This window comes from Rhinatrema bivittatum, chromosome 12, assembly GCF_901001135.1.
Source record: "Rhinatrema bivittatum chromosome 12, aRhiBiv1.1, whole genome shotgun sequence".
In the NCBI taxonomy this organism is placed as follows: Eukaryota; Metazoa; Chordata; class Amphibia; order Gymnophiona; family Rhinatrematidae; genus Rhinatrema; species Rhinatrema bivittatum.
This window is the reverse complement of record NC_042626.1, coordinates 54,088,389-54,376,746: the sequence shown is the minus strand read 5'-3', so window position 1 is coordinate 54,376,746 and position 288,358 is coordinate 54,088,389. Positions and strand designations below refer to the sequence as shown.

At 44.3% G+C, this 288,358-nt stretch overlaps 1 protein-coding gene and 1 long non-coding RNA gene across 2 annotated transcripts; one reads left to right on the top strand and one right to left on the bottom strand.

Annotated features, from left to right (window-relative positions):
- The first annotated feature begins 98,240 nt into the window (after positions 1 to 98,240).
- On the top strand, positions 98,241 to 141,809 carry MEOX1 (mesenchyme homeobox 1). Its single transcript, XM_029573928.1, has 3 exons — positions 98,241 to 98,935; positions 122,207 to 122,379; positions 141,247 to 141,809. The coding sequence occupies exons 1-3, from the start codon at positions 98,491 to 98,493 to the stop codon at positions 141,367 to 141,369; spliced, it is 741 nt and encodes a 246-aa protein (XP_029429788.1). The 5' UTR covers positions 98,241 to 98,490; the 3' UTR covers positions 141,370 to 141,809.
- On the bottom strand, positions 109,691 to 278,946 carry LOC115074461. The gene is made up of 3 exons (XR_003852250.1): positions 278,805 to 278,946; positions 210,236 to 210,299; positions 109,691 to 110,295 (listed from the first exon to the last, which is right to left on the bottom strand). It is a non-coding gene; the product is annotated as an uncharacterized LOC115074461 (long non-coding RNA).
- Between the last annotated feature and the right edge of the window lie 9,412 nt (positions 278,947 to 288,358).

Sequence of the window (288,358 nt, the reverse complement as noted above, 5' to 3'; positions counted from 1 at the left end):
AGTTAAAATGCTTACACTTGTGCCTAAGTTAGTAAGGTGCCTAAACCAAGCACATTAGTAGTAGAGGATATAATACTAATGTTTCTGTACTGTGATTTTTTTTTCAGAATCCACACTGACTGCTATTACTACTATTTATTTTTAAAGGGCTAAAAGACAACCAGCGCTGTTCTAGAATGGATCTAAAATATCCATTCCACAAAGTCATAAAATTGTTTCAAAACTACCTAAAAATGGTAAATTTGAGATTGGGTGGTGGTTAGCAAAGTCCCCAGGCTCCAAATGTAACTTTTTAAATACCAGCCTAACAATTGTCTTCTTAAGGGAAGCTGGAACTTGATCTTGCACAGAACTGTTAACAATCACAATCAGAAAATAACCTAACATATCTTTGGCTACTTTAATCAGCCCCCTCGGAGAGGGGTCAAGACACAAGGAAGAGTTTCTCATCAACAATAATATACTTAACATTTCTTTTTTGATAACAAATTAAATTTATCCCATAAAACCTTCACTGAGTGAACAGGAGGTAATGGCTCAGATAAAGCTTCTGATTTGAAACAGCATGTAGCTTATTTACTTTGGAGACAAAAGAGCTAGAAACGTCATCACAATTAACCTCTTCCATAGAAGCCGTGGAGTTAGGGGCAGATACAAGCTCTTTTATTTTATTTATTTATTTATTTAAGGATTTTTATATACCGGGGTCCGTAAGAAATTTTACTATGGAAAATAAAACCAGAGGCTGATTACCAGCTGACTGGATCTTTTGGGTCTGATTTTAAAAATCATTTACATGTTTAAAAATGGGTTTTACACAGGTAAATGCACTTTACCCTTGTAAGTGGGCTTTTGAAAATTGCTACACTATAGCCATTGAACTGTCCATAGGATATTCACGTATAAGTGTACTTTTCACACGTAAATAGCTTTTGAAAATTGCTACAATAGTATCCTACATTTACCCGTGTAACTCTTTTTAAAATTACCTCCTAAAAGTATAAAACAGCTTCTTTGCTTTATTTGTTGCCAGCCTGTATTGCCAGACAGGCATCGAATCAATCCATGGTAGGAATAAGCTTAGAGAACTTCATAAAAAAGAGTGATTTAGAGCTTGGTTAATATGGTGCTACATTTCACCAACAGATAAAAACACCCGAGCGTTCACACAGTATTTTTAATCATGGGTCTCATTGCCACATTGTTCAATGTCTATTTATTTTCATATAAAGATGTTTTTTTCAATTTTACAAATAAAATCAGTAATATTGTGTGCCTTCTTTACTTATCTTGCTTAAAAAAAGGTCCTTTCCATTATGTGCAAGTCCCCAGCCCTTAATGCCCAAAACACAGTGCGTTTCAATTTCTTTCTCAGGAGCAACGATGAGGTTGTGAATAGGTTCACGCTACTGTGTTTGGTCCTCTTAAAATTGTATTCAATAAGTATTAAGTATTGAGAAATCATCATCGCTCCTGAGAAAGAAATTGAAACACAGTGGTGAAACATAGCACCATATTAAGCAAGCTCTAAATCACTCGTTTTATAAAGGTCTTTAAGCTTATTCCTATCATGGATTGATTCTATGCCTATCTGCTTTTGTTTATTGGGATGGTCTAGTATCCGGTGGGCTCATAATGTTTTTTTGTGTGATTGATTAAAATATCAAGATACAGCCTACAACTGACTGAGATACTTGTTGCTTCTCAAATCCAGGAGCTTTTGGCAAAAGTATATTGTTAACAGGAGGGCAGGGAGATTTCCCATATTCTCATCTGAAGGATTTCATGGATAGGTACTGCTACAATCTCCTAGGAGGGAATCCACAAACAAGGATGTCAAGCATTTTTGCCCAATCATTCCCTTTACAAAACTGGCAAAAAATGAGAAATCTTCTAGAGGAGACTTCCTCCTTTCCTGTGGAGGAGAAGGGGGGTGTAAACATCAGCTATTTGACCGGCACAGGGTTGCAGTAGTTCAAAACAGCTGATGTTTGATCGGTGCAGGGCTCCATAGATACAACAGTCCCCATGGCATGGACCCTGTGTACCCAGGGCTAACAACGGCCCTGGTCCTCAAGGAGGACAAGGAAATAGCAGACAAACTGAATGAATTCCTTGCCTTGGTCTTTATAGAAGAGATTGCTGGGAATATACCCACACCTGAAACATTCTTTAATGGCGGAGATTCTGAGCAACTAAAACAAATATCTGTGATAACTAAGGAAATAATAGATCAGATTGACAAACTAAAGAGTAACAAATCACTAGGACCAGATGGCATCTATCCCAGAGTTCTAAAAGAACTAAAATGTGAAACTGCTAACCTATTACTAGTAATCAGTAATTTTTTAATTTAAAATAGTCACGATTCCTGAAGACTGGTAGGTGTCCAATGTGACGCCAACATTTAAAAAAGGCTCCAGGGGTGATCTGGGAAACTATAGACCGATGAGCTTGATGTTGATGCCGGACAAAATGATAGAATCCATTTAAAAAACAAAATCACTGGCCATATAGTTAGACGTGGCTTCATGGGGAAAAGTCAACATGGTTTTAGCAAGGAGAAGCCTTGTCTTATCAATCTTTTAGAATTTTTTGAAGGTGTAAATAAATAGGTAGATAAAGATGAGCTGCTTGATATAGCATATTTGGACTTTCAGAAGGCATTTGACAAAGTCCCTTACAGTCATGAGATAGGAGGCAGCATTCTATTGTAACTGGTTAAAAGGCCAGAAACAGAGGGTAGGACTAAATAGTCAGTTTTCCAAATGGAGAAAGGTCGTTAGTGGAGTACCACAGGGATCAATACTGGGACCTGTGCTGTTTAACATATTCATAAATGCTCTAGAAAAAGGAACGATGAATGAGGTGATCAAATTTGTAGATGACATAAAATTATTCAAATCTGTTACAACAAATGCAGACTGTGAAGAACTGCAGAAGGATCTTGTGAGAGTAGGAGACTGGGCAATTACATGGCAGAATGAAATTCAAAGTGACACACATAGGAAAAAATAATCACAGCTATACATCTGATGCTGGGCTCTATATTGGGAGTCACTACCCGGAAAATAGACCTTGGAGTCCTTGTGAGCAATATGTTGAAATCCTCAGCTCAGTGTGTGCGGTAGAGGTCAAGAAAGCAGATAGAATGTTAGGAGTGGTCTGAAAAGGAATGGAGAATAAAACAAAAAAAATATCCGCTTCGAATGACTGTGACACACAAGTGGAATAGAAGTATTTTAAATAAATAAATAAATATTACCTCTATATCAAGCCATGGGGTGACTGCATCTTGAGTGCTGTGTGCAATTCTGGTTGCCCCATCTCAAGAAAGGCAGAGTGGAACTAGAAAAGGTGCAGAGGAGGGCGACAAAAACGATAAAGGGGATGAAACATCTTTCTACGATGAAAGGCTACGCGGTCTAGGGTTCTTCAGTTTAGAAAAGAAATGGCTGAGAGGGGAGATGACAGAAGTTTAAAAAAGTCCTGACTGGGGTGGAATTGATAAATAAAAGATGGTTATTTATCCTTTCAAAATAATACTAAAACAAGGGGACCGCTCCATCAAAGTAACAACAAGCAGATTCAAAACAAATCATAGAAATTACTTTTTCACTCAGCGCACTATCAAACTGTGGAGTCTGCTGCCAGAGGACGTGATCGAGATGATTAGTGGTGCGGGGTTTAAAAGAGATCTGGACAAGTTCCTGGAGGAAACACATTGTTAGCCAGGTAGAGTAAAGAAAGTTCTTGCCATCTCTGGGAGTGCGGGATGTGAATGTCTGCCAGGTACTTGCGACCTGGACTGGCCACAGTTGGAGACAGGATTGCTGGACTCGATGGACCTTGGTCTGACCCAGCATGGCAATTCTTGTACTCTTATCTCTATGCTCCCGGTATTGTGTACTGATAGCGGCCGATCCCAGCGCTTCTTAGCCTTCATACAATGCTCACTATTGGTACTTCTGTACTCCTGAAGCAGAATCTATCGCTTTCATAAGGCTGGAGGAGCTAGATGATGGTCTTTCTCCCTGCTCGATGGAGATCATTGCTTCCTCGATGTTGATGAACCACCGGCATCCAGTGCAGTTCCTGGACCCCTTCAGTACAGATGCCGATGGGCCAGACTTTCTTTTCCCTCAGCTCTAAATGGGAATGATGTCCTTTGGATGTGATTTTGCCATATGTGGCGCCCCTGAGACACTGTGGTCCTTCTTCAGGCTCAGTACATGTCTAGCACACGGATCTGTGACAGACACGGTGTGAATGGACCGGGGGGCTCTTGTTGAAGTCGCTGGCCCTCTTCTTTCCGGGACAATAGATGAAAAATAACAGAGGTGAAATCAAACAACTCGAGTTTGCAAAACGGTTGACCGATGTTGCCCAATGCACTGGCACTGATGCATAGAGTGACAGACATAAGTTAAAAAATACTTGAAAAACCTACCTAATGATCCTAATAGGACAAAGATGAGGTGAACTGAGAGGGCCCCACAAAGAAATACATGAAAAATGTAAAAAAAATTATCCAAAGAAAAAGAACATGAGCATTGGGCTTCATGGGGAAACAAGAACTGAAGGGGGCCCCCTTGTGATATCTGTGATGCGGTGTGGCACGTACATGCTCAGAAGAACCTTTCAGAAGCTTCTAGAAGCTATGAAGTACAATTTCAGCAACCCGGGCTCCATATAGAATGATATCACCCCAGCCATGAGAACCTCACATCCTGCTTTGTCCTCACAGAATATGCAAATCTGCTCCAATGAGGATAAGTATAAAGTCCACTTTAAAGTCAACAATTTTCTTTCTTTTTTTTTTTTGCTGGGGACAGGAGCCGGGAGCAATTTTCTCGGTGAACCATAATTACAGTTACAATTTTTGCCATGACTATCAAATGCAAACTGTGGAGGTGTACAGCTTAATTAGAAACCAATTGGGCCTGGCTGTAGCGTGTGCGGGGAGCTGCTAATCAGTTTTGGGTCACATTATTTCAAGATGCTGCTTATTTTAAAAGAGACAAGCCCGGCACTGTAAACACAAGGGGGGCCATAATAAGCAGCCACTCGGCTCCTGATTCGGTGTGCCAAGAGATAAATGGGTTCATTCCAGCTCTTTTTAAACCTGCTTCCTCTTTCTGCATCCCTCCCACACATGGTCATGGATAAATTATTTTGGTGGGGACGCAGAGGACTTTTGCGCTGGCCGGATAATATTCAGCACAGGAAGCCCTGGCTCCAGGCAGACACTTAACAGGTTTGGGATGGGTAAGGGAAGAAGAAAAAAAAAAAAAACAGTTGCAGCAGTAATGACACAGTTCAGGTACAAAGAGAAGAAATAACAAGGGTGTGGTGAGTGAAGAAGGAAGTGTCAGCAGGGGACGGACGCCAGAAGCAAAACAGATTGTGCCAACATGTGTAGGACACTGGCCGAAACAGCCCAATGCTGCTCGGGGTGCCTGGTGCATAACTCATTTACAGGTTAAAAATCAAACAAAAGTGAACAAGATACATTCTGTTTCATTTCATTAACCAGTTAAGCATATTAAAACTTCGAGAGCCTCCTCATAAACTACATTGACAGTCTTGTTGTCTGGCAGTAATGGGTACATTTGACATCTCCCAACTCTAGTGAGCGCTACATACTTCCCTTATGGGCCGATACAGTACAGTGCACTCCGACGGAGCGCGCTGTTAACCCTCGATTGGACGCGCGTTTTCGACGCACTAGCATTACCCCTTATTCAGTAAGGGCCGAAAACGCTCGTCCAACCCCCCCGAACCTAATAGCGCCCGCAACATGCAAATGCATGTTGATGGCCCTATTAGGTATTGCCGCGCGATTCAGAAAGGAAAATGTGCAGCCAAGCCACACATTTTACTTTCAGAAATTAGCGCCTACCCAAAGGTAGGCGCTAATTTCTTCATGTACCGGGAAAGTGCACAGAAAAGCAGTAAAAACTGCTTTTCTGTGCACCCTCTGACTTAATATCATGGCAATATTGCGTCGGAGGTCCCGAAAGTTACCAAAAGTTAAAAAAAAATAAAATTTGAAGTCGGCTCCCGGGTCAAAAACCGGACGCTCAATTTTGACGGCGTCCGGTTTCCGAACCCGTGGCTGTCAGCGGGCTCGAGAACCGACGCCGGCAAAATTGAGCGTTGGCTGTCAAACCCGCTGACAGCCGCCACTCTGATCCAAAAAGAGGCACTAGGGACGCGCTAGTGTCCCTAGCGCCTCTTTTTACCTCCGGGCCTAATTTGCATACTGAATCGTGCGCACAGGAGCGTGGCCTATTCGCTCGCTCTCCCACAGACTTTACTGTATCGGCCCGTTACTGGGGTAAGAAGTGGTAGGAAAATGATATTCCTACTTCCTCAGACCAAGGCCAGCATTGCCCTCACCTGTACATTTTCCCCTCCTGCTGCATCTGTCTTCTTCCTCGGCTGCTCCTTGCCCCTGCTACCTGCCTCTGACCCTGGGCTTTGCTTCCCATCCCACCAGACGTCTTCCTTGTTGCCCCTTAGTCCTGCAGCTCATTGGCGTTGGAATGGGGTGCAGGGGACCATGCCCCCCCCCCCAATTCGGGCCTCCGCCAGCAACGAGTCCTCCCCTCGCCCCCGTCTCCTAACTGAGCACCCATATTTTCCAGTATTATCTGGAAAATATGGAAAATATTTGCTCAAAATGGAAGTTATGTCTTAAAGATGCAACTTTCACCCTGAGCCTGGAAGATGTGCAAGGGCCCTTTCCCTTGCTCATCCTTTGTAGTCCTGTACCTGCACCCCCCCCCCCCCCCAGAAGAGAAACCTGGTTAGTAACAGGTAGGACAGCGCATTATTTCTTATCCGCACCCCTCCCCCCTTGTAGCTGCCACCACAGCCCCGGTCTCCTCACCCTCCATGTTCTGCCGCAATCCTCCCCCTCTTTCAGAACATGGAGGGTGAGTGAGGGGATGGGGGCAGCTGCCAGGGGGGTGTGGCAAGGAAATAATTGGCGGCCCCACCTGCCACCAATGAAGCTGCTCTTCTGGTAGGGAAGAAAGTGAGAGGATCATGGGGGATCAAAGTGAAGTAGTTGTGTCTTGGAGGTGGAACTGAAGGAGGTGACTGAGGGGATTTGGGGGGGGGGGCACGGGAATGAAAGCATGAAGACATTGTGAGGGTGACGGCAAAGGAGGTGAGTGAGGGAGTTGTGGGGGGAGGGAGTGAAAGTGAGGGGATTGGAGGGGGTTGGAGTGAAGGCATGAGGGGACAGTGGGGGTGGGGGGGGGATTGGAGGAGGTGAGTGAGGGAATTGTGGCAGGGAAAAAGTGAAAGGATTATGAAGTTGGGAGTGTTGGAGGTGAATGAGGAGAGTGTGAGGGAAGGAAGTGCAATGGGGGTGGGAGTGAAAGAGTAAAGGTATTGTGGAGGGTAGGAGCAAAGGAGGTGAGTGAGGGAATTGTGAGTGAGGAGATTGTGGGGGTCATCAGAGTGAAGGAATGAGGGGACTGTGGGGGTGGGATTGAAGGAGGTGAGGGAATTGTTGGCAGGGAGAGAGTGAAAAAGTGAAAGGATTATAGGGATGGGAGTGAAGGAGGTGAGTGAGGGGGGCAGAGAGTAAGGAGTAAAACAATGTGCGGGGGTAGTGCGTGAGTGAGGGAATTCAGGGAAGTGGAAGAAAAGCCGGGAGGGTGAGGGGAGCAGGTGGGTGGGGGGCAGTAAGGCGATGGTGGGGAGTTATTCGTCCTGCACAGTGTTTTAACTTGATTTTGAAATGAGCATTACATGATTTACATGAGGACTATATATAAGGGAATGACAGCTGGGGGCAATCTGCATGGCCCTCCTGCTACCCCTGATGCAGCGTGTCTTCCAGTCCCCCAGAGCTTTCCAGACAGAACATATTCGGGCAATGCATTATCGGCGGGCGTTAAAGGGGCGCTCATGATTGAGCGCCTGCTCCCTTATCGCGCGCCGATCCACCTCTCCCAGGCGCCCAATTCTAAATGCAAATGGGCTGCCGCGGAAAAAAGGAGGCGCTAGGGGAAATGCGCGCCCCTAGCACCTCCTCGGCAGCGGGCGCCCAGGAGAGGAGGCTGTCAGTAGGTTAGGAAAACGGACGCTCAATTTTAGAGCTTCTGTTTTCCTAACCTGTCTGCCGGCACGCTTTTCTTTGCGCCTCTGGCACACATTTTCTTTTTGCATGGAGGGGGAATCGATAATAGCCTCATCAACGTACATTTGCATTTGATGAGCTCTATTACCTACACGTATTTTGCATCAGGGGATATGTACGCGCGTCCGATCGTGGGTTAAGCCGTGTGCTGCAGCCAGCGCCCGGTATAGCATCGGCCAGATTGTCTTTGCGCAGTGCACCTTCCACTGTTCAGAGTGCCCCCCGGTGGCCACACATAGACACAACAGACCAACCCACACCTTTACATATATATAGATCCGGGCAGATAAACTTCAAGCCCATCTGGTCTGCCCATTCTTGCTGTTTGTATTGAAGATGGAATTTTATGAAGTATTTGTTTTTCTTGCTATTTTATATATATATTTTGAAAGCCACTTAGAATTGTAAATAATGCAGCATAGAACTGTTTTAATAAATAAACATTGCTGGCTTTACCTCTTGGCTCCTCAGCACCAAGGACCTTCTGTTCTTGTTCCAGGCTTTGCCCCGCACTCTCCCACCATTGAGATTCTCTGTACACATACCAGGCATAACCCTTCATTTCCTCGCTCCCCAGCTAAGAATCCTCTGTGCTTATCCCAGGCTTTATCCCTTACTACCCTTCAGCTATAAATATATGTTGTACTTATCCCAGGATTTACCTTTCACTCCCCAGAGCTAAGGATATGCTGTGCTTATCCCAAACTTTACCCTTCACTCCCCTTACAGCTAAGGATCCTCTGTGCTTATCCCAGGCTTTACCCCTCACTCCCCACAGCTAAGGATCCTCTGTTCTTATCCCAAGCTTTACTCCTCACTCCCCCCACAGCTAAGGATCCTCTGTGCTTATCCCAGGCTTTACCCTTCACTCCCCTTACAGCTAAGAATCCTCTTTGCCCATCCCAGTCTTTACCACTCACACTCCCCCACTGCTAAGAATCCTCCATGCCCATTCCAGTATTTATTTACCTCTCATTCCCCCACCACTGAATGTGCCCATCCCAGGCTTTACTCCTCATTCTCCCACAGCTAAGGATCCTCTGTGTTTATCCCAGGCTTTACCCCTCTCCCTCCTACAACTAAGGAAATGCTGGGCTTCTCCCAAGCTTTACCCTTCACCCAAGGCTGCATAAGAATATGTCCACTGGGTCAAACCAAAGGTCCATCAAGCCCAGTATCCTGTTTCCAATAGTAGCCAGTCTAAGTCACAAATACCTGGCAGGATCCCAAAAGTTTGATAGACTCTATTAGTGCTTATCCCAGGGATAAGCAGTGAGATTTCCTCAAGTCCACCTTAAAAATGGTGGACTTATTCAAACTTTTTAAAACTCAGCTACACTAACAGCTTTTACCATATCCTCTAGCAACGAATTCCTAAGTTTAATTATGCGTTGAGTAAAAAATATTTTCTCTTATTTGTCTTCAGCTTATTACCTAGTAAATGGTAGTAAAAGAACTCAGGGACTTTATTTGTAAAATCAAAAGAAACTGTTGCAATACTAGAAATGTATATTTGTTAAAGTCTGTAGAGCTGACAGCAGATTGACTTGTTTTTTTCCTGTAATGTTATATTTATCTTGTTGATGTAATATTTGATTTTGTGAAAAGTTCTACTTGTTAAACATTACATTTAAAAAAAAATTGTATCATATAGTCTAGGCTTTACCTGACACTCTCCCACAGTTAAAGATCCTCTATGCTTATCCCAATCTTTACCCCTCACTCCCCATAGCCCAGGATCCTCTGTGCTTATCCCAGGCTTTATCCCTCATTTCCCACAGCAGAGGATCCTGTGTATTTCTCCCAGGTTTTTTTGAATTCTGTTAATTTTGCCCTAAACTTGGGGTGGTTTACTCACTTCTTATTTTACCCTGGGGTTGCCACCTCACCACAGGTCAGCCAAACAAGCTAATCCAGTCCTGGTTTTGCTCATGGCATGCAGGGATTTTTATATCTGATTTTCCTATAGACTTCCCTAAGAAAAGCAAAACATGCAAAACCTGCATGTCATAGGGCAAAACTAGAACTGGATCAGCCTCTTTCAATTGATGTGGGGTACGGTGACAACCCTATTCTACCCCCAACAAACTCACAGATCTATTTCCCTAGGAGAAGCAGGAACTACAAGTCCATGCATGCAATGGGGTAAAACTAGGCCTGACTCAGCCTGTCCACTTGACACGAAACCAATTACTATTGTCTGGGCCACAGCCAGGAGATTTTAAAGTTTGGGAACTGGTTTTGACTCTCTTGTTAACATGGACTTCCTCAAAAGTGTGAATCATCCTCTCCAAGGGTAACAGTTTTGATTGATAGAGAGCAGATATTACTTTCCTTTTTTTGGCCTGGCAGTTTCTTCCTGTACTTTTTGGGCTCCTTGATTAATCAGAACCAGCTTCTATTGGGATACAGTACTGGGAGCCTTAATTTATTTATTTATTTAAGAGTTTTTGTATACCGTCATTAGGTTATTTACCATCATAATGGTTTACAATAGGTCACTTATATCAAAGAAAGTATAGATCCTAATTTACATAGATGGTGCCATTCCGATTCGGTAACAAACAATATTAAGAATAATATGGTTTATGCTAAGGAAATTACCTTTAGAGAAATTCCCTTGGGGGATTAAGTGTATTATGGTACTTCATCCCGATGGTTTGACTACAGTTAAAATTGGGTGAACTAATTTCCAGTATTATCTGGAAAATATGCGCTGGGTGCTCTAGGTCCGCTTAGCCTTATTTATTTGCCTGCGTCATTTGCAGTGATCCGGGCTTTTTTCCCCTTATTTTATAATTTCTCCCCTCTCACCGGCCCCCTACTCAGTCTAGCCATTGCAGTGAAAGTCCTTGGATGGGTCAGGGGCCACAAACCATGGCTGCCTTTGGAACCTGGCTAACATGGACCCGAAGTCTGGCCCCTAGATGTTGCCACCGATGGAGACTGTCCCTTTGCAGCATCCCTGGCTGGCTTGAGGAGCAGAAGACTTGATCTGCAAATCAAACCCATCTCTCCCACATGACAATATGCAGCAGTACCAGTCAGCCACTAAGCCGGCCTATGTTTCTGTTTTAATTATGGGGTTTGATTGTTTTTTTCAAACGTATGTTTATTAAGTTTTCAAATGATATACACAGAACAATCTTTGTACATAAACAATGTGAGAGCAAAGAACCCTAGAAATATAACAATGAAGGCAACGATCAAAAAAGAGACCCACTACATCGCCCAATCAATAACTGTGGGGAGGGAGAGAAAATTATTTCAGAAATAAATAAATGAAGAAATGGCTGTAACAGAGGCTCTATTCACTTAAAAAAAAACACAAATAGATAACTTCTCAATGTATTTAGGTGTTAGGAGATAGATTTCCAGTCCTAGCATCCAAAAAAAACCCCTGTGTTGTTCAGGGGCAAAGAAAGTAAAATTATCTGCATATAATTTAACTATAAATTTGCACAGATATCGGAGAAGAAAGGAAGCGCCAAGAGCCTGAACCTCTTGATGCATAATAAGGAAACTTTTCCTCCTTTCTTGGATGACCCTGGTCAGGTCCGGTTACATCCTAACCAGTTCATATAAAAAGGAAACAATAAAAGGTGAATTTTAAGAGCCCAATGCGGGCATTAATTAGGGGATGCACAAATATGTCTGGCTCGCTCGGGCCGAGCAGATTTTAAAAGCTGCCAAGACATGTGCGTTATCTACTGGAGCGTGCACATCTCAGAAGATTTCAGAAAGGGGGCGGGGCATGGGCATGGTCTGGGCGGGGCATAGGCATTTTGGGGCATGAACCTGAGATGTGTGTGTAAATTCGTGCCTCATCCGGTGTGCGCCAAGGCCCCCACTGCGTAACTTTACTTCTGCTATGAGTGATGGGTAAGTTACAAAATAAAGAAAAATAGATCCTATCCTTAAAACCCTGCAGATCTGCCTAACTGGGGGAGTGAGGGCTATTACATTAGGGAGGTTTGGAAAACTGGGCACAAACTGGTAAAATTGGGAATAGTGTCAGAAGGCACCCCTTTTAAAATCCCCCAGTTTTCGTGGTAGAAGTGGCATTTGTCTGCAGTTGCACATGCGCACTTAAAATTTGGTGTGTGTGTGTGTGTTTGCACAGCCAAGCTATTTTATAACATGTGTGCATATATGCGCATATTTTGTAAAATGGCCGTGTCACTGGGTGTGGGCCAATGGATGCGTCCCGCTGTGTGCCTGTGCACCGGTTTGAAAATCACCGATCTTGTTTAGCCTCTTAACAATTTCATTTTTAGTAGTCTCCAAGACTGCAGATTCCCTAAACACATACCAGGTGAGGACAGTCCCGATTGTCTGGAACGTGACTTGTAAGGAAGAAAAAAGGCTGAGAGTTGGATCTATAGCGATTTGTAAAACTTCCAAAAAATATTTCCTCAGAGTACACCGGAGAAGTTCTCCTATAGTTTTAGGGAAGTTTTCCAATCTTAAATGTAGATGTCTAAGTTGATTCTCCATATTTTCCACTGTTCTAGTAAAAAAAAAACCCCCCACTCCCGAATAATCATGATATTCAAAGCCTGAATTTCCTGTACTTCCTTTTCCAAACACTGAAGCTTCCGAATGTTCATTCAAAATACGTTGATGATCTTGAACAGCTACATCCAGTCTCCGAAAAACAGCCTCAGCCTTATAGGAATGATTCATAAATGACGAGGAGAGATTAGCCACCAAATCCCATAGTGCACTGAGTGTCACCACCCCTGGTTTGACAATCCCAAAAGAGGCCTGAAACATAGAAGACTCACCCTCTGTATGGGCAATAACTCCGCTGAAACATGTTTTTGAATTGAATTATGGACAATGAAACTAGCCTCCCCGGCAGCATATTCAGAGAGAGAGAGAGAGGCCGTCTCTAAACCAGGAACAATTACTGGCAACTCCCTCCATGTGGGCTTCTCTGGTGAAATTATTACCACCATGCACCTGAACTGAGCCAGCAACTTCCTGCAAGGCAATAGACCGTTGTGGTCGACTGTCGTATGGACTGAGTGATACCTCTCCAGGTGAAGGCAACACTGCTCTCTCTGCCTCACCAAAGGGGCTCAAAGCCCGCAAATAAGAAGTTGGAGATGTGAACTCAACGAAGGAACGCAGATCTGGGGGGGAGGGGGAGACCACAGAGGGAAAAACCCTCACCCTTCCCTTCCTCTTGTGGACGGCATTGACGAAAACAGGAAAAACAAGGAAACCTAGAGAGCAGCTGAGGCACAAGTCTGGCTTATGCCATCATCTTGACTTTCCCTTTCCATTTGAATTGTTTTAGATGTAGAGACTTTGGCCCTTTGCCCCACCCGATTCTCAGACTGGTTTTGATTCTGCTCAGCTTCACCTAATGCAGTGGTTCACAAAACCTCCCTATCACCCTTGTGACTCAAACCTAAGGGTGTAAGCTCTTAGGGACAAGGGATGCTGCAGCCTTGCAGATTATCTTTTCTCAGGAACTGGGAGCACCAGCAGGCAAGGTTTTGGCTGGCCTTAATGTGGAGCTGCATTATGTGCAAATGTGTAAAAAAAACCCAACAAACCAAAAACCATATACAAAAGCTCTCAAAAGTAAGAGACAGAATGAATTATCTTCCAAACCTGGTCCTTTAAGTTGTTTGTTTTTTTTTAATTGGGAGACCATTATCATCACTGAATTATTACTACCCTGACTCCCAAAAATATGTCAGCATCCAGAACACCTGGAATTTCCATTCTTGCTAAACATTTGATTGTGGTAAGAAAAAGGATCATCCCTTGTATTTTGCAATAGACTGGAATCTGATATTCCTGCTTCCCCACCATCAGAATAATTTACTCTTGCCTGTTTTATTTTTAATGGGAGCAAAACAAACCTCTTGTGCCTTCTGCATGCAAAGTAGGGACAGCGGAGTGGGGCTTGTGGTTTGAGTTTGGCAGATGGCCCCCGCTCCCTTCGAGATATAATCACCCCAGGGAGGCTGATCGTGGTGATTAAAAGGTCACCAGCATCCATACCACAAGACCTGCTCATTTCCCCTTCATTTGGAAAGTGGTCTATTATATTTCTAATTATAGTTAAGTGTCCCTTGACAATATTATGTATATTATATATATCTATTATAGACTTATTTCAACAAGTTTTGTGGTTCTCCCCAGCTGTTGGAACTCATTTCACCTCTGTAAGAACAGCAGCAGCACCTCGTTAACCTGGAGGGGGAGGGGGGGGGGCAGGGAAGGGAAGGGGGCAGGTTTATGCCACAAATACCCCAATCAGAGAGCTGCTTTTCTGGTAACAGCAGAGATAATTACGGTTAGAAGTCACCCCAGCTTCAGAGCACTCTCCCCCCCCCCACCCCATACACCTGAGTCTCTGAGAGTGGGACGGTGTCCATTCAGCACCTGCCCTGGGTCTCAGCAGGTCTGCCACAGTTAGAAAAAGGATGCCGGGCTAGATGCACCTCCGAGTCTGACCCAGACTGGCAAATTCTTATACTCTTGATTATTTACTTTGCAAAATACCGAGATATCTTGGAGCGTCCTCTCCTAATCCCCCCATCTTTTTTTTTTTTTTTTTAATCAAGAGTGATGCTTCGCTGATTTCCGATGGCAACTTCGTAAACCCCACTGGCAAATGCCCCAGGAAAATGGGCAATGTTTGCAAGCGCAGTCCCTGAAAGTGCTTTTCCAGCCCGTCTCCTTCACATGGGACTTTACTCTAGAGTCTTCAAGGTAACAATAATCCTCTGCTCTATTCTGTGCAAAGGTTTGCGCTGCAATAACTCGAATCTGTGTCGTCTCTGTAAGCCTTCGGCAGTCTAAGCCTTTCAGTTCCTGTGCAGTAGAAAAACTCATGTCCTCCCGATCTCAACAAAAAAAGGAGGGAAGACGGTGGCGAGGCATGGGGAGAAAATGATAAAAGATTGAAAAAATAGAGTGAAACAGGACAGATGAAAACTGTGAGCATCAAACAGCTTTCCCTCCAAGGACTGCCAATACAATTGGAAGTGGCCTCTATTGGACTAAGGTGCCATCAAGTCTTCAGATCACAACTAGCAGGGGCATTCCCTTATTTGTATTTCTCCTCCCAATTCATGTCAGTGCAGCAACAATTCTCAGCTGCGGACCAGGCAGCAGGCTGCCTTCCAGAAGCCTGCAGGTGAGGGTCCTAAGTCGTAGCCACCATGCATCGCCATTCTGCCATGACTGGGCTTCCCTCGCCCTCTGCAGCAGCCCTAGCCCGTGCAGGGAGCGGGTTCCCCAGACCTCAGCACGACTGGGCTTCAAGTTATATTTTACTAAATGCCCTGTGCCTAAAAAATGTCTTGTTTGTTGACACTATACCTCCGAGAATTCGGTTCCCTTTCCTGCCATTTCAAATCATAGAAAGAGCTAGACTTCGAGGGAAATTCCGAGAACGACCTTTTGCTCCTAGTTTGGGGATCCCTTTTCTAAGAAAAAGGAAGCAATGAAGGAAAGTCCAGGAAAGGTTAGGGATGGAGGTAGAGCCAATGGCCTGGAGGTGGAACTATCCACAAACCTACTCTGAAGGTTCTTTATCTTTTTTTTTTTTTTTTAGGATTCAGGCCTTGCTGGATAAGTTGTTCATAACAGGGAAACCCCTTTCACTGCAGGCAATAAGCCCAAGATATTGAAATGGGGGCATGGGTAGAGTTCTGGAGATGACACTTTCTGGCCTATTAGGAGACCCAGGAGGGCTTATGGGCCTATTGGCAAAGCCTTTGATAAATCGGGCTGAGAGCTGGCAGAGACACTGGTCCCGCTTTGCATTCCCACAGATCAACCTCTAGGGAGCCACCAGAAAAACCTCTGAAGGAGGCTGAATGCGGAGAGTATTTAAATCATTGCAATTTACTTACTGGGTTACTGTATGAGTGACGTCACTCTGTTACTTTTCTAAATATGGCTGCTGCTCCCAGGGGTTAAAAGCCATTGGCAGAGAAGCAACTTAAAACAAAAATGAACAAGTTTGTGACCCACTGAATAATGATACTGCTAGCCACTGTGTACATATCAAACATTCCACAAATATTCTATTTCCATTTTCAGGAATATTACCTTTCACTCTAACTTTCAAAATTCTCAATTCCTTGACTCCTAAAAATGGCTTTAGAATATGGATTTAATATAGAGTCATTCATTTTCCTAATTAGTAGGCGTCAATAAGCAGAATTCAGATATACAAGAACATCATAACGTGGAAATAATTTTCCACTGTATTTTTCATTTTGCTAGGTGCCGTTACCGTTGCTACTGCTTGCTTGGGAGGTTGAGAGGGGGGAGGAAGCGAGGGAATACCTCTGATGCCTTCTCTAAATTGCAAGAGGGCTCCAGGGCCCTGGGAACTCGGCAAGGGGGCGACAGAAGGATTGCTGATACATCGTTTTTCCCCAGCAAAAAATATTTTACTCGGTCAAAGACAGCATGGGAGCATACTTTAAAAAAAACCAACCCACACACAAATCTTTTATGCCTTTATTAATTATTCAAGTCACCACCGTGACAACCACCATGGGTAACCCAAGCAAGAAGATAGACTTAGAAAGTTAGTATTGCTAACACTGTTTATGTTAGGTTGAAGATAAGGTTCCCTGAAAAAGGAGTTCTGATGCATGTAGAGCACCTCTGTCCATAGGGCGTGTTGGCATCATTGCTCTCCACCTCAATGTGTCAACCCAGCACTGCCAATTAATGATTGACCGATCTTGCTTGTGCCTGGAACTGTACTCAAGCAGTTTAGATGGAATGTGGATTGAAGGGGTACCAGAGTTCGAGCCCAATGGACTATCTTCAGATATCTCTGGAATCTTCCTAGTGGTGATCTAGCGGAAGTCAAAACACGTTTTGTTTCCCAGTGGAAGGTTGCCTTCTTGGCCACAAAATGACACCTGGAAACCAGAAAGGCCACAGGAACCTAAGGTGGAGGGGGGGCAAAGGTTTGGGTGACAGCCACACTGATGCTGGTGGCTGTTTAGATTGTGATAGGGCTTGGCGGTTGGAAATGAGAGACGTCCGGAGCACAAACTAAAAAGGGAATCTTGCATGCTCAGCTACCCAGGAGGGCAGATTACAATGGAAAAAGTTGACAAAAAGCTGTCTAGGATAAGGAATGATATCTGACATTTAAATCTAAAGTGCAATATAATGTACAGGTGGTCATACTCTATGGCTGGCAGCTGGGATATATCCTTGGCAGTGTGGATAGGAATAATTGGGTAGACTGCATGGATCCGTTAATTTTTTTTCAGCCATCATCTACTATGTTACTTTACCTGGATCAGCACCTAAAGTCTAAGATCGATAAACATTGATCATTTTGTTAAACAGCTTCCTCTTTAATAAGTCCATGAATGAGGTCAGGGTCCTCTTCTATGGACCAACCACTCATGATGTATAAAAATCTCCTTTCTTTGCAAATGAGCTCTGCATCCCTCCAGTGTCTCACAGAGATTACTCCCCTGTTAAGGGTGCCATGTGGTAAATCCTAGTGCAACCCTCTTATATAATTTGTACAAAGGAGGCCCATTCTGATGCACTTTCCTCCATGTGACCACCTCTCCATCTCTGTAATGATTTTATTGTTCCCAGTATACTGATACACTTCATAAAGTACAGGGTCCAGAAGTGTATCCTGCAATTCAGAGGTGGCCAAAGACTGGGAGCAGTGGGCCCAAATTCGACATTCTTCCCGGGTCTCCTCTGGTATTTCTGGGCCCATGTTCAACATGTTGCTGGAGTTTCCATCTTTGAAAATGGGAGGGGCTTGACAGTTATGGCAGAAGGACTCCAGAAAAATTCATCAAAAGAATTCAACAATCATATGAGATTAAACTGAGAATTAAAGCAGATATTCTGGCTGAAAATTAGGTGGGAGCTTTATGAACTCATTCTAATTTATCTGAACTCAAAACTGAGGGAGGGTGAGGTTTGTGCTTTTTTTTTTTATAACACATAAAAAGCTAACTTTCTAAATTTTCCATTGTTAATAAATTCTTCTTTTACTATAATGCCAAGTGATTCTGTTTCCTATAGAGTATAAAAATCTTAATATGTTATGTAAATATGTATGTACTGATTTTGCTTGAATTACTTGCATTAGTAATATATTGTATGTTTATTTTGTTTTATGTTGTTTTTACTATCTGCTCCAGCCTCTCCTCTCCACTCCTGGGAGAAACTTTAGATATGTGGGTATGCTGAGATGTGGTTACTTATTAGGGATGTGCAGGAGAAAAATATTTGTTTGTGTTTCGCTTTCAGGAGATTTTTTTCCCATGAATTTCAGTTCGTGAATTCTTTTATTCATTTAATTCGTGAGAAAAAACAAATCTACCAATAATAATTTTAAAAAACTCAAAAAACAGCCAAAAATCAAAAACAGAGGCTGCTGTCCACCAGCATGCTGGGGCCAGGATTGCCCCCGGACCTCAATTATCCGGTCCGGAGAAGATCCACTGGCGAGGCCTAGGCCTACATCTCAGCCTTGCATAGGCTGAGATCACGGCGACTTAATGAGATCTCACGGCGACTTAATGAGATCTCAGCCAATGCTTCGGCCGAACCTAGGCCCGATGACAAGGCCTGGCCCGGAGGCCAGGCCCTGACGCTGGGGACTCGGCCTAGGCCAGAACCCAGACCCAGGCCCAGGCCCGACACCGCTACCTGGCTCAGAGGTTGGATCCTGATGCCGGGACTTCGGCCCAGACCGGACACCTCGACCCACCCAGATGTTGGATCCTGACACCGGGGCCTCAGCCCTGTTCTCATGCCCAATGCCAGGGCCTGGTCTGGAGGCCAAGTCCCGATGCCTGGGCCTCGGGTCAAGCCCAGGCCCGGATCCCAGGCCTCGTACTGCTCCCTCACCATTCTCTTCTTTCTTCTGACACCATCTGCTGGGGTTGCGCCGGAGTTAATTAACTCCGGTGCATTCACCCTACTGGACGGCACCATTTTGATATATGGGAATTGTACAACAATGCCGTACATCAAAATTGCGCTGTCCACTGGGGTACCTGTATGCAGTTTGTTGCAGAGTGCCAAATAAATGAAAAATAAAATCTTTTCAGCCCCTGTGTTCTCTATTTTGCCAGTACTTCCATGATGTTCAGATCCTGAGTTTCTCTCTGCTCAGATGTGAACTTTCAGCAAAATCAGCAGAGCTCCAGCAGCCTCTTCCAACAAGCCTCTAGCAGGAACTCTGCAAGCTGCTCAAGAACCCATGGGTTCGCTCTCCTCCAAACGATCCTTGTCCCAATCGCTCCCCCTCAGAGCTTGGCTGTTCCCATGTCCTGCCCAGGTCCAACTCATTCTTCCTTTCAGATGAAGCCTTCTGCTCAAAATACAGGAGGGACAATAGATGCTGAGGGGGAAATGTTGGGTGCCTTTGCTAGTTGTGTGATCGAAAGAAAGGAAACTCACTCTACTAATATTGTAAAGCCACAAACTGACTCTTGTTTTGAATAAAATTCTAAAACAATGATTTCTCCCATAGTAAATATGGTTTTCTTGCCCCCCCCCCTCAACAGCTGCTCAGAACTTCCATGTTGGTGTCAATGGACTCTTCCTTTTAAAATGCTGTGCAAAGGCCCGTTTCTCAGTCTGCAAACGGTCTACAAGGTGTTCCTGCTGTTTGCTTTTCCTGCAAAATCTTTTGCTGCCAGGAGGAAAAGAGGGGTGCAATAGTCTTGGCAAGATGGTGCTCGTCTTCTCAGTACCATGTGTGGCAGCAAGGAAGAATGTGAGAGATGGAAAGTGAAGGCTCTTGCATAATTATGGAAATTATTCATTTATGCATCTTTATGAGTTTGGGTGTGAGAAATAAAGGCAACGTGTGTCTGGATCTTATTTTTTTGGTGTAAATGGTTGGCAAAAAGCAAATGCTCCAGAGTTGGCAGTATTTCCTTTCGCTGTACATGTTCTCGCACATCTTATAACCTCTTAACAAAAAGCACATTCAAATTTACATTATAACCAGGTTTGTGTAAAACTGAAACTGCAACTCGCATAATAAATGTGTGCATGTTATATTCCAGTCCAGGCTGCTTTGTTATATACAAGAACCACTTTGGTAATAAAAATAATGGAATTTCTGATTTTGTTCAAGAAGTGTGCATGTATTTTAAAGAGGATCAGGTCATCAACTAGCTTCATTTTTTCAAGGCATGCTGATCCAGTCCTGGTTTTATTCTTAGGACCTGGCATTGTCCCTAGGTTTTGAGCCAGATGGTTAGCACAAGATGTACCGGGGTGAATAATAAGGATCCAGTATTAGACTGGACTGCCCAGTGTGTGGGTGCCACAGTGACATCCGGTCACTCGGAGCGCAGAATCTTAAGGTCACCACTGCACCTTGGGGCCAGGGGCAACAGAAGAAGTTGCAACACAGCAGAGCCAGTCCCAATGTTGTTGAATTTGTACTCCAGTGCATGGGGGTAATTGTAGACCTGCTCTCTCCAGGACTGGCTGAGAATCTACCCCCAGAAATCAGGTCAGGCAATAGCGCTGGTCTGTGGTTAGAGGCTATTTGAGAACTTGAGTTTCTAGAATGCCGGTTAAAGGAAGGCGCATTTAAGATTGCTTTGAATGAAGGCCCATAGCATCTCAGGCCTTGGTATCTCCTATCATGTGAGGCTGAGGTGGGTGCAGAAAAGAGAAATATGACCTAGCCAAGAACAAACTCAATCCCCTCCTTCCTCCCACCAATCTACATTTAAAGGCAAATTTTTAAAGAGCTGTGGGCGTAAAAATGAGCACATGTGCACGCAAATAGTGCAATATTTGCATAAGAGCTGTTTTATAAACCTCAAACATGCATGTGCAAATAATGGTGTGCGAATACAAAAAAGGGGCGGGGCCAACATTTATGCATGTAAATTGCTATTTTATAACCTGCAAAAGCGACACACGAACAGCTATTAGTCAGAATAAAATTCTTTATAGTCAAATACTGACTGTGTGAGGGGTCTAGATAAACTTGGGGGAGTCCAGGCTGAAGAACCAGGGGGTCTTGATGACCCAAAGACAGACAGGGCAAACTGATGGACTAGAAACATAGAAACATAGAAATGACGGCAGAAGAAGACCAAATGGCCCATCCAGTCTGCCCAGCAAGCTTCCCTCATTTCTTCTCCCATACTTATCTGTTTCTCTTAGCTCTTGGTTCTAATTCCCTTCCACCCCCGCCATTAATGTAGAGAGCGGTGATGGAGCTGCATCCAAGTGAAATATCTAGCTTGATTAGTTAGAGGTAGTAGGGGCAGTAACCGCCGCAATAAGGAAGCTACACCCATGCTTATTTGTTTTTACCCAGATTATGTTATACAGCCCTTATTGGTTGTTTATCTTCTCCCCTGCCGTTGAAGCAGGGAGCTATGCTGGATATGCGTGAGGTATCAGTTTTTTTCTTCTCCCCTGCCGTTGAAGCAGAGAGCTATGCTGGATATGCATCGAAAGTGAAGTATCAGGCACATTTGGTTTGGGGTAGTAACCGCCGTAACAAGCCAGCTACTCCCCGCTTTGTGAGTGTGAATCCTTTTTTCTTCTCCCCTGCCGTTGAAGTTATAATTGGTAATTGGTAAAACTGGTAAATTCCTTCACGCGCACGTTATAAAACTGGATGATTTACACATGCAAAAGCCAACAAGTGCTAATGAAAAGATGCAAATTAAATTTCCTCGTGTAAATGATTAAAATCAGGAGCACAAATATGCGTGCATAGCAGATGTGTGTCACTTATGCAGATACATTTTGACTTATCTGGATAAGTCTTAAAAAGTACTGCTTAACCGGATAAATAAGATAGCCGGAAACTAACATTTGAAGACTTATGCAGCTATCTTATTTATCTGGCTATCTTACTTAGCTGGATAAGTCTTAAACAGCACTACTTAGCCGGCTGAGTAGCATTTTTTGAGGATTTTCTGCCTTTTGTCACCATTTAGCCAGCTATGTTGAAATTTTCATGCCACATATCTTTTAGATACACGAACATGGGTGTGCATGATATAAAATACACGTGCCTGTGTGTGTGCGTCCATAAAGTATATGGGCACGCTCGTGCATGTTTTAAAGTTATTCCTAAATGTATCATCAAACTCCCATGCTCACTTTTATCAGAGTTTTTACTTTCCATGTCACCTGTTGGCAATAAATGCATCTTTGCCCTATCACCGCTGAATTTTAGCGTGAGATGTCTGTAGAAACAGTATCCCTGTTATTAAAAATGAGCACACAGAAGCCTGCCTTTGTGCTGTTTGGGGCCAGTGGGGTGGAAGAAAGGTCTTATATTAAGGCCTCTTGCGCTGTGGTTGGAGCACGTTCCTTTCAAATCCTTCTCACATCATTTCTGATGAAGGTAAGGAGGAGCTGCAATCCAAATCATATAAACATCAGAGTTTCTTCCACCGTGCTTGAAAATATTTAGGTTTGCTTCATCACTTTTTGGAGCTATTTGGTTACCATGAGGTAACCCCCACACCCTTGAGAAGGGCTGCACCAGCCATCACTGAAAATAAATGTTTGGGGGGTTTTTACCACAAGCCAAATAGGTTGATACATTTAAAGTACAGAAGGGACAGAAGGGTTAGGCTTCCATTATTACAATGATAATCTTTCTACATTTATTTGCAAGTTCTGTGATATTATATATTTATATAGCTGGTTTATACCTGGCCTTTACAGCAAGGTGATATCATTAAGTACCCCCTCCCCCATCCTTCTATCAGCCAAACCGCAGCCTCCATGTATCATCATGGTTTGCCATTTTTAAAATATTATAGGGATACAATTAAAATAATTAATTCATTGTTCCCAATGTCTTAGCCTAGATTGGGCTGCATGCTTATCTGAATCAAGGAAACAGTGAAATGCTCACCCTCTCAAATCCCACCCTCCACACTTCTGTGAAACGTATCCCACAGTATTCTAAGCTGGGGTTTCCCAGATGTGATGACCTTTGGCCACTAATGGATCCCTGTAAGACCACTACTGAACATAAGATCTGCCCCGGGACCATCTTCATTTTCTGTCCCCAAAACAGTATGGACCAGTCCTAAAGGGATTTCTCCATTTTGTGTGTCCTGCCCTATGTTGGCCTGCGGTGAGCTAACCATTAGGCTGGGTCTTTCATACAGGGAGGCTTCCAGAAAAAGCATGCAGTGTCTGTCTATGTAGAGGAAAAGGATATTTTTATTTTCCATTACTTTTCTTTTGGGGGTTCATGTTTACCACGGCAAATCCAGAAAAGATTTATCCACTGGTAAGGTGCCACACTAAATCCTAGATTGCTCTTATTATTATCAGCTTGCTTGTTTTGATCCTATTGGTTCCTCTTGAGGTCTTATTTCCTAGGTATTCTATATTTTTTAGCCCACATATAATTTCAGCTTTTACATTTTTGTGGGGGAGGGAAAGGAAGTAAAAGGCATGCCACTTTTTTTTTTTTTTTCAGTCTTTATTTTTAATAATTAATTTTCCCTGAGCCCACTCTCTTGCTTTAGATCGGTGTTTGCCATGTATCAGTGCGACACCCGCAGATGGATGGGATACCCCGGCGCTGATGCTATGGGGATACAAAGCACTCTTCTGGTTAAAGCCCTATTAACAGCACATGGTAAAACCCAGCATCCTGAAAGAAAGAAACATCAAAAGGAAACAGAAGACCTGAGTGCAGGGAAATTGAAAGCACAAGAGGTTTGTTCACATTATGAAAATATCTCAACACATACTACTGCACTTAAATCAAAAATTCCTCTTTATTCTTCACTCAATGTTTTTTCATTATTTTTATCCCCAATATAAATACTTCTCATACAGAGAACATTACATTATGGGTATGTGTGAGGGGGGTGTGAATGGTGCGATGTATTTTAAAATGTAATGTTCTCTGTATGAGAAGTATTTATATTGGGGATAAAAATAATGAAAAAACATTGAGTGAAGAATAAAGAGAATGTTTTGATTTAAGTGCAGTAGTTTGTGTTGAGATATGTCTGTGTAGAATTCTAGTATAGATAGGAGACAGTGCATGTATAGACGGTAATAGTTGATGGTGGATGCTGACACACTAGGAAAATGCCATTCTGGGTGTGCTCCTTACTCCCCCAACCTAAACACGCTCCAGAGATGCCCCTTTTTAATGTGGCTGAAAGGATGTGTGCTGTGTCATAAGAATGGCCCAGGGTCCTTCTAGCCAATGCTCCATTCGGACTCCAGAATCACCAAATGAAAACCAGAGCTCATCTGCATGTAGATTTATAAAAGTATGAAACCACCTGGCCTCCAGCCGATCTCTAATATCCGTTTATGTCCTTCTAGAAATGCATCCAGACCCGTCTTGAACCTTGCAACGCTTGCTGTGACTGCGTTTCGCAGCAGCCGATGCCACGGTATAATTATCTGCTGACTAAAGAAATACTTTTGTGTGTTCATCTTGAAGTTGTTAGCATGCAGTTTCATTGGGTGCCCCCTGGACAGCCTAAACAACTGCTTGCTAGTGGTTTGTTCTTTGCCATTCATCATCTTCATATCCTCCCCATCGTTTTTCCAAGCTGAAAAGCCTTTCTTTGTGTGAGAGATGTCCTAATCCACCCACCGTTCTCGCCGCCCTCCTCTGTGTCTCCTCGAGCTCCGCCACCTTCTTTTTAAGACGGGGCGACAGAACTGTACGCAGTATTCCAGGTGTGGCCATACCAGAGCTTTGGATGTTTTGTTGACACCTTTCTAAATTATTCTTAACATATGGAAGGTTTTTTGTTTTTCTTGGCCCCTGCTGCACACTATGCCAATGCTTTCAGTGTGTGGCCCACAGTAATCCTTCTCTTTTTTTATCTAATTAAAATAATTATTACTCACACGCTCCGCAGTTCACAGCGGGTACCATAAAAATATTCATAATACACATAAAACAATCAGGCAAAACATAGGCAGCAAGTTATAAACACAATGCCTCTCATGACTGGTTCATATAGCCACTTAATCAAGGGATCTTTATACTCGATAAAATCACCTTTGCTTGATAGCAATGTTCCAGAGTGGACTCCAGCAGCATGCTTTGGATTTTGACTCCCAATGTGCAGCACTTTGCACTTGTCTGTATTAAATTCCATTTCCCATTTGGAGGTCCCAGAATGTTTCTAGATCTTCCTGCAGATGTACATAGGGGGGTAGATTTTCAAAGGGTTGAGCATGCAAGATTCACGCGCAACCCCCGAAAACCTACCCCTGCCTCCCCCTGTGCGAGCCGAGCCTCTCTTGCATAGGCTTGGCAGCGCGCACAAGCCCCGGGAATTGCGTATGTCCCGGGGCTTGCAAAAAGGGTCAGGGCATGGGGGTCCGGGGGGGTGGGGCGGGGCGTGGCCTGAGCCTCCAGGCACAGTGGCCATTTGCCGCTGTGCTCGGGATCGCGGGCTGGCCGTTGGCCGGGAGGCAGGCGTAACTTCTTCAACAAAGTTAAGGGGGGGGGGTTCTAGGTAGGGCTGGGGGGGGGTTAGGTAGGGGAAGGGAGGGGAAGGTCGGGGGGGGGGGGGGGTGGAAGGAAAGTTCCCTCTAAGGGAACGGAGGCAGGCTGCACGGCTCGGCACGCGCAAGTTGCACTATTGTGCACCCCCTTGCATGCGCTGACCCTGGATTTTATAACATGCTGGGTTGCGCAGGTTTTAAAATCTGCCCCACTCAGCATGTGTTTACCTTATCGGCTGTGAATTTTGCAGCCACACTCATTATTCCATCTTCTAGGTTGTTTATAAACAAACTGAATAGTAGGAGGCCTGGTAAGCCTTGGAGCACTCCACTGTGCACACCTTTCCAGTTTGAGAACTGTCCATTCAGTCCCATGCTCCTCCTCCTTAGCTCGTTAACATAACTCTGTTGCAGGATTTAACTACACCTTTTTTCTTGGCATATGCCTGTGATTTATTGCAAATCAAGAGAGAGACAGAGAAAGAGAGAGAGAGTGCGAGAGAACACCTTTGTAGAGATACACATTAGACTACTGTAAAAGGGGGTATTGGTAACTCGGGGTGAGGTTTGTGGGAAGGATGGGTTCTGGGGGGCAATTGGATAAGTTCCTGGAGGAAAAGTCCATTAATCATTATTAAGGTAGAGTTGCAGCAATCCACTGCTTATTCTTGGGATAAGCAGCTTGGAATCGATCTACCCCTTGGGATCCTGCCAGGTGCTTGTGACTTGGCTTGGCCACTGCTTGAAACAAGATACTGGGCTTGATGGACCTTTGGTCTGACCCAGTATGGCAAAACCTAATTTCTTATATAATATCAAGCTCGCTGTGTCCATCTGACCTGGTCGCTCACTCATCCTGCTACAATTCTGCAGACCTTGCTTTATTTCCAGCCTTACCCTCTCTTCCCTATTTCTTAAGATCCTCATTGGCTGTACCAGGCCTTCTCTTCAACACTGTCATCATTTTGGCCCTTGCTGCTTGCATTGTAAGGTTGTTGCCTTGCATCCACCACCCTGTTAATGATTTTGTCTGTGGTCGAAACAACCTTATCAATTCCCCGTCCCCTGCTTCTGTCTACTTTCCTTCCAGACAAACTGAGAAAGAAAGCATTTGGTGAGCATACCATCCACCCGAAGATTTCAAGATGTATCCTAAGTTTGTAGAACAATTTCAGATTAGGATGGAAAAGTCCTCATCACAACAGTGAAAGGGATATCGCCAAACCTACTCCTGTCAACCGGGTTTCCTCTTATTTTTCTTCTGTAGAGAAGAAAACACCAGCAGGAACAAGGAACAAACCAGTCACAGATAGGCTTTGTGTGTACAAGGCCTTCATTATCGCCCTTTCACCTCCTTGTATCTTCCTGAGTAAACCACAAGAGTGCATGGGAAACAATCCCTGGATTTCCCAAACCTTCAACATCCCCCCCCCCCCCCCCCCCGCAGTAGTTCACATGTTTTATCTGAGATACTCCAAGATGACACATGAAAAAGAACAGAACAGAGAAAGAGTCTAGCGCTGTAATTATGTTTGCTTTATGTTTTTAAATCTGCGTATAACGTTTATTTAGTTCATTTATTTAGTTCCCGCTGTCCTTTGTTTCTGGCTACCCTAGCCCCCAAGTTCTATTTCCTTGTTTTTATGTAACTTTTGCTTCATTGTTAAACAGTTTATTAAGTTAATCCCCTTGTTCCATGTAAACCGATTTGATATGAATCTATTCATGAATGTCGGTATAGAAAAGTATTAAATAAATAAATAAATAAATATAACGTGTTCTGATTATCTTGTATCCCGCCATCGGTTTTAATAGTAACATAGTAAATGACGGCAGAAAAAGACCCAATGGTCCATCCATTCTGCTCAGCAAGCTTTTTTTTTTTTTTTTAAGGTGTTAACTGCAGCTCCATGCAGGTTACCCTAATTAACCCAGGTTTAACCCTTCATTTCCATCCTTTAGCCATCAGGGATCCTCTGCGTTTATCCCATGCCCCTTTTAATTCCATGACTGTTCTTGTCTTCACCACTTCTTCCGAGAGGGCACGCCAGGCATCCACCACCCTTTCTGTGAAGAAATATTTCCCAAGTGTAATGATAACGCATCTAAACAAACTGAGCAAAAGAAATACATAAACATAAAGAGGTGAGAATAATCAGAGAGCAGTTAAGTGGGTAAGTTATCCAGGAAAAAGTATTTGTGTAACTTTATCTGACTATTCACTGGGATTTACCTGGATAATTTTTGGCCTGGTATGGTAGATGGACAGCACTCAAAATTGTATCTGTATGCACTGGCTAAAGTTCCCTTCCAGCGCCACCACTTCTTATCCGGATACATTTACAATAAGTTGTGCTCACAAAAGTTATCTGCTTGGCGAGGGGAAATATTCAAATCGTGGCTTTTGTCCAACTGACTCCAAACGTTAGCTGGACAAAGACTTTGAATATCAACCTCAACATGTCTTTACCATAGCAAAAAAGAATAAAAAAATAAAAATGTTTTAATATATATATATATCTTTAATACATGATTCTAAAGCTTTCATTTACCATAATTCGGTAACTTGTTCAACTTCCTAAAATGAGAAATAAAAATAATTGAAAAATGTTCCTGAAAAAAAGCAAGATTTGTAGCCTGTGTGCTAAATTTCTTTTGGACATGAATTTCTAGGAACATTAAGTAGTATGGTTGGTGATAGTCTGTAAAATAACAAGCTCTAGGTGCTGCCTTCTTACTGTGCTAACTTGATATATCTCTCCTAGCTGAAACTGGGAGAGATAGAGTGATCCAGGCCAATAATTTCACTAGCTCACGTCTGTCAACCATACACGAACTGGGGCAGAAGCCACTGCAGAAATGCACAAAGTCTCATATTGCTGTAATGCAAGGCTCAGAAGCAGGCCCTAGTCTGAATACTTCTAACATATTTGCACTGGATGTTGATCCATGAAGAAGGGTCAAAATATAATTTGAGAGGCACAAACTGAAACTCTGGGCAGTCTGTTAGGGGCAGGGGGATCTTACAAAGGAGCCACAGGGACTCGGATCCAGCAAGAATCCTGTAACCATGAAGCTAAAACAGTGTTAGGAAGACCCACTCCCGGAGGCTCCCTACTAGACCAGCAGTAGGAATATCCCAAACTGAGGGTCCTAGCCTTCACATCTTTACTGGTACAACAGTTCTCAAAGAGTTTGCTCCACCATATCCTGCTGCCTGGCCTTTTTCCTGTATATTCCTGGTGCCTGTTCAATTCTGATGTTTGCTCCTGCACCCAAGGCCCAACTGCAGGGAACAGTGGCTGTTTCAGACAGAAGACATCGGCTCCGGACCGCCTGCTCTCTCTAAGGCATGCTCCTGCTTCGGTGTGATCCCTTCCCTCTGTCCATGGTGAAGCGGGCTCTCATATAGTCTTAAGCTTCCCTGGAAGCAATGCTAAATCTTCTGGTTGAGATATTTCCATTTAGTCTCACAGAAGCATAAGAAATCCACTGAAAATGTTGTCACAAGAGGTTTGAATGGGCTCCAATTCCGCAGCATAATCTACTAAGATAAAAATTTGATGCAATGCTGTCTCGGCTTCCAGGAACTCCAAACTTGTAAAAGTTATGGCTAAGTTGAAAAATGTGAGAATCAGGGTCACCTACTTCAAAGAAATGTTCTTACTGACAGTCTGGGTTATTTTTCTTTTTTTTGCCGACTGTTGATGAAATCGTCTAAGAGGTCAGTTTTCAGACTGCCCACAGAAGAACAAAGTTCATTGGCACTGTCTACCAAAGGGAAAACTTTTCCTTTCCCTAAGTGCAACCCCAATCCCTGGGTCCATAAAATAGCGATCTGTCCCCATAGGGTGAAGGTCGCTGTCTCTAATTTATTTTCAGGCCGATTCAGTAAAGTCGCGGGAGAGTGGGTGAGCGTCCGCTCTCCCGACGCACGCATAGGCCACTCTCCTGTGCGCGCGATTCAGTATTTAAATCAGGGCCCGCGGTAAAAAGAGGCGCTAGGGGCACTAGCGCGTCCCTAGTGCCTCTTTTTTGACAGGAGCGGCGGCTGTCAGCGGGTTTGACAGCCGACGCTCAATTTTGCCGGCGTCGGTTCTCGAGCCCGCTGACAGCCACGGGTTTGGAAACCGGACACCGGCAAAATTAAGCGTCCGTCTTCCAACCTGCGAGCCGCGGGCCGATTTAAAATTTTTTTATTTTTAATTATTTTTTACTTTGGGACCTCCGACTTAATATCGCCATGATATTAAGTCGGAGGGTGTACACTTTCCCGGTGCCGGAAGAAATTAGCGCCTACCTTTGGGTAGGCGCTAATTTCTGAAACTAAAATGTGTGGCTTGGCTGCACATTTTACTTAGTGAATCGCACGGGAATAACTAATAGGGCCATCAACATGCATTTGCATGTTGCGGGAGCTATTAATTTCGGGGGGTTGGACACGCGTTTTCGACCCCTTACTGAATAAGGGGTAAAGCTAGCGCGTCAAAAACATGCGTCCAAACGCGGGTTAACAGTGCGCTCCATCGGAGCGCACTGTACTGTATCAGCCTGTTTGTGAGCTCAGCAATGCGGGTCATGCAGATGGTGAAGAGGACCCTGTTAGAAGCTGTGGGGCAGAATACTGTGTCCTGGCTGGTAGGGCTGGTGCTTCCGTTAGGCAGTCGCCTAGAGCACCAAAAACTTGGGGGGGGAGAGGGGTAAACTCCCACCAGCATGAGGCCCAGGGGAGGAGAGCCAATACTCGCCAAAGAAGGGAGCGCTGTGCTGGAGCTGCCACCAATAGGGGCAGGGGGTGCATGGCTGAAGGTTCACCTAGAGTGCCAAATACTGAGCAAGCGTTGCCTATCCTCCCCCACCATGAACCCGGGCCTTTCTAATTCTTAATTAGTGCCAGGATACATAAAGTTTCACAAACAAATTCACACCACGTACAGACCTAACCAAACTTCTAGCTTTAATTTTCTGGATTTTCCAGGCAGCAGCTGTGTACATTTTAGAAGAGGATAAAGAGTCAGAGTTCATGGGATACAGTCAGCATAAAACACGCACTATATGAAAACGCCCAAGGTTTGGAATACCACATTCCCAGTCCATACATGAACAGAATTTGAATCCATCACAGAACCCCCCTTTTTATCCTCCCCCCCTGTGGGGAACATGGAGCTTAGCTCCCCAATTACCTCCTGAGGCCACTCGCACCCGCCCCCATGAGCTACTCCCAACCTCTCGACCTCAGGCACCTCTCTCCCACCATCCTGGGCCTCTCCCTCCAGCAATGTGCAGGCTTCCCTGGTTTCCTCCACACTCCAGTCCTCCTCAGGAACTCCTCCTTGTACCTTTTTCCTCACGGGGAGGAATTGCCTGCTGTCCTTGGCCTCGGGCCTTTTCCCTTGGGGTGCAAAGCCCCTGCAGGGCCCAACCCATACTGGAGGGGGTCCCTGGTCCCCACCAGCCACAGGCCAGCTACTCCAGGGCTCTACACCCTGGAGGTCCCTCTTTTCCGAAGCTGCATCTTAGAAAGGGCAACTCCTACCAATTTGACCCAGAATTTATATCTTCCCAGGCCAATCATGTCCTCCCAGTACTCTTAATGGGGCAACCTCATTAAAACCCCTTCACCTACGCAGCCTTAAAATATCCCAGAATCCTCATCCCATGGATCCCATATCACACAAAATGCCATCCGGAAGACACTAGCAGGTACTACAGGTTCAAACATTATCCATAACATTTCAAACAGTGACAAATCCCTGGGCCTCTCCCACCCAAAATGTCTTGCACTACTGAATGAGAACGAGGCACAATCGGGGAGGCCCCCACCCACATAAGAAAAAGTTCTGGCTCATATCCGCACTTCCTTTTGCGCCAGTACTTTTTCCCCGCTTCTTTGCGAGAATACTTCTGAAGTAGGCGTGTAGTTGCAAAGCCTACCCTCACCCTGCCCTGGGAACGCTTCCTTTCACTGTGGGTGAAATTAGGGAATTTAACCCATGCATAGGGTGGGCAATTTTCAAAGCACTGTTTTACCTGCAGAAATGGCTTTGAAGTTAGAGATTTTGCAAAGTGGCAGAGCCAGGGGAGGTTATCCTCAGAGATTTGGCAGAGCCAGGGGACGGGGGCCTCCTCACCTTCCTTCTCCTCTACTACTGCCACGTGAGCCCCTGAGTTATCTGCCTGCGGCTCAGGCTGCCTCACTTTTGGCTGCTGCCAAAACCAGATGGCACTGGAAGAAAAGCCGTGGCCAGGGTGGCCAACCACTTCTAAACTTCTGGGCACCTTTTTTTCTGCTGTTTTTACGTCTCAAGTGCCTGGCAAATACCAAAGAGTGGATCTATTTCCTGTTCCTCACTCCCAGGAACAGCAATGGCTTTCTGCAATCTACCTGGCTAATAATGCATTATGGACTTTTCCTCTTTTTTAAACACCGCTATGCTCACCGCCTTGGTCACATCTTCTAGCAACAGATTCCGCAGCTTGAAAAATTACCTCCTAAGGTTTGGTCGGAATCTGCTGGTTGCGGGTTTTTCATGGAGTATCCCTTTGGTTTAGTATTACTTGTATTAGTATTTAGTATTATTTCCACACATCCAACCTCTCCCCACCACCAAGTCCATAAGTATGAAATGTATCTATAGAAGTTCCCATCCTGAGGAAGCAAAACGGACGTCAAAGCTTATGTATTTGGGTGGGGGACAAGGAAGGCAAGGGAAGGGGAGAGGGGGGAGATTAAATTCTAGGATCAGCAGAAAAATAAGTTTTCATGGGAGATAAAAACTTCAGTATGGTTGGGATAAATGGCCACATTAATAGCAGCAAGATGGAGATGCCATCTGTGTTTTTAGTGGCTCTTCTCGTTCCCAGGGCCATACTGCCATCTGCTGATGAAAGGAACATACCGCAGAAAGCTTTACTGACAAGGTTTGACAAAATACCCAGCCTACATAAAATATCAGATATAGACAGATAACAGACATATATATAACAGACCCATAGAGGATAATTAAGTAATAGATGCTGTTTATAATAGATAGGTAAAGGAGATAAATAGAGACGGAAACACTTTACTCTGAAATACATCGTGACCTGATAAACCGTACAGCCTCAAAGGGGTCAATTTTCAAATTGTCCACAATGAAACAATGTGCCTGCTTTAAGTAGGAATACTTCTTCCCTGGACTATAACACGCATAGCATTGAAAATATAGCCCACGTGCTTTATTTTCCCTCCCCGTCCTTACCCATGTGGCAGGGAGGAGTAGCCTAATGGTTAGAGCAGCGAGCTGCAACCCAAGGAAGCCAGAGTTTAAATCCCACTGCTGCTCCTTGTGACCTCGGGCAAGTCACTTCATCCTCCTTTGCCTCAGGTGAAAGCTTAGATTAGGAGACAGGGAAACACCTAAATATAATCCACTGTGAAGTGGCTGAAAAGCAGAATATAAAAACTATGTTTTTTGTTTCCCAGGAACAACTCCTCTCCATGTGGCTAAAAAGACAAGCATTGAGGGCGAGCAAGCTTCAATCAAGTTTACGTTACACAGGTAAATTGCTATTTACCCTTGTACATGACCATGAAAATTGTCCTCTAAATGTATTTTTCATTTCCGAGAAGCTATTTTAATGTTTTCCCTTGCACGAAGCACTGAAAAGAGCTCATCTAGAGGCGACCAGGTCTGGAGGCTATAGGTGGTCCAGAGAAGGGGGACCGAAATAGTGCAGGGTCTGCAGCAAAAACTTTTAGAAATGAGATTTCAGGATCTAAATACATACAACCTTGTGGAGGAGGAGAGAGACAGGGCGATATGACAGAGACATTCAAATACCTCAAAGACATAAACAACGCACAAAAAGCAAACGTCTGTCAGTGGAAGGGAAGTGCTAGAGCAAAGGCTTATGTAGGGCCTGATTTTTAAAAGCACTTAATATTGGGTTTTACACGTGTAAATGCACTTTACTCATGTAAGTGACCTTCTGAAAATTGCTACAATATATGCCTTTGAATTGTCCAGAGGATTTACTCACGTAAGTGCAATTTACATGGGTAAACGACTTCACTGGTATGTTACATTTATGTGCGTAACTCCTTTGAAAATTCACCTGAATATGAGGTTTCAAGGGGGAATCAGAAACTACTTCTACGGTGATGGACACATGGACTGCCCTCAGATCTCATCTCATCTGACTTCTGATGCAGATTCTGTACTAGTTTGGTAGTCTTTCTCTGGACCATCTCTATATCCTTTCTGAGGTAGGGCTGCCAGAGATGAACATGGGACTCTAGGTGTGGCTCACCAATAAATTGTAAAAATGCATTATTGCCATCATTTTTTTTTTTTATTGGTTATGCCTCTTCCTTTGCACCCTAGTATCTCTTTGATTCTGGTCAGCGCCTTATCACACTGTTTCACTGTCTTGAGATCATCAGACACAATCAGTCTGAAGGTCTCTTTCCTGGTCGGCGCACATCAGCTCTTCACCAGCTAGAGCAAGCTGCTCTCATAGATTTCTGCATCCAGATTCAGCACTGAACTTAAGTGCCAAGCATTTTACCACTCCTCAAGCTTTCTTGAATCATTTATAATTTTATCTACTCCCTCAGGGGTGTCCACTTTGTTGCAGATCTTTGTGTCATCTACAAAAAAAGGCAAACTTTTCCCTTTCATGGTAGTGGATGCAAGGCAACCTTGAATATGCACAGAGGATCCCTAGTTGTGAACAAGTGAAGGAAAAGTCAGAGGTCAACTGGGGTCTATGGGCAGACTAGATGGGCCTTCTGATCCTTATCTGACGCCTATCTTAAAACAAAAGATGTGCTCAGTCTTGTCATACATTATAGGCAGCAACCATCCTCCTACTTCACTGAATCACAAATGTCATTTTTGTTTTGACATTCCTTACCCAGCTTCACTATGGCTTCCCCTGATTACAGGAAATGACTTTCCCTACTGGCAATGAGGCCAGAAGTAACAGTGGGCCCAGAGCCAGTTTTAGGCATAGGCAACACAGATATAGGACTGGGGCACCAAATTCTGAAGGTGCCCAAAAACTAGGACTCCCCCAGCTGCTCTTTGAAGTCTAAAGTGGTGAGACCCTCACCCTCGCTCCTGGTCCTCTGCCTATTGGCACCATAATCTTAAATCTGGCTCTGAGTGGACCTGTGGCATGAGCCAATCACGTGCCAGGGTGCCTGACATGGCTCAGCCAATATGGCTGTCAGAAGGAGCTGCTCAGAAGAATTTCAAACACAATAACATGAAAAGTGAAGGGTTTTTTTCTGTTGCAGGGTGTTAATTGCCAAGTTAGCTTATATAAGTGTAGTTGTTTCTTTGCTTTCTTTCAAGCATTTCACTGCAGAAGGGGAACAAAGTCAAGTAGTCTTTCCTGTACAGAGAGACTCAGGGATCCCAGGCAGCTTGGTTTTAAAAGATCATGTCAAAAGAATCTATCCGATTTCTTCAGTTAGGTGACTAGAAAATTAGTTTACAGATGTGCATTGGATGTGATTTACTTAGATGTCAGCAAAGCTGTCCAACGTAAGAAGCTCGTTAATAAACTGAACAGTCTTGGTGTAAATCCCAAGGTGGTGGACTAGATTATGGGTTGTGTGATAAACAACAGAGGGTAGTGGTAAATGGAATTCATTCAGAGGAGTGAAAAGTGATTAATGGAGTGCCTCAGGAAAATCAGTCCTGGGATTGGTTCTGTTCAATATCTTTGGGGGCCGATGCAATACAGTGCGCTCGGGCGAGCGCACTTTTCAACCTGCAGTTGGACGCGGGTTGTATGGGTGCTACCTAATCCCCTTATACAATTAGCGCCTATACAACACAAGTCCAATGCACAGCAAAACTAATAGCGCTCATCACATGCAAATGCATGTTGATGATGCTATTAGCCAATCACCCGCAATGCAAAAAAAAAAAAGTGCGTCTAAGCATGTGGCATATTTAAAACTAATCGTAGAAAGTTCTTTTTCACTCAACGCACAATTAAACTCTGGAATTTGTTGCCAGAAGATGTGGTTAGTGCAGTTAGTGTAGCTGTGTTTAAAAAAGGATTGGATAAGTTCTTGGAGGAGAAGTTCATTAACTGCTATTAATTAAGTTGACTTAGAAAATAGCCGCTGCTATTACTGGCATCAGTAACATGGGATAGACTTAGTTTTTGGGTACTTGCAAGGTTCTTATGGCCTGGATTGGCCACTGTTGGAAACAGGATGCTGGGCTTGATGGACCCTTGGTCTGACCCAGTGTGGCATGCTCTTATGTTCTTAAGACGCACATTTTTATGCTAAAAAATGAATGCCTGTCTAGAGCAGGTGTTATTCGCTGAGCACTCTCAAAAGATGTACAGAAAAGCAGAAAATACTGCTTTTCTGTACATCCGCTTAGGGGCGCTTTAGGGAAGCAGGCGCAGAGTGTTCAGCACCCGCTTTCAGCGCATTTTAATCTCAGCGGCCCCTTTGTGAGTAATGTAGCAGAGAAGCTAGAAGGAAAAATTTGCCTTTGTGCAGATGACACAAAGATCTGCCACAGAGTGGACACCTCTGAAGCAGCAGATACTTTCCGGAAACAAGGCTAAGACATGGCTGTTTGAACAGGCCTTTCCCTAGATTCCTTGGCAGAGACTTTAAGGTGTACTGACTTGATCTCAGAACTTTGAGCAATGACTATTACTTCAACATCACGGGATTCTCACTTGTCCGCATCAGAAATCAAGCTTACTGTTAATGCACCTATGCTCTTACATTTGTGATTATTCCAGATCCTTGATCCTACTGCAGGTACAACGAACTCCTAGAAGATGACTCAGTCTTCCTAACTCTCCTCCCTTTCTCTTTTCCTTTGCCCTTCCTTCTTACTCTTTGTTCCAGGAACGAGGAGGAAAATCTTGCATTGATAAGGTAACCGTCACAATATTCTGTATTGCATGATTTAAATTTACTGTAATCCATCTTAAGGACATTCTTGGGAAAAGGCAGAATATCAAACATAAATAAATAAGAAAGCTTGATGAATGTTTGGTAACTGTCACGGTTCTATGCTGCCCTGATGAGGCCTGGACAGGCTTGAACGTTCTTCACCTTACGACAGCTGCTGTTCCCTGCGGGTTGAGCCTGTGGGTTCAGGCGGCCGCCAGGACTTCCGGTGGCTGCAGGCTGGAGTGCGGGACTGGATCAAGGGCAGGCATATGTAGCTGGAGCAGCATCAGATAACAGCAGGATCTGGAAACAGGGACCTATAAGGGGGGGAGGTCCAGATCTGAGACACGGACTACGCAAGGAACATGAAAGAGGCCAAAGAGACCAACAGTCAAACTGATAGCGCTTCCATGGGTGGACACCAACTGAGTCGTTGGACTAGCAAAAGTGTGCCAGATGGGACTTCCTTATATACTGTAGTTTATTGGAACCAGACCCACTGCTGGTTCAATCGGGAGCCTCCGGTGGTGGTTTCCAGCTCTTGAACTTTACCAGGAGATATTTGTTGCTTCAGAGCCCTTGTGGCTTTTTTGCCAAATCTCCCAGCTCTGAACATCCGGGACCGCAGGTTATAATCTCCCTGCCTCTGACGATAATTAAGATTCAATGTGAAAAAGGGTAGAGTCAGGCACTTGGGCTGCAGAAATCTACAGGAGCAGTATGTGATAGGTGGTGAAGAACTGATTTGCACAATGTAGAAATGGACCTTGATGTGATACCATCAGATGATTTCAAGGTAGCAAAACAGTACGATAAGGCAGTAGTCCGAGCCAGAGGGATCCTGGGGTGTAAAGAAAGAAGCAAAGCCAGTAGAAAATGGGAAAGAATGCCTTTTTACAGGTGTAGCCCCTCTTCTAGTGATGGATATGAAAGAAAGGGTCACACTCAGCACCCGGGCTTTGTTGTGCAAAGTCTCTCCAAACCCTGGCATGGATTCTCCAAAATCAGGGGGGGGGGGGGGGAGAGGAGGATATATCTCCAGGGCCCAAGGCATTGCACAAAAGGTCTCGACAGTATAAGATTACTCATGCCAAATAAACTGGACATGCCAGTAGGCTGTTCCAAAATAAAAAGTTTACTGTCTGACTTGGTCAATAGAAAAGTTGGCACCATCAAGGCCAGCGCAAGGGTATTAGGCACCTACGCAAATCTTACAGTCTGGCATCCCCCACTGACATAGCCAAATATAAATCAAGGAAAAAGAATGAACACTGACGTCTACAAACTTACAACATTTCCACAGATACAATCTCAAAAGTATGTAAGATGGCGGAACTACACCCTCATTTCAACAGAGCTAATTGAAAAAATCAAAACAATATAATTAAAGAACTACATTCCAGTCAATATCTTTATTTAACCCAAAAGGGGAAACACCCTTGGGAGGAGGAGTAGCCTAATGGTTAGAGCAGCAGGTTATGAATCAGGAGACCAGCGTTCAAGTCCTGCTGTCGCTCCTTGTGACCTTGGGCAAGTCACTTTACCCTCCAATGCCTCAAGTACAAAACTTAGATTGTAAGCCCTCTGGGGATAGGGAAATACCTCCAGAACCTGAAAGTAAACAGATGTGATATCTCAGATCAAATGTCAGTATAAAAAAACAAAAAGGGATAGAGCCAGCATCATTCTTGACATAGAAGAAATGAATTATAGTCTCCATTACCATATTAACACACAGTTTCCAAACCAGAAAAAAAAGGAGATCTTCAAATCAATGTGAGTGCTTTTTACAGTGCTCCGCTAATGATGCATCCAGTTTATCATGATTGATGCAGCTCAGGTATTCACAGCATCCAAATAATTTTCCCAATATATACCCAAAAAACAAAGACCCAAAATTGCATATATAACCTTTGAAAAAATGTCTTTGATTTATATTTAGATATGTCCCCCGATGAAGGCATTCGCTGTGATGCCAAAACCCCGGTGGGGTCAGGAGGTCTAATGACACTACCTGATGGTTTTATGTCATGATTTTTTTTTTGGATTACATTGCCATTCAATTGGCTGTAAAAAAAATTCATAGCTGACACTGTTAAAAACGGATTTTTTAAGCTACACACGCTGAAGCGTATCAAACCTCTATTACACCCACACGACTTCCTCACAGTACTACAAGCTACTATTCTATCAAAGCTTGACTACTGCAACGCATTGCTATTAGGCCTACCAAAAAAACACGTTACAACCATTACAAATGCTACAAAATGCAGCGGCTCGCATCATCACCAACACGCACCGCCACGATCACATCACTCCCGCGCTTCAATCCCTTCACTGGCTACCCGTAGCATCCAGGATCAAATACAAATCTATTACGCTGATACACAAGGCCATCCATAACCGAAACATGCAATGGTTCTCTGAGCACCTGTATTTCAAAAAAAACAAACCGTCCAATCAGATCCCAACATCAAGCCAGACTGCCGATCCCGTCTCCTAAACTAACTAAACATTCATCTACAAAAGAACGCTCGCTCATCATAGCAGGAACCACAATGTGGAACAATATGCCCTCGGAACTGCACCAGGAACCCTGCCACCGAAAATTTAAACATAACCTAAAAACATGGCAGTTTAGAAAAGCCTACCCTTGAAGGATGGGACTCATGCAAATTACATACCTCGCTGCTCAACCTCCTCCTGATTCCTCCCCCCCTACCTTGCCTTCCCCTTCCCCCCCTGACTCCCTTCCCCCCCATGATTCCCCCCTTTCCCTACCCGTATTATTCCCGAAAAAAAAAAAAAGTCCCTACAGGACAGACTTTAAGTTAATTATTTTAGTTATCATTGTTACACATATGTATATGATGTTTATATTCTTAGTTAACTGTTAAACAAGCGTTTGGCGTTTTCCACTTATGTTTATTGTAAAGCCTATGGCTGAATTACTGTTTGCTGTAAACCGAGGTGATGTGCATTACGTGCCGCGGTATATAAAAAACTTTAAATAAATAAATAAATAAATAAATAATGAATACAGCACTATTCCTTGGATGAACTGTGGGGATATTTAAATTTGAAAGTTAAGAGACATAAGTTATTTATCTACATAATACATAGGATGAACTTTGACATGAAATACAAAAATAGTTTAAAGTCATGCATGGTAAATAATTAGATTGTTGGGGCTGGTTTGATAACTTAAGAGTCATCTTGTTTGTGGTGAGTTGGACAACCGAAGAACCACATTGTCTAGGATACCATGCTGACATAATTTAAAGATTATATTTATGGTGCCAATGAGTGACTCACAATTGGATAATATCTTCACTTCTATGTGTGATATATTACGTCTATTGTAACACGTGTTGGGCGTGGGCTTAGCTCTTAGAAAGCCATGAGTAAATTGAATTACAATTACAATATAGTAAACCTCCCATATCAAACAGCACTAACTACCAGCACTCAAACAGTAACAACCCTATCTATGAAACAGCAACACTGAAAATATTCACCAGGCTCTACACCAATGCACCTCCTATTAGGAAACAGAACAAGCTAGGCTGCTGTAAATCCCTACACAGAAATTACACACTAGCAGAATACCTCTCCTCAGTCTCACATGCAGGACAGAACCTCTCCTTCTTTCCCTTCCCTCCCCCTCTCCCCTCCTTCTCCCTCCCTCTCCCCCCTTATCACCATCATCATGTATTCCCTTTCTCCCTTTGACCATGTCATACATTTACAGCCGTTTATTTATCTCTTTCTCGCAGTGCGGGAATAATATGATTTTGATTGCACACCACTGTGCTCAAGCTGCCTGGTTGTACTGTGTTCGTGAAGGCCCCAACCCAACTCTTCACAGTGCTGCGCTGCCTCCCGCGAGCTGCCCCATGCTGCGCTGCCTACTGTGAACCTAGCCTGTGCTTCCGGGGATCGTGGCATCCTGCAGTTAAGGACTATCGTCTTCCGGCAGAGTCACGGGGTCATTATTGCTGTGATCCTGCCTGTGTTTGAAGTCAGAGCGATGGTGGGGCATGAAAGCGGCGGATTCTGCAAGGTAAATGTGAAAATCTGTGCAAAGGGGGAAATCTACAGAAATTCTGCATTCCGCAGTAGCGCAGAATTCCCCAGGAGTAAAGTAATGAAATAAAAAATTGTAGGCTAATCAGCGAAGTTTTAGGAGGCTATTTAATTAGGCGGATTAAGCAGTCCTATCCCTTAGCTGGGCGAACTGGGAAAGAACTGGGGAAATTGGTAATTGTGTTGGCACGTGCGTCCTAAAATCCCCCCACTTACCCGGTAGAGGCAGCATTTGCATGCAGCCATATAAAATTGTACGCACATGTATGTGCCTACAGCCTATTTTATACCATGTGCACATATAGGTTTGTATGTCATAATATTGCTACGTCTACTGGCGTGAGCTGGCTTACGCGCATACACTTACACCCGCACTCTGGTATCAATGTTACGGTCCCCATTTATTTCTATAGGCCTATACCACTTCAGCTCTTGGATTGATTTTTATCAGGCTAGCGTCTATGTCATTTTTGCACATAATGCTACCTTTCCACCAATTCGATCTGCCCTGTCATGTCAATACAAATTATACCCTGGTATCACAGTGTCCCATTGGTTATCCTCATTCCACCACCTCTCTGAAATAAGAACATAAGAACATAAGAAAATGCCATACTGGGTCAGACCAAGGGTCCATCAAGCCCAGCATCCTGGTTCCAACAGTGGCCAATCCAGGCCATAAGAACCTGGCAAGTACCCAAAAACTAAGTCTATTCCATGTTACCATTGCTAATGGCAGTGGCTAATCTCTAAGTGAACTTAATAGCAGGTAATGGACTTCTCCTCCAAGAACTTATCCAATCCTTTTTTAAACACAGCTATACTAACTGCACTAACCACATCCTCTGGCAACAAATTTCAGAGTTTAATTGTGCGTTGAGTAAAAAAGAACCTTCTCCGATTAGTTTTAAATGTGCCCCATGCTAACTTCATGGAGTGCCCCCTAGTCTTTCTACTATCCGAAAGAGTAAATAACCGATTCACATCTACCCGTTCTAGACCTCTCATGATTTTTTTTTTTTAATTTTTAATTTATCATTTTACAATTTTACATTTAGTTATCCTTCCATAAATAATTTTACATAAATAATAAGCCAATTTTTGTCATTGATAACATTCTAAGTAATTTTTTTTTAACATAATCCAAAGGAAAAGCGTTTTAACTTTTTATAATATCATACAATGGTAAGGATATTAATTTTAAACTATTCAAACAAAGCCTACAGAGAGGCAACCAAAATATTTATCAGGAGTGTAATAAGAAAATCAACATGGTATGGGCTTTACGTATATCTGCAGTGTTATTTATTTATTTATTTATTTATTTATTTGATTTTATATACCGACAACCGTTTGCACATCGTGCCGGTTTACAGATAACTTATAACAAATTATATATATATATATATATATATATATATATATATATATATATAGACCTTCTACCTTTCAGTAATTGGGAGACGACGTTCCAGGCCTATGAGTTTCAATAAACTGCTGGAGCTGCTCAGTTTGGAAAAATACAAAAGTTTCCTCTCCTTTCTTTATTATACAGTGACAGGGATATCTTAAAGAAAATGAAAAACCTAGGGAGGTAACATTTTGCCTTAGTAATAAAAATTCTTTTCTTCGATATTGTGTTATTGGAGCCATATCAGGATATATCTTAATCTCCTGGTCACAAAAATTTACAGGAAATTTCCTGAAATAACTCCGCATAACAGTTGTAACATCCTGGGTTGAAATGAAAGAAACTGAAAGAACTTTCCGTTCTATGACCTCATAATTAGAAGCCTCTAGAAAACTCGTTAAGTTAGTTGGAATTTCAACATTTCTAACTGTTGCCCGGTTTGAAAGAAATCTACAAGAATTTATTGAGGGCATATTTTGATCTGAAAAACCCAGGCCTTCAGTCAGAAATCTTTTTAAGGTAATGTAGGGAATTTCTCCCATAATTTTAGGAAAGTTTAGTATTCTCACATTCAGTTGCCTAAGTGCATTTTCTATTATTTCTAGCCGCTTTGAAGATGAAAGTTGTTCTTTTATTATTACCGCATTCACAGTAGCATTTGTATGTACTTTTTTCTCAATCTCCGATATTTTATTCGTCAGAACTGCCTCCTGTTCTTGTAATCCCACAATCTTCCCTACAAGTTATAGTTAAGAGAATCCACCTTTTTTTCCAGCCGGTTTAAAGAAGACCTCTGGCCTGCAATAAGGTCCCACAAAGCTTCAAGGGTCACCGCCTCCGGTCTCGATATCCCTGATGTTGACTCACCCAAGACTTCCACAGCTGAAGAGTTCTCTCCTGCCTCTGGTTCCTGTTCTTCTCCCACGTCTACAGGAACCCTCGATGTTACAGGCAATTCACCACAAATTTGGTGCTCTGCTCGTGCTTGGGTCATCTGCTCTCCGCTCCCAAAATCAGGGTTCACCTCCTCCAACTTCGGCGCTCTGGACACGTCATCCAGCTGCGCTTGGGCGGGCTCCCCGATTTGGTCACGCTGCGCCGGAGGTGCACGGAGGTCAGGGCTGAGGGACGCCTCCTCTAGCGACGCTGCCTGCTCTCCTGCCGCGGCGCTCGCATCAGGCTCTTCGGCTCCCTCAAGATTCACTGCCTGGGAGAGGAAACGGATGATATCCAGCTGGTTGGGAGCAGGCAAGGGTTCTGGAGGAAAAACCTTTACTTTTCCTTTCCTCTTTAACGGCATAATCGAATTTGCAGAAAGATTTTAGGAAAACAAGAGGTTGCTGGTGTTTCCTAGTCCCATTACGCCGCCATCTTCTCTCATGATTTTAAACATCTCTATCATATCCCCCCTCAGCCGTCTCTTCTCCAAGCTGAAAAGTCCTAACCTCTTTAGTCTATCCTCATAGGGGAGCTCTTCCATTCCCCTTATCATTTTGGTCGCCCTTCTCTGCACCTTCTCCATTGCAATTATATCTTTTTTGAGATGCGGCGACCAGAATTGTACACAGTATTCAAGGTGCGGTCTCACCATGGAGCGATACAGAGGCATTATGATATTTTCCGTTTTATTCACAATTCCCTTTCTAATAATTCCCAACATTCTGTTTGCTTTTTTGACTGCCGCAGCACACTGAACCGATGATTTCAATGTGTTATCCACTATGACGCCTAGATCTCTTTCTTGGGTTGTAGCACCTAATATGGAACCCAACATTGTGTAATTATAGCATGGGTTATTTTTCCCTATATGCATCACCTTGCACTTATCCACATTAAATTTCATCTGCCATTTGGATGCCCAATTTTCCAGTCTCACAAGGTCTTCCTGCAATTTATCACAATCTGCTTGTGATTTAACTACTTTGAACAATTTTGTGTCATCTGCAAATTTGATTATCTCACTCGTCGTATTTCTTTCCAGATCATTTATAAATATATTGAAAAGTAAGGGTCCCAATACAGATCCCTGAGGTACTCCACTGTCCACTCCCTTCCACTGAGAAAATTGTCCGTTTAATCCTACTCTCTGTTTCCTGTCTTTTAGCCAGTTTGCAATCCACGAAAGGACATCGCCACCTATCCCATGACTTTTTACTTTTCCTAGAAGCCTCTCATGAGGAACTTTGTCAAACGCCTTCTGAAAATCCAAGTATACTACATCTACCGGTTCACCTTTATCCACATGTTTATTAACTCCTTCAAAAAAGTAAAGCAGATTTGTGAGGCAAGACTTGCCTTGGGTAAAGCCATGCTGACTTTGTTCCATTAAACCATGTCTTTCTATATGTTCCTTGATTTTGATGTTTAGAACACTTTCCACTATTTTTCCTGGCACTGAAGTCAGGCTAACCGGTCTGTAGTTTACCGGATCGCCCCTGGAGCCCTTTTTAAATATTGGGGTTACATTTGCTATCCTCCAGTCTTCAGGTACAATGGATGATTTTAATGATAAGTTACAAATTTTTACTAATAGGTCTGAAATTTCAATTTTAGTTCCTTCAGAACTCTGGGGTGTGTACCATCCGGTCCAGGTAATTTACTACTCTTCAGTTTGTCAATCAGGTCTACCACATCTTCTAGGTTCACCGTGAGTCCATCTGAATCATTACCAATAAAAACCTTCTCCATTACGGGTACCTGTGGCAGTGGCAATATGGGAGTTGTGGGAAAACTCCACCCAAGGAAGGAGTTCGAACCAATTGTCTTGACGATCATTTATATAGGCGTGGAGAAATGACTTTAAGGAGCAGTTCATACGTTCAGCTTGTTCATTGGCTTGTGGATGGTACTCTATTGTTAAACTGATGTTGATGCCAAATTTGCTACAAAGAGCATGCTAGCATCGGGCAACAAATTGTGGACTCCTGTTGTAGACAATGTTCTTGGGTAAGCCATGTAGTCGAAATATGTGAAGGAAGAACAGGCGTGCCAATTCGGGAGCAGATGGTAGGCCCGGTAGTGGAACAAAATGGGCCATTTTAGAAAATCTATCTATAGTAACTCATATGACCGTGTGACCCTTAGATGGTGGTAAGTCCACGATGAAATCCATGGAGAGATGCGTCCATGGTTCCTCGGGAGCTGGAAGTGGCTGGAGCAGACCCCATGGTTGACCGACAGTGGGTTTTTGTTGAGTGCAAGTGTTGCAGGAATCGACGTATGCTTTAGCGTCAGTGACCATAGAGGGCCACCAGAAGAACCTCTAGAGCAGCACTAGAGTTCACGCTCGCCCTGGGTGACCGGCAAACTTAGAGTCATGTGCCCACTGTAGGACTCTTTCACGGAGTTGACGGGGCAAACAGTCTTCCCAGTGGGAACTGGGTGAGTTGCAGACAGCCAAATACAACTGGGTTAAAAATGTGACCGGGTTCTTCCGGAGTATCTTCTGATTCAAAGGAACGTGATAGGGTGTCCGCCCGGAGATTTTTTACAGCTGGATGATAGCAAAGCTCGAAGTTAAATCTAGAAAAAAAACAAGGCCCTTCGAGTTTGACGGGCGTTAAGGCGCTTGGCATGGCTCAAGTTTTCCAGATTCTTGTGATCTGTGAATACAGTGAATTTATGTTGAGCGCCCTCTAACCACGGGTGCCATTCTTCTAGAGCCAATTTGATGGCAAGTAACTTGCGATCTCCAATGCTATAATTTTGTTCTGCTGAAGAGAACTTGCGAGAGTAGAATGAGCACGGGACTACAGATCTGGAAGCAGAACGTTGGCTCAAGACCGCCCCAGCCCCAATTGCGAAGGCATCCACCTCAACCAAAAAGGGGCAGTTTGGGTCCGGATGGTGAAGACAGGATCCAACTAGGAAAGCCTCTTTGAGGTGATGAAAGGCTGTAATGGTTTCCGGGGTCCAGTTTCGGGGATCTTGGCCCTTACGGGTCAATGCGGTAAGAGGAGCCACCAAAGTTGAATAATGTGTAATAAAATGGCGGTAATAATTCATGAATCCTAGAAATCATTGTAGTTCGGGCTGTGGCCAATCTTGGATTCCTTTGAGTTTTTCAGGATCCATCGAGAATCCCCATTGTGAAATTATGTACCCAAGAAAGGGTAGACTGGACTTTTCAAACAAGCACTTATCCAATTTTGCAAACAGATGATTCTCACGGAGACGATGAAGAACTGTGCGAACATCAGTGCGGTGCGTAGCCAGATCCTTGGAAAAGACAAGGATGTCATCAAGGTATGCCACAACCTTTACGTACAATAGGTCTCTGAAAATTTCATTAATCATTCGTTGGAATACTGCGGACGCATTACAGAGGCCGAAAGGCATCACTAAATATTCGTAATGCCCGTCTCTGGTGTTGAAAGCTGTCTTCCAGATGTCATCAGGGAGAATATGCACCAAGTTGTAAGATCCGCATAGATCCAATTTGGTGAATATAGAGGCCTCATGTAGTCGGTCAAATAATTCAGAGATTAAGGGCAAAGGATATTTGTATTTGCGGGTAATTGCATTTAAGCTGCAGTATCAACACACAGCCTTAGAGATCAGTCTTTCTTCGTGACAAAGAAGAATCCTGCGCCGGCAGGAGATGTAGAGGGACAAATTAACCCTTTCGCAAGCTTCTCTTGGATGTACTCCATCACGGCCTTGGTCTCAGGAAGCGACAGAGGTTAAGTATGCCCCCGGGGAGGCGTGGTCCCAGGCAGGAGTTCGATGGGGCAATCAAACTTCTGAAGAGGTGGTAGAAAGTCCGCTTTTTGCTTTGAAAGCACGTCTTCAAAGTCTGCATAGGGAGCTGGTATGCCTGAGGAGGTGGTCGCCAAGGGAACCACGGGTGGTGGCACCACTTTGTGTAGACAAGTCTGATGGCAGGTGGAACCCCATTACACCAGCTGGAGCGACCCCCAATCGAATTGAGGGGAGTGACGTTGGAGCCAGGGTAGTCCTAAAACTACCGAATAGATTTCTCTAGTACCAAATGTTCAATTTCTTTAGTATTAAGGGCACCAGTAAGTAGCTGAACTGGTTCTGTGGTCAAGGAAATTCAACCGGGTAACGGTTCTCCTTAAATTGAAGCTATGCACAAGGAGGTCTCTAAAGGACGGGTATTTATATCCAGAAGTTGAAGTAGATCCTTGAGAATAAAATTGCCTCCTGCTCCGGAATCCACCAGAGCAAGAACTGGAAAGGACCGGGAGTCCCAAATTAAGGTGACAGGCATGGATAACTGAGGGGCCATAGGCATTGCGCCCAACTGAACTTAGGCCAGGAAGTTTCCCGGACTGACTGGGCAGGTCTGTAGGTGATGGCCAGGTGCTCCGCAGTACAGACACAGGACTGTTTGTCTCCACCGGAGGCACTCTTCTGGGGAAAGCTGCCCACGGCCCAGCTGCATGGGTTCTTCCATCTTGGCCACAATAGAGACCCTACTGGAGGCAGGGCTGATGGCTGGTGGCAAACGGGAGCGAACCTGAAAGGACTTCTTGGGCCTCCGATTCTCCCGATGACGCTCTTGGAGATGATGATCAATTCGGCCAGTGAGATCAATAAGATCCTCAAGAGAGGAGGGGAGCTGCCAAGCTGCCAATTCATCCTTTAGCTGCGGGGAGAGTCCATCCAGGTAGATTGCTCGCAGGAAGTCTTCCTGCCAGACGAGTTCTGAGGCTAAGGTCCGGAATTCGATGGTATAGTCAAATAGGCTTCTTTGGCCTTGTCGAAGATGTAGCAGATTAGTGCTTGCCACGGCATGCCACCCAGGATCATTAAATGTCTGCTGGAACACAGCCACGAATCAAGGCAGTTCCTGCAGGAGGGAGTCCGATCGTTCCCACAAGGGTGAAGCCCAAGCCAGTGCCTTCCCTTCGAGTTGAGACAAAATAAAGGTGACTTTCGTTAGTTCATCTTGAAAGATGGAGGGCTGCAGAACAAACTGCATGTAGCATTGGTTGATAAACCCTCTGCAGAGCTTGGAATCACCACTGAAACGAGGTGGAGCTAGTAGGACCAACAAGGTTCTAGGAGTGGAAGGCGACGGCTGTTGATGAGAGGAAGTCGATATTGGAACTGAGTTGCTAGATAAGTCATCAAGCCGGGCATGTAGATGCTCAAGAGAGGAGGCCAGTGCCTCGAGAAACTGTTGCTGTTCTTGTATCTTTGAAGCCAGGCCAGGGATAGCCTGCAGGGCATGCGGCTCCGCCGAGTCCATGGCTTTTGCAACCTGTTGTGCCGGAGGTGGACCCTTGGGCTGAGGTGGGATAGACACAACCCGTAGGAAGGGTCCTATGGGTCCCCACCATCAGCAGGTGGTGAGGGCTGATGGACGGAGGCCGGCTGGTGCTTCACCAATACCAGCCCTCGTTCCCAGCGGGTTGAGCCTTTGGATACTGGGGCCGGCTGGACTTAGGTGGGCCTCCGGATGTCGTCGTCGATGGATGGATCGAGGTCAGCCCAGAGGCAGCAACAGAGGAGAGTAAAGGTCTGTACTGGACGAGGCGGAGTCCCGGAGACTCAGGCACTAATAGAACCAAAGTCAGACAGGGGGCTCCCGAGCAAGAACAGGCCAAAGCCTGAATAAGCCAAGTCCAGGACATAGACTGAAGAGGCATCGTAGGGCAAGCTGGAGTCAGGGCAGGCGGCAATCTGGAAGCAGTGGCAAGCAAGACTGAGGTCTGGACGAGGAGAGAGTCAAGAACGTAGTTAAGCAATGCAGAGATCTGGGTCTGGAGAGAGGCAACGGAGTAGTCAGGCAATGCAGAGGTCTGGGGCTGGAGAGAGGCAACGGAGTAGTCAGGCAATGCAGAGGTCTGGGTCTGGAGAGAGTTAACGGCGTGGTCAGGCGAAGCAGAGGCCAGGGCTTGGAGAGAGTCAACGGCGTGGTCAGGCAAAGATTTCGGGCTGGAATCTGAAAACAAACTTCTGTTTTTTCTCTCCTGCTTACAAATTTCCCCAGGAACACAGTAATAATAGTGCTACTGGTTCCTGGAGCTGTTCCCCTCTGGTGCAAGCTGGCTCCCTCACAAATCCTCTGGAGTTTGGCAAAGCTGGTTATCTGCACTTCTGTCTTCTCCAAACTTCTCCTGCTCTCTCCTAAAGTCCCCATGCACAGACCTTTTTCCTCAGGTATCAGATCCCTGCTCCACTGATGTCACCCAAGTAGTGCCACTCTTAAAACCCTTAGTTTCCCTGGTACTGCCACTTTCAGTCTTCCTGGTGACATGGCACAGTGCCAGCTGTTTCTATTTTATTTCTATCTCACATCAAACGTACTCTCTCCTATAAATGAAATGCTTATAAACTAATTTACTTGTGCAAAAAAATTATTATTAATAATTTAATCATGAAAAATTATTGGAGAAAAAGAGGTAAGTTTCATATTCTGGGTGCTCACCTCCACGGCGTAGCGACCTTCTTGTAGTCTAATCATCAACTAACCTCCGTCCTCCTTTATGTGTTTATTTAATAATTCAAAAAGCAATTTTTTGTTAATTTTCAATATATAATTTTCTTAAAAATCAAATATATTCTCCACCTAACATAATCGGATCATTAAATTTGCTTGTCAAGCAGTTTTTAATACTGCTATTCAATGTCCCGTTTCCTTTGTCCTATGTTCGGGGGAAATTATTTGAATTGATTTCAGACTTCTTCTCATTGCAAATACTCTATAAATAATCTGTAAATAGAAACGCCAATCTCTAAATTTGTGGACGCTCGACTCTTGTGCTTTAAATTGCCGCTACCAACAATGAAACAATATATGAACTTATCTCCCGACACAGCTGCGTTTCGAAAATTTGTTCTTCCTTCATCAGGGGAGCATATCCTTTCTTATTCAATCTGGCATTCAGCAAAATCGCGGCTTTCCCATTCAATTTTTGAGAACGCTGCTTGTTTCTCTACGTCCTTCCTCTCGGTCTCGCAAGCTCCGAGTCAACGGCGCTATTTAATCAGCGTTTGGTCTCTGCTTTAAAAGCTGATCAGCAGATCCAAAAACGACCAATGGGATAGACTACGTCTTGCGTACTACGTCGTTACATCAAATCTTCGTCTATTGGTGGATATAAATCAAAGACGCTGTCAACTTCAAATCAGACTCGCCCACTCTACTTCCTCATTCAAACCCTGCGGTGTCACTGTATGCAATCTAAATATCCACTGTTGTTCAATATAATTCAATCTCTCTTTATCGTTGCCTCCGGTATGATCCACCTTGTCTATGACTGTCCATTTGAGCTGTTCAAAACTGTGAGCATACTCTATACAATGCTGTACTGTGCTATTTTATTTCTAACATTTTTTTAGCTTTGCTGTGCTGTCCCAAATAAAGTTCCTAGAGGATGGACACCTTACTTTTAGTATCCCTACGCTGAGAAATTCACTGCAAAAGCCACAAGGGGCCTCAAGCTTTTGAGGTTGCTTCAAGTATTCAGTGAGCTGCAGGCAAAACTTGGCATGGATTCCTGCCTAGACTGGAGTCCTGGCACAGGGACTTTCCCTGGACACATTAAAGGTTCAAAAACACCCTAGCTCAGGTGATGGGGGCTATTACAGGGCACCCCAACATTCAAACTGGCTCCAATACCAAGCAGACAGAACCCAGAATGGTCCAAGATTGAGACAGGCAGCAGGCAAACAGAAACAGCATTCAGAGTCAGCCACAAGCAAGGCAGGGACAAGGAACAGGGCAAGGAATCTGTTGTCAAGGAAAGGAGTCCAGGTTCAGGCAGGATAAGTAGTCTTAAGCATGTGACATCATCATTGGGGCGATCACCTGAGTCCTCCATCAGAGTACGCAGAATCGTGTGCACCGATGAGCATGCATGTCCTATGCATCTCTTCACCGGGTCCTAGCAACACAAGCATCAGAGTGTGCAACAGTGTCTCCCTGATGCACAGTGAGCATCCAAAGCTCACTGGGAAGGCAGCCGGATTTTAACAAAGAAATTAGCTCTATACATGTTGGGGTAATTTTCAGAAGGATTTACCAGCATAAAACTGGATTTTACACATGTAAATGCATTTTACCCGTGTAAATGGGATTTTGAAAATTGCTATAATATATGCCATTGAATAGACTATAGGTTATAGGCATGTAAGTGCACTTTCTGCAAGTAAATAGCTTTTGAAAATTGCTATGATAGCGTGTTAGATTTATATGTATAACTCCTTTGAAAATTACCTCCAATAAATGTAACAAGTACTAAAAATAATACAACAAATAATCCAAAAATCAATACTAATCAATAAATCACCAAACAAAAAATAATAAAACTGCTCCTGAAGGGGCCTCAGCCATCACCAAACCACCCTTAGGACAGAGCTGCTTCCTCACCTTGCCCTAGGGGTGGAAACAAGGCCTGGAGCTCTGGCTGCAGCCACTGGTTAAGCAGAAGCTGAACTCAAAAACTACTAAAGTCCATCAGAAGAAAACAGATTCCTTGTTCACCTTAAAGTTAAGTCATTAACTCTGGCCAAGATGGTAAAGAAAAAAGAAAATCTATGACTTCATTCACTAGCCAATCTTTTAATTTAATTTCAGACCTCTGAAGTAATTCCCTTCTTGTAGTATTTAATAGGGTCCTATCCATCAGGGCCCTTTATATCTTGAGAAAAAACAATTACTATTTGACATCTTCGTTTAATGTGCCTGACTTCCTCCGGCCTCAATAAAGCACATTTCTGCCTTCCACTTCTATTTGCAATTAGTAAATCACCTTTCTAAATTGTTCTGCATCCTCTATTAAACCAATGTGAAAATTCAAGAGAAAAAGGCTGCTTTATAGCTCTGCTAGTAATCACCGTATTCTAATGGGTTTTATAATTCCTTTTCCATTTTAACCCACAGTGGGTCTCCCAGTGCACACTGGGCAATACTGTTGCACATTGGACAATGTTTCTATTGAACAGGGCAATAATTTCAGACAAGATATGCACATAGACAAACACGTCCCATCGGGTCACTGGACACACATTTGGGTAAACTCAGAATTTTTTCAGTAAAGCTTCTTGAAACATGTTGCTTTTTAATTTTTAAAAGTATGTTATAGAGGTTTTTGAAAAACATTTGAGGATTCACAAATCACTTTTAAACTTCCAGAAATATTTCCTTCTCCACCATCTCCCCCAATAAGATATGATATTAATTAAGCACCAAAAAGTGATTGCACCATCACTGGACTCTGTTGATGAGAAAAGAGGTGAACTGCATGAATCTATGGGGTATAACCATATATATATATGTATGTATATATGCGGTATAACGCTCTTTAACATTTATATGCTTCCATTATGCCACTTCCTATCAAATCTCAATCTGACCCACTTCATCTATGCTGATGATATTCAAATATTAATCCCAATAAAAAAATCACTAGAAGAAACTTACAAATCAACAGCAACTCACCTAAACAATATAAAGGAAATACTAACCAACTTAAAACTCATCCTCAACTTCGACAAGACTGAAATGATCTTATTAGACAGAAGGAACAACTCTCCTCAAATACTACCTCAACCTAATAAACCAAAATACGGCTATATCTCCAACCAATCATGCTCGCAACCTCGGAGTAATAATTGACAGAGAACTTTCCTTCAAAAACCATATCACAACAAAAATCAAAGACGAATATCATAAACTACTTACACTCCGTCACTTAAAAACTTTTCTTTCCAATAATGACTTCAGATCAGTCCTTCAATCACTAATTTTCTCCAGCATAGATTACTGTAACTCATTCCTTTTCAACTTACCTCTAAACACTATTCGCCCACTCCAGATCCTACAGAATGCAGCTGCAAGAATCCTCACTGGATCCAAAAAGCACGACCACATCACTCCAATACTTATTTCACTACACTGGCTACCAATAAGATTCAGGATTGAATACAAAGTACTATCCATCCTACATAAAATTATATATGAAAAACAAGAAAATTGGCTAAGCTCCTCTATAAAACTACATACCCCAAACAGAAACCTCAGATCAGCAAATAAGGGACTTCTAAAAACACCACCTACGTGTTCCAATCAACTCACCTCAACTCAAAAGAGAGCAATATCTCTAGGTAGCCAAAAACTCTGGAACTCCCTACCAACTGAACTCAGAACCCAAGAAAACCTAAAAACATTCAAAAAAGATCTAAAAACATGGTTGTTCAACAAAGCATACCAGCTCATCCAATGAACAACACAACAACATCACCCTCCACTCAACCTGAAGAATAAATGAATAAATGAACTTATCACAACTACAGATTATAACTAAGAAGTTAAACATAAAACAGAACAGTAAATAACTAACATTTGATTCCCCTATGTTTAACAATAGTTTGAACCTTTTTTGAAACTCTGTTTATCCCTTAACATTGTAACCTTCATATTTGTAAACCGTTACGATGGATTTATGATGATTAATTCGAATGATGGTATATAAAACCCGATAAATAAATAAAAATAAATAAATATTGGGGCCTTATTAAAAAAAAAAAACTTTTACCCATTCAGTGCCTGTGGAAAAAATTATCTGTTGAATAAGGACCTGTCCTGTTCTAGTTTACTGGCTGGGATCAGCTATACACAAACAGAAGTAGACTGAAATTGAACTAATTTATGGTATGAACAAACAAAATAAGCCATCCACCTGATATGCGTCTCCAGATAATTCTTTGGGTGATCCGAATGGGTATCACAGTCTGCACAGGATCCAGTATAGTTGCTGGAATCCTTTTGCCCATAGCACAGTCCCAGCATCGAGCCCTGGATTTATGGGACTGTGTAGATATAGGGGCAGATTTTTAAAAAGTACGCCCGTGCGTACTTTTGTTCGCGCGAACGGCGCAAACAAGAGTACGCTGGATTTTAATAGATATGCGCATAGCCGCGCGTATCTTTTAAAATCCGGGGTCGGCACGCACAAGGCTGCGCAAAATCGGCAGCCTGCGTGTGACGAGTTGCGCAGCCTGCCTCCGTTCCCTCCGAGGCGGCTCCGAAATCGGAGCCGCCTCGGAGGGAACTTTCCTTCCACCCCCCCACACCTTCCCCTCCCTTCCCCTACCTAACCCACCCCCCCAGCCCTATCTAATCCCCCTCCCACCTTTGTTTGAAAAGTTACGCCTGCCAGTGGGCTGCTGGCGCGCCATCACCCAACCCGGGGGTTGGTCCAGAGGCCTCGGCCATGCCCCTGGAATGCCCCGGGCTGGCACCATGCCCCGACACGTCCCCGGGAATCCCCCGAACGTCGCGCCACCCCCAACACGCCCCCTGACACCCCCCCCTAGCAAAGCCCCAGGACTTAAGCGCGTCCCGGGGCTTGTGGGCGCCGCCGAGCCTATTCAACATAAGCTTGGCACGCGCAGGGGGAGCTGGGGCAGGTTTTCGGGGGGTACGCGCATACCCCATTGAAAATCTGCCCCATAATGTTTCAGAAACAGAACCTTACAGGTAAAATTTTAAAAGGAGTGCATGTGCACCCATATTGTACTCACACAAGTGACCATATTTTGGGGGAGGAGTGAGTGAGAGAGAGTCTCTGTTAGAGAGACAATCTGACACTTTAGATATCTCCCACTGTAAGAGGGGCACGTTCAACTCAGGGTGGATTTTGGGGGGGCAGTGTTACAAGGGTCTACAGCCCCTCGCGCCCTAGGCAGATTCTCTCTCTCTTTCTCTCTCTCTCTCTCTCTCCCTCCCCCCTGGTGTTCAGGATCCCTCTGGCTCAAAATTCCCAGACTTGCGCCTCATCAGGACCAATGGTAAAGTTACGCAGGGAACATGGCACGCGTTGCCATGTTCAGCCTTGCAAAATTCGGGGGTTATGCATGTAAATCTTGGCCCCACCCCTTTTCTGCCTCCTTATTCTTGACGTGCGCACAGGTCTGTATGCACGTACTTCCCGGCTTCTTAAAATTCGTGTTGCTCGCACGCGGTCTGTATGGGACCGGTTTTGCCTGTGCAACGCTTTAAAAATGTCCTGTTTGTGCTATTAGTGCAAAGTCCTGTTCTCTCTCTGTCCCAGACGCCTCAAAATATTGATGGGCGGAGTTACTATAGCTTCATCTCCTACAGGCGAATTTTAAAATGTTGCATGTATAAATGTAACATACTATTGTAGCAATTTTGAAAAGCCATTTTCGCATATAAAGTGCACTTACACGTGAATATCCTATGGACAATTCAATGGCTTATACTGTAGCAATTTTCAAAAGCCCACTTACCTGGGTAAAGTGCCTTTGCATGTGAAAACCCAAGTTTAAGCATGTAAATGCTTTTTAAAATCAGGTCCTTATTATGTGGCTTAGACATCATATATGTATACCTGCCATGTAGCCTGTACAGAGCAGCAGTTGCTACTATCTTTATAAAAAAAATTAGAAAAAAAAACCTTGCTAGGCAGACTAGATGGACTATTTTGGCCTTTTTCTGCCGTTATTCACTATGTTACCTACTCTATCTTCCCGGCTCCCTACATTACCCCCTCCCCTCAGCCTCCTGAATTTCATCTTTTAAAGCCGTGGAGTATCCTGAACCTTACCCCACCTTCCTAGAAAGAAAACCACATTTTACAACCTTCAACCATGTGTTTCACATTTAAGGACAACCTCCAAAGAGCTTTTCCTCTGCCCCATTGAAATCTCCTTCCTTCCAGCATGACTGCCTGGGACTGATTGATGGCAGAGGAGGAAAAAGTTGACACATTTATGGATGGCCAGTGAAGGACCAGCCTCCCCAGGTTTGCCCTTCAAACAGCAGCGTTAACAGCTTCTTTCAAAATGTCAACTTCCTTGTTCCCTTACTCAGCCCTCCCATCAGTCTCATTCCTAAGTCTTCTTTCTCTACTGTCCAAAACTACTGTATGCCTTAGGTTTTGATAATTAATTAGAACACACGGCCAACACTGTTAGTACAGTCCTACCCCCTTTTAAAATAGACCTCTTTCTCCAAGATAACATAAAAAACTGAAGTTGATCTTATATTTTGCAAGTTTCAGTGCCAGTAGAGTTTTCTGATTTATTTGGCTTGGGAATAACGTAAGGCTCAGGAGGAGTTGCTCTTTAATATGTTAATCCCTGGGATGGGAAAACTCAAACAGAAAAATAACCCAACAATTTGCAACTTTAACAACACTTTGTTCAGTTAGGGCAGGGGGAAATTTTTCGTTTTCTCCAGATAAGACATTTCTTGGGTTTGGAAAGGGTGGGGTTGGATTTATCACTGGGAAAGACTCAATTTGAGCCTTGGTGTGATCAAGCTGACTCCATGAAAGAGATGATCTCAAACCTCTATAGATTTCTTAATCAGGACCCTTGTCGGAAATCGATCTTTGCGGTGGCCTGGGAGCACGATTTGGGGTGGGAGTTGTTGGATGAGGTTTGGGATCAAATTTACCTGTGCACAAAATGCAGCTCCATCTCTGCATATCTGCAAGAAATAGTTATAAAGTCCTGTTAAGGTGGTACATCACTCCGGTGTGCCTCCATAAGGCCTATCCCGACCAGACTGACCTTTGTTGGAAGGGGTGTGGTGAAAGGGGGTTCTATTTTCATATGTGGTGGCAGTGCCCTCAGGTAATGGTATTTTTGGGCGGTGGTTTTCTCTTTTGCCCATGTCATTGGTTACTCCTATAAGCCCTCCTCCTGAAACTGTATTATTGAATTTGCCCCTCGAAGTAGATGTGCACAAGGGGGCTTTGTTTCATCAGATTATGTTCTCAGCCCGATGCGCTCTGGCCCACAGATGGAAATCTGATTTGGCCCTCATTACGGACAATGTCCAGCAGAGACTAGAAAAGATTTGTCTTTTGTCCAAATTGACAGCCATTAAAAATCATACTATCTCTAAGTTTCATAAAATATGGGATCCTTGGTTAATGAGGGGATTGACCCACCAGTAGAATCCTTCCCAGATTTTGGTCTCTTAGCATGCCTTCTTCCTCATGTGTTCATAGTCAATCTGCTCTACCTTGATATCCTTTGCATTTCTTTTATATACTGTTTTGTTTGATGTACAAGGGGGAGAGGGGTGGGGAGAGTTACTGTTTGTAACCTTATGCTTTGGCTCATTTTTGGTATTGTGTCCTTAAATGTGGGACAGCTTGTTTTGATTGCTCTTGTTTGCATTATATTTAATTGCTGTCACTACAATAAAATTATAATTTGAAAAAAAAAAAAACCCCAACACTTTGGGGGTCATTTACTATGCGGATCGCACACGATAAGAGATGTTTCGCACGTAAAAAGTCCCTTATCGCGTGCGATACCAGGATCAGGGCGGCGTCAGCCCCAGAAGAGGAGGAGTCGGCGTGGCACCAGGGCTGACGCCGTGAAGACTTCGCCGACAGCGAAAGGTGCGATTCTTTATCGCTGTCAGTTTCGCGCCTTTTATGGTGTAGTTATTTGGCGCAATGCCGGCAGCGATCGCACCGTTGGGTATGAGTTTGGCCCTGGAAACACCGCCCCCTGCTTTGCCACCCTGCCCCCCCGCGGGATTCACGACGCCGCGGTCTTTTTGTAAATCTAGACCTTTGTTTGTTTTGTTAATTGTTCAACAAGACTGACACTCTGAACAGTACCATTTTCACCTTTACTCCATTAGCGAACATGAGGGACTCAATGCTGCTGGTGTTCACAGGAGATGGAGACTGAAGGGTGAGCCGCCACATTAATTCTGGAGGAGCTAGATCCCACACCCACAGATGTGGTTTCAGTCCTAAACTCGAGTTACCTCAGGACTGATCGATGCTGGATTTAAACATGAAGGGGGTTCTGGAGCTATCTCCAGGAAGAAGTCCGACCAGAAACCAGAAACGAATCCACAGTCTAATCCCAGAACAGATCACCAGTGCAAACAGAACAGAGAATGAAGCCAGATTAATTAATCTAGAATTGAATTGTTCTTAATATAAAAAAAAAAAGAAGAAAACAAACAGAAGCAACAGTGATCAATCTAGAGCTGAATATTGGAATGGCTAAACCAGGAGCAGAAAGGCCTGCAAGTTTGTGCCCATATAGGAGCACATAGAAAGTAATCAAATGGGACATCTCAGTGATGCCTCCTGGTACTCTGCACACCTGCCTGCTGAGCACACACTTTCCGCTTTGCCCCCAAACATTTTGTTCAGCACAAACATCAGACCGACGTGTGGCGGAATTATAGTATTGGAACTGCAAACAAGCCTACAGACCACCAGCATGAAAAATCCAAATGAATAGGGTATCCTTTATCCAAAGAGCACTCCAACACAACTTGGCGCCCCAAATCCTCAGACACACGAGCACAGTTGTGTCTGAGATGCAGGGTCACAGTTGTGGAAATCATCTTGCATCAGAAGAACACTGCAGAGTGGCAGCTTGGGGATGGGAGCAGGAAGACAGACCTTAAATTCATGCTTTTCTCCCCTCTGCCACGCGCACTGTAAGTAAGCCCAGCTTTTATTATTTGTGAGACACAATTTTTTACTCGAAAGGATCATCAGCAAAAGTAATAACATTGTTTTCTTAAAAAAAAGAGCGCTTGTACCTTATTATTTTATCATCTAATCAACACCAGATAAATGGAGGCACAGAGAGATAAAGCACCTTGTCCAAAGCTTCACAGAGTCAATGAAAGAGCAGGGATTTGAACTCAGCGAGCAGAACCGTAGCCAGGCCATTTGGCACCTTTGGCCAAGGGAAAAAGTGCACCCTCACCATGAACACAACACACACCATCACAAGGCGGGAGCCTCTGTTAAATGTAGGGGTTTTAATTTCTATTTTTAATTTTGACCCAGTAGTTTCCTCCTGCTCCTTGGGTTTCCAGCTCTATTGGACCCAGTATAGGGATCCTGGCACCATGAGCTTTATTTATAAAAATGTATAGCCTGTTCTGTCTATAATTTTAAGCGGAATATAAAATTATTTACAAATTATAACTCATAACTATAAAAAGATTCACAAGCAAGACAAACAAAAATATTTATATATCCATGCATCAAATATTATTCACCATATTTAAATTAGTTAGGTTTCTAATGATGAAATAATTGTATCTGTATCTTAAGAATAGATCAGAAGATTCAGTATCATCAGACATATCCAATGTACCTAATGTAAGAGGCTGGGAAACCGCCCATGAAGTTTGTCTTTGAAAATATGGGGGCCAGTCAGAACCATGAGTCCTTGCATACCCACAGACTGTGCATCTGCTAAGCACATGTGGGAATTTCAAAATTAAATCCCAACATAATGCTTGCTGGTTCCACCCTCCCCCTTAAAGCTTTGCGCTCCACGCCAGTCACACCCTCCCAAAACAAATTTAAAATGATGCATTTAAAATACATGAAAAAGAACATTCAGAGTACGGTCTTCTGAGGCAAAAATATCACTTACAACATGCATATTATATTTATACTCTCTGCTGTGATGCCAGCCTTGCAAAAAAATCCTCTTGGAACCCATATAGTATTAAGCCTTTCATAATGCATGTTGGGTATGGGCTTGGCCCTGGAAACACCATGAGTAAACTGAATTACAATTACAATACAGCAAACCTACCATATCAAAACAGCACTAACTGCCAGCACTCAAACAGCAACAACACTGCAAAATATTACACCAGGTCCTGGAACACCAATGCCCCTTCTATTAGGAAAACAGGACAAGCCAAGCTGCTACAGATCCCTACGCAGAAACAAGAAGCTAGAAGAATCCCTCACTTAGGTCAAACATTCAGAACACAGGCGGGCAACCTATCGTCCATCTGGCTTTCTCACCTCCAGGTGAGGTACCTGTAGTCCACCTGGCTTCGTTACCCCCAGTGTCTTCCGGCACCTTAATCCTTATTCAGTGTAATAATTTGATTTGTTTTGTATTTGTAATCTGATTTATAATGTATTTTATTTAATTTTAAATTCTATTGTCATGTAATTTTTTGTTATCTACCATGTATGTTTTATTGTGCACTGCCATGAATGTAGGTGGGGCAGGTAACATATGTTTTAAAATAAAATAAAAAAAAATACAGAATAAAATCTTTCAAAACAGCAGATACATCAAACAACACCCAATAATTAAAAAATGTAAGAATTAAAAAAAAAAAAAATTCTCGCTTTCCATACCTAGGAACTTGGTTTCCAGAAGCTCTGATATTTGTCATGGATTAACAGGGGAAAGTAGGGGACTGTTGGACCCAAGCTTAATCTCATGCACACATTCACTTGATCTTTGCTATGCTCAATCTCACGTGCATGCATGTACACATATTTGCTCTCTTGCAGGTCGATGCAATACCAAGCGCGAAGAAACGAGCGTCCAAACTGAGTGCCACATTTTTTCAACGCACACATATCCCCCTTTCCTGGGCAACCGATGCAGTACGCAAATGAGCTGCCGGGCTAAAAAGGATGCATTAGGGATAAATTATGCATCCCTAACGCATCCATGGCATCGGGCACCCAGGAGATGTGGCTGTTAGCTGGTTAGAAACCAACTCTCGTAAATTGAGCGACAGTTTTTCTAACCTAACCGCCCTCAAGATTTTTTTTCCATGCTGCTTCCTGTGATTCCTCCTACTTAGTATCAGGCTTTTTTATGGCGACTTGGAGCGCATGAAGACTTAACACCAGCTCCGGGCTAGCGTTAAGTTTTGCATGTTAAAATGTGCGCATCAGGCGCATGATGATTTTTTTTAATCAGGGGTAATAGCTAATAGCCTCATCTGCATGGCATTTACATGTGATGAGCGCAATTAGCTACGCGCTGGCTTGGACGTGCATTTTGGATGAGCCAATCCCATTATTGCATGGGGAGTTATTGTAGTGTGTCCAAAATGCGCGTCCAACCCCACAGCAAGCTGTGTGCTAAACTGAGGGCACTGTATTGCATCGGCCTGTTAATCCCACACACACACAAACAGACTTGGGCACTCGCTCTCTGCCACATTCAGTCTCATGCATGTATGTACACACACACACACAACATGCACTCGATTAATGTCATGTACACACATGCACTCGTTCTCTGCTGTACTCAATTTCATACACACACGCATTTATTCTCTGCCATACTCTATCACATGCCCACACACACACACAAACGTAAACGTATATTTATTTATTTATTTAAGCGTTTTTATATACCGAGATACGTTGGGAACATCATCTCTTGCCTTCTTCATCATCAACTTGACTTCTTCATCATCAACTTGCCTTCTGCCATGCTCAGTCAGACACATGCACACACATGCTCTCTTCCATGCTCAGTCACAGACACACATGCTCTCCCTCTGTCATTCTCAATCACACACACTCACCTCACCTCTCTCTGTCGTATTCAATCGCACACACAAACGATCTCTCTGTGCCATGATCAATCACACATGCACATCACACATCAATCACGATCTCTCTCATTTCCCGCCTCTGGAAGCCCAAGGAGCAGCATCAGTAGCAGCAGCCTCCAGTCCCAGGGCCCACCAGACCTTCCTCCTAGCCTCCTCAGCACTACTTCTTCTCCTGACTGAAACTGCAGCTTTTGGCCGGTGGGCCACGCTACTCCTCCTGCTTCTGACTGCAGGGGAAGAGTGGGAAAACAAACGTTCTTCTGGTGGTCCCGCAGGCCGCACTGCTCCTTCTGCTGCTGATGCCAATTGAGAAAGGCAGGCGACTGAATGCAGAGGGAGGCGTGGCCTGTGCAGGCCGCCTCGGCTGATCAGCAGCGTTTGTATTTTTGTTCTGATCGCGTTTTCCCACCTCCCTCTTCAAAGAGGATGCTGAGGGGAGGGGAGACACCATGAGCAGGCAGAACAGTTCATCTACCCTAGAGGACCAAGGTTTTATGGGGAGAAGGGAAGGCAACTTGTAAGCCACATTGTGAGAGGCGCTCCATGGTGATTGGCACCTATGGCCATGGCCTTATTGGCCATAGGCTAGCTATGGCTACGTCAGCGAGAGTTGCAGTCTCCAAACTTTGGAATGCTCGCTTTGGTTTTCACAAAATCCTCATAGTGAAAAGTGTAGAAGCCTGGCCTTCAGCTTTTTTAAACTACCGCTGGAGAAAAAACCAAGTCAAAACATAGTCACCAGTTCACTGCAGAACTAGCCAGCACATATTGCAATTCAGCAATTTATCACCAGATGTCCCTCTAGTAACTTCTTACATTATGTCCCTATCTGTCTCTCCCACAGATGAGGGTCCCAAGAAAAGACGCTGCTGCTTCATTAAAATATGAACAATGAAAAAAATTAAATAAAACCACTTGCAATCAAATAAAAAAAATCCCCCCTCTCTTCTGTGCATTAATAATTATGAGATTTGCAAGGTTTTTATTCAGAGGTTCCAAATGACTATTTTTCTTTTCTTGAGAGGGAGAGGGAGAGGGGACAAGCAAAGAGAAGAATTTTAAATTAGTATTGCACATTTATATTTGTTTACTATTAGAACATTTGTCAGACAAATCTGATTGATTGTTTTAATTGGGTGACTAAAGAATTGGATTGAGGAAGAGCACTCGATGTGATCTACTTGGATATCAGCAAAGTTTCTGATACGGTCCCGCATAGGAGACTTGTGAATAAAATGAGAAGCTTGGGAGTGAGCGCCGAGGTGGTGGCCTGGATTACAAACTGGTTGACCGATAGGAGACAGTGTGTAATGGTAAATGGAACCTACTCTGAAGAGAGAGCGGTGTTAAGTGGAGGCCACAGGGATCAGTTTTGGGACTGGTCCTGTTCAATATCTTGGTGAGTGACATTGCAGAAGGGATAGAAGGTAAAGTTTGTCTATTTGTGGACGACACTAAGATCTGCAACAGAGTGGACACACTTGAAGGAGAGAAAGAAAAGTGATTTAAGAAAGCTTGTTCGAGGATTTGACAGCTGGGATTCAATGCCAAGAAGTGCAGAGTCATGCATCTGGGGTGTGGTAATCCAAAGGAGCTGTATGTGATGGGGGGTGAAGGGCTGTTGTGCACAGAGCAAAAGAGGGTGAAGCAATAGCTAAAGGCGATTGCTAAAGCCAGAAGAATGCTGGGCTGCATAAATAGAGGAATAACCAGTAAGAAAAAGGAGGTGATAATCCCCTTGTACAGGACCTTGGTGAGGCCTCACCTGGAGTACTGTGTTCAGTTCTGGAGCCTGTATCTCAAAAGGGACATTGACAGGATGGAGGCAGTCCAGAGAAGGGCAACCAAAATGGTGGGGGGCTCCATCAAATGACTTATGAGTAGAGGTTGAAGGACCTAAATATTTATATTCTGGAGGAGAGGAGGTTCAGGGGGATATGATACAGACTTTCAGAAACCTGAAATTGGACTCAAACAGCAACCAACAAGGGCCCTGAGTTTGATGGTTTGGGAAACTAAGTATGGGGGCGACCTGTATGGCGCGGTAGATGCTACTATAAGCTTGCTGGGTAGACTGGATGGAAGGTTTGGTCCTTTTTCTGCCATCATTTATATGTTTCTATGAAAGGTTATAATAATGCACAATCGACAAACCTTCTCCATTGGAAAGAAATCACTAGAACTAGAGGTCACGAAATGAAACTCCAGGAAATATTTCTTCATGGAGAGGGTGGTGGATGCCTGGAATGCCCTTCCGGAGGAGGTGGTGAAGACAAAAATGGTGAAAGATTTCAAAGGGCCGTGGGATAAACACTGTGGATCCCAAAAGGCAAGGGGGAGGGGAATGAAGAAATGGGTGCATGGGGGTAACTTGCTGGTGAGGCGGTTACTACCTCTAACCAATAAGCCTTCCTACTGTTGATGCAGCTCCATTATTGCTCTCTACTTTAACGGCAAGAGAAAAAGGGGAATTAGTTTCAGACAGCAACCAACAAGAAATTGAATTTTACAGTCTGGGAAAACAAAAAAGCATGGGGATAACTTGCTAATGTGGCTGTTACTACCCTTAACCAATAAGCCTTATACTTGTGATGCATCTCAAACATTGCCCTCTGCTTCAATGGCAGGAAGTGATGGGGAATTGGACTCAGACAGCAACCAACAAGGGCCCTGACCTTGACGGTTTGGGAAACTAAGTATGGGGGTAATTTGTATGGCGTGGCAGATGCCACCCTCTGATGCTACCATTAAGGAGGAGACCTGTTTGGCACGGCTAATGCTACCATAAGCTTGCTGGGCAGACTGGATAGACCATTTGGTCCATTTCTATGTTTGTGTATGTATAAATAAATGAATAAATAAATATATATATATATATTAAATGTATACACACACACTGGTAGAAAACCATCAAAATGATAAGGGAAAACAACATCTATCCAACAGCAGGCACACAAGTGCCATGAATAGCACATGCATTTAAAGAGTTTGAAAAATGCCGATAATTTTCAGAGCAGAGGCCTGACAACGTGCAAATTTCAGCACCAGAGAGCTGAGAACGCGCATGTGATTTGCCCAGCAGAGGCTAGACAGCATTTGTAATATCATTTGCAGCGGCCAGGCAACACAGTGATCCACAGTTCATGTGTACACACAACTCCGGACCTGAGGCAAAGGCGTTAAATGCCAAAAATCATTTCCTTTGGATTTCATCCTGAAGGAACGCACATTCCTCAAGCACAACTTTCAACAGGATAGCAGAATGAAGTAATATAGAACCAAAATCAATCATCAGGTAAGAGCATAAGAAATTCCATGCTGGGACATGCCAGGGTCCATCAAGCCCAGCATCCTGTCTCCAACAATGGCCAGTCCAAGCCACAAGTCCCCAGCAGATCCCATGAAGGAGGCCTATTTCCTGCTACTCGCTCCCTGGATAACAATAACTTTCTTTAGCCTTTCTGGCTAACAACTGTTTATGGACTTTTCCTCCTGGAACTTGTCCAGACCTCTTTTAAACCCTGCTATGCTATTCACCTTGACCACATCCTCTGGCAACAGACTGCATAGTTTTGATTGTTGGATAAGTAAAAAAGTATTTTCTAAGATTTGATTGAAATCTGATGCTTGTAAGTTTCATGGATTTGAAAGGGTAAATTATCACTCCACTCGTGATTTTATAAACTGCTGTTATGTCCCCTGTCAGCCGTCTTTTTTTCCAAGCTGAAGAGCCCTAGCCTACATAGCCTCTGTATCATTTTTGTCACCTTCTCTGCATTTATAGTAGTTCCACTATCTTGAGATGGGACAACCAGAAGTACTTATCCGGCTAAGAAGTGACGACCTGAGTCACGTACCCGGAGAAGTACTGACTTTTCTGGCTTAGTGGCAGCAATATACTTTGCGGATAAGTAAATAAGTATTTAGATAAGTGTGGCTGCCACACTTACCTGAATAAGTCGTTACTTATCCGGAAAGCGTATTGTTATCGGTTTTTTAACCAATTTTAAGTGCCAGCAGAGTAGCCCTGGAAACTTAACTCCTGGAGTTCAACTTCCAGCGCTAAGAAAATGACAGCCGGCCCAACCACTGCTCTGCATCGGCGAATTATACTTAGTGCCCTTATTTGCATGGGATTTCCATGCGAAGGCGCTAAGTATCACTCCCTTTTTAGAACACTCATTTTGTGAGCATAAAACTTCTTACTGCATTGGCTGTAAAGTTTACGCTCACAAAATGAGCACTGAATTGCAGGCAATGTGGTGCGTTGCCCAGAACGCAGCTTTCTGCATCGGCCCCAAGGTGTGGCTACACCAAGGATCGACAGTGAGGCACTGTGATATTTTCTGTTTTATTCTCCATTTCTTTTGTTATCATGCCTACCATTCCATTTGCTTTTTTGACCTCTGCTGCACACTGAATTGTGGTTTTTAATGTATTGTCCACAAGGACTCCAAGGTCCCTTTCCTGGATGATGACTCCCAATACAAAACCCAGCACTATGTACCTGTGGTTGGGATTATTTTTTCCAACGTGCATCACTTTGCATTTTTCCACATTACATTTCTTCTGCCATTCAGATACCCAGTCTCCTCGTCTCATAAGCTCCTTCTGCAGTACCTCACAATCTATTGCTGTTTCAACAACTGAATAATTTTGTGTCATCTGCAAATTTGATCGCTTCACCTTTTCCCTTTTCCAGATCATTTATGAATGTTAAATAGCGAAGGTCCCAATACTGATCCCTGTGGTATCCCACTAATGATCTTTAGTCCTTCCCTCTGTTTCCTGGCTTTTAACCAGTTCCCAATCCCCAGTAGGACGCTGCCTCCTGTCCCATGACTTTGTAATTTCCTGATGAGCCTCTCATGGGAGGCTTTGTCAAATGGCTTCTTAAAATCCAAATATACTATATCAGTCAAATCACCTTTATTACATGTTTATTATCATCTAAAATATCTAAAAGACTGGTAAGGCAAGACTTCTCTTTGCTAAAACCATGTCAATGCTTCTCCATTAAGCTATGTATATCTGTATGGCAAGCAATTTTGCATTTGACTTAACTACTTATTTATATATTCCAGTCATTAGAAACCATAAGCAGACCTTGTACAGGAAACATTACAGTTGCCAAACAAAAACTAAAAGAAGGAAAAAAAATAGGAAAATTACAATTCAATGGAATACAATTGGCTGATTCATTAAAAAGTGCGGGAGAGCTGGTGCTCCATGTTGAGCGCCTGCTCTCCCGTTGCGTGCCCAGGCACCTCTCCTGGGCGCGCGATTTTGTATTTAAATTAGGGCCCGCGCTAATAAGGAGGCGGCGGCTGTCAGTGGGTCCAACAATCTACGCTTAATTTTACCAGCGTTAGATTTCGAACCCGCTGACAGCCATGGGTTCGGAAAATGGACGCCAGCAACACTGAGCATCTGTTTTCAAACCCACCAACCGGCAGGCAGATTTTTTTTTCCTCTTGTTTTTGATTTTTTTTATTTTTGGGGCCTCCAACTTAATATCGCTATGATATTAAGTCAGAGGATTTATTTATTTATTTATTTAGAACTTTTATATACCGACATTCCTGTAAAGACTACAAATCACACCGGTTTACAGTAAACAAAACATCGCATTTGAGCATTACATGGAACAAAGTGAGGTACAAGTAAATAATAGGAAGAACCAGGGCTGCGAACTTGCCCGATGAGATAAATAAGAAAAACCATAATAGTTAATAAATAAATGAATAGTTAATAAATAAATGAATACTTCACAAGGAACTTGTTAAATACTTAATACGACCAATTAACATATTTAAGGACCGGGGTATAAGAGTTCATTCGAGTGAACAGAAAGAACAGAAGTCTTCATTCTGGGAATGCTAGTTTGAAGAGCCATGTTTTGAGGGGTTTTTTTATGTACAGAAAAGCAGTAAAAGTGTACAGGAAAGTGTACAGAAAAGCAGTTTTTTCTGCTTTTCTGTACACTTTCCCGGTGCTTTCTATGGTTAACGCCTGCATTTGGGCAGCCGTTAATTTCTGAGAGTAAAATGTGTGGCTTGGCCGCACATTTTACTTTCAGTATGCCAGACGACTAACTAATAGGCTCATCAACATGCATTTGCATGTGATGAGCGCTATTAGTTTTCGCGAGGTTGGTCACACATTTTCAAGGCGCTATTACCCCTTACAGTATAAGGGGTAATAGACGCGCCTTGAAAACGCGTGGCCAAATGGGTGCTAAACAGTGCGCTCAGCCGAGCGCACCGTACTGAATCGGCCTGAATATTTGGTAACCTAAATAACATCACATGACAACAAATTGCAGGAGGCATGTTATTGAGGAGATTGAAAGAAAACCAAAATCACAGGAAAAAGCTTAACCTGAGTCAAACTATTGCTAAATTAATCTCTCAACCTGATTAACTAGAGGAGCATGTTACCTGCAGTTGAGTTTTGACATTCAAAAAGCCCCTCAACTCTTCAGGGGCGAAGAAACTATAATAGTCATTATTCAATTTAACAATGCATTTACAAGGGTATCGTAAAAGAAAAGAGGCACCCAAAGAAATAGTTTCCTGTCTCAATGGAAGGAAACCCCTTCTCTCCTGTATTATCTTAGAAATATCAGGAAACATTCTAATACACTGATCTAAAATTGGGAATTCAAATGCCTAAAATAAAATGTCATGGACTTTCTGATATTTTTCTCAACTACGAAGAAGACTAATAACGTGCTACAAAATATTACTTCTGCTCCGACTGCTCCAGAAAATTGGTAAGATTAAATAAATCTGCGGAGGCCCCAGGTTGGGCTAATGATCAAGAATCATTGAGAACCGAAGTTGGCAAGAAAAATACTTTGTTAATTGAAGGAATCTGTTACTCAGGAAGAAGCAAAACTTCACAAACATATCTTTTTAAGGTAATATAAGGCAGTTCCCCCAGTTCCTTCCAAACAACCTTTTCCATTGGAAACAATTCAGTAGAACTAGGGGTCACGATTTGAAACTCCAGGGAGGAAGACTTAGAACCAATGTCAGGAAATATTTCTTCACAGAGAGGGTGGTGGATGCCTGGAATGCCCTTCTGGAGGAAGTGGTGAAGACTAAAACTGTGAAGAATTTCAAAGGAGCATGGGATAAACCCTGTGGATCCCTAAAGGCTAGAGGATGGGAATGAATGAAAATGCTTGGGGGTAACCTGCATGGAGCGGCAGTTAGTTACTACCCTTAACAGAAACATGGAGTAACCTGCACAGAGCGGCAGTTACTGCTATGGGAAGCTTGCTGGGCAGACTGGATGGACCATTTTGGTCTTTTTCTGCCATCATTACTATGTTACTATATTTTAGGAAAATTGACCAGCCTTTGGCAGGATGACCCTGGGATTGTTACAGCTGTTGCCAGCCCCCAGGGAACCCTGGACCCATTTATCCACCAACTTTGTGATAGATCTCCCTCTCTCGAACGGCTGCACAATCACTTGGGTCCTAGTTGACCAATTTTCTAAGATGGCCCATTTCATCCCGCTTCCTGGACTTCCCACAGGCCCAGTTATTAAAGCACCACATTTTCCACCTGCACAAACCTGCCCAAACATATTGTTTCTGAATGTGGAGCACAGTTTATGGTCAAGTACTGGCACTCCCTCTGTAAAATATTTAACATCTCCTTGGACTACACAACGGCATACCACCCCCAAGCTAATGGCCAGTCCAATCAGACCAACTGGACACTGAAAACTTTCCTCAGAGTCTATGCAAATAACTGACAAGATTACTGGGTCTCTCTCCTTCCATGGGCAGAGTTTTCCCATAATTCCCACTTCAGCACTATTAAAGGGTCATCTCCTTTTCAAATTGTTTATAGGAGGCAGCCACCCCCCATTGCCTATTCCATTGACTGTTCCCTCACCTACAGCTCAATTGACAGTTCAGGAGCTCCAAGAACTCTGGGTCCGCACAGAGGAGATGTTTCAGAAGGCGGCTGATAGGGCCAGAAAAACTACAGATGCACATCGTAGGCCTGCGCCTCAACTTAAGCCAGGGGACAAGGTCTGGCTTAGCACCTGTCACATTTGACTTTGGATGCCCTCCATGCGGCATGCCCCCGATACATCGGGCCCTTCCCAATCACCCCCCCAGTTGGGTCCAGTAACCTATCAGTTGCACTTACCAGCTTCCCTAAGCATCTACAATGTATTCTACATTTCACTTCTCAAACCTCTAATCTCACTTGGCCCTCCAGGAAACTACCTGAACCTCAAGAGGTATCCTCTGAAGAAGATGTTACCCATTAAGTAAATGAAATCCTGGACATCAGACGTCAAGCAAAGAGATGGGAGTACCTTGTATCATGGGAAGGATATGGCCTGGAATAAAATACATGGGAGCCTGTCACCAAAATATTGGACAAGAAACTCTTGAAGGAATTCATGCCACACACCCCAAGAAATATAAACCCTCAGGGGGGATTTAGAGGAGGGGGCACTGTTGTGTTCATGGTCCGTGAGCCCATCCTGCGAAACGCCTCTCTTACCTCTAGCTCTGTGCCCTCAGCAAACACCTCGATCCCAGGGCAGGCCCCCGAATGGCTGTGCGGCCGACCGCCGGAGTGAATGGGAGAGAGACACCAATGCTGACTCTGGGCTGTGTTAGGTGTGCGCGTGCCTGACTTCCTATAATTTAAAGGATCCTCGGCGGGAACTACCCCCAGTGCCTGTTGATGACATCAAGGCTCCCTTCCTATATAAGGCTCACTCCCCTTGCACTCCCTGCCTCAGCAATAGGTCAACTCCATTGGAGAAGTGTTTGCCTCTGCATTCCTAGTTCCTGATCCCTGCTTCCTGGTCCTGATTCTGCTGTGTGTTCCTCCCAAGTTCCCTTGTCTTGTTCCTGGTTCCTTTCCAGTCTTATTTGCCTTCTGAGTTCTTGTCTTCGAGGTCAGTTTTCTCTTTGTCTGTCTTCAGTGCCTTGTCTTGCTCCTATGGTCCCTCATCTTCCTCTCAGTCCTTCTCCTTGGACTGGACTTCTGGCTTTGACCTCAGATCGGGCGTCTGGCTTGATTTTGGATTGGACTTCTAACTTGGCCTCAGATTGGACCTCAACGCTGCTTGACCTCTGCCTGCCCCTGACCACTGCTTGCTCATCGTTTTTGATTAAACTCTGCCTGCCCAGTCCACTCCATTAGCCTGCTGCCTGTCCTGACTGCTGCTTGCCCTGACTCCACTTTCTCCGTGATGGTCTGCAACCTCTTCTATGCGATGGATCTTCCCTTCCACAGAGTCCCACATCTAAGTCCAGCCGTCCCCAGCACCTGAGGACTCAACCTAAGGGGAACAAGGGCTGGTATTGGTGAAGCTCCAGTTGGGCCTCTGCTTCAGTCATCTCTTCCTGCTGACGGTGGGGACTTGCAGGGCTCCTCCCTGCAGATAGCGCCAACTGCCCCTCAGCCTAAGAGTCCACGCAGCATTGGTGTTGCAAATCTTAATGGCTTGCCCAAGCCCAGCCATTAGATACCACAGCGCATCTAGAGCCACTGCCATAGGCTTGATAGTTGAAAGATGAAACTTACTGAGAGGTGGTTGCTGCTCCGCACAAGGGGAAGACACGGGAAGAACTCTACTGGTATTTGAATCAACAGTCCCTGAAAACTCCAAAGACGTTGGCTCAATGGTCTCCACCTCACCTCCAGTTCTCCCCACAAAGATGAAAAGCTAGAGCTTCCTTCCTCACAGTTTCGCGGGTTCTCTCTACCAGCGTCATATCCGTGACCTCATCAGTCTGCGACGCTAGCAGCCCACACAAATGACCAGTCCTCTTAACTGGCGGTGGTCAAAAATCAAGGGGGCTGAGTGAAACCTTGTTCCTTGGTGAGAACAATGCTTCTCCATTGGTTCCTACAATGGGGAGTGACACTCCCAAAACAGCAGTTGCAGGAGACATGAAGGTAGTAATTAGCAGCTGACCAGGGTGAAATGAAATAGAGAGAAAAACTCTAACCTTGCCTTTTCTTTTAGGAGACATAATGCAAGGAAAGAAGTCAAGGAAAACCAGGTACAAGCAGCAGTTTAACATGCCTTCTCTCTGGACTCCATCTTGTCTCTTCTGTTTGACTTAAAGCAGCAATTTTGTATTTGGGTGGGTAGTTAGCGTCGGAGGAAGGGGGGAAAAGGGGGAGGGGGAAAACAGCTGAAGGTGACCTGAAATGTTTTTTCATAGGAAGATCAGTTGCATCAGTTGTAACTCTTGTTCTGTATTATGATGGTAATGCTTATCATTAAAGAGTTGTATTTGTCCATACTTTTACACTTTGTAAAACCTTCTGCTCAATAGACAGATTTTTCATAAGAAAGGATTCTACCATTTTGCTAGGTTCATCAGTCTACAATTTTCCAGATCATCCTGAGTCATTTTAAAATCAGTGTTACATTAACCGCCTTCTAGTCTGTAGTCTTCAATTACTGTGGCTGTTTTAAATGATACATTACAGATTACAAGTAACAGATTTGCAATTTCATATTTTAGTTCTTTTAGAACTCTGGGGTGGATACCATTCAGTCCTGGTGATTTGTCACTCTTTAGTTTCTGATCTATTACATTCTCCTTTATCACAGATATTGTTTTAGTTTATCAGAATCTACACCATTAAAGAAAGTTTCCAGTTTGGGAATGTTTCCAACCCCCCCCCCCCCCCTCACTAAAGACCGAAGCAAAGAATTCATTCAGTTCTTCAGCTATTTCCTTAGCCTCTCTGAGCTCCCCTTTTGCTCCTTCATCATGTACATTTATTTTGCTTAGTTTTGCCCCACTGCACACAAGGAAATGCAGTTTCTCTTTTTCTTAAGGCAATCAGAACTGTAACTGTATGCATGAAATGAGGCAAATCCAGGACTGGATCAACCTCTTCAGGTTGACCTAGTGTTAGGATTTGTGGGTTTCGTGGACCCTTGGCCCGAGGTGAGGGTTGTTACCACCTGTGGGAACTCTGATGCCTGCTTTCTCCCTTCTGCAGCATTTCAGATCACCAGAAGGGACCCACTCCTTGACCCTCTCGATAATTTGACCTTTGTTGTGCTTTGAGGGAGGGGGAGGGAGTGCCATCTCATCCCTTGCCTCAGATAGCAGATTGCCTTGAGCTGCCCCTGAAATGCCCATTACTTGGTGTTTCAAACCAGTTTCAAGACCTGTTTCAAAGTCATTTAGGAGGTTATTTTGAAAAGGTTTTAAGTGTGTAAATATACTTTAGATGCATAAATAGGCTTTTAAAAATTGCTTTGATATATGCTACTTTTACACATGAAACACCTTTGAAAATTCACCCACGTGAAGAAAATTCATCCAATGCAGCAGTTTCAATTCTTTTGACATTGTGTTCGACTTTAACATATGACCCAGCTGAGGCAATCATCCTATCTGCTAGTGATGTCTCTAAAGCTACAGGCAGGCTTCACACCAGGATAAGACTCTGGAAATGCAGCTTTTGCCATGGGCTGCTGCATATACAAAGCCTGGGTGAGACAATATGGACAGGAATTAAAAGAGAACAAGACGACATGGGTTTATATCGAAGGAGATATCTTGCATGAACTCCAAAAGGCTTTCCCCTATGTCCAGGAGAGTAACAAAAAACAAAGAGAAACCATTTTGAAATTTGGGTGCTTTGAATGCAGTTTTGTTGTCACCGCCTTAAATTCTAAGAGGGAAATTTTGAGGAGTTCCCGTAGTTGCAAAGTACACAAATACTTTTATCATATGTACATAATTCACTGAATTCATGCCGGCATGTCTAAATATTTGGGCACACGTGTATAAGGTTTGCTTGAGGGACTGGGTTGTTCTGCTTGTAGGAGCTCCATCTGCAGGTATAACTATGTTTGCCATGCTTAAAGATCTGTCGGCGTGGCCCAAGTTTCCTTTTATAATTAGCATCATAAGCACAACTGAATTTCACAGATTTCATTAGAAAAAAAATAATCAAAAAAAGCACGGCAAGCCTTGGGCAGGGTTTTGCAAACAGATACTTAGCAGCAGCACAAGTTTGGCAGTTAACTCTACTCTAACACTAGTAATCAATCAATCCTTCAAAACAAAAAGCAACTACTCTAACAAAAAAGAAGGCATGCACTACTACTACTACTGCTTAACATTTCTATAGCGCTATACAACATAGACAGCACGGTACAAACATTCAAAAAGACAGTCCCTGCTCATAGAGCTTACAATCTAATAATCTAAACATACAGGACAAGAGACTTGGGGCATTTCATAAAGCGAGTCAATGGTTAAAAAGAAAAGAAAAGAAAGTTAGTTAACAAGACTAAAAGTGGTCCAGAATATTTTTTGGGGGGAGGAGAAAAGGGGTGGCCTTCACTTATTTATTGCAAATCTACTTTCCTATCCCCTTTCCTAAGCATTGTATGACCTCAAATTAAATTAACACCTTGATGTGGATATAAGCTGCTTGGGGAGCAGTCCTTTGATGTTTTAGTAATGGAACAAGGAGACTTGAAGAGGGACGGAGCCCATCCCTTCAGCTGCTGAAGAGTCTGAGGTAAGGGCGGATGGCAGCCAAAGGCCATTCTTTTAGCTGCTGAGGTAGCACTCATCTTGCCAGCTGCCACGGCTGAGGACTATCCGAGCCCGCAGGCATCGTAATAGTATTTTTAAGCCCTCATGAGATTAGTAGAGCTCGCACATGCGTAGGGCCAGCAGGCTTAGTCTTTGGTCACAATCCCTAGCAGGATGAGCTCCACCTGCCACCTCACCTTAGTCTTCAGTGAAAGCCCCAGGACACAATAGCCTCCCTATAAGGACTCCCTCGCTGCCTATGTCTAGGGACCATTCCCTCCCCTCATCTCTTCACCTAGAGGCATATTGAGTCCTGCATAGAGCCCAGTTGATATCTGACTTTCGTCTCACTTCTTCAAGGTTGCTCTGTACTTCTCCAAGTTTTTCTTGAATTCCATTACTATTTTTGTCTCCACCAAACGGAGTTGCTTGCCTCATCCCTGCCAAGCCAGGTAGCTGAGCCTCCACCTCTCCTGTTTGTCAGTTATGTCAGAAAACCTTACTGCCTGGGGTCCCAGTTTTCAAGGGCAAATCCCAGGGGCAGCGAGGCTAAATGGATTAGTTCCGCATTCCTGAGAGAGGACAAGATTCCCTTGGGAAATTTAGTACAAACATTCATCCTTCGTTCCTTACCTTCTAGCTTGTGCCAGTGCTGCCAAAGAAAAGTATTTTTTAACATCTGAATTTCACTAAGAAGTATGCCCTTTCCCCACACTTTCTATTTAAAAAGAAAGCTCTAATTTATCTTGCAAAAATGAAAGATTTTTTCTTCTTTTTAGACCAGGCTGCAATTATGCTTATAGAGGTAGATATTCAAAAGCTATGTAGATGGATAACAGAAAAATCCATCTAAATGGCAAAACCGGCATATTAAAAGACACAAGGCATGTCAGGGGCATTTCGGGGAGGAGCAGAGTTAGCCGCATAAATTAACCAGCGAACTCCGATATTTGGAGTTAGTCATAAGAACATGACTTGCAATACTGAGTCAGATCAAAGGTCCATCAAGCCCAGTATCCTGTTTCCAACAGTAGCCAATCCAGGTCACGAGTACCTAGCAGGATCCCAAGAGGTAGATAGATTCCAAGCTGCTTATCCCAAGAATAAGCAGTGTATTTCTGCAACTCTACCTTAATAATGGACTTTTCCTCTAGGAACTTGTCCAAATGCAACTACACTAACAGCTTTCATCACATCCTCTGGCAACGAGTTCCAGAGCTTAATTATGCAGAGTAAAAAAATATTTTCTCTTATTAGTTTTAAATGTATTACCTAGGTAACCTCATTGTGGGTTCCCTGGTCTTGGTACTTTTAGAAAGAGTAAACATCTGATTAACGTTTACTCGTTCCATTCCAGTCATTATCTCCTCTCAGCCATCTCGTCTTCAAGCTGAAGAGCCTTTCTTCATAGCGGAATTGTTCCATCCCCTTTATCATTTTGGTCGCCCTTCTCTGTACCTTTTCTAATTCTGTGATATCTTTCTTGAAATGTGGTGACCAGAACTGCACACAATACTCAAGATGAAGTCGCACCATGGAGCGATACAGTGGCATTATGATATTCTCTGTTTTATTCTCCATTCCTTTCCTAATAATCCCTAGCATTCTATTTCCTTTCTTGGCTGCTGTTGCACACTGAGCAGATTTCATGTATATTCAATTATGACACCTACATCCTTTTCTTAAGTGGTGATTCTTAATGTGAAACCTTGCATTATGTAGCCATAATTTGGGTTACTCTTCCCTAACGGGCGGATTTTAAAAGCCCTGCTCGCGTAAATCCGCCCGGATTTACGCGAGCAGGGCCATGCGCGCCGGCGCGCCTATTTTCCATAGGCCGCCGGCGCGCGCAGAGCCCCGGGACGCGCGTAGGTCCCGGGGTTTTCTGAAGGGGGCGTGTTGGGGGCGTGTCGGGGGCGGGGCCGAACGACACAGCGTTTTGGGGGCGGGCCTGGGGGCATGGTTTTGGCCCGGGGCGTTTCGGGGGTGTGGCCGCGCCCTCCGGAACCGCACCCGGGTCGAGTCTCGGCGCGCCAGCAGCCCGCTGGCACGCGTGGATTTTCGTCTCCCTCCGGGAGGCGTAAATCCGTGGATAAAGGTAGGGGGGGGGTTTAGATAGGGCCGGGGGGGTGGGTTAGGTAGGGGAAGGGAGGGGAAGGTGAGGGGAGGGCGAAAGAAAGTTCCCTCCGAGGCCGCTTCGATTTCGGAGCGGCCTCGGAGGGAATGGTGACAGGCTGCGCGGCTCGGCGCACGCCGGCTGCCCAAAATCGGCAGCCTTGCGCGCGCCGATCCAGGATTTTAGAGGCTACGCGCGTATCTTATAAAATCCAGTGTACTTTTGTTTGCGCCTGGTGCGCAAACAAAAGTACGCGAACGCGCTTTTTTAAAAAAATCTACCCCTAAGTGCATCACTTTGCACTTGTCCACATTAAATTATATTTGCCACTTGCATGCACAGTTTCCCAGTTTTGCTATGTGCTCTTGCAATTTCTCAAAATCCTCTTGATTTAACAACTTTGAATAATTTTTGTGTCATTGGCAAATTTGATCACCTCACTTGTTCCCATTTCCAGGTCGTTTATAAATATATTATAAAGCAGTGGTCCCAGGACAGGTCCTTGGGGCACGCCACTATTCACCTTTTTCCATTGGGAACATTTACTATTAGCCCTACTCTCTGCTTTCTATCTTTTAACCAATTAGCAATCCCCAATATGACACTGCCCCCTATCCCATGACTTTTTAATTTCCTATGAAGTCTCTCATGGGGAATTTTGTCAAATTCTTTCTGGAAATCCAGATACACTTTATCAACTGGCTCACCTTTATCCCCATGTTTATTTATGCCCTCAAAAAATGTAGCAGATTTGTGAGGCAACACTTCCCTTGGCTAAATCCATGTTGGCTTTGTCCCATTAAACTATGCCTATCTATATGTTCAGCAATTTTGTTCTTTATCGTAGTTTTTATCATTTTGCCTGGCACAGACATCAGACTCACTGGTCTGTAGTTTCCTGGGTCACCCCTTCATCCCATTTTAAAAATTAGATTACATTGGCAACCCTCCAGTCTTCAGGTACCATAGACGATGTTACTGATAGTTTACAAATTTCCAATAGCAGGTCTGCAATTTCATTTCTCAATTCTTTCGGTGGTCTGGGATGTATACCATCTGGTCCAGGTGATTTGCTACTCTTTAGTTTGTCAATTTACCCTTGTAAATTTTCCAGGTTCACTGAGATTTGTTTCAGTTCCTCTGAATCATCACCTTTGAATATCATTTCTGGCATAGGTATCTCTCTTCCATCTTCCTCAGTGAATACTGAAGCAAAGAATTAATTTATTCTCTCTGCAATGGCTTTATCATCCCTAAGTCCCCTTTTACCCCTTGATCATCTAATGGCCCAAATTACTCCCTTGCAGGCTTTTTACCTCAAATATACCTGAAAATGTTTTTATTATGAATTTTTTCTTCCACGGCAAGCTCCTTTCCAAATTCTCTCTTTGCCTTCCTTATCAATGCTCTGCATCTGATTTGCCAATGCTTATGCTGTTCGCTGTTTTCTTTATTTGGATCCCTTTCCCATTTCTTAAAAGATGTTTTTTAGATGTTATAGCCTTTTAACCATGCCAGTAGTCACTTAGCCTTCCTTCCACCTTTTCTAATGCACGGAAATCATCTGGTTTGGGCTTCCAAGAAAGTATTTTTAAACAACGTTCATGCCTGAGCTAAACTCTTAACCTTTGCAGTTGCTCCTTTCACTTTTTTCCTAACCATTTTCCTCATATTAACAGTCACCTTTTTGAAGTTAAATGCTTCTCAGTAGATTTCTTTAGTGCGTTCCCTCCAGTTATTAAGTCAAATTTGATAATATTGTGATCATTATTGCCAAGTGGCTCCAACACTTCTCATCCAAATCCTGTTTTCCACTAAGGACTGGGTCTAAAATTGTTTCCCCTCTTGTTGGTTCTTGTAAAGCTGCACCATGAAGCAGTCATTTATTTCTTCTAGGAACTTTTGTCCTGATGTAACATTCACCCTGTCAATACTAGGGTAACTGAAATCTCCCATTATCACTGTGCTGCTGATTTTGTTAGCTTCCCTGATTTCTTTTAGCATTTCATTGTCTGTTAGCTCATTCTGGCCAGGTGGATGGTAATACTCCCCCACTACTATTTTATTCCCTTTCTCACCTGGAATTTCTATCCATAAAGATTCAACATTACATTTTGTTTCCTGCAGAACTTTTATTCTACTTGACTCAATGCTCTCCTTAATATATAGTGCCAGCCCTCCACTAATTTGATCCAGCCTATCATTTCGATATAATTTGTACCCTGGTATCACAATTTCCCATTGATTATCCTCCTTCCACCAATTATATCTTCCTCTTCATCCAGTGCTATACACTCTAACTCTCCCATCTTATTTTTTAGACTTCTAGCATTTGTGTACAGACATTTCAAAATACGTTTTTTTGTTTGTCATCAGTTGACAGGGGTAATTTGGAATCTTTCTGCACTTTACTTAAAGACACATGGTCCACTTTGGCATTTATTACAACTTCTCTACTGGGATGCACTATTTTCGCTGTTCTCTTAGGGGCAGATTTTTAATCTTATGCGCGCGAGGTACATTTGTGCACGCTACCTGGCGCGCACAAATGTACACCCGATTTTATAACATGTGTGCGCTGCCACGCACATGTTACAAAATCCAGGGTCAGCGCACGCAAGGGGTGCACACTTGTGCACGTTGCGCACACCGAGCTCTAGGGGAGGCCTGATGGCTTTCCCCATTCCCTCTAAGGCCGCTTCGAAATCGGAGCGGCCTCGGAGGGAACTTTCCTTTCGCTCCCCCCCACCTTCCCCTCCCTTCCCCTATCTAACCCACCCCCCTGCCCTATCTAAATCCCCCCCCCCCCCCCACACACACACACCTTATTGCAGGAGGCGTGCCAACCCCCGGCACAGCCACTGTGCCGGAGGACTCGGGACCGCCCCCGGCCCGCCCTTTTTTCAAAGCCCCAGGACATACGCGCGTCCAGGGGTTTGCGTGCGCCGCTGAGCCTATGCAAAATAGGCTCGGCACACGCAGGGGTAACCCTTTGAAAATCTACCCCTTGGTATCCTTCAAAAATACATCATTCTGAGCCATGAATTTCTGAGCGACTGTCGATTTTCCTCCATCATCTAGTTTAAAACCGCGCTATCTCATTTTTAAAGGTTAGTGCCAGCAGCCTGGTTCCACTCTGGTTAAGGTGGAGCCCATCCTTTCAGAAAAGGTACCCCCTTCATCAAAATGAAGCCCAGTTTCTAACAAACCTAAAACCCTCTTCCCTGCACCATTGTCTCATCCATGCATTGAGATTCTAGAGCTCTGCCTGCTTCTGGGGCCCTGCGCGTGGAACAGGGAGCATTTCTGAGAATGCCACCCTGGAGGTTCTGGATATCAGCTTTCTACCTAAAACCCTAAATTTGACTTCCAGAACCTCCCTCCTGCACTTTCCTATGTCATTGGTACACACATTTACCAAGTCAGCCAGCTCCTCCCCAGCACTATCTAAAATCCTATGTATGTGATGCGTGAGGTCCGCCACCTTCGCACCAGGCAGGCAAGTTACCAAGTGATCCTCACGTCCAACAGCCACCCAGCTGTCAACCTTCCTAATAATTGAATCATCAGCTATAACAGCTGTCCTAGTCCTTTCCCTCCTGGGCACGTACCCCTGGAGACCTATCCTTGGTGCAAGAGGATGCTACATCACCTTTAGGGCAGGTCCTAGCTACAGGATTGCTTCCTGCCTCATCATGGTGATGCTCTCCTTCCAGGTGACTTTTCTCTTCCAAGGCAACACAGGGGCTACCAGAATGGAGGTGGGATTTCTCTACTATATCCCTGAAGGTCTCCTCTATGTACCTCTCAGTCTCCCTTAGCTCCTCCAGGTCTGCCCCACTAGCCTCCAGAGAACGGATTAATTTTCTGTGGGCTAGATGCTCTTTGCACCTAGTGCACTCCTACAACCTCTCACCAGTTGGGAGATAATCTTATATGTGGCACTCAGTGCAAAAGACTGGAAAACCTCCTTCTCGCTGCTGGACTATTTTCTGCATCACAATTTTGTTGATTTATTTATTTGCTTATTTATTTATTTAGAAGCTTTTATATACCAATGAACGTTGGGAACATCTCATCGATTTGTTATAGAGTTAAAATTTCTAAAGGAGTAGGGATGTAAAGCTAACCTAAAGTACTTTTAGTCTATAGATTTTGTTTTATATTTGTCTGGCAATGACCCTCAAAACACTACAATTAATCTACCTCTATCTTCTTAGTCACCCACCTTGACTCTTATATTAAATTCCTTCTATATAAAATCTGCAGCAAATTACTCCTACCAAACACAATTACCATGTAAAATCAAAACATATAAATCAAATAAGAATAGATTGTTACGCATCCCGTCCGCGCACGGCCCGCACACGGGCCTGCTCACCTTCATGGTTCCACGGCAGGTCCTGGGTCGGCCTCCCTAGCGGCTGCTGCTAGCGCTTCCAGGCCCCGGCGTCCCGCAGCGGCGGTTGCCGGACCTTCCACTGCGCACCAGGCCTCACGCTGGAGCTCGGTGTCCTCGGCTGTGTCAGCCACGCCCCTACGTGCGCGCACGTGGACCGTCCGGCCTCTTGTAGGGCCAAGGGCAAGTCCTAGCTCCACGGTGCGCCCTGATTGATTCCCCATTATAAAGAAGTCATTGCTTGAACTTCCTTGCCTTGGCAATCGGGTCGGCGTTTGTGCTAGATTGTCACTGCGTTTGTTGCTTGCTCCTGTCTTGTCCTAAGTCTCGTTCCAAGATCCTTCTGTTCCATTTCTGTTCCTGCCTTGTTCTTGCTTCCTAGTACTCCAGCGTCCTCCTGTTCCTGTTCGTCTACCCAGGTAGTACCTCGGACTGTCTTACTGGTACTGACCTCGGCTTGTTCCTTGACCTGCCTGCCTGTCGACTTGCCTGCCTGCTGCCTGCCTCTGACCTCAGTCCGTTCCTCGACTCGCCTGCCTGCTGCCTGCCTCTAACTCCAGTCTGTTCATCAATCTGTCTCTCTGCTGCCTGCTTCTGATCTCGGCCTGCCTGTGACCTCATCTGACCTCTGCTCGCTGACCACTCCTCGGACTGACTCCTGGATTTTGACCTCTGCCTGCCTGACCACGTCCCTAGATTCTGGCTCTGTTCCTCGCCTTGTCATCACCCACGCTCTTCTGGGCCTCCTTGTTACATCGGACCTCCTGCTTTGAACCTGACCGCGCTCCCCTTCTGCCCGTGGCACGCCAAACTTCCACCTTCCCAGGAGACCCTGCGAGGCCCACCTAAGTCCAAGTGGCCCGGGTCCCTATGGGCTCCTCCCGGGGGGGGGGGGGGACCTCGAGCTTCCAGTGGTGAAGCTCTACCTAGCTTCTGTCTCCTCCAGTGCTCTGCCCCCTGGGGGCAGTTGCTTCATGGTCCCAACCAGGAGGCAGTTCTCCACTGCCTCAGGACAAGAGTCCACCCCCGAGCGCAACAGGGATAAGGTCAAGTAAACCTTAACTTATGTACCTAACTCTGGTCGTGCTGCTCACCTGTCCTAAAGTTAGCTTCATAAACATAATACGGCTAACTTTAAGATAGCTGGATATATAATTTTGGCTAACTAGCCGAGCCACTCAGGAGCTGAATATTGCCCCATAGTGTTAAAAGTAAGAACATAAGAACATGCCATACTGGGTCAGACCAAGGGTCCATCAAGCCCAGCATCCTGTTTCCAACAGTGGCCAATCCAGGCCATAGGAACCTAGCAAGTACCCAAAAACTAAGTCTATTCCATGTAACCATTGCTAATGGCAGTGGCTATTCTCTAAGTGAACTTAATAGCAGGTAATGGACTTCTCCTGCTTTGTCCTCCAGCAGTAATCATGTATGATATAAGAGAGACTTACCTTTCCTGCCAGCTGTAACCATGTATGTTGTGTTAAAGAACATACTATCTTCAAACATTTCTTGATTAAATTTTGTGTTTCAATGCAGCAACTCTGGAGGGAGCTATGTTGTCTCCTGGTGATGTCATTGGTGACATCATATCTCAAGTGCATTTTATTTATTGAACTCTAGCCTTATGCTTAAAAGTAAAGATTGATTACCTCAATGAATTTATATGCTGAGGTACAGCCTGGGCAATCATCCAAATCCAGGTCACAAGGAACAGGTGAGCATCTTGGTGGTTTGGGGGTTTTTTAAATTACAATTTCAGAGCAGTTTTTCAAAATACAAAACAGGAGCTCAAAACCCAGGATCAGCTGGTAACAGAAAGGGGGTTTATTCTAAATGTAAATTATGTAGCTTTTGTTGGCTAATAAAAAGACTACTTCAAAGGTTAAGTGGAACAACCTCTCAGGTCAGGAGAATTCATCCTACCCAACCATTACTTGGGAATCTTCAGCTAACTTGCATATGAAATCCAAACTGAATCAAGCCTAGGATGTCAAGAGTTGACTCTGAATTCTGACATTACTATTAAAACCATATAAAACAGGCAGCCACCTAGAGAGCTAAGAAACAAAAGTCCCAGGCCAGGGTAAGGCCCTTCAAACCGGGATTTGAACCCCTTCCTGCACAAGCCTCGGGTGGGCACTGCAGACCGCAGGCCCTTACGCTGGTGATCCCAGCACCTGCAGGACATCGACTTCTCAACAGGGTGATGTATTCTGAGGTGAGGTTCAGCCTTGTAAATTCTTTCAAAGGTCTCCGATCAAGTTAATGGAGACCAAGAAATGACCTGCCCTGATTGTGTAACACAGCAAGGCTCAAGTTATTTATTTATTTGATTAATATTTCACTTTTCAGGCTCTTCAGAGTGGATTACATACAGGTTCTGTAGGGATTTCCTTACCCCTATTGGGCTTACAATCTTAGGAGTGAATTTTCAAAGGAGTTATGCATGTAAAGGTAGCACATGTTGTAGCAATTTTCAAAAGTCCATTTACGCGCATAAAACCTTTTGAAAATTCAGCCATAAGGAGTGAATTTTCAAAGGAGTTACACATGTAAAAGTAGCAGTTTTCAAAAATCATTTTACATGTGTAAATCCTTTTAAAAATTACCTTCTAAATTTATACCTGCAGCAATGGAAGGTGAGGTGATTTGCCCACGATCACAAGGCACAGAAGCAGGATTTAAACCCTAGCTTCCCTGGTATGCAGCCTGCTAACCACCAGGCCACTCCTCCACTTAAGCCTTTTAATTTGAGAGACTTCTTTTTGGATTATAATGTCTACTGTTCTCCTTGGTACTGCAGGAAACATAAACCAAGTTGACTGTTACAAGTGTTTTGCTCATCATTCCAGCTTACAGGTGGAAGGGAGTTCACAAAATCTCCTTCTGAGTGGGCTCACTGCCTAGAGGACCTCCCCAAACCCACCATTAAAAATATCTTTATTCCTCAGAAAGAATCTTTCTACCTGGCCTCTTCTAATAACACCAAGACATCAAACCAGATGTGGAAAGAGATGTCTTTGGGAAAGCCATTCAGTACATCTAGAGCAGTGATTCTCAACCCAGCGCTCAAGACACACCTAACCAGTCAGGTATTCAGGAGATCCACAAGGATTATGCATGAGGTAAATTTGTATGCAATGCCTCCATTATATGCAAATCCACCTCATGCATATTCATTGTGGAGATCCTGAAAGCCTGACCGGCTAGGTGTGTGCTGAGGACTGGGTTGAGAACCCTTGATCTACAACATTGGATTCAAATTAGGGAGTCAGTTTTGATTCATTTTTAACTCCCACTCCCTTTTTTCTCTAAAACAGAAGGTTAATACAGTGCATAAAGTTTCAGACTGAAAAATGAAAAGACAGAAAATTCACATTTCCTTCTCCTTTCCCCTGCCCCTCCCCAACAAGGAAGAATCATTTGTGAGACATAGCTTTTACTTTTCACACACTCACCAAAGTATATTGCCCTTCGCCCCTTGACTCTGCATGACTTTCTGCTCGGAATCTGCTAGCAATTTTACAAGGTTGCTATTTTTTATGTGAACAATTTCAGATTGAACTCTATGACTAAACTTCTTATGAAAAAGCAAAATACATTTAAAAAAAAGTGTCAACTTCTCACTAACAGCATCATTCATCAAGATGCGTTATGGCATTAACGCACTCATTAACGCCATAATGCATGCGAAAAGTATAGTAAAGCATGGCGCAAATGCAAATTTTTTAGGGGGTGGGATCAGGGGAGGAGTTTGGGCAGGATTTAGTTAAATTAGGGGCAATATCGCACCGTACGATAGCATAACGCGGGCTATTGCATGATTTTAACACCGGAAATAACTACACCTTTTTCCCTGGGGTTAAGCTGTGCGATATGCCCAAAATGGCCATAATGCAATTTGTGATACATTTTTGGAATTGCATTTTGGCCATTTCTGGGCTGGGAGAGAGAGAGGGAGCCTCTGGGGTCACTGTGTGCACCTATTTATATCTCTGTATGAGGGCTACTTAATAGGTCGAGGTGAGGTGTTAGTGGCGGTTTAGGGGCCAGTTTCTCATGTAGAGTGAGATGTACGAACAGCACAGTACACCTTGGTGAAGATTTGGTGTCATTTGGAGTGAGGAAAGTCTCACAAAGATGATATTTTGTACTATGTTATCTCACCCTAGCTTGATGGTACCCTGTTATATAGAGTCTATCAAGCTAGGGTGAGAGAACTTGGTAGAAATTTCATGTTTTTGAGACTTTCCTCACTCCAAATGACATCAAATTTTCACCAAGGTATAGTGTTCTGTTCATACGTCTCACTCTACATGCGAAACTGGCCCCTAAACCCTAAACCACCACTAACACCTCACCTTGACCTGTTAGTTATGCATCCATAGCATGCCATTTTTTTATGCAGCCCCTCATTTAAATACTGCATCGGGCACCCAGGGGATGTGGCTGTGCACGCGTTAGGAAAACAGGCATTCAATATGAGCGCTTGTTTTCAGTGCATGTCTTATTGCATCGGCCCCTCTGACTCCTGAAGGCTGGATGCAGTTTCAAAAACATGAGCCACCGTTGACCCTAACTGGATGTGGCTCAGGTTGAATCTAGTCTTGCCACCTTACCAATTCTTAATAACAAAGTCAGATGCCTGATTTTCAGCTGGGTCATGGAGATACTGAGATAAAATGCCTTGCCCAAGATCACAGAGTCTCACTAGCAGAAATAAGCTTTATACTAATGTCCTGAGGTTTCTCTTGACTCATAATCCAAGGTTTGCACCACTAAGCTAGTCCACCTAGACTCTGACTCCTCTCCATATATTTTACTCGACTTATCGAGTCTGGTCTGAAGCTCACTTTGACATTCAAATTCCGCAAGGTCAACACTTAAATTTGCAGATTAGATTGCAAAATGTCATGCCTCTGAACAACCCAACCTTGCGAGAGTGCTGGGCACTAGCATGCCCTCTTAAAAAAAAAAAAAAAAATTCCAGCTACTTACTATAAAAGAAATTCATCCCACTAACGTGAAAACTTCGGAGCAGAAACGAAGCCTTGTCAATCTAAACAAGCTGTAACATTTCATGGTAAAAGGAATGGTCTGTAGCAGAAGAGTCCTCGGCTGCTCCCTTGCTGTTCAGCAGAGGACTCCTCTCTCATATGTTCCCGCCAAAAAACAAAAACTTCATTGTTTACACTTCCCCCTCCTATCAGACTCCTAACTCTAAAATATTGCTTTTCTGGTGTTCACAATCCAGACTTCCTCGCCATGACTTCCAGAGCTTCCTCCTCAGAGTATTTCAAATGTCAATGCACTGCTTAATGTTAGAGGGATTTCCCATCAACTTGTAGTAAAAAACATAAAAGACTGAAATTTAGATAAGGTATCCCATGGTATCCAGGGGAATTAGAGAGGATCTGCTAAAAACAAAGCAGTAACATTTGTAATATTTATTTATTCGTTTGTTTTTAGATACTGTCACTCTATATCAAATGCAATCGTGGTGATTCACAATTTTAAAAATATTCACAGAATTAAAAACAATACAGGTATATAAATTCAAAACCAAATACTGCTCTATCTCTTTCCTTTTCATAACGTGGTCTTAGCCTGTTTTAAAAGCAGCTCTAAATAGCCGCGTTTTTAGCTCCCTTTTAAATACCTTAAGATCTTTTTTTTTTTTTATTTAAAGTTTATTGAATTTCATAACATTTACAATGAAAAGAAATTAGGAATTTAAGAGTTACATATCAATTTGCCAAAGAAAAAATACAAAAGTAAACATTATATGTTATCCCTAATATTTTTAGTCCACTTTATCTGGGAAGCAACATAAGTAATTAATAAAGGAAATATGTCTAATCATAGAACATATGAGTGAGATCCTTATCTGACCAATTAATTAATTAACCCATCATGTAGGCTGTTCATGAACCCCAAATCCCTTTTTATCTAAAAGAAATACCTCCAGGTGGTCGGGTTGCTGAAAAACAAATTCGTTTTTTTGATGAAAAATAATACACTTGCATGGGAATTTGAGGAAGAATGTAGCCCCAATGGCTAAAACTACCTTAAGATCTTTTTGTAGCCTCAAATGTTTGGGCAAGGTGTTCCATAATTTGGGGCCAGCAATGGATAAAGCTCTTTCTCTTACGTCAGATAAAGGTGCACTTTGAATTGATGGATTAGTAGGAAAACCTTTGTTGGCAGACCTCAGATTCCTCTGTGGAGTGTGAAAATGCAATGCTGCCCCCAGCCACTCTGAATTGTTATTGTATATTATCTTGTGAATTATACTCAAGACCTTACACTGAGCTCCTTGCTTGATTGGTAACATCGGCTTGATATGATATAAGTACTGTTGCTTACTGCGTGCACTTTTGAAGTGTTGGAGACAGACGATATAAATTTCCTTTCATTTTGCACCTCGATTCCAACCCCAGCCAAGGGAACAACGTTTTGCATTGCGAGCACAATAGCTGAAGGGGCACAAATCCCAGCCTTTCACAGAGAAGAGAGTTCTACTGGAGCTCAGTCACGTACGGCTGCCCCGTAGACACACAGGGCATCTCATACTGCTGCCGTGCGTCTTGTTGTGAAACTTGCACTCATTTGATTTCGATAGCTTCTGGGAGAGCCAAGCAGCAGCAGTCTGCCAGGCAGCCTGAGTGGGTGCTTTTCCTAGCCAGGGTACCGGATCAACAGAAGGGTTGTTGACTTTAAAGGAGTCAAATGAGACAGCTCCTGCTAGCGGCTAACAAATGGCTTCAGGTGGAGGAAGACATTGTTGTTTTTCTCTGGTTTCAGAGGAGCGACCTGTCAGGAAGATATAGAGAGTAAACAGAGCACACCGCGGGGCTGGTGACTGACGGGCGCAGCTGCTATGGGGGTTCATTAGGGAGGGAGTGGTAGGCCTCAGATTCTCATCACTGAAGGGCAGCATCTCCCTTGCTTTCCCTACCCCCTTCCCCCATTGCTTCAGTAGCCTGACTGATACAGCAAAGAAAGGGGAGGGAGGAAGGAATCTTTGGGAAACGCAGAATGTGGATGATTCAGCTTTAGCCCATGAATCATGGGTGGGAAGAAGTCACCAGTGCTCCCGACACTCACATTTGTCTTACAGTTTCCAGAAATGAAAACTCGTGCTAAACTCCTAGCTGACCCGAGTCTTAAAGGAGACCAGTGTTGATACAGAATGGTGCACAGATGGTCATGAATGCACATGTGGACGAAAGACCAGCAGGCTCACCCAGTCTGCCCATTTCCCCTCTGCCTTTGGCTCCCCGCTCTCCCCACCATTCAGGAACCTCTGTGCCTGTCCCCCTGCCTTCTGATACTGCTTTGGCCTCCACTGCCTCCTATGGTCACCACTGCTTTCCCCCTGCATCTGCTTCCACACTGCTCCTGAATGGTATTAAAAATGCACAAGAAAGAAACAAACCTTCTCCAATGGAAAGGAAGCCGTAGAACTTAGGGGCGATGACATGAAACTCCTCGTGCACAGACTCGGGAACAATATCAGGAAATATTTTTTTCATGGGAAAGTGTGATGGATGCCCGGCGTGCCCTCTCCAAGAAGGTGGTAAAGACAAAAACAGTGACAAAATTCTAAAGGACATGGAATACACACAATAATTTGAAATCCTTGGCTAAGTGTGTGCGGTGGCGGTCAAAAAACCAAAGAGAATGTTAGCAATTATTAGGAAAGGAATGAAAAATAAAATGGAGAATGTCATACTACCTCTGTATTGCTTCCTGGTGAGACCTCACTTACTTTTCAAATACTGCGAGCATAAAAATGAGCACTTGTGTGCATAAAATAGCACATACGTGTTATTTTTAAAACTGCAACTTACACACGGAAATTAGGGTACATGAGTAACTTTGCCTGACTGATACATTTAGGCACATAAGTTGGTATTTTGAAACCTGCCACAGTGACGCACGTATGTCTTTTACTTGTGTATATTTACTTCTGCTCGGTATCTGATGTAAGTGATCGTAAACAGCATTCAAGTGAAAACAATCACTGGGTGAGGGATCTGAATGCAATGGGAAAATTTCAGGCTGAAGAGCCAGGCAGGTCTTCACAAGCTGCAGATGGACTGGGTGAACTGGTAAACTAAATGTAAAGCAGAGTTGCTTATCTGTAACGGGTGTTCTTCTAGGACAGCAGGATGTTAGTCCTCACACATGGGTGACATCATCCGATGGAGCCCAGCATGGAAAACTTATGTCAAAGTTTCTAGAAACTTTAACTGGCACACTCAGCATGCCACTATTCACGTGTCCATGCGGGGTCCCTCTTCAGTCTCATAACACAGAATTACAAAAAAATAAAATAACAAACATAGGAGAAACCCAAATCCGTGGGGTGGTGGGTGGGTTTTGTGAGGATTAACATCCTGCTGTCCTAGGAGAACACCTGGTACAGGTAAGCAACGCTGCTTTCTCCTAGGTCAAGCAGGATGATAGTCCTCACACATGATTGAATCCCTAGCTACAGGCTGTTCCCGAACAATAAGCAAGACCAACAGGCACAACAACACTGGTACTGTTGGTAACAGAGGGAGACAGCCTGAACCCAAAAAATGGGCCCTAGACAAGAAGAGTTGGGTTCTACAGTTGAAAGAGATTCTGGAGGACAGAGTGGCTGAAGCTGCTACTGCGTCAGCCATCCTTGTCTATACAGTAGTGAGAGACAAAAGTATGGAAGGAACTCATGTCGCAGCCTTGCAGATTTCGTCCAAGGGAACCGTTCTCAAGTGGGCCATTGAAGTTGCCATGGCTCTGACAGAATGAGCCTTGACATGGCCCCCAAGCCACAGTCCCGCCTGAGTACAGCAGAAGGAAATGCAATCTGCCAGCCAACTGGATAGGATCTGCTTTGCAAATGCAACTCCTAATCTATTTCTGTCAAAAGAGATGTGGAGTTGCATAGACTGCTTATGGCCTGCTGTTCGCTCCAAGTAAAAGGCTAAGGCTCTCTTGCAATCCAGACTGTGGAGAGCCCATTCACCCCGGTGCAAATGAGGCTTAGGAAAAAAGGTGGGTAAGACAATTAACTGGTTAAGATAGAAATCTGTCACCACCTTCGGCAGGAACTTAGGGTGCTTGTGCAGAACCACCCTATCATGGAAGAACTTTGTGTAGGGTAGATATGTCACTAGGGCCTGAAGCTCCCTGACTCTGCATGCTGAAGTGACCATGACCAAAAAGCTGACCTTCCAGATCAGGTACTTCAGGTCACAGGTGCGCAGCAGCTCGAAAGGAGTTTTCATGAGCTGAGCCAACACCACATTGAGGTTCCAGGAGATAGCGGGAGGTCTACTGTAGTAGATCCCGCAGAAAGCGACCCTCTGTGGGCTGCACAAAGATGGGTGAACCATCCACACCTTGGTGGTAAGCACCGATAGCACTCAGGTGCACCCTAACGGAGTTGGTCTTTAAGTCAGCGTCCGAAAAGTGCAGGAGGTAGTCAAGCAGTTTCAGTGTGGAGCAGGAGAATGGGTCCGAGCTGCGGCACTCACACCACACAGAAAACCTCCTCCAGACCATAAGATTTCCTAGTGGAAGGCTTCCTGGAAGCCACCAGGACCTGAGACATATCATCTGATAGGTCAAGGGGCTGTAGAATTAACCTTTCAACCTCCAGGCTGTCAGGGACAAGGCCCTGAGGTTGGGATGGTGCAGTCTGCCCTGATCCTGTGTGATGAGGTCTGGGGAAGTCCCCAGACTGATCGGTTCCCAGAGGGAAAGATCTGGCAGGAGCGGGAACCAAATCCGCTTCGGCCAATGAGGGGCTATGAGGCTCATGGTTCCCCCCCCCTCCCCCCCATCCTGTTGGAGCTTCAGGAAAGTCTTTGCCACCAGAGGAAGCGGAGGATATGTTTACAGAAGGCCCTGGCCCCAATGGCGGGCAAAGGCAGCGGAAGCTGGCTCACCATCCCCCCTATACAGGCAGCAGAACTGGTCCACCTTCCTGTTATAGGGGGATGCGAAGAGATCCACGTCTGGGGTGCCCCAGAGACGGAAGATCTGATCTGCCACCTCCTGATTCAGGGACCACTTATGGGGTCAGAAGGCCTGACTCAGCCTGTCCGCCACCACATTCTCCATCCCAGCTAGATACATGGCTCAGAGCACCATGCCCTGGGACAGAGCCCATGACCAAATCTGAACTGCTTCCTAGCACAGGAGGAACGACCTAGTGCCTCCCTGCTTGTTGAATTACCACATCACCACATAGTTGTTGGTCTGGATCAGGACTGCTTTGTTGGTCAGCCAATCTCTGAACGCCCAGAACGTGTATCTGATCGCGCGGAGCTCCAGGAAATTGATTTGACATGGCGCTTCCTAGGTGGCCCATAAACCCTGGGTACGGAGTCCCTCCACATGGGCACCCCGCCTCAGGGTAGATGCATCCATAGTGAGCACAATCTGGGCAGAGGGGGACTGAAAAGGGACCCCTGTTCCAAACTGAGCAGACTCTCCCACCATGACAAGGAGTCCTGGAGAGGCGGAGTAACGCGGATGCGAACATAGAGGTCCTGGGTGGCCTGCTGCCACTGGGACCGCAATGTCCACTGAGCTCTGTGCAAATGTAAGCGAGCGAAGGGAGTAACATGGACAGTCACAGTCATATGGCCCAAGAGCCATAGCATGCAGTGAGCCAAGACCTGCCGGCTCTGTTGGATCACTCCTGCAAGGGACACCAGCGTGAGCATCCGATCACAGGGTAGAAAACCTCTATCTTGAGCAATGTCCAATCGGGTGCTGATGAAGTTCAGTTGAGGCGACGGAACAAGCTGAGACTTTGAATAGTTGATAACAAATCCCAGGGACTCCAACTCCCAAGCAGTCAAGAGCAGGGATCATAGTGCTCCCTCCTGGGTGGTGCTTTTGACCAGCTAATCATCCAGGTAGGGAAACACCTGCACCCACAGTCTGCGGAGGTGCACACCCACCATGGAGAGACACTTGGTGAAGATACCTGGGGCCGAGGCGAGGCCAAAGGGCAACACTGTGTACTGGAAATGGCACTCACCCACAACAAACCAGAGATGCTTCCTCGCAGATCTCGATGTGGCGTAAGCATATTTTAAATCGAGAGAGCAAAGCCGGTCCCCGCTTTGTAGGAGGGGAATCAGGGTGCCCAGAGAGACCATTTTGAATTTTTCTCTTTTCAGAAACTTGTTCAAGGCTCTCAAGTCCAGAATAGGATGGAATCCCCCAGTTCTCTTTGGAATCAGGAAATATCAGGAGTAGAACCCCCGCCCCCACTGCTGAAGCGGAAAGGGCTCGAATGCCCTGGGCTGTTTCGAGGGTGGAGAGCTCTGTTCAAAAGTATTTCCTGATGTGAGGATGGACCTCAAAAGGGGGACAGGGGAAGAGTCTGACAGGACACCCAGGAAGTTCAGCCGATGCCCTCAACAAACGATGGACAGAACCCACTGGTCCGAGGTGACACTGGGCCAATGGTGCACAAAGAATCACAGCCAGCCTCCGACCAGAGGGTCTAGCGTCGCGGGCACAGACAGCTGGCTGATGTTCCCTCGCTGCCAGTGAAAACCACGTAGTGGGGCTTGTCTGGGGTGCCGGCTGAGGTCTGCTACTGTCTAGGGCAGCTCTCAGAGCTCACGTGCTGGGTACGGGCATGAGAAGCAGGAGGATAGTATTTCCTCTGGCGATAAAAGGACCTCCTCGAGCCTTGTCGAGAGGACTTCCTGGCTGAAGTCGGTGAGTCAGATGTACTGGCAGAGAGATATTGCAGGGTCTCAATAGTAATTCTTCAATTAAGCCACAGCATCCCTCACCTTGTCACCAAAGAGTTTTTCGCCAGTACACGGCAGGTCCGCAAGCTTCTCCTGCACCTCTGGCTGGGGAGCAGAAGCTCGGAGCCAGGCCATCCTACAAGCACCAGTTCCCGCAGCCACTACCCTCGCCGCCTTCTCAAAAACATAATAGGTGGCGCGCACCTCATGTTTGCCACATTCAAGGTCCTGCTGTACGACCACTAAAAAAGTGTCCTGCTGCTGCTGGGGGCAGGCTACCAGACAGGTCCTGGATCTGCTTCCAGAGATTTTGAGAATATTGTGTCATGTATAACTGGTAAGAGGCGATATGGGCAATCAGCATGGTGCCCTGAAGGAGGTGGTGGCTGTTCACGTCCCTGAGATCTTTAAGGAGCTGCTACTTCAGATTTGGGAACACCCCATCTCTGTGCCTAAAGTGAATAGGAAGGCTGATGCAGTTTACTTGGTCCAGCACGCTTTGGGGTTTGAGAAGCGTCAATTCCCACATCAATTGGTTGTGGTAGAGTCCGCCCTTAAGAAGGCCAAGCATTCTTGCACCCACGCCTCCTCCCCTCCAGGATGGGAGCACAGGGCTCGGACAACTGCCAGTTGTACCCTGCGATCCAATTCCTCCTGGAAATCCGCCAAAGACAAGACGGACGGAGGAGGGGGAGGCGTAACTGGATCTCCCCCGGATCCCCAAAGGAAATTGGTGCTCAGCACCCGAATCAGTGGGGAATGTCTGGGACTCCCGGGTTCGATGTTGGGCAGTGCTTCGGGGGCATCACACCAGGTGCCAGTGCCAACCTGAGCCCGGCACTGTGCGAAGATGGAGACCAGTGGCGATGCTTCCTGGACTTCCCACAGTGCTTGGCCCGGTCTTTCCCTGGTGCTGAAGAGAAAGAAGATGATCCAGAAGAGACCAATGAAGGCCGATCCCCAGCACCCCTCTCCACTGAGGGTCCTGGTGGAGGGGTGGACATCAAAGGCTCAGTGTCCATTCATTCCCCTTGGCCTTTCAGAGTCAATGCCCTGATGCCGAAGTCAAGGGTTCAGATTTCTTCAACCCAAAGAGCTTCTCCTTAGGGGTCATCTGGTCACAAAGACGACACACCCCCAGGCAAAGGATACACACCTCATGCGGATCCGTGAGGGACATGGTCCGAGGGCACTGGGGGCACCGACGAAAACCCGACAACGCCATAAGCGAAAATCTGGCAAGCTGTCAATGACCGGTGGATTCCGAAGGAAACACTACCAGGAATCAAACGCACAGAACGAAGAAAAACATACTGCGCCGCCCAACTAACTAAGCCAGGGGAAAAGAAAGGGTTCCGGAGCAGGAAATTCATAGAATCAACCGAGAAAAAGCTTTCCAAAAAAAAACTAGCTCCACAACCGCAAGACGACAGCTCCGTGGAAAAAGAAGAGGCTGAAAAGGGACCCTGCGTGGACACATGGATAGTGGCATGATGGGCATGCTCAGTGTGCCAGTCAACTTTGACATAAGTTTTCCGTGCCGGGCTCCATCTGATGATGTCACCCATGTGTGAGGACTACCATCCTGCTTGTCCTAGGAGAAAGCTGGTTCTTTCATTTCAGCATGCATGTTATAAAATACCCTGATTTACACGTGTAAAAGCCGACTTACGGGAGGTAGAAATGAAAAATTAATGTAATAAAATTCTAAGTGTGTATCCTTGTAAAACTGGAAGTTCAAACATTTTGGTATATGATCTGTGCACACTTATATGGCTAATTTCCAACTTATTTGGCTAACTAGCACCTTACCTGCTACTTAGGTGGATACATTTGAACTTTTCAGATAAGTAGTGGCACTTATCCAGCCATTTTCCAATTTATCTGGCTAAGTAGCAGCAGGCCTAAATAGCCGGATAAGTCTGAAAAGCACTACTTGTCCATCTAAGTAGCGCTTTTTGGACTTACCCAACTATGTGCCGCTACTTAGCTGGAAAATTGGCATTTATCCAGATAAGTCCAAACTTGCGCAACTCACGGTTTTTACATAGGCGAGCATTCGTGCACAAAAATTCAAAAAAAAGCTTAAAACTTGGCTTTTTAGAAAAGCCTTCCTGGAATAACCCCACTTATTCATCCCTCTACCTCTACCTCTCTCTCCCCGCCCCCTCCCCCTTTGCATCAATCTTAGCTGCCCAACCCAATGGTAAATACTAACTCCAATGTCACAGCTTATCCCATATTCATGATTTGCAATGTTTATACTCCAACAAAGTTTGTTAGCTACTCGTTAACTAATTGTAAATAAATTGGTTGACAACTCGTTAACTTACTAATTGTAAATATTAACTGCAATGTTTTTGAGCTTTTTCCTGATTTAAGATATGCAATGTTTAACAGTTTGTTAACTATCCTCTATATACCTCTCCAAGTTCAGCGTTCACCCTATTTAATGTATTTCCCTTCTGTTACAAGTCACATGTAAACCGATAAGATGTTTCAAAAAATACCGGTATAAAAAAAACTTTAAATAAATAAACATATGTAATCATATTTTATAACCTTTCCACATTGGTTATAAAATACAGTAGCAACTTTGTGTGCATGCATATACACGTGTAAATGGGCGCATGTGAGTTTTGAAAATTATCCTCAGAGTACTGTGTGCAGTTCTGGTAGCCACATCTCAGAAAAGATATAGTTGAACTGGAACAGGTACAAAGAAGGTAACCAAAATGATAAAGGGGATGGAATGGCTCCTCTGTGAGCAGCGGCAGATTCACGATGTCGGACCGGCCCGGGTATTCGCCGCCCAGGCCGGCCCAGGACACATCACGTGGTCTGCCGAGCGCAGCTCTGTCACAGCCGCGCATGGCAGACCACGTGACTGGAGCGAACGGCCCACCGGGGGTTGCCTGATCCTCCAATAGGCCAATCCGCCCCTGTCTGTGAGGAAAAGGGTAAAGAGCTTAGGGCTGTTCAGCTTGGAGAAGAGATGGCTGAGGGGGGAAATGACAGAGGTCTATAAAATCATGAGTAGATTAGAACGAGTAAATTTGAATCAGTTATTTACTCTTTCAAAAACTACAAAAGCTAGGGGACACTCCATGAAGTTAGCACATTTAAAACAAATAAGAGAAAATTATTTTTTACTCAATGCACTATTACGCTCTGGAATTAATTACTGGAGGATGTGGTTAAAGAGATTAATGTAACTGGGTTTAAAAAAAGTTTGGACAAGTTCCTGGAGAAGTTCATAAACTGTTATTAACCAAGTGGACTTGGAGGAAAGCCACTACTTATTGCTGAGCATTAGCAATATGGGATCTATTTACATTTTGAGATCTTGCCAGGTATTTGTGACTTGGATTGGCCACTGTTGGAGACAGGATACTGGGCTTGATGGACCAGTATGGCAAATCTTATGTTTTTATGAGCGACTCCTCGTACATTCAAATCTTTTAAATCCATTTATTATGAAATTTGGAGGTATGGTACAGAGAAACTGAAAAAAACAGCTCTTTTTGTTTCATTTTGCCTTTTATAATTGGCAAGATAGACAATTCATAATTAATTCTTTCTAGTCTGGATAGAAAATTCCGTAAGCTTGTTACCTTGAAGAAGTTGCTCTGCTGTTTCCAGAGCAATGCTTTTATTCTGGTAGCAGAGCAGTCATGGTGTCATGCCCCCTGCTTCCCACAGAGTGGGGTGCAAACTTGTCTTCTCACCCCAGGTCAACCTAATAGGTTGATCCAGTTCTGATTTTGATCAGTTGCATACTTGGATTTGTAGTTTTGATTTTTCTCAATGATTTCCTTAAGAAAACCAGAACATCTCCATGCATGTAAATGGGGCAAAACCAGGATTGTATCAGCTTGTTCAGCTGACTTGAGGTGACGTGGCAAAACCTGTGGGATATGCCTAATAGGGTAGGATAGCCAGGCTGTAAGCCACTTTGTTTCTTTCTACATTAAGGGTTTGAAACTCCTGTCTTCACAGTCCCATGAAAGGGTCTGGTTTTCGGGAGAACCACACATTTTCAAAGTAAGATGATTCTTAATCTGCATGAGCGTTAATTGTTGGATATCCTTGTAAACCAGACCCACCTGGGCCCCCACCAAGAACTGTATTAAGATCTACTGGTCTGCAAGAAATCCAGATCTACTGGTCTGCAAGAATCCAACCTTAAGGTTGGATTCCCTGGATTTCTTGCAGACCAGTAGATCTTAATACAGTTCTTGGTGGGGGCCCAGGTGGGTCTGGTTTACAAGGATATCCAACAATTAACGCTCATGCAGATTAAGAATCATCTTACTTTGAAAATGTGTGGTTCTCCCGAAAACCAGACCCTTTCATGGGACTGCCCTCCAATTAAAAACAAAAATGGTAAGGCAAATATCTGATGTCTCAGAAGTGAAAGAACCTCCATCCTGAGTCCTGACTATTTCAAAGGGCACTGGAACAGATACTTGGATCATATCCTACCTATTAGAAGTTGGACAAAGCTGATCTTTCACTGGTTCACTAACCACAAATGACTTATCCTCTAGGATCCATATCCTTTACCGGCATGAGGAGAGGGTTCACATCTGTCCTTACATGGCTGAGTCATCTCAACTTTTTGACACAGGGAGGCAGGATAGCAGCAAGCCAGATGGCCAAAAAACAAAAACAGATATCATGACTTCTAAAATAATAAACTGACATCAGCTGCTAAAGGTATGGAAGGAACTAATGGACCCCTTCATCTCATCATGAAGATAATCCGATGAAGTTAAAGTAGGAGAACCGACATTATGAGATAAATTGTATTAAAGAAGCTATAGGAAATGAAGCTATCTCGTGTACTGTACAACAGCTCAGAATACCATCTTGCTGCTATTTTCTGTTGCATTGTCTTTTGCTCTCATTTCTAGGTTTCCTACCTTCTCTGACTTAGCATACTTTATTTCTGTTGTACTTTAGAAAGTTTGCACTTTCTATTATACCCAGGTCCCTTGAATAGAATATAAACCTCTCTTTCTCAGTGCCTGCTCGTCAGCAGTCCATACCGTCCGTGTTCCTGCTTCAAGTGTACCAGTTTGATGCCTACACAGGGGCTCTGATGACGATCTACTCTGCTGCTGCCTGTGCGCGTTACATGTATCAGTGTGACTCCTGACGGAGCTCTGATGAAGATTCCCTTTTCAGCTGTCTGCACTGGATTTGGGACACGCTGATAAAGAGCAGCACCCCTGGATTTCTTAGAATCATATTGGTAGAAGCAGAGTGGGCTTTAAATTCAAACATTTAATATTAACATTGTCTCAAAAGCTGAATGCAATTCTGAATGATACTGATTTCCAAGACCCACTCAATTTTCCCGCAAATATTTTTCACTGTACCTTGGCCTTTAAATAGGTAGAAATAAAGCCCAGCTACGAATAAAAAGCAGTTATTGGCACATAGAGTTAATTTATAAAAACAATATATAGACCACAAGAAAAGCTGAATGAGCTGCTGTGGATAGGCAGACTAGATAGGCTGTCATGTTTCTATGTTTCTACAGACAAGAAAGATAATAGATTTATTAGAAATTAGATATTATTAATAAATATACTATTATTTCTCCTCCAATTATTTTTAATCTGTGGGAATTTTGCTTTGGCTTGAAATCTGGATCTGGTTCAGAGGTCTTCTTGCCCTTCCCCCCAGGTATAAAAGAGCTGGAAGAATTTTGTTAACAGAGGCAATAAAAATTTTTACTGTGGAGCGTTACAAGGCCAGTTTTGTGTATCTCTCTGTTCAGCATAAAGTGCCTTTAAAAGTTTGCATCTGCAAATCCCATTAGATGTACATATAAGGTTTCTGGTGATTAATGGCACCCTGGTTTGCTTGGGTTGGAGCACTGCCCTGTGTGTTAGTGTTAACCCCTCCTTCCCCCCTGTCTCATGTTTCACTTTGTAGACTTACCCACCCTTGCGCGCCCTGCATGGGATTTAAAAAGTGGTTCCCCGACCCGGCAGGGCTTCAAAGCACATTTTCACAAGCCAGGAGAAGCGCTGCCCGGATTCCAAAAAAATTTAAAAAAAAATCAACCTGCCTACACCGATTTAAATGAATGCAGTAATTTGCCTGCGCCAGTGCTGATGATAGCAACGTCTCCTAAGGGAACGACACAGGGTACCTTCTGGGGTTCCCCCCCCCCCCCCCCCTTTTATTTAAAGAAAATTACATCGCCAAAAGCTTGCACGTCGGCAACTGAGCATGGATCCATCCGGCAGCAGCTGCATGCGGGGTGCCCCCGCTTCCTCCCCACTCTGGGGGTGCATGCGGACCCCCCACACGGAGGCCCCGGCGCCGCACTACCCGCAGCCTCCCTTCCTCTTCCACCAGAAGCCAGATTTCGCCGCCTACCCGGACTTCTCGGCCTCCTGCCTGGCAGCAGCGCCCCACACGTTCCCGCGGGAGGAGCGCGCCTTCGCCGAACAGCCCTCGCCCTTCCACCCGCCGGACTGGCACCACTTCCCCGCCAGCGAGGCCCGCCGGCACGTGAACCAGAGCGGGCTGAACCTGCACGCGGGGGAGAGGGAGAACCCCAGCCCGAGCCTGCTTGACACCTCGGGGTGCCTCTCTGAAGACTACGGGGTGCTGGGGAGCGTTACAAACGAAACGGAGAAGAAGGGAGCGAAGAGAAAAAAGGAAACGCCAGGTAGGTGGAAACCATTAAGGGCTGTCTTCATGCTGCTGGGTGACAAGCGCCAGCAATTAATAGGCCTTCTCCTTTCTCAGTATTTGTTCCAGTCTCTCTGGGAAACTGATCAAATGTTTGTTTATGACCGCAGAAGCTAGGTAAAAAAAACTCTATTATTACAAGCTTTGCATGCATAGCTCCCCGGTCTGTGCCCAGGTACCAAATCTCTTAATAAACCCGAACGGCAAGTGTAGATTACAGACAGCAGCTCCCAGTTCAGTTTCATCCCTCCAGACTAACAGCTGGGTTGAATTTTATAATGTGTGAAAGCTTATATCTAGAAACCATGGAGATGACAGACAAGCTGAAGGTCAGGGATCCTCCAACCTGTTGCTTGCCAGCACCGAAGTGCTCCCTGGCAGACTGATGGCATTCATCTACAATGCTTAAAATCGTTGATTTAATTGTTCCTAATTTTTTTTTTTTTTTAATCAAATATAATGGTGCTCACTTGAACATCAGAAAATAGCTTGGTGCCTGGCAGATGGAAAAGGTCAGAGACCCCTGCGGTAGGCAGTGTCTTTTGATTGCACTGGCTTAATACATGAGAGCTGTGCATCCTTCATCAGTTTGATGCAAAATAAGTCACATTAAAAAAAGTCTCACTTACAGCTTATTTGTTGACCCTCATTCAAATAGGCGTCCAAGCAGACTAACAAAGCAACCTCGCTCCTTTATTAAAAGTGAAAGGAATTAAACTTTTTCCGCTTTCAGCTGTCACCCTAAGTTTGTCCTTCCTGGATATTGCTGTTTATGGGATTTCTCTGTCATATTAAACTATAATCTTCATGATCCAGGGATATGACCCCCTGCCTGTCCAGTTTTCTGGCAGTTAATACTTTGTTCTTTTTAGATCATCTTGACACCACTGTCTTTACAACATCAATAATGACTGTATTTGTACGCAAGCCAGAGCCAGATTGAGTCGTAGGCAGCGCGGGCACCCCAAAACCGGGACTCCATTTGCTGCTGTCTGATTTCTGTAGGCAAAATGTCCTACCCCTGGTCCTCTGCCCATGGGCACCATGGTCTTAAATCTGGCCCTGCCACAAGCTGCTGCTCAGGGGGGCGGCGGGCCCAAACTGCTTAGTTGCAATTTCCAGATGGATTAAACTCAAAAAGAATTTCAGTGGCAGCGGTGTATAGGGAAGCTGAAGTCATATGTTCCCAATAACCGTACAAACAAGAAAAGCAAACTGCTGAGGTCAGGATCTAATAGGTTCTAACCCAGGCTCATAAATTAGAAACGGTAGAAATAAAAAAAAAAATATATATATATATGTGGAGGGGTGCATTTAAAAACCAGAAATATTTTCCCAGTCACCTTTAAAGATAGTGGGGGCCATGGTACTGCAGCAGGAAAGGAAAATGGGCAGATACTGGATGGGCCTAGAGGATCTGTGGTTCCCAGTTAGTCAAAAGCAAGTCACAGAAGTTTAAAAACTAAAAATGTGGCTTTTTTTTTTTTTTAAAGCTGGAAATGAAAAGCCTGAAAATATTCTTATTTAGGGAGACAATCAGGCTGGATGCTAAAGGGCCAGCAGAGGATTCAGCCTGCCCATGGAGGATCCATAATTCCTCAAGCCTCCAGCCACTGCTCAAGTTACAATCTACCTTGCATTTAACCAGAGTGGAGGCAATAGTTGCTAGGTGCACAGTCAGATAATGAGCTGATAAGACACCCCAGCGGAGCAGAAGTGCTACCTGCACAAGCATTAAGGAATGTTTAGCGGTGCCAGAGCTTGGGGCTGCATGTGAGAGACGATGCTGTCCACCAGTTCTGCCACTCAGGAGCAGCTCAGAGGGTTTTCCAGCCTGAAACACTGGGTAGCTTTGGGGTATCTGTTCTACTCTGTTGCTCTTCTCTGAAATGATGTTTTGGAAGGGGGGGGGAAGGGGGCCAGCATGGCTTTCCCTTTTCCCAATCTGCAACATGGAAGGGCCACCCAAGCCCCTACACCCCCACCCCCCAGAGTGCACCTGCTCAAGGCATCCGGGGGGGGGGGGGGGGCAGATGTACTAAGGAGGTTTTCCCCCCCCCTGCATTATGGGAAAAATGTTTAGGATGCAAGGCCCTGCGGGTGCCATCAAGGAAACGCTGGGGACTCTACTTTCTGGGGAGAAAGGGGGAAGAGAGCGCGAGCTTCTGCCAGCACAGGTGATCATTCTTTTGCAAGATGGCATCAGGCATCCTGACAGCTTACCTTTCTAACCACCTTGTGCCTCAGGCAGCTGCCACCAAAGGGCACCAAACGGCTCAAGACATCAGAGGTATCCTGAAGACTCAGCGGTATTTCAGGCTGAAGTTAAAATTCTCAGTATACAGAGACATCTTCATGCAGAATTCACATTTATTAAGGGGCGGTTTTCAGATTTCCCCACCCAGCTTACAGATCTGCAGGTGACAAGACCGGTCGCCTCATTTTCAAAGGGAAGTTTCCCCTCTGAAAATCCACCGGCACCCGTGCCGCCCACGGACTTTGCGCCCATTCTGCAGCAGCTGCCAGATAGATACGTGCCGGGAGGTCCGAGGGGTCTTTTCAAAACGAAATCCCTCTGCACGCTTTCCTTTCCCCAGCCTAATGTACTTTTACCTGCAGTGGGAGTTCTCGAAAACCACTCTTATGCAGGTCAGCTCGTGTTGGCCCTTGTAAAAAACTTTTGACATTTTTTATGCCAGGAAGATTTTAAGAAAGGATGCTGTGATTTTAAGGACACGTAATACATATTAAATATTTCTAACTCTTTATCTCCCATTCTATGTATATCACTAGATTTTTCTATTTACCTCTGCTGCTCTCCCAAATTATTTTATATACACACACACACACACACACACACACACATCCTGTTCTGCCTCTGTAGCCTATCTGTAGTTACGCTAGGACTCTCTCCATATCGCTTGCTAGTCATTATCTGGGAGTGACGGGGTGGGGTGGGGGGAATTGATGGCTGCCCCCTCATCCTTGCACGTGGCCGAGAGCTGCTGACAACAGAGCTATGGAAATGCAAACAGATAAATTCCTTTTGTCATCCAACCACTTAGCGACTGCTCCATTTCCTGAACTCCAGCTGTGGTTCCTTAGAGTACAGCTGGACAGACATATCCAGAGTGTTAAACAAGGGGCAGGCTTCCTCCAAAGGAGTTCTCCCAAAATAATTCTGGATACGGCACAGGGCTCCTTTCATATATTTGTTTTCTATAGCGCATGGTAAATGTAATTATATTTCTGAGACGTTCTTAGAATAAACAGATGGCTGATATTAAATGATGCTGGCAACAGGGCCTGCTGCATTTTATAACTGAATTGACTGACACAGAGTAACCAGAGTCTTCCAGAGAGTACTGCAGGGTTGCAACAGAAACCTACAGCAGGGTTGTGTTTTCTAATCTTCTAGGTATCTTAAGACTCGGAAAGCAGCTTGTAAATAAAATAAATAAATAATAAACGACTTTCATAGTTTTGGAGCCAAGATTAAACACACAAAATACAGTTTTATCAATTTACCACAGTTTTTAATACCAGAGTTGCCAGGACACCACACCATGGCACCACCCTCCCCTTCCACTCTCCAGTTCATGTAGAAGAAAATGCACTTTGTATACATCCATATGTGGGACTTTTGTGCTGTGCTCAGCCTAAAATTTTCAAACAAGCATTTAAACACATGGGAGGTATTAATCCCGCAAAAAAAAAAAAAAAAATTTCAAAATGCACAATTTCTTGAATCCCAGTATCCATTTTCTTTAAAGAAGTTAATGTGAACAAGTTGGAGATGGGTAATGCGATTCCTAGTTTTGTGTTTTGTCTCCATCCCCTGCCCACCCCTGCAAAATTCACAGCTGGCCTTTTCTCTCCTGGCACACCCATCGGAAGGAGTGCCATCCCACTGGACACATCTGGCACCGAAGCAAGAGTCTCCTTTCAAATTTCCGCAAAATCCGTCCACAGAGAAGGCCCTCCCCCACTACCCCTTGATACCTGTGCACACACGGATAAACAGATGAACAAGCAGTTACGGAGTCTACCGTAAGCGCTGCCCACGCACCTACAAAAAATATCTCACTGATGGTCCTGGGGGAATCTTTGTAAGGGTCTTTGGAAAAGACTCATCACAATCTCCAGAGACTCCAGTTTCTGCAGCACCAGCTCTGCACTATTGCTCTCATTAAAAAAATCTCTTATTATCTTTAAACAAGCTGCAATGACTTGTACATAGCTTAACATCTGGTCCCTAAAACAGATCAACTTCAACAAAATTCAGAATTCCCCCAACAACATTTGGTAGAGAGAGAACGTGGCAAATTTCAACAAAACCTCCCCCATTCTACCAGGTGTACAAACTCTCACAAACAGGCACTTTTGCACTTTAAACACAACTAAAAAGTAGAATCTCTGAATCATATATCCCCTGTCGTGCACAGTGGCGATAAAACAGAACACCGCTGAGCCACTCAGTAACAGAAAGATCATCGCTAGCATCTTATACAACACAAGCATAACGCTAGTACCTGGTATTCTGAAAGCATTTCTTTGCAGTCGTGCGGAATCTGGGAAAGCTTTGTGTCCTGAGGTTAAAAGACACCGTTTTGTTTTTTTTAAGAGATGCCCATGCCCTATGACAGGCAGCAAAAGAAGTGCGATGAATTTACTGGTTTTGGCCTCCAGAATGGTTCTCCTAATTTAACCCCATAAAAACTTAACATGTTAATGCTCATCAAGCAAAATTAACTTGCTGGCAGAGAAGATATTTTCCCGACTAAGTTCTCGTACTTTTCAAAAACCATGAACTGAAAACATTTTCGTGTTTAAGCACGGGCTTTCTATGTTTTGTTTTCCAGGAGGGAATTTCTCTAGGCTTCCTCTTCTCATTTATTCTGTTGTCACACCTTGTTATTTGTAAACCGGCATGATGCGACTCCCATCGCGAATGCCGGTATATAAGAAATTTAAATAAATAAATTTAAATAAAAAGAGGATGAATTAGCCCGAATCTGAAACTTGTGAGCATGATCAATAGTCAAGGCTTCAACCTAATTTTAAAAGTATGTTACAGGTTGTGACACTTCTTTTTCCTGGAGACTGGCATTAATCTAAAGAGGAACTTTTCAAGATGTCAGATGACATTTTAACAGACGGACCTCCTGTGGTCTCAAAAGTACTTGTTCAGAAATGTCTTGGGATTATTCTTATGTCATAATATAAAACTAAAATTAAAAATACGCTATTGTATGACATTTGTGTTTTAAAGTTAAGAACCGTTCATTTCTGATCTGGATGTTCATAACTGGGTTAGATTAGGTAGTACGATCTCCATGCTAGTCCCCTTAAATATGTGACAATAAAGGCTGGAGGACATGTTGCAGGTGATCCCCTCTACTGGATGTAACTAGAGAGTCCATAACGGGCTTCCAATGGTGGAGGCTGAACATAGAACATGATGGCAGAAAAAGACCTCGTAGCCCATCGGGTCTGTCTAGCCACATCTCCTGCTCAACTTTACAGTAGTCTTCTTGCTCAGAGATCTGCTGTGCTTGTCCCTTGTTTTCTTGAATTCGAAAACAGTTCCTCATCTCCCCTGGCAGGATGTTCCATGCGACCAGTGCTCCCATTTGCCAAACTTTATTTCCATGGAACTGAAGGCCGATGGGCTAGCAAGTTTCCCCGTCCAGTAGTAGCGCTTAAGTTCTAGCAGTCAAACAGGTCCTAGAGAGAAAACTGGACTACTCAGGGGCCGTAATTGCTTTTATCAGACCAAACTGATTGTTGAAGATTAGTTTTGGAGACCATTCAGGTGCCTTTTTTTTTTTTTTTTTCCTGAAGGGGAATTTGTGGTCTTCTTCTAAGCATATGCACCTCATTGTCTTTGAATAATTCTTGTGATTACTCCAATAAAAGTGATCACAGCCTGCAGAGGGTGCATATACCTGACAGAAGATCGGCCATGGGTTATATTACATATTCTCAGACATCTGGACAGACCAAGCACAGATTAACCAGGTCTGGGTATATTATTAAAATCCAGGCATGTAATTGTTTCCACATTTTCTCTGTAAGAGGAAATTCTCCTTTACGCTCAGTGCCAGAGCAGTCCATCTTGTTCTGCGGCAAATTAAAACAAACGGCACATGAATTTTATAACGAGGGGCAATTTATCGGACGGCATCGTTGGTAAATCTAGATTTTGGCACGGTTATCTAGGTGTCGAGTTTGCAGCCGATGCGGTTGTATGCATGGATTAGTTAAAAGAGCAGAAAGGTATGAATAAAGCTCTTTGGGTTGAGATGGGACCTCAAACTTTGGTCCTTGAGGGTTGCAAATGAACTCAGTTCACTGACCAAGTGTACATGAATATCACTTTGTGAATATTTGTTGTGGGGGGTAACAGAAAAAATCTAGAGGAAAGTTTTCGAGGACAACCTAATGTATAGGAGAAATAAAGATATTGGGTATTAGGATGAATTTTTCAGGGAAAAAATAAATGCATGTTCCTTTGCTCATTTCCAGATCAACTTCTAGGAGTCTGAGTGGCAAACATATGGAAGGGAAAAGGGGTTTTTTTTGATAAGCATCAGCAAAGCATACAAAGTCCAGTTTGCACATTTCTTTTTTTTTTTTTTTTTTTAGTGGAGTGATGGAATTGGCCACTCAGGTCCTCAAAAATTGCATACAGGTTGCATTTTCAGGATCTCCACAATCGTACTCATGAGGTATATCTGCATCCAGAAATGTCTTCCTCGATTTGTATCATCTGGTGATCTTGACGACCTGATCCAATAGCCACCTCTGAGTGGCTCTGGTTTGTGGTGGAATCTGCTGATATCTGGCCCTTTAATAATCCACCAGCCACTTCTGTGTCAGCGGCAGGCAGAAAAACCTGATGGGTCCAGGCCACAGGAAATAAAAGTCACCAAGGGTCATCAGGGCGAATGATTACAAGTGCCACATCTTATACTTCATCCTAGCACATAGAGGGCGGCAAGCCAGTTTGGCCCTTTAGGATTAAATCATCTGCTATTCGCCCAGTCCCCCAATGAATACTCACAAGATGTATATGTATTGATTACAGATTGATTTGCATATCTTGCTTACCCTGAAACCCAGATGGGTTTGTGGCCCTCGAGGACTGTAGTCGCACCCTCCCACTGCCCCATTCTCTGGTCCAGTTCCTGCAGGCTCCTTTGAGCTATAAATAGAGAACAAAAAGCCTTACTCTTCTATTATATTAAAATAAGATGTGATGCACTGTTAGTAAAATTGTTTCTAGCAAATAAAATGCTTTACTCTGCCGGATTGTATATGAAAGTTTAGCGCAACATTTTTAAAACTGAAAGTTAAGTTTAGTTTTATGGCACTGATATGTAGACAGTGGCTTCTGCCACACATGCATGTAACCTTGTCTTAGGGTAACTTTACTGAATGCCAGCCACACAAAAAAAACTTGAGTGGGGTGCAAGGAAGGAGCCAGGAATTTAGATACTCAGTTTCGATTCCTCTATCCCAGGTGGCTACTGTGACCTTCAGAAAGTCACTTAACCTCCCTAGGCTCAAATTTGTATTGTAAACGCTCTGGAACAAGAATACTAATTGCAGAATTTACTTTCTCCACTGCTGTGTATAAGTCATAGATGTAAGTATTATTAGTGAAACGCTTGTCAGATTTAGCATTTACCAGAAGCACAATCCCCCTTGCAAACTGCTTCCAGTCGCATGCATGGGTTGTCTGGTTTCAATATTCTCCGTGTTACATTTTCCCAACTTAAAAGGAGGCTGAAATGTGCTAAAATAGGGCTGAGGGGTGTGGCATAAACTGCAGCAGACGCACAAGGCTGGCATCCCACTGCCTCACCTGCCTCCCTTCGATCTCGGCTCTTTCACATTCAGCTGGTGGACAGTGGGCAGGGAGGAGCAGGGGGAGAAAGGGTAGTTACAGCCCCCCCTTAGAAATTCAGCAGACATTTGGTACCTGCGCTGCAGGGGGATGAGGGTGCCCAGCTGTATTCCTGCTGCAGCTGGGTAGAAATATTGCATAACTGAATTCCTGGCAAATGGGCACGTGCAGAATCAGATCTATATATGCAGATAGGCATAGACAGAATTTATTGTAGGGCAACCCAGGGTTAGCTAAAAATGAACACGTACAGACGCTGCTGTAGATGTGCACACATCAACAACAGGTGAAAGGTGCTGCTACTTTGCAAGGGTACAATGAAGTGGGGAAGATCATAATCATGAATGAAATCAATAGGAAACGAAATGGCTCCCTCCATGTCAGTCAGGTGGTGGGTTCAACTGTCCCCCTGTGAATCATGTGGACAATTTGAAACAGAATTGCAGAGCTGGGGTGCTATTTCCATCCACAATAAACATGATCATTTTTAGCTTGTGGCTATCTAGACAGGTTTTTTTTTCTCTACTTATTTGGTTGTAAAAAGACATATTTGAATATCTGAGATGACCCAAATGCCAGACAGCCTAAGGGACGCGGCAAAATGATTACTTTTTAATAATCCAGTTGGCAATTAAAAGAAAATAAATGTGTCTAGATATTCCTTTCCATTCTTAATCCCATTCTAGAGGCAATATGTGTCTAACTTTAAGAGGCTCTTCCATTTCTGGTTTTATCCCATTGCATTTGTGTGAGAGAGAGAGAGGAAGACTATATATAAGGCCCTTGAGTAGTTAGCTATTTATGCTACTATAGGAGGCCCACCTAGTAACTCAAGGTGAGGTTTAGGTAGTAATGTAGGGGTTAGGAACCATTTTGACATGCAGAGTGAGACGTACGAACTGAACACGGCACTCTTGTGATTTGATATCTTTCATAGTGAGGAAATTCACACAACAATGAGATTTGTACAATATTCTCTCAATGTTCTCTCTGTCTCCTAAAAATTCCCTCTTTTGATTAGCATCGCACCATGCATTATGGTGCTTGGAAAATGATCCTGATAGTTTGATGCTATAGTCCTGAGGTAGGCGGCACATCAATGTGGTCAACTTTTGACTTGGTCAGACTGGGGTACCTTCTTTCAAGTGCAGCAAAACACTGAGAAATTCTTAAATTCTGATTCTCAACATAGAAATCTCTCTCGAGCGAAGTCAGGAAGGAGCTGTCACATTGTACGGCGTAAAGATGATGAGGTTAAGTTATTACAAGATAGAACGGAATGCAGGAAATATCATGGTCTTTGTGCTGGCACTCAGCGACCAAGTCTGCGTGCGTCCGATTTCCAACTTCCTTTACCAGCGCGAACAGCGAAGGCAAAAAACAAAGAACCCTGGGCGGCCTACGCCCACATCCAGCACCCTAACAGCAACATCCCCCGTGTGTTTATCAAGTCCTTCAAAAGCCAGAGAAAGTGTTTGTGTTAGCAATTACATAGCGGGTGGGTTTTAACTTCTACCCTGGTCCCAGCAGTCCCTTGAGAGGTGGAAGGGCACGCTGAAAATCTAGAAAGCAAAATGAATGCACCTCAATCTGCAGCCAGAAAGATTAGTGGCAGACAATAACTACAGTTCAAAAAACTTGTTTTTTCTTAAGTTTACCCTCCCTTTAGTCAGGTTAATAGCAAACAGGCAAGACTTCCAAATCTACAGCATCAACTGAACCCAATAAGTTACCTTTGACTCTAGGTTTTACAAGAATAAATGACAATTAAATACCTCAAACCAAGCCAGCGCAGTATGCTTTACAGGGCAGTGCCCTTTTATACCAGTTGTCACTTTATTTGTGTGGGGTAAAACCAAAAAAAAAAAGGAGGTTGGCAGCGATGAGTTAAAATTGTATGTAACCTATGCAAATTAATAGTGTATATCTATGTTAAAGAAAGGATCCGACAAATTTATAGAAGATAGATCGCAGGCTACTTAATGTAAGAGGGATGTCGGTTCGAGCTGGAAACTGAGATGGTGCGACATGAGCTGGACAGCTCTGTTAATAAATATGATACGCCGCCTTTTCTTAAAGGTAAACTCAAGGCAGATTACATAAAGTAGCAAGACACGTAGAAGTAAAATTTAAGACCCACACACTCGCGCATATGTGCGTGTGTTTTACCGGCGCACACATATGGTCCCTCCGATTTTATCTCACACGCGTGCATAGGTGCGCGTGTTATAAAACCGGCTATCTGCGTGAACATACGCGCACAGTTTTTTATATTGACGAGCGCATGTGCGCACAAATGCCATCTTGAGCGCGTAACGGGGGGGGGGGGGGGATTATGGTAGGTTTGCATGGCAACGCATTAGGCCTTTTTTTTTTTTTTATCAGTTTGCTCCCAGTTCGCCCCAGTAAAGGACTTGCTAAACCCCCCTAGCTAACCTGCCTCCCTTTTACACTATTGGTCCCAAGCCCTAAAACCCTGCTGACTGGCCTCGTATTTATTTTTGTTACATGACTTACACAGCGTCCATAGCAGAAGTAAAGTTACGCGTAGGGGATCCCGGCGCACGTTTGTACGCGTAACTACTTATGCACGGACTTCATGGTGCAGTCCGGGTTTGCCCATGTCCTCCCCGTGCCCCACCCTTTTCCAGAATTTTTTTTTTTAAATCCATGCGGCGTGCGCAGGTCCGAGTCTTGCGCATATCTCCCGGTTTTGGCGCGTGCAGGCCTTTGAAAATCGAGCAGTTAGTACATAAGTAATGGATGCACGTGGATATGAAGTGGCTTGCAAGGAAACAGATAAGACCTGGGGTTCATTAGACAGGAATAAGGAAGTGGGTACGTTGCTTAACTAACTATATATTTATATACAATTTATACACGATCATAAAAAAAACAAAAAACAAGAGGCTACAAAATATGAGACTGAAGGAAAAAATCCAAATTGTCAAAACAGTGGCACTTTTGTTCCCATAACTTATCATTCCCCAATGGATATTACATAAGAAAATCTCTTATGGAAGGTGAAGAGAGATCAGCATCTATAAGCACACCTTCACTGGAAACTGAGTTGATCGATTCATTTTGTCATCTCTTATCAGTTATTTTTTATAAAGTCTTGTGAATATACCACTGTGCACCAATTTCTCAAGTTTAATAGAGAAATCTGATCTCAAAACTTGTGTCTTGTTTTCAATCATTTAAAAGTCATTCGTAACATAAAGGCTTCCCCTTAGCTTCACTGTGAGAGCGTTTCACAACGCATCCCAAAAACATAAGACGTGATGCTAAAATCCTCGTTCTTCAATCCATTTCTTTGGAAATGCTTCTACACGTGAATAAACTTGGCTCCTATAAACTCCCGATTCAGACTGCGTTTCTCCGGTTAAGCTGCCTCAGATCTTCTTCTCAGGAAACCATCAAATCTAAAAATCAGAGCAGCAGTCATAAGCACAAAATGGTAGAAGGATGTTTAAGAAAAGCATTTTTTAGATTAGCTGTCAGCTGTTAAAGTTTACTGCCGACGTGAGTGGATGAACCCAGCATCCTGGATTCTGCCTCATTATACAGAAGGAAATAGGGAGGGTAATTTTTCAATGATGGCACCTAAAGTTATGCCCAGTTTATAAAATTCGGTGCAATCAGGCCAACTTTGGAAAATGACTGGGGGCTCTGAGTGGAACACAAATTGCAGCACCCCCAGCAAGAAAAGAAAAAAATAATACTACATGGTGGGTCACGAGTGTGACTGAGCAGCCTGTATTTAAATATCCAGAGAGGAGCAGGTAATGGTGACGCAGCGGGGAAGAGTCGTGTGGCCAAAACAAAAACCAAAGAGGCACTCAAAAGTCCCGCCAGTCATTCATCTCTCCTTACTCCCTCGGCACTTTTTATTACTTCTTCCTCTCCTACATGGGCATTCTCTGTCTTTTATATTTGGAGGCAGGGGGTTTAGTATCCTCTACCTGCTCCTCTCTGTTCGCCCTCTTATCCCGTTTCTGCTTCCCATTTCCCCATACACTCAACTTTTTCTCTTTGCCTCCCAGTTTCTCTTCCTATCCCTGCTCTGCAGGCTTTGGGGCCGATGCAATACATTTTGCGGAAAGCGGGCACTTGACTTTTCAGCGCCCGCTTTCTTAGCGCACGCATGGTGCCCGCAAGGGGGGGGGCGCCATGCAATATGCAAATTAGGGGGTCACGCTAGCAAGCTAGCTTGCGCGACCTTAGCGCCTCCTTGCTAACGCAACCCCGCGGCGGCTGCCGGTTATGAAGACCGACGCCAGTAAACTCGGCATCGGTTTTCATAACCGGCCGTCTGCTAGCAATGAGAACGGACGCCGAGTTTACCGGCGTCGGTCTTCATAACTCAGTCTGCCGAGGTATTTTTTTTGTTTTTTTTTTTAATTGAAGACGTACTTCTTCCATGTGCGCTCAGCTATTAATGCCTGCTTCAGGCAGGGCGTTAATAGCTGAGCGACAAATGTGCGTCTCTTTTTGAATGCAGAGTGAATGAGTTAGCGCTCATCACATGCCTTTGCATGTGATGAGCGCTAACTCATTCACTCCGTGTCGGGCGCACGTTAAATAGGCGCTAATCCCCCTATTGCATTAGGGGGTGGATTAGCGTCTATTTAACCTGCGTCCGACAGCAGGTTATACAGTGCACTCGTGTGAGCGCACTGTATTGCATTGACCCCTTTGTGCACTCATTCCCTTCACTGCTGTCCACCTCTTACCCCTCCTCAGAGCATTGGGCTTCCCTTCATTAGCGGGCTTAGCCAGGGCTAGTTCTTCCATTAGGAAAAGTAGACAGCTGCCTAGGGTGTCAAACATTTCTGTTGGGGGTTGGGGGAGCAGTGGCAAAACCCCAGGAAACCTCCAGATGCTGCCTACCCACTTTTAAGGCACCGCACCTAAAGAGAAAAGGGAATGGATGCTGGGGACATGAGGAGCCAGAGGATCATGGGTGGCTGAGGGAATTGTGGTGAGAGAGAAGGTGCTGGGCAGGAGAGGGTGGGATGGAGAGAGAGAGAATTCTGGGCATGTAGGGGCTGCAGAGAGAGGGGGAAAGGGGCAAAGATTGGGGTGATGCTAGTGTGCTGAACAGGGAGTGAAGGAAAAAAAAAAAAAGAGGAAGATGCGGAGTGGGAGAAGAACTGCTGGTCAGAGGAAGGGAAAGGATGCTGGGCACTGCAGACAGGAGAAAAAGGTAGGGGAATACAGGAGAGGGAGGTGGATATGGAGTAGAGCAAGAGAGGGAGATGCTCTGCCAGAGCACCAGCCAATAGGCAGGTGAGTAAGAGGAGCGTGCAAGATTGACGATTCATCCAGGGCGCCTAATACTCTCAATTTGTGATTCTCCCTCCTCCCCAGGCTTGAATGACATCCCTGCTCTATCTTCCCTTAGCCCAAGCATGTCTCTTTTTCCCCTCATACCCTTCCTAAGATACTCTACCACCCGTCTCCTGAGCCCTGGCAGCTCAGCCGTCACAGCATCTCCCCAGGTCCAGGGCCATGGGGAGCTTGGAAACCCCAGAGGATAACGGAGGTCTCCTGCAGGAGCTAACAGGGGCATGATTGTTTGATTATTGGTTTTGTGAACAAGGAGAATGGTTTTTCCCACCATCCTCCCTCAGTTCAAGCCCTGACTGCAGCCCCTCCATATTGGTGCTGGCTAAGGGGAGCAATATTTAAAAGAGAGGTTTTCATTCCCTGGCATTGATTGCATGCACATCACCACAGCCTCCTCCCCCTTCCCCAGCCTTCTAGTAAAATATCTTATGTTGTCCCTGTCACTGCAGGGTTGGAATTAAAGGGCAGATATTAGCTGCCCCCCCCCCCCCCCCCCCCCACTCTTGATCCATCTAGCTGGCACAGAAATCTTCACAACTTAAAATAGACAATTTTCCAGCCTTTCTATTTGTAGTTTAATCTATCCTAGGTCACTGCCTCCTCATACATTTTCTTTAAAACTGATTTTCTGGTTTTCCCTCTCATTTCTTTACCATTTCTGTTATTTCTTTTCTGCATACGCATCTCTTTCTATCAGGCAGTTGTATTTCCACAGCTCATTCTCTTCTCTCATCTCCTCCTAGTCACAGACTCTCCTGCCACTTCCATCCACCTCCTCTCTCCTTCATGCTGCTTCTTTTCACCATGATCCTCTTCTCTTTTCGCAACCCTTCTCTTGTTTGCTCTTATCCTTATCAGCTCCCTCTTCTGTCCCACTCAGCACCTCTCTCTCCTCACCCCAGCTACCAGGGGCAGCAGAATGCCTTTGTGGTTGGGGGTGCACCTGTATTCTCGACCTGATCTGCATGATCTGGTGAGACCAGTGCGAGGCAGGCAGAAAGCAATGCCAGCTCCTCTTCTTATCGCAGCCCATGCCCTCTCTCTCAGCCCATCTCACCTTTTCATGCTCAGTCTGTCTACTTCTCTCACACAGCTTCACCATCAGACCCTCTGCCCCTCACAGTCTCTCTGCTCCTCTCCTAGCCAGAATTCCTTCTTTCAGTTCCTGTCCCAGACCTTCCCAGCGGTGATCCCTTTTAACAGTTAATCCCATCTCCCAGTCAGCGTTCTCTCAGCCCCATTCTCATCATCCTCACAGTTCCTGTCCCTCTTTTCCTATCCCAGTCCCCCCTATCAGCATCTCTCCTCATCTCTGTTGTTCCTCAGGAGAGACCAAAGGCAGAAATGCCCGCCTAAACTGCTGCTTCTCATAGCTGGATAAGTCCGAAGAGCGCTACTTAGATGGACAAGTAGCGTTTTCCAGACTTATACGGCTAGTAGCACATGTTGCTAGTTAGCCGGATAAATCGGAACTTGTCCAGATAAGTGCCGCTGCTTTGCTGGATACATTTGAATGATAATGGTGCTACTTAGCTGGATAAGTCAGAATTTAGCCAGTTACTACCCTTAAGAGAAACCTGGGGGTATCCTGCACAGAGCGGCAGTTACTACCTTGGGAAGCTTGCTGGGCAGACTAGATGGACCATTTTGGTCTTTTTCTGCCGTCATTACTATGTTACTATGTTAGATAAGTCTGCACCAATGATTTACCTCTGTATTTTAACATCACATTTTAAAGGGATGTGCGAGTAGATTTTGTGTGTTATTTAGTTGCATTTACCTCCTGTAAATTGGCTTTGACACATTTAAGTCAGGGGATTTTTCTAATATGCACATAGCAATGAACTAACTAGTTTTACCAATTGGTCTACCAGTTCGCCCTGACCATCTGCAGCTCATGAAGACCCTCTTGGCTCTTCAGCCTGAAGTGCTCCCATTGCACCCAGACCCATCACCCTGTCATTTTTTCACTTTTAAGATGTTAACAATAATTTATTCCAGATATGGAGCAGAAATAAATATATCAAGTAAGGTGCCAAATTTACATGTGCTTATAAAATAGTGACTTACACAAATGTTGGCCCTCCCCAGAATGCCCTTGGCTCCTCCCCAGAATGTTGGCACCTCCCCAGAATGCCCCTGGCCTGCTTCCTTTTTTGCACATGTAAATTTACTCATGGACCCTGATTTACACATGTATGTCCAGGTTTCTAAAATAGCTAATACTCGCATATATGCTATTTTACACATATATGAGCTATTTTTTACGCAAACATCTTTTGAAAATCCATCTTAAATGTTTCAGTATGCACACAAACTTTGAATGCAGGTATCCACATAGTTTATACACACCCATTTTATAAGAGTAAATGTATAAATAATTGTAGCACATGCACAGAGGCAGGTAGTTTATAAAGCTGGCTGATGTATGCGCATATCTCACTTATGAAAATACTCGTGCATGTACTTCCAAGCACCGGTTGCTTGGTTTTGATTGACTGTAAACATTACTACTCTTACCATAAGGCATTGGGGGGGGTAACTGCACGGAACGGCAAATGTTTCATTTGTAAACCATTGTGATCCTCACTTGGAACGACGGTATATAAAATAACTAGCCATTAAGCCCGTTAAAACGGGCGAGATTCCATCGGTCAGACCGGCACGGTTAGAGCCGCTCTGTTCTCCACAACTTCCCTTTTCCTTCCATCTTTTCTCACCTCATCTACAACCCCTTCCCTCTCCCAGCCCTCCTCCACTCTTTTTTTCTCTTCTCCAGAACTTCTTACCCTTCCCACTTGTTCAGTCATATCCTCTTCCCTTTTCCCTTCCCCTCTCACCTTCCCTTTCCTTCCCCTTCTCCCCTCTCCTCAGCCCTCCTCCACTCCCTTTTTCTCTACTCCACTTTACCCTTCCCACTTACATCCTCTTCCTTCCATCCCTTCTCATCTTCCCTTTCCTTCCCCTCCCACCTCCTCAACCCCTTCCCTCGCCCTCACTCCCTTTTTCTGTATTCCACAACTTTACCCTCCCCACTTATATCCTCTTCCTTCCCCTCCCACCTCCTCCACAACCCCGTCCCTCTCCCTCAGCCCTCTTCCACTCTTTCGTCTTCTCTCTGGCCCACCTGACACTTAGATACCGCCGCCCTGCTCCATGGGAGGTCTCCGGGGGTCTCTCTCTCGCGCGCGCGCCTCTCCACCAGGTTCGATGCTGGCCCGCCCGACACTCTGTGATGAGGTGCGCGAGAGAGAGACTCCCGGTGACCTCCCATGTCTGTCTGTGCCGCCGCTTCTCCCCGTGCACGAGAGAGAGACCCCCCCCGGAGACCTCCTGTGCTGCCGCCGCTGCTCCTCCTCGCCGTTTCCAAGTCCGCTAGGCTCCCCTCTGACCGACGTGCTCTCTACTGCGCATTTGCGGCACGTCGGTCCAAACCCATTTATATGGTAGATTAACTAACTAAATAAATAAAATACGCTTGAGAGAAACATGGGGGTATCCTGCAAGGAGTGGCAGATACTTGCATAAGAAGCTTGCTGGGCAGACTGGATGGGCTATCTGGGCTTTTTCTGCCATCATTACTATGTTACCATGAGCTGACCCAGACCTTCACCAGTTCATGCACACCCTCCACCACTTGTTGTGGACCCCACCCAAAAACTGCAGACAAAAGAGCAATCAGATTTGATTTCCACGACTTGATTACAGGCGTCAAAGCATGTGCGCACATTTGATGACGTACACTGTCTCCGTTTATAAAAGACATAAAAGTGCACATCCTTCCAAACCCTGCCTCACATACTTTCTCACACTGCATGGACAGTGTGCACATACCCACCCTTCTAATCATTTATCATGCACAAAGGTTATTTACACACCCACATGCCAATTTACACACCCAACCCCCATGTAAGTCTCTGAAAATTCACCCCATAGTTTTAATTTCCCTAAGAAAAACAGGAATCACAAGTTCCTGCATGCAATGTGGGTAAAGTCAGGAATGGAGCAGCCTCCGGGCTGTCCTGAGTAAGGTAGCAACCCTGGGGGTAGGGGAAAAAGGGTGGTTAGAGGTCAGCCAGGGACACAGGACCAGGAATTTCCCCTACATAGGATTCTGCTAACTGTGATCCCTTGAACCTCTGAGTCAAATCAACTCTACCAAAGCCCTGCTTTAAGACAGACCCGATTCACCCATTTTTTTTTCAGCTCTCGCAGAGCACTTAGAAGACTGACAACATGCCACTGCTACTGTCTTTTCCACGCCTCTTTCTGTCTGAAAGCATGACCACAGTTTCCGGCGCCGATGACTGTACGACTCAAGGCCTGAACGGTCTCAGTGGCGTCATCAATGTCAAACCACCCACCACCAGAAGGTCAACTGGAGAAATGGTCCTGAAAGCTGCAGACATGTCTTTCCAGAGACCCCCCCCCCCCCCCCCCCCCTCAGTCTCTTCCCCCCAAAATTAAGCCTTAACAGAGTTCAAACTCTTCAGGGCTGGCTGGCTGGCTTCCCAGCCCCGAAAACATATGGACTCTGTCAAACAATGGCCTTTTTCCACTTTGGATTTTCTGCTGCGGTCTGATATTTTTCCCCTTCTGGTGCCTGCCCCTTCTCTATTTACAGGTCTCCCATCTCCCCCTATTTTATTTTATTTTTTTACATTGTCTTTCAGGAAAGGCCCGAGAGGGCAGCGGTCGGTTGTAATCAAACACCAGCTCTTTTAACGATCCAACTGGCAAGCATGTTCTCATTTGGCTACCAGAGGGGAAAAAAAAAAATAAGTCACACGGCGGAAAAGCTGTTACCTATTCCTTCTAATATTGGACAAAGGGAAAAATTAATAATGAAAATTGAGATCAGACAAAACAAAGCATTGGCAGAGAGCTGCAGCGGGTCACCAAGCTTAGGAATTACATCATGCATCCCTAGGTCTGGTTCTCAACTTTTCAGGAAACTTAACTCTTGCTGTCTGCTTTAAAAATATTTGTACAGAAGCTTTTTTCTTTTGCTCAGTTGTGTTCTCTTTATGCCAGTGACTTCATTTTCGTTACAAATATTAAATGTCTAAAGATTAGACTTCACTGAACCCCTGCTGGAGATGGTGCAGTGATTCAGCTGAGCTACGCAGTGCCGAATGGTTCAAAGTAAAAGCCCGTCTGCTTTCTGCGTCAAGTGCTTCCCCTTGGCCTTATTCTTAAATGTTTCCTTTTATTTAAATTAAAACTATACCTTATTATATCTCCCCTTATCTCCAACCCCCAAGTCCATGCTGCTTTACATGAGTCAGTGTGATGCCTGCATGGGACTGCGATGAAGATCCTATCTGTGCTGTATTCGTGCTTTACATGTATCACTGTGACGCCTGCATGGGACTGTGATGAAGTTCCTATCTGTGCTGTATTCGTGCTTTACATGTATCACTGTGACGCCTGCATGGGACTGTGATGAAGATCCTATCTGTGCTGTATTCGTGCTTTACATGTATCACTGTGATGCCTGCATGGGACTGTGATGAAGTTCCTATCTGTGCTGTATTCGTGCTTTACATGTATCACTGTGATGCCTGCATGGGACTGTGATGAAGTTCCTATCTGTGCTGTATTCGTGCTTTACATGTATCACTGTGATGCCTGCATGGGACTGCGATGAAGTTCCTATCTGTGCTGTATTCGTGCTTTACATGTATCACTGTGACGCCTGCATGGGACTGCGATGAAGATCCTATCTGTGCTGTATTCGTGCTTTACATGTATCACTGTGACGCCTGCATGGGACTGTGATGAAGTTCCTATCTGTGCTGTATTCGTGCTTTACATGTATCACTGTGACGCCTGCATGGGACTGTGATGAAGATCCTATCTGTGCTGTATTCGTGCTTTACATGTATCACTGTGATGCCTGCATGGGACTGTGATGAAGTTCCTATCTGTGCTGTATTCGTGCTTTACATGTATCACTGTGATGCCTGCATGGGACTGTGATGAAGTTCCTATCTGTGCTGTATTCGTGCTGTACATGTATCACTGTGACGCCTGCATGGGACTGTGATGAAGATCCTATCTGTGCTGTATTCGTGCTTTACATGTATCACTGTGACGCCTGCATGGGACTGCGATGAAGTTCCTATCTGTGCTGTATTCGTGCTTTACATGTATCACTGTGACGCCTGCATGGGACTGCGATGAAGATCCTATCTGTGCTGTATTCGTGCTTTACATGTATCACTGTGACGCCTGCATGGGACTGCGATGAAGATCCTATCTATGCTGTATTCGTGCTTTACATGTATCACTGTGACGCCTGCATGGGACTGCGATGAAGATCCTATCTGTGCTGTATTCGTGCTTTACATGTATCACTGTGATGCCTGCATGGGACTGCGATGAAGATCCTATCTGTGCTGTATTCGTGCTTTACATGTATCACTGTGACGCCTGCATGGGACTGCGATGAAGATCCTATCTATGCTGTATTCGTGCTTTACATGTATCACTGTGACGCCTGCATGGGACTGCGATGAAGTTCCTATCTGTGCTGTATTCGTGCTTTACATGTATCACTGTGACGCCTGCATGGGACTGCGATGAAGATCCTATCTATGCTGTATTCGTGCTTTACATGTATCACTGTGACGCCTGCATGGGACTGCGATGAAGTTCCTATCTGTGCTGTATTCGTGCTGTACATGTATCACTGTGATGCCTGCATGGGACTGCGATGAAGTTCCTATCTGTGCTGTATTCGTGCTGTACATGTATCACTGTGACGCCTGCATGGGACTGCGATGAAGTTCCTATCTGTGCTGTATTCGTGCTTTACATGTATCACTGTGACGCCTGCATGGGACTGCGATGAAGATCCTATCTGTGCTGTATTCGTGCTTTACATGTATCACTGTGACGCCTGCATGGGACTGCGATGAAGATCCTATCTGTGCTGTATTCGTGCTTTACATGTATCACTGTGATGCCTGCATGGGACTGCGATGAAGATCCTATCTATGCTGTATTCGTGCTTTACATGTATCACTGTGACGCCTGCATGGGACTGCGATGAAGATCCTATCTATGCTGTATTCGTGCTTTACATGTATCACTGTGACGCCTGCATGGGACTGCGATGAAGTTCCTATCTGTGCTGTATTCGTGCTTTACATGTATCACTGTGACGCCTGCATGGGACTGCGATGAAGTTCCTATCTGTGCTGTATTCGTGCTTTACATGTATCACTGTGACGCCTGCATGGGACTGCGATGAAGTTCCTATCTGTGCTGTATTCGTGCTGTACATGTATCACTGTGACGCCTGCATGGGACTGCGATGAAGTTCCTATCTGTGCTGTATTCGTGCTGTACATGTATCACTGTGACGCCTGCATGGGACTGCGATGAAGATCCTATCTGTGCTGTATTCGTGCTTTACATGTATCACTGTGACGCCTGCATGGGACTGCGATGAAGATCCTATCTGTGCTGTATTCGTGCTGTACATGTATCACTGTGACGCCTGCATGGGACTGTGATGAAGTTCCTATCTGTGCTGTATTCGTGCTTTACATGTATCACTGTGACGCCTGCATGGGACTGTGATGAAGATCCTATCTGTGCTGTATTCGTGCTTTACATGTATCACTGTGATGCCTGCATGGGACTGTGATGAAGTTCCTATCTGTGCTGTATTCGTGCTTTACATGTATCACTGTGACGCCTGCATGGGACTGCGATGAAGATCCTATCTGTGCTGTATTCGTGCTTTACATGTATCACTGTGACGCCTGCATGGGACTGCGATGAAGATCCTATCTGTGCTGTATTCGTGCTTTACATGTATCACTGTGACGCCTGCATGGGACTGCGATGAAGTTCCTATCTGTGCTGTATTCGTGCTTTACATGTATCACTGTGACGCCTGCATGGGACTGCGATGAAGATCCTATCTGTGCTGTATTCGTGCTTTACATGTATCACTGTGACGCCTGCATGGGACTGCGATGAAGATCCTATCTGTGCTGTATTCGTGCTTTACATGTATCACTGTGACGCCTGCATGGGACTGCGATGAAGATCCTATCTGTGCTGTATTCGTGCTTTACATGTATCACTGTGACGCCTGCATGGGACTGCGATGAAGATCCTATCTGTGCTGTATTCGTGCTTTACATGAGTCAGTGTGATGCCTGCATGGGACTGCGATGAAGTTCCTATCTGTGCTGTATTCGTGCTTTACATGTATCACTGTGACGCCTGCATGGGACTGCGATGAAGATCCTATCTGTGCTGTATTCGTGCTTTACATGTATCACTGTGACGCCTGCATGGGACTGCGATGAAGTTCCTATCTGTGCTGTATTCGTGCTTTACATGTATCACTGTGACGCCTGCATGGGACTGCGATGAAGATCCTATCTGTGCTGTATTCGTGCTTTACATGAGTCAGTGTGATGCCTGCATGGGACTGCGATGAAGATCCTATCTGTGCTGTATTCGTGCTTTACATGTATCACTGTGACGCCTGCATGGGACTGTGATGAAGTTCCTATCTGTGCTGTATTCGTGCTTTACATGTATCACTGTGACGCCTGCATGGGACTGCGATGAAGATCCTATCTGTGCTGTATTCGTGCTTTACATGTATCACTGTGACGCCTGCATGGGACTGTGATGAAGATCCTATCTGTGCTGTATTCGTGCTTTACATGAGTCAGTGTGACGCCTGCATGGGACTGCGATGAAGATCCTATCTGTGCTGTATTCGTGCTTTACATGTATCACTGTGACGCCTGCATGGGACTGTGATGAAGATCCTATCTGTGCTGTATTCGTGCTTTACATGTATCACTGTGATGCCTGCATGGGACTGCGATGAAGTTCCTATCTGTGCTGTATTCGTGCTTTACATGTATCACTGTGACGCCTGCATGGGACTGCGATGAAGTTCCTATCTGTGCTGTATTCGTGCTTTACATGTATCACTGTGACGCCTGCATGGGACTGCGATGAAGATCCTATCTGTGCTGTATTCGTGCTGTACATGTATCACTGTGACGCCTGCATGGGACTGCGATGAAGATCCTATCTGTGCTGTATTCGTGCTTTACATGTATCACTGTGATGCCTGCATGGGACTGCAATGAAGATCCTATCTGTGCTGTATTCGTGCTGTACATGTATCACTGTGATGCCTGCATGGGACTGCAATGAAGATCCTATCTGTGCTGTATTCTTGCTTTACATGTATCACTGTGACGCCTGCATGGGACTGTGATGAAGTTCCTATCTGTGCTGTATTCGTGCTGTACATGTATCACTGTGATGCCTGCATGGGACTGCGATGAAGATCCTATCTGTGCTGTATTCGTGCTGTACATGTATCACTGTGATGCCTGCATGGGACTGCGATGAAGATCCTATCTGTGCTGTATTCGTGCTGTACATGTATCACTGTGATGCCTGCATGGGACTGCGATGAAGATCCTATCTGTGCTGTATTCGTGCTGTACATGTATCACTGTGATGCCTGCATGGGACTGCGATGAAGATCCTATCTGTGCTGTATTCGTGCTTTACATGTATCACTGTGACGCCTGCATGGGACTGTGATGAAGTTCCTATCTGTGCTGTATTCGTGCTTTACATGTATCACTGTGATGCCTGCATGGGACTGTGATGAAGATCCTATCTGCAGTTGTCTGTGCTGTATTCATGCTTTGTAGATATCAATGTGAGTCCTGCATGAGGCGTTGATGGGGGATCAGCACAGCATCACCCCCAGCTCACTTAGATTCATGGGGAAGCAGCTAAACATGAGGGACTTTCAAAACCATCAACACCCTAATACCTACCTGGTACCAAAATAAATGCCAGAATGAAAGAAAAGGAGACTGGGATTAGGGAAAAAGCAGAATTATTTTTTAAAAAGCATGTGTATAGCTATATCTGTATTATTTTTCTTCCTTTAATGATTTGTTGTTATGTCCCTTCTAGACCACCAGGATGCCAGCTCTAAGCCCGAGACACACAGCAAGGCAAGGAAAGAGAGAACGGCTTTCACTAAGGAGCAACTACGAGAACTGGAAGCCGAGTTTGCTCACCATAATTACCTGACCAGGCTTCGGAGGTATGAAATCGCTGTGAACCTGGATCTTACTGAACGACAGGTAAAGGATCAGTATCTTTATCTCAGACATCCCTCTCCCTTTGCTATTAATTTTGTGTGCATGTGTGTGACAGATGAAATAGTTTGTACAATATTATTCAGTTCTTTTCTGTGTGCCCTTCTTTTGTATTATTGGACCTGGCCATTTTTTCCTGCTCCTTTGGGCTACGGCACCATAAGCCTTCATTTGTAGCTAACCTGCCACATAGGCAGCGACAGTCCTCGGTCAGGGACCCCAGACTGCAGTTTCCTCCAAAAACCAGTTAACATGAACCCTGAGTCCAGCCACTAGGTGTCGCTGCTGGGCAACGGCTGAGATTCCCTCCTTTCCAGGAGCGGTGAAAACTGCCTCCACAAGATCACCAGCCCAACTGACTCAGGGAGCAAAACACTAGACCTGAGAATCAAACCCCCCTGGACGTGCATAGTGTTTGCCACTGAACTACGGGGCCGGCCCCCTTTTTTTTTTTTTTAATGTGTTTTAATGCTTGGGAGCCTCCTTCCATTGTGTCCCTAACCAGCCTCATACCATCGTCATCCACTCAGACCTCCAGTAGGATAGCGGTGAGTCCCAGATCTCTTCCTGTAAAGCCCCTCCCTCAGCAAAGCTGGATTTTAGGAGAGCCACAGGGCATATTCATAAGATATTTGCATGTGTTGAACCAACAGGTTATGAAAACCAGAAGATGGGAACTTCTCAGGTCTGGAATATCAGATCAGCCGTAGGATTTGTCTCCATCTTGGGCCCTGCAGGAATATGGGTCTAATAACAGGGGTCTGAGGCTTGCCATACTTGGCTCTTTAACAGACCACTGCTTCCAGGATGATATAGTTCTGATTTCCCCTAAGAAAAGCGGAACAGCTATGGGGTAAAACCAGAATTTGGTCTGCCTTAGGGAACATGGGATGATCTGTAGCCAAGGAATTCCAGATCACAATGCATTACTAAGCTAGCCCTGCATTTATAGTCCTGCTACTACTAATTTCTATAGCACTACTAGGCACGCATAGTGCTGGACAGATACACATAGGAGACAGATCCGGCTCTAGGAAGCTTACAGTCAACTCAAGATAAATATACAGGAGGCATAAGAGGCTTTCAGAAATATATTTCTTACAGAAAAATCATTTAAATAAACTGGGCTGTAATCAGGGAGAACCAGATTTAGAATTTAAACGGAGCCTCAAACAAGTGGGTTCTTAGGTTGGATTTGACTAAGGCCAGAGAGGGAGAATAACACACCAACTCAGAAAGTCTGTTCTAAATATATGGCTCAACAAGGTAGAAAGAACAAGACTAAGAAAGCTTAGAAAGAACATTCATGAAGAAGATGGAGCAGCTTTTGAATTACCATTGTGCTCAAAAGCGCATGCTTTGGAGGGAGGTATCTTCCAAGGCTACTGGCAAAACAGTTTCCTTCCGTGAGTGAGAGGTTTACGATTTCAGTTATCGTCTTAGTTATTGGTGGATCAAGATTTTTTTGTCGTTGTAATGGGTATGGCGTCAATAGGGTATTTGGCTGGGTTCATTTTTTTTTAATGATCATTTGGACTTCCAAAGAAGATGCTGTTTCAAAGTTGGGCCAGCTTTTTGTTTGAATGTTTGGTATTTTCTGGTCTTGTGAGTCATTTTTTAGGTTGTTCTTTATGAGGATTTTGATTTTTTTCATTAAGTCTGCAAAGTCGTTACTAGTGATCTTTGGTGTTGATTGTGGTTGATCATCGTAAGATGATTTAGTTAGGCTTTTTACTATGCTGAAGAGCATCTTAGGGTTTTGTTGGTATTTGTTTATTTTGTTAGTGTAGAAGTCTTTTTTTGTTTTATGGATGAGTTTTTTGTATTCCGCTAGTTGTGGTCTGTATGCGTTTAGTAGTGTGGATGTTTTGTTGTTTCTCCACGATTTCTCTTTTTTTCTGAGTTTCCGTTTGACTGCTCTGATATTTTCATTGTACCAGGGGTTCTGATTTTTTGTTTCTTTTATAGTTTTCTTTATCATTTATTTATTTATTTATTTTAAGTTTTTCTATACCGGCATTCGCGATGGGTATCGCATCATGTCGGTTTACAATTAACAAGTGAAGAGGTAACAAGAGGTCATAAATAACAATAAATAACAAATTATAAAGGTAGTAGTAATAGTAAACAATATACAAGTGAAAGTTAAGAGTTGCAGTTACAATAAAACAAGGGAGTAATATAACTTGGAACAGAGAAAAGAAGCAGGGGTTTTAAACTAGATACATATGATACATATATGCCTATCTATGCATTTGAGGTGATAACGAATTGCCCTAATGCTGTGGAGTTAATTGTTATATTAAGGTAAAGTCAGAGTGACTAGTCAAAGACTGATTAAAGTTCAGTTTAGGTCAGGAAATGCTTTCATAAAAAGCCACGTTTTGAGTCTTTTCCTGAATGTGGGGGGGCAGGGTTCCTGTCGCAAATCTGGTGGGATGGAGTTCCACAGTGTTGGTCCTGCGGTGGAAAAAGCCCTGTCTCTGGTTGTTATGTGTCGCATGGTTTTGGAATGTGGTACTTGTAAGGATTCTTTGTAGGACTCTCTGATTGGTCTATTGGAAGTAAATTTTTTGAGAGGAATTTGAAGGTTGAGCTGAGAGTGTTGATGTATGGTTTTGTAAATAATGGTTATGGACTTATATATAATTCTGTAGTGAATTGGCAGCCAATGTAAGTCTTTGAGAATTGGTGATATGTGGTCTCTTCTCCGAGTGTTTGTTAATATTCTTGTAGCCGTGTTTTGAACCATCTGAAGGGGTTTAGTGTGAGAAGAGGGAAGACCTAATAGTAAAGAGTTGCAGTAATCTAGTTTAGCGAATATTATTGATTGGAGAATTGATCTGTAGTCTTGAAAGTGAAACAGTGGTCTTATTCTTTTTAAGACTTGAAGTTTATAGAAGCAGTCCTTAGTAGTTTGATTTATGAATGATTTAAGGTTTAGTTTATTATCGAAGATAGCTCCTAGGTTTCTTACTTGTGGGGTTTGTAAATTGGGTGGTGGATTTGTGTCTGTGTTACTGTTTTCGGTGGAAATTAGGAGGAGTTCGCTTTTTGAAGAGTTTGGTATTAGATTTAGGTTGGAGAGGAGTCCGTCGATTTTTTGAAGACAAGATTCCCAGAATTCAAGAGTTTTAGTATAGGATTCTTTGATGGGGATGACTATCTGGACGTCATCTGCATATAGATAGTGTTTAAGGTTTAACTTGTTTAGAAGTTGGCAAAGAGGGAGCAGGTAGATATTAAAGAGCGTTGGTGAGAGTGAGGAGCCCTGTGGAACTCTTGAAGAGGAAGAGTAGTGCTGAGATTCTTTGTTGTGTAGTTTAACTTTGTATTTTCTGTTCCCTAAGAACGATTTGAACCACGATAGAGCTGTTCCTGTTATTCCAATATTTGCTAATTGAATTAGTAAGATGGAGTGGTTAACCGTATCAAAGGCAGCTGAGAGGTCCAGGAGGATTAGCAGGTAAGCTTGACCTTTATCCAGGCCCATGGTAAGGTAGTCAGTCAGGGAAATTAGTAGTGATTCTGTACTTAAAGATTTCCTGAAACCATATTGGGTCGGGAACAGAATTTTATGTTCTTCGAGGTAGTCTGAGAGTCTGGAATTAACCAATTTTTCCATTACCTTGGCTATGAACGGGAGATTTGATATAGGACGGAAATTGGTAGGATCATTGGGGTTTAAGTTCGGTTTTTTTAAGAGCGGTTTGGATGCAATTTTCAGGTCGTCAGGATAAATTCCTTGTGCTAGTGAACAGTTAATGATGTCTGTCAGAGCGGTAGAGATGGTGTCTGGTATTAGCAGGAGAAGTTTGGAAGGGATGTGGTCTGAAGGGTGTGATGAGGGTTTCATTTTCTTCAATGCAGAGAGTATCTCTGATATAGAGAATAGTTCGAAGGATTGTAGAGAAGTGTCTTTGTTGTGGTGGAAATATAGGTTTGATGGATCTGAAGTGTTGGGTCTCAGCTGTGTTATCAGGTTGGAGATTTTGTTGCTAAAGAAGAGGGCCAATTCCTCAGCTTTTTCTTGTGCTAGGTTTGCTGGGATGTCAGGAGTAATGGTTTGTGTTAAGTTAGATACATAGGCAAATAGGGCTTTGGAATCGAAGATAATGTGGTGGATCTTCTGTGCAAAGAAGTCCCTTTTAGTTTTTAATGTGGCGTTTTTGTATTGGTGTAGTGCGAGTTTGTAAGCGGAGAGGGAGGTCGGTGTTGGTGATTTCCGCCATTTGCTTTCCTTCTGTCGGAGGGAGTGTTTGCGTTTTTGAAGTTCTTCGTTAAACCAAGGTTGTTTTTTGGAAGTGTTCTGCTTGAGTTTTTTTGTTGCCAGTGGACAGAGTTTGTTTGCTGCTGTTTCTGTTATCTTGTTCCAAGAGTGAAGGGCTGAGTTGGCTGAGGTGATGTCTATGAGTGGGAGTTCTGGGACCAGATGATTGTGTAATTCCTCTGATGTGCAGGATTTCCTGTATATAAATTCTGGAAGTGGGACACATTTTTTGCTTGATTGTTCCACCGAAAAGGCAGAAGATATTAAAGTATGGTCTGACCAGGGGACTGGTTTGCATGTGGGTGGCGTTGAGTGTGATATGCTTGAGTTAACAAATATAAGGTCCAGGGTGTGGCCTGCTCTATGGGTCGGTTTGTTTATGATTTGTTTGAAGCCTAAAGCCGACATGGCGGTTAGGAAAGCTTCGCAATTAGTTGAGCGAATGGGGTGGTCGACGTGTAGGTTAAAATCGCCCAGTATTATGGTAGGACGATCTAGATTTAAGTGAGTTGCTATTAATTCTAGTATGGGTGATGCATTGGATTCCAGCAGGCCTGGGAGGGCGTAGATTAGAAGAAGGTCTGATTTGAATAGGCCTGTTTCGATTTTTGAGGGTGAACTAATTGGGAATTGAGTAATTTTTAGCTCTTTTTTGGCTGCTAGGAGGGTACCTCCTCCCCTTTTTTTCTTTCTGGGAATGGAGAAAATATCGTAACTTTGAATTGGAAGTTGGTTTATTAGTGCTGTGTCCATTTGTTTAAGCCATGTTTCCGTGGTAGCGCAGAGGTCAGGATTGTTGTCCAGGAGAATGTCATTAAGAATTAGTGTTTTCTTGGAGAGAGATTGAGCGTTGAATAGTATCAGAGAGAAAAGAGCTAAGCCTAAAGTTTGGGTAAATGGGGAAATCATGATGGGGATAAGGGATTTGTAAGTAGGTGGGCGTGAGATCAAGGAATGTTTTCCTGTGGGATAGGTCCTGTGATGGAGGATTGGAATTGGGAAGCCCATGGGTTTGAGAGCTGTTAGTATAGTAGAATTGGTTTAATAGTAGAGAGGGATTTGATGAGTGGCTGCTGGATGAAGAATGGGATGAGTGGCTGCTGGATGAAGAATTGGATGAGAGTCTGCTGGATGAAGAATTGGATGAGTGGCTGCTGGATGAAGAATTGGATGGGAGTCTGCTGGGTGAAGAATTGGATGGGAGTCTGCTGGGTGAAGAATTGGATGAGTGGCTGCTGGATGAAGAATTGGATGAGAGTCTGCTGGATGAAGAATTGGATGGGAGTCTGCTGGATGAAGAATTGGATGAGAGTCTGCTGGATGAAGAATTGGATGAGTGGTTGCTAGATGCTGATAGGATGCGTGCTGGAGGCTGAAGTGCAGAATGCTAGATCAGGATACCAGAGATTGCTAGGGTTAAGAGTGCAATATGCTTGGTACTCTAATAAGTAGGCTGTGGTGTGTCCATTGCCTTTGGAGGTGTTTTCTTGACTTTATAGTATTCTAAAGGGATCCAGAGGTAGTGGTGGTAAATAGTCCCTGATTGGAAGGTAAACGAGTAAACGGTCCTGGCTCTGGGACGCTCCAAGGGGCGCGCTAAGGGGCAGGCCCCTTAGAACGCGCTCCTTCGGACGCGCGACGCCCGGCGTGCGACGCCGGAGGTAGTTGCCGCAATTTAAAGTCCTGTTTGCCGCCCTCTGATTGGCCTAGTGCCTCTCAGGGGGCGCGGCTGACTCACCGTGTGCGCGCTGCTCTAAGGTCAATGCGGGTTCCTTTCGGGTGTTTTGTTTTGGTTTTCTTTTTCTATTATCTTTGTTGCCTCCTCTGCACGGCTCGTGGAGTAAGCGAGCGGGCTCTAGCCCTGATTGGGCCTAGGGAGCCCCGACAGAGGAGGATGTGCGAGGGGGACGGTGCTGGAGTCCGGCGGAGGTAAGAGGGATTTATTTTGTCTGCTACAGTTCTAGTTATGGTAATCCAGGATGATGTTGTGTTTTCAGTGTTTGAAAGGTCTATGTTAGGTCTATATTATCTGGTTCAGGTGATTTACTACTCTTTAGTTTGCTAATTTTCCCAAAACCTTTAGCCAGTGTGACCTCATTTTTGTTGTGAACCTGCCCGCGAGGAGTGCGGGCAAGTCCTTTATCTCCCGCGGCCAGTCGGGCCGCTGGCACTGTTTCCTTCGCGACAGGTGTGCCGCCGTCACCGGGTTCCTCCCCGGCTGCCTCCAGCCCTGAGTGGCAGGGTCGAGCCGCTGGGAGCTCTCCCTTGCAGCCAGGACAGCCACTGCCGCTCCTGTGCCTCCAAACGTGGCTAGGACCGTCCTTGGAGTCCTCGGACGGCAGGGAGCCATCCTCACCGATGCCGGGGTCTTCAGCCGGCAGGGAAGCCATCCCTGTCGGTGCCTGCTGCTGCCTGGGTCCTTGCCCGGCAGGGAAGCCGTCCCTGCTGGTGCCTGCAGCTTCCTGCCCTTCCTGCAGCCTACCATCTCTCCATCTTCATGGCAGGGCTGCCTCGCTTGCCTGCCTTGCTTCTCCTCGGGCCTTCCATGTGGCTGGGGAAGCCACCAGCCTGTCCTCTCTTCTCCCAGCTTTCCTTAGGCACGGGCACGCGCCTCTCTCCTGCTCTTCAAGGGCCAGCCAGTTGTGGCCCCCTGCTGGCTCCTCCCTGGGCGTTGTTCTCTTCTGCCCTACAAAAGGGCTCAGCATCCATTCCAGCATTGCCTTTGCAAGGAGTTAGACACTCCTGGGATCTTCCTGTCCTTCGCTCCAGGAGTCGGCCCTATTCCAGTTCTTCTTCAAGGTCCTGTGTTTCCTGTTCTTTGTTGGAGCGTCTCATCTTGTCCAGTTATCCATGTTCCAGTCCAGATGTCTGCCTGCTGTTCCTGATACCCATGGTCAGTCTTGTTGTCTGTCTCCCAGTTCCTGCAATCCGTGATCCAGTCCAGATGTTCGTCTCCTGTTCCTGATGTCCATGATGTTCTTCTCGTGTTCCTGAAGTCCATGTTCCAGTCCAGATGTCCTGAACCCCTGGTCCCTCGTTGCCACCCTTCTTGGTGTGCCACATCGTGGTCAGCGACCAGCCCCATGGGCGGGCTGTGTAGGGCCCTCATGGTACAATGCCTTCCTCACTTCTGCAGCACGAGCCTCCGGGAGACTTCCGCTTGTATCCTTGTCCCTGGTCTACGGAGTCCCTTGTGTTTGCTCCATCCATGCCAAAGACTCTGCTAATCCCTGTGCCGTCCCAGCGTGGTCCGCGACCAGACACTGGTGGCTGTATAGGGCACGTCCCGGTGCAGGCCTCTACAGCTTTTGAGACATGCTCCGTTCGTTACTCCATTTCTCATCTAGAGGCTACTTCGAGTCCAGCGTGGTCCGCGACCAGTCCCGCGGGTGGACTGTGTAGGGCGCGCTGCATCGCAGTCTCAACCCACTACTTTGATTGACTCTCCTGAATACCTTGAACCTTGCTTGAGTCTCCTGAATAAGTTGAACCTTGCCTGAGTCTTCTGAATACCAAGTACCTTGTTCCTGAGTCTTGTCTGTGCATTCAAGTACCTTGTTCCTGAGTCTCGTCTGTGCATTCAAGTACCTTGTTCCTGAGTCTCGTCTGTGCATTCAAGTACCTTGTTCCTGAGTCTCGTCTGTGTATCCAAGTACCTCGTTCCTGAGTCTCATCTGTGCATCCAAGTACCTCGTCCCTGAGTCTCGTCTGTGCATTCAAGTATCTTGTTCCTGAGTCTTCGTCCGAATCTCTATATTCCGGTCTTCGTTGCCCTGGCCTCCATCCGGCCTGCTGCTTTTTGCCGTTACCCAGTGGCAGGTCCAAAAGGGCTTGGAATGGTCAGAGGACTGTTCATAAGACTACCATTGTATTGATGGTCTTCCCAAAGCGTGCAGGTCTGGAGGAGGGTCAGTATCTTCAGTCATCCTAGTCTCCGGTCCAGCCTCACTCCTGTCCAGCCCATGCTCGGGCACGCCTCGCCTGCTGTGGCACCTCTTCGGAGTTCTTCTGGGGTAGTGTTGTGGTCCAAGAACATACAAACCCCTGGAAAGTGGAACCGCTCTCCTAGCGCTTCCTAACAATTTTAGCACTAGAAAATTCACATGATCCCAGAGGATGACCAAAATAATATTAGCAGAGGGATGGTTCCCTTCCAAAAATCACTCCACTCTCACCCTTCCCATACTCTAGCTCATGGGTCCCCAACCACCGGTCCGCAGACCGGGACCGGGCCGTGGGTGTTTTTTGCCGGTCCGCGGCACCGCCAAGCACCGGCAGGTGTGTCGCGCGCTCCCGGTCTTTCCCGCTGCCGTTGCCGCCGGGCTGTCAGCACGTTCAAGCCCAGTGGGAACGGCAGCGGTACTAGAAGAAGCTGTGGCACCCGCGGCTGGCCTTTTCTTCTTCCCGTGCCTGCCCTCCTGTGACCCGGAACAGGAAGTGATACACGGAGCGGTGCGCGGGAAGGAGAAAGAGCCGTGCCGCGTGATAAAGTAGCAGCGGCGGCTGCAGCGTCGGTCCCCGAGCAATTGAAGCAGCCGGTAATCGAGACAGCAGCATGAGCCTCCCGCGGCCGATGGGATTCTTCTTTCTTGGCCTGCGGGGGCTGCTGCAGCTCCCATTTGTGCTCTGGGGGGGTGGGGGTGGGGAGAAGAGGAAGTGAGTGAGAGAAAGAGAGAGAAGCAGCCAGCCAGCCTGTGTGTGATTGACTGGTCAGAGAGCTGATGTGTGTGTGTGTATGTGAGAGACAATGGAAGTGACTACTCAAGGAGATGACTGATGTGTATGTGAGAGTGTGAGACATTAGTCAGGGAGGTGACTGATTGTGTGTGTGTGTGAGAGAGAAAAAGCATGGAAGTGAGAAGTCTGGGTATGTGGGAAAGCATGGGCGTAAGAAGCCTGGTGTTGTGGGGGTGAAAGAAAGCATGGGAGTGAGAAACCTGTGTGAGTGTTCATGCATGAGAGAGAGAGACTGCTTGGTAAGGTGACGGTGTGTGTGAGAGAAAAAGACTTGTATGTGTGAATGTGAGAGAATGTGATTCAGGGAATGAGAAGCCTTTGCACGTGGAGAGTGAGCATGGAAATGAGAGAGACTGGTGTGTGTGTAACAGAGAGAAAGTGATTATGGGAATGAGAAGCCTGTGCATGTGAAGAGAGTGAGCATGAGAGTGAGAAACCTGGGTGTGTGTGAGACACAGCATGGGAGGGAGAAGCCTGTATATCTGAAAGAGAACATGGGAGTGAGAAGCCTGTGTGTGTGTGTGTGTGTATGCATGAGCGAGATCAGGTGACTGGTGTGTGTGTGTGTGCGCGTGTGTGTGAGAGAGAGAGAGAAATAAAGTGATTATGGGAATGAGAAGCCTGTGCGTGTGAAGAGTGAGCATGGGAGTGAGAAACCTGGGTGTGTGTGAGACACATCATGGGAGGGAGAAGCCTGTATATCTGAAAGAGAACATGGGAGTGAGAGACTGGTGAGTGTGTGTGTGTGAGAGAGAAAGAAAGTGATTATGGGAATGAGAAGCCTGTGCATGTGGAGAGAACAAGCATGGGAGTGAGAGACTGGTGAGTGAGTGTGTGTGTGAGAGAGAGAAAGAAAGTGATTATGGGAATGAGAAGCCTGTGCATGTGGAGAGAACAAACATGGGATTGAGAGACTGGTGAGTGATTGTGTGTGTGGGGGTGTGTGTGTGTGAGAGAGAGAGAGAGACTGAGAAAGTGATTATGAGAGTGAGAAGCCCATATATGTAAGTAGAACATGGGAGTGGGAAGCCTGTGTGTGTGTGTATGGCATGAGAGAAACTGTTCAGGAAGGTGACTGGTGTGTGTGTGCCAAAGACTGTTTGGGAGATGATTGGTGTGTGAGAGACAGAAACTGGTCATGGGGGCATGACTGGTATGGTGTGTGTGTGTGTGAGAGACATGGGCACTAAGGAAGAGGACCATAAGTATAGAGCTTAGCTTCTGCTGCTGCTTCTGGTGTGTGCCACGGCCTGCAGGGAAGGGTAGTAGGAGAGCTGCTGGAGGGGGTAATTAAAGGTGGCTTTTTAAGTTTATTTTTCTTGACTGCCATTTTAATTGTGTGATGTCTGCTTTTTTGAAATATTTTATTGGTGTTTGGAGAATGTTTAATAGTTTTTATGAGTTTTTAATTGTTGGATGTTATTCTGTTCATAGCTGTTTAGAAACATTTATTCTGCTTATTAGTATAGTTTTACAATTATTTCTGTGTGGGGATCTATAGCTGCTTGCTAGTTCTGTTTTCCTAATAAGAGGTGTATTGGTTTTTAGGACCTGATTTAATATTTGTAGTGTTGCCTTTTCATAGATAGGGTTGTTCCTGTTTGAGTGTATTCCATAATACAGGTGTAACTGTGTGCGGATTAGTTTATGTGCATTACTACAGATCCTGGGAGTATGTTAGGTCGGTTCTGTGTCTGTTACCGAGATGAGATATTTTGCTAGCATGTAAGCGTTTGTATCGGTCTTATTTGTTGTGTTTTCTCAAGAGGACATGCATTGGTGGTAAACTGCTGTCTTTTCATAAGTAGGGCTATTGAGCCTGGAAGTAGAAGGAGTTTGAGTTGCTGTTACTGAGATGTCACCAGAACCAGAATATTTTTTTGTAGGGTGAGTTGTATGGGGAATGTCATAATTCTGCTTTACATCCATTATTGTGGGTCAGGGGGGTTCCCGTGGATACAAACTGTACTTTTACATCTAGCCCCGTGACGATCATGGGTCAGTGTGCCATGCATGTGAGAACCTATGGTGAGTTGAGTCACATTCACATTATAAATGTCATAATTAAATGATAAGTGTGCACTAAAAATCCAACCCCCTCCATAACCCCGCCCCCATATGACCAAAGCCCCGCCCCTACCCCACCCCGCCCTGCCGGGCCATGGAAAAATGGTCTTGCTTGAAGCCAGTCCCTGGTGCAGAAAAGGTTGGGGACCACTGCTCTAGCTGATCCCCTCTCTCAACCTCCACCCTCTCTAGCTGATCCATACTTCTCTATTCTCTCCCCCAACCTCCACCTCCTGCATAGGACCGCCCCCCCCCCCCTTATTAACCTCCTCCCCTAAAACTGATCCCCTCTTACATCCCGCTGCTCCTCGCACTCCCCTCCTTATCCTATCCCCTCTTTCACACCCTCCAAATCTTTATGCATCTCCCCAGATGATCCCCTCGCACCCTCAAGCCCTTATAACGCTCAACTGATCCTCTGCCTCTCATCACATCCCCCATTCCCATTCCCATCTCAATCTGATCCCTTAACCTCTCTCTTATTACCTTGCAAGTCCAACCCTTCTCTCACATCACCCACCCCAAGCTGATCCTCTCATTCCCCAGCAACTCTTTTGCATTCCTGTTCAATCTTTTTTGTCATTCCCCCCCCTTTCCACTTCCACAGCCAATCCTTCGCCACCTGATCTAGCTCTCAAACCCCTTCTGCATCTGATCCCTCCTGTCAAACAGACCCTTTTCCAATCATCTCCGTAACAGGTCAGCAGCAACATTTTCCTTTGTGCCATGGGCCAAAGGTGGATGACAATTGGTAGGAAGAGAAGGCAGGCTGATGCCAGGGGAAACATTTTTCTCTTGGGTAGGCTCAGTGATGGGTGAGGATAGAGGATTACTGGCAATCTCCACTGACCTCTGCAACTCAGCCTCCCCTTCCCTCATGGCTGGTTTGAAGCCTGACAGTAATCTGCAAATGACAAATGGTAATGAAAGTCCATGCAGGCCCTGTGAACCAGTGTAAGCTCACAGGCCCTACAGAAGCCCTAATTTCTCTCATGCAGGTTTTCTGCAGCAGTACTAGTAATGCTAGATTACCACCAAAACACGTGCACTGCAGGTTCTGTTAGTGCGTCTGGTTCACAGGCCCCATACTGACTTCTACTACTAATGTTGCTGTTTCTGGTACCTAAAAAGTGCTGCCATTTGAGGCACTTGTGACTCCAGCTTAAGATTTTTGGACCTCATTTGGGGTCCCGACCCACAGTTTAGGAAGCTTTGCCCTATTACATCTTCTAGGTTCACTGAGATTTGTTTCACTTTCTCTGAATCTTTACCTTTAAATATCACTTCTGGCATGGATATCTGCCTTACATCTTCCTCAGTAAAGACCAAAACAAAAAAAAATTATTTAATCTCTTTAATATGGCCTTGTCCTCCCTTTTTCCCCCTCAATCATCTAATGATCATAAAGCAAAAGAATTTGACATAATTACTGGAGGGAGGACATTAAGCAAAACTACTACAGTAGCATTATGTCAGTCTGACAAAAAAAATCTTTCTGAGAATGAAAGATATAATAAATCAAATTGACAAATTCAAGAGTAAAAAATCACCAGGACCAGATGGTATTCACCCCAGAGTTCTAAAAGAACTCAAACATGAAATTGCAGACCTGTTATTAGTAATCTGTAACCTATCATTTAAAATGAACACAGTTACTGTAACATAGTAAATGATGGCAAATAAAGACCAAAATGGTCCATCTAGTCTGCCCAGCAAATTCTTTTTTTTAGGTATTAACTGCCACTCCACACAGGTTACCCCAAGAGTTCTGTTAAGGGTAGTAACTGCCGCTCCATGCAGTTTACCCCCAAGCCTTCTGTTAAGGATAGTAACTGCCACTCTGTGCAGGTTACCTCCAAGCAGAAATGTAAACTTTAGGTGCAACAGAAGTTTCTATTCTCTAGCTAATAGGGAAGCTCTGCATTTGTCCCATGCCCTTTTGAATTCCATTATCATTCTTGTCTTCATCACCTTTTCCGGGAAGGCATTCCATGCGTTCACCACTCTTTCCTTAAAGAAATATTTCCTGTCATTGTTCCTGAGTCTTCTCCCTTGGAGTTTCATATTGTGACCCTTAGTTTTAAAACTTCATTTCCACTGGCAAACATTTTATTTTTGTGCATCATTAATTCCTTTCAGACATTTGAAAGTCTGTATTATATCTCCCCTGTCTCTCCTTTCCTGCAGTGTATACAAATGTAGGTACTTCAGCCTCATCTCATAAATCTTTCCATGCAGATCCCACATCATTTTGATTGCCTCTCTCTAGACCACTTCCATTCTGTCCTTTTTCCTTTTTGAGATTCGGTCTCCAGAACTGAACACAGTACTCCAGGTAAGGCCTCACCAATTACCTGTACCGAGGCATTATCACCTCCTTTTCCCTGCTAGTTATGCCTCTTTCTATGCAGCCCAGCATCCCTCTGGCCTTAGCCATCGCCTTGTAACATTTGTTCGCTGCCTTCAGATCATCAGATACTATCACCCTGCAGTCTCTCTCCCAGTTCTTGCACATCAGTCTTTTGCCCCCCTTCACATACAAGCATAGCGCTGCATTTCGTAGCATTGAATGCCAGCTGCCAAACCTTCGACCTCTTCTCGAGCTTTCCTAGTGTTATGCTCAGGCTTGTGGACCCTTGGGCCGACGGGAGGATGGTGTACCTTAGGAGGAAGATCCATAGGTTCTCCCGTCGGGTGGCGAGGCAGGAACAGAGGACGTGACCAGCTGACCCTCAGCACTGGAGACAGAGGCGACTGTGGAGGCAGACGAAGAGTCGTGACGTCGAGGAAGGAGCTGTGTCTTTGCCACTGGAAGCCCGTGGTCCCCCAGGAGGAGCCCGTAGGGACCCGGACCGCTGGGACTTAGGTGGACCTTTGAGAGGTCAAAAAGTCAAGCGTTTGGTGCAAGGGCTGACTGGAGCTTCACCCTGGAAGCCCACGGTCCCCCTGGGAGGAGCCTGTAGGGACCCAGGCCACTGGGACTTAGGTGGGCCCTTGGAGACGATGGTCAAGAAGAAGTCCAAGGTCAAGTGCCAGAGGGTCGTCGCTTACCAGTCCAAGATCACACACCGAGGTATCACCACTTGCCAGTCCGAAGTCACACACCAGGAATCACCGCTAGCCGATCCGAAGTCACACACCAGGAATCACCGCTAGCCGATCCGGTCAGAAACCAGGAACACCAAGACAAGACAGGAACAAGGATCCATGAGCACGGAACACAACACCTAGGTCACTTTTCATTCGCTCTATCCATTGTGTCCACTCTGATGCATATCCAAATGTCATTTGCAAAAAGACTGAAGGGCGGATAATTTTTTTTAAAAGGTTCTAGGGGGTCATCCAGGAAAATATTAATTAGTGAGCCTATCTGTGCTGGGAAAAATATTAGAAGTTATAAATAAAAATAAAGGTTAGTGAGTTGATATACTGTATTTTGATTTTCAGAAGACATCTGACAACCTCCCCATGAGAGACTCTTCAGGAAATTAAAAAGTCGTGGGATAGGAGGCAGTGTTCTATTATGGATTGGTAACTGGTTAAAAGACAGGATACAGAGAATAAGACTAAAGAGTCAGTTTTCCAAATGAAGAAAAGTCATTAATGGAATACTACAGGGATCTATACTGGAACCAGTACTATTTAACATTCATAAATGATCTGGAAAAGGGAACTACTATTACTACTTAACATTTCTATCATTATTCGACGTATGCAGTGCTGTACAAAACAACACACAAGAGACATTCCCTGCTCAATAGAGCTTACAGTCTAGTCAAGACAAACACAGAAGTCAACAATTGTGAAAATTAGTTAATGCAGAAGTGAGAAGATCAGATCTGTAGATGACACAAAATTATTCAAAACTATTAAAACGGCAGTGGATTATGAGGAACTGCAGAAGGAGCTTGTGAGACTAGGAGACAGGCCATCTGAATAACATATGAAATTTAATATAGGAAAGTGCAACGTGATGCACATAATGATGAATAATCCCAAATGGGGGGGTACATAATGCTGGATTCTGTATTAGGAGTCACCACCCAGGAAAGGACTTTGTTCTTGAGGACAATACATTGAAATCCTCAGTTCAAGGGGCAGTGCAAAAAGCAAACAGAATGTCTGGAATGATCCAAAATACAAGATTAGCAGCATAAGAACATACGATTTACCATAGTGGGTCAGATCAAAGGTCCATTAAGCCCAGTATCCTGTTTCCAACAGGGGCAATCTAGGTCACAAGTATCTGGCAGGATCCCAATGAGAATAAAACTAAGAATATCATATTGCCTCTGTATTGAGCAACACCTTGATTAGTGTGCACAATTCTGGTTCACCCCCAGCCTCAAAAAGAAACAGCAGAACTAGAAAAGGTGCAGAGAAGGGCAACAAAAATGATAAAGGGGATGGAATAACTCCCTTATGAAGAAATGCTAAATAGGCTAGGGCTCTTCAGCTTGGAAAAGAGAGAGCTGAGAGGGAACATGACAGAAGTTTATAAAATTATGAGTGGAGTGGAACAGGTAAATAAAGGATGGTAATTTGACATCTCAGATAATACTAAAACAAGGAGACCCTCCATGCAACTAACAACCAGCAGTTCTAAAACAAATTGTATGTTTTCATTCAATGCACAATCAAGCTGTGAAATCTGTTGCCAAAAGATGTGTCAAGGCAACTATATGGCAGGGTTTAAGAGAGATCTGGAAAAATTCCTGGAGAAAAAGTCCATAAAACATTAGCTAGGTAGACTAGGGAATGCAATCACTATCCTTGGGAGTGAGCAATATGTAACAGATCTACTTTTTGGAATCTTCCAGTTCTTGTGTCACAAACTGGTCATTGTCAGAGACAGGATGCCGGGCTTGATGGCCCTTGGTCTGACCCAGCATGGCATATCTTATCTTCTTATGAGAGAAAAAAATTCCAGGGCTAACTGCATTTATTTGATTTATATTCTTCTTTTTGGCACTTCAGAGCAGATTATATTCAGATACTAATAATATTTCCCTATTTCCAGAATTTGTACCTGATGCAACTGAGGGGCAAAAGTGACTTGCCTCAGGACATAAGGAGTGGCAGTGGGATCTGAACTTTGGTTCTCTGGGTTGTGGCCTGCTGCCCTAACCACTGGCTTGAGTTTATCTAGTGGCAGCTATGGAAAATCCCTTAATGGAGAAAACCTTGTGAGATTTCCCGGGAAGGCCTCCTAATCTGGCTCTATATATCTCTGCTTAAATTAAAAAACTTAAAGAAAAATGTGTAATCACCAAGAACAAAAGAACATAAGAACATGCCATACTGGGTCAGACCAAGGGTCCATCAAGCCCAGCATCCTGTTTCCAACAGTGGCCAATCCAGGCCATAAGAACCTGGCAAGTACCCAAAAACTAAGTCTATTCCATGTTACCATTGCTAATGGCAGTGGCTATTCTCTAAGGGGTAGATTTTATAATTTTGCGCGAGCGCGAACAAAAGTACGCTGGATTTTATAAGATACGCGCCTATCTTATAAAATCCGGGGTCGGCGCGCACAAGGGGGTGCACATTTGTGCAACCTGCTCGCGCCGAGCCCAGCGTGAGCTGCCTGTTCCCTCCGAGGCCGCTCCAATTTCGGAGCGGCCTCGGAGGGAACTTTCCTTCGCCCTCCCCCCACCTTCCCCTCCCTTCCCTTACCTAACCCACCCCCTGGCCCTATCTAAACCCCCCCTTACCTTTGTTGCACGATTTACGCCTGCTAAAAGCAGACGTAAATCTGCGCGCGCCAGCGGGCTGCAGGCACGCCATCACCCAACCCAGGGGCTGGTCCGGAGGCCTCGACCACGCCCCCGGGCCCGCCCCCGCAATGCCGAGTCATTTAGGACACGCCCCTTTTACAAAGCCCCGGGACTTACGCGCGTCCCAGGGCTCTGCGCGCGCCGGCAGCCTATGCAAAATAGGTGCGCCGGCACGCAAGGGCCCTGCGTGCGTAAATCCGGCCGGATTTACGCGCGCAGGGCATTTAAAATCCGGCCCTAAGTGAACTTAATAGCAGGTAATGGACTTCTCCTCCAAGAACTTATCCAATCCTTTTTTAAACACAGCTATACTAACTGCACTAACCACATCCTCTGGCAACAAATTCCAGAGTTTAATTGTGCGTTGAGTAAAAAAGAACTTTCTCCGATTAGTTTTAAATGTGCCACATGCTAACTTCATGGAGTGCCCCCTAGTCTTTCTACTCCTTAAGACAAAGTGCAGTAAGCAACTTCCTCAAAAATGTATTGTCTGATTTGTATATGAACAGATTAAACAGGTCACCAGCAGGAATCCAGGATATGAGAGCTCTAAATGGTGCATTAGAATTTCACACATTATATATGATCTTAGGCTATTGATAATAAGCCATAAACAAATCAGCTGTTGGTATTTCACACTCTATTTCCATATGCATTAACTTCCAGGAATTTATACTTAATTCGTGTAACTAATATCTATGCATGACTTTACGTTTTGCCTATGTGAACTAACAGTCCTATTTACAGTAAACAACTTTCTCTCTATATAAGGTAATACTTTAGCTCCTAATAAATATATATTTAGTTATCCTAGCATGCAATAGCCATGCATCATCTTTGTTTCTTTAGCATTTAGCTGTCACTGCCATCTTGCCTTATAAGAGTAAATGAGGAAGCTTCTTTTTCTAACTGTGTATCTAGGGTCTTGTCAGTCACAAGGCATTAATACAGGTGGGGTTCTAACCAGAGAATCCCTCTAGATTACTGGTGTCTGTTTGCTTGCTCTTTAGTCCACTCTGTCACATGTCCAGACTCAAGTAGCTTTTACTATATTGCCTAGCTTAAACAGCGCAGCCTCAAACCTAATAACAACCGTCTGCACAACTAATAAAGGAATTCAAAGCTGGAACTCCTGACATTTTCCACACAGCTGACATCCAACAGCTACTTCTCATTCCTCTCCTGTCTCATCAAAACCTAATATTGCTTCCCTAGTGTGTTGTCATGTCCAGGGTTTCCCAAACCCTGTCCTGCACACACTCAGCCAGGTTTGGCTTTCAGAATATCCACAATGGATAGTCGTGAGGCACACTGGCAGATACATCTAGCATATAATCTTTTAAACAAGATCTGCTGGAGAGTCTTAGGGACCGAGTTTTTGAAATCTTGGTTTACTTCACTGGTGCTCAAACTGGCCCATGGGACCCCTTCTCTCCCCCATAAGTAGCCTGGAGTTCAAAATATCCTGAATGGATTTATTTGCATATATCAGTCAGTCTGATTTATTTAACCGATTTATGAAAATATGGATTTGGATTTCTTTTTATTATCCTACCTTGCTAAATGATGCCAGAGGCGACTTACAGCATTATTGAAATTTAGGTACAAAAAGTCCCTTTCCAAAAGAGTTTAATAATCCAAGTGGCTATCTGAGAACAGGAAATAAAGTGACTTATGCAAAGTAGGTCAGTGGCAGAACTGGGATTTGAACTGTGGTTTCCATGATATCAGTCTATTGTACTACCCCTAAGCCACTCCTCCATCTAATATACATTCTGAGGACCAGTTTGCCATTGGCCACTAATATATTGATGTTGGCAGCACGAGAATGAAATGGAGCTTCTGTGTCTTCCCCATCATGATCTGTTACATGTGGGGCTTCTTCCAGCAGAGATTAAGAAAGAGATAGAAATTTAGGGTGAGAGGGGAGGTGCTGGGGAATGCATTATGAAGCAACCATGGCAGACCACTGAGCAATGTCCTCTTTATTCCCTTCTCCAGGTGAAAGTGTGGTTCCAAAACCGAAGAATGAAGTGGAAGCGGGTTAAGGGAGGTCAGCCAGTCTCCCCCCAAGAGCAGGAGGCAGAGGACATGGACTCTGCTACGTCTCCCAGTTCTGAATGAAGGCCTCCTGTCTTGCATTAAAGAAAAGACAGGCAAGGACTGTCGATCAGACAGAGCAGATGGTTGCCAGAGAGAAAACACATCTGTATTATTATACCAGATTCATCATACCTAACAAGCTCCAGAACCTTTCAGGTTCTTTTCTGATATCTCAGTGCTTGCGTGAGAGAAGAGAGGATGGAAGAAGTGTCTCAAACAACAGGAGGTGAAGGGGAGGGGGGGGTCCTGTAAAATATTTGATGGGGGACCCCGATAAAGTGAATCTACTGATGTGCAGTGAACTTTTTCTAAAAGTCCTGTGTCATTTCATGGCAGAAAACCTCCATTTACAAAAGTGCTGGGGAGGGGCAAAAATCACAAGTTATTTTTGTAATTATTTTTGTAATAAGATTTTGTAATAAAGACATACAGTGATTGGCTGGGTTATTTTCATAAACTCATCACCTTAACTAAGTCTTGCCTTCTGTTTCACAGATTAGACTATCTATCTATATATAGATAGACAGATAGATATTGATCTGGATAGATAGATATTGATATATATATATATAGATATATGGAGAAGAGGGAACATAAATTTCACAAATATCACATCACAAAAAAAGACGGGAAAGGGTTTGAATGTCTTCACCTGTCAACAAAATTTCAAATTTAGAGGAAGCTTATCGGAGTTTGTGTTGTATACAAAAGGAAAAAACGTATACCTAACAGGGATGGAGGTGGAGCCTAGTAAAGCAGAGTGCTGGAAATCAGCAAATCAGAATGCAGGGATTTCCTGCCATTGCCTTCTAGGCCACACCCCGAAGTTTATTGTCCTCTGCTTCAGGTCTGTCCATTTCACGCCTTCTATATTTAGCGTTGCTATCCCTCCCCAGGTCAACCAGAAGAGGCTGATCCAGGATACTTTTGCTCTACTTCATGCAGTGAGTTGTAGTTTCTGATTTACTTAGGGTAAATGTATGGAAAAAAATCAGAACTACAATCCCTGCATGCAACGGGGCCTGATAGATCTCTCCAGGTTGAACAGAGGTGAGATGGCAACTTGACCTGCCTCTAAAATCCTAACACAAAAGAGCATCTGGCCAATGCTACTGACTGCAGTTGTTTTTTGATGATTATTTTTACATTATTTTTATAAAACCAAAAATAAATTGAAAAACACCACGTTTATTTGTCAACAATTTTCAGCAATTGGGGGGGGGGGGGTTTTCCTGTTTTTACTGCTATTCATGTTACTGTACAGACAGCTCTGTAACTATTTTACTTTGTAAGAAAAATTCTGAAAGGGGAAAAAATGGAATTAAAAAGGACAAAAAACTGTGGCAAGTTTAGTTCTTTCTGATCCAGAAATCTCTTGCGCAAAGCTTTGTTTCCTATTCTCGCCTCTGTGCTCTAAGAGGAATCTTAGCAGGCTGTCAGACCTTTATATCTGTCCAGCATTACACCACACGTAAAGGCCATGTGCGCTGAGTAGCCAGCATTGTATTAATAACACTGAAAAAAAAGCACTGGTGAGTCAAAAGAGAACCTGCCGCAGCATTAATTATTAATCAGAGAAATTTAGGGGATTGCTACCTGGCAGTGATTAGCAGGGGATGGATCTGCCAGGTACTTCTAGAGGGTCAGATTGGCCACTGCTTGGAGACGAGATGCCAGACTCGATGGGCCACTGATCTGACCCAGCATGGCAATTTCAGTGTGCATGATAATGCTTTGGGTTTGTAACTAGGGAGTGGAAAATGGTGATTTCCACTTTATTCCTGAGAGGGTTGGGAGAGTGGGAAGGGCCTCCGGAGTTTACAGCACAGATCTCTCTTCTCAGCTTAATGCTGGGATTAGAGTTCAGGATAGAATGCAATCAAAGGAAGGCGGGAGAGTGAGACAACCAAGAGCCCTAAATCAGAGCTCTCTAGCAGGAGACTAAGACTTCTGGCACCCCCCCCCCCCCCAGCAGCATGTGATTAATGAGGATCAGGTCACAAGCGAGATGGGCTCCATTTAAATTCAAGCATATCTCAGGCAGGCTGGATTTCCCACATGAAACCCATCTGCTCTCTGTGAAAGGTTAGTGGCTGATGAAGAAGCAGGGTCAGCCCTGACATCAACGTGCTTGGCCTTGTGAACCCGCAGTGCAAGAGAATCTCTCAGGCAAAGATGAGATGTGATTGCCAAACAGGCTGAATCAAAAAAGATCACACTCGGGGCTTCTCAATGATTGTTCTCCCCGCGAATGCATCGAGTGCACCGATGGAGCTGTGGAACGGTGCTCAAATTGTGCCAGGCTGTGGAGTATTGATGGATCTGATGCTAATGTGTCAACGGAGGAAACGGCTGCGTCGAGGCCTAATGCATTGACAGGAAGGTGAGGCCCAAGTCCTGGTACATCGATGGTTCCGAGAGCTGATGCGGTGACAGTGTGACGATTGATGGGACTGACCCTGTCCTCAGCTTTGGGAGCGCCACCTGTGCTATTGGCTCCGAGGCATGGCGCTGATTCCTTCTATGTGTTGACAAGCCCCACAGCGGATCCAGAACTGGCACTGCAAAAAGAGAAGAGCTTTGTTCGAGGAGCTCCTGCTCAGCTCGGCATGGAGGGTGCCCGAGGAGGATTTGCTCTAGGAGGAGGAATGACTGCAGCTTTTCACTGACCTGCAAAGTTTTTCCATCTTCCAGGCCGTTTCTTTGGGACCCCTATGACAGCGGGCCACAGTTGTAACAGTTAGCTGCATTGTGGTAATATCATGGTCGCTGGTGATAGACATCTTCTGGCCACACATGCTGTCCTTCAAGTGGCTGGGAGCAGCATTCTTGGGAGTCAAATATTTTTTTTTTTTTTACACCAACTATTTTTTTTTTTTTTTTTGTTGTTGCATCGAAAAGTATTGTAGATTGACTGCAGAGGAAGCAAGCTAGGATCAAAATAAGAAAGAGAGAGCAGATACATGCCCATGCAGAAGCTTGGACAAAAAAACAGACTGAAAGGCTCATGAAGCAGTGCGCTTGCACGTGGGAACTCTGGGCATGCTCCGTAGAACAAAATCTATATGAGTTAAGAGAGAAGGGTCTGTTTGGCGCTATCATGACCAATTCAGTCCTGCTTGCTGATGGAGCATCATCATAATGAAAACTGCTTATTGGGAGAAAAGATGGGTATGAAGCTGTTGACATGTTTGAAGAACAATGCGAATCAGCTGGTTTAGTAAACTAAAGAATTCACTTTGCAATGAGTCATTCTTCAACACCCTATGACTTTCAGTAAATTTCCAACAAATTTAAGCAATCAGATTGGTTTTAGTTTTAAAAAAAAATATGCAAAGTTGTATCAGTGAGAAATATGCAAAGCAGTATCAGGGGTAAACAATTAAATGATGATTTTCTCTCAATGATTCAAATCAATGATTTAGATCGCCTTGGCTTAACTAAATCCACCCTGCTTAGGCAACAGCATACAATCTACTCAAAACTGTTTCCCATGACATCACAAGGGCAGTGCCTTGCACACCTCACTCACAAGAAGCTGTGTAACCTCCACGCATAGGTTCAACAATTCAACACACACACCTCTGCAAAAAAAACAAAAACCCAAAAGACCTGGGAACCGCTTCTCTCGCCCTTCAAGATTGCATAACTGTTCCTGTAACGGATAAATATATCAGTACTACACACTCATAGGCTGACAGAGGGCTGGAAGGGACCTAAAGTCCTACAACTTATTTCTTTAGTCCTACCAGACATATGCATCGCTGTACATTTACACATAAAAGACAATCTCTGCTCTGTGAGGCCTGCAAGTCTACTGAAGTCACTTGGACAAGACAAATAAGAGCCTTTGAGAAATGTATTTATTACAGAAAACATGATTACAATTAAATAGGTTATGAACATGGAGAGCCAAGGTTAAAGATGTAAAAGCAGTCTCAAAAATATGTTTTTAGGCAAGATTTCAATGGGGCCAAGAGGGGTCATGACGAACCAGCTCAGGAAACGTATTCCACACAGAGGTGGCTTAAGGCAACCTGCTGCCTGAGGCGAGGGATGAGATGGTGCTCCCCCTCCCCATCAGGGTGCAGTGCAGGTCAAATCACTGAGAGGGCCAAGGGTGGGGGGTCCCCTTTGCAGTCTGACATTTTGAATGATTTGAAATGCTGGGGAAGACGGACGGCAGGGGGTCATGGCTCCCAAAGAAGTGCCAGAAAAAGTGTTCGTGATAATATTTCCAGACACACTCCCGGGAACCCAATGACCTGCCTCCTGGGGAAGTAGGAGACAGGTGAATGGCGGGCACGCTCTCTCAGGGCCAGTGGAAGGGTAGCAGGCAATTTAGGCCTTATAGCCCCTCTCCTCAGCCCTCCCTACCATCGGTGCCACCGGTGTAGGAGCAATATTGATCAAACCTCTTCAGTAAGAGCAAGGCGGGGTAATTTGTGTTGAGTTAAGCACCTCCAAATATTTTGAAAAGTTGGCTCCCATGCTTCCCACACACAATTAAAAATTATACATTCATTGATTTTACAATTTCATATTAACCGCTTCCACGACCCAAAAAGGGAGATTTTACGTGAAAAAGGACAAAGTACAGTCTTCTGAGGTAAAAATATCACTTACAATAACACATATATTATAGTTACATGCACTGCTGTGGCACCAACCAGAAAATTCTGCACAAAAGACATTTGGAACCCATAAGGTATTCGATTTATTGTCACGTGCGTTGGCTGTGGACTCGACCCTCAGAAAGCCTTAAGTAAACTGAACTACACTTACAAAATAGAAACCCCCCCCATAACAAAACAGCACTATTTCATACTGCAATAACCCTAACTATGAAAAGGCAACACTATAAATATTACGCCAGGCCTTAAAACACCAATATACCTCCTACTAGGAAAATAGAACATACCATGCTGCAATAGATCCTTACACAGAAACTACATACTAGCAGAATACTTCACCATAGTCACACATGTACATACAGATAGACTCTCATCAAATACAGAATAGAGGCCATAAGTGTAAATAAAACCATGCACACAAAAATTGAACTGGAAACTGCAAGAAGCCAGACACTCTATGCAGTCACCATCATTTCTCATAATCCAAAGAACTATAAAACATCAATCATAATAATAAAATGGTATTAATAAAAAGAACATTTCAAAACAGCTGATGAATAGAACATCTATATAAAAATTTAGAACATTTCCCAAAAGCCAATACAATATTTCAAAACCACAGACACATCAAATAACATCCAGTAATTACAACTGATAAAAAGTATCCCCTGCTCTCCATATCTGGGAACTTTTGATTTCCAATCACCCTGAGATTGTTGTGCATTAGTGGAGAGCCTGCATGTAAACTTTGTCCTCACTCTCTCGTATATATGCACACATATGCTCATTCACATGCACACGCTCTCTTACTCACACTTCTCCCCCTCTGGAACACGCAAGCAGCAGGAGCCTCTACCTTTAGCACATGTGGGTGATGGGACTCCTCCTCTTTCCTCCCGGGGCATGGACCAACGCTGCTTCTGCTCCTTTCTTTCGTCCACTCGGACCAATGCTGCTCCAGCTCCTTCTAGTTGCAACAATTATGCCTCTTTCTTCCCACCCATGCAGGTCCACGCAATATGACTTCCTCATCAGATCCTGCATGGGTAGGAAGACCTAGGTGAAGCAATCGATGTGGCCCTGCCACTGCTGCATTGCCCCCTTAACTGTGGTACTATAGGCAGCTGCCTAGTACTTCTAGTGGCCCTGCACTCTCTTCCACTCCTACCTCCCCCATACAGTCTTGCTCCCTCTTTACTTCACACCCTTTTCCCTTTAATGCCCCATCTTGCTCACACCCCTCTTCCTCTCGCCAACCTTTCCATGTCATTCACCCGCTTCCTTTCCTTCCCCTTCTCTCACACCCCTTTTCCATCTTTCCCTGCCCTCCTTCTCTACATCCTTCCCTCCCACTCACTTCTTTTCTTCCTTCTCCACTCACTCATACCTTTCCACCCCTTCGTCCCTCCCTTTTCACTCATCCTTATCCCATTCCTTCTCTTCCACCCATCCCTCCCCCCCGGGCTTTCTTCCTGCTGGCAGGGTGTGGGAACCCTGCCGGTACATCATCATCCAGCGCCACCCTGCGGGTCTTCTTCCTGTCCGTAGAGTGTGGGAACTTTGCCAGCTTATCATTAAATCCGTGCCACTGACATCGGGATGCAAAATGCAAAGTAAGGCGGCTGCTGCAGGAGTGTTTTGGGGAGCACTTGCTGCCGCTTCAGGGTTTTGCCACGAGGCGGTTACCTCACCCTGGCTACTGATAGAACCGTCCCTGATTCTGGGCCTATGGTGAAGCAAGGTGGAACGTGCAGAGTCAGGAGGTGGCAGTAGAGGAGTAGCTTGCCTAATGAATGGAGTTTGCAAGGAGGGCTGTAAGTGAAGATAAGAAAGGAAGGTAATGAGAAGTGGCAAGGTGCAGGAGAAACTTAAACTGTATGTTGAAGCAGATGACAGCCAACCTAGTGATTTGAGAGGGTCACAAGGTCATAACAACATTGGAGGAAGATAAGTAATGTTGCTGCATTTTAAATAGAATATAAAGGGGAGAGATGATTCAGTGGGAGGCCTGTGAGGATCGGTGGATAAGGGTTTTTGTAGTGTATTCGGAAAGGGATAGATTTTGCTGATGTTATACAGAAAGAACAAAATGTTTAGCAGTGTTTTGGCTGTGTATAGAAGAAAAGTCAAGGACTTCCAAATGGCAGATGAAATTTAATGTGGACAAGTGCAAGGTGTTGCATTTAGGGAAAAATAACCCATACTATAGCTACACGATGTTAGGTTCCATATTAGGTGCTACAACCCAAGAAAGAAATCTATGCATCATAGTGGAAATCATTGAAATCATTGTCTCAGTGGAAATCATTGTGAATCATTGTGAATCAGTGAATCAGTGGAAGTCATAGTGGAAATCATTGAAATCATTGTCTCAGTGTGCTGCGGCAGTCAAAAAAGCAAACAATGTTAGGAATTATTAGGAAGGGAATGATTAATAAAATGGAAAATGTCATAATGCCTCTGTATCGCTCCATGGTGAGACCGCACCTTGAGTACTGTGTACAATTCTGGTCACCGCATCTCAAAAAAAAGATATAATTGCACTGGAGAAAGTGCAGAGAAGGGCAACCAAAATGATAAAGGAGATGGAACAGCTCCCCTATGAGGAAAGACTGAAGAGGTTAGGGCTGTTCAGTTTGGAGAAGAGACGGCTGAGGGGGGATATGACAGAAGTCTACAAAATCATGAAAGGACTTGAACAGGTTAATGTAAATCGGTTATTTACTCTCTCAGATAATAGAAGGACCAGGGGACACTCCATGAATTAGCAAGTAACTCATTTAAAACAAACTGAAGAAAATTATTTTTCACTTAAGGCTGGATTTTAAAAGCCCGACACGTATAAAAATTGCCACTACTGGCATGTGTGGCCGGGCCCTACATTCACCTCCCGCATTTTCAAAAGGGCCTGGCCAGGTGCTTAAGTGGTGACACACGCACAAGGGCCGGGCCCTAAAAAAGGGGCGGGAAGAAGGCCGGCTAGGTCAGTGGCCATTAGCCACTGTCCCAGGGAAGTGCGTGCTGGCAGCAGGCCAGCATGCGTAACTCACTGCTGCTCCTGATGAGCAGTGAGTAAGAACATTTTTTAAAAATGGTGAAAGGTAGGTTAGGTTTAGGGGGTGGGGAGGAGAGGGGAAGGGGAAGGAAGGTTAAGCAGAAGGTTAGGTAAGTTCCCTCCCATTGAAGTGGACTGGGAGGGAACTGGGGAAGGCCCCATTGTGTCGCCACCAGAAATTTGCAAAACTTCACACCCCCTACGCGAAGCAGCCAATAGATTTTGTAACAAGTGCGCGCCGGCGTGCTCATCATATAAAATCGGTGCATCCATGTGTGCACGCTGGGAACGAAGCGCACATATGCGCACGTATGTTTCCATCTTTCCCTGCCCTCCTCTACATCCTTCCCTTCTCTCCCCACTCACGTCTTTTCTTCCTTCTCCACTCACTCATACCTTTCCACCCCTTCCCCCCTCCCCCCCTCCCTTTTCACTCATCCTTATCCCATTCCTTCTCTTCCACCCATCCCCGCCCCCCCCCCCTTCCCCCCAGGCTTTCTTCCTGCTGGCGGGGTGTGGGAACCCTGCCGGGACATCATCATCCTGCATAGTTAAGCGCTGGAATTCATTGCCAGAGGATGTGGTTACTGCAGTTAGCGTAAATGGGTTTAAAAAAGGTTTGGATAAATTCCTAGAGGAAAAATCCATAAACTGCTATTAATCAATAAGGATTAGTAGCTTGAAATCTGTTTAATGTTTGGGTACTTGTCAGGTTCTTGTGACTTGGATTGGCCACTGTTGGAAACAGGATGCTGGGCTTGATGGACCCTTGGTCTGACCCAGCATGGCAGATCTTATGTTTTTATGTTCAAGCTCTAAGCAGAGTTACATTAAAAACTGTAAATGTTCAAAAACGTTTGGAAACATGGCCTTGTGCTTGCATGGGGTCGATGTTCGGTATGTTGGATGGCCAGAGAGCCCATACAGTACTGCACCAGGTAAAAATGCATTCAAGCCAACATTCAGATGGACTTATTGATGTCTCTGCAGAAACTTACAGGCCTAAAATCCTACTTAGGTGCACAACCACTCAACGCTGCAAATTTTGACACCGCTATCTAACAAATCTAAACGCTAATCTTCTAAACATTCACACTGTATCACATTTTGATCTCCTCCTTTCCAAGCATGGGGTGGCATGTGAAATAATTACCCCCTAGCCCCATACTTAAAGATGCCCCACACCAGCTGATTGTTTTCTGGCCCACCCTGCCTAATAGTGAAGCAGATGTTTTCCAACTGGTAATCATCTGAATGGCTGGCAGATAGGGAAGGAGTAACTTGCACTTTGCTGCTGGGCCCTCCTTTCTCTCCTCCCTCCCCAATCAGCTACCCCCTGTTTCCAGATATAACCATTCCCGGCTGTTCCCCAGCCTTTCCTCAGTAATAGCATCGTGAACACTCCTGAAAATAATTTTATATCCTTGTTTGCCAAACCCACATGGAGATCAAGGATTTATCAAATTAGTTTGGCACAATTATTTTTTTTTTAATCTGATGCAAACTCCTCGAACTGGCATGGAAATTCGGGCAAATCTGGGGAAAACCTGAATATTTTATCACTCCAGCCAGGCCTGAAATTCATTTGAGTCAAGTTTGAACTTAAATTTGTCACACTTAAGAACATAAGAAAAGCCTTACTGGGTCAGACCAAAGGTCCATCCCAGCATCCTGTCTCTGACAATGGCCAATTCTGGTCACAAGTACCTGGCAGGATCCCAAAGAATAGATCCAGCCCTTTTTGTTCATAATCAGGGATAAGCAGTGGGTTTTACATCCGGTTGATGGATTTTTCTTTCAGGACCTTGTCTAAACCTTCTATAAGCCGAGCTATGCTAACTGCTTTCACCACATCCTCTGGCAACAATTTCAACCGTTTATTTGTATGCTGGGTGAAAAGTACTCTCTCTGATTTGTTTTATTTGTTTTATTGTTTTATATTTTAAAATTCATATACCACATTATCCAAGTATTCTAGGTGGTTTACAGAGTGAAAGCATACATAAATAAGAAATTGGAACCATGACAAAAGGTAAAATAACAAGACTGAAGTATTAATTTTCCCCATTAAAAGTCACCAAAAGCTTCTTTAAATAAAAATGCTTTTAGAAGCTTCCTGAAAATTTTACAGCAGGTCTCCTTGCGCAGTGTCTCAGGTGGACTTGCAACTGCCAAAACTCTGTCTCTGGTGTGGACTAGCCTTATGGTTTTATGGCTTGGAACTTCAAGTAGATATTGCCTGGCGGATCACAAGCTCCTCAACGGACAGAAGACCTTTAGCAATGAGCTGGTGCTCCAGAACTCAAGAGCTTTGTGAATCAGCAGCAGCACTTTGAATTGAACCCTCCATTCAATTGGTAACCATTGCAATGAGTAGGGACAGGCGTAATATGCTACTTGGTGGTGTCGGTAAAAATTCTAGCTGCCGAATTTTGTATAATTTGAAGGGTTCTCAATGCACATTTAGGTAACCCCAAATAAATGGAGTTACAGTGGTCAAGGCTATTTAGAACCAGTGATTGCATAACTGTGCAAACATTCTCTGGTTCAAGGAATGGTTTTAATTTATAAAGAATTCTTAATCTCCAAAAAGATTTTTGAACTACGGCCTTAATATGAGATTTAAAGCAAAACTCTGAGTCCTCAGTTACACCCAAAATCCTTGCTTCATTTACAAATGGGATGGTGATATCTTCAAACGTGAAAGAAGTTGGAAATGAAGTATAAAGGGTACTACTTAGTCTGATTATCTCAGTTTTTGACAGATTCAAGGATAACTGTTTACTGTGTAACCAAGCCTTTATAGAGTGAGATAAATTGATATATAACCAAAGATAGTCTTGATATCAGATGAAATATGCTGTTAGCTTCTTGGGGTGTGCTCTAGTCCTACTACTCTTGGAAAGAGTAAATAATCATTCCCTGTTTACTTATTCCATCCCACTCAAGATTTTCTAGACCTCTGTCATATCTGTTCTCCAGGTTGAAGAGCTCTAACCTGTTTAATCTTTCCACACAGGGTGGCATTCTAGTCCCTTTATAATTTTGGTCACCCTTCTCTGTACCTTTTCCAGCTCTGTTTTATTTGTTTTGAGATAGGGTGGCCAGAACTGCATACAATACTCAAGGTGTAGTTGCACCATGGATCAATACAGAGAGATTATAATAATGTCATCCATTTTATATTCCATTCCTTTCCCAATACATGAAATTAAGGATCAACAAACAAGTTGTAGGCAACACCTTTTATTGAACTAACTTAACACATCCCTGACAAGCTTTCAAAAGAGTTATCCTCTTATCATCAGGTCAGTCACTATCCTTTGGCTAGACATTTTGTTCTTCAGAATAGCACCTACCATTTTGCCTAGCACCAATGTCAAACTTCCTGTCTAAAATCTCTCATATCATACCTGGACTCTTCAATCCTTAGGTATCATAGCTGATTTGAATGAGAAGTTAGGGATCTCTAGCAATAAGTCTGCAATCTCATTGTTGAATTCTTTCACAACTCTGGGGTGTAAACCATCTAGTCCTGGTGATTTGTTACTCTTTAGTGTCTATTTGCTCTATTACATCTTCCTGGTCCACCATGATATAGTTCAGTCCCTCTTAATCATTACACTCAAAGAATGTTTTCAGCCCAGGTATTTCCCCAATACCCTCCTCAGCAAAGGCCAATGCAAAAATTCATTTAGTTTTTCTGCTATGGCCATGTCTTCCCTTTTACCCTTTGGTTATAAGCTTAGTTTCTTTTTGGTTTTGCTTGCATCTTTTCCCGCTCTGTTCTGTTCTATCCCCTCTTAAGATAGGGAGATTGCTACTACACAGGGCACGCATGCGTAGCTGCTGCTTACATACTGCCAAGTCAAGGCCAACTGGGCAATTCCAAATGGATGGAATGAAACTCCGACCACATGAGGGAAGACTAGGGCAGCTAGAAGTGTTTACCTTGGAGAGGAACGGACTATGAAGCAATATGATTACTGGCTATAAATACTTTGAATGTCATTATGTGGATTAGTGAGACAATGTTTATGCTGGGTAATGCAAACCAGAGCAAAAGATATCATTCCAAAAAAGCTACAAAACTGAAGAGTTTAATTTGACTTTGAGGAAGAACCATGCTACTGTTAGAACGATTACATCATGGAATTGTCTCCTGCCTAGAAATGTCGTGCATAACCCCATCGTTGGGCATATTAACACAAAATGGGATAATTTAATAAGCAGAAAGGGTGCTGGTGGATAAGGTGATGTAATATGTATCCCAGGAATGCTGAGTTTCTTCTGCCCAAACACATACAACAAATGATCACAAAGTCTATATTTGGTGAGACACCTGTGGACTAAGTGGTTCATTTCTGGAACCGCGCTGCATCCACTGCCTTGGGGCCACTACAGTTTAACTGCTATAAGGAAATTAACTTAGTAAAATATTCCTATGTAGTCTAAAACATACCATACATGGATTTGCAGAGAAGTAGGATCTTATAAGGTGACAAAAAAAACCCAAAACAGATGAGGGCCATTTAAAAGAGGGTCAGGTCCAGGGTTCTTTATTAAAATGTGAGTTAGTAGTAGTGCTTATGTCACATGAGGATTCAGATTAATTTCATATTTAATGGAAAATGACACAAGCTACCCATTTTTTTGCCCCAGAAGTGCATTGAAAACGCTGGCTCTGACTGTTCTTTTTTTATTTTAATTAATTCCATAGTCCTGAGCCATCGCCTTGAAGAAACACTGAAAAAAGCACCAGCATACAGCCAGGACTAGAAACCATCCTCAAACTGAGTCAGTCTTTATCAGTAATATCTTTGAAGAGCTCCCTTTTCTCTTTTATATCATCCTTATCAAATGGAAAGACAGGTTCAAAGTGATTAGTAAATCAGTTCTGTCATGAGCCAGCCCACAGCTGAGAATAAACTCAGTCTGTAAATGTGTTTCTTTAGGTTTTAGCTACCACAGTAGACCAAAGCAGCTGTGTAGATCTGGAAGAATTTCAGGACAGCATCCCTATTTTCCTGGCTAAAGGAGCGCTGCTTTTATCTGTGGCTATATTTGTTGGCTATCAGTGGCATTTTAACTTGTATTAGGGATCTAAGGTTAGAAGACTGAGGGACCCCCTCTGAAGCTGGGGGGGAGGACTAGGGCTGGCATATCCCTGGTGGCACCCTGTGGAGATAGAAATGGGGAGGGATTCCCTCCCTTGGAGACCTGAAATGGAGGGGGCATTTGGATAATTCCTATGTTGGTCTAACACAGCCTACAAAGAATGCAGTCTTCCCACCAAGGACCAATGCAGGAGCAGCTCAAGGCAATCTGCTGCCTGAGGCGAGGGATGAGAAGGCACCCCCCCTCCCCCCGCCACCCTCTACTCCCCCATAGGCTCCCTCTCTCTGGCACCCACCCAAAAGCACCCTCACACATGCTCTCTCTCACAAGCCCCCGAGCCGGCAATCTCTTACACATAAGCAAGCTGCCTCACACGTGCGCACACACACAAGCTGCCTCTCACCCAAGCACACATACACAAGCAAGCTGCCTCACACACGCGCACAATCACACAAACTAACTCTCAAAGTCACACAAGCTGCCTCTCAAACTCACACTCACAAGCACACACAATCGTACATACACACAAGCTGCTTCACACTCGTTTGGGGCCTCTCTTCATTCTTCGGCTGCTGACTGCCTAAGCTCCGGCAGCAGCCCCCAGGCTCTGTTCGTTCTTCGGCCACCGCCGACCTGAGTTGAAGCAGCCATGGCAGGGGCAGGTAGGGTGAGGCGGACGCCACAGTGGCTTTCTGAGAGGCATTTTTTTGCCGCCTCAAAATTCTGCTGCCTGAAGCAGCCGCCTCACCCTGCCTCATTATAGAATCGCCTCTGGCCCAATGGAACAACTAAAATTATGCAGCCAGACTGTTTAACATAAACCCACTTTCATGCTAATCTCAGTCAAGTTTCACTCTAGGTTTCTTGACACTGCAAGACAAGTTGCTTCCTGTTTCTAGATTTTATTTGCATGTCACAATATTCATTTAAAATGCATTGAATTCTTTTGAGCATATCTAAATCATACACCTTTCCATCAAATTCCTGCTAATCAGCTCATCTTTAATTGCAGTGCATTTTGAAGCCTCTGGTGCACCTTCTTTCTCAATATTAAGGCCAGGGCTTCACACCTGCCTCCTTTCATAGACATGTACACTGCCACGTACCTTGCACGCTTCTGGGTTTCTCTCCTCCATTCCCACCAAAGGGCATGGTTCCTTACCTGGCCACTTTTGGGTGCTCAAAGGTCTCCAGATGCTTCAGTGCTGCCACCTCACGGGGTTGGAAACAGGATGCTGGGCTTGATGGACTCTTGGTCTGACCCAGTATGACATGTTCTTATGGTAGAGAGAGGCATGCCCTCCTCTCCCATCTGCACCTGTACCTACCTGAATGCTATGAAGCAGCCTCCACTTTTCAGGTTCTGGATCTTGTACACCTTGCAGTAGGTCACTGATCTTGACCATGCACTCTTCCTGCTGGTGGGCTGGGCCGTTTTTAATCTGTGATGGGCTGCTGTGGTGTTGCAGCCAGGACAAATTTTTTGGCAGAGCCCAAGGTAAATATGAGTGGGAACTAGGCATACAAGTCTGAGCCGAACTAGAGAGATGGATGGGGAGCATAGGCATTGAGAGAGAGAGAAAGAGAAAGACAGTCTGCTGAGGTTGGGGGTAGAGTCTCTCTCACACTCCAGACTGTCCTCAGCAGTCTCTTACCATCCTCTCAGCAGTCTCTCTCTGAACGCTCCTCCTCCTTACCAGTCTCTCACTACTCACCCTGTCCCCCACTGGTCTCTCTCTCTCACCCCACAACACTAGCAGCCCCAGCCAGTGGATGTTCCTGCAGAGTGATGCCCTGACTCCCTCCCCACAGAGGCTGGAAGTAGGATTCCAATAGTTCTCCCATTCCCAGCCAGCCAGCAAAGCAAGAGCCCAACCTGAAGATCATCCAAAGTCCCCCCTCTTATCATCATTCTTCTCTTCTCAAGCACCACCTTAAGTGCTACTCCCTATATGATTCAAAAAAATAGCATATGCTTGTCAGTTTCCTGTCTTATTCTGTTGCTTTATCCAAAACAAAAAAAAAATAACCAAAGTGTTTGAGGTCAAATCCACTTATTATTAGTATGAGTGATGGGCTGAGAGCGGCTGCTCTAATGGGGAATTTCCTCCCTAGTCCTTCACATTCCTATCAGTTCAGAGAAGAACAAAATATACTTCCCAGTAGTGGCAGAAAGCTGGCGATACCTTAGAAATAAACTCTCAGATGTGACTGTCTACTCCTGGGGGAATTGTGTGCAAATAAATATAAAATGTTGTGCACAATATTTAAAATTTTATAGACTTTATTTATCAAAACACCATCATATAATCAGTGCCTTTGTGTAATAAACTTTTTTTTGTATTAAAGCTGCATTTTACAGCTGCAGAATTCCCTCAGGAGTACTGCAAATGCTCTTCGGGACAGGCCCCTCTCACCCACAGCTCTCTCCCTCCCCAGTTTCTCCCACCCAGCTTGCTCTCATCCCCCTACCAAGCCTCATCCACTCCCCACCAGCTTGCTTGCTTTCCTCCCATCTCCAGGCTCACCCCTCTCCCCCAGTCGTGAAATCCCCCAAAGCTCTCCCCCTCCCCAGCTTCTTCCACCCCACCTTGACCCCCAACTTGCTCTCTTCCCCCTACCCAGGCTCAACCCCACCCCCCAGCTGGCTTGCTTTCCTCCTCTCTCCAGGCTCAACCCCCAGCAGTTTGCATTTCTTTCTTCTACGCCCCCCCCCCCCCTCTACTACAGTTTGCTTTCTTCCCCAGGCTCGACTCCTTTCAGTTCGCTTTCTTCTTCCTTAATAATATAAGAACTTAAGAATTGCCATGCTGGATCAGATCAAAGTCTATCAAGCCCAGCATCCTGTCTCCAACAATGGTCAGTCCGGAACACAAGTACACAACACTCCCAGGGATAGCAATAGATTTCTCTAATCTACCTGGCTAATAATGCTTTATGGACATTTCCTCCAAGAACTTGTCCAAACCACTTTTAAACACTGCTATGCTAATAACCTTGACCACATCCTATGGCAACAGAGTCAACAGCTTGCTTGTGTGCTAAGTGAAAAAGTACTTTTTACAATTTGTTTTAAATCTGATTGTTAGTTTCATGAAGTGTACCCTTGTTGTAATATTATTTGAAAGGGTAAATAACCATACCCATTCCGCCCCACTCATGATTTAGCAGAGTTGTTACCTGTAACAGGTGTTCTCTGAGGACAGCAGGATGTTAGTCCTCACACATGGGTGACATCATCAGATGGAGCTCAGACACGGAAAACTTATGTCAAAGCTTTGACTTGCCACACACGCGTCCACATGGGGTCCCTCTCCAGTCTTACAACATAGAATAAGATATAAATCAAACATAGGAGAAACCCAAGTCTGTGGGGTGGGGAGCAGGTTTGTGAGGACTAACATCCTGCTGTTCTCACAGAACACCTGTTACAGGTAAGCAACTCTGCTTTCTCTGAGGACAAGCAGGATGGTAGTCCTCAAACATGGGTGAATCCCTAGCTACAGGCTGCTCCCCAACATAAAAAGGGACCAACAGACACTCAAACCAGGTGCCAACGGGTACAACAACAATGGTACTATTGGTTACAGAGGGGGAGACAGCGGGCCCTAGGCGAGAAACAACTACACCTTAAACAAATTCCAAAGGACAGGTTGGCTAAACCTACTGTCATGTTGGCCATCCCTATCCAAGCAGTAGTGAGATATGAATATGTGGAGAGAACTCCACATCACAGTCTTGCAGAGCTCCTGCACGGGAACTGCTTGCAAATGGGCCACTGATGCTGCCATGGCTTGGATAGAATAAGCCTTGACATGACCCTCCATGATGCAGTCCCACCTGGACAAAACAGAAGGAGATGCAATCTGCTAGCCAATTCAATAGTGTCTGTTTGGCAACAGCAATGTCCAACCTATTCCTATCAAAAGAAACAAAAAGTTGGGTGGACTGTCTATGAGCTTCTGTTCACTCCAGATAGAAGGCTAAGGCTTACTTGCAGTACATTCTGTGCAGGGCTCGTTTGCCTTGATGCGAATGGGGCCTAGGAAAGAATGTTGGCATGGCAATGGACTGGTTAAGATAGAAGTCTGTCACCACCTTAGTTAGGAACTTAGGGTGCCTATGCAAGACCACCTGTCATGATAAAACGTAGTGTAAGGTGGATAAGTCACTAAGGCCTGGAACTCATTGACCCTGTGTGCTGAGAAGACCGCCTCCAAAATTATGACCTTCCAGGTCAGGTACCTCAGGTTCCAGGAGTGCATTGGCTCAAAGGGAGCTTTCATCAGCTGAGCTAACATCACACTGAAGTTCCAAGACATAGCAGGAGGCCCCGAATGAACTGTACAGAGATGGGTATACCATCTACACCTTGATGGTATGCGCCATTTGCACTCAGATGAACTCTAATGGAGTTGGCTTTCAAGCCAGCTTCCGATAGCTGTAGAAAGTAATCAAGCAGTTTTTGTGTGGGGCAGGAGAATGGATATAGAGCAGGGGTCGGGAACCCATGGCTCGCGAGCCAGATATGGCTCTTTTGATGGCTGCATCTGGCTCGCAGACAAATCTACTAAATCAGTGTGTCGCCACACTTTCCAGTCCCCCGCTGACCCAGCTGCTCCCCGGTCCTCCTCCGCCCGGGCTTAAAATGCTGTCAGCCCGGGCAGAACGCGGCAGAATAGCTGGAGTCGGCGGCACCGGCATACTCTCTTCTTCCCGCCCCCCACCCCCCCTGCAGCCCGGAAGAGGAAGTGGTGAGCATCGGGTGCGTGTGCGGCAAGAAGAGACCACACTAGTGTGGTCAGCGTCAGTCCGACGAAAAGAAGACTGTGCAGCGCGGCTCGGAGGAAAATAAAGAAGAGCTTCAACCGCGGCCGATGGGACTCCTCCTCCGCGAGGGCTGAAAATGAAGGAGGTTAGCGTTGGGAGGAGGCTGCTGCTGCCGCGAGTTCCTGGGGTGGGGGTGGGGGAGAGAGAGAGTGAATGAGCGAGCAAGCATGTGTGTTTGAGATCCTGTGTGTGTGAGTGAGAGATTGCATGTATGTGAATGATTGAGAGCCTGTATATGTGAAAGAGAGTATGTCTGTGATTGAGAGCCTGCCTGTGAGAGAGAGAGCATGAATGTAAGTTTACGATTGGGAACCTGTATGTGTAAGTTTGTGATTGAAAACCTGTTTGTGTGAAAGAGTATGTGTGTGAGAGAGATCATGTGTATGTATGATTAAGAGCCTGTGTGTATAAGTAAGAGAGAGAGCATGTGTGTCTGTGTGTGATTGAGAGCTGGTTTAGGTGATGGAGCATGTGAGTATGTGATTGAGAGCCTGTGTGTAAATGAGAGAAAGAGAGGACATGTTTGTAAGCATGTGAATGAGAGTCTGTGTGTGAGAGAAAAAGACAGCATGTATTTATGTGATTGAAAGCCTGTGTGTGTGTGTAAGCGTGAAAAGATAGACAGCATGTGTGTAAATGTGTAATTAAGAGCCTATATAAGTGAGAGAGAAAAAGCATGTGTATATGTGAGTGACTGAGAGCATGTGTGTATAGGTGTGTAATTGAGAGCCAATATGAGAGAGAGCGCTGGTATGTGACTGAGAGAGGAGAAAGTTCCAAGCAAACCACCCTCCTCCTGCTAATTCAGAACAATCTCAGGACACCTGGATATCAAACGTTCCCAGGTATGCAGAGCAAAAACGTTTTTTATCCTTATTATTTTTCATTACTGGGTCTTTGTGTCTGCTATTTTGAAATATTTTGTTGGTGTCTGGAAATTTTTTATATGAGCTTTTAATTATTGGATATTCCACTCATCAGCTGTTTCGAAATATGTTCTTTTTGTTAGTACAGTTTTACTGCTGATGATTTTATATTTCTTGATTTGTTTTATAAGGATGGGTGATGTTTCTTTTTTCCTTTGTTACACTGCATACAGAAACTCTGGCTTGTTGCAGTTTCCAATTCAGTTTTTTCTGCATGCTTCTAGTTATGCGTTTTGGTCTCTTTATTCTATGTTAGGTGAGGGTCAGCACGTGATTCAGGTGAGGTTTTCTGCTGGCGTGTAGTTTCTGTGTAGGACTCTATAGCAGCCTGACTTGGTCCGTTTTCCTAATAGGAGATGTATTGGTGTATTATTTTCAGAGACTTATTGTACTTTAAAAGTGTAATCTTACATAAAATGCACACATTTACTTGTATTTAGTTTTAAACATATTGTATGGCTCTCATGGAATTACATTTTAAAATATGTGGCGTTCATGGCTCTCTCAGCCAAAAAGGTTCCTGACCCCTGATATAGAGCCTTCTGCTCACACCACAAGGAAAACCTCCTCCACTTCAGTCCATAGGACTTTCTAGTGGAAGGTTTTCTAGAAGTCAGTAGGACACAAGACACATCCTCTGAAAGATCAAGTGGCTGAAGAATTAACCTCTCAACATCCAGGCTGTGAGTAATAGGGCCTGAAAGTTGGGATATCTCAATTTACCTTGATCTTGAGAGATGAGATCTGAGGAAGTCCCCAGACTGATCAGCCTCTGGATGGATAACTCCTGCAGGAGTGGAAACCAGATCTCTTGTTTCTTACTACTACTTCTTCCATCTCTGTTTCATTCCTTACTATTTCATACACTTCTATCTCATTACCATTGTTAAATTATGTATTTATACTGCCACGCCATATTTATTTGGTATTTTATTGTGTATATTCTATGACTATTACCTGTTTCATTCATCTGTTCCTATTTACTGTTGTGAACCTAAACGCTTCTGTTCTCATTAACCTCCGCCAACCTCTAAGTTCCTGTAACCCTTGCCCATTGCAACTTGCTTCTTCTATTAATTCTATCAGCAGCTCTCTAGCTATGACAACTGTTAATGTTAATTTCCCATGTTTGATGTAAACCGATTTGATATAACTTGTGTCATGAGCGCCGGTATAGAAAAGAATTAAAATAAATAAATATATCTTGGCCAATAAGGGGCTATGAGTATCATAGATATAGTTGTGATGGAGAAGGTACAGAGAAGGGCAACCAAAATGTTAAAGGGGATGGAACAGCTCCCTATGAGGAAAGATTGAAGAGGATAGGGCTGTTCAGCTTGGAGAAGAGATGGCTGAGGGGGGATATGATAGAGGTCTTTAAGATCATGAGAGGTCTTGAATGAGTAGATGTGAATCAGTTATTTACACTTTAAAATAATAGAAGGACTAGGGGCATTCCATGAAGTTAGCAAGTAGCACATTTAAGACTAATCGGAGAAAATTCTTTTTCACTCAATGCACAATAAAGCTCTGGAATTTGTTGCTGGGTTCAAAAAAGGTTTGGATAAGTTCTTGGAGGAGAAATCCATTAACTGCTATTAATCAAGTCTACTTAGGGAATTGTTATTAATTGCATCAGTAGCATGGGTTCTTCTTAGTGATTGGGTAATTGCCAGGTTCTTGTGGCCTGGTTTGGCCTCTGTTGGAAACAGGATGCTGGGCTTGAGGGACCCTTGGACTGATCCAGTATGGCAATTTCTTATGTTCTTATGGGGAAAGGAAGAAAGAGACAGAAGAGGCACAAAGACGGAGACACAGGAGAAAACAAGATAGATAAAGAGGAAGGCACTGGAGAGGGAGACAAAAGGGAAGAAGGAGGAAGAGAAAGACAAGAGCTAGGAAGGAGGGGACTAGAGACAGGAAGGCAGCACATGAGAGGAGTGCACAGAGGAGGGGAGAGCATATTGAGAGACAGGTGGCACAAGGGAGACACGGATGAAAGGTTGGGAAGATTTTAAGGAAAGGGAGAGCGAACCACCTGTGTCTGAGACAGGAGACTGTGTGTTTGGGAGTGTGCATGTGTATATGAGAGAGGAGGCTGTGTGTGTGTGTGTGTGTGTGTGTGTGAGAGAGAGAGAGAGAGGAGGCTGTGTGTTTATGAGGAAGTATGGAGGTGGGTGTTTAGTTGTGAGAGAGAGAAAAACTGCATGAGAGAGGCTGATGTGGTTAAGAATAGTTGAAATTACATTTTATAAAACAAAGTATATTCAGGGGGGTGCTTGAAAGTCAAGTAATGAGTGGATCGACAACTGACAGTAGTCTGTAACCTCCCTCCCCCCCCCCCCCCCACACAGACACACAGACACCTCCCCTTCCAAAGCATGAAGTTTAGTGGGGTGTCCAGTTATGATCAATGGAAAAGTTGGCCACCCTACAGAGTATAGGGCATGCTGGGCATGCCCAGTGTGACAAGTCAAAGTTCTAGAAACTTTGATATAAGTTTTCCGTGTCGGGGCTCCATCTGATGATGTTACCCATGTATGAGGACTAACATCCTGGGTGGGATTCCCAATACAGAACCCAGCATTATGTATCTGTAATTGAGATTATTTTTCCCTATGTGCTAATGCACTTGTGCACATTAAATTTCATCTGCTATTCAGATGCCCAGTCTCCTAGCCTTGCAAGGTTCTTCCATAGTTCCCCACAATCAGCTGTGGTTTTAAAAACTTTGAATAATTTTGTGTCATCTGCAAATTTGACCACCTCAGTCATTGTACCCTTTTCCAGATCATTTATGAATATGTTAAAACAGCACAGGTCCCAATATAGATCCCTACAGTATTCCACTAATGAACGTTCTCCATTTGGAAACCTATCCTCTGATCTACCCTTCCTCTGAGGCTTGAAACCCCTAAGCTCTTTCTCCGCCCAGGTTTTACCCACTCCCAGTGTTTTTGGTTTTTTTTTTTTTAATCTTTCTCTTCCACTCCTATTTAGTTGTCTCCCTCTCTTGCTCTTCCCTAACCCACAGAGAAAAGGAAAGGACAACAGCTGCCTTGCAGCCTTCGCAGCGGAGATTTCTCTTCCGGCCCCCACGCAGGCGGACACTTCTTCCAACCCAAAACTGCTGCTGCCTCCCTCCTCTCCGAGGTCTGCACTGACAGAGGCTATCCCCACCCTCCTCTTTCAGCCAACAGTGCTGTGTCTCTCCTCTCTAGGACCCTTCCTATCCGGGTTAATATCGCCGCTTTCAGGTCTCTGAGGTAAATTCTAGGTGCTAGACAGCAAATGATATGCAGGAGTGGAATTCTGCAGAAATTCTGCCTTGTGCAGAATTCCCCCAGGAATTACAGTGTGTGCGAATCCTACGCTGTCACTAAAGCACATGCACCATCCATTGACGAGGAGCTTTTTCACTCCCTTCATAAATTGCCACTCATTTGCCACATGTGGTCCCCAACTTCAAGGTTTCTCTCCTGTTTCCCGGGTTTTCACTTGTAGTCAGATTACAAGTTGCTGAAAGGGGATACCTGCTCGCCACCAGTGGTAATTTCTTTTCACCAAGCCATGCCCGTAAAGGTATCCAATAAAAACACAACTGTGCTTCCTACAGAAGGTAACACTTAAGTGGATGTGACTGCATTTCAACGGGGAGACAAGCTGGGTGAAAAATTGCAAAGCCGAAGCACCATTTCCCCTTGCAGTGCTTGAAGAGCCCATGACACATCCTTGTTACTGTTTTCTTAAGCCACCTGCTCTGGGGTTCTCCCCTCCCAACCCCTTTCCCCTGGCGGCAACGGAGAACACCTTGGGAAGAGCTGCCAGGGCTAACTAACAATGGGAAAATTGTTTCCGTCCGCCTGCTGCTGCCATGTCTTCTGCACATCCTCCCGGGAGACCTAGTGCAGAGGAGGAGGTAAAAAAATATATAGTATAAGGAAAGCAAGGAAGACAAGTATGCTGGGATTTGCCAGTCCAGAGGATGTGCGCACAGACATAAGCCTGCTTTTTTTTTCTCTCTCTCTCTTTTTATTTAAGGTATGTTTTGTCGTTTTTTTTTTTCCATGGTAAATTTGTGGCCCCTCTGGGGCAGATAACTATTCCCGTTTTCCACCGTTGGTGATCAGGGCTGGCCAAGCTACAATTGAACAACACAACATTAAATTACCAGCCCCCTTCCTGAAGTTCTTCTTTCTCTCAGTGGTTCAGGTTGCGGGACGGATGCCAGAATTTCTCAAAAACCCTTCTTCCCTCTTCCAAACACAAAGGGCGAGGCATGTGATCCATGGGGAGGAGACGCAGGCCAGCCCATGAGTTTTGTAATGCTGCTCTGTGTTCTTTCCCCTGCCACCCCCTACCTGTGCTGATTGTGTGTGCATATGTGTGTGTGTGTGTGTATATATATATATATATACACACACAGAATATATAGTTGGGTGGGAGGAAGCAGGGATTGCCAAAATCAACCAGTCACAGATACCAACCACCAGCAATATCTGGAAATAGGAGCAAAGGCCACTGGGTGATTGCAAGAACTCATGGCAACATATGTTATGAGAGAAGACATCCCCTTATTTGGAGAGAATTATGATTTAAACCTTGCTTCCTTCCTAATGGTTCTGCACTTAGGCTGTTTATAGGCTTAGGTGGAAATTAGATATCTACATTTTACAGCCCACAGAGCTGCAGTATGTGTGTGCCTATGCCTCCCACCTTTGAAACATGCATGCCTTGGCTTGGAAGCTCTGCTTTGCTTCACAGTTCACACTACAGATCTTTTCTTCCTTTATCCTGGCTACAAGGCCAGTCTCTCTCTCTCTCTCTACGTCATCTGACTCTCATCATGGACATACACTGTTCTTTCCCAAGAGTTCTCACAGCAGTGCTGGGCATTTTCAGGAAAATACTGGAGGTCCTATTTTCTGAAGATTTGGGTACATTAGACTGTTATTGGAAACAGAATACCCAGAAATGTAGAATATGATAGTACATAACGCCTTCAGGCTCATCTCATCTGTCCATGTTCTCTAACTACTCCAATATCGTTGATCCTATTTGATCTCCAGCTTTATCTTTGCTTAGATTTTCGTGGCTTATCCCATGCTTGTTTGAATTTTCACACCACTTTTGCCCCAATCACCAGATACCAGAGTTTCAGGTAACTCCATCACATCCTTTAACATTTTTACATTAGTTTTGCTGCCCCTATCCAGTTGGAAAGAGTGAAGGGAGCAGGGATATAAAGTTCTATGCCAGTTCTCCTGACTTGGAGTTCAATGAATCAATTAACTAATGGATCATACCAAATACCAGCTAATAGACAGTGGTCAGGTTAAAGAAGAGCACTCAGTCTAATCTAATCTTATCTAGAGTTTATATACTGCCTTTCTGGTCTATCAAAGGAAATACGTAGATCAAATACATTATAAATATATATAATTAGATATATGACACATAATACTTTAATAATCAAAAACATAAATGTATAATTACATACATCCTAAATATATATAATCCAATACATAATCAAATATATTTAAAAACAGAGGTCCATATTCAAAGCATTTAGCCAGATAATGCAGAAGTTATCTGGCTAAATGAATATTTGGACATTTATCTGGATAAATTCTAGTCCAAGAGTGCTTGGCCCTCTTGAAGGCAGATTCCACCACCACCAACTGGTGGGGCAGCTAAAGCTTATCGAATCCAGCAGCCTTCTGGACAAGGTAAACCCTGTCTGCCTTCTTATTGATGGGAGACACTATGAGGGGGTTTTCCCATATATTCAGCAGCAACTCCTTTAGGATTTGTGTAGCGGGATCACCATGATCTCTTTAGGAGGCTCCATGCACTGGAGTATCTCAAGCATTTTGTGCCTGGCATCCTTCTCCATCAATAACTGAAAAGGGATGGCTTCCGCCGTCACCCTCACAAACCCTGTGAAGGTCAGGTCCTCAGGCGGAGACTTCCTTCACTCCTCTGGAGGAGAAGGGTCTGAAGGGAGGCCCTCAGAGGAGGACTCCAAAACACCATCCCCCCAGGTTCTTCATCCTCATTGTATGCGATAGGGGATGGGTCCCTAGGTGCTTGGCCTACATCCAGAGGTGCAAGCACTGGTAGAACTGGATGGAGGAGCGGCAGGCCCCAGCACCTCAGCAGGGCCTTGGTGGAGCTTCCTCCTTTACCCCAGTGCCAAGGCCAATGATGAGAAATCCAATGTCCTTGGCCTGGAGGAAATCAGCAATGGTCGGTCTCCTGTGCCCCTGTCCACCAGTGACATTGATGGAACCAACTGTCCTGCTGATGTCGATGTCTTGGTGTCCATTGGTGCGGTTCTCCTTGGTCCTTCAATGCCAATGCTGCTGATGCTGATGCCGATGCCAATGGCATGGACTTATTCAACCCAAAGAGCTGCTCCATCTTGTTGAGTCAAAGTTGACATCCCTTCGGGGTCATCTGGGCACATCATGTGATGCCCCTAGGCAAATGACACATGTCTCCTGCAGATCCGTAATGGACATGGTCTTCAGGTACCGGGGGCATGGCTGTAAACAGGATGTGCTATGATGGACGAAACAAAGGGGCACTAACGGAAGATGATGGCAGTGGGACATCGATGACCTGCAGGCACCGATGCACCACTACAACAGGGGAATCAACCTTGAAAGGAAACTTACCCAAATCACTGAAAACCCTGACTAGGAGACACTATGGGAGGACACCGAGAGGGACCCGGCGATGGAACAACGAGAAAATCCCTGTGAAAAATGCGAGGAAATCAAAGTTTTCCACAAGGCCAAACATAGCCAAAATTAGCTCACTCCCACCACAAGGCTTACAGTAACAAAGGAATGAATGCAGAAAAAAAGACCAGTGGTCCTCTCAGTCTGCCCAGAAAGTTTCTTATGGTAGTAACTGCTGTTCTGTGCAGGTTAACACCCTCCCCCCCCCCCCCCATTGGATTAGGCAAACCAACAGCTAATGATGGGAGCTCCTAGAAATTATGGGTTATTCAAAACATAGAAAAACGCACCGCTTATATCAGGGGTCGGGAACCTTTATGGCTGAGAGAGCCATGAACGCCACATATTTTAAAATGTAATTCCATGAGAGCCATACAAGACCTACCAAATTAATTTACTAAACCCCCTACTCTCCTGACGCCCCCCCAAGACCTGCCAAATTAATTTACTACAACCCCCCACCCTCCTGACCTCCCCCCAACCAAGACCTGCTAAACGTCCCTGGTGGTCCAGGGCTCGCAGACAAATCTTTAATAAAAGAGTAAAAATCTAACAAAAACCCCCACCCTCCTGACACCCCCCCCAAGACCTCCAAAATTAATTTACTACAATCCCCCACCCTCCTGACCCACCCCAAGACCTGCCAAAAGTCCCTGGAGGTCCAGTGAGGGTCCAGGAGCGGTCTGGGAGCGATCTCCTGGACTTGGGCTGTCGGCTGCCAGTAGTCAAAATGGTGTCGACGGCCCTTTGCCCTCACTTTGTCACAGGGGCTACCGCTGCCATTGGTCGACCCCAGTCCAGGAGATCGCTCCCGGACCACTCCTGAACCCCCGCTGGACCACCAGGGACTTTTGGCAGGTCTTGGGGGGGTAGGTTGTAGTAAATTAATTTTGGAGGTCTTGGGGGGCATCAGGAGGGTGAGGGGTTTTGTTAAGATTTTTACTTTTTTATTAAAGATTTGTCTGTGAGCCAGATGCAGCCATCAAAAGAGCCACATCTGGCTCGCGAGCCATAGGTTCCCTACCCCTGGCCTATATTATGGAAAATATATACATGCTTTCTTCCTCCATAGTGCAATGATTTAGCTCCCAAAGTTTGAGTTTGAAAAAAGAAAAGTTGTGAAACAGAAGATATTAGTGTTTTTAGAATCTTGACTATTGTAACGCACTTTTTTTGGTCTACCAACTAGCTCTTTATGACCATTACAGTTACTACAAGACACGACTGCCAGAGTTTTAACTGGCGGACATAAATTTGATCACATAATACCTACTCTGATGGTATTACACTGGCTCCCGGTTAAGTTTAGAATTGAGTATAACATTTTATGTTTATTACATAAATCAATCTACAGTGATAAAACAGAAGGGTTAAATGCCTCATTACACCTGCATACCCACAAAGGAACCTGAGGTCGGCGAATAAAGGCTTGTTAATTATCCCCTCTGTCCGATCTGCACATTTGACTGAAGTGAGAGAAAGAGCTGCCTCGATTGCTGGCCTTAAACTCTGGAATTTGCTCCCCCTCTAATTTAAGATTGCAAAAAGACTTCCTGATTTTTAAAAAGAACTTAAAGGCCTGGCTGTTTGAGCTAGTGTATGAGAGTTGTTTAATAAAAACGGATTAAGGCTCACAGATTATCGTGATGTTAAAAACATAAAAAGGATTTAGGTTTTATAATTGTTTTCATTTTTAGATGTGTTTTAAGCATTGTATTTATTTATTTTTATAATTTTAAATGATTATATGATTGTTTTTCTGTGATTGTACAATTGTAAACCGTTATGATTGAATACAGAGTGACGGTATAGAAATTCAATAAATAAGTAAATCACCCTGGCGGGTTGATCTTTAACTGTTGGGAATGGCAGGGCTTGAACCATGTTCTTGCTCTGCATCCACTCTGCAGTCCTGCTCCAGTGTTCCTGTTCCATGCCTTCACCTAGAGTTCCTGATCCTAAGGCTGCTCGAGTGTTATAGCGGCATGCTGAGACACCCCCCAAGCTAGACATGGTTTTACTGGCCTTAAGCTCAACCTTCATCTGGCCATCCGTCCACTTCAGCTTTATCTCTTCCTAATGTACCATTCACTAGTGACCGGACGTATGCTGACACTGGTGATTTCAAAGTTCCATCAGCCAATCCCTGCGGACCAAGTAGACCAGATCTCTTACAGTGGGGGCGCGGTGCTCAGACCTCCAGGGTTTCTCAGCCACATAGCTGACCTTTGGCAGAGAGGATTCAACCCTGCCTAACCTGGTCATAACTCATTGCAGTTATTTAGAAGTATGACTCAAAACAAGAGTAAGGACGGAGGTGGGGGTGGGGGCGGATGCATCTTTGCTTTGATGGGGTCAACATAAGGCGAAGGAGCCTTTAACGCTGATAAAGTGTGAGCACTGTACATTAGTCACCGAAACAAAAAACAGACCTGAAATGAAAGCAAACACGACCGAGCAGGAAGACTTTGAAAAGGACCTTGGATAGTGGATTCCTTGCTAAATAGTGAGCGTTTAACAATGTGGGGAAGCAATTAACAAGAGTCCGAAACATACAAGGGGATGCATAATCAGCGGAATGGAATAATCCCTTAAAAAATGACATCAGTCTTAGCTCAGTGCCAAGAGCCAGTTTCCAGATCTGTGTCAAATCTGAGTCCCTTCATGGCCGTAAAAGAGAATGCTACAGGCATAAAAATATAGCAATTATAATATTTATAGATTATTTTTTTAGTGTATAAGGTAATTCCTATGACTATTTAACTTCTCAGGGGCGGGGATGTTGAATCTGAGTTTAAGGACACAGAGCTTAAGTAACCTGCTCAAGATCATGCAAGTGAATAGCTAGATAGGGGAATGGATCGGGAGTTTTTAGGTTCATAGCTCTGTACTCTAACCACCACGTGGGAGAAAAAAATGAGCTAATGGTTAGAGCAATGGGTTGAAAATCAGCAAAAATCTTCTTGAGACCTTGAGAAGTCACCACCTCCCATTGCCTCAGATATGTACTTAGGGGCAGATTTTCAAAGCCCTGCCCACGTAAATCCAGGTGGGGTTACGCGCGCCGCCGGGCCTATTTTCAAAAGGCCCGGCGGCGCGCGTAAAGCCCCGGGACATGCGCATGTACCGGGGCTCAGAAAAAGGGGCGGAGTGGGGACTGCGGTCCGGGGGCGGGGCAGGGGCATGACCAGAGCCTCCAGGCACAGTGGCCATTTGCTGCTCTGCCCGGGATCGCGGGCCGGCCGTTGGCCGGTGCGCGCAACCTATAAAATAAAGGTGGGGGGGGGGATTTAGGAAGGGATGGGGGGCAGGTTGGATAATGGAAGGGAGGGGAAGGTTGGGGGGGGGGGGACCGAAGGAAAGTTCCCTCAGAGGAAATGGGGAAAGCCATCGGGGCTCCCCTAGGGTTCGGCGCGCGCAAGGTGTACAAGTGCACGCCCCCTTGCATGCCCCGACCCCGGATTTTATAACCTGCGCGCGGTTATAAAATCGGGTGTAGATTTGTGCCCGGCGGGTTGGGGCACAAATCTACGCCCGCGCGTAGCTATTAAAATCCGGCCCTTAGATTCTAAGCTCTGTGGTGCAGGGACTTATCAATCGTGAATATTTCTCACTGCTCTGCAGTGCTGCATACATCCAGTAGCATAAAAATAAGTATTAGCAGTGTTTTTTGTAAAAAGACAGTTGCCAGTACTCACATGAAGGACCCGTCTTAAGGGTAGGATGAGAAGGGCCAACCACACAGAGTCTTTCCCCTCCAACTGGTCACAGACACTATGAAATGGCAGCATTACAAATATTACACCCAGTCCTAGAACATCAATATACCTCCTGTGTGGAAAACAGAAGAAGAAGCCAGACTTCTAGAGATGAATTACAAACTAGCAGAATACCTCACCTTGATCCCACAGACCAAACATAGACAGACCCTCACCCCAAATACAGAATACATGACCATAAATTATAAATAGAAATATGCAGACAAAAACTGAACTGGAAACCCCAAGCAGCCGGACTGTGCATGCAGTGAACCCTGGAAGAATAGAAAGAGAAATGCATTTCCTTCTGTTTCATGCAAGATAAAAAGACATCAGAGATGCTGCCCACATTCACATTCCCAAAGCTGACATATTGGAATCAAACTCTGATGGGGCACTATGAAGAGGGAACTGATATGAATCTTTTCGATATTCAATAAACGTTTATTATGAAAAAGCCATCTATTTGCATACTGCAAACAGATGGACGCATGTTCACAGGTATCTGGGGCCCAGCATCAGTCCTCTTCTGGCCCCCACGTCCCTGGCTCAGTGGTCTCTCTTCCCCAAGTCACTTCTCCATGCAGAAGGACGGACACAAGTTGGGGGAGCAGAGGCAGCACCAGATGCATGTTTTTCTGGGGAGACCACAGGGCAAGTCAAACAAGTGTAAGAATAGGTGCTACTTGAAAAAAAAAAAAGTGCTGACTATTAATATTACACTGACAGACCATAAAGGAGATGAATCACAAATAGAAAGGTATGAGCTAAGGCAAAGACTGAAAAAGGAAAGGAAGCAGAACTGTCCATACCCCCAAGCTTGGATAAATCACTTCATCTCCCTGTGATTTGGTTTACTCAGCTGCAATCGATAAATATATATATATACAAACATATTTAGTCATATGTCCTGCCGGGCAGGAAATCTCTCTCCAATGCTGATGTGTGTTTTGACTTGGTCAGTCATTGTCAGAGCTTCACGTCGCAGTGCAAGCATGGGCTTGAAGTTCCCATTTCTAGCAGAGTAGCAGGACTGCATCTTTCTGTATGCACTGGGACTGGAACCAGCTCAGGTGACATGGAGACACCTGGTACCAACCCCCGTGCACCCCACCCCCACCATATGGGCCATATGGTTATTGTAATCATGGATTTCTCTAGATACGGAACATGGACTGCAGTTACCCTTTTTACTGTCGGCTGCCCCCCAAAGAAGCTGCCTACTATTAAAAATCAGTTGTGTGCATTATTTAGCTGCATCCTTTATTGTTCCCTTCATTTTCCATTCCTGCCGCCAAAGACTCTTTCCTGTCCAGGAACACCCTGTTCCTACCCCCCTCCCACTCCCACTTCCCCTCCCCAGCCCCCAAGGTCTTATCTCATTACTTCCCCTATTTCCTCATCTCACTTCTTTGGTTTTTCCTCTTATATTTTCCCTGGTTTCCTTCTGTATCAGCTCTCTCTTTTTTTTTTTTTTGGGTAACACTGTGGAGATGGCTCAGGTCTCACTGTTCTATTCCTAGGATGATCTCTGTGTCCCTCTCTGTGGCATGATCATTGCCCTGATGTGCTCTGAGGTCTTTAGAGAATACCCGAGAGAAGGGATGCGATACAGTTATAGAAAAACAAATTTTAATAGAAATATTATTACTATTAATAGAAACAATTGTTGTAAAGATATCCTATCTACCAAGCCCCTTATGGACACATTCCACAGTGCCAGCCTGACGGCTCACTGCCCTGTGGAGACCTAGGTTTCAGGTCTTCTGCTCCTTGGGCCGACAGAGCTGGTGATGCTGTACAGTCAGCATTCAAAGCCCCTGGGGGAAGGAGTCTCCACCATTGCTCAATGGTGACACCAAATGATCAGAGTTAGGGTCCACATTAGCCCAGATATGGAGAGAGCCATGGATTAGAGATGCCAGCTAAGGATAGTGTTTGCGATTGCTGGACTGAGTTGGAAGGGGATACAAAATGGAAGCAAAAGAAATGTCTCTGGAAAGTTGCAAATGAAGTTTCAGAGTGTTGTCTAATAGAGGCCTATTCCGACAGAAGTGGAAGCTGCTGGGCCAAAAAATAAAGCTCTGTTAAGGGCCTGATTCATCAAGGCCTTTTTTTCACAGACACAGAATGAGAGAAAAGCCTTTGTGAATCAGACCTTAGGTTAGTACAAACTTTGGGTAGCTGCAGAGGTTTTGGAGCAAGCTCAGTTCTTTGCAGGTTCTGATGCTTATAGATGTGAAAATGGTATCTATGTAGTCTCAAAAGCTCATGGTAGAATGGTGCCACAGGAGCTGGTCTCATGGTTCCATGAGAAAGATCCAGTTTCGACCCCTAAGTTAGATGGAGCTGGGGAGAAGAAGGAGAAGAAGGAGGTCTCAGCCTGACGACCCCTGCTGGCTGAACTCAGGATGCATGCTTACTGGGTTTCAAAGGGAGCCACAGTCTGTGGCCCCTAGCCCACAGGGCTGGCAGAAGCACTAGGCAAACTAGGCCTGGGCCTAGGGCACCAACCATTAGGGGGCGCGAGCCATGTGGGGCCACGAGCGGCGGTGCCAAAGAGGAGTGGAGATTCGGCAATCTCCACTCCTCTTTGCCACTGCGGCGCCACTGCTCACGGCCCCACGTGGCTTGTGCCCCCTACTGGGGTTGGCGACACAACTGGGGGGGGGGGGGGGGGGGCGCAAGGCAGAAGGTGCCAAGGGCGCCTAATCCCCTTGCACCAGCCCTGCTAGCCAAGGACTATTACTGGAATGGCAAGTCTAGGAAAGGTTATAAAACAGGGGTGGGGAGACCCTGAGTTGAAGAGAAAGAAGGCTCATGGTACCATTGCTCATCAGAGGCCAATTCTAATTGAGCTGGAAGCCTAAAGGAGCCGGAGAAAACTGCTAGAGTGAAAAACAAAAAAACTCTGATCCTGTGGGTGGAGGGAGGAAAACCAGACAGTCCGTGCCCTTGCCATTCAACAGAAACTGCTTATTCTCCAGTAACCGAACTCTCCAAACCAATTTTACCTGACACTGTCTAATAAGTGAGTCACTGCGGCTGCATGTGATTGTTTTACAGAAAAAAGAATGAGATCATGTTATTGCTAAGTATACCGATGATTTCCCAACTGGGAATCCTGCCGAACTACTAGAACAACAGTCTTTCCCCGGTGCAATTTCAAAAGAGCAACCTACCGACTGAATCGTAACCCCTGCTTGGATGTACCTGATCGTGTGACAAGCTAACCTGAATGTTTTGGTAAAGAGTGCAAAGGTTAACGTGTAACACCTGGGCACAATTAACATTCTCCACGTGGATGATTCATTCCCCCAAGGTTGTCAAGAATGGACGGGAGCAGAACGGGAGAAAGGCTAGTTTTTTCCCCTCCCAGTGGCTGAATAAAATTCTCCACCTTATACCAAAGGGGTTTGGTGAGGTACAGGAGGGACAAGCTTACAGAGGGAATAATTGCCTTCCAGTCTCCTCCTTCGTCTGATAGCATGTCACAGGCCTCCTTTCTTAAGGACATTCGTTCATTTCCTTTCTGAATTGTTTTCTTTTGGTTGGCTTGCCGTCACTTGTTAGGAAGTAATAGATGTGGGTATATTTCACAGCCATAAGGCTGCTGCTGGAAGTCTGCTACTGTCCTGTACTGCCCATAGACCCCATTCCCCTTTTCAAACACAACCAATGGAACTTGGTCGAACTGAAAATCCAGAGAAGGGAAAAACATTCTCGCAAAGTTTATTTTGACACCTTAACATTTGAAAGGTGTTCCTGGCTGGAAGACTTTGAATCCCAAGTGACAGAATAGTGAATCCCAACTGCCATGGTTAACATATCTAGGAATCTAAAAAGCAGGAGGAGAAGTCCATTACCTGCTATTAAGTTCACTTAGAGAATAGCCACTGCCATTAGCAATGGTAACATGGAATAGACTTAGTTTTTGGGTAATTGCCAGGTTCTTATGGCCTGGATTGGCCACTGTTGGAAACAGGATGCTGGGCTTGATGGACCCTTGGTCTGACCCAGTATGGCATTTTCTTATGTTCTTATGCTTGATAGATATTTAAAAAAAAAAAAGCTATGGATAAAAGTACTATAAGTGTAGATCCTCTATCACCAAAGCCAACCTGTTCAAGGCATCTTCTCCCAATTACCCTGCAACACAAGATCTCTACCCTACTGAAACAGATCACTCCTCCATCCGTTCAATTAGGCCTGCTCAATGTTTTAACATATTTATTACCTGCCTTCATGGTTTAAAATAATAGCCCAACACAGTATATATAATAGCATTCATAAGTCATACAAATAAACAATATACAAACAACATGTTCACTCTGCAAACAGCAAATCTCACCTCATTCAGGACTTAACTGAAGAATACCAATGCCACATCCTATGTATCACTGACACCTGGATTGGAGAAGGTAATACTGAGTCTCACTCAGCTCTGCCCACCTGGCTATCAAATTCACCACACTCCCTGACTCATGGGCTGTGTAGGAGGAATCACTATCATCTTCAAAGACACACTGGCCCTTGATTTAGTTACTACTAAACATATAGGTAGATTTGACTGCCTAGTAATTAAATTTCAAGGCAATAAGGACCCAAAATTCATTCTAATCTATTGCTCTCCAGAGAATCACCTTGAGTCCTTCTTCAAACTATCCAAATTCCTATGTGACATTGCTACCACCACCCATAACGTCTTGGTCCTAGGTGACCTAAATTACCATGCAGAGGCCTGCCTAGCCTCACCTCAAAAGCTATGTTATTACTTTCCAGAACAACATGGATGGTCTTTGTCTCGCCCAACTAATCAGGATTCCCACATACAAGCATGGGCAGTCTCTTGACCTAATTTTCCATTCTTCAAACATTGAGCTTGATCCCAATACAATTTCAGTGGTCCTAATCTCCTGGTCAGACCATCAACTAATCCAGGCTACCATTACAATTCTCAGTCATATCCCTCTTATCCCCACACCCAAACCTCCTTTTAGGAACTTATCTGCAGTTCCTAGCAAAAACTTAATCAAACTCAACATACCAACAACTATTACTACTACAGACCAACCCAAACTCTTAGTTCAGCAATGGAATGATGAATTCTCAACTATCAAAGTTCTAGTCCCTCTCAAACAGAACTCCATCAGAACACCCAGAAATTCTCCATGGTTCCACAAAGGCCTACGTCTCCTTAAACAAACCTGTCAACTTGAAGGGCTTGGTATAAACAAAAACCAGATGCCAACCTTCAACTCGGCAAAGAGCACTTCAAAAAATACAAATCAGCCATTTGACAAGCAAAAAAAATATTACATCTCCAGGCAACTTGAACAAGTCAAACTAAGAGAGTAAACTTTTTGAAACACTCCAAATTTGATCCCCAAACACCCTCCACTACCACAGAGAATCACACCACAGAAGACTTTGCCCAATTCTTCATGGAGAAAATCCAAACTATTAGATCCTCTTTAGATGCCCCTGTCTGTCTCACCCATCTCAGTTCCTGATCACCCCAGCAAGGTTAATACCCCCCCCCCTCTGAACCTTGGGCATACCAACATATTAGGATGTTATCAGAAAGGAGCTATCAAACTTTAGAACAATCTCCCCACAAGAGGTGGAGAAGATCCTCCAAAGACAGTCATTCCATGAGCCCATTAGACCCTTCCCTCATTGCAATCTGAAGCATGACCTAGTCCCCTGGCTTTCAACTTTAATAAATGCTATTCTAACCTAAGGCTTCTTTCCCCACTCACTCAAAAAGGCAGTCATCAAACTTATCCTGAAGAAACCTGGCTCTGATCAGAAAATAACTGACAACTATTGCCCAGTCTCCAGACTTCCTTTCTTGTCCAAACAAGTGGAGAAAGTGGTTTACCTCCAAATCTTCCTAGAAGAATGCAACATCCTACAATTCAGGTTCAGGAAAGGTCAGGTAAAGTAGAATTGCTTACCTGTAACAGGTGTTCTCCGAGGCCAGCAGGATGTTAGTCCTCACACATGGGTGACATCATCAGATTAAGACCTGATACAGAAAACTTATGTCAAAGTTTTTAGAACGTTTACTAGATACACTGAGCATGCCCAGCATGCCCTATACATTGTGTCCATGCGCGATCCTTTTCCAATCTTGTAACATAGAATTATAATTAAAATAAAAATAAGAGAAACCCAACTCTGTGGGGTGGTGGGTGGGTTTTGTGAGAACTAACATCCTGCTGTTCTCAGAGAACACCTATTACATGTAAGCAACTCTGCTTTCTCCGAGGATAAGCAGGATGGTAGTTCTCACACATGGCTAAATCCCTAGCAAAAGGCTGCTCACCAACACAAAATGTTGGTGAGACCAACAGACACCTAACCAGGTGCCAACAGGCTCAACAACAACAGTGCTGTTGGTAACAGAAGGGGAGACAGCCTGAACCCAAACAACGGGTCCTAAGTGAGAGAGTTGAGTTCTATACCTCAAACAGGTTCCGAAGGACACATTGGCCGAACCTACTGTAGCATTAGCCATCCCTATCCAGACAGTAATGAGATATGAATGTGTGGAGAGAAATCCACTTTGCAGCCTTGCAGATCTCTTCCACAGGAACTACTCACAATTGAGCCATTGACGCTGTCATGGCTCTGACAGAATGAGCCTTGACATAACACCCAAAATACAGTACTGCCTGGACATAAAAGAAGGATAGTCAATTGGATAGTGTCTGTTTGGCAATGGCAACGTCTAAACTATTCTTGTCAAAAGAAATAAAAACTTGGGTGGACTGTTCTGTCCGCTCCAGATAGAAAGCTAAGACTTTCTTGCAATCCAAACTGTGCAGAGCTCATTCGCCTTGGTGTGAATGGGGCCTGGGAAAGAATATTGGCAGGATGATTAACTGTTTAAGATAGAATTCTGTCACCACCTTAGGCAGGAACGTAGGGTTCATACACAAGACCACCCTTCATGATAAAACTTAGTATAAGGTGGATAAATCACTAAGGCCTGAAGCTCACTGACCCTGTGCGCTGAAGTGACCACCACCAAAAAATATGACTTTCCAGGTCAGGTACTTCAGGTCACAGGTGTGCAGTGGCTCAAAAGGAGCTATCATCAGATGAGCTAACACCACGTTGAGATCCCAAGACACAGCAGGAGGCTTTAGGGGACGCTTTAATTGAAGCAGGCCCCACATGAAGCATGAACAGAGGCTGGTGACGGCACTCCTGCCGCAGGAGAAGACAGCACGACAGCGGCTCCACACCACGAAAGAGTGTGACATCGGCGGTGGCTCCCGCCATGGGGAGGAGTGGCGTAGGTGGCCTCCGGGCCATGCAGAGAAGACTGGGGGCGTCCCTCCTGCTGCAAGGTGAGGCAGAGATGTCGGCGGCTTCCAAGCCATAAGAGACAAAGTCAGCGGCGGCTCTGCCTGCCACGGAGAGAGGATGGCAGCGGCGGTCGGGCCGCACAAAGCAGTGGCATCAGGCCGCTGGAACGATGAAGGTGAGAGGCTGTTCACCCTGGGACCCACGAGCAGCATCATAACAGCCGGCTTTTGCGGAGCTTCTTCCTCGGAGGATCCGTTGACAACCACTGTATCAGTATGGGGAGGCCTCGGTGCCCCGCTGGGCACTGATGCTGTCCTGGAAACCAATGCCGTCCCAGGAATCGATGCCAACTGGGTCAGTAATGCATCGATGAGCACTTTGAGCGTCTTCGGAAGTGGTACAAGAATTTGCGGCACTAGGTCCAGTGTCATCAGTGCCACAGGACCGAAACCCTGCAGCACCCCGGTCCACTGCTAGCTAGACTCAACCTTCCAGCTCCTCCTCAAATGTTGCAGATGCTAAAACCGAGTGGGAGGAAGGAGCAGTAGCCAGATCTTCCTCGGACCCTCGAGCAGGATCAGTGACTGACATAAGGTCCGGTGAAGACCATCGTGGACCCCCTGGCTCCAATGAAGGCTTGGCACTTCTTGCCAAGAGGGTCGCATCAGGGATATCGTGTCAAAAGCAGGTGCTTCCCTGTGCATTGACATGGACCGGTGCCAATGTTTCTTCGGCTTCCCTCGATACTCAGCCCGTTCTTGCCCGGTACCAAGGGCCGATGATGAGGCACCTGAGTCCTTGGCCTGGAGCAGATTGACTATGATCTGTCTTCGGCACCCCCCATCTGCCAGCGACATCAGTGGAACCTATGGTCCCGCCGATGTCGATGGCTCAGTGTTCATCGGAGTGGCTCCTTGGTCCTTTGATTCCAATACCGCCGATGCTGATGTCTCGGACTTCTTCGACTCAAAGAGTTGCTCCATCTTGTCAAGTCAAAGTCAACCTCCCTTTGGGGTCATCTGGGCACATAAGGGGCAACCCCAGGCATCATGTGATGCCCCTAGGTAGCAGACATTTCTAATGCGGATTCATAATGGACTGGTCCTCGGGCACCATGGGCATCACCAAAAACCAGACGTAGCAATGACAGACGAAACAAATGGGCACTAATGGAAGATGATGGTGGCAGGGCGGCGAAGGCCAGGGGGCACGGATGCACCACCGCTACGGGGGAATCGACTGTGAAAGGAACTTATCCAAATTGCTGAATACCCTTACTAGAAGACACTATGGGAAGGCACCGAGAGGGCCCCAGCGACTGGATAACAAGAAAAAAACCTGTGAAAAATGCAAGAAAAATAACGTTTTCCACAAGGCCAAAAAACAGCCAAAGTGAGCTCACTCACACTGTAATGCTTACAGCTCCGTGGAAAAAGAGAGACTGGAGAAGGACCCTGCATGGACTCATGGGATAGGGCATGCTGGGCAAGTTCAGTGTATCTAGACAAAGTTCTAGAAACCTTGACATAAGTTTTCTGCATTGGGGCTCCATCTGATGATGTCACCCATGTATGAGGACTACCATCTTGCTTGTCCTTGGAAAACTGAATCTGTCCTATTGGCTATCTCAAATAGTATCAAACTACATGCTGACTTAAGTAGCAACTCCCTCCTTGTTCTATTCGATATAGCTGCTTCCTTTGATTCCGTCGATCACCAACTCCTGTTTTGGTGCTTAAGAGACATTGGCAGTGAAGGCACTGCTCTTAAATAGTTTGAGTCATTTCTGTCTAATAGAACACAATCTGTTACTTGGGCCAACAATTCCTTCAAACCCAGAGAGTTTGCATGTGGAGTACCCCAGGCTCAGTCCTTTCCCCGATCTTTTCCAACATTTACATTTGCCCAATCTGTGACCTCATTTAGTCCTTCAATACTGACTGCCACCTTTTTGTGGATTACATTCAACTCTGCGTCAAAATTGGGTCTGACTACATTGCTAATCTCAGTCACTATCTCACAGCATTAGACCAATAGTTCAGTGATCTTAAATTCAAGCTGAACCCCTTCAAATCAGAAATCTTTTGGATCAGCCACCAAGATCATTCCTTATGATCACTACCTATCCTGTTAGGTACCGCATTAAATCCCAAAGAATCATTATGAAACCTAGGGATTCAACTCGATCAGAACCTCAGTACGAAAACTCACATCACAAAAGTGATAAGAACCTCATTTGTGCACTGCACTAGATCTGGCAACTGTGCAGCTACCGTAAAAAACACAATCTTGGTACTGTATTAATCACTAACAGAGTAACTACTGGAAATCTCTATTTAACAGCATCTCACAATATAGTTTGAAACACCTCCAGTTCCTACAGAGTACAGCTGTGAGAATTCTGGTAGGAGCCAAAGTAACAGTCCACATAAAACCAATACTACATAAATTATACAGATTCCCAATTGAAAGCAGAATAAATAAAATTCAAAACTCTTTGCTTTGACTTCAAGTGCATGAATAAACAGGTCCCAGAGTAAAGTAGCTATCTCAAATTCTTCTGTCTTACACTCCCACAAGAGCACTGCGATTCTCGCAATTTGCCCTTCGTTCCTCCCCTCCTCCGGCCTCTGCCAGATTAACCTGTCCTGCTGTGCACCAAATATTTGTAATAAGAGACTGTTTACTTTAAACGTCTTGAGCCCTGCTACCTCACTTTCAGAAAAAAAGTTAAAGCATGGTTCTTCATCCAGACCTTCCCGACAGAAGCCTCCAGTCCGCCAACTTAACCACGTAACTACCTGTCTTGAAGGCCTTAAGTTACACACCATTGGATTCTCACTGATCTGCCAACTGTGAAGAGGCCAACTGTGAATTTGATACTAACTGTATCGTAATTCAAATGGTATTGTCTATTTTTAAAACGTGTTGTAGTCCATCTTGAGGCCCTTCATGGAATAAAGCAGATTATTAAATGTCTATAAATAATATGTTATTGTATATGGACATTGTGATAACATTTCCTGATGTTCTGTCTTCTTAAGATTACAAAAGGAGTTTAAGGGTCCTATCCAATAGGGATAAAATTCTTTGCTTAGCCAAATTCAGCGGTATGGCAAACAAGCTCCTTTGTTGCGTTTGGCAATCCATAGTCTCCTGTAAGCCACCACACTTCACCTCTGGTCCGAGGGCCCAGCTGGATTCGCCCGATGCTGGGGCAGAGCTCCATGCTGCTTGCTGCTGACCACCACCGTCTCCGTCCTGCGCAGTAGGCCGCCATGCTCCTCCTGGGCCCAACACTACAAACTCTCCAGCGCCTTTCTAGGCATGCGCACACCAGATCGTGGCCTACTTATAGGGCTAGTGGTGGGAACAGGATGCCTTCTGATGACATCATCATCTAGGACCTATTTAAGGCACTCTCCTGCGCCATCTCCTTGCCTTAGCAATAGGTTGACTACCCCTCGGTATCTATAGTTGCCACTGCTCCGCTCCAGTGTTCCAGCCCTTCTTCGGATCCTGCCATATTCCTGTGTTCTGCATGTCTGCTTCTTCATGTCATGGTCCTCTCCTCATGTTCTGCCTCCAGCCTTTAACCTTCTCCATGGTCTTTCCCCTTGTCTGCTGTCAGTTGTTCTGTGGCCCGTGTCCATCCCTTCGTGTTGCCTCTTGGACTCCAAGCCTGACCTCAGTTTTAGACCTTGATGTTGCTGACTCTCCGCCTGCTTCTAACCTTGGACCTCTCTTCGCTCATGACCAAACTCTCACTGCTTTGGACCTTTTGCCTGTACCTCGACTCCGACTTGCTCCACCAGCCTGGTGACCTTCAGCCTGGATCAGGACATTGTGTCGTCTCCACCTGGTGAGCATCTCCACCTGTACCAATACCCTATGGTCCTCCAACTGCCACTATTTTCATCCTCCATGCTCTGGACCAATCCAGCTTTTCCACTCCACTGGCCTGTAACCTTCTCACCTCTACAACAGTGCAAAAGCCCCCACCTAAGACCAGCCGGCCCTGGCACCCAATGGCTCAACCTAAGGGGAATATGGGCTGGTATTGGCGAAGCACCAGCTAGGTCTCTGCTTCCACCAGCTCCACCTGCCAACAGTGGGGACATTTGGGGCTCCTCCTCGCAGGTAGCGCCAATTCTACCTTGGCTTTTTGGAAGTACATGAGTGTGTGTGATTGCGCCAAGTTTGGGCCCACAGAATATGTGCCCCAGCCCACGACCCAGCTGAGAACTGTTCTTCCTCACTTTGGGTGAATTATTCCCTCCTGGGAAGGATGCTCCTTCCCACAATCTCTCTCTCCCCCAGCTCCCTGCCTTTGCCTCAGAGTAATAGAGGTGCTCTCCCAGCATTTTGTGCTTCCTTCCCATAATCTCTGACCAAAGGAAGAGCTCTCTCAAATGTCTGTGCTCCTTCCTATAACCTCTGAGCGATAGAATTGTTCATCCAGAATTCTGTGCTCCCTTTCATAGCCTCTCCCCAGTAGAAGAGCTCTCCCAGTTTCTGGTGATACCTCCCATGGCATCAGAGCAATAAAAGCTATTCCCACTGCCTGTGCTCCCTTCCAGAGCCTCTATGCAATTGAAGGGAAGCTGAAACATCTTTTTGTTTAAGATTAAAAAACTACCCATGCAACTATTGCCACCTTTGAAAAGAAAAGACATAAAAGGGAAAATCTACATTTAATAATGTAAACACCCCCCCCCCCCTTCATTGGTGGTCACCTTCTCAGCTTCGGGAAACCTGGAATAATTCACCCAAAGTGAGGAAAAACAGTTCTCAGCTGGGTCGTGGGCTGGGGCAGATATTCCGCAGGCCCAAACTTGGCGCAATCACACACACACATGCACTTCCAAAAAGCCACTGTCCACCTCAAGGATTGTGCTCTAAATGAAAAGATAGTTTATTAGAAGTATCTTCAGTTAATGTAGAAATCCAGCAAGACTTCACTCTCAGCCTTCCAGAAAGCCTCAAACCAATTATGTTACAATCATTATATGCTACTCTTCAACCCGTACAAAGCCCCATGTTCAAAATCTCTTGTCAGACACAGTAGATCTCAAAGTAGTCACTTTAACTCTCATATGGCTTTAAGCTACATACTTCCACTTGCTGTACGAGGAAACTGGAGATCTTCCACCCTGTTTCGAGGGCATAGGTTTTCTTTTCTGATACCAAATGGCCTCTTCACAGTTCCGTTTCTTTTATGTACTTTTTATTCCTAGATCTAATTTTTCAGTTACTTCAGTCAGGCTCCCTGAGACACTACTGGAGTATCTCTGCTAGCTCTCTCCTCTGCTCCCTGATCCCCCGGGATAAGTTCCGGCTGCTCCCTTCTCTCGGCCCGGTGACTCTGGAGGAGCCCCTGCCCTTGCTCAAAACAGGTTAATAACCATTTCTAAAACCCAGCCCTTAGGGGCTGAAACAGCCTATCAGTCACAGTGTTACTATACACTCCCTCTGACCACTAAATGACTCCACACTTTCTGGAACTTCTCTCTTTCATCAGCCCTTTAGCGATTTCCTTTAAGAGGAAACAACAACTCTCAGCATTATACACTCGGCAATCTTTTCTGTGGCACCCAAGGGCCACAATAAGTAATGCTGTAATCTGCTGCATGTTGAGCCATCCAGGAGCTGGTCCCCAGGTTAACTAAGCACCTTAGAGTCACTTTATAACACTGGCTGACAGCTTCAGAAGGTGTAGAACAGTGGATGCTGGGTAGCAGCAGGACTTCTGGAAGGGAATAGGCAGGAAAAACCATTCTCTGTCTTTCTGGGTGATGATAGCCAGCTCAGTCGGGCTTTGAAGGCCATGCCGAGCCTGCCTGTAAGACAATTCTCCAGTCAAGCTATCGCCTTACAGGCCGCAGTCATTACTTATGAGAGGGGGCAGAGATTCAGAGGAGGGTGTCCATTGCAAGGCTGGGTGCAGGTGTCGGCTCCTCTGAGGCTCCATAATAACTGCCCCTCCCCCTGCCTTTCACCAGACATTAATCTCACATAGTGCCATATTGTTTTAATTTAACCGGAAAGGAACCTTTTTTAAGCTTTAGGTTCAGACCTCATCTATTGTGCTATATACAATGTATACATGTTTTACAAGCTTAAACAGCTGGATTGCCTAGAGCATCAGCCTGGGACAGGACTGCAAACAGAGAAAACGGAAGGACTAAGTTATAGAGAGAAGAACTGATATGTACTGTAAGCCTAAGGAGCCACACTGAATCCTTCATGGCTTCCTCCCCCCACCATAGGCAGAAGTTTCATTATTTGTTGTTAAATGTCTTCCTCACAAGTACTCTAACTTTGGAAGCCGGGTATAAACAAGCCATTTCGATTTGCAGGCTCACTGGTGCTTTTCTCGCTGAGGCCACATTTTGCTTCCATCTAATCACTTCCTATCAGATTAATTCTGGTGCCTATGAAAAAGGAAACTGGACTGCTTAGAAAAACCAGCATGTCAGGGTCGCTCTTCGAATCCCAAGAACTCTCTAAGGCACCCAAGGAACTTTCTAAGGCATCCTTAAACAGATATAGTTCTCTATTCTCTCCCTGTGATATAGCACTGAATGTTTTTAGGAGATATCACACCTACATATAAATATATACATATAGATATAAATCCATTGTTTTCTTTTTGTGCAGCATGAGCAACATTCATAGTGAATGAGAGGTCCTGACAATCAAAGCCAAACCTGGACAAGTTGTGAACTGGCCTGGATAAATTTGGGGCAGTCACAAACGGACACTCAGTTTGGAATCTTTTTTTTTTTTTTTGCCCCAAACATTCAGAGATTGGCACTACCTTTTAAACCTGCACTGGGCTGGAGAAGGCTCTGGCACTGAGTACAGCAGCCTATCTAGCCCTACTGGGCAAAAAGCCATCTTGGATTCTGAGGCTACAAAGGGGATTTGGGTTAGAGACCCTCTTAATCCACCAGGCAGTTGGGACAGCCATTCCTGGCCAGCTTGATGGCATGTGCAGTCCACAACATGGGGAACCCTTAAAAGGAAGAACTGGGCTCAGCAGGGAGAGTGAGGCTTGGGTGCTTCAGACCAGCACATCATCTCGCTCAGTTCTCTGCTTCATTTCCTGCTCCTTTGGAGGTTGCCCATGGGATCTTCTCCCTCCCACTGCACATCAATGCAGGGGAGGTGGGGGGTGGGGGAAATTAAAAATACAAAACGTGTCATACTAGGTCAAACCAATGGTCCATTGAGCCCCGCCTCCTTTCTCTAATCTGAGTCACTTGGAAGTACCCAGAAAATCTCCCGGACATAGGAGGTGGTGATCCCCACATCTGCCTGCTTAATATGTGTTAATGGATCTGTCCTTGAAAAATATTTCCAAACCTTTAAATTTAGCCATATTTTTGACCACATCCTCTGCAACAAATCCCATAACTTTAATGGTGTGTTGACTGAAAAAAATACTTTCTGAAATGTTTTAAAGCTCCTACCAGTTAGTGGGCTTTGCTTGCGGTCCCATTGCTTGAGCCTCTCTCTCTGCTTCTTCGGATGCCCAAGGCCCTACTGCCTGGGTCTTTCTCCCCTGCTTTTTTCGACCGCAGCCTTACTGGGGCCTTTCCTCTTGTGTCTTTGGCCATCAGGCCAGGAGCTTGCGCTGGCCATTTTAGCGCCCCCTATGGGTTGGCACTTTAGGTGACTGCCTGGTTTGCCTACGCGCAAACTATGTGGGAGGCAGACCCTGATCAATCCATCCAAGCCCACCGTTTCCAGCCTCCTTCCTGCAAGACTCCCTTCTGGATAAATGTTTCAAAAAGGGCGTGTGAAACTGAGCTAGATGACGTCCTGCCACCTCCACTCTCAAGTCTTGCAGTGGGGGGGCCTCTCTCTCTCCAAGTCCTCAGATCTTCATGGACTGCCAGAGTAGCCCAATGGGAAATACAAGCACCAATGCAAAGTCTCCAAAAAATAATTGAGTGAGTTGCTGCTTTTATTTTACTTCATCAAGCTGTTAGGGGCTATAGCATTTGCAAAATAAGTGCCGACAATTAAGAGACCCTGTCACAACAGCAATCCTTGTTACTTAAAAACATACAGTTTCTTTGCATAGTATGTTAAAATTCCTTTCTGGATGGACTGTATTCAGTCCTGAACTTTTAACAAACTGGGTTCCTAACTCAGGGCCCCACTTCTTAAATTTGCACTAGTAACACAGTATCACGGTAACTGAAAGCAGAAAGAGAAGCAAATAACCATTCAGTCTGACCAGCAAGGTTTTAGGCTGGTAACTGGGGCAGATTAGCCTTTGGGGGCTTCGGGCATGACCCGGTGGGCCGGGCCGGCCAGTCACATGGGTTGGTGTATGTTGGTCACAGCGGCTCTATGCTCACAGAGCTGCTGCTGCTACCAACACCAGCCCTGCAGAGCTGGAGCTCCCCCCCCCCCCCCCCCGAGGCTTTCCGTGGTCTGCTGTAGAGGTGACAGCTGCGGCAGTATGGGCCTGCTCCCCACTCCTTCCCAAGCAGCATCAAGACGACATGCGCTGGCTTCCTACGCTTTTCCCCAAGCAGCAACGGGTCGGTATTGTCCTGTTCCCCCGCGCACCTCCTCAAGCAGCATCGCGGCGGTATAGGCTAGGGATGTGAATCGTTTTTTGACGATTTAAAATATCGTCCAATATATTTTAAATCGTCAAAAATCGTTAAAGGCGATATATAATAGGAATTCCCCCGATTTATAGTCAAAAATCATAAATCGGGGGAAGGGGGAGGGCGGGAAAACCGGCACACTAAAACAACCCTAAAACCCACCCCGACCCTTTAAAATAAATCCCCCACCCTCCCGAACCCCCCAAAATGTCTTAAATTACCTGGGGTCCAGTGGGGGGGGGTCCCGGTGTGATGTTCCACTCTCGGGCCACGGGTTGATAGAAATGGCGCCGGCGCTACCTTTGCCCTGTCATATGACAGGGCAAAGGTAGCGCCGGCGCCATTTTGGTTCCTGTCCCCCGACGTCACGAGTGTAGGAGATCGCTCCCGGACCCCTGCTGAACCTCCAGGGACTTTTGGCCAGCTTGGGAGGGCCTCCTGACCCCCACAAGACTTGCCAAAAGTCCAGAAGGGGTCCGGGAACGACCTCCTGCACTCGAATCGTGTTGCCGTAATGCAAAATGGCGCCAGCCATACGGCCGGCTCCATTGTGCAACGAGTATTGCATTTCTATTTCTATCAACGCACCCATGGCCCGAGAGTGGAACATCACACCGGGACCCCCCCACTGGACCCCAGGAAATTTAAGACATTTTGGGGGGGTTCGGGAGGGTGGGGGATTTATTTTAAAGGGTCGGGGTGGGTTTTAGGGTTGTTTTAGTGTGCTCGAGAGTGGAAGATCACACCGGGACCCCCCCACTAGACCCCAGGTAATTTAAGACATTTTGGGGGGGTTCGGGAGGGTGGGGGATTTATTTTAAAGGGTTGGGGTGGGTTTTAGGGTTGTTTTAGTGTGCCGGTTTTCCCGCCCTCCCCCGATTTACGATTTACACGATATTTAAAAAAACAAAACTGCGACAATCCGATTCCCTCCCCCCCAGCCGAAATCGATCGTTAAGACGATCGATCACACGATTCACATCTCTAGTATAAGCCGGCTCCCTGAAGCCCTGCCAATGCAGTACTGTGGCACCATGGTCCGGCTCCCCACGCACCTCCCCAAGCAGCACCATGGTGGCATGGGCCGGCTTCCTCAGGCACCCCTCCCCCTGAAGCACCTCAGCAGCAGGAAGCACTCTTGTGGCTTTCCTCTCCCATCTCTGCTGCCTCTATCGCCTCCTGTACTAGCGGGATGCAACCAGCATATTTTCCCACACTGTTGCCTCACTGCTGGTTGAAGACCTTCTGGCCCCTCCTTATAATTGACCACAGCAAAAAATAATGATCCTTATCCCCCCAGCATCACGGCCTTTCAGCTCTCCTCTTCCCACATCATGGGACACCTCCAGGATTATCTGCATTCCTCCAAGACCAGTGTGAGTAAAACAGCTTATTTAAAAAATATATCTTCAGATGCCAAGGGGCTGAAAAGTGAGAGAGAATGCTAGTGTGTTAGTTAGTGTGTGTGTGTGTGTGTGTGTGTGTGTGTGTGTGTGTGTGTGAGCTCGCTCGCATGTATGTGTGAATATGAGAGATTTGAGCAAGCATGAATGTGTAAGCGAATGTTTATGTGTGAGAGAGAGAACGTATGTATGTGGGTGTTTGAGGATGAGCACATGAGAGATAGGAGAAATTTGTGCATATCTTCCCCCTCTGAGCCCCTAACTAATCCATAACAATCTCATGGTGACTGCAATCGAAAGCTCTCAAGTACTGAGAGCAGAGTATTTACTTTTTTTTTTATTAGTTAATTATTGGGTGGTGTTTGATAAGTCTGCTGCTGTAAAACATTTTATTGGCGTTTAGGAAATGTTTAAAAATTTATATAAGAGTTTTTAATTAATGGATGTTCTTATCATATATATTCTTTTTATTAGTACGAGTTTACTATTATATTTCCTGACTTTATTATTTTAAATTTTATAAGGAATGGTGATGTTTCTGTTTTTCCAGATTTGTTGCAGTTTCCAGTTCAGTTTTTGTCTATACATTTCTGTTTATACTTTATGGTCACTTTATTCTGATTTGGTGAGGGTCTTTCAGCATTCTGCTTATGTGTCCAAGGTGAGATATTCTGCTAGCATATAGTTTCTGCACAGGGATCTATAACAGCCTGGCCTGTTCTGTTTTCCTCATAGGAGGTGTATTGGTGTTTTAGGGCTTGGAGTAATATTTGCAGTGTTGCCTTTCATAAGTAGGACTGTCACTGTTTAAGTGCTGGCAGTTAGTGCACTTTTGGTTTGGGAGGTTTACTGTATTGTAATTGTAATTGTTCATTCACGGCTTTCGGAGGGTCAAGCCCACATCCAACACGTATTATAATTCGCCTAATGCACTATGCGTTTCAAGTGTCCTTTTTTCAATCTCGGCCAGGGCTTAATTTTTCTTTTTTAAAGCCCTGGAGAAATAGCAGTAGGAGGTTTGCAGAACAGAGCCTGGGGAACCATAAAAGCAGAAGACTCTGTTTAGCACACAGTCAATGGGAATGCCCTGGAGTAGTGATGGGGCACAGAGAAGCAGAGGCAAGCTGCAGTCATAAAAAGGGAGGGGATGAACCAGGTGGAAATGCCTGTGCAGTGTTGGGTAGACTTCTGACTGAGGTGGCTGGGCTGGGCTGAGCTGAGCTGAGCTGGGCTGAACTCTAAGAAGGGACAGCTGGCTGTGGAATCGTAAACCTCCTGGAGAGTGGGGGCGCCAAGAAGGGTGGGATTGGGAAAGGGAGCAGACTGCTGCAGGCTGGGAAAGGGCTGGCAGAAAGCAAAACGTTTACATGACATGACAGTACTGGAGCAGGGGCACTCACTGTTTGAGCACATGAGCAGCAGCACAATAATGGAATATGCATGTCTGAGAGAGAGACGGTAAGTGTGTGTCAGAGAGAACACACACACACACACACACACTGTGTCTGTGAGTGTGTGTGTGTATTTGTGGGTGTCTTTCTCTCTGACACAAAGTGCGGGTGGGAGTGTTTTTCTGATACACATTTGCACTCTCTCTCTCTCTCTGTGACACAAAGTCACATCCACACATTGAGAGTAAGAATGCATGTATGGTCTTTGGGTCAAAGACAGGGCTAGCGGAAGCACTAGGAGAGCTAGGCCTGGGCCTAGGGCGCTGAACATTAGGGGGCGCGAGCCATGGAGGGCTGCGAGCGGCGGCAGCAAAGAGGAGTGGAGATTTGGCAGGCTGCGTGGACCAGAAAACTGAGAGGTAAGAGTCGGGGTCGCGTCTGGGGGGCAGGTGTCGGCGTAACCGGGGGGTGGGGCGGGAACAAGGCAGAAGGTGCCTAGGGTGCCTAATCCTCTTGCACCAGCCTTGGCCAAATAGACACTCATATACACACACACACACACACACACACATGTACTCTCAGAATCAAAGTATGTGTCTCAGACACTGGTAGAAGTCTGGTTGTCTCATTAGTTGGCAACTAACTCAAGAGCTGATTGATTGGCAAGAGACTTTAACACCAGAGCAGGAACCTAGGAGCTATATATTTATATGAGAGATGTAACCAAACTTGTGACGGGCCCAACCGATTGCACGGGTAGAACGGTGACTGCAGCTGTTTGCTCACCCCTGGTTTAGGGTGTGCTGTACTACTCAGTTATTTAGGAGAAATATGAAATTTATGTTGGAGATTTTTTGACTCAATTTTGCCAAACTCTAGGTCACATGATATATATACCTCTCAAAGATGTTTACATAGAAACATAGAAATGACGGCAGAAGAAGACCAAACGGCCCATCCAGTCTGCCCAGCAAGCTTCGCACTTTTTTTTTTTTCTCATACTTATCTGTTACTCTTGGCTCTTAGTAACCTTTTGGTTCTATTTCTCTTCCACAGCATATTTCCACAGCTCCCAAAGCAAGCCATGTTTGGCTTGCTTTTGGGAGCTGTGGAAATATACACTGTAGGAAAAGTACACGAGAGAGTCAGTCCGATACCCTGTGGGCTGGTTTTGAAAAAAATCCCCCAAGGCTGATATTTTCCTGCAAGCTGCCCCTGCTTGTAACTGCTGCTTCTCTGCAGATTATCCCTACAACTTCCGTTCAGGATTGTAACTGCCACTGCATGAACCTTATCCTAGTGCATCATTACCATCTTTGTGTTTATCCCATGACGTTTTGCATTAACATAGTAACATAGAATAAGAAAAGGACCAAATGGTCCATCCTGTCTGCCCAGCAAGCTTCTTATGGTAGTATCTGCCACGCAGGTTACCCCATGTTTATCTTAAGGGTAGCAACTGTCACTCCATGCAGTTATTCCCAAGCCTTGTGATAACCCATAAAAAAAATTATCACTAGCAACATTTTTACTGGGTGATGAGCCTTATTGAAAATTCAAGCAGTGCTGACGTGTTTTGCCTATGGACTTGGCCTTAGAAGCAGTCCTGTGCTTTTTCCCCTTATGTCTGTGTATCAGTAACCCAGACCGAAAAAGTCAGGGCCCTTTTGGTTGTCGTCTGAATTCAATTCCTCTTCCACCCCCCACCACTGTCAAAGCAGAGAGTGATATCGTAGTTGCATCAAAAGCATCAAGGACTATTGGTTAAGGGTAGTAATCCCCTGCCTACTGTAGGGTAGTAATTGTTGTTCCATGCCGGTTACCCCATACTTATCAGTTCCCCAGACCATAAAAGTCGGGACCCTCATTGGTTATTGTCTGAATCCAACTCCCCTTTTCCCCTGCCGTTAAAGCGGAGAGCAATGTTGCAGTTGCATGAACAGTATCAAGGCTTATTGGTTAAAAGCAGTAACTGCCACACCAGCAAGTTACCCCCATGCACCCTTTTCCTCATTTCCATCCGCTAACTTTAGGGATCCACAGTATTTATCCCATGCCCCTTTGAATTCTTTGACAGTTTTCGTCTTCACCACCTCCTCCAGAAGGGCATTCCAGACATCCACCACCCTCTCTGTGAAGAAATATTTTCTGGTATTTGTTTTGTGTCACCTCCCCTGGAGTTTCATTTCTTGACCCCTAGTTCTACTGATTTCTTTCCAAAGGAAAAGGTCTGAAGTTTGTGCATCATTAAAACCTTTCAGGTATCTGAAGGTTTGTATCATATCTCCCCTGTACCTCCTCTCTGCCAGAGTATACATATTTAGATCTGTACTTATCTGGCTAAGTGTCATGAATATCTATCAGATCTGAAAGATGTGAAATTGTGAGTCAACCTTTGACCACTTTATAAGTAATTTTGCGTTATATTGGGTCTACAGTGAATCTCTCCTGGTCAGTACTCATCAGCTTCTCACCTACCATCTCATATAGCTCCTTTGGATTTCTGCATCCCAAATGCATGACGTTGCACTTTTTTGCACTAAATTTCAACTGCCAACCACCCCTCAACTTGATTGTGTTATTCTCCGAAGCCAAGATACAACAAATTTAAAATAAAAAAGGGTATCCGCCCAGAGGGTGTACAGATGAAAGCAGTGTTCTTCCCAGCATGGCTTTAGGGTTCCTGATACTGGCACTCAGTTTATTCTTTCACACCATCCCTCTGATGCCTGCTTTGCTGGGTTCTCTGGACCCCTATGCCTGCCTGACAGCTCCAAGGCCCTGGCTCAGTGCTCCCATGAGTTACAGCCCAGAGTACTACACCAAAAGGGATCACACACAGACAGGACAGACACATGCACCCAGGACATAAGGTATTTTCCTACAGAAAGAATGCCTAAAAAGTAATGACAAGTCTATAGCTGTTGGTGATTTATTCCTCACTAGTGACTGCCATAATTTACAGTATATAATACTGTGATCAATTCAGATAAGGACTTTCCCCATCCATTAAGGTAAATAACTATTAGGGGATTTTTTTGCCCCAAATCAGCATCATACCAAAGTTAGTCAAACACTGGAACAATTTACCCAGGGTGGTAGTGGCACCTCCAGCATGGGAAGGACTATTTTGACTTGGCAGCTTTCTCCTACTTCTTTGGGCTTTCATCTCCACTGGAATCTGCCCCAGCTGGACTAAGGTGCCATGAGTCTTCATTCAAAGATAGGGTAGTTGGTTCTCTATTTTCCAACTCTGCTCCTCCCCACCAACCCTTTCCATCCAACTATGCTACCGCAGAAATGATCCTCCAGCACAAGACTCTGTTTCCCTCCAGGACCCGGCGCAAGGGCACTCTTAAGTCAGCCGCTAGATCATTGTGGGAGAGGGAAGCAGCGAGGTCACCTTCTGCAGCATCCTCAGTCACAGAGGAGCTAGAGCGAGAAGGGGATTATTGCGACTCAGCTTGCACGCCCAGCTCTCCCCTTGCTTGCTAGTTAGAGTCCTCTGCTGTATGTTGTATATTACCCCTGAATAAAGGGCTTTTTTTTTAGCATTCCTGTCTGCAAATACCACATGGTTCTATAGTGTCCAAACCCCACAGAATCTGTTTAATATCCTGTCAGTACCGAGAGCCCTTAGAAACATTTCAGGCAGGAAGTGTTTAATGCACACACAGGGAAGACGTTTCCAGCAATTTAGCAGTTAGATAAATAACCATGCTCAATAACCTTCCCTCCAAAATACCCCCCAAAAAAACCTTTTCCTGTAGGAAGAATAAAATACTTCCTTTTGAAAGGTGTTGGTACTACATTATTTTGCTTAGAGCAAGATCTTACAGTAAGACTAATAGGACAAGAATGTTTGCCATTGGAAAAATATAATAGCCCAAATTAAAAGAAAAATTAGATATGATTTTGATTAATTTGGGATTTTAGCTTCCATCCTTGGCATCACTCTTAGAAGTTGAATAGCAGACTTTCAGTACCATAACTATCTGCTAGTTGTAATTTTAATTTGTTATATTTTCATATGGTTTTTAATGAATTGGATATTGATTTCATTTTTCAATTGCAATAATGAGAGGCAGCCTAGAGATTAAGCTAAATCTGGAGCTCCTGCTTCAAATCCCAGTTCTGTTGCTAACTCTGTAAGACCTTGGGCAGATTGCTTTATTTCCCTATTCCTCATTCCGGCTCTGCCATGGATTCTCTGTTGGGGTAATTTTCAAAAGTTTATTGAGCATGTGAATGAATTCTCACACATGCGTTGCCTCTTGAACCCCTCAGTCAAAATTAGAGCTAAATCTAGCTAGGTAGTCAACTCTCCAGGGAGGTGGGTGGGTATTAAGCATGGTCATTTCATCCTGCTGCCCTCAGAGTATACTATTTACGGTAAGCATACTTGCTTTCTCCATTAACAAGCAGAGCTTAATTAGCCATGACAAGTGGACAATCCCAAGCTGAGGGCCACAGCTCTGACTAGAAAGTAACCTGGACCCCATCATGGAGAGTAGACTACTGGCAAACATACTATGGCAAATTGCTTGTCCAAAAATATTGTCTCTTCTAGATCGGTTGTCCAGACAGTAGTAAAACATACAGACAATTAATTTGCAGTTTTACAGATGACTGCTATGGAGACAGCTCTCAGAAGAGCAATGAAAATATATAGCTCTGACATGATAAGCATTAACAAAGTCTATAACCGGAAGCCAGACTGCTAACCAGCTTGACAAGGAACGAATGGCCACTGATACCCACAGACCAGTGAGTTTGTAAAACACATACAGCTGATAAACCTGGCACTGCGGTAGAGGTCTGCTCCAATAATATGGCATAAAGGAATGAGAGGAAAAGTCTTCTGTCCTCCGTGTACATGGCATGATTTGGTGAAAAACAGAGACCACTTGAGGAGAAATTCAGGATGGGTGTAGTGCACCCTTCTGTTATGAAAAGTAAGATACTTCAAGAGGCCAACTTTAGCAGCTTGAAGTCGCATTAACACAGGTTTTGAAACTGGAGGATTTATGTGCCAGTAAAACCTCTTAAATGATAATATCCAATAATGAAGTGAAAGCAGAATTTCCTCTACTTGGAAGAAACAAGACACATTGCACTAAGGCGCCATTGTCACTGATGAAGCATTGAGACTTGCTGGTAAAAGGGGCAGTAAATACTGGCGCAGATCTCTGATAGAACAGGTGAGGGGAGAGAAAAGGCCTGCCTGGTACTTGGATAAAAATATCTGCTATCTAAATCCGAACTCCTCTTTGGAGTATGGCCTCCTTGTCAAATAAAAGATACTTTGGTCCTCTTTGAATAGTGAAAAGAGGGAATTATTGAGCATTGAATGCCTTTGCTATTAGGCTGAGTGACCTTTCAGTCTGTCTACTGGTTTGGAAGACTCTGTGAAGGTGATTCACTAATGAGTCTGAGACTCTGGGAAGGTCTGTTCTGTGAAGGGAGGTCTTGCAACCAAGAGCTCATATTTAATCTGCTGATATTTTCAGCAGAGGGTCACGAATTTGTGCCTATTTACGTACACTTTTACAGACCAGCAGACAAGTTCGGTGTGAGCTATACTGCATACAGGTAAAATCATATATCATGCCACCTCTTTGCTCTTTGATTTATGCTTTTCCACTACATGTGATTCAAAGAAGTTCTTTCACTGTATATGTTACCATTATATATGTATGTATATATAATTAATTACGATTTTAAATTATGCTCTTGTATGTCCTGTATTGAGAGTTATATTTGTTATTTATATTTTAGCCCCTGAGGCAGCCCCATGTGCAGGTGAAACTCGGCCTGAGTTGGGCACAATATATAAAGAATACGTCTCCATTCAATTAAAGTTTTCAAACGGACAACTCCTTGGCGTCTAATCTAAGATGGAAGAGTGCCACTAGTGCAAACCAGAATGGTTTGCAGTTCCAAGAGATTTATCTGGGAAAAATTAATTCCATAATAGACTATGGTCCCTGAACAGGAGGAATCAGTGATCCCGGATACGAGAGAAATCCAAAGAGGGGTGCATTCCCTAGGTCAACAGGTTTGGCCACGCATGAAGAGACATGTTCCTCATTGAGAAACCAATATAAAGTGTAACAGTTGTAACGTGAGTGAATCCAGCCCTGCTGCCACTATATGGCTCAAATGAAGTATCATTGACTTGATCTGATGAGAAGAATGTACTTTCCTTCACCGAAGCTCTCCATGTCCTGAAGTCCCTTCTTTCTTCAAAAGATATTTGGGGACAAAGTCCTCTGCATTGGTCCAAATGGGAGATCAAATAGATAATGATGATGTGCTAGAAAATAGGGGAAGCCTTAATAGTAATTACATTCTGTAACCTTGAGGACTTTTCTGCAACCATTCAAGGAATAGCAGAAAGTTATTATCCTCGTATAGAGACAGATGTGCTCTGAGACTCTTCAAAAACTGGGGTCGGGTGCTGTTTCTTAGTCTCTGAAACAGAATATCATTGGAGACAGGGATATCGGTCTGCTTGCTATTGACTTGCGAGTATCAGAACATATGAGGCAGATGAGTCACCATATGAGCATTCCACAGAGAGTTCTGGAGGACTTTGTCCCCAAATATCTTTTGAAGAAAGAAGGGACTTTTTCGCTGGTATGATGTCTACCATACTACAATGAGCTAAGGTGGTCAGTAAACCGCTGTAGGATTGGGATCACTGTTATTTCAAAAAAATCTTTTATAAATGATTCTATCTTCTTCCATAATTCTGGCAGGAGAGATACACTGACATGGATGAGAGTTCCTCTGATCAGGAAAGAAATGAATTTCCTTAAAACTTAAGGGGTAGATTTTAAAAGGTGCATGTGCGCGTCCATGTGCGCGCAATTCCCAGCACGCGCACATGGACGCAAGGATTTTATAACATGTGCGTGTCGCCGCGTGCATGTTATAAAATGCGATATCCGCTTGCACATGCACGACAGATTTTAACATCCGCTTGTGCATGCATGGGCGGCCCGTGACTCGCACACGCGGGGGGGGGGAGATTTTATTAGGTATGTGTGGCTACGCAATCGGGCCTAGACCAGTTCCTGACTGGTCGGGGAGGAAAGGGGAAAAGGTAGGAAGAGTAGGTTAGTGGTCAGGAGGAGAAGGTAAAAGGTAGGAAGGGTAGGGTTTCCAGGGAAGCACGTGCCGGCAACCAGCCAGTGTGCAGAAGATACTTCTGCTCCGGAGGATCAGTAAGTATGGAAATAAAAAAATAGGGGATAGTTAGGTTTAGGTTAGTGGTTGGGGAGGAGAGGGGAAAAGGTAGGAAGGGTAGGTTAGTGGTCGGAGAGGAGAGGGGAAAAGGTAGGAAGGGTAGGGTTCCCGGCACGTGCACATGGATGCACGGATTTTATAACATGCATGTGTTGGGAAAAGAGGTTGTGCCGGGGTAAGAGAGGACCCAAGGGAAAGTGTAGTAAGGGCCTATGGCGGTACATGACCCTAGTACATTGAGCTGAGGGGTAGGGTATGTGACAGAGTGTCCTATAGAATCCCTCAGAACACCTTAATAGACCAGTCCCAGCAGTCTGGGCCCGGTCCACCTTAAAACAGGATATTCTGGGTGCAGGGTGTCTCCTCCGAGCATGGATAAAACATAGGCTCAGAGGAGAGCGAGACAGGCCCTGAGGAGAAGGAGAAAGCAAACCTTAAACATAACTGCCCTACTGAAGTTCTTTTGCTGTTAAACTGCAAGGAAAGTAGTCTTATATTCTGTTTTGTGTGCAAAGAATAAAATTGTATGTAATTCTGTTCTCTGGCCAGCCATAAACCGATTCTGCTCTGTGACATGCACCAATGGTGCCAATGCAGTAAATGTACCATTGAATTGATAAGAAAGACTGATCACTTCAGGACACTCCCATATCAACATCGTTTTCTGCACTGAGGCACCAGACACTCATGCATTGATGGCACCTGCATCAATGGTGCCAAACTCTCCTTCATCACGGTAGGTGTACCGACTGCACCGGATGCTCCTGTGTCGAGAGCAATGGGCAAGTCCTACATTTGAAGACACCAGTTGGTGATATTTCTTCTCTGTTCAACCCCGAGACTACAGCAAATGCAGAGCCACAAGGAGGGGGAAGCCTTGTGCAAGGAGCTCCAACGCGTCACAAAGGTTTGGTAGGAGAGTGTCTGTCAGATCCAAAACTTGTGGTAAAGAAAACAAAGAGTTATATACTTCTTTATTTTTTTTATGGCATTAAACATTAGAGAGTGGTACATGTATGTACTAAAAAGGGGACAAAAAGACTGAGGGGCTCATGAGGCAACATGCATACAAGAACTCCCACACATGCTCAGTAGCAAAGGTTCTACTGAGCTAAAGAGATGGGTCCAACCGGTGCCATCAGATAATGTCACCCTCATGTCAGGGCTAATTCAACCCTATTTGTTGATGGAGAATTTTGCCTACATTGTTTTGAGACATTCCCAAGGGCAGGTATATGGCGGTGGATAGAACAACATGCATAGTTTTGATTATTCAAATCATCGCGCATTGTTTTTTGCCATAACAGTTATCTGCAGAGAAATCAGGCACATAATTTTGCTTTGATTATTGATGCAAACCCTCCGGGTAAAAACTATCTGCAGGGTTTACACACCACAAGCAATTTTGATTATCGCCCCCATTATGTTCCTGTGTCTCAGTTCTAATCCCAAGTCTGCCACAGACCCAGTATGCTTCATTTATTTTTGGGGGTCTCAGTTTACCTACCTGTAATGATGTTTCAATAGTGCTATTATGATTTCTAAGACTACAGAACACTTTAAGGTGTTTTATTGATGCAAGTTGTTATATAAATTAATTTTCAAACTGTCTGCATTGGGACAAAGACCACGTGTACTTTGCACCAATTTACAAAAGCAAAAGTGTGCACAAAGAGATGAAAATGCCATCTACGCGCATAATCTTCTGCCCTGGATCTATACATACTGCATTGAGGGAGGGCAGTTTTCAGATGTCTGTTTAACATGGGCAAAAGTCATTTTACCTACCAAAACCATTTTGAAAATTGGCCTCAATGTCTTTCATTCATACAGAATCCCAGTTTAGTCACAACAGTTTCCAGCCATTATATCTGCAGCCATCTCTGGTGTGCATTGGCCTGGCAGTGTGCAACATGCACATTTCTAATTCTAACACCAGAGCAGGGATGATCAGTTGTGCTTCAGTTTTTCTAGGAAATTTAATACTAGAGCACTGAAGTTTTGTATTTATCCATGGAGCAGGTATAGCTTAGGTACTGTAATCTGCGCTGAACAATGAAGAATCGCGGAATATAAGACATTTAAATAAATAAATAAAATAGGCCAAAGCCGTGCAAGTTGTTCTTACGCATAATTTCCTAAACTAGCCATCCGATGATGGCTTGTGCCCGCCTCCAAAGCTCTCCAGTTCTAGGAGGTGATGACCCCTGTATCCCACCCCTGAGCCCTCCAGTCCTATAGGTGACAGGTTCTGTACCCCTGTGCCCCTCCCCTGAGCCCTCCAAGTCTGGCCTGCGGTGTCGGTTTAATCTGGAATTTTAATCGGAGTGATTTACCAAGTGCCTTTTTAAGCACAGCATCTTCTCAGAACCTTGACAACCCCCAAACTTATTCAAACTATGACTTGACCCAGATTTCAACTTTGGCCTTTGAAAGGTGGAAAAAGTGGTGTAATCCGAACAAGTCACCCTATCCTTGCCTGCCCTGACACATTGCCATTTCTTACACGTGCAAAGAGTACAGCACAACCACTGGAAAATAACACAAGGATAATAAAACAGTGGATTTTGGGATTCTGGAAAGAAATTCAAACAGAAATATTGGCAAGAACTTAACACCAACTAGCCAGCTTCGCAGTCCTACTTCAGCAACACTATTTTGTGGGGAGAAAATCGAGAACAGTTATTAACATATTATCCCTCCCCACTCCACCCCCTCCATGCAGAAATGGCAAGAGGTTCATGCCAGCATATTATTGCTTCTACACCAATGACAGATGAGCTCATGGCATTAGGAGTACATAGAGCTCCAAGCCGAAAAATAAAAATGGCCCTGTGTGTCCGAGACAGCCACCCTGATTTACAGTATGATGGCACTGTTAAATCACAGGTGTTGCCTGGAAGACTGTGGTTGGAGGTGGCAATTACACTATAAACACTGTAAGCCCTCATGGTAAACTTTCAAAAGCTATGGGACGTTTCAGAATGTGCGTGAGATGGGAATAAGGGACAAGTCAAAGCCCCTGGGCTTCTTTCAGCGAAGGACAGTGCGGGACACAGACGTCAGTTTCAAATCACATACAATGGGACAGATTCTCTAAATGTAAGACAGCTGTCACTTAGTGGCCGTGGGTGGGGCTCTGCCAGAGTTACCGTGCTTTTGGAACTGAAAAGCTAGGGGTTCTTTGGATTGACCCTAGTGAGCACCATTGAAGCTGAGGGGAAACGATGATGATTTGCTCAAGTTGGGCTCCTTCTCCAGCTCTGTAGATGCACTGCTTAGAAACATGGACACAAAGGTCTGGGGCCCTGCAGTAACAGTTCTGACTAGTCAGTGAAAGCCGAACTAGAGCAAAGGGTACAGGAGGTCTGTGCTACCAGGATCTCTGCATATATGATGCACAGCAAAAACCCAGGACCTTGTGGCATAATTGAGCTTTCATGCCGGGATAGTAAATGCAGAGGTCAAAACTGGAATAAATGGTTAACGCTAGTCATAGCAGTTTTTTTGTAAAGCATTGAACAGCAAACCTCACGGAGTCAAAACCCTGCCTGATATCCCATTCTCCGTTGCCTAACTCTCATTCCAACGCATTCAGGTCCTCCTTGCTTACATACAGGCCGATACAGTAAAACCCGCGGGACAGCAGGCGCTCCGAGGCGCACGCGCGCTCTCCCGACGCGCGCAATTTAGTATGCAAATGAGGGCCCCCGGTAAAAAGAGCGGCAGCTGTCAGCGGGTTTGACAGCCGACGCTCAATTTTGCCGGCGTCGGTTCTCAAACCCGCTGACAGCCACGGGTTCGGAAAACAAACGCCGGCATAATTGAGCGTCCGTCTTCCGACCCGCGGGCCGTTTTTACATTTTTTTTTTATAAAAATTTAAAAAAATTTTAAATTTTGGGGCCTCCGACTTAATATCGCTATGATATTAAGTCGGAGGGTGTACAGAAAAGCAGTTTTTCTGTATCGCGCGGGAATGACTAATAGGGCCATCAAAACGCATTTGCATGGTGCGGGCGCTATTAGTTTCGGGGGGGGGTTGGACGCGCGTTTTTGACGTGCTATTACCCCTTACTGTATAAGGGGTAAAGCTAGCACTTCAAAAATGTGCAGCCAAACCCGGGCTAACAGTGCGCTCCACCAGAGCGCACTGTACTGTATCGGCCCGATAATACACAGAAACAGAAGTTAGAAAAACTATGGTTGGACTTCACCTCTCAACAAGGTCAACAATACTTGGGGATGGGCGAAAGGGTGGGAGCCAGAGGTCCCCTTTACTCCTTTGTTCTTGAGACTAGCTTCCTGCTCCTTCTGCAGCAGGTGGCAAACTAATGGCTTCCTACTTATTTTACAATTTGCCACCACTCTGGTTCTTTTCAGCCATCAGCGGGGTATCCCTGCCTTTATTAAACTAACAGTTTTCCAGATGTGCCTGATCCATGTTCTCTCTGCTTTCCACATATCACACGGCAGCTGATCAGCATCTTCAACTTTGTCAGTGCAGGACTGCAACCTAGCTCTGCAGGCCCTTCATGTTGGCAGCCACAGAAGAAATCTTTTTTTAACCAAGGAGGTGACCAGTTGGCTGTGCTTGCTGCATTTTGCAACCTGCCAAGAATTAAGTCATAAAAATACAGTTATCTATTCATGAGGAGCCAAGGATTATGCTAAAGTCCTCTTCAGCTGCTGAACCAAAAATAATAATTCAAAATACAGCTACTATCAATCTTTTCCTTTGATCTCATTAGCAAAATAATAAAGAGAGAGCATTCAGACCGAGGGTCACCTGCCAATTTGGCTACCAACCCCCCAGTGGAAATAAGCCAAGATAAACTATGACTGTGTACCATGACTTAACCAATAGCTAATGATCTTGGGAAGAAATGTACTACGACCTTCCCAGTTTGGGCAAAAATATGCCTAAGGGGGCAAAAACCTTGGCTTGGGCAACAATTCTGGTAGGCAATACTGGTCCAAGAGAAAACGGAATTCTCAGCAGGCAGTGCTACTTTTTATGGAGCTAATGGACTTATCCAGAGATGAGGTTGTACATGAGGTTTCAAGACCGCATTCTTTGGCGGTGCGTCCCCTTGCCGGCTTGCAGGAAGCTGGCAGATGTTCTTTTTCTGTCGAAACGGAGGCCAGAATTCCCTTGCTGCCTTTCCCTGTGAGACACTGCCACAGGACCTCGCCCCCTCAGCAGGAACAAGAATCTGAATTCTAGCCCTCATTTCATTGGACTGACCTCATGTTATGGCTGCTACGTGGGAAGGAACGTGATCCACTCTCCAATATTAACTGAGACACATTTGTATGATTTAGGAGCTAAGGAATGTCATTTCCCTCAATGTATCATATGAACAACTGTGTAGCTCAGGGTAAGAGAATTTTTTAATACCCTCTTTGGTAGTCACCTCTCCTTTGTGCAGGAGAAACCCTCTCTGCCCCCGCCACATACAATTTCCATGCGTCTCACACCCAAAAGAAAATAAAGAGAGACCCACCAGACTAAGACTCTCTGGGAGAGAAGGCTCTCTCTCTCTCTGCCTCTCTAGATGATCTTGGGCAACTTAACTTTGATTCCCTGGGTCTTAATGCTAATTCACTCTCTCCTAAACTTTAACCCACCACTTAATTTCCCTGTGCCTTTGGGACTCACTTGAAAATAAGGCATTTATCCTAATCTGATCTTTCCAGTCAACAAGATATATATATATATATATTTCTATATAATGTCCACCAATATACTGCTATGGAAACTCCCTCTCTTCATCGCTCTCTCTGTTTACTTTATGGAACCTATCTCGCACATAATTGCTAACTCATGTGAGTTTCTCAGTCAGACAGATGGACGTCCTGCTTGTCTACATGCCCCCACCGTGGCTTCCTTGCTTCAGGCCACCTGCAGCACACCTGGTCTTAACAGGGGCAGGAAGGATCCCCGACACTTCTGGATTTCATTCTGCACTGGGAGGTCATTTGTATTTTGTCACTCGTCTCACTGAAGACGGCATTCCCTAGATTTGGTAGGTTTACACCCATCCCCAGCATGTGGCACTGGTGATTTTTTTTTTTTTAATGCAGGGAAAAGAAGATTATACTGTGATCACATCATATAGACAGGCCTGGCCGGAAGCCAGGATTAACATTTGGTCTCAGGTCCAACTTTCTCTCTGATATTTTTGGGGGTATGTGTAGGCGTGCACATTACTTTGCAAGTGCGTTAGGGTTCAGGCGGGTGGGTAGGGGGACCCATTGTCTGCTGGTTTGCCATTTCTGCCATAGCACTGTCACCTGCTGCTACTGCCATTAGGGACCCTGGAGACAGAGACAGGATGGAGGCGGTCCAGAGAAGGGTGACCAAAAAGGTGGATGGTCTTCATAGAATGACTTATGAGGAGAGATTAAAGAACCTAAATATGTACACCCTGGAGGAGAGGAGGAGGAGCAGGGGTGACATGATACAGACTTTCAGATACCTGAAAGGTTTTAATGATCCAAAGTCAATGACAAACCTTTTCCATTACAAAAAAATCAACAGAACCAGGGGTCATGATTTAAAACTCCAGGGAGGAAGACTCAGAACCAATGTCAGGAAGTATTTCTTCATGGAGAGGGTGGTGGATGCCTGGAATGCCCTTCCAGAGGAAGTGGTGAAGACCAGAAGTGTGAAGGACTTCAAAGGGGCGTGGGATAAACACTGTGGATCCATAAAGTCTAGAGGATGTGAATGAAGAGAAGAGGCATGGGGGTGACTTGCGGGAATGATGGCTGCTACCTGGAGATAATACCCTTATTCAATAAATATACACACAGTTAATGCGACTCCAACATTGCTCTATGCTTCAACGGCAAGAGGAAATGTGGAAAAGAGGATTTGCATTCACAAATAAGCGGGGGAGTAGCTTGCTTGTTGCAGCGGTTACTTCCCCAAACCAAATAAGCCTGATACTTCACTTTCAATGCATATCCAGCCTCTGCTTCGATGGCAGGGGGGAATGAAAATAAGAGGATTTACATTCAGACAACAACCAACAAGGACTGAATTGCACAGGCTGGGTAAACAAATAAGCATGGAAGTAGCTTGCTTATTGTGGCGGTTACTACCCCTAACCAATTAAGCTTGATTCTTCACTTAGATGCAGTTCCAGCACTGTTCTCTACATCAATGGCGGGGGGTGGAAGGTAATTAGAACCAAAATGTAACCAATAAGGGCCAAGAGTAACAGATATGTATGAGAAAAATAAGTGTGAAAGCTTGCTGGGCAAACTGGATGGGCCATTTGGTCTTCTTCTGCCGTCATTTCTATGTTTCTATCTTTCTCCCTCGTCCTCTGCTTCCACCTCTCTTCTCTCCCTTCTCTTCTCACATATTTCTACTCTCACATCTAACTCTATTAGTCTTCATTCCTTATTTTGATCTCCCTTCTCCTCCTATTCCTCCATCTCTCCATCATCCCTCACTCCTATAATGCCTCCTTTCCCATCTCTTACACCTTGCCTTCACCCATTTCTTTCTCTTTCTCTTCTCTATCTACTCCAATTCCCCCTTCCCCAGCATTCATCCTCTTGCTTCTTCCTTCACCCTCTCCAACATCTTCCCTCATGCCTGTTTTCCCCCTTCCCTAGCATCTGCCCCAGCGCCTCTTTTCCTTCCCTTGCCCCAGCATCTGATTCTCTACTTCTGCCAGGTCTTCCTCTCTTCCCACTCTTCCTGTATCTGCCCTGCCTCTCTCAGTTAACCTGAGCGCTGGGAACACATCCCACCACATCTAACAGCTGTGCGCCATTTTTTGCCGGCACTTCAAGCATTGTTCAAAACTCATAGGCCAGCGCTTCCTGGCTGCTGATCTCGCTGATGCCCAAGATCAGCAACCAGGATGTTTTTGAACAGGCTTGTGCTGCAGGCACAGCTGGGGCAAAGGTATCAGCAGCGCTAGGAGGAGTGCCCGCTGCTCATCATTTCAGGTTCTGCGCGGTCTGCTTTGCGGCATGCCTAGCCACACCTTAGAGGAAAACCAGGTCCAGATCCACAGCCCTGCAGAAATTCCTAGGCGGCAGCCAGGTACATACTGGCTGAAAGCACATTCTGGATCTGTCTTTTATGCCCCTCCATGCTTACGATCGCCTCCATACTTCTATCAGCCCAAAAATGCCAATCCAGTCTGGCTTTTATCCAGTGCCGGTGCAAGGGTATAGGCGCCCTAGGCGAACCTTCTGCCTTGCACTCTCTCTCCCCCCGCCCCCTACCAACTTGAGTCAAATTAGTTTGACTCCAGCCGGTAGTCGGGTCGGGTGAGGATGGATGGGTCGCTCGTCAGTTGGCAACAAGGGAGAAGAAAGACAGCCGCTGCCACGGTGGTGGTAGTGGCAGCTCAGCATATCCTGCCAGCAGCTGCTGATCTGCCATTACCGCGGCAGCGGCTGTCTTTCTTCTCCCTTGCTGCCGCGATTGCTGCCCTAGGCCCCTGCCTAGTTTTACCTAGTGCTTCCGCCGGCCCTGGTTTTATCACCATTTTCTCAGGTGAATCAGAACTACAAGTCCATGCATGCAATGGGGGGGAAAAAAACCCAGAACTGGATCATCCCAGACATGGAGCCAACTGGTAACTTCTATGAAAAATACCTTTTAAACCATCTGGAAATTGCCTTCAAAGTGCACGCTGTGGGACAACTGAAAGGAGGAGTTCACTCCATTTCCTGCTCAGAATTGAAGGCTGGGGACCCTGATTATTTCCTGCAGCAAATAATCTCCCCAGATCTGAGGACTAGAAGGGAGCAAGGACAACGCTTGGCTAAGAAAACTGCATTACCTCCCAAAAGCCTTAGAAGATCGCCAATCTTGCAATTTTTTTTAAATGCAGGAGCTGACCCCTTGTCCCCGTGCCCCTCCACACCCTGATGCCCTGATTCTCGTCCATGAGGTCAGGAGGGAGCAGCTGGGGGAGGGGGCATGTCAGTCAGATAAATCCTCCAGTTTAACCCCAGCCCCCCCTGATTTACAGCCCATCCAGATGAGAGATGCTGCCAGCAACGGGCCGAGTGCCAGGAAAATTTCATCCGTCTGGAATCCGACAGGAAAACAGAGGGTTGGAAATTTCAGAGGAAGCCGGGGTTTGTGCTTGCTCTGCCCACCTCTTGTTTGTGTTCCCTCAGCTGGCTTGTGTTAGCAGGCTTAGGGGCTGAGGAAAAGCGTCAAACGATTTTTTTTTTTAATTTCTTTTTTTTTTTTTTTCCAGTTGCTCAAAAACCTTGTGCTACATCCCAAGGTGGCAGGGCCGTATTGTGAGACCTCTGACCTCCCCCAACAGCAACAGCCTTTGGGTCGTTTGCTTCAAACCTTTCCGCTGGAGGGCTTAAAGCAACATCTTTTTCTGTTTTGTTTTATTTGGGGGTTTTGGTTTCCTTAAACTCCACAGGAAAAGAAGAGTACGGGGATCAGTCTGTATCATGTTTTAATCCAACCGACCTGTTACACCTTTGAGAAGTTAAGCACAATATGAAAATAAATGAATTCAATTTTGGTTTAAATTTCCTTTTTCCTAAATACTTTTTTCAGATACTCCCCTTCCTTCTTCTGCCCCTAATCCCCAATTCTTTCCCCCTATGTTGTACTATTGTGCTTAACAAAATCTAAGCAATGGTTAAACTGGTATTATTGATAGCAAGGGGCATCAGCGAGATCACGGGGACAAGGCACGGGGACAAGGGGTCAGCTCCTGCATTTAAAAAAAATTGCAACTCAGCCCGTTGCTGATCTTAGGCATCAGCGAGATCAGCAGCCAGGAAGCGCTGGCCTATGAGTTTTGAGCAATGCTTGAAGTGCCAGCAAAAAATGGCGCACAGCTGTTAGATGTGGTGGGATGTGTTCCCAGCGCTCAGGTTAACTGAGAGAGGCAGGGCAGATACAGGAAGAGTGGGAAGAGAGGAAGACCTGGCAGAAGTAGAGAATCAGATGCTGGGGCAAGGGAAGGAAAAGAGGCACCATTCCCCAGAAACAACTGCCATCAGATTTTGTTGGACCCTTAAACCTAGAGTCAGTATTGACAGCAGACTCTCTTATGATATAGGGTGACTTTGCTTTTATTTAGTAACACTTATGTTTTGTTCTTTTTTTGTATATTTTCAATAAAAACCAGTCTCCCAAGTTTGCTGACGAACTTCAAGTCTTAACAACTGACATATTATATTTCCAAAGTAGTGCTGAAAAACCGAGATATCCAGTCACAATCCCAAAAAACGTTTACAACATGATACTTATCGCCGAAGAATGCGTCAAAGTCCCGACACGGCCATGTTTCGGACCCCAAGGTCCTGCTTCAGGGGAATGACTTCTTCCAAGCCTCTTATCTGTAGCATCCATACAAATCCATAAACCGTCCCATCAGCATATCCAAATGGCTATTCCTGTGTAACCCTTTTCTTCCCGCCGTCTGGGTTCAGACTTGCACAAAGTACTATTGTGCTTAACATTGAAACTAAGAAGCTCTTTTAAATCCCCCAAATGGCTCCATTTCTGAGGAGTTGCCTATGTTCATCAGGCCAATCAAAAAGGGTTAAGGACAGAGACTCGGACTTGGCCATAGAGAATATGCGTTTATATATTTGTACTAGCTGACCCCTGCAAAACATTTGTAAGGCAATTAATAGTTTTATACCAACCCCACTGCCCCCTCCCTGCCCAACTCCATCATTTAGTTCTTCGGCTCTGTCCCAGCCCAATCACACCACTATCCTGTTCCTCCCCCCCCCCACCCCCCTACCTCTACTGCTGTGGCCCTCAGGTCCACATGGACTCTACTGACCTGTGCTGCCAATTCTTTATCATCCTCTCGCCACATGTGACCCCCAATAGACAGCTTGGAGGAGTAGCTCAGTAGGATGAGAAGAAGGAAGTCAGGGTTCAAATCCCGCTGTCGCTCCTTGTGACCTTGGGCAGGTCACTTCACTCTCCATTGCCTCAGGTACAAAATAACTTAGATTATGAGCCCTCTGGGGCCAAGGAAATACCTACAGGAATGTAATCCACTTTGAAGTGGCTGGCCAGACACCAATAGTGGAATATAAATGAGCTATTAAATAAAGACACCACTAGCAGGGATTTAAGCATAAGCACATTATAAATATTGAATTCACAAGAACAAAATTAACTTCTCCGGGAGACTATTACCACTATATTGCACAGCCTAAGTTTATCTATACATCATTTTAGTATCAACCAATGTACACCAAATCTTTTGCCACTTTCTGTGGTTTAATCATCCCAGAACTATAAATTGTAAAATTATCCTAGAAGAAACATTTTGCCCCCACAAGTTTAATTCAGAAACTATAAGAGGTTTCTGCTATTAAGCCTTTTCTTCCCACACCTTGGATTTCTCACAAAAGGTCTTAGCTCCTCCCAATAAACCTCAAACTGCAATCTAACATTCGGGCCCGATGCAGTAACTGTGCTCAGGCTGAGCGCACTGTTAGCCCCCGTTTGGTTGTGCGTTTTTGACGCGCTATTTTTACCCCTTATACAGGAAAAACCCGCGGCCAACCCCCCCGAAACTAGTAGCGCCCACAACATGCAAATGCATGTTGATGGGCCTATTACAGTCATTCCCGTGCGATACAGAAAGTAAAATGTGCAGCTAAGCCGCACATTTTACTTTCAGAAATTAACGCCAGCACCGGGAAGGTGTACAAAAAAGCAGAAAAAACTGCTTTTCTGTACACCCTCCGACTTAATATCATAGCCGGATCTCCCGCGGGTTTTTCTGTATTGGCCCGACTGTATATTGGAAGCAATCCTTCAGAAAACGAATCACCTCCTATTTCTCTCCTATTCATTCATTTTCCAGTCTCACCATCTCCCTTAATCCCGACATATTTCTGCATTTTTCCTTCCCCTGCCCTGTAAACATCTAGCCTTTCAGTTAATGCCAATCATTCGCTGCAACCAGCATTCTACATCTATGAACCATTTCTCATACACACATCCAGGGCAAGGAGGACAACTCTCCTGGGTGCTAAGCCAAGAGGGGTGCCGCATCGCCCTTATCAGTCAGTTCGATTCTGGGAGAAGATAGGTCCAAAGGGAAAAAGGGAGAAGGGCCACCCTCTGCAACCCTTGCTCAGGGTGCCGTTTTGTCCAGCAACTTCCCTGAATCAATTTCTGCACCATTCCCCAGAAACAAACGTAAACAACTGCAAGCTTCATACTGACACTTTACCATCCTTCTCAGATCCTGACATTTCAGCACGTCTCAGTATCTAACTTACTATATTCAATTTATCCCTATAAGTATTAAGGATATATCATGGACCTCCAAGGATCTCCGAGATTAAACCTGGCGACTTCCCTACTGCTAAACCCGTTGTCACAGGTTGCTGCCTAGGCCTACGTGACCAGCTGACACTTTAGTCTGGATATCAGTGTTCTTTTCACACTTGTGACTTTCAGTTCCTTTCCTGAGATACTAGAATACTTTGGTCAACCCAATTTCCTAGGACTACAGAGAACCTACTCTCAGCTGTACCTTTTTTTGCCACAGGCTGTGGGCACCTCTGCATCTGAGCGAGTCCTTTTCCCCTGGCTGCCCACCTGGGCTTCCTTCACCCTTTCTCCATCTAATGAGTAACAGCTTTACATGGCTTCTACCTTGAGTCTAATTAAATTCTCAATACTACATTTCCCAGCAGCCTCTGCTTCCTGTTCCTTCTGATTTTACAAGGAACTCTTGTTTACTTTTTCTGTCCGTCTTGAATTGGTGTTCCCACGGACCTCCCTTTACAGCTCTCTTTGCCTTCTGGAATCTCCGTCTCTTCAGGCTGCTTCTGCCCCTGTTTCATTGCACCTGCCTTATGTTATCTTAGACCCAGGCATACATTTTTACAGCCCCTATAAAGACAGAGCATACATAATCCCTATTGTATCATGCACTCTTTAAACCCTCTCTTTCAGATTCTCAGAGTTATGGTTATCAACAAAGCTCAATGAGTCATGTTTAGTCAAGAGATGTGTGGGTGAATAGTTGCAGGAAATGTTGCTGCTCCACGTGATCGATGCATTTCCCAGGCAATCACGGGAAGCCTTTAAATTTTAAAAATAGTGAGGTCCACTAGTTTTACAGTTAAAATTTACATAGTAACATAGCATAATTATGTTACATGTATGATGGTTCAATCCCCAACACAAATCATATGATGATCGCATGCACATGACCTACAGCAGGTCTTCTGACGACTTCCACATCATCATGTAGGACTCACAGTCTCTCTCCAGAATTCTCCGACTACCTCCTTTTCATGTGTGGGTAAAACCCCGGGTTTCCATACCAGGTACCCCTCACCCTCATTAAATTGAGTCACTTCTAAGCCAGGCACTTATCACCCCTTATAATGCAACATACTCCCAAAGGCAATCTGTAGTATTTCAGGTCTTCTCATATCGTCTCCATATTTTGTTATTAAAGCCAAAGGTTTTTGGTAAAACTCACTGGTTCATATTTAAACAATGTAAAGGTACATATCTGCAAGATTTCAAAACGGATCTGAATTACCAACAGGACTTCATCTTATTTTTACTGTAAATTCTTTCACACAACCAGACTTAACAGTCTCTGAACAACCAATCCATGCATGCAGACCCAAAACTCTCAAAGTATGCAAGCTTTGCATGACCTCACTCTCAGTAATTATTCCTAAGCCGCTCAGGTAATCACAGATCTTCTGCAGTTAGTCCAGTTGTAAACTAGACTCTTAAATGAACCTATATACAGACTTGTTTGCGATCACAACGCCGCAGATCAATTTCAGTACATCAACTCATTGTCTCACCTTGATATTCTCCATTTGTCGCCTTCTTCTGCACGCATCAATCACGGAGTCTTCATTTTGTTTTCTGAAAGTCAAATCAATAGATTCATGTTTTTTGGGATCCTTAAAAGTTTGGGTCTTATTGAGGACAATTTTCAAAAGTCATTTACATGGGTAAACAGCGATTTACCAGCATCAATTGTCCATCTGAAAACTACCCTTCCTTAATGCAGCAAAGGTATATGCCTTGTTCCACAACATGCACGCTTTTGGCCGCTTTCAGAGAAGGTGTTCCCAGTAGCAGGTTTAGATCAGGGAAGAAAAATGTTGTGTGTAGATTGTATTGAAAAAGTACCTGCACAAAAAAGTGTGAAAGCCCTCATGCACATTGTACAAAATCCGCACAGGTTTTCACTTTGAAACTTGGTGCAAAGTAGATGGGTAAAAGGTAGCCAGATGGCAAACAGTTTTAAAATTGCCCCCATTATTTACTGCAATTTTAATCCTTGCTGGAAAGAACAATGCGAATGAACCTGCTTTCACATTAGCTCTTGCATTTAAGCAAGCCTCTTTTTCTGTGCTGTCTTTATTTAAGAATATAAGAAATGCCACATTGTATCAGACCAATATTCCATCAAGCCCAGCGTCCTAACTCCAACAACAGCCACTCCAAATCACAAGGACCCAGAGGGATCCCAAAGAATAGGTCTAATTATTCTTGCTCATAACTAGATACAAGCCGGGCCTTTCCCAAGTCTACATGGTTAATAATGGTTTATAGATTTTCCCTTCAGAAATTTGTCTGAACGCTCCCAGCTATACTAACTGCTTTTACCACATCCTATAGCAACAATGTCCAATGTGATTGTAATGAGTGAAAAAAAAAAAAATACTTTTTCAGATTTGTTTTAAATGTGCTACCTGTTAGCTTCATGGAGTGTCCCCGCCTAGTCCAATTTAAAAGGGTAAATAACTGTTTTCTATTTATCCATTCCACTTCACTCAAGATTTTATAGACCTCTATCATATCTCCCCTCAGCCGTCTCTTCTCCAACCTGAAGAGCTCTAACCTGTTATGCCCATCCTCACAGGGGAGCCGTTGTATCCCCTTTTATCATGTTGGTCTCCCTTTTTGGTACCTTTTCCAGTTCCACTGTATCTTTTTTGAGATAGAGCAACTAGAACTACAAACAATATTCAAGGTGCAGTTGCACCATGGATCAATACAGAGGCCTTACAATATTCTATTTGCTTTGCTTCTGTCACTATGCACTGAGCCATGAGTTTCAATAATGATTCTAGGTTTCTTTTCCTGGGTGGTATTGCCCAATATGGAATCCAGAATCTTGCACCTATAATAAGGGTTATTCTTCCCTATATTCATCACTTTGCAATTGATCACAATAAATATAAATACATTTATCAATGTATTTATTTATTTAGATGCCCAGTTCACCAGTCTCGCAAGTTCTTCTTGTAATTCCTCACAATCGGCTTGTGATCTAACAAGTTGAATAATTTTATGTCATCTACAAATCTGATCACCTCACTCACCACTTCCTTTTTCAGATTATTTATAAATATATTAAAAGCATCAGTGCAAGTACAGGTCCCTGGGGCAATCCACTATTTAACTTTTTCCATTGACCTTTCAGACCTACTCTTTTTTTCCTATCTTTTAGCCAGTTACCAATCCAGAATACTACATTGCATCATATCCCATGACGCTTTACTGATGAGTATCTCATTAGGGACTTTTATCAAACGCTTTCTGAAAATGTAGATGCACTATAATCAACCGACTCACCCTTGTCCACATGTTTTGTCAGATAAGACTTCCCTTTGTTAAATCTATGTTGGCTCTGCCCCATTAGTCTGTTCAGATGACCAGTAATTTTGTTTTTCAGAATAGTTTCCAACTTTTTGCCCAGCTCTGACATCAAGCTCACCAGTCTAAAGCTTTCTGGATCACCCCAGGGCCCTTTCTAAAAATGGGCAATATATTAGCCACCCTCCAAGCCTCCATAGCTGATTTCAATGAAATTACTAGTAATAACTCTGCAATTTCATTTTTTATTTCTTTTAAAACTCTGGGGTGTATATCATCCGGCCCCAGTGATTTGTTACTCTTTAGTTTATCAGTTTTCTCTATTATATCTTCCTGGTTCGCCATGATTTACTTCGGTTCCTCTGACTCATCAGTCTCAAAGCATGTGAGGATTGGACCGTTAGATGACTGAGGAGTTAAAGGAGTTAAGTTATTTAGTTTCTTGCTCTGTTACTGCGTTTATGTTACATAATGTTATTTGTAAAGGCTTCTGCCTATATATCCTATGGTTGTAAGTTACTTGTAAACCGGCACGATGTGCAAATGGTTGTCGGTATATAAAATTAAATAAATAAATAAATTAAATAAATAAATAAAGGGGCTCTTAGGGAAGATAAGACCATTGCAAAAAGACTAAATTAATTCTTTGCTTCTGTGTTTACTAATGAGGATGTTGGGGAGATACTCGTTCCGGAGATGGTTTTCAAGGATGATGAGTTAGATGAACTGAACCAAATCACTGTAAACCTGGAAGATGTAGCAAATCACCTTGACCAGATGATATGCACCCCAGAGTTCTGAAGGAACTAAAAAATTAAATTTCTGATCTATTAGTTAAAATTTGTAACCTATCACTAAAATCATCCATTGTACCTGAAGACTGGAAGGTGGCCAATGTAACCCCAATATTTAAAAAGGGCTCCAGGGGCGATTTGGGAAAATACAGACCAGTAAGCCTGACTTCAGTGCTGGGAAAAGTAGTTGAAACTAAAGATCAAAATCACAGAGCATATAGAAAGACATGGTTTAATGGAACACAGTCAGCATGGATTTTCCCAAAGGAAGTCTTGCCTCACATATTTGCTTCACTTTTTTTAAGGGATTAATAAACATGTGGATAAAGATGAACCAGTAGATGTAGTCTATTTAGATTTTCAGAAGGCGTTTAACAAAGTTCCTCATGAGAGGCTTCTAAGAAAACTAAAAAGTCATGAGATAGAAGGCGATGTCCTTTCATGGATTACAAACTGGTTAAAAGACAAGAAACAGAAAGTAGGATTAAATGATCAATACTCTCAGTGGAAAAGGGTAAACAATGGAGTACCTCAGGGATCTGTACTTGGACCAGTGCTTTTCAATATCTCTATAAATGACCCTGAAAAGAATACGAGTGAGGTAATCAAATTTGCAGTTGATACAAAATTATTCAGAGTAGTTAAATCAGAAGCGGATTGTGATAAATTGCAGGGGGAGCTTGTGAAACTGGAAGATTGGGCATCCAAATGGAGATAAAATTTAATTTAGACAAGTGCAAGGTGATGCATATAGGGAAAAATAACCCATGCTGTAGTTACAGAATGTTAGGTTCCATATTAGGACCTACCACCCAGGAAAAAGATCTAGGCATCATAGTGGATAATACATTGAAATCGTCAGCTCAGTGTGCTGTGGCAGTCAAAAAAACAAACAGATTGTTAGGAATTATAAGGAAGGGAATGGTGAATATATGAAAAATGTCATAATGCCTCTGTACCACTCCATGGTGAGACCGCACCTTGAGTACAGAGTATAATTCTGGTCGCCACATCTCCAAAAATATATAGTTGCACTGAAGAAAGTACAGAGAAGGGTGACCAAAATGATAAAGGGGATGGAACAGTTCCTCTATGAGGAAAGGCTAAAGAGGTTAGGACTGTTCAGCTTGGAGAAGAGACAGCTGAGTGGGGATATAGTAGAAGTCTTTAAAATCATGAGAAGTCTAGAATGGGTAAATGTGAATTGTTTATTTACGCTTTCGGATAATAGAAGGACTAGGGGGCGCTCCATAAAGTTAGCAAGTAGCACATTTAAAACTAATCAGAGAAAATTCTTTTTCCACAATGCAGAGGATGTGGTTAGTGCAATTAGTGTAGCTGGGTTAAAAAAAGGTTTGGATAAGCTCTTGGAGAAGAAGTCCATTAACTGCTATTAATCAAGTTGACTTAGGGAATAGTCATTGCCATTACTGGCATCAGTAGCATGGGATCTACTTAGTGTTTGGGTACTTGCCAGGCACTTGTAACTTGGATTGGCCACTGTTGGAAACAGGATGCTGGGCTTGATGGACCCTTGGTCTGACCTAGTATGGCAATTTCTTATGTTCTTATATAGGTATTTCCCCATACCCTCCTCTGTAAAAAATTAATTTAGTTTTTCTGCTGTAGCCTCATATTCCCTGAGTGCTCTTTTAACAGCTCAGTCATCTAGTGGTCCAACCAATTCCCTTACAGACTTCTTGTTTCAAATACATTTGAAAAAGTTTTATTTTAGGTTTTTGCCTCTCTAGCGAGCTTCTTTGCCAATTTTCTTTTGATCTGCTTTATTAATGCTTTACATCCAACTTGTGTTAGTGCTTATGTGCTTTCCAATTTTCTTCATCAACTGGTTGATATTTTGTTACTGACTGAATTGCACCATGCTTATGTCTTGGAGAAACTTTAAGATTTTTCAGTGAAATGTGCTGTTGTGTGCAGCTTAATTGCAGCACTCCTTAGACACAACTGTGGATAGAAAGATTTCCCAAGGAACATTGACCAAGATATGATTCTAAAGTCATTTCCATAATCACACTATAAATAATCAAATCAGTTGATATTTCCAATAGGGATGTGCATTCGTTTCATTCATTTCATACGTTTCCCATTTCATGTCAATTAGATGTGCATTCATTTCATCTGTTTCATATTGAAACGTATGAAACGAATGCACATCCCTAATTTCCAATACTACACATGTGTGCCTGAGAACACACTCTATAAATTATACAATTTTAAGAGCCCCTGATACAGCCTAAAGGGCGAAACTCGGCCAGAGTCAGGCGGGCATTGTTGTATGAATACATTTTCTTTCCAAGGCATCAGTCTTGTTTTTTGTAGTTTTACTTAATGTCTCCCCTTCAATTATTATGTTAAAATTTGATTACATTATGATCACTATTGCAAAGTGGCCCCACTACTGCTCCTTCTCCTCCTGCATTACAGTGATTATTAGATCTAGAACAGTCCCCCTCTCTCATCAATTCCAGGACCAGTTGTTCCAAGCAGCAGTCATTTATGACACCTAGAAACTTTACCTGCCTAGCATATCCCAATGAGATATTTATCTAATCAATATTGGAGTAATTGAAATTGTATTTCCTAAGTTGTTAGCTTTCCTAATTTCTATTAGCATTTCACTGTCCGTCTCTTCATCCTGGCCAAGCAGATGGCAGCATCCCCCCACCACTATACTCTTCCCCCATCGTACATGGTATTTCTATCCATGGATATTCCAAAGTGCATTTTGTTTCCAGCACCTCCTTATTAGTGCGACCCCTCATTTAAATAAAGAATCGCGTACCCAGAAGAGGTGGCTGGGCACGCGTTGGGAGAGCGGGCACTCAACACGGAGCGCTTGCTCTCCCGCGATTCTTACTATATTGGCCTGTTTACCTGGTTACTCACAAGCAGAGACAGCTGCTGCTCTCAGTACTCTCTCAGAATTGAGGATAACTGAGCTCTTGCCTTGCTATATATCTGTGCTTCTAAGGCAAATTTCTTCTATCATACTCCTTTGATGTTTCATACTGCAATTAGTTTGCTAGAATGATCCTCCCAGATATTCTCTCTTTCTAACAATATTTTAGTTAACACCTATTCAAATCAATATCGCAGTTCTCTCACACCTTCTCAAAGCATGATTTATGAGAATGCTGTCTCAGTACTGATGTCTGTACCTTCACCTTTTTTTAGGATTTTCAATAATGAGGATATCGTAACATACGAGCCACTATTGCTTGAGTATTTCTTGTTGCTGATGTTATGTTCTTTCAATCCAGAAGTCCTTCATAAAATCAATTTCTGGTAGCTTTAGCAGAAACATCTCCATAAATGTCACTGGATCATCGCTTTCCTTTCCATTTGGAATACCCCAAATTTTCTGATTCTTTTTCAGACTCCTGTTATTTGCATCTTCAAAGTCCTTTTTCAGTTCTGTAATCATTTTGATCTTGCCATGGTATCTTCCAAAAAGAAAGTACTTCTTCCAGTTCATCCACGTTCTTTATAAATGGAGAACAGCACTATAAGGGAAGCTACTAACATGTTGCACCATGATTCTGTATCATTGTACCTTTAAGGGTTGCAGCTCTTTCATGGCCACGGTAAAGGAAGTTCCAGTGTTAGTTTCCTTGCTAGCAACCATTTTCTATGGTGACAGAGGATCCTACTTGGACTTTTTGACACTGTGACATCGTAAAAGTGGCTTCTATGTTTTCCATTTACCGCTGACCTTGAAAGTTATGTCTAGTGACCAGTTTTTGAAAGAGAGAACACTTTTACTTTATTTTTAGCTTGTTTCTATGAGAATCTGTAGGCAGTTCTTGCCTCCCATCAGCAGGGACCCTCACTCCTCAGTGGATGTGTTGTACTAGCTTCCTAGTCCTCCAGACTCTATAGGTTGCAGGTCTTGCTGGCCTGGATCTGGTTCCAGTCCTGGTCTTATCTCGTGTCCAGTTCCTGGCATTGTCCTAGTACTGGCCTCATATTTGTCTTGTTTTAAACATTCTTGAGTCTTGTCTGTCTAGGCTGTTTTGCCAGAGTTTTGGACCCCAGCCACATTCTTGACTTGCTTCTTGTTTTGTTCCCTATACTCCTAGATTCTGGATCTTGTGACCCTAATCTGATGCCTTAAGTTGGCCTACTCTCAGGCCATGTATTCTGTATTGTCTTGTTTGCATGTCTTGGTTTGTGGGCTTCCTTCTGTTCCCATTCCCACTGTGGATTTGTCCCGCTCCTGAGGGCACCTTCCACTAACTTGGTGAGTGTCCTTGCTTCCCATCCAAGTTCCACTGGCCACCAGAATCTGAGGACTCAATCCAAGAGGAAGGTGACCAGTATAGGCAGAAGATTCCTGTTCCAGCCTGCTCTACCAGCTTCCAGCCTCGCTTCTGTCTCAACACGAGCAGTTTCTCAGATCTCTTACACATCTGACTGGCTGAAAGCTCTCTAGGGTGGTCCAGTGAAAGACACTGCATACTGTAAAGCACACATCGTGTCTGTCAGCATTTGGGATGTGAGATGAAATTTCACAGTGACAACACATATGTGCCAACCTCAAGGTTTCAAGAGGAAGATTGGTGAATATAGGACAAAAACCCTCACTTAAAGTCATTGGGGGCTACCTTCTCTGAAGTAAGTTGATTTTCAGAAGTGAAAAAAAGTTAAGAATGGAAAATTGAAACCCCTTAGAAAGGGAGTCCCCTGCTACAAAGGAATTGGTAGCAGCCCTGTGGCAATGGTATTAGTTGGAAACAGCACCCCATGAAAGAGTATACCACAGCACAAAGAGTTAATGTGATAGTGGTGCCACAGCATATGCAGTTTAACAGATGACACTGCTCTAATAACAGTGGAACATGCGTTGACACTGTACAGTATATCTCCCTCCTTCCCCCATACAACCACTTATTCATTGCTTAGTAGATATTTGACCATTCAGAAACACCTTGTTCAGATTGGTCATCCTCTGCTCCAGAGAGCTAAACCACATCTCAGCCTTTCTCCCACACTCCACAAAGAATTTTGGATAACATCTGCCGATTAACTCTCCTTGAAACTCTGTGCCAATGACCCAACAAACAGCTGCATCTGGGCCTGCTAGTCCTCCTGGTACTGGGTGGGCAACAACCTGGACTCTTAGAAAAAGAAAGGTCAAGCCGCTTTAACCTCTGACTTTAAGATTCTTTCTACAAGGGTCAAGGCTTTTACAGATAAACAGGGAAGGCATGATCCATGAATTAAATCCTCATCCTGCGTGACCTTGGGAGTCACCTTTTCTGCTTTAGGAAGAGTCATGTGGGGGTGGGGGAGATTCTGGGGGAACTCCCTCATATACACCATTTGAAAGCTCTTTGGAGGGAACTATTCTAACCTCCCTTTCAAATTCATTTGAAGTCTAGAAACTTTTTGGATAGAGAAAAATTGAAATTAAAAAAGTCTTTTTAGGAGAGGCAACTATGGAAACTTTCTAGATGGGTTGGGGAGGAGGGAGGGCGCAATTATTCAGCAAAAGCAGGAAGTTGCCAACTGAGCTTGTGAATGCATCACGGCCATGAAGAGCAACATTTACAAAGGAGACCCAAAGAGCTACAGCCGGTTCAGTTCACCGTCTCTGCAGCTCAGCATGCAGTCTCCAGAACTGTAGCGCTGACTTCAGAATAAACACGGTAAGGAATTCACACATTAAAAAAAAAAAGGGGGGAGATTGAGTTTATCTGAGGGCAGACAGGTGTACGTCTGGTTCCGAGACTAAACTATAGAGTCCATATGAGCTTTTGCTGTACCCAGTCTGTACAGATCTAGAAATGATGAGCACCGGGAAGCATGTGGCGTTCCACTGTAACCGAACCACAGAGAAACAGGATTTCTGAGCTATCGGGATTCGGGAGTGAACTGGTTTCAGGGCCTGGTCAGATTGAGTGCATATCTGTGTGCATGTCTGACACCTGCATTTAAATATTAGTGATATGGGATGCTGCAGGAGAAAGATAATCGAGGTCCCCAGAATGACACAGTGAGCCATATTCACCTGCCTCCTCCTTTGCCCACATAGTCTAGGCCCTTCCTTGAGGAATTGTTAAAAGATGGCACTGCAAACATGAAGCAGATCACTTTGGACTGCTGCAACAACTTTAATCCAAGCAACCTCCCACCCCACAACGTGTAATTTAAGGGCCTCAGGAACTTGCAAGCGACCATCTCTGGGGTGGATGGCCATGCAGCAAATTACTAGCACTCAGATTATATGACAGTGCCGTCATTCATAGTCAGGGAAGAAAGAAAAAAGGTAATAAGTACATTCATCCAATTGCAGTTAAAGTAAACTGAGGGAGAAAAAGTGACCTGCTCAAGGTCACATACAGGGTTGGTGGCAGAGCGTAAATTGGAACTTACATGCCTTGGCCCTGGTAAGATTGTTAGTTCAGGACCTACTATGAGCCCTGTTAAAGACCAGGAGAGCCCCTTTTGGCCCCAGCACGTGCCTGGCTAATGCTGAGAAAAACGAGAACACCCTCATGTGTAAACCTCACCAGATTTTTTGCCCAAACAGCTTTTGTAAGGTTAAGTTACTTGGCAAAGGCTTATTAAACAAATAAATTTGGCATGGTCTCTTAGCTACCTGTAGTTTAATTTCCCAGTCAGCCAGGCCAGAATAAGTGCAGGAGGGCTATTTGTACAGCTGGACCTCTCCCTGCATCCCAGGGAAGGAGGATGTGCCCTGGCCTCATTAATCACACCAGCCTGAGCAGAGGTAAACAAGAGAAGCGGTGGGGGGCTGTCTGCCCAATATGGTTCCAGAGCACCTAGGGTTAGATGAACTTTTACCTAAAAAAATAAAATCCCAAACCCAAGGCAAAGCTCTGGGCCCACACACACAAGCACTTACCCCCACTTACGAGCTGGATGTAGAGGACATATCTCCTATAGCACCCCCCCCCCCCCCCCCAAGAGCACATCTGGTCAGATGCAACTGTTGTATGTTTTTTTCCCCGCCTCCCTCCTGATTCATTTTTTTGTTTTTCCATTTCCATATTAAAGTCAAACTCGTTTGGAACGTGCAAGCTTCATTCTCTTACCCATGAATTACACAGCAGCAGCTTCATTCAGAGATTAGACATTCTACTTTTTAGTTTTTTTGGTTTTTCTTAACAGGAAGAATATTTTTGTTCCTTCACAAGCCCTTTATCCATGGTAAGACGTCTTCGTTTTCTTTCAAGGGATCCAATCCCTGTTGGGTATAGAGCTGCTGGTAGGAATTAGGAGGCCGTGAGCACAGCTAAAGAGATGCAACTACATTTTAGCTCACATTTTTTTTTTACTCACACAGTAAAAATTGAATTAACTCCCAATGCAGCAAGTTAATGGTATCTTAATGCATCAGGAGTTTATAAAAAGCACACTAAACTGAAAATGTAGGAGGTCATGCTTAGCAAGCATAAAATACTTTCTGTACAGAAAACATTTTTTGCATTCAAAAGTGTCTTCTGCACATAAAATAACATTTGAGTACAAAATACATTTTGTGCACATAAAAAATGTGTACAAAGCATATTCTCTGTGCATAAAACACGTTTTATACGCAGAAAACCTGATTCGGGCACAAACAGTTTCAACCCCACAGATTCGGGCACAAACATTAGTTTCAACCCCACAGACTAACATCAGCCTGAGTAACTTTACACAAGCTCTGACCAGGAATTAAATTTCCAGCATTAAGAAGCCATGAGTTAAGACCATGCCTTCTCTGCATCACAAGCGTAGTTACAGGGGAGCTTGTGCCCCTTCACATTTGGCTCAGGCCCCTTCCCTTAACAGCAGAATCATGTCACTTCTGAGTCAGCCCTTACAGATGCAGCAGTTAAGAGGGCCTGAAGGCACATGATCCTCTGTATCTTTAAAAAGGCTAACTTGAAAAGGGAAACAACACTGCCCTTGATCTAGTCCTGTAAAGATTTGAGGCCAGAGTCTTTCTGTTTTACTTTTGGTAGGTAATTATCCCCCTTCTCTCAACATCTTAGAAGTTCAGGAATACCTGGCCTGGTTAGATGCCTGTTTACCTAATTACTCTATAGCAGCATGAGAGATTAACACATGCATAAAATAACTGCCATAACCGCAAAGGGAAAGTAAGAGGAAGCAAGGGCAAGAAAAGAATGAAATGGACAGATGATACAGAGCGGCCAGAAATTAAAGTATTTTGTAGCCAGTGCTGTGAAGATCCACATAGGATAGGATAAGGAATAGGGGCAGTGTGGATCTCTAGTACATTGCCCCCCTCCCACCTGTTAATTTTGGGCCACCCCCCCATAAAATCAGATCTGATGGGAGTAACAGCTAATGCCATTATTAAGATGGGATTTAAATAGAGGCATGCTAATTTGTGTGCATTCTCCATGTTGATAGACTTAGGGGTAGATTTTAAAAGAAGCGCACGGGTGTTCATGTGTTTGCGCTACCCGGCGCGCACACATGGACGCCTGATTTTATAATATGCGTACCCAGGTGCGCGCATGTTATAAAATCGGGAGTCGGCACATGCAAAGGGGGTACACAGTAGTGCATCTTGTGCGCGCCAACACCCGCGGCCTTCCCCCGTTCCCTCCCAGGCCACTCCAATTTAGGAGTGGCCTGTGAGGGAACTTCCTTCCCCCCTACTCTATCCTTCCTACCCCTTCCCCTAACCTCCCCACCCCCCTAGCCCTATTCTAAACCCCCCCCCCCACACACACACACACACACACCTTTATCCTACCTCTTGTGCCTGCCGGCACGCAATCCTCCAACACAGCAGCAAATGGCCGCTGTGCCGGAGGCCTCTGGCCCCGCCCCCGGACCGCCCCCTCCCTGCCCCTCTTTCAAAGCCCCAGGACTTAGACATGTCCTGGGGCTTTACGCGCATCACCAGGCCTTTATAAAATAGGCCCGGTGCGTAAATCCCATGGATGTACGCACGTAGGGCTTTGAAAATCCAGCCTTTAGTTTTTGGGTACTTGCCAGGTTCTTATGGCTTGGATTGGCCACTGTTGGAAACAGGATGCTGGGCTTGATGGACCCTTGGTCTGACCCAGTATGGCATGTTCTTATGTTCTTACTTGCAAAACTTGTTGCTGCATCGAGAGTAAAGTCTGCACATAATGTATGCATAGCCCGATACACCTTATTACATCAGGACTTCTGGCCCTCGAAGTCTAGTAATGTTTGGTCAGGCTAGGGTGGAAATGCAGTCATATGGATTAAACAGGCACACTTATAGAACAAAAACATTTCTTAGCACACCAGACCCCTGCCCCCGCTTGTCGTCCTTCCCCCCTCCACATAACACACACCTCATTGGCCCCAGTGTTTTCTTTATATTCATTAAGTTTTGCTTAAACTGTGGCCCTCAATTCCATGGCCCCATTCCATTCCTCCACGGGTAAGCGTTGGAATACACCTAGACCTGCTGCGGGTTTCCCAGATAGGGACCTAGATGGCATGGATGATGAATCCGATACTTTCTCCCTGAAGAATGGAAAAAATTCCTCTGGGTTTGGGAACCGTACAGAACTATGTTGGGTTTCTTTCACAGAGATGAGTTGCCAGCGCTGATTTCCCAAACGTTGAAGATGCTGGGAGTACCGGGAGCTGAATCCATGTTTGAGCCAAAGAAAAAGATTCCATTTTGATTTCTTTGCGTAAAGCTCCATGTTTCTTCCCTATTATGGAGACCATTCAAGAATTGATTGAGCTTGAATGGGGTGCCCCGGAAGCTAATTTTAAAGGGGGGCGAGCCTTGGATGGGCTGTACCCTCTGGATCCAGGAGCAAGAGAGCTGGTTTTTTTTTTTTTTGTTTTTCTTTACAGCTAAGCTCATGCTGGCTGAAAATCCAGCAAATGGACCAAGGCACTCATCTGAGGGAGGGATCAAAGATATCACCTCAGGAATTCTTGACTGAGGGAGGGACCATAAGGTATCACCACATGAGAGCAGGGCAAACAAATCTTCTTTTCTCCTTTCAAAATTTCTTTAAGCAATCCGTAGCAGGAATATGCATGTTCACCATCTGCTGGAGCCGGAGAATACTGGCAGGCTGATGTCAGTGCAGGGGTATATATATACCGTGATGCCAGCTTTGCTCCATCTCCATCTGCTGGTAGAGGTGCATAACCCACTTGTTCTGGATCCGCCTATCCGTATGCTAAGAAATTTCTGTTGTTTTAATTGTTATAAGCAGTGAGTTTATTTCTCTTAAATACTGTATTTGAGTTTTGTTATTGGATTTTAGAATTATTGTATATTGCCTTGATTTTAAATTAGAAAGGCGATTAAATAAATAAACAAACAAGACCTCTAAGCGGCACTCATGGGCAGACCAGATGGTCCATTATCTGCCAGCATCTATGTTTGTATGTCATTTCACACGTCGCTAACGGGATAACATGTATTAGGGACTTTTACAGTATGTCAAAGTCACCGCCCAGACCTTTTGCACCTGCCTAACATGGGCCTTGCCAGTGGGGGTTTGTTCAGTTGCCTAGGATAACACCAGGAAGGAAGGCACAAAATCCCTTTTTTCCCTCCAACAGTATTCCATCCAGCCAGATCTGCTCTCTTCATTACAGGGGCCCTCCTCAGAGGATTAGCTAGTAGACATCCAAGGACCTGCTCTGCCTAGCGTTCATCAGTGAGAACCCTCATCAGTCTGGAGGTATACAGTAAACAGACTCCCGAAGAGTGCAAAATAGGAATCAGATGTTTCGGCACTTTTCCTTTGACAGCCCGCTTTCCCAGACCGTGCATCCAATGCTGCTTTTGGTGGGTTTCACTCCAATTCTAGTTTCTCAATTTTCCGGAGCTTAATCGGTTGCCTCTCTCGCCTAGCTTAAAGGCAGATTCACAAAAGTGGGTGAGTTGACATTTAAAAAAAAAGTTTTGTATGGATCCCCAAAGTTGCTGTACTACCAGTTCCTCCTGGTCATCAGCAATGGGGTTTTTACAGATGGTTTAGCTGCAGACTCAAAGCAGGGCTTACTGAGGGAGAAGAAGACCAAGATTGTACACCATAATCATATGAGGTAGTTTGAGTTTGCCAAATAACTTTTGGGGTGGGAAACCATAATACTGCCTAGATTGAAATCCTCTGACATGCTCAAAATATGTGAGCAGAAGCTATGGTCATCCTTGTGGAAATAAAATATCTAGAAGTCTGATGCCCTCCCTAATAACAATGCAGTGAGGAGCAGTGCCCAGGAGACTTCACTATTCAGCAACAGGACCCAGGTTGTGTTTCAGGATCAGAGGAAAGTCTGGCGAAAAAATATCAAAAGCCCATTTTGCTCTTCATGCAACCTTTTACCAAGGACTTTTCATTCCCTTGCAATGTCCAAAAAAAAGCCACAGACATCATGAGGTAATCAAAAAATAGTTTGGCAAAAAAAAAACAAAACCCAGCTGTGCTTTTGTCCAAAGGTTCTAAATTGAAAGATTGAGCAAAAGTGTTGCTGTGGTTTTTTTGTGCTGTTTTTTTTCTTCACAAGTTTTTGCTTGCAATTTTTTATATGGATTTTGCAGAAAACTTAATTCTCAGGCTAAAGGTGCATCATTCGAAAACCACACAAGCAAACTGACTTACAGAGCCTTTTTGCCTGTAGCCCTAAAACTTAGGAGGTCCAGAAGATGATGCAGTGAAGTCGTATACAGTATGTTTTAATTGCAGAACACCCAAAAGCAATCTGACCAATAAGATCAATAGCCTGGGCAGGGATAAATCTTGCATTTTTCAACTCGTGCAAGGTGTCTCCTTCCCATTCAAATGCCAATAGAAAACTCTTCTTTGCAGCCTCCTGGATTGTTTGTTTTCCTCCCACATTCCTTTCACTTATAAGACATGTACTGCAGTGCCTCTTATGGATGATAACAGGATGCCACTCTCCCCTTGAAACCACTTCCAACTCTCCTAGATGGCCACCAGCAGGTGCCAGACAAGAAGAGCTAGATTCCTTGTTGCCCTCATGAGATAGGGCAGCAGGTGCTCAGTGTTTGTAGCCCAATTGGAGAAATGGAAGTGGAAACTCCATTAGAAAAAGGATCTGATCTGCCCATCTGTGCTGGATACAGGTCTTACATTGATCTTTGGTCTTCCGTATCCTTTCTTTCCCATCCCCATCATTAAGGTCCCTGTATGTCTATCCCATGCATGCTTGAATTCTGCCACCATTTTTGTTCCTATAGATGTCTACTGGAAATCTACTCCAGATGTACATCATCCCCCTCTGTGGAAAAAGTATGCCATTTTGTATAAAGCACTTCCACAGGGATGTTCACCATTTGGAAACCCATTAACAAGACTCTGGAATCCAAAAAAAGAAAGTGGGCTATTTACCCCAGGTTGAGTACCTCTGCTAATCTTCATATAGACATGAGATTGAAATGGAACCATAGAAATTATGCCACCAAGCCAGGCAATTGGATATTCATGCATTCTGAACTGCAAGAGTATCTCCAATAGACATTAAGGGGTAGATTTTAAAAAAGAACAAGCGCGCATCCCACGTGCGTTCGCTACCCCGGCACGCACACATGGATGCGTGTTTTTAAGACGTGCGCGCCAGTGTGCGCATGTTATAAAATCGCGGGTGGCGCGTGCAGGGGGGGGGCAGACATAGGCAAAAATCACGCAATGACGCATCGCCAGGCTTCCCCAGTTCCCTCCCAGTCCATTCCAATTAAGGAGCGGACTGGCAGGGAACTTTCCTACCTCCTAACCTCCCTTCCCCTCTCCTACCCACTCCTTATCCCTATCCTAGGGTACCTCTGTTTTTATTTTATTACCTTTTGTTCCCCCAAAGGAGCTGTAGCAAGTTGCGATCTCTCGGCGCAGCGGCAAATGGCCGCTGTACAGGAGGCCTCTAGCCCTGCCCTGCCCCTCTGCCAAGGACTGGCTCTTGTGTGTGTAACAGGGGTTATGCGCAGCAGCGCGCGCAAGGCCCAGCCACTTACATAACCCCTGTTTTTTGCACGCAGGCCATTAAAATCGGGCCCTTAATTGTATCACCTTAAAGTCAACTTTGCTATATAGTTTTAGTCTTTTGGGCGAGGTCAATGCAGCTCAGAGGCCACATGAAACAATCACTGTTTCTTTACCGTGACACAAAAAGGGCAGACAACACCAGCCAGGGTACTCACTACAACAAATGAGAAAGCAAAATACAGACAGCAAACCCCAGAAAAAAATATTAATTAAAAACATCAAGGCTCCAATTTTAAGCATTGTACTCAGAAATTTTTTGGCAAAGTAACGTAGTTACTTTTTTTTTCTCAAGGACTTTTTTTGTCTCAAGGACTTCTGAAGAAGTCCCTTGAGAAAAAGATTGAAATGTTATCGGAAAAGAGAGAAAAAACCCAATGCATAACAGACAATTCCAAATCAGAAACCAAAGGAAAAAGCTCCACAGTGATGGATGATTCTGTCATCAGAGGCATTAATATCTCCCTTGCACAAAGCAAAGAGAAAAGTGGATACAAACCTCAACTACATAGGTCACAAAGGAGTCCAGGAAACAGCAGTAACCTGAGCAAAGAAAGCTGGAAAGCTATGAGCACAAATGCTCGTAGTTTGGGTAATAAAATCCCAGAGCTGCAAGCCTAATGGTGGAGGCGGACTTGGACATTGTTGCTGTCACGGAAACATGGTTACGGGAATATATGACTGGGATACGGCAATACAGGCTATAACTTGTTAGGAAGGACAGAGAGGATAGGAAAGGGGGAGGAGTGGCTCTATATTCAGAACAATATCCAAGCATCTGAGCTGCAAGGAAGATGGGGCAAAGAAGAAGCACTATGGGCAGACTTAAAAAAGATGGGGCATCCATTTTTATTGGAGTGGTTTACAGGCCTCCAAACCAAAAGGAAGAGCTGAACAGAGACTGATTGAAGACATCCACAGGATAGCAAAGAAAGGAGAAGTGGTGATCGTTGGAGACTTTAATATGCCAGATGTAGACTGGAGAATCCCATCTTGCAGAATCTAAAAATAGTAGAGAAATAGTAGATGCCCTGCAAGTAGCTTTATTCAAACAAATGGTAATGGAACCCACGAGAGAAGGAGCTATACTCGACTTAGTGCTCACTAATGGAGATAATGTCTCAGACGTCCAGGTGGGTGCCCACCTCAGCACCAGTGATCATCAAACGGTATGGTTTAATATCACAAAAAGGACACGGAAAAGAAGCACAAAAACCCAAGTTTTGATGTTCAAAAACACAGACTTTGATGAAATGGGGAAGTACCTGGAGGAAGAACTAAAAGGCTGGGAAAACGAGAGAGATGTGGATCAACAGTGGACCAATCTAAAAGGAGCAATCACCAAGGCAACTAATCTATATGTTAGAAAAGTAAAGAAAAGCAAAAGAAAAATGAAACCTATCTGGTTCTCAAAGGAGGTGGCTGACAAAATAAAGGCTAAAAGAACAGCATTCAAGAAATATAAAAGATCCCAAAAGGAGGAACACAAAGAAGAATATCTGGTAGAACTGAGGGAGACGAAGAAATTAATCAAGATGGCAAAAAGTCAAGCGGAAGAGAGGATTGCCAAAGAGGTAAAGAGTGGGTAACAAAACATTTTTCAGATATAATCAGTGAAAAGAGAAAAGTTCAAAATGGTATAGTGAAATTGAAAGGTGGAAAGGAATCAATGCGTGGAGAAGAGACGAAGAAATGGCAGAAATATTAATGAATACTTCAGTCTGTGTTCTTGTTAACTAGTGTCGGTCCTTCTGGAGAAGGACCGACACTAGTTAACAAGAACTGGAGGGGAATGGAGTAGATGTAACTCCATTTACAGTAGAAAATGTATGGGAAGAGCTGGTGAAACTGAGGGTGACAAAGCCAGTGGGGCCTGATGAAGTTACATCCCAGAATACTGAGGGAGCTCAGAGATGTGCTGGCAGGTCCGCTGTGTGACCTATTCAATAGATCCCCTAGAAACGGGAGGTGGTGCCGAATGTTGGAGGAGAGCGGTGGTGGTCCCCGCTTCACAAGAGTGGGAACAGAGAAGAGGCTGGTAACTACAGACCGGTTAGCCTCACTTCAGTGGTGGGAAAAGTAATGGAGTCACTGTTGAAAGAAGAGATAGTGAACTATCTACAGTCGGGAGAATTGCTGGACCAGAGGCAGCATGATTCACCATTGGAAGATCCTGTCAGACAAATCTGATTGACTTTTTTGACTGGGTAACCAAGGAATTGGATCGAGGAAGAGCACTCGATGTCATCTACTTGGATTTCAGCAAAGCTTTTGACACTGTCCCGCACAGGAGACTGGTGAATAAAATGAGAAGCTTAGGAGTGAGTGCCGAGGTGGTGGCCTGGATTGCAACTGGTTGACGGACAGAAGACAATGTGTGATGGTAAATGGAACTCTCTCTGAGAGAGAGAGCGGTGTTTAAGCGGTGTACCGCAGGGATCGGTGTTGGGGGACCGGTCCTTTTCAATATCTTTGTGAGCGACATTGCGGAAGGGATAGAAGGTAAGGTATGTCTTTTGCGGATGACACTAAGATCTGCAACAGAGTGGACACGCCGGAAGGAGTGGAGAGAATGAGACGGGATTTAAGGAAGATGGAAGAGTGGTCGAAGACATGGCAGCTGACATTCAATGCCAAGAAGTGCAAGTCATGCATATGGGGAGTGCGAATCCGAATGAACTGTATTCGATGGGGGGAGAAAGGCTTGATGTGCACGGAGCAGGAGGAGAGACCTTGGGGTGATGGTGTCTAATGATCTGAAGTCGGCGAAACAATGTGACAAGGCGATAGCTAAAGCCAGAAGAATGCTGGGCTGCATAGAGAGAGGAATATCGAGTAAGAAAAGGGAAGTGATTATCCCCTTGTACAGGTCCTTGGTGAGACCTCACCTGGAGTATTGTGTTCAGTTCTGGAGACCGTATCTCCGAGAGACAGAGACAAGATGGAGGCGGTCCAGAGAAGGGTGACCAAAAAGGTGGAAGGTCTTCATCAAATGACTTATGAGGAGAGATTGAAGAATCTTAAATATGTAACACCCCTGGAGGAAAGGAGGAGCAGAGGTGATATGATACAGACTTTCAGATACTTGAAAGGTTTTAATGATCCAATGACAACGACAAACCTTTTCCATAGGAAAAAAATCAGCAGAACCAGGGGTCACGATTTGAAGCTCCAGGGAGGAAGATTCAGAACCAATGTCAGGAAGTATTTCTTCACGGAGAGGGTGGTGGATGCCTGGAATGCCCTTCCAAAGGAAGTGGTGAAGACCAGAACTGTGAAGGACTTCAAAGGGGCGTGGGATAAACACTGTGGATCCATAAAATCAAGAGGCCGTCAATAAAGAGTGGGTGGCTCGCCAGAATGACGGCTACTGCCTGGAGATAATACCCTTATTCAATAAACATACACATGGTTACTGTGACTCCAACATCACTCTAAGCTACAACAGCAAGAGGAAATGTGGAAAAAAGGATTCGCACTCACAAAGTGGGGAGTAGCTGGCTTGTTAACGGCGGTTACTACCCCAAACCAAATAAGCCTGATACTTCACTTTCAATGCATATCCAGCATAGCTCTCTGCTTCAAACGGTAGGGGAGAAGAAAAAACTGATACTTCACGCATAGCTCTCTGCTTCAACGGCAGGGGAGGAAGAAAAACTGATACTTCAACGCATATCCAGCATAGCTCTCTGCTTCAAACGGCAGGGGAGAAGAAAAACTGATACTTCACGCATATCCAGATAGCTCTCTGCTTCAACAACGGCAGGGGAGAAGAAAAAAGGATTCGCACTCACAAGCGGGGAGTAGCTGGCTTGTTACGGCGGTTACTACCCCAAACCAAATAAGCCTGATACTTCACTTTCAATGCATATCCTGCTTCAACCGCAGGGGAGAAGAAAAACTGATACTTCACGGGCATATCCAGCATAGCTCTCTGCTTCAACGGCAGGGGAGAAGAAAACTGATACTACACACGCATTATCCAGCATAGCGTCCCTGCTTTCAACGGCAGGGGAGAAGAAAAACAACCAATAAGGGCTGAATAACACAGTCTGGGTAAAACAAATAAACATGGGTGTAGCTTGCTTATTGCGGCGGTTACTACCCCTACTACCCCTAACTAATCAAGCTTGATATTTCACTTGGTTGCAGCTCCATCACTGCTCTCTACATTAATGGTGGGGGTGGAAGAGAAATAGAACCAAAGAGCTAAGAGAAACAGATAAGTATGAGAAAAAAATGTGAAGCTTGCTGGGCAGACTGGATGGGCCGTTTGGTCTTCTTCTGCCGTCATTTCTATGTTTCTATGTTTCTATGTTTCTAGTTTTTGGGTACTTGCCAGGTTCATATGGCCTGGATTGGCCACTGTTGGAAACAGGATGCTGGGCTTGATGGACCCTTGGTCTGACCCAGTATGGCAATTCTTATGTTCTTATGAATCCATGGTAGAGCTGGCAATTCATGTTGCAGGCTAATCCAGTCCTGGCTTTACCCTATTACATTCAGAGATTTGTCATTCCTGCTTTTCCTAGGACAATGTTTCCCAAACCTGCCCTGGAGGACCTCCACTTAGCTGGATTTTCAGAATATTCACAGTGAATTTAAATGAGATAAATTTGCATGCAAATTTCTCTCATGCATATTCATTGTGGATACTGAATGAGGGATCCCCTAGGACAGGTTTGGGAACCACTGTCCAATGGATATATAGGGAAAGCAAATGTTACTTACCTGTAACAGGTATTCTCACAGGACAAGCAGGATGGTAGTCCTCACATATGGGTGACATCACAGGATGGAGCCCAATCACGGAACACTTCTGTCAAAGTTTCCAGAACTTTGACTGGCACCTACTGGGCATGCCCAGCATGGCACTAACCCTGCAGCCAGCAGAGGTCCTCCCTTCAGTCTTCTTTTTTTCTGCGCAGCAGTAGCCACGCAGTTAAGGAGCTCTGCAGAGATTCCTGACAGGAACTTTCCTCACGGAATTACTAAAATTTAATTTACCCCACAGGGGGTCCCTCCTTCAATTTTTTCAAGCCGCGGTACTCCGGTACATTTTTTACCCATTTTCCGTCGATTACCGTCTAGTTTGGCCCTCGCAGCCTACTGGCCGTCGACCGTACCGCGGCTCAATTTTTTCATGGCCATGGCGTCAGGGTTCCGCTGGTGCCCGGACTGTAATTGCACCATGTCCATCACAGACCCTCACAAGGTCTGTGTAATGTGTCTCAGAAGTGAGCACAATGTCCTAACCTGCACCAAATGTGCTCTTATGACACCAAAAGGTCGCAAGGCTAGCATGGAAAAGATGGAACTTCTCTTCCGTGCTCAAACCCCGACGCCGACGTCAGGACCGGCACCGTCAACTTCGCGCCAGCATCGATCTCTGGCCGGTGACCATCCGGCATCGATTACTTCTCGGCCTCTGACACCCGCTCCTCCCCCTCAGGACTGAGAGGATCGTAGAGATAAACATCGCCATCGGCATCGAAAGTCTCGGACCATCGAGGGAGCGAAATCATCGACCTCGCCAGCAGTCGAAGAAGCCCCATCCAGAAAAGGCACCGACCTTTTCGGCGACCGGGTCATCCAGGCAACCCTCATCCGACAGGATATCGGGAGCTGCGACTCCGCCTTTAACGGTGGTCCCTCCAGCTATGCCTCTGCCTCCTTCTTCTGTTCTGGAGCCGGGGCTGCTAACTCCAGGTCTCCAAGAAGAACTTGACCGGATGGTTCAGGAGGCCATCGACAAGGCGATGCATCGACACCGGTACCGATTGCGGAACCAACCACTGATCCGATTCCAGCAGCGTTGGTACCGCTGCTCTCAAGGATGGAAGCGCTTATAGCCGCTTTTCCACCGATGGATCCCGGGTCACCGATGGCGCCGATTCCCTCTCCACTTGCTTTGTCATCGGGAGGAGAAACACTGTTCCGCATCCCTCCATCAGGAGTTCTGCCGATGCCAATACGTTCAGTGCCACAGATCCACCTATCGGTGCCAACGCGTCCATCGACACCACCGAGCTATCCATCGATGCCCTCGATGTCTGCACCGGTGCCTTCGATGCCCTCATCAGTGCCTCCAGTTATTCCTTTGAGTCCTTTGGAGCCTCGACCAGGCCCTTCAGGGATCCCACCGCCCCGTCCTCCTCTAGTCCCTAGAGGAGCAGGTGCTGATCCCTACGACACCTGGACTGATGATTCTTCACCAGACACTGATGATTTGCCTTCACCACCTTCACCTACTGAAAGCAGAAAGTGTTCTCCTACAGAGGACCTTTCCTTCATAAATTTTGTGAAGGAGATGTCTGAATTGGTTCCCTTCCAATTGCAGACTGAACAAGATGACAGGCATCAAATGATGGAGCTGTTACAATTCCTGGATGCTCCCAAGGAAATAACCTCTATCCCTATCCACCAGGATGGATCTCCTCAAAAAGAACTGGGAACATCCTGGCTCTGTTGCTCCAGTCCACAGAAAAGTTGACACCACCTATCTCGTTCAGTCAGCTCCAGGCTTTCGCAAACTTCAATTGGATCACCAATCTGTGGTTGTCGAATCTGCCCAGAAAAGAGCAAGGAGATCAAAACCTCACACTTCCTTCCCCTCAGGCAAGGAACAGAAATTTCTAGATGCCATTGGTCGCCGTGTCTTCCAGGGATCAATGCTTATCTCCAGAATTGCCTCTTATCAGCTCTATATGACCCAATAAAATACTGTCTTATTTAAGCAGATACAAGACTTAACAGACTCCTTGCCTCAGCAATTTCAAGAGCAACTCCAAACCCTAGTAAACAAGGGTTTTGAGGCAAGCAAGCATGAGATCAGATCATCTTACGATATCTTCGACACTGCTACCAGGGTATCTGCAGCTGCTATTTCGGCAAGATGAAGGGCCTGGCTCAAGTCTTCCGACCTTCACCCTGAAGTACAGGACAGATTGTCCGACCTACCCTGTGTAAGAGACAATCTCTTTGGCGAGCAGATTCAACGGATGGTGGCGGAACTCAAGGACCATCATGAGACCTTGAGACAGCTCTCTCTGATGCCTTCTGAGTACTCTTCAAAGCAGCCCTTTCGGAAGGACTCTAAGAAGTCATTCTTCTGCCCGAAGACTGGGCTTTTTGAAACAGTCTCATAGAACGGGTCCTAGTTGGTGGCGCGTAGGACGCATACACTCACATCGCGATAATTCCATCTCATTGCAAATACCTGAGGTTTCGAGTAGGCCCCAAGCACTGTGATGTCACCCATATGTGAGGACTACCATCCTGCTTGTCCTGTGAGAAATAAGAACTACAAATCCACACATGCACTGGGGTAAATCCAGGACTGGATTAGTTTTATCCTTATGACATGGCACCAGATGGCAACCCTACCCACAGTCAGGGTTGAATTTACCTTTTAAACGTTCCTAGGCGCAGAAACAGGGATGAGACCCCTCTAAGGATGTAGAAGAGGAAGGGGTGTTTATCTGAACATGCATCGTGCTAAAAGAAGCACCTCCTTCTCTGTCCCTTTCTCACAAGCACCATCCAATCCGAGCAGCATGGTCCTATCACACCCATCCCCTTCAACACTCATTTAGAATGCTCAGAATGCTGCCGACCCCCAAACCTCTCCACCTTCAAGGGAGCAAGTCTCTGACTGAGCAGTGCTTGTGAGAACATGCCACCAGGCAGCTGCTGACTTCCCCTAGTAGATAATCTGGGCCTACTCATAGTTACATGCTTCTGTACTCATGATTTTATTCCATATAAAGCCAGATCATAAAGGAAATGGCTCATAAGAGTTCATATTTGTTTCCTGATACCTTTTCAGTACATTCTGGGACTTGTGGTTCCAATCTTCCTGCTAAAAATAGGATTTCCATTACCAGAATACTTTGGGTTTCAAGTTAATACGACAGCAACAGTGAAACAATGTTTTTGTGGACAACAAAGGGTTTTTCTTTTAAATGACATTTAATTTCTGTCTCTGTGTTTTCTTTTTTTGTCTTTTGGGTGGTCATGTATAAACCATGGTTTCACCACAGAGAGCAATTTAGAACCTCCCCAAACCCAGTTCCAGAATAAATCTTAAAACTTGGTGAAGGATAAAAATGCTAGGGAACCTGGCTGCATAATTCAACGAGAATTAAAGGCTTTCAAACATGTGTAATCCATGTCTGCATTTGACCTCTATGAAGGTCAACATGCTGAACTCCCAGGGGAGGCCGGAATACCATAGACTGGAGGATGTGGGCTGGATTGCGTAGTCGGGTTGACAGGTGGAGTTTTCTCCCCCCTCCCCAACTCCTCCCAGCGGGAATGTGTCCTAAGAGGAATATCCAGGGGGGAAGAAGAAACCACAATTAGAATGTAAGTCACAGACAGGTCAAGTCTACAAAAGGGACTCTCTCAACGCTTTAGGCACTTTGATACTTCCAAAATTCTACCTATTTAAGTGAAATGAAAAGACCATATACTCATCTATGTACTTTTCTCCAAAGTTCTTAAGGGATAGATTACATCACAATTGTTTAGGTAGCAGAAAATCCACCTCCATAGGATAAAAGGTTCAGTTGATCATGGGTCTAATTAATTCAAGGTTTATATAGATGTTACTGACAGATGTTGCCTTGGACATTTATTTATTTATTTATTTAATTTCTTTTACTATACCGATGCTCAAGACTAGGTCTTATCGTACCGGTTTACAATGTAACTGAGGGGAAACCAATTAACATCAAGGTAGAAAGTAAAGTTACATTAAACAGGGAGCGTAAAACCTGGGCAATGGAAGACAGTACAGAATTTAAACTAAGAAACAATTAGAGAGAGATAAATATATAATCAACAAAAACTATAAGATACGTAAACATAGATTTATCCTAGGCAGTTATTAGCATGGTAATAACTGCTGGCTCTGTAAAAACTGGCTCTGTAAAAACTCTGTAAAAACTGGCTCTGTAAAAATGAAAGGAGCTTTAAAATACAGACGGTGAGTGGGGAGGGGAGGGGTTCACTTTTACACTTCCAAAATGCGAGTGCTCTCAGCCTTGCAGTTTTCACACACATCTGGACTTTTACTTCTTCAATATAAAGATGAGCCTGTTTACTTTGAAACTATAGGGGTCTACGTTCAGCTGCTAGACAAACAGCACTGAATATCAACATCACAATCTTTTAATCTTCCTTCACCCACACACACACACACAAAAGAGACACACCAACTTTAGTAGCTCCTGTAATGCTTGATTTTTGCTATGAATTATCACCAAGCCACTTTCTGCCTCCTCACCCTGGCCAGTCTGTATGGCTCCTTTTCCTTCTATTTATGCCTAAGCTCTTCTAGGTTTGGACCTCCATTACCTATTGCAAGATTTGTAGTATGTTATTGTCTCTCCCTGTTGGCTGATGGAGGTCGAACCTATACACTGTCAATACTGGGTATATTTTTTAAAAATTAGAAAGCTCAGATCCAGAAGCTGTAGGATAATTTCTACCTTTTTTTTTTTTTTTTTTTTTTTTTTAAATAGGGAAATAGGAACAACATCTCTATGCATGCAAGGGGGCAAAAACCAGGACTGGGTCAGCCTATTCAGTGGATGTGAAGTAAAACGGCAACCCTGCATCCACTGTTCCCTTGATATGTCCTCCGCATGTCTTGTAATTGGAGTTTCCCTTGCATGCAAGGGGGCAAAACCAGGACTGGATCAACATATTTGGTTGACTTGGGTGAGGTAGCAACCCTAATCATCACACATGGGGTGAGCAGATGGCTCCAAATCATTAGGGACAGACTAAGCCAGTTATGGTTTTACCATTGCATCTCTGTACTTGTCTTTCCTGCTTTTCTCAGCAAAATGAAAACTATAAATCCACAGATGCAATGGGAGGGAGAGGTGTAAAATCAGGCCTGACTCAGTCTGTGCCTGATACCCTGTGCCATCTAGTAATCTCTCTTCACAGAATAACCAGAAATAGATAGGAAAGGACGCTGTAGTCTGGATTAGGTGCAGGCTCCAATAAATCTACAGCATCTGGAAAAAAGGAAGTGAAAATAAAAATTACCTGAAGCTACAGAAGGCCAAGGTCGAGCATAAACAGAGAACTGTAAGAAAACAAGGATCAGGTGCATAATACTTATTGTAGAATGTAACTGGCCTTGAGCTACCAATGAAAAGGCTCGAGCTTGAATGAGAAAATGGCCAGTATTGAAGGCTCATGGATGGATTTTACTGGGAAGACTGAGGCACTGGGAACTCAGTGTGCTTGTATGCAAGATTTCAAATCGATTGTAGCACAAGATGCTATGAGGGTCCAACACAAGTTTGAGATGTCAGAGAATAGAGCGAGGCATCTGGATGTAAGGGCTCTTAAAATCCCCTATGTGTTTTCTCTTGACCCATGAGAACTGTTTGAGAAAGTACTTGATGGAGGTTCTTCCAATCCCCAGAGATGCGTTCCACTCCCCTTCTCAATCACATGTAAGGAGAGCTAAGTGAAATCTTATAGAATGGAGTAGAAACCATGCTGACTCCAACCTTTCTTCATGCACTTTAACTTTTATTCATATAAACAGCAAAACAACTGAACAGTAGACTCCCTATCTTTGCAGTATACTCAACACAACTTCCTAGAGGAGGAGCTCCCAGTCTTTTGCATCGAGTGTCACATGTATGATTTTTTACCTGCCGGTGAGAAATTGTACATGTGGATCCGATGCAAAGAGCTCCTGGCTCTCAGAGAACGAGTCCGATCTCTGGAGGCTAGAGTGGCAGACCTGGAGGAGCTGAGGCAGACAGAGAGGTATATAGATGAGACCTTCAGGGATATAGTACCCAAGTCCCAACTTCAGACTGGCAGCCCTGATGCTGCCTTGGAGGAAGAAGGTCTCATGATCGGAAAGCATCAACCTGGTGCAGCAGGAAAGGATCCTGTAGCAAGGACCTGCTCTCCAGGTAGTGCATTGTCCTTTCACACCATGGATGTGTCTCCAAGGCCTACTGCCCAGGAGGGAAGGGTTAGGTCGGCCATCATAGTTGGTAATTTGATTATTAGGAATGTAGATAGCTGGGTGGCTGGTGAGCGTGAAGATCGCCTGGTAACATGCCTACCTGGTGCGAAGGTGGCTGACTTCTTGCGTCACCTAGATAGGATTTTAGACTGTGCTGGGGAGGAGCCGGCTGTCGTGGTACATGAGGGCACCGACTTAGGAAAATGTGGGAGGGAGGTTCTGGAAGCCAAATTTAGGATCCTAGGTAGAAAACTGAAATCCAGAACCTGCAGGGTAGCATTCTCTGAAATGCTCCCTGTTCCAGGCGCAGGTCACCAGAGGCAGGCAGAGCTCCAGAGTCTCAATGCATGTATGAGACAATGGTGCAAGGAAGAGGGATTCAGTTTTGTAAGGAACTAGGAAACCTTTTGGGGAAGGGGGAGTCTTTTCCGAAGGGATGGGCTCAACTTTAACCAGGGTGGAACCAGACTGCTGGCGCTAACCTTTAATAAGGAGATAGGGCAGCTTTTAAACTAGAACAAAGGGGAAAGCCGACAGTTGTTCAGCAGCACATGGTTCGGAGTGAGGTATCTTCAAAGGATACTACTGATGCATTAGAATTAGGGCATCCAGACAGTGAGGTTCCAATAATAAAAAAAGTAGTCCAAGTGCCTGTAACTAAAAACTCAACGGAGCTAAAAAATTCTAACTTATCCCTATCAATTAAAAAGCAAAATGAAAAACCATACAAAAAACACACTTTGAAATGTTTGTATGCTAATACCAGAAATCTAAGGAGTAAGATGGGAGAATTAGACTGTATAGCAGTGACTAATGACATAGACTTAATTGGCATCTCAGAGACATGGTGAAAAGAGGATAACCAATGGGACAGTGCTATATTGGGATACAAATTATATCGCAATGACAGAGAGGAGCATCTGGGAGATGGTGTGGCGCTTTATGTCCGGGATGGCATAGAGTCCAACAGGATAAACATCCTGCATCAGACTAAATGCACAATCAAATTTTTATGGGTTGAAATCCCTTGTGTTTTGGGGAAGAGTATAGTGATAGGAGTATATATACTACTGTCCACCTGGCCAAGATGGTGAGACGAACAGTGAAATGCTAAGAGAAATTAGGGAAGCTAACCAAATTGGCAGTGCAGGAATAATGGGAGATTTCAATTACCTCAATATTAACTGGGTAAATGTAACATCGGTACATTCTAGAGAGATAAAGTTCCTGGATGGAATAAATGATAGTTTTATGGAGCAATTGGTTCAGGAACCGATGAGAGAGGGAGCAATTTTAGATCTAATTCTCAGTGGAGCACAGGATTTGGTGAGAGAGGTATCGGTGGTGGGGCCGCTTGGCAATAGTGATCATAATATGATCAAATTTGAATTAATGACTGGAAGAGGGACAGTAAGCAAATCCACAGCTCTAGTGTTAAACTTTCAAAAGGGAAACTTTGATAAATTGAGAAAAATAGTTAGAAAAAAAACTGAAAGGAGCAGCTATAAAGGTAAAAAGTGTGCAAGAGGCGTTGGCATTGTTAAAAAAATACCTTCCTAGAAGCACAGTCCAGATGTATTCCACACATTAAGAAAGGTGGAAAGAAGGCAAAACGATTACCAGCATGGTTAAAAGAGGCTATTTTAGCCAAAAGATCTTCATTTCAAAAATTGGAAGAAGGATCCAACAAAAGAAAATAGGATAAAGCATAAGCGCTGGCAAGTTAAATGTAAGACATTGATAAGACAGGCTAAGAGAGAATTTGAAAAGAAGTTGACTGTAGAGACTTCTAGGAAAAGTAAAAAGTCATGGGATAGGTGGCGATGTCCTTTCGTGGATTGCAAACTGGCTAAAAGACAGGAAACAGAGAGTAGGATTAAATGGACAATTTTCTCAGTGGAAGGGAGTGGACAGTGGAGTGCCTCAGGGATCTGTATTGGGACCCTTACTTTTCAATATATTTATAAATGATCTGGAAAGAAATACGAGTGAGATAATCAAATTTGCAGATGACACAAAATTGTTCAGAGTAGTTAAATCACAAGCAGATTGTGATAAATTGCAGGAAGACCTTGTGAGACTGGAAAATTGGGCATCCAAATGGCAGATGAAATTTAATGTGGATAAGTGCAAGGTGATGCATATAGGGAAAAATAACCCATGCTATAATTACACAATGTTGGGTTCCATATTAGGTGCTACAACCCAAGAAAGAGATATAGGCGTCATAGTGGATAACACATTGAAATCGTCGGTTCAGTGTGCTGCAGCAGTCAAAAAAGCAAACAGAATGTTGGGAATTATTAGAAAGGAAATGGTGAATACAACGGAAAATGTCATAATGCCTCTGTATCGCTCCATGGTGAGACCCCACCTTGAATACTGTGTACAATTCTGGTCGCCGCATCTCAAAAAAGATATAATTGCGATGGAGAAGGTACAGAGAAGGGCTACCAAAATGATAAGGGGAATGGAACAGCTCCCCTATGAGGAAAGACTAAAGAGGTTAGGACTTTTCAGCTTGGAGAAGAGATGGCTGAGGGGGGATATGATAGAGATGTTTAAAATATGAGAGGTCTAGAACGGGTAGATGTGAATCGGTTATTTACTCTTTCGGATAATAGAAAGACTAGGGGGCACTCCATGAAGTTAGCATGGGGCACATTTAAAACTAATTGGAGAAAGTTCTTTTTTACTCAACGTACAATTAAACTCTGGAATTTGTTGCCAGAGGATGTGGTTAGTGCAGTTAGTATAGCTGCGTTTAAAAAACGATTGGATAAGTTCTTAGAGGAGAAGTCCATTACCTGCTATTAAGTTCATTTAGAGAATAGCCACTGCCATTAGCAATGGTAACATGGAATAGACTTAGTTTTTGGGTACTTGCCAGGTTCTTATGGCCTGGATTGGCCACTGTTGGAAATAGGATTCTGGGCTTGATGCACCCTTGGTCTGATCCAGTATGGCATTTTCTTATGTTCTTAAGGCAAGTCTTGCCTCACAAATCTGCTTCACTTTTTGAAGGCATTAATAAACATGTAGATAAAGGTGAACCAGTAGATGTAGTGTATTTGGATTTTCAGAAGACATCTGACAAAGTTCCTCATGAGAGACTTCTAGAAAAAGTAAAAAGTCATGGGATAGGTGGCGATGTCCTTTCATGGATTACAAACTGGCTAAAAGACAGGAAACAGAGAGTAGGATTAAATGGACAATTTTCTCAGTGGAGGGGGGTGGGCAATGAAATGCCTCAGGGATCTGTACGGGGTCCCGTGCTTTTCAATATATTTATAAATGATCTGGAAAGGAATACAACGAGTGAGGTAATCAAATCTGCAGATGATACAAAATTATTCAGAGTAGTTAAATCACAAGCAGATTGTGATAAATTGCAGGAGGACCTTGTGAGAAGGGAAAATTGGGCATCCAAATGGCAGATGAAATTTAATGTGGATAAGTGCAAGATGATGCATATAGGGAAAAATAACCCATGCTACAGTTACATGATGTTAGATTCCATATTAGGAGCTATCACCCAGGAAAGAGATCTAGGTGTCATAGTGGATAATACATTGAAATCATCGGCTCGGTGTGCTGCAGCAGTCAAAAAAGCAAACAGAATATTAGGAATTATTAGGAAGGGAATGGTGAATAAAATGGAAAATGTCATAATGCCTCTGTATCGCTCCATGGTGAGATCGCACCTTGAATACTGTGTAATATCCTGATTGCCACATCTCAAAAAAGATATAGCTGCGATGGAGAAGGTACAGAGAAGGGTGACCAAAATGATAAAAGGGATGGAACTAGTCCCCTTTGGAGGAAAGACTAAAGAGGTTAGGACTGTTCAGCTTGGAGAGAGATGGCTGAGGGGGTCGATATAATGGAGGTGTTTAAAATCATGAGAGGTCTGGAACGGGTAAATGTGAATTGGTTGTTTACTCTTTCGGATAGTAGAAAGACTAGGGGGCACTCCATGAAGTTAGCATGTAGCACATTTAAAACTAATCGGAGAAAGTTCTTTTTCACTCAACACACAATTAAACTCTGGAATTTATTGCCAGAGGATGTGCAGTTAGTGTAGCTTGGTTTAAAAAAGGTTTGGATAAGTTCTTGGAGGAGAAGTCCATTACCTGCTATTAATTAAATTGACTTAGAAAATAGCCTCTGCTATTACTAGCATCAGTAGCATGGGCTAGACTTAGGTTTTGGCTACTTGCCAGGTACTTATAGCCTGGATTGGCCACTGTTGGAAACAGGATTCTGGGCTTGATGCACCCTTGGTCTGATCCAGTATGGCATGTTCTTAGAGAGGGTCAAGAGCTCCTGCTCCTGGAGACACAGGGTCCTCCTGATCCCAGCTGTGCTCACATTATCTCCCTCTCAGCAGGGTCTACTCAAAGAGCTCTCTCTTCCTGTAGGATTTAAGGAGAGATGCCTGGTCCCGCACAGATTAAGGACGGGAAGTAAGGCCACTCTTTCACACCCTGAATAAGGTTTTCTACTTTCCACTTCAGAAGCATACAGAGAGATCATCGTTAACTGCAAACACTTTACAGGTTTCTGTGGACCCAATTGCATTTCTGGAGGGTTCTACTGAAGTAACTACTCTTGCTGATTTTGTTTGTTTTGAGACAGACAAAGACACTGCAATGAGACTTTTCTTTTATGCCACGGACTGCTGCTGTTAAACCAGGCCTCTGGGAACCTCTCTCTCCCAGCTTTGCTATTTCTTTTTTTTTTTATTGCTCACTGTAGAACATTTCTTAAAAGAGCAGAGCCCAGTCAGAAAATAGAGAGAGAATACAAGGTAAGGGGGAAAAACAAAGGTTGAGCATAAGAGGGGAGGAAGACAAGGTAGGGAGGGGACCCTTACACTGGAAGTCCCCCCAAAGCAGCCTGCTCAACAGAGGGAAGAAGCAGCAGCTATGGAGACCCCCCAAAATGACCACATTATTGAGATCCAGCTCAACTGTGGAAAGGAGAACTAGCCTGTCACCTCAGGAGCCTGTAACTATTCCTAGCCAGCCAAACCAGAATATACGTCCTCCGTTTGCTGGAGACAGAGAATACTGGCAGGCTGCTGTTGGCATGGAGGTGGGAGTGGGGCAACATTGGCAAGCTTGTTAACCTCTGTCTCCATATGCTGGCTGGCTTACATGGCCCGTTTGTAAGGACTGGATGAAGAGGAAATGCAGATTGCTACTGTAGACAGTGCAGACTAGATGAGCCATATGGTCTTTTTCTATCATGTTTCTATGCACCTCTTAAAGTAACTTTGTACAGGTATGAAGAAAAAATAGAGAACCTAGAGTATAGGCCTAGACATAATAATAACGTAGCTTGGTTTAAAAAAGGTTTGGACAAGTTCCTGAAGGAGAAGTCAATAAACTGTTATTCACCAAGTAGACTTAAGAAATAATCACTGCTTAATCATTGCGTGATAGCAGCATGGGATCTATTTACTGTCTGGGATCTTGCCAGGTACTTATTACCTGGATTGGCCATTGTTTGGAAACAGGATACTAGGCTTGATGGACCTTCAGTCTGACCCAGTTTAGCAAATTCTTATGTTCTTATGTTTCTGAGAATGCAAAATGACAAAGCTACATAATGGATTGCCTCTCTTCCAGCAGTTTTCCTAGATTTATTTTTGTTTTGAGGTGTTTCCCCTTTATTTCTGAAGGAGCTCCTTTCTTATTGAGAGTTTTGTGGAAAGTAATATAAGCACTGAGGGGGGTCCTTTTTTTCTTGCTAATTGTTTTTTTTAGAGGCTGTATTAATGTAATTTCTGTACAAAAAATACACAATACATCTCTTGCCTTGAAGCTATATTTTGCAGCACAGCTCGATACCCACAATCCCCAAACCTTTTCCATATCTACAGACGGAAACCCAAGGAAGCAGTAGCTAAATTTCCAGTAAACTCACTGCAGAGTTCAAGTGATGTTCACATCTGCATCCATGTAAAATTACACTCATATCCTGAACTTTATACCAGAAATACATATCACAACGTGAGCACCTTAATGCCTCTTATAAATTTACTATATTTAAAAAAAAGAAAAAGAGTAAACATTTAGAAACATCTCTCCTGAGTCCTTCGCTTCCCACTGAATAGTTCACTGCCCTTGCCCGTGCCCCAGATCTTACTGCCAATGCTGCCCCCTGCTGTTGTAATGTAATGGATTCATGGACCCTGCGAAACACCCATGTAATAAATGCCCTAGAAATAAGCTGTCATCTGCCCTCCCATGTCAACTAAACAGGCAGATCCAGTCCTGGTTTTGCCCCCATTTCATGGATGGATTTGAAATGTATGATTTTCTTAGGGAGCCCAATAGGAAAATCACAATTACATCTCTCTACCTGCAATGGGGCAAAACCAGAACTGGATCAGTCTGCTTGAAGCAGCCAGCCAACACAGAAATAAAGGTTAGCAAACAAGCCAAGCCGTTGTGCGTCCTGCATGGTATCTCAAAAGGTCAGTAACAAGTGTATTAATTCAGTCTGATAAAAAAAAAAAAAAAAGGTACCACCTGCACCCTATTGGTTAACATCTGATGAAAGTGGAGGGTTTGCTCTTTCTTACCAAAAACTGCAATTAGTTCCCTAAGAAAAGTAGGGAATGCATGCAATGGAGGCAAAACTAAGAGACTGGAGCTGCTTTTTTGAGTTAAGCTGGGGTGAGGTGGCAACCCCTACTCACTTTTGTAAAGAACAAACATCATAAGTAACATAGGGGCGGATTTTAAAAGGATTACGCGCATATATTATCGCGTAACCCCGAAAACCCTCTCCTGCGTGCACCGAGCCTATTTTGCATAGGCCCGGCGACGCATGTAAGTCCTGGGGCTTGAGAAAATGGGAGGGGCGGGGCAGGGCATGGGCGGGGCCAGAGGCAGGTGTAAATAAAAAAATAAAAGTGGGGGGGAATTTAGGTAGGGCAAAGTGGGGGGGCGGAAGGAAAGTTCCCTCCGAGGCCGCTCCGATTTCAGAGCGGCCTCGGAGGGAACGGGGAAAGCCATCGGGTCTCCCCTAGGGCTCGGCGCACGCAAGATGCACAAGTGTGCACCCCCTTGCACTCGCCGACCCTGGATTTTATAACATGCGCACGACTACGCGCGCATGTTATAAAATCGGGCGTAGATTTGTGCGCGCCGGGTTGTGCGCACAAATCTACTCCCGCGCGTAGGTACGAATATCTGGCCCATAGTGAATGATCTACACTATGTGGAACAAAATTTCAGAAAAACCTTTCAAAAACAATTGAAAAAATATTTTTATGGAGAAGGTGGAAGTTTCATATATAGTGTAGGCGACTCCGCACCAATATGTAATTAGTTATAATCATCAACCCCCACCTCCTCCAATAAAAGAAAACTTTTTTTTTTTTTTTTATTTTTGGAAATTGAAATTGTGATCCCAAAACGATTCAAAAACATCCACGGAGGTGTAAATGTTTACCTTTCCTCTAGAAAGGACCTAATATGATCTTATGGAAATGCCCAATTAGCTTAAGGCGGGTCCGTAATAGACTTCCCTGTAGATGTTGGTGAATCCTCAAGCATTTGAAATCCGATCCGATCGGACCCGCCTTAAGCTAATTGGGCATTTCCATAAGATCACCTTCTCCATAAAAATATTTTTTCAAAAATATTTTTTCAAACATTTTTTCAATTGTTTTTGAAAGGTTTTTCTGAAATTTTGTTCCACATAGTGTAGGTTAATTAAGTAACTTTTGAATTGTTGAATTTACACAAACAGCGTTTTCAAATGATTTACAGTAAAACACAGTCTGGCAGCGATAGAGCAGCTTCATGTTGCCTTTGATTTATTTTTGATTGTATTGCATCGCTGGAACACAGTGGTGATTTGCGTAGATTTACCATAGTGAATGATGGCAGATAAAGACCAAAATGGTCTATCTGTCCAGCAGATGGATTTTTATTTTTTTTAAGGATAACAACAATTGATGCTCCATGCAGGCTAGCCCCAAGCCTTCTGTTAAGGAAAGTAGCAACTACCATTCCTTAGTGTTCCTCCCCACCAAAATAAGACTATAATCAGAGCTAGGAGCAGCCCAATAGCTCAATAGCAATGCTGTGTACTGCCATGGAAAGAGACCTAGATTTAAATCCAGCACTCACAGCCAGGAGCACTGGGGGGAATGGGAGGTGAGGGAGTTAATCATTGAGCAATGGTGACACCTAGTGGCCAGATTTAATACCCATGATTGCAGGGTTCTGAAAGGAGCCCTGGTGCATGGCCCCAGGTCAAAAACCATAAGGGAGCTGTTAGGGGATATAAGATTTATTTATTCATTTATTTACAAAAGATTTATATACTGCTCTGCCAAATGAAAATCAGAACAGTTTACAGGTTAAAAACATACATATGAGTTATTAACTAATTATACAGTTATGTAGACAAACAATATAACAGCAGTAGTGATCAGAGGGCATGGTGCGATATCACAAATAGGATACAGAGAAGTCACACAAAGACCAGAGTTTTGAATTTCACAAATACAGACTTTGTCAAAATGAGGATGGAACTGGAGGAAGAACTGGAAGATTGGGAGAAAATGTGTGAGGTGAAATGACAGTGGGCCAAATTAAAATGAGCTAGTACAGAGGCAACAAATCTATATGTTAGAAAAGTAAAGAAGAGGAAAGACACCAATCTGGTTCTCTAAGGAGGTGGCTGAAAAAATTAAGGCAAAAAGTACAGCATTCGAGAAATATTAAAGGATCTCAAAAAAAGGAACACAAGGAAGAATATCTGTTAAAAATGAGGGAGACAGAAAGAAATCGGGAAAGAAAAAAGTCAAGTGGAAGAAAGAATTGCCAAAGAGGTCAAGAGAGGAGACAAAATATTTTTTAGATATATCAGAGAAAGAAGGGAGGCCTGAAGTGGTATAGTAAAATTGAAAGGTGACACGGAGCACTGTGTGCAGAGAGATGAAGAAATGGCGGAAATATTAAACAAATACTTCCGTTCAGTGTTCACTAAAGACGACCCTGGAGAAGGACTGTTGCTGGTTGACAAGACTGTAGATGGAGATGAGGTAGATTAAACTCCATTTACAGAAGAAAATGTATGGTAAGAGCTAGGAAAACTGAATGTGTACAAGGCCATAGGGCTGGATGAGGTTCATCCCAGGATACTGAGGGAGCCCAGAGATGTGCTGGCGGGTCCGCTGCATGACCTATTCAATAGATCACTGGAAACAGGAGTGGTGCCAAGTGATTGGAGAAGAGCGGTGGTGGCCCTGCTCCACAAGAGTGGTAGCAGAGAGGAAGCTGGAAACTACAGGCCGGTTAGCCTCATCTCGGTACTGGGAAAATTAATGGAGATTCTGCTGAAGGAAAGGATAGTGAGCTATCTACAGTCAGGAGAATTGCTGGACCCAAAGCAGCATGGATTCACTAAGGGAAGGTCCTGTCAGACAAATCTGATTGATTTTTTTGATTGGGTGACTAAAGAATTAGATTGAAGAGTGCTCAATGTGATCTACTTGGATTTCAGCAAAGCTTCTGATATGGTCCCGCACAACAGGCTTGTGAATAAAATGAGAAGCTTGGGAGTGAGCGCCAAGGTGGTGGCTTTGATTACAAACTGGTTGACGGATAGAAGACAGCATGTAATGGTAAATGGAACCTTCTCTGAAGAAAGAACAGTGTTAAGCGGAGTGCCACAAGAATCGGTGTTGGGACCGGTTCTGTTCAATATCATTGTGAGTAACATTGCGGATAGACGGTAAAATTTGTCTTTTTGCGGATGATACTAAGATCAGCAACATAGTGAACACGCTGGATAGAGTAGAGAGAATGAGACATGATTTAAGGAAGCTTGAACAGTGATTGAAGATATGGCAACTTGGACTCAATGCCAAGAAGTGCATTGAGTGCGGTAATCCAAAAGAGCTGTATATGATGGGAGTGAAGGGCTATTGTGCAACAGAGAGACCTTGGGGTGATTGTGTCTAGTGATCTGAAGATGGCGAAGCAACGTAACAAGGCGATAGGTAAAGCCAGAAGAATGCTGGGCTACATAGAGAAAGGAATAACCAGTAAGAAAAAGGAGATGATAATCCCCTTCTACAGGTGCTTGGTGAGGCGTCACCTGGCGTACTGTGTTCAGTTCTGGAGACTGAATCTCAAAAGGTACAGAGACAGGATAAAGGCGGTCTAGAGAAGGGCGACCAAAATGGTGGGTGGTCTCCATCAAATGACTTATGAGTAGAGGTTGAAGGACTTAAATATGTAAACCTTGGGGGAGAGGAGGTGCAGGGGAGATATGATACAGACCTTCAGATACCTGAAAGGTTTTAATGATGCACAAACAACAACAAACCTTTTCTGTTGGAAGAAATCTGTAGAACTAAGGGTCATGAAATGATACTCCAGGGAGGACAACTCAGATTCAATGTCAGGAAATATTTCTTCATGGAGAGGGTGGTGGATGCCTGGAATACTCTTCCGGAGGCAGTGGTGAAGACCAAAACAGTGAAAGATTTCAAAGGGGCATGGGATAAACACTGTGGATCCCTAAAGGCTAGAGGATGGAAATGAAGAAAAGAGTGCATGGGTGTAACTTGCTGGTGAGGCAGTTACTACCCTTAACCAATAAGCCTTCATACTATTGATACAACTGCAACATTTCTCTCTGCTTCAACGGCAAGAGGAAAAAAGGAAAGGAGGAATTAGATTCAGACAGCAACCAACAAGGACATTGAATTTTACGGTCTTGGAAAACAAATAAGCAAGGGTGTAACTTGCTGATGTGGCTATTAGTACTCTTAACCAATAAGCCTGATATTTTTGATGCAATTCCAACATTGCTCTCTGCTTCAGCGGCAAGAGGTAACAGGGAATTGGATTCAAACAGCAACCAGAAGGGGCCCTGACTTTGATGGTCTGGGAAACTGATAAGGATGGGGGTGACTTGTATGGCACGGCAGATACTACCATAAGCTTGTTGGGCAGACTGGATGGACCTTTTGGTCCTTTTCTGCCGTCATTTTTATAAAGCAATAAACAAAAATAAGAGGATCAATCCTTGAATGCTAGTTTGAAGAGCCGTGTTTTCAGATCTTTTAAAAATGTTTTAAATCTGTGCACACTCTCAACTGCTTTGGCATGGTATTCCAAAATTTAGGGCCTGCTATCAAGATTGCTCTATCTTGAACCTCAGTAAGGTGGGCACTGTGAATAGATGGAACATATAGAAATCCTTTGTGTTCTTGATGGTACATAAAAATGAAGTATTGCTCCAAGCCAAACAGTATCATTATTAGAAAGTATTTTGTGAATTAATGTGAGAAATTTGTATTGTATTCAATACTGAATGGGTACCCAATGTAGTAACTGTAAAACAGATGTAATAGTCATATTTTCTTGTTCCTGAAAAAATGTGGGCACCAGTATTTTGAAGCATTTTAAATGATCTTAATGAACTGGCAGAAAGGTCCAAAAATAAAGTTACAGTATTTGAAAAAATTAAAGTTTGAAGAACTGTACAAAAATCATCATGTTCCAGTAGTGGTTTTAATCTTTTGAGAATTTGGATCTTAAAGTATCCTTGTTTGATGATAGTGTGTGCTTGATCATAGATAGCCTATTGTCCAGGGTGAAACAATCCCTAGATACTTGCAAATGAAGATTCAACCCTGGTTCTGACGTCCTGGTTCTGACGTCCTGCCACGCTGTGTCGGTGGCATCTCACCACACCCAGGGCCAACTTGGCCGAACTGGGCCCAGAGGTGAGAGCGGAAGTCTGCTGAGCTGAAGAATAACCTGCCAAGGCCTTATCCCCACCTCCAATTAAAAAAAAAAAAATCTTTCCAGAATTTTTTTCTAAATGGATCAAATCTCCCCAAATCTTTTCCTTAATGCACTACATCCCCTCTCCCCTCAATGGAAGGGGACAACCCAGCCCGGAAATTACATTATTCCCTCAAGGAGGAGGCCAGAGCATTGCTTAGAAAAACAAGGCGCAATTATCTTAATGGCGGCCTCAGATGACAAAGGCATTATCACTTCAAGAGGAAATTTATTTATTTATTTATTTATTTAATTTTTTTTTAAGAGGTCAAATTTTTTCCTTAAAATTTTATTCGCAGTGAGCTCCATCAGACTTCGGCAAGCAGACAACATCCAGGCACCTAACTGCTGACTGGCCAGCAGAAACATTCCTTTTATAATGCATGTTTAATTTGCACATTTTTAGCACTTTCTTTAAAAAAAAAAATTGCTTATGTATTAATTTTGTCTTTCATTTTTACACACATTACCTCCTGAACCATTTAACCTACAGCAACCAAACTTTCAGGATGGCTGCATCTCTATAGAAAGCAAAATAACATTTTCCCAGAAAACTGATAGCTGTAGCCAAAAACTGAAAAAAAATGTTTTCCCATTAAACTGAGATAAAACGTGCTAATACAAATTCCTTTGCAATTTTTTCTTTAAACAAATCTTTATTGATTTAAGAAAAAATACATAAATTATATCAATAACAAAAAGGAGTGCCTGCATAGTTATTTTAACAAGCTATTAATGAAAGATATACAGTGTGTACAGACTAACTTAGTAAATGACGGCAGATAGAAACATAGAAACATAGAAACATAGAAATGACGGCAGAAGAAGACCAAATGGCCCATCTAGTCTGCCCAGCAAGCAGACTAGATGGGCAAGTTTGCTTGCTGTAAATAGTGTTTTCTGGAGATAGGATGAATTAGCTATTACATACAGGTAACATCATCCAGTGGCATCAAATAGACCTCTCTTTCTCTCAGCTCATAGAACTTTTGCTTTACTGAGCATGTGCAGGAATTTCCTCTTGGGAGCTGCCTTGTGAGTTCCCTCAGTCAATTTTAGAGTTAATGCTAAGTAGTGGACTCTCCAGGGAGGTGGACAGGTAGTTAGTATGGCTAATTCATCCCGCTAAGGAAAATGCCATTTGCTATAAGCAAACTTGCTTTTTCCTTCGATAAATGGGACTGAATTAGCCAATACATATGGGAAGTCCTAAGCTGAGGGCTGTAGCAGAGCATTTACTGTATAAGCAACCCAGCTGCACCGTGGAGAGTAGACTACTGGGTGAACAGCCTATGCAAAACTGCTTGTTCAAATTTACTGTTAATCTGAGAATTTGTCCAGATAGTAATAGAATGTAAAGGAGTGTACTGACAACCACGTTGCAGCTTTGCAGATGAGCCACTAATGTAATCTGTAGCCCTGTTAGCCTATAACAGTACGCAGTGGAATCTGTTAGCCAGCTAGACAATGTATGTTTGGCTACTGCTATGTTAAGATTGTAAGAGAGGAATAGTTGAGAAGCCAGATGATGAGGTTGGAGTCTTCTCTTGTAGTAAGCTCAGGCTCTTTTACAGTCCAAGGTATGAAGGGCTGCATGTGCATGTGGCCTCGAGAACATAGGTAACACAATAACGTAATAAGAAAAGTTGATACTACCAGATAATTGAAATTGCTGGAAGGGGCATCTTTGAAAATATGGCCTTTTAAAAGCACAATAAGAGTGTCTTGCAGTTGACTGTTGTCCCTATCCCGTAGAGGGGCAGGTCAGCTATATTCTGTTCCTTTATTTGAGCAATCACTTCTCTAAGCGTTTCTCCATAAAAGTAATCACCTAGGCATGGGTTATTTGCCAACTTGTCAGACATCATTGCATAGGCTACTGGCTCTCAACCAAGTCGTACAGCATGCTCAGATGCACACTATCGAAGTGAGTACCATTGTTTCAAATACTTCATAGATGGCTCAAAGAAGATGGTGTATACACTCTCTCTTCTGCATCTAAGGGTGACTGAGAATATCACCAGTTGGAAGAAAAGGTTTCAGTTTTTGTATACTCTTGTAAGAATCGAACCGGTCAGTAGAGATTCATGCATTAAACATAGAGCTTTGGAAAACCTTTTTGCTAAAGTTGTCCTGTATCTTGGGATCCTTCCCCAGCGGGATATTGGAGTATAACTGTGTTTTCTTTGCTTTTGAAGAGCCAGTTGCACCACAACTAATTGGTGGAGTACTACATTTTACATTTATTAAAATGTATTAGTCACAACACAGAATAGGCCTAAGCTACATACAAAATAAGCATTCATAAAATCAAAATGTAATACATAGAATACAAATTAAGTAATAACAAAAACCACGCACTGTAACTTAACCTTAAGCCTGGATGTAACAAGGTATCTTCAGAACTTAATAATTAACTTGATGTAATCAATAATAAGCCTTTTTAAAAAGGAAGGTTTTCAAAAGACTTCTACATGTTTTTAAAGAGACTGAGTTGTAATTCGATAGGAAAGGAATTCCATAAAATTGGAGCTGCAACTGAGAAGGCTGACTCCCTCATCACAAAAGGACAGGCACATTTTAAAGATGGAACATCAATCAGTCTTCTGTGAGAGGATCTTAACGGCCATGAAGGCTGATACAGTTTGAGTAGAGTATTTGACCAGGGACAGGATCCCAGATTGATAAGCATAAAAACAGTTAGTCCAATTTTGTGTATTCAATCTGTTGTCACAAGGACAGCCAATGTAAGTGTATAAGCGTTGGGATAATATGTATATGGCGTTATTTTTGTATTCTATACTGGCAGTCTAGTTTCCTTGCTACTGGGTCACACATTCTGGTTTTTAATTTTTGCAGGATACTATGAATTTGTATTGCTGTTGGCTCTGCTGGTGTTTCTAGAAATTGGAGGAGGTCAAAAATGTTTGCACAAAGACCTTTGCCCCTACGCACATTAACTCCAAGTATATGAAGAAGATCAGGATAGAGACCCCAGTCTCCTCTAGGGAAGAAAGGTCTAGGGAAAGGGAACAAAATTGGCTACGCTCCACATTTCATAATGAAGGAGGCCCTGCCCACATGGGCTCGGTTGACTTTCTCTCCTTAAGCCATAGAGAATGTGGGACTCCTCTTTGGACGAAGAAATAACTCTTTTTCACTGGATCACCAGTTACTGAGTGTTATGTTTGGCAGTCCATAGGCTACCCCAGCGGACTTCCACTCTCACCTCTGGGCCCAGTCCGGCCAAGTTGGCCCTGGGGCGTGGCGAGATGCCACCTGCACATCTCACAGTGGGATGTCACCGACACAGCGTGGCAGGATGCCATCGATTGCCTCCCTGACACAGCCTCTGACAGCTCCCTTTGTGCATGCGCTGATGTTCAAATTCTTAAAGATCCCACAGTGAGAAAACCCCCGTGGCACCTTAGATGACATCACACGTTGCTCCCCAAAAAAGGTTAACCCGGACGCTTACCAGATACCTCAGCATCGGGTTCAGCTACACTACATAGTGCGTGTTGCTTCCCAGCGTATTGTTTTCATTCAGCCTTGTCCAGTTTGTCTTCAGTTCCAGTTCATCATCTTCACCCCAGCCTTGTCCATTTGTCTTCTTCCTCATCACCTGCCTGTCCTGCCTATCCATCCCTCCTATTACTCCTCTGATAGATACCCGGTTGACCTCGGCTTTGGACCTTCGATACATTTGACCACTGCCAGCCTCTGACCCCGGACACACCTGCCTATGACTCAGCTTACCACAAACTTCTCCTGCCATCAGCAGAGACCCCACCTAAGTCCTGCCGACCCCAATACCCAAAGGCTCAACTGGAGGGGAACGAGGGCTGATATAGGTGAAGGTCCTGATGGGTCTCTGTTTTGCCTAGCTCCACCTGCCAATGGTGGGAACCTGCAGAGCTCCTCCCTGCAGGCAGAGCCAATCCTGCCTCAGCCCAAGGATCCACAGACACAACACTGAGGACTCATCCCTAAACTAGGTAGCCAGACTGCCAGGACTATTGACCTAAGGCTACCCAAAATAGTGTCATCAAATGTGTCCATACTGGCTATACAGGACTTTCGTTTTCACCACACTTGTAGCCAGGAGGAATCTGAATAAAATGGAAAGAAGGGGTTATACCATACTTGTCAAAGGATTCTGGGTCTTTCTGTGATAACAGAATGTTGTACTACACACAGCAGCTTTGATGGCACTGAGAGAAATGCAAACTTCAGGGCACCATGAACATTAGAAATATTGACTGTGCTGAGAATAATGCAAACATTGACGGTACTGAGAATGGTACAAGTTTCAATGGTGCCGCTCATGGAACTGTCCATGCAAGAATGGCTCTTGTGGCGATGGCACCATGAGAGGCACATGCATCAGCAGCATCATGGTGTTTTAGTGATACCTCTAAGGATGCATAACCTCTGCTGATGCCACAAACAGCACATCCTTGAAGGAGTCTGGAATAGTATACATCTCAAAAACATGGTGCCTCCTCAAGAGCTCTTAGGATATCCGATGACTGCTCAATGGGACTGGAGGATTGACAGCACCCATGCACCAGATTTCCCAAAGCAATGGAAGGGGCACTGTGCTTCCACAGCACGAGGCCATGGCTGATCTTGAGTTCGGCGCTTTGGGAAGGAGAAGTCATGAATGCAGAGCTGCATTCAACTGGCAATGGAAAATCCAGAGGTCCCTGGCAATAAATTCCAGCTGCCACACCTACTCTTCTTCTATTTACTTACTTTTTATTATTTATTTTAGGGCAGTACTAAGTGCTGCAGAGGAGCACCCTAGGCAGCTAAGGAAAAACTTAATTAGAAGTCTAATGCCAAACAAAAATGAAAAATTATATCTTTTTTTGACATCCCGAGGAGGAAAAACCATGTTCCTTTTTTTTTTTTTTTTTAAAGTAGCAGGTGGTTGCCGAGGCAGTGAGGCAACTTTAAAACTAAATTTAACAAGATTTCAGAGACAAAAAAAAAAGTTAGAGGTACACATTTGTGGTGTGTTCCGACGAAAAAAGTCTGAGGTGGCTCACGAGGAAACGCCCAAGCAAAACTCCTGCACATGCTCCATATAGTAAAAGCTCTATGAGCTAAGAGAGAGAAGTTCATTCAGTGCAAAGTTACTTTTGCAGAGTGGATGACTGCAATTTGATGATGCGGTAACACTGCTAATATGATGAATTCTTTGTTAATTTAATGTTATTTAATCTGTATTGTAATCTTATTTATTTAAAACTTTTTATATACTTTTATAACAAATGGATTTGAACAAAACGGTTTACAATTATTTAAAAATAAAAATAAAATAAATTAAAATAACTAAAACTTCAAATAGTGATGAAAGTGAAAATAAAATAGTAAAGTCAGAATAAAAATACATTGGTATCAATCAATATAATATAAAAACTTTGCATATTTTAATTAATATTTACTTTACTAAAAAGAAACAAAAGTAGTTATATCTACTAAAGAAGAATATTAGAAAAGATTATCTTGCCTCTTGTTCCATAGCTTTAAATGCTTTGAATGCTTAGTTGTATATTGCTGGACTTTTAATTGTAATTTTTGCTTTGTTATGTTGGAGTTATTTTATGTTATCTAAACTTTGATTGTTTTAAATTTTGTACCACCGCTTGGGTAACATGTTTTACAAGCGGGTTATAAAGTTTTAATAAATGAAATGAAAAAATCCTCACCCACATGTAATGGCTAATTCAGCCCTGCTTATTGATGGCCAGTGACCAAAATGCTCCATCTAGTCTGCCCAGTATAGGGCAGATTTTCAAAGGCTACGCGCGTAACCTGAGAAAATCTGCCCCTGCACGCACCAAGCCTATTTTGCATAGGCTCGGTGGCGCGCGCAAGCCCCGGGACGCGCGTAAGTCCCGGGGCTTTCATAAGTGGGTGGTACGGGGGCGTGACGGCAGTCCGGGGGCGTGTCCCGAACCCTCCTCCGTTCCGGCCGTGCCGGTGTGCGCAAGATACGCCTGCTTCTGACAGGCGTAAGAAATAAAATAAGGTGGGGGGGTTTTAGGTAGGGCTGGGGGTGCCGAAAAAAAAGTTCCCTCCAAGGCCACTCCGATTTTGGAGCGGCCTTGGAGGGGACGGGGAAGCCGTCAGGGCTCCCCTCGGGCTCGGCGCGCACAAGGTGCACTGTGTGCACCCCCTTGCGTACGCCAAGCTTGGATTTTATAACATGCGCGCACATGTTATAAAATTGGGCATAGATTTGTTTGCGCCGGGTTGCACGAAGAAATATACGCCCGTGCATACATTTTAAAATCTGCCCCTATATGTTTAGCGTTGTAACTGCTGCTCAGTGCAGGTTATCCCAAGCAAAATTATTACGCCGAAAGTTGTTTCAGGTTATCTTGGTTCTTCAGGTCCATCTTCTAGCCACTTGGAATCCTCTGTTTATTCCATCCTTTTTGAACTCCACTACTGCTCCTGTCTTCAACACCTCTTCCAAGGGAGTATTCCAGGCTTCCACCATCTTTTCTGTGAAAATCTATTTCCTGATGTTGCTACTGAGCCTCCCCCTGGGAGCGTCAGATCATGAGACCTAGTTCTACAGCTTCCTTTCCATTGGAAAAAGTTTGATTCTTCTGCATTATTAATAGCTTTCAGGTATTTAAAAGTCTATATCATATATCCATGTCTTCCCTCTCCTCTAGGATACATATATATTGAGGTCCTGAAATTTAATTTCATGTGTCTTTCCGTGCAGAACCCATACCATTTTGGATGCCTTTCTCTGGACTGCCTCCATCCTGTCTCTCTCCTTTTTGAGATACAGTGTCCAGAACTGAACATAGTACTCCAGGTGAGGCCTCACCAATGACCTGTTACAGGGACAATATTTATTATTTACAACATTTATAAATCACTTTCCAGTTTTTACAATAAAAGCTTCCAAAGCGATGTACAAAACATAAAAATCACAAAATCAGAGAAGTTATCCTCCAAACAATGGAAAGAGCTAACATTGCTTACAAGACACATCTAAAATTATATTTATCACCTTTTTTCTGCTCATTGTGTGTCAGATTAGAGCCTTTGGGACACAACATAATTCTCCTCTATACTTGAATGCAAGGATTTTATTTACAGGGTTCAGGATTATGTTGCAATTCCGTTGATGGGAGGGCCCACCAAATGCCTTTTTTGCCCTGACATTATACCTGTCATTATGCAGCCCAGCGTTCCTCTGGTTCTAGTCACCACCTTGTCACATTGCCTCACCGCCTTCAGCTACCATCAAGCTGAGGTCTCTTTCTGGTCCATGCACATCAGTCTCTCAATCACACCACACACATTTGGATTGCTGCACTCCCAATGCATGACGCTGCACTTTTTCACATTGAATCTTTGCTGCCAAACCTTCAACCATTCTCACACTTTCCTAAATCACTTCTCATTATCTCTACTTCTTCTGGAATGTCCACTCTGTTGCAGATCTTGGTGATCACACCACATCATATGCATTCCCAGAACTCTGCATGCAAATTACAAATAGTCCTTCTTTCCAAATTTTTAGATATTTGCCTGTACAGCTCTCATCAAGATATAATACTTTCTTGCAAAGTATTATATTTATGGCATCCATAATGTATTCCTCTTTAGGTGGAACACTTTGCTTTTTCTAGCATATAGACAGCCTGCGGCAGGCCAATATCAGTACAACTCTAAGACTAACAATAGAAGGATTAGGCACCATAATATCAGTAATAATGCCAAGTATAGCACTGGATCAGGAGGGATTTTCATTTTGTATATTAATTCTACATAGAATTGACTGCAATTCAGTAATCACGTATCTGTACACAGCTTCATGTCAAATGAAGAAAGATGCCTTCTATAACCCCATATTTAATACATAGGGGAGAATTCAACCAAACCACCTTAAAAAGCCAAACCATTGTAAAATAAATCCTGTGAATATAATTAAAGTAGGCAAGCCTAAGATTGTGATTAGCTGATACTGGTCTTGGAGATTCAGCTAAGACAGTCCACTAATCAGACAATTTAGCACCATCCAATGCCTATTTCCCTCATATCCATGGTTTAGTTTAGTTTATTAAAATTTCTTAATCGCTTTGCGCCTAACCTGATTTACAAACATAACAGGTAAAGGCAAGTCCTCAGAGTAAGTTAATGTGCTATAAAGCACTCTTATCCATTTTGGTTTGGTGTTCACAATAACTTCTTCAACTATAACTTTCTTAACGGTCCCCATGATAATATAAAGGACATGCCTCAATTGTAAATATTTGAAAAAGTAGGTAGTTGGAATATCATATTCCCCCATTTAATATATTCAAATGATTCTAAATTATCACCTTTATATAAAATTGTATAGGATAGCTATGTCTTTCAACTTCCATAATTTAAATCCTTCCAAAGCACATGTATCTGGAAACCTGATATTTCTCCATAACTTTAACTATTTTATTGTCCTGTGCTCATTCAAAAATTCAAAGACTGTCATTTGTGAAGTATATGGAGTGGTCAGTGGCAGTGCCCTGGTGCAAGTACCAGCTACATGCACTGGAGGGCACCACATCCATGCAAATGTTTAAGGTTCTTTTGCAGGAGATTTTCAAGACATGTAATATGGAAGAATGCAGAGCAAAAGGATGATGACTTTGTGATGACATACAAAGTCACTTTGTCTGAATGCCATCAGATAATCCAGTCTGTGCAAAGCCATGCATGTCTGACACAGCAAATTCTACAGGAGGCGGGTGCCGGAAACAATTGAGTCGCCAGGAAAATTCTGTATACGGAATACGTTTTTTGTTCTCTTAAATGGACTGTAGGATGAATAAAGCCTTCCCTCCCCCACCCCCCAAAATAGGATATACGCCTCTGGATGCCCCCTGTTCAAACGCTCTTGTCAGCCTTGACTTTTCCCCGAGAAGTCCCCAGAAATATCACCTAAGGATGAAAGAACAAGATTGGGAGACCCTAACTTGATCTCCATACTATGGGACCGGGATGGGCTGGGTATCTAAGAAGATGACAATCTAAGGTAGGACTTTTTGCTGTGATGGGGATCCCTCAAATAAGATTCCTGGATAGCCGCTGGGAGAGCTTGGGACTCTATCCAGATACCTGAATAAAAGGACACTTACCTACATAGAGACTCACTTGTACCAGAAGTCAAATGTAACTTCAACATTATTGACAAATGGACTTTAATTTATGATTATCAATCCGTAAACTTTTATTTTAACAACCACGTCCTGTCTGATTTATCACAGCCTTTCACCTCATGGAATGCATCTACATTATTTAAATACACTGTGAAGCAAGACACCATGGTCCAGGCCAAAAGTGAGAGCTTACCCCCATAAAAAGAATCACCCCAAGATTAAGAGTCAAGCATGGGAATAAATATGCTAGCTGGAGCAGCCCCAAAGAAATAAATATGCTTGCTTGCCTTGGAGTAAAAAACCCTAAGGGTTACTCATGGCATTGTCTTTAATGCCAGTCTAGGAGGGCCTGTATGGCTCAAGATATTGGCATAGAGTTTCAGAACTCAAATCCAGTGCATCTCAGTTGCTTGTAATCAAAAGTCATCACCATATGAAAGCCATTCCATCCCTTGTAAGCAGGAATCTAGATCAGTAAAAACGTCACCTCAATTAGGGCACCAACTGGCACCACTAGAGGCCATTTCAGCCAAAGATCAAACAGGCAGGGGTACTAAATTACCTAGAGGCGATTCCTCCAGAGAAGAGTTGAGGTACGTTGGTAGGACAGTGTGTGTGAAGGAACTCAAGTTGCTGCCATGCCAACTGTACCTCTTCAATGCTGAGGCAGTGGTGTGTATGTGTTAGTCCTGGGGGAATTCTGTGCTGCGGCAGAATTTCCGCAGATTTCCTACTTCGTGCAGATTTTCATATTTACCTCACCGAATTCGCTGCTTATGGGCCTCACCTTCGCTCCGACTTCAAACGCAGGCAGGATCGCGGCAATAATGGCTCCGCGAGCCTGCTGGAAGAGGGGGGGGCTTTATCTGTAGGACTCCGCAATCCCGGAAGCATGGACCAGGTTCGGAGGAGGCAGCACAGCATGGGGAAGGCTCACGGGAGGCAGCACAGCACTGATTATTGTCAAGCTCTGTGAGCCTGCCTGAAGAGTTGGGTTGGGGCCTCCGCGAACTCAGCACAACCAGGCAGCTTGAAGACTGGGAAACAAACAGTGGAGTGCAATAAAGGGGAGGGGGGAAGCAGAAGGGGGGAGAAGGGGAAGAGGGAAGGAGGAGGAGGAGGAGGAAAAGGGAGAGGGGGAGGAAAAGGGAGAGGAGGGAGTGGGAAGGGGGAAGAGGGTAGGAGCTGGCAACAGGAATCGCGTTCAACCAAACGTAACGTGCATGGCAGTAGATGGCGACGTTTGGTTAAACATAACTCCTGCTGCCGCGCATGCCACGATCCGGCAGCGCACCACCACGAAGTAGAGGAAGGACACAGGAGCCGCCAGTGGACCTCATCTCGCTGGCAGCTGAAGAAGAGGCTCGGGCCCTGAGAGAGAGTGTATGTGTGAGCCCCTGGGTGTTGTGAACCGGCTGTGTGGGTAGGTAGGTGTCTGTCTGGGAACTTGTGTGTGTAATTGCATATTGTGGGAAAGCGAGTGTGTGTATATATGAGATTGCACGAGAGACAGAGACAAACTGATGGTCAAATGAAGAAGGTAAACATTTTCAGTTTGGTACTTTCTGCCAGAAGGAAATCACTAAGTACCTGATTCACTAAGGGTTTTTACCATAGACACAAAATGGGAGAAAAGCCTTAATGAGTCTGGCCCTAAGTGAGAAATATATGAAGTCTCTGTTTTCTGTACTATTATTTAAATGAAAATACTGAAATATAGGATGATTATTTGCAAAATATACTGTGTTATTTTGACAAATAAATCTGAAGAATGTTCAGAATTTACAAAATGTGTGCAGCATGTTCAATTTTTCAGTGCTGAATTTTCAATTTTTTGGTGCAGAATCCCCCCCAGGAGTAATGTGTGTGCGAGGGAAGCTTGCATTGCTGTTGCTTATTTATTTAGTTATTTATTTGTTTGTTTTTATATACAGACATTCTTTCTGGCATATCATATAGGTTTACAGGGTAACACATGGAATTATTATGACAACGGTGTCTTATTATTCTTTACATAGTAACAGAATAACTTGGTTAACAATTTGGCAATTTTGATTGATATACAAAGAAAACATGAATTGATGGGATAGGAGTGTCTTATCCTGCAACTATTGCGTGAATAAATAGGGACTCTGGTTTCTAGCTCAGTCATGAGCACTAATACTCAGACTAGAGATAGGCTTTAAGGTGCAATTATTTTGGCCAGCTCTTCTTTTTAAGCACAGATCATAAATTTGGCTTTGATAATCAGCTCCCTTGAACAGACTTCCCCAAAGGTAGGGTACTTTGTTTTCAGTTTAAACCAATTTTCACCCATAAAGTCTCAGATTTTCCCAAAGGTGACAATCGGTTTAAACCGATTGTCACACTAATTTTAGGATGATTAAAAAACTGATCCAAAACTGCAGAAGCAGCATTTCAAGGCCTCCAACACTGCTGGAAGCTACTGTGGGACAAAGGTTCATGCTGTGTTTCAAGTCCCACTCCCCACCAGTGAAAGTGCTCGTCCTCCATTGCCGCTCATGCCATGTTTCAAGTTCTATCTCCTCCAGGGTCGGCACAACGCTCTGTGCAAGCAGTGCACTTGCACAGGGCGGCGGCTCCAAGGAGGCAGCAGCCTGGGTCCACCAGTGGCTATGATGGAGGAATCCACCCCGCAGCAGCCGAAGTGAAAAAAAGCGCCGTAGGACGCATAACAGGCTTGCCAAACCCGTGCCTGATCCAATTAGGGGAAAAATAAAGCATATCCTTTGCACGAGCTGGCAGCGGCAGAGTTTGGGTGGCATCGTCTCCTGCTGCTGTGGGGTCAGTCTCACAAGAAGAGCAGTGAGATTTCGCAGCTCCTACCGTGAGACTGGATCTGCAGCGGTGGAGGCAGGAGTGGTATCACTCAGGTGCTGCCCACTTGTGCAGATTGATGGAGAAGCCAGACACTAGGAGACTATTGGGCCGATACAGTAAAAGTCGCGGGAGAGCGGGCAAACAGGCCACTCTCTTGTGCGTGCAATTCTGTATTCAAATGAGGGCCCGCGGCAAAAAGAGGCGCTAGGGACACTAGCGTGTCCCTAGCGCCTATTTTTGGACAGGAGCAGCGGCTGTCAGCGGGTTTGACAGCCGATGCTCAATTTTGCCAGCGTCGGTTCTCAAACCCGCTGACAGCCACGGGTTCGGAAACTGGACGCCGGCAAAATTGAGCATTCGGTTTTCAACCTGCGAGCGTGAGCAGATTTCAAATTTTTATTTTTTTTTAACTTTTTTTTTTTTTTTTTAAACTTTCGGGACCTCCGACTTAATATCGCCATGATATTAAGTCAGAGGGTGCACAGAAAAGCCAATAGCAACACAGGCACATGTCTAGCGTGCAAACCTCTGAAGGCACCCAAAGCTTGGTACTCTCCAGCTGCTCTCCGATTTCCATGGCAAAAATCCTCCATCTCCAGTCCTCTGTCCATGGACATCCTAATCTTTAACCCAGCCTTGGGGGTAAATCCGCCACTGTCAGTTCTCCCAATTTGGGGGTTTTGAGAAAATTTGGGAACCACTGTTGTAATCATACTTCAGTTGCATTAGAGTTGTACTGCCCTAAACACCCAGTAACAAACACAGCAACATTCAGATCGTTAAGGATGGCAGCAGCAAGGATAGGAAGCACTTGTAAAACCCCTGCACATTTATTTTTCTTTATGGGTAAAACAGAAAATGGAATGAAAGAGGGTGTGTTCCCTTCTCTGAAAGTTGAAATTCTTTGCTGCAGAAGAATTATTTTCTCTCTCTCAGTAAACATATATTCAGACACTTGCATTCCTTATATGTACTTATCTACTCACGTCCAATCATTTATTTACAAAATCTTAATCCGTGGAGAAGTCAGCCTAAGACGGAAGGAAGCTGAAGGGGAAAGAGGAGGGATGTTTTCATTTTAGGGGTCACTAGAGATACCACACTTTTCATCGCTGTCCATATGTCTAACATCTGTCCACACATTTCCAGAGAAGCCATGGCAGACCCTGCCTAATATTTTTGGAGAAAATTAAATATAATTTTTGGTTTAGGAAAACACAATAAAGAAATAGTTTTAAATAAAATAAATAAAACTCTTTGGATCTAATTTCCTCTTCAGTTAATTCCTATCTCTTTGGCTGGTTTATTTCACACTCTGAAAGTTTGGCTGGGCCCAGCAACCTTTTGGGGTCATCTGTGCACACTTGTTGCAACCCCAGACATCATGTGATGCCCTCAGAGAGAGGACACATCTATCATGGGGATCCGTGATTGACATGGTCCTTGTTCACTGAGGGCATTGCATCACAAAAGAAAAGGGACCTTACATTGAAATCAATGGCGGTGGTCATCTATGGCCAGCAGGCATAGAGTGTACCGCCACCTGTGGCATTGACTACTAAAGGAAACATACCGATAAGTACCAAAAAACCTGATTGAGATGATAAGGGAGAGACCCAGGGTGACCCTGCATCGACCATGCGATCCATTATGCAAATACTTACAAAAACATGAGGTGAGACTGAACTTCGCTGCGAGACACTGGTCTCTGAAGAAAAGAAGAGACTAAGGGGACCCTGTGTGGACACATGGTATATTTCATGCTGGAGCATGCTCAGAGAGACAATCAAAATTCTAGAAACTTTGACATAAGTTTTCTATGCTGGGCTCCATAGGATGATGTCCCCATGTATGAGGACTGCCATTCTGGTTGTCCTCAGAGAAATACAAGTCCCTTATATGCAAAAGAACAGAACCAGGGAGCTCTCCTATTCTTTGTCCTTTAATTTCCATTCTTCCCCTCATTCCCTCTGAGCTTTAAGTGACCCAAGCCAAGGAAGAAGACATTTTATCTTTTAATCTTTTCCTTGAATCTTGCTAAATCAGTCCAGACAAGTGGATTATTCCGACCTAACAGCAGATGGAGGCACACAATATAGCTTTCTTTGTCTCGTCATCACTACTACTTACAGGTAGATGTGATGCAGGCAAGTAGGAATAATCCACTTGTCTGGACAGATGTAGCAGGATGATGAGGAGAGACTTCTGACCATCTGGATGTTTGAATTTACATCCCCCCATCCCCCCCCCCCCCCCCGTGCATTCTGGGATTTGCAATCCCTGCTTCTACCATCTGAAATTGGTAGCTGCAAGTATTAGAATGCATCGTCTCGGGGGGGGGGGGGATGTCAAAACCAGGACTGGCCTTAATTCTGCCTTCAGAAATTGAGTCACTTCACAGCTCACACTGCATAGCAAACACGAACGCACATGGGGCTGCCTTCTGTTTCATGTTAAAAGAAAGCAGCTAATCCAAACCTTATGTACTTATTGCCAGACAGACTTGGGAAAGCCATCACTAAACACTAGGAGTGAGCAACAAGGAATGGATCTACTCTTTCGAATTTGCTGAGTACCTCTTAGTGATCAGGATTGGCCATGCTCAGAGACAAGATGCAAGGTTGATGGACCTTTGGTTTGAACCAGCTTAGAATATCTTACCTTACTGCCTACATGAATTTTTTTTTAGCCCTGCTCTTTTCTAGTCCATGAACACAACAGGGTAAAGCCAGGACGGGGGTAAATACTTCTTTGTGCCATGAAGCCAAGCAGCAACTTCACACATGCCCCAGGAGTACTGGCGAAAGATTCTTCTTACAGGCCGATGTAATAAGGCATGCAAAGCTTAGGACACCATTTTCCTCAGGATTTAGCATCTTTTTATGTGCTAAACTTTATTCACAATTTAATAAGCTTTTTAGGGCTCAAAAACATTTGCGCCGAAACGAATAAAAACCGTGCTAAAATTAGCACATCTCTATGCTAATCCATTTAAATAAAGGGACCCAGACTCACAAATCGCCAGTATAAACAACTGTTTCAAAATAACTGCAGGTTAGCTGCATTTCAACAAACTAAAACTAAACTCTCAAAAAAAACAGAGGTACTGTGGATGGGCAAAAATGAACACAAGCCACATGCATTCAAACGTTACCATGGATGGTACAGCTTTACCTGTCTGCTACCAAGACACAGTCTGGGCTTCATACTAGACTCCAAACTCAAAGCTGAAGCCCAAATTCTAACTATAATTAAATCTGTCTTCTTTAGATTACACCAACTATGCCACCTTTGACCCCCTCTTTAGAGGACCAGCCTCCGCAACAGTAATTCAGGCCTGTGTAATCTCCCACCTGGATTACTGCAACTCCTATGTGGGGCTATAAAAGAAACCCAGTAATCTCATGCAGTTTATATCAAATGCAGCTGCATGAACTATGCTCAATGCTCGGAAATATGAGCAAATCATTCCATTTTTACAAGCCCTTTGCTGGTTCCCAAAATACTATTGCTCCATTTTCAAAATTCTGGTCCTAGCCTTCAACGTACTAAAGGGCCAAGCACCACTCACCTAGAACACCCACCCTTCACTGTGCTCACTACCTCTAGCTCACTTACAGGCCGATACAGTACAGTGCGCTCCGCCATTTGGACGCGCATTTTCGACGTGCTAGCTTTACCCCTTATTCAGTAAGGGGTAAATAAATTCAGTAAGGGGACAGATAACATCTATGAAAAAAGTTGATTCAAGGGGAGCAATATACCACGAGGAAAACTGAGAACTTGGAAAATAAATCCAGATATTTGAACCTGCAGATTTTTAATTTTCCCTGTATGCAGATTATATCACCAAAGGACCAATTCAGGAAATATATGACTGAAATTCTCTCAATACCAAATGAAGCAATACCACCTACTTCAAAAATGTATTTTGCCTCAGCTCCTAGAAAAAAGCATAAGAGGAGAGGATCAGTGTCTGTGAGCTGTGCAGGAAAAAAACAGAACTGAGAGCAGCAGGGTAATTAGGCGGGAAGTGTTGTGCAGGTGCACAGAGCAAAGCTCTGTATATCTGGAGAGAAGTTTCTGCCTCGAGCCGCTCTGGAGGGACAGCCCAGACAGCATGGCTAATTCAGCCTGTTTATCAATGGGAAAAAAAAAACCCCAAATAGGAACAAAAAAAGGAGAGAAATTAGAGAGGAGAGAAACAGAAAAGAAGACAAAAATGATGGAAATGCAATAACAGGAAAAATTAAGATAAAATAATGAAAACATGAAAAAAAATGTTTTCTCCCTTATATTTACAATATAGGGGGTGGGATCAGCATCTATTCATACTTGTAGCTTTGTTTCTGTGTCAACTGCCTTCTGAGTGTTAAAGAAAATCTGTGCTCCTGCTGGCGGCTTCTGTCCAAAAAGGTTACAGCTAACACCAAAGGTACTCTGCTAGCTTACTGCTTTTAACAGATTTCTGCTGTCGACTCCCCCCCAATCAACCCTTTATTGACTATCATTTCCTTTCCTGCTAGGGGGCTGGAGAGTTATTTTCTGGGTCACTGATCCAAACCAACTTAAAAGATTTCATTGATTTGGTTTTACTGACCTTCACACCAGCACTGCTGGGTTTGTTGGAACACTCGCCAACAGCAACCAGTGCCTTCCGGATACCCGAATGCTCCATTTACTCAGGATAAAACCACCTCCCACCTATTATTAATGACTTAATGGTCAGTTTACCCAGTGGAGAAAGGTGAATAGTGGAATGCCCCAGGATCTGTCCTGGGACCAGTGCTGTTCAACTTTTTCCATTAATGATCTAGAAAGGAGTGCAAAAAGTAATAAAAGAAATTCAGGATAATTAAAACATAGGCAGATTGTGAGGAACTACAGAAGAGCTTTGCGAAACGGGAGAACTGGGCATCTAAGTGGACAAGTGCAAAGTGTTGCACATAGGGAAAAATATCTTTACTTTTAGATCCATGATGATGGGTTCCACATTACAAGTAATCATCCAGGAAAAGGATCTAGGAAGCATTGTTGACAGTACATTGAAATCTTCAGCTCAGTATGTGGCAGCAGCAGCCAAAAAAGCAAATAGAACACTAGGAATTATTAGGAAAGGAATGGAAAATAAATAGAACATTATAATGCCTCTGCATAGATCAATGGTGCGGCTGCACCTCAAATATTGTGTGCAATTCCGGTCACTCCATCTCAAACATATTGCAGAGTTACAAAAGGTACAGAGAACAGAAATAAAAATGGTTAAGGGGTAGGAACAGCTCCCTTATAAAGAAAGGCTAAACAGGTTAAGCCTCTGCAGTTGGAAAAAAGAAGATTGAGGTCGGATATGATTGAGGTCTACAAAATCATGAGTGGAATAGAATATTGCCTCACTTAGTTTTTGGGTACTTGCCAGGTTCTTATGGCCTGGATTGGCCACTGTTGGAAACAGGATGCTGGGCTTGATGGACCTTTGGTCTGACCCAGTATGGCATTTTCTCATGTTCTTATGTTCTTATTGCCTTTTCAGAAGTATCTGTTCATGGAAAGGGGAAGGAAAAGCTAATCCATACAGACAACGTCAATACATGTCTCAAAACCTGGTGTAAGTAAGAAAGTTTTGGATATATTGGGGGCTTGGGCCGTGTATGGAACAGTATAGGCTATATGGCCTGTTCTGGGGATCCCACAGCCAGTCAGGTTTTCAGGACAGGTTATATGGTAAAGCTGGCTTACATCTGTCAGTGACAAGAAAAAGGATCCTAAGTGAGAAATTCAAACAATATGTCATTAGGCATTTAAACTAGAGGATGGGGGTGGCAGGAGGAAGTTGGAATGCCATCCTTAACAACTAAAGGACTGGGCAGAGAAATTTACAAAAATTAGCTCAAAACAGCAGAAAAGGTGTCCACAAAACACAGCAAACTGAGTAAGAAAAGCTATAGGCCCAAATACTAGGCAAAAAAATTCCAGATCTGCAAGCCTTAATGGTGGACTTGGATACCGTTGCTATTACAGAAACATGGTTCAATGAGGCTCGTGAATGGGCTACAACCTTTCAGTAAGGATAGAAAACCAGAAATAGGGGAGGAGTTGCTCTTTATGTCAAAAACAATATTCAAGCATCTGAAATACAGTGGACATGGGGAAAAGAAGCACTGTGAGCTATTTAAAAAAAAAAAAAAAGATGGTGCTTCTATTTACACTAGTGTGGTCTATATACCTCCAAATCAGTCAGAAGAACTAGACTGAGATATGGCTGAGGATATCCAAAAGATGGAAGGAAGAGAAATCTACCTCATGTGGATTTATTGGTTTCCACACAGACCACAGATTGGAGTATCCCTGCTGCAGAATCTGAAAGAGGTAGAGAGATAGTGGATGCCCTTCATGAGACTATGCTCAAACAAATGGTGATGGAACCCAGAGGGGAGGAACAATACTCAACCTAGTGCTCACAAATGGGGAGAATTCTAATGTCTAGGTAGGTGCTCACCTGAGCACCAATGATCATCAGACAGTATGCTTTGATATAGCAGTCAGGAGGGAGAAGGGCAACCAAAATGATAAAGGGGATGGCTATGAGGAAAAGCTTAAGAGGTTAGGGCTGTTCAGCTTGGAGAAGAGACGGCTGAGGGGGGATATGATAGAGGTCTTTAAGATCATGAGAGGTCTTGAACGAGTAGATGTGACTCGGTTGTTTACACTTTTGAATAATAGAAGGACTAGGGGGCATTCCATGAAGTTAGCAAGTAGCACATTTAAGACTAATCGGAGAAAATTCTTTTTCACTCAACGCACAATAAAGCTTTGGAATTTGTTGCCAGAGGATGTGGTTAGTGCAGTTAGTGTAGCTGGGTTCAAAAAAGGTTTGGATAAGTTCTTGGAGGAGAAGTCCATTAAGGGTATTAATCTAATTTATTTAGGGCATAGCCACTGCTATTAATTGCATCAGTGGCATGGGATCTTCTTAGTGTTTGGGTAATTGCCAGGTTCAGCCTCTGTTGGAAACAGGATGCTGGCTTGATGGACCCTTGGTCTGACCAACATGGCAATTTCTTATGTTCTTAAACATCCAAGTTTTGGATTTCAAAAATACAGACTTTGATAAAATGGAGACGTACCTTGAGGAGGAACTAGGAGACTGAGAAAAGATGAAGTCGATCAACAATGGACCAAATTAAAAGGAGCTATTACTAGGGCAACAAATCTTTATGTAAGAAAAGTAAGCAATATAACCAATTTGGTTCTCAAAGGAGGTGGCTAAAAAAATAAAGGCAAAAAAAAATCAGAATGCATGAAACACAAAGAATGTCGAAAAGAGAAGTACAGGAAGAATGTCTGGTGAAGCTGAAGGAGATGAGGAAAGAAATCAGGAAAGCAAAAAGTTGTTTCTATCTGTTCTTTTTTAGTAAAGTAAACATTAACTAAAATATGCAAAGTTTTTTATATTATATTGATACCAATGTATTTTTATTCTGACTTTACTATTTTATTTTATTATTTTTTACTGTCATCATTATTTGAAGTTTTAGTTATTTTAAATTTCTTTATTTTTATTTTGAAATAATTGTAAACTGTTTTATTCAAATTCATTTGTTTCAACGGTATATAAAAAGTTTTAAATAAATAAATAAATAAAAGTCAAGCAGAAGAAAGGACTGCCGAAGAAGAAAAAGCGAGGTGACAAAACATTTTTCAAATATATCAGAGAAAGGAGGAAGGCCAGAGGTGGTTTTGTAAAACCAAAAATAGACAAGGAGCAATATGTGGAGAAAGATGAGGAAACAGCAGAAATATTAAATAAATACTTCAGTTTGGTGTTCACTAAAGAAGACCCTGGAGAAGGACCATTGCTGCTTGACAAGAGCATGGATACAAGTGGGATAGATGCAGCCTCATTTACAGAGGAGAATGTATGGGAAGAAGTAAAGTTCCTAGAAGAAATTAAAAGACTGTTTCATGGAGCAGCTGGTACAAGAACCAACAAGAGGGGAAACTATTTTAGACCCAGTCCTTAGGGGGAACACAGGATTTGGTGCGAGAAGTAACAGTGTTGGAGTCACTTGACAATAGTGATCACAACATTATCCAATCTGACTTAATAAAAGGAGGGACTGCAAAAAAAGAAATCTACTACAACATCATTTAACTTTCAAAACAGTGACTGATAAAATGAGGAAAATGGTAGGAAAAAACTGAAAGGTGCAACTGCAAAAGGTTAAGAGTTTAGCTCAGGCATGGATATTGTTTAAAAATACCATCTTGGAAGCCCAGACCAGATGTAATCCACGCAGTAGAAAACATGGAAGGAAGGCTAAACGACTACTGGTATGGTTGAAAGGTGAAGTGAGAGAGGCTACAATATCTAAAAGAACATCTTTCAAGAAATGGAAAAGGGATCCAAATGAAGAAAACAGGAAACAGCATAAGCACTGGCAAGACAAATGCAAAGCATTGATAAGGAAGGCAAAGAGAGAATTTGAAAAGAAGCTTGCCGTGGAAGCAAAAACTCACAATAAAATCTTTTCCAGGTACATTTGAGGTAAAAAGCCTGCAAGGGAGTCAGTTGGATCACTAGATGATAATAAAGCCATAGCAGAGACACTAAACAAAATCTCTGCTTCAGTATTTACTGAGGCAGATGTAATATACCCATGCCAGAAATGATATTCAAAGGTGATGATTCAGAGGAACTAAAACAAATCTCAGTGAACCTGGAAAATGTTCTAGGGCAAATTGACAAACTAAAGAGTAGCACATCCCAGTGCTAAAAAAACTGAGAAATGACATTGCAGACCTGCTATTGGAAATTTGTAAACTATCAATGAAATCATCTATGGTTCTTGAAGACTGGAGGGTTAAGAACGTAAGAAACTGCCATGCTGGGTCAGACCAAGGGTCCATCAAGCCCAGCATCCTGTTTCCAACAGAGGCCAAACCAGGCCACAAGAACCTGGCAATTACCCAAACACTAAGAAGATCCCATGCTACTGATGCAATTAATAGCAGTGGCTATTCCCTAAGAGGTAGATCTTAAATAAGTACGTGCGCGCGAACAAAAGTACGCCGGATTTTATAAGATACGCATGTAGCCGCACGTATCTTATAAAATCCGGGGTCGGCGCATGCAAGGCTGCGCAAAAATCGGCAGCCTGCGCGCACCGAGCCACACAGCCTGCCTCCGTTCCCTCCGAAGCCGGAGCAGCCTCGGAGGGAAATTTCCTTCCGTGTCCCCCCATCTTCCCCTCCCTTCTCCTATCTACCCCAGTCCCCATCCCTACCTAAATTCCCCCCTGCCTTTGTTGTGCAAGTTACGCCTGCTTGAAGCAGGCGAAACTTGCGCGCACCGCCTCGGCATCCCCCGGCACAGGCCGCAGTGCCAGGGGGCACAGGCCGCAGTGCCAGGGGCCGCAGTGCCAGGGGACTCAGGACCGCCCTCCCGGCCCGCCCCCGAACTGTCACCATGCCCCCTGGACCCGCCCCGGACCGCCCCCTGAAATGCCCCCCCTGGACACGCCCCCTCCCGCCCCTTTTACGAAGCCCCAGGACTTACATGCGTCCCGGGGCTTTGCACGCGCCGGCGGCCTATGCAAAATAGGCACGCGAGTGCACTGCGCGTGTAAATCCACCAGGATTTACGCACGCAGGGCTTTTAAAATCTAGCCCTAAGCAAACTTGATTAATAGCAGTTAATGGATTTCTCCTCCAAGAACTTATCCAAACCTTTTTTGAACCCAGCTACACTAATTGCACTAACCACATCCTCTGGCAACAAATTCCAGAGCTTTATTGTGCATTGAGTGAAAAAGAATTTTCTCCGATTAGTCTTAAATGTGCTACTTGCTAACTTCATAGAATGCCCCCTAGTCCTTCTATTATTCGAAAGTGTAAATAACTGAGTCACATCTACTCTTTCAAGACCTCTCATGATCTTAAAGACCTCTATCATATCTCCCCTCAGCCGTCTCTTCTCCAAGCTGCTACATTTGCCAATGTAATGCAAATGTTTTTTTTTAAAAGGGATCAAGCGGTGATCCAGGATTCAGACCAGTGAGTGATGTCTGTGCCAGGCAAAATGGTAGAAACTATCAAAGAACAAAATTGCTGAACATATAGATAAGCATAGTTTAATGGGACAAAACCAACATGGATTTAGCCAAGGGAAGTCTTGCCTCACAAATCTGCTACATTTTTTGAGGGCATAAACAAACATGGATAAAGGCGAGCCAGTTGATATAGTGTATATGGATTTCCAGAAAGCATCTGACAAATTGGGCATCCAAATGGCAGATGAAATTTAATGTGGATAAGTGCAAGGTGATGCATATAGGGAAAAATAACCCATGCTATAGTTACATGATGTTAGGTTTCATATTAGGAGCTACCACCCAGGAAAGAGATCTAGGCATTATAGTGGATAATACATTGAAATCGTCGGTTCAGTGTGCTGCGGCAGTCAAAAAAGCAAACAGAATGTTAGGAATTATTAGGAAGAGAATGGTGAATAAAACAGAAAATGTCATAATACCTCTGTATCGCTCCATGGTGAGACCGCACCTTGAATTCTGTGTAAAATTCTGGTTGCTGCATCTCAAAAACGATATAGTTGCGATGGAGAAAGTACAGAGAAGGGCGACCAAAATGATAAAGGGAATGGAACAGCTCCCCTATGAGGAAAGACTAAAGAGGTTAGGACTTTTCAGCTGGGAGAAGAGACAGCTGAGGGGGGATATGATAGAGGTGTTTAAAATCATGACAGGCTTGAATGGGTAAATGTGAATCGGTTATTTAGTCTTTCAGATAATAGAAGGACTAGGAGGCACTCCATGAAGTTAGCAAGTAGCACATTTAAAACTAATTGGAGAAAGTTCTTTTTCAGTCAATGCACAATTAAACTCTGGAATTTGTTGCCAGAGAATGTGGTTAGTGCAGTTAGTGTAGCTGGGTTTAAAAAAGGATTGGATAAGTTCTTGGAGGAGAAGTCCATTACCTGCTATTAATTGGGTTGACTTGGAAAGTGGCCACTATTACTAGCAACAGTAACATGGAATAGACTTAGTGTTTGGGTACTTGCCAGGTTCTTATAGCCTGGATTGGCCACTGTTGGGAACAGGATGCTGGGCTTGATGGACCCTTGGTCTGACCCAGTATGGCATGTTTTTATGTCCTTATGAAATTAGAACGTTATGGGATAGGTGGCAGTGACCTATTGTGGATTACTAACTGGTTAAAAGATAGAAAACAGAGTAGGGTTAAATTGTAAATTTTCCAATGGAAAAAGGTGAATAGTGGAATGCCCCAGGGATCAATTCTGATTCCAATGCTCATCTTGAGAACTGTGTGCAGTTCTGGTCACCACATCTCAGGAAAGATATAGCAAAATTAAAAAAGGTACAGAGAAGGGCGACCAAGAAGATAAAGGGGTTGGAACAATTCCCCTATGAAGGGAGGCTAAAGAGGTTAGGACTTTTCATGTTCTAGAAGAGATGGCTCAGGGGAGATATGATAGATGTCTATAAAATAATGAATGGAATGGAACGAGTAAACTTTAATCAGTTTAATATTTCGAAAAGTACAAAGACCACAATGAGGTTACTGGGTAATAAATTTAAAACTAATAAGAGAAAATATTTTTTTTACTCAATGCATAATTAAACTCTGGAATTCGATGCCAGAGGATGTGGCATCCTCTGGCATCGAATTATTATAAGATAGAAATTGGTCTCTTTAAATCCAAAAGCCTGCAAATTTGCTTAATTTATGCACCCCCTGGTATACTAGAAAAGAATCCATCAACACTTACGGAATACATTACAAAACACATTGACATAAATATGCCAGCCATCATACTCGGAGATCCAAATCTCCATTTTGACCGATCCCCCCTCACACCTGCTTGTGATGCCACACTTGCGACCCTTAACGCTATCGGATTTAAACAAATTGTATCAGGAACAACACACAAGGCTGGACATACACTGGATGTAATATTTACTAACTCTCTCATACAATCTGACCACCCCCAATGCACACCTATACCATGGTCAGACCACTACCGAGTAGACACGCACTGCTCCATTAACTGCAACCCCCAAGCAACATACGCAAAGAAAAGAACCATTGAATACAGAAAAAAATGCCAAATAGACGATATTATCGAAGCCATTACAGAAGATATCCATAAATTAGACCTCTCTGATGCCAATACTGCTTGCACCTCTTGGCATCAACTCAACAGCAGCATTTCTGATCGTCTCTGTCCACTACTAACGAAAGAAATCAGCACAGATAAAAAAGATAAAAAACCATGGTACAACACAGACCTTAGAATGATGAAACGCGAACTACGTAAACTGGAAAAGAAATGGCGTAGAAATCAAGATCAAACACATCTACAGAAATTTAAATCCCTTCTCCATAAATATCATAAAACAACAGACGAAGCTAAGAAAAATTACTACACAACAAAAATTCATCAGTATCAGTTCAACCCGCGTGCTTTATTCCAATATGTTGCTAACATTATTACCCCACCTTCAAACAGCAATCCAGAAAATGACAATAAAAACAAATGTGAGAAGCTAGCTACCTACTTTTATGAAAAGGTCTCTAATATCATGGCACGCTTTACTGCACATGCTCCACTGGTATCACTTCTACCCAGAAGCACCATGATCTCCTCACCATCACTCACTAATTTTGAAATCACAACCACTTCAGAAATTGAAACCATTCTAAAAAAGATAAAACCTGCATTGCACCCTATAGATATTATGCCTACTAAAACACTCCTTTCCATCCCCACGAGGATTGCCCCTCCCATCTCCAACATCATCAACAAATCTATATCGACTGGTGTTTTTCCTACGCAACTCAAGCATGCAATTATAAAGCCGACTCTCAAAAAACCAGACCTGGATCCATCTGAACCGGCCAATTATCGTCCTGTCTCGAACCTCCCATTTGTGTCAAAAATCATAGAAAAAGTGATAAACAAACAACTCATGGACTATCTAGACGATAACCGATTATTATTTCTGTCACAATACGGTTTTCGTAAGCTCCATAGTACTGAAACGCTGCTAGTATCCCTCTCAGACTCTATTCTAAAAACACTAGATTCTGGTCATTCATACATTCTTGCCCTACTAGATATTTCTTCGGCATTTGACACGGTCAATCATAATATCCTTCTATCCCTCCTCTCTCAAATCGGCATCACTGGCACTGCACTAAATTGGATCCAATCTTTTCTGACAGACAGGACATACAGTGTCAAGTTGGGATCCCAAATATCTAAACCAAGAAATCTGCTACAAGGTGTACCACAAGGCTCCTCGCTATCATCAACACTGTTTAACATTTACTTAGCACCTCTCTGTCGACTCCTAGCAAAACTAAAACTCCACCACTTCATATATGCCGATGACGTACAGATTCTTATCCCTATTAATGATTCCCTCTCTAATGCCCTGAAAACCTGGGAATCAGCACTAACTGAAATAAAAAAGCTTCTCACAGAAAACTTCTTAGCTATAAACACTACCAAAACTGAACTCATCATCATCTCGCCACACAATAATATCCCCTCCAGCACTTCCTACCATCCTACTTCAGTTCTTCCCCTACTACAGCAAGTCCGCAGTCTTGGCGTCATTATTGACAACCATTTCACTTTAAAGAAATTCATCTCAGCTACAATAAAAAATGGTTTTTTCAAACTTCACACACTAAAAAGAATTAAACCTCTTCTACATCCACAAGATTTCCGGACGGTATTGCAAGCTACCATACTACCAAAAATTGACTACTGTAACGCAATACTCTTAGGTCTCCCTAAAAACTCAATTCAACTTTTACAGATGTTACAGAATGCAGCAGCTCGATTAATCACCAATACCCATCTCCATGATCACATAACACCTGCTCTCATGTTCTTGCATTGGCTCCCAGTAGCTTCTAGAATTACCTTTAAAGTCCTCTCCCTCATACATAAGTCGATCTATAACCAAGAGATGCAATGGTTCTCGGAGCAGTTTGTGTTCCATTCCTCTAAGAGACCCATAAGACATATCCATCAAGCTAAATTGGCAGCCCCCCCCAACAAAAAACATCGAACACGTGACCACAAGAGACCGTTCTATCTCCATAGCGGGAATCAACTTATGGAACAAGATGCCCTCTGACCTACGCCTGGAGCCCTGCCATAAGAAATTCAAACAAGGACTCAAAACGTGGTTATTTGAACTAGCATTCACACAATGATATCCGTTTAACTGAAATGCCATTCAATTTTCCACCCTCTCCCCATGCCCTGTTTCCCACCCTAACCACATGCCCTCCTCAATCTCCTTCCTCACCTTACATGCCCACCCTTCCCCTTATGATATTAATTAGCTTTAAATAACAGAAATATCCTCGGTACAATATAGAAATTGTATCCACTCTCAGAACCTGTATTGTATTAGATACTATTTAGTTTTTGTGTTGGTTTGTTAAGGTTTAATAATTACATCAATATTTTAATTGCATGTTATACATTATTGGATGGTCCACAGTCTGTCCAGCCTGTTTTCCGTCAAAACTGTTATATCGATTTTAGTATATGTAATACCTATTAATAATGTCAATGTAAAGCCTGTTGCTAAGTTATTGTTAAATGTAAACCGCGGTGATGTATTTCCTTACGTACTGCGGTATATAAAAACCCTTAAATAAATAAATAAATGTGGTGAAAGCTATTAGTATAGCTGCGTTTAAAAAAGGTTTGGACAAGTTCCTGGATGAAAAGTCCATTAACAATTATTAAGGTACAGTTGCAGAAATCCACTGCTTATTCTTGGGATCAGCAGCTTGGAATCTATCTACCCCTTGGGATTCTGCCAGGTATGTGACCTGGCTTGGCTATTGTTGGAAACAGGATACTGGACTTGATGGACCCTTGGTCTGACCTAGTATAGCAAGCCTTATGTTCTAAGAACTAGGAAAAATGTGAGCTAAATCTAAAAAGAAAAAAAACAAAAGAAAACTAATTGGACAAGATCATGGGGCCAGATTAGGTAATTCCAGGGCCCTAAGGGTGCTCAGAAATGTGCTGGCAGGCCCACAGAAAGCCCTGTTCAATAGATTCCTGAAAACAGATGACAAAGATGGTAGCAAGGAGGCGGCCTGTTAGCCTTACCCCAGTGGTGGGAAAATTAATGGAGACTGCTGAAGGAAAGGATAGCTCACTATCTACAATCTGGGAGGGTTGCTGGACCCAAGGTATTGCCATATGTGGATGACTGGCTTATCCCACCATCCTCCCGTAATGGAGCATTGCAAATATATCATGGTGTGAAGAGCTTGCAATGCTCCATCTCGGGAGGATGGTGGGATGAGCCAGTCATCCACAAATGGCAATACCAGGATACCCTAATGCCTTAGGTGTGCCGCTACCAATGCAAGGCACTTGGTGAAGATTCTGGGGCTAAACAGGAATACCTTGTACTGGTAATGAGTAGAATCCAGCTTGAAACCAATGTAAAACCAAAAGGAGGGATGGATGGGGATGTGTGTATAGATGGCCTTGATATGCAGCAAGCAAATCCAATCCCCTCATTGAACAAAGGGGAATAGAGCGCTGAGGGAATTCATCTTGAACTTTTCCCGCTAATTTCTTGTAATGAGGATGTATCAGGAACAGAATCTCTGGTTTGTTTGTGAAGTTGGGATCTGCTCTATGGCTTGCAGCTGGAGAATAATCTGAATTTCCATGTGATGCCGAGGGAGTTGTGACTGATCCGAAAGTGAAGGTATGAAAATCAGAAAAGAAGGAAGTTGGTAAAAATGTAAGCAGTAATCATCTTGTACAATTTTGAGGATAGTGCATCGTGATTTGGTGGGAAGGTATAGGGGAACCAGGATCGAAACTCAGCTGCACCTGTTGGGACAATTTTGTAGGTTGGTGTTCCCTCTGGAAAGATCGACTAGGTTGCTGCTGATGTCGTTGTGTTTGGTGGTCTGCAGGACAGGGCCAGCCATACTTACCTTCAGCCCTGAGCCTGGTGGAAAGAGCACAGACGCTGGGGAAAACCTTGAAAGAATACACAATAGGCTGCCATGCTCAGCTTGCCCTGCAACACCGTCCTTTAAGCAAAGCACTATCCCTAAGCGTGTGCATGCATCACTTCAGTGAACTTAAAGGGTCTGTGGTGGGAAAGTCTCCACGGTCACTGTTGAGGTCATTGAGACTCCCCTGCAGCAAAACGCCTTGGCAATAGGTTCACTACCTTGTGTAGAGCAAGTTGCCTCAGCGTTTGTTTCTGTGTTCCTAGTCCTCGTTCCTGCTCTTTGTCCTCTATCTACGGTCCGCCTTCAGCTCTTCGTCAGGTCTGTGTTTTGTGGTCAGTTTTTGGTTCTTCTGTGTCTGCCTGCCTCTGCTCCTCCTCACCTCCCTGCCTGCCTGCTTCCCTGCTTGCTTTTCCTCGGTTGGATCTCTGGTTTTGACTTTAGCCTGGGACCTTTGACCACGCTTGAACTCAGCCTGCCACTGACTACTGCCTGATGCTTGACCACCACCGGTCTCCGACTATGCCTGAACCCAGCCTATCCCTGACCTATGACCCAATCTTCTCCATGGATATCCAACTCATCTGCAGGGCTCAACCTAAGTGGAACGAGGGCTGGTATAGGTGAAGCTCCGGTTGGGCCTCTGCCACAGCCAGCTTCACTAACAGACGATGGGGGCCTGCAGAGATCCTTCCTGCAGGTTGTGCCAACTCCACTTCGGTCCAGGGGTCCACGCTTGCAACAGATTGCTAAGGCCATGGACTTGGTGGATGCCACCGCTTTCCAGGCCATTCTGGGTCTTGCACACAGGGTCCAAGAACAGCAATGTTTCCTGGATCTCCTGGCAACCTCTATGGAGCAACTCACCAGCTGACTGGATGTAGTCTTAACTTTGGCCATACCAGTACAGCTAGCAGCTGTGTCACCTGTACCTGCCACACCCAGTTATCCTATCCCGCAGCTACCATCTGCACCGCGATATGCCACCCAAACATAACTCATTATTTGAGCAACAGATTTGCTGATTAAAAATCATTTACCACACACATTTCTCTCTCTCACACACACACACCATTCATTCCAACAAACACTTACACAATAAAATCAAAATTATACAGTAACAATTTTCTTGTATCTTGTTGCATACATTGTATCAGTGCATACTTTGTAATTACAATTCACATTCTTAAACTCATGGACAGCTGTATAATTTTGATTTTATTGTATAAGTGTTTGTAGAAATGAAAGGTGTGTGATATGTGTAGTATATGATTTTTAATCAGCATATCTGTTGCTCAAATAATTAGTTATGTTTGAGCAGAGAGGGTTCTAGCATTCATAAAGACTGTGAAAGAAAATTGACTTGTATTGTATATTGATACCAAGGTGAATCATATTTAATAAAGAACATTTCACAGTGTTAGATTTAATGATTCCCTTCTACTTTTGTTTGGATTTGTGCTCTTTGGGAATTGTATGTACCGTCATTGTATTGTTACCTTTGCAGCTATAGAATATGACCGCCTACAAGATTTCTCCTTACCCAGAACAGTCTTCAGTAGAAGAGCATACAAGATCCAGCAACTACTTTTAACATGTTTAAAAGTGCAATAACAATAAATAGATATTTAACTAATGTTGTGATCAACCTTGAACTTCCAAATGAATTTAGAATATAAATGTAAATTAAATTAATTAAGAAAAAAAAAAAAAGAACAGAAATACTAGCGTCCTGCTTCTGAGGTCCTAGTGCAGCCTCAGTCAGACTTTGTTACTAGTTCATTAAAAAAAAACCCACTAAAGACATAAAATCTGGAAAAGGAGAACCATCTTAACCTAAAGGGAAACCACCAAAATCATTCAATAAATTAATATTTTTGTAAGGTAAATTCGGTGGGTCTCCTGCAGATTATTCACGTGATTAGGTAAAGACGCTTCCTTCCTCCGCTCATAAGAAATTACAATCTGGAAGTAATGTTGACCAAATGACCTGTCAGGACCGTCTCTAAAACCAAGCCCACAGCCAGATTACCCCTCCTTCCTCTTCCTCACCTTACCGCTGTTACAATCGCCGTCCGCCCCACATTAACCACTACCTCACTTCCTGTTAGTCATACGAAGGTTTGAGAAGAGCGCGGGGATCCTACACTCCTAGGAGCCACGCGGTGCCCGAAAACCCGCGAGACTTTGAGAAGAGCCTAGCGCTCGAGTTCGGAGTCGGCGCGGGACTCGTACTTTCTAAAGAGCCACGATGAGCTGGAAATCCCGCGAGACTTTGAAAAGTGTGAGAATGCGAGTTGGGAGTCTGGTGATGATGGAAAGAAAAAGCGCTTTTATGTGTTTTTCTAAAGTTGGTGTTAAGGAGAGGGAATAATTTGGGGATCAGTGGGATGAGGGGCTGAGAGAGAGAGTCGGGTTATAAACACTGGGAATAATTTGGGGATGAGGGGCTGAGAGAGAGTCGGGTTATAAGCACTGTTGTCCTTATTTATTTTATTCTACTTTTCGGCACTTCTATGCGGATTGTACATATTTAGGTACTGTAGGTACTTCACGAGATGTCCCTTGTGAGGAAGGGTAGAGCAGGGACTGGTATTCAGCGATGGTTTGGTGGGAGATTGGGAATTTTGTGGCTGGGGAAAGAACGAAGATTGGGGGTATCATCTGATACTTCATTCGCAATTTTTTGGGGAAAAAAAAAGCTGGGCTAATTTTCTATGATCCGTCCTTGACATATCTCGCGAACACCACTAAGGGTGCCAAAATCCTCCCTGAGGTTTGAGCGTTGACAGCAACAATAAGTTAAAAAACAAACACAAAAAAAAACCTCAACCCTCCCCGAGGCCTGTGAGCTGGTGCACACCCACAAGCCCGTAGGTAACAAGAAGTCTATGTAGGAGGAGGGTGCAGAGACTACAAACACACTGGTTTACTTCCCCCGTCGCCTTGGAAGGGGTCCCTGAAAGACTTCTATCCTCAGGGCCCTAACACAAGTTAAGACAGCATTGGTGACCGTGGCAAATACTTACCAGCCTGTAAAATTCAGAAGTGTGCAGAAAAATGTGTACCCATGACCAAAACATTTGTAGGACCCAAGTGAATATCTAACCCCACAGGTTTTACACGTCTAAGTACACTTTAAGTGTGTAATTGGGCTTCTGAAAATTGTTATGATAGTATGTAACATTTACATGTGTAACTCCTTTTAAAATAACCTCAGTGTAACGTCCCTCCCATCAGCCTCTTCCCCCAAATTTATATTTTGAATTGTGGAACAGTTGCTGTTTTCTGCAGGTTCATGTAGAAACTCTCCCTGTTTAAAGCCCAGGGCAAACATTTTCTGTGCATCCTAGGTGGCTTGGTCTACAGTGATGGAACAGGAAGCAATCACAATATTTAATACAGTTCTTTTGCTCAATTCTTTACAAAACAGAGCCCAAGTGATGGCCATTCTCCTTTGTACAGGTAAATTTTATGGGGAAATGATAACATCTTACTTGGAAAAAAGATGGCTGAGAGGAGACATGATATAAGATTATAAAATCATGAGTGGGATGGAATGGGTAAATAAAGGATGGTTATTTACCCTTTCGAATAATACTATAACTAAGGAGCACTTCATGAAATTAACAGCAGATTTAAAACAAATTGTAGAAAGTACTTTTTTACTCAGCACTCAGACTGTGGCATCTGTTGCCAGACAACGTGGTCAAGGTGACTAACATAATGGTGTTTAAAAGAAGTCTGGACAAGTTCTGGAAGGAAAAGTCCGTAAAACATTATTAGCCAAGAAGACAAAAAGCTACTGCTGTCATTGGGAGTGAGTAACAGAAAATAGGTCTACTTCATGGAATCTGCAACCCAGAGAGGGCACTGCAACCCAGAGAGAGCACTGGTGGAGACAATGCTGGGCTTGATGGACATTGGTTTTGACCCAGCATGGAATTTCTTTTGTTTTACTGCCTTTAACCTGAAGGAGGAGAAAGCATTCAGGGGGAAGAACCCCATAAACCGTATCTGGCACGAAGTGAGTTCCATGTTACTTAAACTGGCATATTCTGTTTTCGTGCAACAAGATTCAGATGGGAAAGAGAGCAGAGGGCAATAAAAGACGAGTACATACAGTAATCGGTTTCAGCTTAAAATTTTCAGTATAGAAAATTAAATAACCACCTCCCATCCAAATAAATTAAGGAAAGGGGTAACTAAACTGGGGTAACCTGCATGGAGCGGCAGTTACTACCCTTAAAAAAAAAAGTTGGAGTCTAGAATGAGCCATGTGGGTCTTTTATGCCGACATTTACTAAGTTGCTAAATCACCTTGGCATAAGTCTGAGAAAATGATAACAGAGCCTTCTTTAATGTGGCTTGTGGGATAAGACAGGATGGGATCTGCAGGGCACTGAGCAAAGTCAGCATGGATCTTAGAGTGTGGCTTACTTATGAGTGTGTAGCAGTAGATAGTGCAACCTGTATAATGGGGGGGACAGACTAAGTCATTTTCTTTTAAAGTGAGACCATAGAAAGCAGAAGAAAATGACACCCCCACTTCCTCCTAATTATGACCCAGACGTTTCTCAGCTAGGGAGCTGCTCAAGGTTTTTGTGGTCTGGAAAGCACATGGATAGCATTCTCTTTGGATAATTCTTACGTTCAGACAAGAAAAGGTTTTGCCACCTGCAGAGAATCCAGTTTTCTTCAGGACTAATACAGGTATGGAAACCCTTCACTAAAAATCTTGAAGAATTATTTGATTAGCTATGTTGCTATCGTCTAATAGATGATTATAACCTGAGGGGAATAAAACAGAAAAATTATTTCCTGTGTAAAATCTTTAAGTTGATGTATTGCAATTATATATTACACTCTGCAGTGCAAACCGTGTTATCCTATAAATAGTCTGATTCTTCTCCTACCAATGCCATCCAGGAATCTAGTAACTGAAATGTCTGGTGTAAAATGACTCATACCCTGACCAAAGAGATGGAAATAAACATTGGAAACTAGACGTCTAATTACTGGGTATTTGCCTTTACCATATCAAAGGGATGTTTATCCCCCTGACAATTAGAGATTAATCCTAGGTTTCTGCCCTGTGGAAATAAGCAACTAGCAGACACAAGTTTAAGCATTAAGTGTTGCAATTATGTTTAGAAGAATACATTATCCAGTGAGGTATAGGCTCACTACCTTGTTCAGTCATGATGGGAATGGTTAGCCATGGTTTAACAATTTTATTTGTTAAGAACCTAAGAACATCAGATTTGCCATACTGGGTCAGACCAAAGGTCCATAAAGCCCTGTTTCCAACAGTGGCTAAGCCAGGTCACAAGTACCTGGCAGGATTCCAAGCTGCTTAACCCAAGAATAAGCAGTGGATTTCTATAACACTACCTTAATAATAGTTTCTTTGCATGTGGATAGATGGGTTCAAGACCAGTGGGTTATGCACCTCTACCAGCAGATGGAGACAGAGCAAACTGACATCACAGTATCTATAGTCCTGCAGTGACATCAGCCTGCCAGTATTCTCCGTCTCCTGCTCTCCAGCAGATGGTGGATGTGCTTCTCCTTACTGGAAATTGCTTCAGATTTTAAAAGGAGAATTAAAAAAAAAAATGTTGATGCCCCGCTCTCCTGCGGTCATACCAAATGGAACCTCCCCCAGTTGAAAATTCCTGAGGTGATTTCCGTGGTCCCTCAGATGTGTGCCTTGGTTCGGTAGCTGGTTTTTCAGCTGGCGTGGACTTAGCTGATTGTACAGCTTAAAGGCAGCAGGTGTAGGAAACCGAGCACAGCAGTGACGGCAGATGCCATCTCCCTCCGCAGCCAGAGACTGTCTCTGTACTCAGCTGGGAAGGACTGAGCTCAGGTAAGTTTAAAAAAAAAAAAGTTACCTTACAGAAACAGGGAGGAAGGGTTGTTCAGGGATTCCCCTTCCTGGGTCTCCGGGTTTGGCACGCTGTTCTGTCATTCATCCCGCCCGAGGGAGGTTCAGGGATAGGAGGTGGGGCAGCCTGGGGGGGTGAGTAGCTTTTTTTGGCTAGGCCCTGCTCCAGGACTTTTCCACTGCGCTGCGTGGTAGGCCGCGACAGTGTTTTCATGCGCTTCTATCTATGTGTTCAGCTGCCCTCTAGGGGACGTCCATTCAGCCAGTGCATCCCGATGTGCGTCCAGGTTATGGATGCTTAGTTGAGAGTCGGCTTGGGCGTCCAGGTTAGGCAGCGTCTGGTTTGGACGCTCGCTTAAACTGTGTGCACAATTGGGCATACGTTTGTGTGCGCTTAAGTTGAGATGCGCCTAGCCCTTGGACGCCTAAATTTTGGATGCATATATAAAAAAAAAATAAATATATATATATATATATATGTATGTATATATATAATGGCACCTATAGCTAAGAAGCCTTACGAACCTTTCCTTGTGCGCTGCCTGTCATATTCGGGCGTCTTAGCCTGGTGTGCCCTCCAACTTATGCCAGTGCTGTTTAGAGGCTTAGGGAGAATTATCTTCCTCTGATTTTGCCAAGCCTGGTTCTTCTCAGCCTGATGAGGTTATGGGTAAAGATGTGTTAGGAGGAATGCCTGATATTGGAACTCCCTTGACTGGTTCCTCGGCAGGGGATGGCAGCTGAGTGGGCACTGCACAAGTGCCTCCTGGTTTTAGCATGGATCCTTCTGCCTTTTCTTGGGTAGAATTTTTTCAAGGATTGCAATTCTTTCTTCAGGCACAGTCCTCCACCCCATCTAATCCTGTCAAGTTAGTTCCTCAGGCAGTGGCCTCTCCCTTTTCTGGTACTACCAGAGGATGTGGTTAGTGCAATTAGTGTAGCTGGGTTCAAAAAAAGGTTTGGTTAAGTTCTTGGAGGAGAAGTCCATTAACTGCTATTAATCAAGTTTACTTAGGGAATAGCCACTGCTATTAATTGCATCAGTAGCATGGGATCTTCTTAGTGTTTGGGTAATTGCCAGGTTCTCGTGGCCTGGTTTTGGCCTCTGTTGGAAACAGGATGCTGGGCTTGATGGACCCTTGGTCTGACCCAGCATGACAATTTCTTATGTTCTTGAGCTGCAAGTGTTCCTGACAGGAATCCAGAGGGCACTGATGATGAGGCAGATCCTGACTCCCTGGAGGATGGGGAAATTCCTCCAAAATTAAAACCATATAGGACTGTATAGCGGTTCTTTCATAGAGATGAATTACTGGCCCTGATTTCCCAGACATTGAAGATGCTGGGGGTTCCTGGAATAGATTCCATGTCTGAGCCAATGAAAAATCCCATTTTGGTTTCTTTGCGTAAAGCCTCTTGTTTTTTCGTAGTTATGGAAGTCATTCAAGAATTGATTGATCTTGAATGGGACGCCCCGGAGGCAAATTTTAAAGGGGGTTGGACTTTGGAAGGCCTGTACCCCCTGGATCCAGTGGCGAGAGAGCATCTGCATTTCCAGAAAGTGGATACACTTGTCTGTGCCGTTTCTAAATGGACGACTGTCCCCATGGAGGGAGGAGCGGCCTTGAAAGATGTGCAAGATAGGAGAATTGAGACCATCGTTAAGCAAGCATTTGAAGCCTAACCCTTCCCTCCTGGGCAGTAGGCCTTGGAGACTCATCCTCGGTGCAAAAGGATAATGCACCACCTGGAGAGCAGGTCCTTGCTACAGGATCCTTTCCTGCTGCACCAGATTGATGCTCTCTAATCATGAGACCTTCTTCCTCCAAGTTAGCACCAAGGCTGCCAATCTGAAGTTGGGACTTGGCTACTATGTCCCTGAAGGTCTCATCTATATACCTCTCTGTCTGCCTCAGCTCCTCCAGGTCTGCCACTCTAGCCTCCAGAGATCGGACTCGTTCTCTGAGTCAGGAGCTCTTTGCATCACATGCACATGTACAATTTCTCACCGGCGGGTAAAAAATAATACATTTATTTATTTATTTATTTTATTTTGTTTATTTATTTATTTAAATTCTTTTGATATACTGATACTCAAGACTAGGGTCTTATCGTACCGGTTTACAGCGAAACAAGGGGTAACCAATTAACTAGAAAGATAAAGTTACAATGAACAGGGATTTAAAGAGTGGGAGAGTTGAGAGCAAAAGAATAAGATTAACATAACAAAGTTTAACATAACATGGTTTTAACTTAAGGAACGAATGTAGCAAGCTTTGACAATGGCTTAATCTTTACATGTGACACTCGATGCAAAATCTTTACATGTGACAATCTTTACATGTGACACTCGATGCAAAAGACTGGAAGCCCCCCTCTTGCTGCTGGACTGCTGTCTTTATATCAAATTTGTTCAGTTTCTAGTTAAGTTTTATGTTGCTATGGGAGTAGGAATGCATCTAATTAACGTCCTTTAAATATATTAGTGAATTCACTATCAGGCCGATTCAGAAAAACGCGCGGGAGAGCTGGCGAGCGCCCGATCTCCCATCGCGCGCACAGTCCACTCTCCTGGGCGCGCGATTCAGGAGGGTGGCCTATGCAAATTAGGGCCCGCGGTAAAAGGAGGTGCTAGGGACACTAGCGCGTCCCTAGCGCCCCCTTTTTGACAGGAGCGGCGGCTGTCAGCAGGTTTGACAGCCGACGCTCAATTTTGCCGGCATCGGTTATCAAACCCGCTGACAGCCATGGGGTCGGAAAACGGACGCCGGCATAACTGAATGTCCATCTTCCGGGCCGCAGGTCAATTTTTTTTTTTTTTTAATTTTTACTTTTTTTTTTACTTTTGGGGCCTCCGACTTAATATTGCCATGATATTAAGTTTTTACTGCTTTTCTGTGTACTTCTCTGGCGCCGGCAGAAATTAACGCCAGCCTTTGGGCAGGCATTGATTTCTGAAAGTAAAATGTGCGGCTTGGCTGCACATTTTCCTTTCTGTATCGCGCGGGAATAACTAATAGGGCCATCAACATGCATTTGCATAGTGCGGGCACTATTAGTTTCGGGGGTGGGGGGGGTTGGACGCGCGTTTTCGATGCGCTATTACCCCTTACTGAATAAAGGGTAAAGCTAGCACGTCGAAAAAGCGCGTCCAAATGCGGATTAACAGTGCGCTCCACCGGAGCACACTGTATTGTATCGGCCTGTATGACTGGTAGTGGTCTACAGGGGAATGATCAAACTGAATAAGGTGTGGGGAATTCGTGAAGTGAAGTTAAAAGGCTGGGTTTTTTTGTTTTGTTTTGTTTTTTGTGAAAGTGGCACCTGCCTATAAATTAAAGGATGAGCTAGGGGTTGGGGGAGGGTTGGGAAATCAGTCTAACTTCTGTTTATTCGCTGCCTTACTGACTATTAAAAGCACAAACACACTAAATAATATTCCCCAATAGTTAACTTCGCCCCAGTACTTTTAAAAAAAAGAAAATTTCCCAAGCAAAACTTACTGATTCGTTAAAGCCACCAGCAAGGTGATCCTCTCCTCTCAGTGCTCCCACTGGATTGTGGGACTTAATATTGTCACGATATTAAGTCTGTGGATGTACAGAATAGCAGTATTTTCTGCTTTTCTGTACACTTCTTTGGGCTTCTCAGAAATGAATGCCTGCTCTGGGCAGGTGGTGTTCATTTCTGAGTGTAAAAATGTGTGGGTTGGATGCACATTTTTTTTGAGGATCTGGGGAATAGTTAATAGCCTCACCAACATGTATTTGCATGTGATGAGCGCTAATAGTTTCATGGCGGGGGGGGTGGGGGTGGTTTGGACGCGTGTTTTGAAGGTGCTTATCCCCTTGTAGCATAAGGGGTTGTGGACGTGCACTGTATTGCATCGTCCCCTTAGAGCGCTGAAGAACCTGTTTGCACAGTCCAGGTAGATCTGCCAGAAGCAAATTACTGAATTGGTGAATCAATTTGATTAATTTAAATCTGCCACAGAGTATGGAACTGAATCAGGATTGTGCCCAGCACGTGAATGTCCAAGTATAAAAATATTTTACTGTTGAAAAGACAACAAATGCATCGTATGTAAAATGGGAAATGATTGAATATGTGATTTCATAAGGAAAAAAAGGGGATGGAGGAGACAGGATTGCAGCTGCTCCAACTTTTGTTTAAAAAGGATGCCTCATTCATCAGAACTAATGCACAGATGCAAATCCGTTAAGGAAAGTCTTCCATCCAGCTTTCTTATGCAAAAGTTGCCATTCTAATATATTTTTTCTAATTTAAGGTGGGGCATCTCTTGTGGTTAGAGCAGGCCCCCGGGGACAGGAGTGGAGTGCCAAGTATTAGGCCAAAAATTTACATATAGTAATATAGCGAATGACAGCAGATGTGAACCGCTCCAAGTGTAATTTGTATGAATGAAATGGGATATAAATCTAAATAAACAAAAAGCTACTGGCCTGCCCCGTCTACCCAGTGGTCTTTCTCTCTGGTTTTCTGCCACTTTTGGTAAACCAGCACATAAAGTCCCAAACACAAACTAACCGCCAGCTTTCCTATCCTCCCCCCCCCCCCCCCCCCGCCCAAAAAAAAAATTTCCGACTATGTCTTTTACCCTGCCTTATTCTCATGCGGGTTATCTCCACCTTCTTGGAAACCCAGTGCAGCCATACTGCTGATGCTAGAGTTGTAACCATCTAGGGGCACTTTTCATACTGCCCACTTGGCTGCAAAGTCTGTAGGTACTTTTAACCAGAGGTCTTTGCAAAATGAAAATACATGTGCACTTTCATTTTGGAAATTGCCTATGAACGATGCGCCAGCAGAGGCTTGCAGCTGCTTTTTCTGCAGACACTTTTTTTCCAATTCAACAACAGCATGGTTCTGAAAATCCAAAACAACGAACGTAGTTTTTCTGCCCCGAGAATGCTACTACTTCAGTGCAAGTAAAAGTGCAGGCAATGTGGAACTACGTCCTTATGTTTTACCTTCCCAGGCAATTTTCAAAGAAGCCCGGCAATGTCTGAGGGGTAATTTTCAGAGCGCTTACAGGCCCATGGGTACTTGACCTGTAGGCCTGGAAGCCGATTTTCAAAGGGAAATGCCCATGTGCCTCAAAATGAAATCCCTCACATACCTCATCTGGCCCTCCCCTCTTTTTTCCCCACAGGGAGGGGGAAAGGCAGTGTTCAATGGAGTTTTTCCTGAGGTAAATGCTCAGGTGAAGATCTCTGCAGGCCTGAGGCTCCCGGGGAACCTTAGTTTTTGGGTACTTGCCAGGTTCTTATGGCCTGGCCTGCAGCAGTGGCGCACAGCGTCTCTCCATTCTTTAGTCCCGCCCCTAGGGAGAAGGGAAGCACAAGCGGGGCAGTGGGACACCGGGAGCCGCAACACACCAGCCGGTGCTTGGCGACACACCTGTGTGTCGCGACACACCGGCTGAGAACCACTGCTATAGAGACCCGAGGAAGGGGAAGAGCAACATTGAGGCTCAGATTTTTAATTTTTGTTGTCATTTTCTCAATACATTTCTTTTTGGCCAGACCTTAAAACACAATGAAAATAAAGTATTTAACAGTCACTCTGGGGAGTGAACAGAGGCAAACAGAGTACATATCCAGGAAAAGAGGGATACGCCAGTACACATGCTTAGCTGGAAGGAACGCCCACGCAACTTGGGCAATAGTCAGCTGATGCCTCCTCCGACCAGACC

What these genes read in the sequence shown, in the direction of transcription:
- MEOX1 (XM_029573928.1), top strand. Translation starts at nt 98,491, where the DNA reads ATGGATCCATCCGGCAGCAGCTGCATGCGGGGTGCCCCCGCTTCCTCC. An exon ending in GAGAAAAAAGGAAACGCCAG is followed by an intron (nt 98,936 to 122,206) that starts GTAGGTGGAAAC and finishes TGTCCCTTCTAG; the next exon opens with ACCACCAGGATGCCAGCTCT. An exon ending in TGGATCTTACTGAACGACAG is followed by an intron (nt 122,380 to 141,246) that starts GTAAAGGATCAG and finishes TCCCTTCTCCAG; the next exon opens with GTGAAAGTGTGGTTCCAAAA.